We start from the raw sequence: 288,358 nt of genomic DNA, 5'->3' as shown, positions 1-288,358 counted from the left end.
GCAGAGATAAACTCCATAGCAGCTGGGCAAGAATCAGAAGCCCTTTTTGTGAGCAGCTGCCCAGCATAAACCACTAGAGGTCGCTGTTCTCCCAGGAGAGGAAGGTCACAAACCAACAAGAAGGGAAGTTCTTCCAGCCGTCACTCGTCCCAGCTCTCCAAACTATTCCTATCACCATGAAAAGGCAAAGCTACAGACAGACAAAGATCACAGAGACAACACCAGAGAAGGAGACAGACCTAACCAGTCTTCCTGAAAAATAATTCAAAATAAAAATCATAAACATGCTGACTTAGATGCAGAGAAATATGCAAGAGCTAAGGGATGAAGTCCGGAGGGAGATCACAGATGCCAGGAAGGAGATTACAGAAGTGAAACAAACTCTGGAAGGATTTAAAAGCAGAAAGGATGAGATGCAAGAGGCCATTGATGTAATAGAAACCAGAGAACAGGAACGCATAGAAGCTGACATAGAGAGTGATAAAAGGATATCCAGGAATGAAACAATATTAAGAGAACTGTGTGACCAACCCAAAAGGAACAATATCCGTATTATATGGGTACCAGAAGAAGAAGAGAGAGAAAAAGGGATAGAAAATGTCTTTGAAGAAATAATTGCTGAAAACTTCCCCAAACTGGGGGAGGAAATAATTGAACAGACCACAGAAATACACAGAACTCCCAACAGAAAGGACCCAAGGAGGACAACACCAAGACACATAAAAATTAAAATGGCAAAGATCAAGGACAAGGAAAGAGTTTTAAAGGCAGCTAGAGAGAAAAAGGTCACCTATAAAGGAAAACGCATCAGGCTAACATCAGACTTCTCGACAGAAACCTTACAGGCCAGAAGAGTATGGTATGATATATTTAATGCAAAGAAACAGAAGGGCCTTGAACCAAGGATACTGTATCCAGCATGATTATCATTTAAATATGAAGGAGGGATTAAACAATTCCGAGACAAGCACAAGTTGAGGGAATTTGTCACACACAAAGCACCTCTACAGAGTATTTTAGAGGGACTGTTCTAGACGGGAGCACTCCTAAAACTAAAGAGATGTCACTAGAGAAAATAAAATCACAGCAAAGAATGCAGACCAACCAAATACTAACTAAAGGCAAAAAAATAAAATCAACTAACCACTAAAAGCAGTTAAAGGAAACACGAAACAGGACAGAATAAAACAACCAACATATAAAGAATGGAGGAGGAGGAATAAGAAGGGAGAGAAGGAAAGAACCTCCAGACAGTGTATATAGCAGCTCAATAAGCGAGCTAAGTTAGGCAGTAAGATACTAAAGAGGCTAACCTTGAACCTTTGGTAACCACAAATCTAAAGCCTCCAATGGCAGTATGTGCATATCTTTAAATAGTCACCCTAAATGTAAATGGACTTAATGCACCAATCAAAAGACACAGAGTAATAGAATGGACAAAAAAGCAGGACCCATCTATATGCTGCTTTCAAGAAACTCACCTCAAACCCAAAGACATGCACAGACTAAAAGTCAAGGGATGGAAAAACATATTTCAGGCAAACAACAGAGAGAAGAAAGCAGGGGTTTCAGTACTAATATCAGATAAAATAGACTTCAAAACACAGGAAGTAACAAGAGATAAAGAAGGACACTACATAATGATAAAAGGCTCAGTCCAAAAAGAGGATATAATCATTCTAAATATATATGCACCCAACACAGGAGCACCAGCATATGTGAAACAAATACTAACAGAACTAAAGGGGGAAATAGACTGCAATGCATTCAATTTAGGAGAATTCAGCACACCACTCACCCCAAAGGATAGATCCACCAGGCAGAAAATAAGAAAGGACACAGAGGCACTGAACAACACAGTAGAACAGATGGACCTAACAGACATGCATAGAGCTCTACATCCAAAAGCAACAGGATATAAATTATTCTCAAGTGCACATGGAACATTCTCCAGAATAGACCACATATTAGCCCACAAAAAGAGCCTCAGTAAATTCCAAAATATTGAAGTTCTAAAAACCAACTTTTCAGACCACAAAGGTATAAAACTAGAAATAAGTTCTACAAGGAAAACAAAAAGGCTCACAAGCACATGGAGGTTTAACAACATGCTCCCAAATAATCAATGGATCAATGAACAAATTAAAATAGAGATCAAGGAATATATGGAAACAAATGACAACAAAAACACAAAGCCCCAACTTCTGTGGGACGCAGCAAAAGCAGTCTTAAGAGGAAAGTATATAGCGATCCAGGAACACTTGACGAAGGAAGAACAATCCCAAATGAGTAGCCTAACATCACAATTATCGAAACAGGAAGAAGAAGAAATGAGGCCTAAAGTCAGCAGAAGGAGAGACATAATAAAGATCAGAGAAGAAATAAAAAAAATTGAGAAGAATAAAACAAGAGCAAAAATAAATGAAACCAAGAGCTGGTTCTTTGAGAAAACAAACAAAATAGAGAAGTCTCTAGCCAAACTTATTAAGAGAAAAAGAGAATCAATACAAATCAACAGAATCACAAATGACAACGGAAAAATCATGACAGACTCCACAGAAATACAAAGAATTATTAAAGACTACTATGAAAACTTATATGCCAACAAGCAAGAAAACCTAGAAGAAATGGACAACTTCCAAGAAAAGTACAACCTTCCAAGACTGAGCAGGGAAGAAACACAAAAGTTAAACCAATTATGAGCAAATAACTTGAAACTGTAATTAAAAAACTACCCAAGAACAAAACCCCCGGGTCAGATGGATTTATCTCGGAATTTTATCAGACACACAGAGAAGACATAATACCCATTCTCCTTAGAGTTTTCCAAAAAATAGAAGAGGAGGTAATACTCCTAAACTCATTCTATGAAGCCAACATCACCCTAATACAAAAACCAGGCAAAGACCCCACCAAAAAAGAAAATTACAGACAAATATCCCTGATGAATGTAGAGGCAAAAATAATCAATAAAATTTTAGCAAACTGAATTAAAAAATATATCAAAAGGATCATACACCATGACCAAGTGGGATTCATTCCAGTGATGCAAGGATTGTAAAACTTTAAAAATCCATTAACATCATCCACCACATCAACAAAAAGAAAGACAAAAGCAACACGATCATCTCCATAGATGCTGAAAAATCATTTGACAACATTCTACATCCATACATGATAAAAACTCTCAGCAAAATGGATATAGAGGGCAAGTACCTCAACACAATAAAGGCCATTATATTATACTGAACAGGGAGAAGCTGAAAGCTTTTCCTCTGAGATCAGGAACAAGACAGGGATGCCAACTCTCCCCACTGCTATTTAACATAGTACTGGAGGTCCTAAGCATGGCAGTCAGACAAAACAAAAAATACAAGGAATCCAGATTGGTAAAGAAGAAGTTAAACTGTCACTATTTGCAGAAGACATGATATTGTACAAAAAAATCCCTAAAGACTCCACTCCAAAACTACTAGAACTGATATAGGAATATAGCAAAGTTGCAGGATACAAAATTAACACACAGAAATCTGTGGCTTTCCTATATACTAACAATGAACCAATAGAAAGAGAAATCAGGAGAACAATTTCATTCACAATTGCATCAAAAAGAATGAAATACCGGAGAGATCGGAAGATGGCGGCATGAGTAGAGCAGCGGAAATGTCCTCCCAAAACCACATATATCTATGAAAATATAACAAAGACAACTCTTCCTAGAATAAAGACCAGAGGACACAGGACAATATCCAGACCACATCCGCACCTGAGAGAATCCAGCACCTCGTGAAGGGGGTAAGATACAAGCCACAGACCGGAGGGAGCCGAGCGCCCATCCCCCCAACTTCCGGCAGGAGAAGAATAGGCAGAGCGGGAGAGAGACGGAGCCCAGGACTGCCGAACACCCAGCCCCAGCCATCCGGGCCAGAGTGCAGACACAGTGTGTGCACAGGAGATCCTGGATACTAGGGAAACAGGGCAGTGAGAACAGTGAGCAGGCACCAAAGGCCGGGTGCCGGAGGACATAAGAAAAGCGAGCGACCAATTTTTTTGTGTTTTTTTTTTGCTGTTTTGTTTTGGCGAGTGCTTTTTGGAAGTCTTAAAGGGATAGGGACCCATAAACTAGGGAAACAGGGAAGCAAGAACAGTGAGCGGGGACCGGAGGACTGGCATCGGAGGACACCAGAAAAGCGAGCGATCAATTTTTTTTTTTTTTTTTGCTGTTTTGTATTGGTGAGCGCTTTTTGGAAGTCTTAAAGGGATAGGGACCCGAATACTAGGGAAACAGGGCAGCAAGACGGGCGAGCAGATGCCTTAGGCTGGCGCTGGAGAATAAAGAAAAACGAGCGGCCAATTTTTTTTTTTTTTTTTAATTAAAAAAATCTTTTTTTTTTTTGTGGTCATTGGTTTGTTTTGGCGTGTGCTTTTTGGAAGTCTTAAAGGGGCAGGGCAGGACACTTAATCCAGAGGTAGGGAATCCGGGGATCTCTGGGCACCCTAACCCCTGGGCTGCAGGGAGCAGGGAGGACCTTTATGGAGATAAATAGCCTCCCAGCCGCTCCCACTCCAATGCGACTTCACCACTTTGGAGCAGCTGCCCGAGCCAGGCCACACCCACAGCAACAGTGGAGATAAACTCCATAGCAGCCGGGCAGGAAGCAGAAACCCTGTCTGCGGGCAGCTGCCCAGCACAAGCCACAAGAGGTCGCTGTTCTCCCAGGAGAAGAGGGCCACAAACAAACAAGAAGGGAAGTTCTTCCAGCCATCACTCGTCCCAGCTCTCCAAACTATTCCTATCACCATGAAAAGGCAAAGCTACAGGCAGACAAAGATCACAGAGACAACACCACAGAAGGAGACAGACCTAACCAGTCTTCCTGACAAAGAATTCAAAATAAGAATCATAAACATGCTGATAGAGATGCAGAGAAATATGCAAGAGCAATGGGAAGAAGTCCGGAGGGAGATCACAGATGCCAGAAAGGAGATTACAGAAATGAAACAAACTCTGGAAGGGTTTATAAGCAGAATGGATAGGATGCAAGAGGCCATAGATGGAACTGAAACCAGAGAACAGGAACGCATAGAAGCTGACATAGAGAGAGATAAAAGGATCTCCAGGAATGAGACAATACTAAGAGAATTGTGTGACCAATCCAAAAGGAACAATATCCGTATTATAGGGGTTGCAGGAGAAGAAGAGAGAGGAAAAGTGATGGAAAGTATCTTAGAAGAAATAATTGCTGAAAACATCCCCAAACTGGGGGAGGAAATAATCGAACAGACCACGGAAATACACAGAACCCCCAACAGAAAGGATCTAAGGAGGACACCACCAAGACACATAATAATTAAAAAGGCAAAGATCAAGGACAAGGAAAGAGATTTAAAGGCAGTTAGAGAGAAAAAGGTCACCTATAAAGGAAAACCCATCAGGCTAACATCAGACTTCTCTACAGAACCCCTACAGGCCAGAAGAGAATGGCATGGTGTATTTAATACAATGAAACAGAAGGGCCTTGAACCAAGGATACTGTATCCAGCACGACAATCATTCAAATATGATGGCGGGATTAAATAATTCCCAGACAAACAAAAGCTGAGGGAATTTGCTTCCCACAAACCACCTCTACAGAACATCTTACATGGACTGCTCTAGATGGGAGCACTCATAGAAAGAGCACAGCACAAAACACCCAACATATGAAGAATCGAGGAGGAGGAATAAGAAGGGAGAGAAGAAAAGAATCTCCAGACAGTGTATATAACAGCTCAATAAGCGAGCTAAGTTAGGCAGTAAGATACTAAAGAGGCTAACCTTGAACCTTTGGTAACCACGAATTTAAAGCCTGCAATGGCAATAAGTACATATCTTTCAATAGTCACCCTATATGTTAATGGGCTGAATGCACCAATCAAAAGACACAGAGTAATAGAACGGATAAAAAAGCAAGACCCATCTATATGCTGCTTACAAGAAACTCACCTCAAACCCAAAGACATGCACAGACTAAAAGTCAAGGGATGGAAAAACATATTTTAAGCAAACAACAGTGAGAAGAAAGCAGGGGTTGCAGGACTAATATCAGACAAAATAGACTTCAAAACAAAGAAAGTAACAAGAGATAAAGAAGGACACCACATAATGATAAAGGGCTCAGCCCATCAAGAGGATATAAACATTCTAAATATATATGCACCCAACACAGGAGCACCAGCATATGTGAAACAAATACTAACAGAACTAAAGGGGGAAATATACTGCAGTGCATTGATTCTAGGTGACTTCAACACACCACTCACCCCAAAGGATAGATCCACTGGGCAGAAAATAAGTAAGGACATGGAAACACTGAACTACACAGTAGAGCAGATGGACTTAATAGACATCTATAGAACTCTACATCCAAAAGCAACAGAATATACATTCTTTTCAAGTGCACATGGAACATTCTCCAGAATAGACCACATACTAGGCCACAAAAAGAGCCTCAGAAAATTCCAAAAGATTGAAATCCTATGAACCAACTTTTCAGACCACAAAGGCATAAAACTAGAAATAAACTGTACAAAGAAAGCAAAGAGGCTCACAAACACATGGAGGCTTAACAACACGCCCCTTAAATAATCAATAGATCAATGACCAAATCAAAATGGAGATCCAGCAATATATGGAAACAAATGACAACAACAACACTAAGCCCACACTTCTGTGGGATACAGCAAAAGCAGTCTTAAGAGGAAAGTATATAGCGATCCAAGCATATTTAAAAAAGGAAGAACAATCCCAAATGAATGATCTAATGTCACAATTATCGAAATTGGAAAAAGAAGAACAAATGAGGTCAAAGCTCGGCAGAAGGAGGGACATAATTAAGTTCAGAGAAGAAATAAATAAAATTGAGAAGAATAAAACAATAGCCAATATCAATGAAACCAAGAGTTGGTTCTTTGAGAAAATAAACAAAATAGATGAGCCTCTAGCCAGACTTATTAAGAGGAAAAGAGAGTCAACACAAATTAACAGTATCAGAAACGAGAAAGGAAAAACCACGACGGACACCACAGAAATACAAAGAATTATTAGAGAATACTATGAAAACCTATATGCTAACAAGCTGGGAAACCTAGGACAAATGGACAACTTCCTAGAAAAATACAACCTTCTAAGACTGACCCGGAAAGAAACAGAAAATATAAACAGACCAATTTCCAGCAATGAAGTTGAAGCGGTAATCAAAAAACTACCAAAGAACAAAACCCCCGGGCCAGATGGATTTACCTCGGAATTTTATGAGACATACAGGGAAGACATAATACCCATTCTCCTTAAAGTTTTCCAAAAAATTGAGGAGGAGGGGATATTCCCAAACTCATTCTATGAAGCTAACATCACACTACTACCAAAACCAGGCAAAGACCCCACCAAAAAAGAAAACTACAGACCAATATACCTGATGAATGTAGATGCAAAAATACTCAACAAAATATTAGCAAACCGATTTCAAAAATACATCCAAAGGATCGTACACCATGACCAAGTGGGATTCATCCAAGGGATGCAAGGATGGTACAACATTCGAAAGTCCATCAACATCATCCACCACAGCAACAAAAAGAAAGACAAAAACCACATGATCATCTCCATAGATGCTGAAAAAGCATTTGACATAGTTCAACATCCATTCATGATAAAAACTCTCAGCAAAATGGGAATAGAGGGCAAGTACCTCAACATAATAAAGGCGATCTATGATAAACCCACAGCCAACATTATATTGAACAGCGAGAAGCCAAAAGCATTTCCTTTGAGATCAGGAACTAGACAGGGATGCCCACTCTCCCCACTGTTATTTAACATAGCACTGGAGGTCCTAGCCACGGCAATCAGACAAAACAAAAAAATACAAGGAATCCAGATTGGTAAAGAAGAAGTTAAACTGTCACTATTTGCAGACGACATGATAATGTACATAAAAAACCCTAAAGACTCCACCCCAAAACTACTAGAACTGATATCAGAATACAGCAAAGTTGCAGGATACAAAATCAACACAGAGAAATCTGTGACTTTCCTATACACTTACAATGAACCAAAAGAAAGAGAAATCAGGAAAACAACTCCATTCCCAATTGCATAAAAAAAAATAAAATACCTAGGAATAAACCTAACCAAAGAAATGAAAGACTTATACTCTGAAAACTAGAAGTCACTCTTAAGAGAAATTAAAGGAGACACTAGCAGATGGAAACTCATCCCATGCTTGTGGCTAGAATAATTAATATTGTCAAAATGGCCATACTGTTCAAAGCAATATAGAGATTTGATGCAATCCCTATGAAACTACCAGCAACATTCTTCAATGAACTGGAACAAATAATTCAAAATTCATATGGAAACACCAAAGACCCCGAATAGCCAAAGCAATCCTGAGAAAGAAGAATAAAGTAGGGGGGATCTCACTCCCCAACTTCAAGCTCTACTATAAAGCCATAGTAATCAAGACAATTTGGTACTGGCACAAGAGCAGAGCCACAGACCAATGGAACAGACTAGAGAATCCAGACATTAACCAAGACATATATGGTCAATTAATATTTGATAAAGGAGCCATGGACATACAATGGCGAAATGACAGTCTCTTCAACAGATGGTGCTGGCAAAACTGGACAGCTACATGTAGGAGAATGAAACTGGACCATTGTCTAACCCCATATACAAAAGTAAACTCAAAATGGATCAAAGACCTGAATGTAAGTCACGAAAACATTAAACTCTTGGAAGAAAACATAGGCGAAAACCTCTTAGACATAAACATGAGTGACCTCTTCTTGAACATATCTCCCCGGGCAAGGAAAACAACAGCAAAAATGAACAAGTGGGACTGTAGTAAGCTGAAAAGCTTCTGTAAAGCAAAAGACACCATCAATAGAACAAAAAGGAACCTTACAGTATGGGAGAATATATTTGAAAATGACACATCCGATAAAGGCTTGACGTCCAGAACATATAAAGAGCTCACATGCCTCAACAAGCCAAAAACAAATAACCCAATTAAAAAATGGGCAGAGGAACTGAAAAGACAGTTCTCTAAAAGAAGAAATACAGATGGCAAACAGACACAAGAAAAGATGCTCCACATCGCTAATTATCAGAGAAATTTAAATTAAAACTACAATTAGGTATCACCTCACACCAGTAAGGATGGCTGCCATCCAATAGTCAAACAACAACAAATGTTGGCGAGGCTCTGGATAAAGGGGAACCCTTCTACACTGCTGCTGGGAATGTAAGTTAGTTCAACCATTGTGGAAAGCAGTATGGAGGTACATCAAAATGCTCAAAACAGACTTATCATTTGACCCAGGAATTTCACTCCTAGGAATTTACCCTAAGAATGCAGCAATCAAGTACGGAAAGATCAGTGCAACCCTATGTTTATCGCAGCACTATTTACAATAGCCAAGAATTGGAAGCAACCTAAATGTCCATCGATAGATGAATGGATAAAGAAGATGTGGTACATATACACAATGGAATACTACTCAGCCATAAGAAAAGGGCAAATCCTACCATTTGCAGCAACATGGATGGAGCTGGAGGGTATTATGCTCAGTGAAACAAGCCAAGCGGAGAAAGAGAAATACCAAATGATTTCACTCATCTGTGGAGTATAAGAACATAGGAAAAACTGAAGGAACAAAACAGCAGCAGAACAACAGAACTCAAGAATGGACTAACAAGTACCAAAGGGAAAGGGACTGAGGAGGATGGGTGGGTAGGGAGGGATAAGCGGGGGGGAATAAGAAGTGGGGTATTAAGATTAGCATGCATGGGGGTTGGGAGAAAAGGGAGGGCTGTACAACACAGAGAAGGCAAGTAGTGATTCTACAGCATTTTGCTATGCTGATGGACAGTGACTGTAAAGGGGTTTATAGGGGGGACCTGGTATAGGGGAGAGCGTAGTCAACATAATATTTGTCATGTAAGTGTAGATTAGTGATACCAAAAAAAAAAAAAAAGGCACTTCCTGTGTGGTAACCTCCAATGAGTTCTACACAATGGTATAAAGGGCATATAAAAGTGCAGGCAAAGGGTATGTTTGTGTTTATACAGAGGATCAAATCCTAATTGGGCTATCCCGAAAATGAACTACGATATGATATGAAAAATAACTTCCAACATCAGCACTCTATGGAAGACTCATGCCAGAAGATGATCATCAAAAAACCCCAACAAATATCCACGCACTGCTACAGCTGTAGATGCACTCATCCAACCAGTTCCTGGACTTGCCATGGGAATGAAGAAGGAGATATCTAAGCTGGCCTGTGTATACAGTAAAACAACAAATTGGACTGGATCTATACTGTTGGAACTCAATCAAGAATTAGGAGAAGTGCAAATTGTAGTGCTCCAAAATCTTACAACTACAGACTATTTACTGTTAAAAGAACATAGGGAATGTGAACATTCCCAGGAATGGGTTGTTTTAATTTGTCTGATTTCTCTCAGACTGTTCAAGTTCAGTTGGACAATATCCACCATATCATAGATAAGTTTTCACAAATGCCTAAAGTGCCTAACTGGTTTTCTTGGTTTCACTGGAGATGGCTGGTAATTACAGGTATGCTTTGGTTAGGTAACTATATTCCTATTATGTTAATGTGTGTGCACAATTTAAGTAGTAGCTTAAAACCTATACATGCTGAAGTTACTCTACAAGAAGATATGTCAAAAAAATAATCAATCTTCCCATGTTTTCTTCTGCCTGCTACTTCTATAGCTTTTCTTCTTCCTTCCTAATTACAACCCTTATATAGAATTCGTGCCTCATATCAAACTTACCGAGTATCATAATTCTTCCAAGTGTTAAAGATACATCAAGACAAATGCTGGGAATAGAAGCTACAGGGCATAAATATGCAAAGAAATAAAAAGCTAACCATTTCAAACAATAAGGCTTCACTCTCACTTACCAACTTTACATTTCCCTGTATGGCCCCGGAAGATGACTGTTTAGCCAGAGATGGGTAAGATTCCTCAAGGGAGGAACAACCTAAGACAGGCACAGTCGCAGGGGGGTCATCAGGTGAGAAATTGGGGATCAACAGAGGTGAGGCTTAGAACATCACCACCCCCTGTTCTGATAGAAATCTTCTGCATACATGGATGTTTTATTGCCCTTGTCTAGCTTGGATTAACACATAGTCTACAGGCATACACCTGATCATCTACATTTGCTCTCTTACAACGCTAAAGTATGTTTTCTATCTTTATCTTGTATCTACCTACCACTTCAGCATTTTATTAAAAATAATAATAATAAAGAGAGAAATGTGGTATTCACATATAAATCAAGTATAAAAATCAAATGAGTATTCATATTTGAACTGACTTTTTATAGTTCATAATGCATGAGCAAAACCGAAGGTTTCTGTGATGACTGCCCTTGTACTGTTCAGCATGTAAGTTATTCACTATGTAAGAATTTGTTCTCCATGTAAGAACTTGTTTGTTTTGCCTCAGAAGATTGGAGACTGATGAAAATTAGGCTTGGGGTGGATTAATGTTTGTGCATTGAGCATTGACTCCCCTATACAGAATTTTATTGCTGTTAACAACCATTTGATCATTAAATATGAGAGATGACCTCACACACACAAAAAAAGTACACACTTCCAATTGTAAAATAAATAAGTAACCAGGATGTAATGTATAGCATAAGGAATATTGTCAAAATATTGTAATAACTTGGTATGGTGATAGCTGGTACCTAGAATTATCATGTATTTAAATGTTGAATCACTATGTTGTACACCTGAAACTAATGTAATATAATACTGTGTGTCAACTACCCTTCAATAAAAAATAATTATCTAAAAAAAAAAGTATAAAACACCTAGGAATTAACCTAACCAAGGAAGTGAAAGATCTATACCCTTAAAATTACAAGTCAATCTTAAGAGAAATTAAAGAGGACACTAACAAATGGAAACTCATCCCATGCTCATGGCTAGGAAGAATTAATATCATCAAAATGGCTATCCTGCCCAAATCAATATACAATTTTGATACAATCCCTATCAAATTGCCAGCAACATTCTTCAACGAACTGGAAAAAATAATTCAAAAATTCATATGGAAACACCAAAGACCCCGAGAAGTGAAAGCAATCCTGAGAAAGAAGAATAAAGTAGGCGGGATCTCACAACCCAACTTCAAGCTCTAGTACAAAGCCATAGTAATCAAGACAATTTGGTACTGGCACAAGAACAGAGCCACAGACCAGTGGAACAGATTAGAGACTCCAGACATTAACTGAAACATATATGGTCTATTAGTATTTGATAAAGGAGCCATGGACATACAATGGTGAAATGACAGTCTCTTCAACAGATGGTGCTGGCAAAACTGGACAGCTATATGTAGGAGAATGAAACTGGACCATTGTCTAACCCCATACACAAAAGTAAATTCAAAATGGATCAAACAGCTGAATGTAAGTCATGAAACCATAAAACTCTTAGAAACAAAATCATAGGCAAAAACCTCTTAGACATACACATGAGTGACCTCTTCCTGAACATATCTCCCCGGGCAAGGAAAACAACAGCAAAAATGAACAAGTGGCCCTATATTAAGCTGAAAAGCTTCTGTTCAGCAAAAGACACCATCAATAGAACAAAAAGTTACCCTACAGTTTGGGAGAATATATTTGTAAATGACAGATCCGATAAAGGCTTGACGTCCAAAATATGTAAAGAGCTCACCCACCACAACAAACAGAAAACAAATAACCCAATTAAAAAATGGGCAGATGAACTGAACAGACAGGTCTCCCAAAAAAAGAAATACAGATGGCCAACAGACACATGAAAAGATGCTCCACATCGCTAATTATCAGAGAAATGCAAATTAAAACCACAATGAGGTATCACCTCACACCAGTAAGGATGGCTACCATCCAAAAGACAAACAACAACAAATGTTGGCGAGACTGTGGAGAAAGGGGAACCCTTCTATACTGCTGGTGGGAATGTAAATTAGTTCAACCTTTGTGGAAAGCAGTATGGAGGTTCCTCAAAATGCTCAAAATGGACTTACCATTTGACCCAGGAATTCCAATCCTAGGAATTTACCCTAAGAATGCAGCCCTCAAGTTTGAAAAAGACAGATGCACCCCTATGTTAATCGCAGCACTATTTATAATAGCCAAGAATTGGAAGCAACCTAAGTGTTCATCAGTAGATGAATGGATAAAGAAGATGTGGTACATATACAAATTGGAATATTACTCAGCCATAAGAAGAAAACAAATCCTACCATTTGCAACAACATGGATGGAGCTAGAGGATACTATGCTCAGTGAAATAAGCCAAGCAGAGAAAGAGAAATACCAAATGATTTCACTCATCTGTGGAGTATAAGATCAAAGGAAAAACTGAAGGAACAAAACAGCAGCAGAATCACAGAACCCAAGAATGGACTAACAGGTACCCAAGGGAAAGGGACTTGGGAGGATGGGTGGGTAGGGAGGGATAAGGGGAGGAAGATGAAATTGGGTATTATGATTAGCATGTATAATGTGTGGGCTGGGAAAAAGGTGAGGGCTGTACAACACAGAGAAGACAAGTAGTGATTCTACAACATTTTGCTATGCTGATGGACAGTGACTGTAAAGGGGTTTGTTGGGGGGACCTGTTATAGGGGTGAGCCTAGTAAACATAATATTCTTCAAGTAATTGTAGATTAATGACAACAAAAAAAAAGAAAGAAAAAGAGGATTACTCCTTGATAGGATAAAAGTAACTGCAAATCAACGATTAATGCATGCATTAAATATTCCTAATTTTGATCAGTTAAAGGGTGTGAGATCATCAGCTGTGGAAGTACATTTTTCTGATAATACTCTTTTCTCTTAAGAAAAAAAAAACAGGTCCTGTGTGGTGATCTCCAATAAGTTCTTCACAATGGTATAAAGGGCATATCAAAGTGTGGGCAAAGATTTGTTTGTGTTTATACAGAGGATCAAAGCCTAATTTGGCTACCCAGAAAATGAATTAAGATACGATATGAAGAAGAACTTCCAACATCAACATTCTGTTTAAGAGTCATTCCAGAAGATGATCATCAAAGAACTTCCACAAAGATCCTGGCGCTGTCGCAGTTGTAGCTGCATTCATCCCACCGGTTCCTGGACTTGCCATTGGAATGAAGAAGGATATATCTAAGCTGACCTGTGCATACAGTAAAACAACAAATTTGACTGGATCTATACTGTCGGAACTCAACCAAAAATTAGGAGACATGAAAGTTGCAGCGCTCCAAAATCTTGCGACTACAGACTATCTGCTGTTAAAAGAACATATGGGATGTGAACAGTTCCCAGGAATGTGTTGTTTTAATTTTCTGATTTTTCTCAAACTATTCAAATTCAGTTAGACAATATCCATCATATCATTGATAAGTTTTCACAAGTGCTTTGGGTGCCTAACTGATTTTCTTGGTTTCACTGGATATGGCTGGTAATTGTAGGTCTTCTTCGGTTATGTATCTGTATTCCTATTATGTTAATATGTGTACGTAATTTAATTAGTTATTTAAAACCTATACATGCTTATGTTACTCTACAAGAAGATATGTCAAAGAAATAATCAATCTTCCCATGTTTTCTTCCATCTGCTACTTCTATAGCTTTTCTTCTTCCAACCTAATTACAAACCTTAAGTAGAATTCGTGCCTCATATCGAAATTACCGAGTATCATAATTCTTCCAAGTGTTAAAGATACCTCAAGACAAATGCTGGGCATAGAAGCCACAGGGCATAAATCTGCAAAGAAGTAAAAAGCTAACCTTTTCAAACAGTAAGGCTTCTCTCTCACTTACTAACTTTACATTTCCCTGTATGGCCCCGGAAGATGACTGGTTAGCCAGAGACGGGTAAGATTCCTCAAGGGAGGAACAACCTAAGACAGGCACAGTCACAGGGGGGCCATCAGGTGAGAAATTGTGGATCAACAGAGGTGAGGCTTAAAACCTCACCCCCCCTGTTTTGAGAGAAATCTTCTTCATCTGAGGATGTTTTGTTGCCCTTGTCTAGCTTGGATTAATACTTAGTCTATAGGCACACACCTGATCATCTACATTTGCCCTCTTATAGCACTAAACTATGTTTTCTACCTTTATCTTGCATCTACCTACCACTTCAGCATTTTATTAAAGAAAAATAATAATAATAATAAGGGAGAAATGTGGGATTCACATATAAGTTAAGTATAAAAATCAAACGAATATTCATATTTGACCTGATTGTTTATAGTTCATAATGCGTGATCAAAACCGAAAGTTTCTGTGATAACTGCCCTTGCACTGTTCACCATGTAAGAACTTCTTCACAGTGTAAGAACTTGTTCGTTATACTTCAGAAGATTGGAGACTGTTGAGAATTAGGCTTGGGGTTGATTAATGATTGTGCATTGAGCCCCTATACAGAATGTTATTGTTGTTAACAACTATTTGATCAATAAATATGAGAGATGCCTTCTCAAAAAAAAAAAGTTTAATGGAAGAAACTGAAGACAACATCAATAAATGGAAAGCTATTCCATGCTCACGTATACAAAGAATTTTTATGGTTAAAATAGCCACATTGCCTAAAGTAATACAGTTTCAAAGCTAACGGTCTCTATAAAAATGACAGTGGCATTTTCCAAAGAACTAGAGCAAATAACCTCAAACTTTGCATGCAACCACGCACACACAAACACACACACAAAACCTGACGTGTCTAAGTAACCTTTAAGAAGACAAAGCTGTGTCATCACTCTCCTTGATTTCAAACTGTACTACAAAGCTACAGTAATCCAAACATTAATGTAATGGCGCAGCAAGATAAACAGACCAATAGAGCAAAATAGAGAGCAAACAGACCTATGACTGTAAGTTCAAATAATCTATGACAAAGGAGGCAAGAATATACAGTTGGGAAAAGACAGCCTCCTCAATAAGTGGAGTTTGGAAAATTAGACAGTTACATGAAAAAAAATGACTCTGCATCATCGTCTTATACCACACACAAGAATAAACTCAAAATAGGTTCAAGACCTACATTTGAGACCTGAAACCTTGAAGAAAACTTAGGCAATAAACTCATGAATATCAGCATTAGTAATGCTATCCTAGATAGAACTCCACAGACAAGGGTAACAAAAGCAAAAAAGAAATAAGGGGACCTACAGCAAACTATAAAACTTTTCCACATCAAAGGAAGGCATTGACAAAACAGAAAGGCAACCTACCATGTGGGAGAGTACCTCTGCAAAGGATATATCTGATAAGGGGCTAAGATACAAAACATATAAATAACTCATGCAAAGCAACACAGAAAAGATAACGAATTGATTAAAAAATGGGCAGAGGTCCTGAACAGCAATTTTTCTGAAGAAGACCAGCAGATGGACAACAGACACATGAAAAGATGCTCAATATCACCAATTATCAAGGAAATGCAAATCAAAACCTCAATGAAAAACAGAGATATGCACCATGTGCAAGTATGATTTATCCCTGAGATAGAAGGATTGTTCAACATATGCAAATTAATAAACACAACATTTCACATCAAAGGAATGGAAGATAATTTTCACATGATCATCTTAATAGATGCAGAGAAATCATTTGTTAAAACACAACATCAAATCATTTCATGATGAAAACCCTTGACAGATTGGGTATAGAAGAAACATATCTCAGCTTAATAAAGGCTAAATACGACAAACTCTCAGTTAACATCAAATCAAAGGGGAAAGGTTGACTTTTTTCTGGAACATCCAGAGGAAAACAAGAATGCCCACTCCCGCACTCCTATTTAGTATAGGGTCAGATGACTCTATAGAGCAGTTAGGGATGTCAAAGTAATAAGAGACATACAAGTCAGAAAAGAAGAATTAGAATCTTTATTTGCAAAGGATATGATTTTATATACAGTGAATCGCAGGGAGCCTAGCAAAAATCGTGGGACCTAATCAACAATCTCAGTATAGTTAGGGGATACAGAATCAATATGGAGAAATTAGTTTCAATTACTTACACTACATGATGAACCACCAAAGAAGAAATAAAGAAAACTCTTTTCTCAACAATAGCATAAAAAGCTTTAAAATAATTAGGAATAAATTTGGCTAAGAAAGTGAATGATTTGTACAGTGAAAATGATAAGATTTTGCTGAAAGTAACCAAGGTCACAAACAAATCAAAAGATAGCCCATGTTCCTGAATCAAGAAAATTTAATAAAGCTAAAATATTCACATTACCCAAAGGCACCTCCAGTTTCAACATAATTCCCATCAAAATACCACAGGCATTCTCTATAGAAATAGAAAACACAATCCTAAATTTTCTGTTTCAAAATTTTGTGATAGGTCCAAGTAAGGGTCTAGTCATGTGTAACCTACTTGCTTGCAGAGCACCACGGATATGTAGATGGATCTTCATCAAATCTGGGAAATTTTTGGCCATCGGGTTTCCAAATTCTTTTCCACCTTGTTCTCTCGTCAGTAAGTTTAATGTTTCCCTGGATCTCCGAGGTTCTGTTCATTTTCCTTCATTGGTTTGTCCTTATGCTGCCACATGGAATAATCTCTACTGACACAGACTCACATTCCCTGAGTTTTTTTCTGCCAGATCAAAATGGCTGTGGAGGTGTTTTCATGACTCATCAAATAGAACATATTTTCCATAACTACTTTGTTTGCTAAATCCAGCACTGGGTCCTCTAAATTAGTTTTTGTTAATTGAACTTTTGCCTTATTCTGTGTCATAAATTCTACTTTCTTGGCCTATGTCATATTTTTTTGGAAACTACATGTTTAGGTAATGTTATAGCAGCTCAGAAATCTTATCTCTTCCTGAAGGTGGTTATTTTTTATATTAAAAATTTTTTTTCATAGCTTGTTTTAGTAGTATGAAATCTTCTTCCTGAGGAATATGCAGACTTGTTCAAGACTCCCCTAAAAGTTTCATTTAAAAATGGTGTTTTCTATATTGACATCTGGATAAGAATACATTAGCCCTCAGTTAAATCAAAACCTGCAGTGACTAAGATTTCCATCTTTGCACTCTTACACATTTGGCAAATATTAAAAAAATTTCAATAACCATAAGTCTAGTTTATTTTGCACAAGTTATTCATTTACTAAGGAAGTCACAATTATTTTTTTCCAAGCCATTAACAACCTTTATTTTTTTAATGGAATTATTTTTTGACTCAAATTACCAAGAGAAATATGGAGTATGAATAATTATAAGGGTGAATTTGTATCACATGAAAGACTTATTTTCTTAGCAGTTAAAATTTCTCCAATAAACGGGATTGAAGCCTGCCTTTGAAATGATTGTTTATTTAATGAGATACAGTGATAGGAAAAATGTATCCATGAATTCCAAAGGTACTAAGAGTTGTTTCAAGTAGGAAATGCAAGCTGGCTTTGCCTGGGGCTGTGTTCCTGAATAGAAGGAGAGGAAGTGTGCCAAGAATGACTTGAGTTGTTTCTAAATAAGATAGTGTGTCCAGTGTAAAGTCAGCAGATGCAGAAGAGTCATGAATTATCTTACTATATTGGAAGAAGTACCTGGCATTGAAGAGGCACAAACAATTGAAGAGAAGCTACAGATAAAGTCAATAACCCTGGTGAATGAATATAGAGGGAATTTGAGTAGGCCTTAGAATATTTACCCTTCTGGCCATCCATTTTGAAGACAAACTGACTGGGTAGAGCGTGTAATCCATGAATACAAACAGTATCAGAAGAATCAGCCCAGGACCTCTCTTTGTGTATGATAAAGAGATATGAACATCTTAGTAATACCTGCCCAGTGAGTGGGATGATGGCAGATAAAAGGTGACTGTTAGTTATGTGAGTATTACACTTTTTTGAAAATCACAGAAATTGAGTAAGGGCCTAATCTTTCAAATTATATCAATTAAAAACCCCCTTGTATGGCTTTTATCTCTTAATGTTTCAGTTTGTCACATTATACCAATTCTCAACTGGTCATGGAAATAATACCAATATTTAACTGTCCCAATAGGTGTGACTTTGAAGGAGAAGAACCTTGTTCGATTGTGCTGGTAACTGACAGATGATGCAAGAGGGTTATAAATGGGACAGCAGGTAAAAACATCCTTCCTTTCTGGAGTTATTCCTAAACAGTGATTTTGAACTCTGCCCAGCAGCCCTGAGTAGTTTTGATTTGGTTGAATTATTTACCATTCACTATTTGTGGTAAATGGAAAATGTGCTGGAAAATGGAAAAGTCAGCATGTGCTTAATCCCACTCTTGAGTGAATTATTGATTCCAGGAACATTTTTAATTGGTTAGTCATTCAATCTCTGTGGCATATTTAGTCTTCGTCTTTTATCTTTTACACCTGTGGCCACAGAATTGTTCTTCTTACATGCATTTATATCAGACGGTAACTCATTATTTAAGCTACGTCCTCAGGTGAGTTGTTTCATTTTTGTATAGGGGCAGAAAACGTTTCCCTTCTTTCCTTTTATAGTCTTTGGCCACTTCTGTAATTCAGTTTATAGAAGTAAGATAAACAAGAGAAAAAGCAATCTTAAATACCTATAAAGAGGAGTATCTCAAAGGCACAAATCTTTAAAAACCTTCAGGCAATATACACAGGCTGATATAACACCTGAGCTAAGTAACGGGCTTAGGGCTCTGGAGCTTCAATAGGGAGGATGATCATTTACGTGATGAAAAGGAGAAATGTTTGGATAACATGTTTCTCCTGTCATGCACATTAGTCTTTTGGATATTAAAAGTACCTTTGGCAATAGCTCTTTGCCTGGTACAGGTCTTCTATCAAACTTCATTTATGCAATAAGCAAGAGGAAAAAGCTTCTCCTGAGTCTGGTGGGTCTTAAATTGCCTTCAGCTCCAAATAATTTACATCCTGGGGTGATGTCCTGTGTTCCTGCCCAGTCCCACCTAGGCAACTTCCCCAAGAAGTTTCTTGGTTCCAAATTTGGGTTGTTACATTCCTGCATCTCGTGGAGCTAGTCTCAGCCCTCACAATAGATCAGTTCAGTTGAACTCATTAAAGGAGGCGGTGATGCAGTTCAGCTCCCAGAATTAGGCTTATACTGTGTAGGCCATTGGGTATTTAATCAGAGCCATTTCTATGAACACTAAAGAAAAGCAATGAATAATCAGAGGAGCAGTCTTTAATCACAGTTTCTCAGGTGAAGGCAGGAGGCTGAGAAGACTTTTTACACATCTGGCTTGAAACATATTCAGAAGTGATGATGGCAGCCAGTGGCAATATGATAAATATTTCTGGTTCAAAGATTGAATGCCTTTGCAGATGTTTCTGAGAGGCTACATAGCAACAGGCATGGTCCACAGATGAGCTACTGTGGTAAATTATCTGATACTCAAACCATGATGTCCAATTTAACATGCATGTCTTCTGAAAAAGGGAGGATTTAGTTCCCAGTGATTCCACATCAGTATGTTTGAGAAAATTGGAAGCGTTAGCTTGGAGAGTTATAGTCAATATTGGAGGAAAGTAGAAGAATTTCAAGTGCAGTTCAATTTACAGGTCAAAAAGAAAACCTCAAAGACAATGGACAGGTCTTAAATCTGGTATTCACAAGGCTGTGGTATACATTTTTGCTGAATATAGGTTTTTTCTTTACAGTAACCCCATTTCTAACAGAGATAATCACAGTAAGACCAATTTGTTTGTAACATACATGCAGTCTCCACCTTGACGTGATTATTAACATAAGTGCAGTGGGAATAGATTAACTATAGACTACTTGACAGTTGGCTTTTTGAGAACTATGCCAAAAGGAGTCTGAGTTTAACTCTAAAAAACATCTTGAGGATAGGAAGAAAGCCCAACGCTTGCCATCAGACTTAGCATGCAATACTTCACAACTTGACTTTATTCCACTCTTCTTGAGGTCCCCACATATCCTGAAGTTCCTGGGCCTGCCAGGATGTGACCTTTCTTACTCACCAGAAATGGCTGCTGCGAGTCCTATAAACAAGATAGTAGGAAAATTTTTCCATGGGGTTGTAGTTGGGTCCATAAAGTCCTCCTTAGTTCCATAGAGATGACTGGTCATGAGTGAGTCCATGTGTATCTCTCTCAAATATGCCATTCAAGCCAAAGCCTTGGTTATATCACCCGTGTTTCCAATTGTGTCCTGTCAGGAAGGGAACAGAATCTTACTGAACTTCTACAAGTAAATACATTACTAAGAACGCTCAATGGTCATTGAAAGTTTATAAATTCTAGGGGGGACAGGTAGGGTTATGGAGCAAATGTTTCATCCTATTCCGTATGGAACCCATTACCAAAATGCTGCTTTCTTAACAGAAAACTGAATAGGTTTCCTTAAATATAGAAAAACAACCATTGAAGAGCAAGCAGTGTTTCAAATCAAAAGTCATAGAAATTATAATAATCTTCATTCTATGCAGTTCCATGCAATTATTTCTCATTGATCTTCATCTTTTGTTCGCAGTTTTATGAAGCCATCATTTTCTCTTTTATAGTGCTTTAAATTCTTATCCAGTTCAGTGGCATGATTGGAAAGGTATCAGAAACCCATGGTTGTTAGAATCCTTTGCATTAATCTCATTGAAGACAAGTCCTTTTTGAAAGGATCTGAGCAAAAGAGTAATTCTTTTCTTCGTGGTGTTGTCTGTTGGTCCATTCTTGGGAATCTCATTGCTGTAGGCCATTGAGCCTTCCTACTCTGTTCCATGCGATTATCCATACACTGATCTCTTCTTCAAAAAGAAAGAAAAGCAAAATACTTTAAAATGGGCCTATTTAAAGACCTGAGAATTTAGTATAATGCACATGAAGTTTGACATTTTTGTACTAATACAATTAACATAGTTTTAGTTTCATTTATTTAAAAACACTTCCCAAGTAATTTAATATATCAAATAAGCCTACATATTTTCTCATCTCTCTTTTTATAAGGAGAGAAAAAAATCTTTTGAGATGTTCCAGGGATGCTCTGCAAAATTGTGAAATTACTAGAAGGTTAACAAGACTTCATTTATAATTTAGTTTCTTGGGAATTTAGTAAAAAATATCAAAGGTTTTAAAACACTTAGTAAACTAGGATCATAGGTCACTGTGATACAATACTTTGGTCACTATTTATAACAATAATATATTTAAAAAGCCAATAAATAGGATTCATACTTGTGAGTAAAATTCATTTTTTTAATTTTAAGCCTCAGTTTTCTAAGTTAATCAAAGCATGGTAATGACAACATGAAGCTCAGGAAATTATTTTGCTAAGACCAAAAATCTTTCCTTTGTAGATAGATAGATTAAAAGATAAGGAAAAATGGCTCACAATCTATGAAGAGCAGTCTAATTGTCTAAGAAAACTTTATCCTTTTAGGTGATGAAAGAAAATTAAGTTTTAGTTTCACATAGGCACAACATGATATTAAAGCTTATCTTTCAAACCCTTATAATAACAATTCTATTTTAGCAACTTTGACAGTACAAGGTAAAAGTTTTCTCTATTCCTGATTTTATTTATTCATTTAGCTGTCCTTTGTTTTTCTCTGTCCCATTTAGAAATAATCAGCTGTACCTTAGGAAAAGATTAATTTCATTTCTCCTAAAAAAAACACAGTTGCATATGTCATATATTTTCTTAGCCAAAAACATATCTTCTTTGTATCTTCTTCCATGTGGATGTTTTCCTTACTAATTCTAGTGGTCAGAATTCCATACACTAGTTTGTAACCCCTAGAAATGTTTACTTCAGTTGAAAACCATGAAGAAAGTAATGGTGAGCCCTCCATTCCACCAGAAATGTGTAGATTGGCAAATTTGTGAATATATTTTGTAACATCTAGAGGCATATCCTTTCTCAAAGTACGATTTTGGTTTATGTGGTACAAGACATGTTTTACTGATATATCCAAACATGTTTCTTTTTGAATAAGAAGCTAAAAGTGAATAAACATAGTTCCAATAATTGGTTTATTTTTTCTACTTAGAAATTATCTAGAGATTCAATGAATTTTAGTCATTTAATTTAACAAAACTCTGAGAATGTAAGTTACCATAGAGAATTGGGAAACAAATACACATATCATAAAATGTAATAATTGTTGAACAGTGTACATAGAAATCTTCAGCACATTCACTTTTGTTTACTTAATTCTCTTGTAATTAATCAGCATGTTAAGATTACTAATGAAAATTTCATGAGCCATTGAAGCAATTAGCCATTTTCTTTTGTTATTTTTCATGCTGAAAAAGAGTGTAACAGATAACACGAAATTGGAAATTCCTGTTCTTTTCCTTCCCCTTCCCCCCACTAAAGAGACTGAACTTGGGGGAGGGGTCCTTGAGCCAGGAGAGGCCTGAACCCTGTGAGGAAGTGTAGGGGGAACCCTCTCCCAACCCCATACCCTTCTGAGAGTGGTCAATGTTTACAAGCCTCTGAGCCCCCCAGCCCAGGGACTCCACCCTGTCACTGTCCTTTGCAGCCCATCCAACTTCCTGGGCCATCTGCTCTCCTGCCCTTCCCAATGCAGTGCTGGGTGCAGTGGTCATCCTGTGTCCCCTTGTCTGCCTTGTAGCTGCAGTCTCCCCCTACCCTGTGTGACTTCCCTTTTCTACCCACCCCTGTAAAAACTCCCCTAACTCCCAATAAAACTTAGTGTGTGTTCTCCAGAAAAAAAGCTAGGTACAATGAAAGTGTGCACATAATGTGTAAATCTAAGGTACATTTGTTTTAATTAAACCAACAAATTTCAACTTCAGTTTATTATTTTTTTTATTGATAATTATTTTTTATTGAAGGGTAGCTGACACACAGTATTACATTAGTTTCAGGTGTACAACACAGTGATTCATCATTTATATACATGATAATTCTAGGTACCAGCTATCACCATACCAAGTTGCTACAATATTTTGACTATATTCCTTATGCTATACATTACATCCCAGTTACTTATTTATTTCACAATTAGAAGTGTGTACTTTTTTTGTGTGTGTGAGGGAATCTCTCATATTTATTGATCAAATGGTTGTTAACAACAATAAAATTCTGTATAGGGGAGTCTATGTTCAATGCACAATCATTAATCCAACCCAAGCCTAATTTTCATCAGTCTCCAATCTTCTGAAGCATAACGAACAAGTTCTTACATGGAGAACAAATTCTTACATAGTGAATAAGTTATATGGTGAACAGAACAAGGGCAGTCATCACAGAAACTTTCGGTTTTGCTCATGTGTTATGAACTATAAACAGTCAGTTCAAATATGAATATTCATTTGATTTTTATACCTGATTTATATGTGGATACCACATTTCTTTCTTTATTATTATTATTTTTAATAGAATGCTGAAGTGGTAGGTAGATACAAGATAAAGGTAGAAAACATAGTTTAGTGTTGTAAGAGAGTAAATGTAGATGATCAGGTGTGTGCCTGTAGACTATGTGTTAATCCAAGCTAGACAAGAGCAATAAAACATCCATGTATGCAGAAGATTTCTCTCAGAACAGGGGGGTGAGGTTCTAAGCCTCACCTCTGTTGATCCACAATTTCTCAACTGATGGCCCCCCTGTGACTGTGCCTGTCTTAGGTTGTTCCTCCTTTGAGGAATCTTACCCATCTCTGGCTAAACAGTCATCTTCCGGGGCCATACAGGGAAATGTTAAGTTGGTAAGTGAGAGAGAAGCCTTATTGTTTGAAAAGTTTAGCTTTTTACTTCTTTGAAGATTTATGCTCTGTGGCTTCTATGCACAGCATTTGTTTTGATGTATCTTTAACACTTGGAAGAATTATGATACTCGGTAAATTCAATATGAGGCACGAATTCTATTTAGGAGTTGTAATTAGGAAGGAAGAAGAAAAGCTATAGAAGTAGCAGGTAGAAGAAAACATGGGAAGATTGATTATTTCTTTGACATATCTTCTTGAAGTGTAACTTCAGCATGTATAGGTTTTAAACTACTAATTAAATTGTGCACACACAATAACATAATAGGAGTACAGTTACATAACTAAAGCATACCTGTAATTACCAGCCATCTCCAGTGAAACCAAGAAAACCAGTTAGGCACCTTAGGCATTTGTGAAAACTTATCTATGATATGGTGGATATTGTCCAACTGAACTTGAACAGTCTGGGAGAAATCAGACAAATTAAAACAACCCATTCCTGGGGACTGTTCACATCCCATATGTTGTTTTAGCAGTAAATAGTCTGCAGTTGTAAGATTTTGGAGCACTACAATTTGCACTTCTCCTTATTCTTGGTTGAGTTCCAACAGTATAGATCCAGTCCAATTTGTTGTTTTACTGTATGCACAGGCCAGCTTAGATATCTCCTTCCTCATTCCCATGGCAAGTCCGGGAACTGGTGGGATGAGTGCATCTATACCTGTAGCAGTGTGTGGATATTTGTTGGGGATTTTTGATTATCATCTTCTGGCATGAGTCTTCCAGAGAGTGCTGATGTTGGAAGTTCTTTTTCCTATCGTATCTTAGTTCATTTTCAGGGTAGCCAAATTAGGTTTTGAATCTCTGTATAAACACAAACAGACCCTTTGCAGACACTTTTATATGCCCTTTATACCATTGTGTAGAACTCATTGGAGGTCACCACACAGGAACTGCTTTTTTTGTTGTTGTTATCATTAATCTACACTTATATGACGAATATTATGTTTACTAGGCTCTCCCCTATACCAGGTCCCCCCTATAAACCCCTTTACGGTCACTGTCCATCAGCATAGCAAAATGTTGTAGAATCACTACTTGTCTTTGTGTTGTACAGCCCTCCCCTTCCTCCCACCCCCCCATGCATGCTAATTTTAATACCCCACTTCTTATTCCCCCCCCGCTTATCCCTCCCTACCCACCCATCCTCCCCAGTCCCTTTCCCTTTGGTACCTGTTAGTCCATTCTTGAGTTCTGTTGTTCTGCTGCTGTTTTGTTCCTTCAGGTTTTCCTATGTTCTTATACTCCACAGATGAGTGAAATCATTTGGTATTTCTCTTTCTCCACTTGGCTTGTTTCACTGAGCATAATACCCTCCAGCTCCATCCATGTTGCTGCAAATGATTGGATTTGCCCTTTTCTTATGGCTGAGTAGTATTCCATTGTGTATATGTACCACATCTTCTTTAGCCATTCATCTATCGATGGACATTTAGGTTGATTCCAATTCTTGGCTATTGTAAATAGTGCTGCGATAAACATAGGGGTTCATTGTCTTTCTCAAACTTGGTTGCTGCATTCTTAAGGTAAATTCCTAGGAGTGCAATTCCTGGGTCAAGTGGTAAGCCTGTTTTGGGCATTTTGATGTACCTCCATACTGCTTTCCACAATGGTTGAACTAATTTACATTTCCACCAGCAGTGTAGGAGGGTTCCCCTTTCTCCACAGCCTCGCCAACATTTGTTGTTGTTTGTCTTTTGGATGGCAGCCATCCTTAATGGTATGAGGTGATAACTAATTGTAGTTTTAATTTGCATTTCTCTGATAATTAGCGATGTGGAGCATCTTTTCATGTGTCTGTTGGCCATCTGTATTTCTTTTTTGGAGAACTGTGTGTTCAGTTCCTCTGCCCATTTTTTAATTGGGTTATTTGTATTTTGTTTGTTGACGCATGTGAGCTTTTTATATATTCTGGACGTCTAGCCTTTATCGGATGTGTCATTTTCAAATATATTCTCCCATACTGTAGGGATCCTTTTTGTTCTATTGATGGTGTCTTTTGCTGTACAGAAGCTTTTCAGCTTAATATAGTCCCTCTTGTTCATTTTTGCTGTTGTTTTCCTTGCCCGGGGAGATATGTTCAAGAAGAGGTCACTCATGTTTATGTCTAAGAGGTTTTTGCCTATGTTTTCTTCCAAGAGTTTAATGTTTTCGTGACTTACATTCAGGTCTTTGATCCATTTTGAGTTTACTTTTGTATATGGGGTTAGACAACGGTCCAGTTTCATTCTCCTACATGTAGCTGTCCAGTTTTGCCAGCACCATCTGTTGAAGAGACTGTCATTTTGCCATTGTATGTCCATGGCTCCTTTATCAAATATTAATTGTCCATTAATGTCTCGGTTAATGTCTGGATTCTCTAGTCTGTTCCATTGGTCTGTGGCTCTGCTCTTGTGCCAGTACCAAATTGTCTTGATTACTATGGCTTTATAGTAGAGCTTGAAGTTGGGGAGTGAGATCCCCCCTACTTTATTCTTTCTCAGGATTGCTTTGGCTATTCGCGGTCTTTGGTGTTTCCATGTGAATTTTTGAATTATTTGTTTCAGTTCATTGAAGAATGTTGCTGGTAGTTTCATAGGGATTGCATCAAATCTGTATATTGCTTTGGGCAGGATGGCCATTTTGATGATATTAATTCTTCCTAGCCATGAGCATGGGATGAGTTTCCATATGTTAGTGTCCCCTTTAATTTCTCTTAAGAGTGACTTGTAGTTTTCAGGGAATAGGTCTTTCACTTCTTTGCTTAGGTTTATTCCTAGGTATTTTTTTTTTTGATGCAATTGGGAATGGAGTTGTTTTCCTGATTTCTCTTTCTTTTGGTTCATTGTAAGTGTATAGGAAAGCCACAGATTTGTCTGTGTTGATTTTGTATCCTGCAACTTTGCTATATTCCGATATCAGTTCTAGTAGTTTTGGGGTGGAGTCTTTAGGGTTTTTTATGTACAGTATCATGTCATCTGCAAATAGTGACAGTTTAACTTCTTCTTTAACAATCTGGATTCCTTGTATTTTTTTGTTTTGTCTGATTGCCATGGCTAGGACCTCCAGTACTATGTTAAATAACAGTGGGGAGAGAGGGCATCCCTGTCTTGTTCCCAATGTCAGAGGAAAAGCTTTCAGCTTCTCACTGTTCAATATAATGTTTTCTGTGGGTTTATCATATATGGCCTTTATTATGTTGAGGTACTTGCCCTCTATTTCCATTTTGCTGAGAGTTTTTATCATGAATGGATGTTCAAATTTGTCAAATGCTTTTTCAGCATCTATTGAGATGATCATGTGCTTTTTGTCTTTCTTTTTGTTGATGTGGTGGATGATGTTGATGGACTTTCTAATGTTGTACCATCCTTGCATCCCTGTGATGAATCCACTTGGTCATGGTGTATGATCGTTTGATGTATTTTTGAATTTGGTTTGCTAATATTTTGTTGAGTATTTTTGCATCTGTGTTCATCAGGGATATTGGTCTGTGGTTTCTTTTTGGTGGGGTCTTTGCCTGGTTTTGGTAGTAGTGTGATGTTAGCTTCATAGAATGAGTTTGGAGTATCCCCTCCTCTTCTATTTTTTGGAAAACTTTAAGGAGAATGGGTATTATGTCTTCCCTGTATGTCTCATAAAATTCCGAGGTAAATCCATCTGGCCTGGGGGTTTTGTTCTTTGGTAGTTTTTTGATTACCGCTTCAACTTCATTGCTGGTAATTGGTCTGTTTATATTTTCTGTTTCTTTCACGGTCAGTCTTAGAAGGTTGTATTTTTCTAGGAAGTTGTCCATTTGTCCTAGGTTTCCCAGCTTGTTAGCATATAGGTTTTCATAGTATTCTCTAATAATTCTTTGTATTTCTGTGGTGTCCGTCGTGATTTTTCCTTTCTCGTTTCTGATACTGTTGATTTGTGTTGACTCTCTTTTCCTCTTAATAAGTCTGGCTAGAGGCTCATCTATTTTGTTTATTTTCTCAAAGAACCAGCTCTTGGTTTCATTGATATTGGCTATTGTTTTATTCTTCTCAATTTTATTTATTTCTTCTCTGATCTTTATTATGTCCCTCCTTCTGCCTAGCTTTGACCTCATTTGTTCTTCTTTTTCCAATTTCGATAATTGTGACATTAGACCATTCAGTTGGGATTGTTCTTCCTTTTTTAAATATGCTTGGATTGCTATATACTTTCCTCTTAAGACTGCTTTGCTGTGTCCCACAGAAGTTGGGGCTTAGTGTTGTTGTTGTCATTTGTTTCCATATATTGCTGGATCTCCATTTTGATTTGGTCATTGATCCATTGATTATTTAGGAGGGTGTTGTTAAGCCTCCATATGTTTGTGAGCCTTTTTGCTTCTCTTTGTACAGTTTATTTCTAGTTTTATGCCTTTGTGGTCTGAAAAGTTGTTTGGTAGGATTTCAATCTTTTGGAATTTACTAAGGCTCTTTTTGTGGCCTAGTATGTTATCTATTCTGGAGAATGTTCCATGTGCACTTGAGAAGAATGTGTATCCTGTTTCTTTTGGATGTAGAGTTCTGTAGATGTCTATTAGGTCCATCTGTTCTAATGTGTTGTTCAGTGCCTCCATGTCCTTGCTTATTTTCTGTCTGGTGGATCTGTCCTTTGGAGTGAGTGGTGTGTTGAAGTCTCCTAGAATGAATGTGTTGCATTCTATTTCCTACTTTAGTTCCGTTAGTATTTGTTTCAGTTATGTTGGTGCTCCTGTATTAGGTGCTTATATTTTTATTATGGTTATATCCTCTTGTTGGACTGAGCCCTTTATCATTATGTAATGTCCTTCTTTGTCTTTTGTTGCTTTCTTTATTTTGAAGTCTGTTTTGTCTGATACCAGAATTGCAATACCTGCTTTCTTCTCTCTGCTGTTTGCATGAAATATCTTTTTTCATTCCTTGACTTTAAGTCTGTGCATGTCTTTGGGTTTGAGGTGAGTCTCTTGTAAGCAGCATATGGATGGCTCTTGCTTTTTAATCCATTCCTTTACTCTGTGTCTTTTGATAGGTGCATTCAATCCATCTACATTTATGGTAACTATTGAAAGGTATGTACTTATTGGCATTGCAGGCTTTAAGTTTGTGGTTACCAAAGGTTCAGGATAGCTTCTTTACTATCTTACTGTCTAACTTAACTCGCTTGTTGAGCTATTATAAACGTGGTCTGATGATACTTTATTTCTTATCCTTCTTATTCCTCCTCCTCCCTTCTTCATATGTTCGGTGTTTTGTTCTGTGCTCTTTTAAGGAGTGCTCCCATCCAGAGCAGTCCCTGTAGGATGCCCTGTAGAGGTGGTTTGTCGGAGGCAAATTGCCTCAACTTTTGCTTGTCTGGGAATTGTTTAATCCCTCCTTCATATTTAAATGATATTCGTGCTGGATACAGTAGTCTTTTTTCGAGGCCCTTCTGTTTCATTGCATTAAGTATATCATGCCATTCTCTTCTGGCCTGTAGGGTTTCTGTTGAGAATTCTGATGATAGCCTGATGGGTTTTCCTTTGTAGGTAACCATTTTTTTCTCTCTGGCTGCCTTTAATACTTTGTCCTTGTCTTTGATCTTTGCCATTTTAATTATTATGTGTCTTGGTGTTGCCCTCCTTGGATCCCTTGTCATGGGAGTTCTGTGTACCTCTGTGGTCTGAGAGGCCATTTCTTCCCCTAGTTTGGGGAAGTTTCTGGCAATTATTTCTTCAAAGACACTTTCTATCCCTTTTTCTCTCTCTTCTTCTTCTGGTACCCCTATAATGCAGATATTGTTCTGTTTTGATTGGTCACACAGCTCTCTTAAAATTCTTTCATTCCTGGAGATCCTTTTCTCTCTCTCTGCATCAGCTTCTCTGCGTTCCTGTTCTCTGTTTTCTAGTCCATTAATGGTCTCTTGCATCTCGTCCATTCTGTTTTGAAGTCCTTCCAGAGCTTGTTTTATTTCTGAATTCTCCTTCCTTAGTTCTTGCATATTTCTCTGCAAGTCCATCAGCATGGTTATGACTTTTGTTTTGAATTCTTTTTCAGGAAGACTGGTTAAATCTATCTCCCCAGGTTCCTTCTCAGGGGAAGATGTAGCAGATGCCAAAGCTGTCTGGGTTAGTCTTGTCTGGATCATATTTTTTTGCCTTTTTGTGTTGACAGGTACTATTGACTGTCAGCTGGGAGGGCCAAACTTTTCACTTGCTTCTGGCCTTTCTTTACTGGGACAACTGCGTCCCCTAGTGGCTTTTGGTGGGAAATTGCATGTAGGCTGGGTCTTTGTGTCTTGCCGGGCCGATATGGAGGCGTGGTTTGCCTTAGGCTGTTTCTCTGCTTTCGCAGTGCCTGGAGGGGTAATGGACGTGGGGGAGGGCTGTTTGGCTGTTTATCTCTGTGAGGGGTCTCAGAGCTGTTGCCCAGAGGGTTAGTGTGCCCGGTTTTCCCTGTAATTTCCAGCCACTGGGCTGTGACCTGTGTTGTTTCCATCTAACTGTTAAGTCCCTGTCCCTTTAAGACTTTCAAAAATCACTCGCTTTTCTTTGTTACAGGGGCATCAGCTTCGGAACCCGTTCAGAGGTCTTGCTGCCCTATTTCCCTAGTTTCCAGCCCTCCACGCATGCACTGTGTCTGCGCTCTGGTGCGGGTGGCTGGGGCTGGGTGTTTAGCAGTCCTGGGCTCCCTCTCCCTCCTGCTGGGAGCTGGGGGGAGGTGTGATCGGGTCCTACCAGGCTGGGGGTTGTATCTTACCCCTTTCACCAGGCGATGGGCTCTCACACATGTGGATGTAGTCTGGCTGTTTTCCTGTGTCTTCTGGTCTCTCTTTTAGGATTAGTTGTATTTGTTGTATTTTTAAAAATATATATGTTTTTGGGAGGAGATTCCCACTGTTCTACTCATGCCACCATGTTGGCTCCACCTCTGCCTTTCAACTTCAGTTTAATTACTGAATATTATCCTAGATCCCATGAATCTGAAAAATATTTGGGTGAGTTCCTCATATTTCTTAGTGTTAGAAATTTATGAGTATTTATCAAGCACTTATTTTTCTTTAGATACTTAAATAGAGCTTTTAAGTTATGAATTTGTAATGTCACCCAGAAGTGGAGAAAATATTATACATTTAGTAAGGAAAGGCATGATTCACCATTACAGTATTATTATACTAATTTCTACTGTAAGTAGAATATAAGACAGAGGAATTCATATTTCATGTAATGTAGATCAAAGAGTGAGATGCAAGGTGTAGCTGTTTTCTCTCTATTCTTCACCACCTCTGATTGCCCTAAAATTTTCTATATCTTTGTAAAATATTTTATCTACACAGGGAAAAGACCCATTCAAGAGGTGTCTTTTCTGTCTTAGTTTCTTTGTTTAGTCCCTATTAGTACAGGAACCCAGGAAAAGCCAAATGACTCCCATCATTACACTGTGCACCCATTGCTTCACAAGCTCCCAGAAGCCCCAACAATTTCTTCATCACATCTCGCTCCTAAGTGGACTCAAGTGTTGTGCCAAGAAGCAATATCTTTCACTGCCACAAATTTGTTTGATCTGTTTCTTTGTCCCATGTTTTAAAGTGTCTTGTCATTCTGTCTGCCATTTCCCCAAGTATTTGTCATTGCTATACCTCCCTCCTTTAGATATAAATGTTCTTGCTCCATGGCTACCTGTGCTAAAGGTAAATCCATTTATTTTCTTTCAGTACATGGTATTGTCAAAAGCAATTATTACATACTGACAGATATTTTAAACATTGCTTGAGTCATTTGAAGACTCTGCTTTATCATGATTCTAATTATAGGTGGACATCTATTATAAAATAGACCTCAACATTGGATACTGTGCAGTTTTACATATGTCACCCGCCCAGTGTTCCTTCTAATCCATGTACAATCAGGTAGAAACTCAATAGGGCATATGCATTCCTCCAAAGCCTGCTGTATACATTTCCCTCCACCAAGGAGAATATAAACCATTTGATCTATGCAATTCAAGTGACATCCAGAGAATGATCATCTTTCTCCCAGGAGCATCTTATATGACACTTTAACCCAGGTACCCAAAATATAAGGCACATTAATGCATTTTTAAAAATTAAGGTACAATTGTAATATAATTTATGAAGGTTTCACACGAGCAAATTGTGGTTTCAAAATTTACTCACATAATCAAGTCCCCTCTCCTCATTGCAGGCCATGTATGTCAGCATAGTAAGATGCTGTAGAGTCAGTACTTGCCATCTTGGTGGTGTCCGGCCTTCCCTGTAACCTAACTATATTGTGATTGCCATTTATAATGCCCCTTAATCTCCATCTCCCTCTCTTCCCACACACTCAATCAAACTCCTACATTTTGGTAAAAACTAGTCCCTTTTTGGAGTCTGTGAATCTGCTGCTAATTTATTTTGTTTCTTCCGTTTTACGTTTTTGTTATACTCCACAAACAAGTGAAATCATTTAGTACTTGTCTTTCTTTGCCTGAATTATTTTACTGAACATAATACCCTCTAGCTCCATGCAAGGTATTGCAAATGGTAAGATCTGTTTTCTTCTTGTGGCTGAATAATATGGTATTGGGTATATGTACTACAAATTCTTTATCCATGTGTCTATGATGGACACTTAGATTGCTTCCATATCTTGACTATTATAAATGGTGCTGTGGTAAACATTGGGGTGCTATAATGTTTTGAATCAGGAATCTTGTTTTCTTCAGGTAAATTCCTAGAAATGGAATCCCTGGGTCAAATGTTCTCTCTATTTTTATTTTTTAAATAAACTCCATATCAGTTTCCACAATGGTAGAACTAATTTACATTCCCACCAACAGTGCAGGAGGGTCTCCCTTTCTCTGCATCCTCCACAGCATTTGTTGTTTCTTGTCTTTTGGTTGTTGAACATCCTACCCGGTTTGAGGTGATATATCATTGTGGTTTTAATTTGCATTTCTCTGATAATTAGCAATATGGACAATGTTTTCATGTATCTGTTGGCTACCCATATTTCTTCTTTGGAGAAGTGTCTGTTCAGATCCTCTGCCCATTTTTTAATTGAATTATTTGTTTCTTGGGTATTGAGTCATGTGAGGTCTTTATATATTTTGGATGTTAACCCCTTATTGGATAAGTCATTTATGAATACATTCTCCCTTACTGTAGGATTCCTTTTTGTTCTGCTCATGGTGTCCTTTGTTGTACAGAAGCTTTTTAGTTTGATGTAGTCCAATTTGTTCATTTTTGCTTTTGTTTCTCTCTGAGGAGATGTGTTCAGGAAAAAGTTGCTCATGACTATATTCAAGAAATTTTTGCTGTTTTCTTGTAAGAGTTTTGTGGTTTCATGACTTACATTAAGTTTTTGATCCACTTCAAGTTTACTTTTGTGTAAGGAGTTAGGCAATAATCCAATTACATGTTCTTACATGTAGCTGTCCAGTTGTGCCAAAACCATTTGTTGAAGAGGCTGTCAGTTTCCCCATTGTGTATCCCTGGCTCCTTTATTGTATATTAATTGGCCATGTATGTGTGGGTTTATATCTGGTTTTTCTATTCTGTTCCATTGATCTTTTGGTCCGTTCTTGTGCCATTTCCAAATTGTATTGATTACTGTGGCTTTGCAGTAAAGTATGAAGCTGGGGAACATAATGCCCCCAGCATTGTTCTCCTTCTCAGGGTTGCTTTTGCTATTCAGTGTTTTTGTGGTACAATATGAATTTTAGAAAAATTTCTTGTAGTCCGATGAAGAATGATTGTTGGAATTTTGGCAGAGATTGCATTTAATGTGTAGACTGCTTTAAGCAAGGTGGCCATTTTGACAGTATTCTTCCTATCCATGACGTCAGGATGTATTTCTATTTATTGGTGTCTTCTTTAATTTATCTCATGAGTTTCTTGAGGTTTTCATAGTATAGGTCTTCACCTCCTTGGTTAGACTTATTCCTATGTATTTTATTCATTTTGATGCAATCATAAATGGAGTAGCTTTCCTGATTTCTCTTTCTGCCAGTTCATCATTAGTAGTTAGTACTTATTTCTGGGTATTGAGTTTGTATCCTCCAAATTTGCTGAATTCAGTTATCAGTTCTTGTAGACTTGGGAAGATTCTTTAGAGTTTTTTATGTACAATATCATATGATCTTCAAACAGTAGCAGTTTTACTTCATGCTTACAAATCCAGATGCGTTTTATTTCTTGTGCTGCTGATTGCCATGCCTAGGACCTCAAGTGCTATGTTGAATAGAAGTGGTAAGAGGTAGCATTCTTGTCTTATTGTTGAACTGAGGGGAAAAGTTCTCAGATTTTCACTGTTAGGTATGATGTTGGTCGTGGGTTTGTCATATACGGCCTTTATTGTATTGAGGTACATACCCTGTATACCAATTTTGTGGAGAGTTATTATCATGAATGGATGTTGAATTTTGTCAAATGCTTGGTCAGCATCTATTTAGATGATCATGTGACTTTTATCCTTTTTGTTGATTTGGTGTATGATGTTGATTGGTTTTTAAATATCATACCAATCTTGCATTCCTGGAATAAATTCCACTTGATCATTATCTCTGATCTTTTTGATGTATTTTTGAATTTGGTTTGCTAGTATTTTATTGAGTGTTTTTGAATCTGTGTTCATCAAGGATATTGGTCTGTAGTTTTCTTTTTTTGAGGTGTCTTTGTCTGTATTTGGTAGTAGAGTGATGCTGACCTCACAGAATGAGTTTGGAAATATTCCATCTTCTACTTTTTGGAAAACTTTAAGGAAGATGGGTATTAGGTCACCTCTCCATCACTGGTAAAATTCAGTGAAGCTACCTGGTCCAGTGGTTTTTTTCCTTAGGTAGTGTTTAGATTGCTCGTTCAATTCCAATGCTGGTAAGTGGGGTGTACAGAATTTCTGTTTCTTCCCCAGTCAGTCATGGATGGTTGTATTTTTCTAGAAAGTTATCCATTTCTTCCAAGTTGTACAATTTGTTGGCATATAATTTTTCATAATATTCTCTTGTAATTCGTTGCATTTCTGTGGTGTCAACAATGATTTTCCCTTTCTCATCTCTGATTCTGTTTATGTGTGCACACTTTCTTGTTTTCTTGGGAAAGGTTTATCTATTTTATTTATTTTTTTGAAGACCCAGCTCCTGGTTTCATTGATTCTTTCTTTCTATTGTTTTATCTGTATCAATTTTATTGTTTCTTCTCTGATCTTTGTTATGACCTACCTTCTATTCACTTTGGATCTCATGTTTTCTTCTTTTTCTACTTTCATTAATTGTGAGTTTGGACTGTTTATTTGGGATTGTTCTTTTTTCCTGAGGTTAAACTGTATTGCTCCATCCTTTCCCATCAGAAATGCCTTTGTTACATCCCACAGGTTTTGTGCTGTTGAGTGCTTTTCATTTGTCTCCATATGTTTCTTGATCTCTGTTTCTATTTGGTCATCAACCGGTTCATTATTAAGGAAAATGTTATTAAGCCTGCATGTGTTTGTGGGCTTTCTTTTTCTCTGCATAAATTATTTCTAGTTTCTTACTTTTATGGTCTCCAAAGCTGGTTGGCATTTTTCATCTTTTTGAATTTACTGAGACTCTCTTTGTGGCCTAGTATGTGATCTATTTTGGAAAACATTCCATGTATACTTGTGAGGAATGTGTATCGAGCTGTATTTGGGTGGAGGGTTGTGTAGATGTCTTTTAGTTCCGTCTGTTATAATACATTGTTCATTTCCTCTGTCTCCTTAATTATTTTCTTCTGGTTTATCTACCTTTTGGAGTTACTGGTGTTTTGAAGTCTCCTCAAATGAAAAATTGCATTCTCTTTCCTCTTTAATTCTGTTAGTATTCATTTTATATATTTAGGTACTTCTTTTTTGGGTGTATAGGTATTTACAATGGTTATATCCTTTTGCTGGATTACCCTATCATTACATAATGTCATTCTTTGTCTCATGTTACTTTCTTCTTTTGAAATCTATTTTGTCTGATACAAGCAATGCTACTCCTGCTTTTTCCTCCCCATTATTTGCATGAAATATCATTTTCCATCACTTCACTTTTACTCTGTGTATGTTTTCGGGTTTTAAGTGATTCTCCCATAGAGAGCATATTTATGTGTTTTGCTTTTTTATCTATTCTGTAACTATGTCTTTTGATTTGTGCATTCAGTCCATTTACATTTAGGGTGATTATCAGTAGATATGTACTATTGCCATTGCAGGCTTTAGATTCGTGGTTACCAAAAGTTCAAGGGCAGCTTCCTTGCTGTCTAACATTCTGTCTTTAGTCACTTATTAGGCTATTTCATACACAATCTAAAGTTTTTTGTTCCCCTTCTTCTTCCTCCACTCTTTATACAATAGATGGCATACTTTGTACTCTTTGTCTATCCCTTGACTAACTTTGTGAGTAATTGATTTTAATGTGAATTTGCTGAGTAATTTAAGAGTCTACTTCCTTTACAGTGGTTTAATTATCTCTGGGACAACTATTTAGCCTCAGGAGTACTTCCATCTTTAGAAATCCTTTTAAAATACATAGTAGAAATGGTTTGTGGGAAGTAGATACCCTCATCTTGGCTTCATATTCTGGAAGATGTTTATTCATTGCTTCATCTTTACATGATAATGTTGTCATGTAGAGGATTCTTGGTTGGAGGCTCTTCTTGCTTCATTACATTAAATATATCATGCCTCTCCCTTCTGGCCTGTAAGGTTTGTGCTGAGAAGTCTAGTGATAACCTGATGGGCTTTATTTAAAAGTGATCTTTTTTCTCTCTCGGCTTTTAATTCCTAATCTTTGTCCTTGATTTTTACAATTTTACTTAATATATGTCTTTGTTTTGTCTCCCTAGGGAGCCTTGTATTGGGAGATGTCTGCACTTCCATGACCTGAGAGACTATTTCCTTTCCCAGATCGGGGAGTTTTCAGTGAATAATTCCTCAGAGAGCCTTTCTAACCATTTTTCTCTCTCTTTTACTTCTGGTACCCCTATCATGTGAATATTGTTTCATGTGGAAAGGTCACACAGTTCTCTGATTTTACTTTCATTCCCAGCTCTCATTCTTTCTCTCTGTGCTCAGCTTCCCTGTTTTCCTGTTCACTAATTTCTATTTCACTTATTGTCTCCTCTACCTCATCTAATCCACATTTAAATACCTCCATTGTATGTTTAATTTCAGATACGGTATCTTTCAAAGTTACTATCCCTTTCTTCAAGTCCTTCCTGAGAACTTGAAAATTTTTATGGTGAGTCTTTTTATGACTTTTATTTTGAAATTTATCAAGAACATTGGTGATTTCCATTTCACCTTGTCCTCTTATGTTGTCTTTCCCTGTATTTTTGTTTTGAATTTATTTTTTGGCATTTCATTTCTTTAGTCATTACTATGGAATAATGATTTTGTGTAGGAGGCACCCTCTAGTGCCCAGTAGCTCTTTGCTCTGCAGGTGACAAGCACATGGAGCAATGAATGAGGTAGCAGGCAAGTGGAACCAGCAAAAGCTGGGAGAACAGGGCTCTTTCCTGCATTCCCGGCTGTAGTGCCCGTCTCCCTGCCAAGTGCCGTGTGGAAGCACACAGGGGAAGTTCTGTGTTACACCACTGTAACATGATGTCCAAAAGGTCCCACTCTAGCTGGCCTGGCACAATGGTGGGGGAGCAAGTGTCTAGTACAGGTGACTGCCAGGAGGAGTGTGAGTCAGGCTGTGTACCACAGTGATGGGCTTCAGGGCTGCTTTGTCAGCCTGGGGGATGGAGCATCTTATGCTCCTGAGAGTACCCATCCTGCTGGGCTGAGTGGGCCAGGATGATTCTCAACCTGTCCTTTGTCCTGAGCAGCCAACTCTCTGTGCCTCTTAAATACCCCTCTCCTTATTGGGTAGTATTTAAATTTTCCAGTGTTTCTTTTTTCACAGTGGAGCCAGGTGTGCATACCTGTTCTCCACATGTGGTTGTAATTGAAGTTCTCTGAGTATTTCACCTTTCTTTACTTTCCAACTCTACTAACCTCCAGAGCACCAGGTAATGTGGGTTTGTGCCCCCAGAGCACATCTTCACGTCTAGGTGATTAGCTGTCCTGGGCTTCTATTCCATTCCCACTACATTTCTCTTCCTCCCACCTTGGGCTGGGGTTGAGGGAGGACTTGGGTCCTTCCAAATTGCTGCTTTGCTATTTTACCATTTCCTCTGATGTCTTCTGTTTTCCCCAGATGTAAACAGTCTGTTAAGCAGGCTTTGTGTATTTCTTTGAAGATCAGTTGTATTTGCTGTATTTTCATTTTATATGTGGTTTTGGGATTAGGGTTTCTGCCTCACTTCTCATGCCACCATCTTTTAACCATTTATCACTTTTGAAATGATAACAAGGTACATACATTCACTCTACACATTCCTGTACCTTTACATATGTATCACTGTAGCTCTGGGCAAGAAGGGTATCCCAATTCTGGGCATATTCACTCTGGATGAAGTGAGACTGAAAAACGATAACAGAACATTGGGTGTAAAAAGGGGATTTTACCAAGCTTTATAATCACAGTGGTAGATTGAATGTTAGAAACATGTCTGCATCTGGCTGTCTGTCTCTGCTCCAGGATCTGCCTGCTATAAGCTCTTCCCTCACCTCTATCCTTGCTTTGCTATGCTCTGGTCTTAGCACCTGTTGTACTTCCTTTCATAGCAACATGGGTAATAATGGCTTATCTCCAATGGATATACAAGCATGCATCTGTGCAGTAGGCTAAGTATTACATCAGTACATGTTCATGCTGGGAGAGCAGCATGGGATCAGGTTAGAATCCTGGGCAGAGAACTTCCATCTTTCCTACACTCTACTCCTCTGAGGATCTCATAAAACAATTTATGTGCCCTCCATCTTCTACGATGGTCCTGCCCTAGCTTCAATTGTTGCTGCATCTCCAATAAGATGTTATTTGAATTTCCAACCAATGTGTCACCCCTGCTTATATTGAATCATCACACATCTGGGTCCTCGTGACCTCCACATGGGCTTTAAACACTTCTCAGCAGACTGGTCTACCTTTTCATGCCTGCATCGCATTAACTGTCCCCAAATCTGCCACAGTATGGGTAACCTCATTTATGAGTTGTGCTATGTGAGGGGCAATAATGGTTACTATGGGCCCAAAGAGAAAAAGCAGAACCATTTGCACCACCATATCACTCACCCCATGGTAAAGAGCCCTTCACCTGGGCCATGATTTTCTGGCTTATATAGGGCATTTTTCATAACCAACTCCAATTAAGGCCCTTTGGACCTGAGCATAAGTCTGTCATTTCATGGAGGAAGATCGTATGTCACCCTGATTGGGCCATATTGTACAAAGTATGGCCATGAGTCAATCAAGGGTGTTGTTGCTTGGGATCTGGTATGCATTTTGTTATTGTTTCCTCAAGGCAGCAAGAGATGTCAAGGAAATGAGCACTCCCATTTCTAACCTGGAAAGAATAATCCCACCCATGTCTACATCTCAGAGGTGCAGGAACCAGGCTGATATGGACTCCAAGGGTTTTTTCCTAATAGTCCAAATCCACCAGCTCTCCCTGCATCTAGGGGTAGAGCATGGAGGGCTCCATGACTTGGCAAGGGACCTTCACCACTATTTGAGGAACCTGTCATTGTTGTGCCATTATTTTCTTTACTACAATGGGCATTATTTCTATAGAGGAGGGGTTGGTACCTCTGGCACCATCTCTACTTCCTCATTCACCTTCAGTGTATCACCCACCACTTCCAGAGCTGACACAAACCTCTTGCCACCCCACAGTGCACCTCCATCTCAGTCACAACTATATCCTTTACCTTCTCCACAGTGCTTTGCAGCAATGCTATCTCAGTTATAAACAAATCTTTTACCTCCTCCACCACATCATGAGTTCTCATGCTGCCTCTTTGCTTGCTTCTTGCAGGAGTGTATCCTTCTCCTGTAAGACTTTTCTTATACTGTGTGATATAGCCAAATTCAGTTCCTGCCAACACTTGGGCATCCTGTTTATTTAAGGATTGCCCAATATCATAGGGGGCCTCCAACACTCCCCTAGGCATTGCCTCTACCTCCCCTCAGACCTGGGGAGGGGCTCACTCCTTAGGAGGAGAGCCACCTTAGGCCATATGCCCACCTGGGCATAGCTGCTGTCTCCCCATTCATAGGGGCAGTGTGCTGAAGTATCACTTCTATGCGATCTGGATTTTACATTTTGTAATCTAAAACAAATCTTAAGGACTGTGCCAAAATGTAGTTGGTAGCCGGAGAGGGTGGCCCACCCTTGGCAAGTTCACTGTGGCTTCAGTGAGTCTGAAAAATGACAATAGAATTTGGGAGTATTAGGGGGATTATACCAATTTTTATTCTCATGGAGGTAGATTTAAGGGTAGAATCATATCTGCATTGGTCTGTCTGACTCCACTCCAGGCTCAGTCTTCTCTCCAGACTCTGCCCTTGCTTCCAGCCTCTGCTCTGCTCTCAGCACCAAGCAGTTTTTTTATAGTCATGTGGCAATAATTGCTTATCACCGATGGGTATGTAAGCATGTCCCTTTGCGTTAAGCTAAATATAACATCATTGCACCAACACAGAGGGTGAGTATTTATAATCACATGAGTGTTCTGGCCATGGGACTTACATTTTCTTTACTCTCACATAACTTTTAATCTGGCTACTAGAAGTTAGTGTGTAATTTCTGTATTCTTAGAAATAGTTCTCTTTACCCCTTCATCTAAACTGAGGAACTATGCATATTTATTTTTAAATGCATTTTAAACATGTCCTCCCTACTGTTACTAACAATGGAAAACTGATTACATGTTTACTGATCAGATTTATATGTGGAAGTCACATAATTTCTGTTAGGGATTTTAGAAATTTGGTGCACAACACATCAATTGCTTACATTCCTTTTAAAAGCATCATGATGATTCATGCTCCTTATGTGATATTTCTTTTTCTAATTGACTGTAATCATTCTGTGCCTGCTGATGCTCCAAATGTCCCTTGAATCGTCACAGTCCTCATTTTGAAGTTTGACACGTTACTGCTCTCCCCATAGGCCTTACATTTTAATTAATAATAGGAGAAGATGTTACAGGTTCATCTTTATAATTTTCATCCCGAGACACAGAATCAGCTACTCCTCAAGGAGCACTGCTTCTTAATAATGGAAGTCAGTATTTGAAACCAAATAAGGGCCCCAAGGTACTAATTAGGCTGTCTGTCTTGAACCCTGGAGAACAGCCCCAAGGAGACTTCTTGGAGAAGTCTATTGATGTAATAAATCTCTGTTTTTCCTCCTCCACTGTCCCATTCATGAGCTCCACTCCTGGCTTTGAATTTGTGTTATTCGTCCAGCCAATTTATACCTTTCTTAAATTTCAGTTTTGAACAGAGGCTAAAAAATATCGATTTACTAGTTACAGAGTGGCTGCAAAATATTTTACAAATTCCTTTTTCTTTTTTCTTAGAGGGATGCATTGTCCAAAATTCCTGGAATTGCTGTCAAAATATAAAGTTCTGCTTCTCTTCTTTGTCAGCTATTCTGGGATACATTTGGGAAAAATTTTTAAAAAGGGAAACTGGAAAATCTTCTGGAGGAATCCCAAAATCAACTAACCTCAGAATTCTTAGTATGTAAGAGAGTTTTTTAATAAGAATATTAACAGGTGATAACAAAGGCAAATGTAGACATGTACGATGACTCACAAAGCGTGGTGCAGATTGTATATGAGACCAGTGTTTGAACATTTTCTTTTACACTTTTATTTTGTGTCATATTTAAATTGTGATTAGGGACAATTTATATGCTCATTTGTAATTTCTCATGTTTCCTTGTGAACTCTCATGCCAGTTACCTCATAATACCCAATTGCTCTAAACAAGTTGAAGGTTAAATAATGGTACCAAATTTAAATATATGGTTACAAAATATATCATAAGCAAAAGAATCCTAACCAAAAGTTGAGAATGACATCATCCTAAAACCTGGTCAACCCTAAGGCATTTTGATTCTGCCAAAGGGATAAATGGCCCAGCTCATGGTCTGTCAGGCTAGAGAAACAAACAATTGCTTCTGATGTCTGTTTAAGTCATATTTGTGTATTCATTTTACTGTGTTAGGATACATCAGAATTCTGATTTAACATTACTTTTGCAACTATCACAGTAATAACTTTTAAGTGTTTCCCCTATAGCTTCATGGAGGGATGACACACATGTAAAATCATGACCCAGCCCATGACCACCAGGCTCCTGAACATTCATGCAAAGTCCACACATATAGAATTTAATACAGTACCTTTCAGAGCCAGCAGGTTATCAGAGTCTATGGATAAAGCAAGAAATCTATTTATATTTTTAATTATGGATGAGAAGTGAGCATATGGAAGAGAAGAAGATCTCAAATTGTACTAGATTTCTCTCAAATAATATGTCTGTCTTTTGCAGGCAATTGAATTATGGAGGACACAGAAAAATTTTTATTCACATTTAAAGGATTTAGTTTTGCATGTTATGGAATTGATGTTGGCTTTTTAGAAAATCTGGATGATTTTGAAATCCGAGATGATGATGTCTTCATAATCACATACCCAAAATCTGGTAAGTTCTCCATTCTGATAGCTAATCTAATAATTGAATGGCTTTTCATTAATATGCGAGCTTAGTTTCTCAGTAGTATTAGGTGTGATCATATGCTATAAATCTGTTGGGTATTAAAAGATAATACACTTTAATGTCTCTTGAAATCAGGTGTTTACAATATAGCTTAAATTATTTCTGACTTTTGTTGGTGAAAGGAACACAATGAGGAAGAAATTGCATTGAAGAAAATGACAAAAATGTAATGATGGAATGTCTAGGAAGAGAGGCAGGAATATTTATCCTCAGGCAGGGAGATGGGACAGAAGATGTAAGCTATATTTAATAACCTCTGAGGAAGGAAATTTAACTTATATTAATTATAAAAATGTAGAATATATCCCACAAGAACTCAACAGTTCAATATTTGCAGGACACCCAAAAGCAATCGTAAGAGGGAAGTTCAAAGCCATACAGGTCTACCTTTAGAAACAAGAACAATCCAGAATAAGAAACCTAAACTCACAATTAAGGAAACTAGAAAATAAAAGAAATGAAATCCTAAGTTAGTAGAAGAGGGGACATAATAAAAATCAGAGCAGAAATAAATTATATAGGAAAGAGTAAAACAGCAGGAAGAGTATATGAAACCGAGAGCTTTTTGTGAAAATAGACAAAATAGATAAATCCCTAGCAATAATTATTTTAAAAAAGAGATAATACACACTTAAAGTCATTAATGAACAGGGAATAGTCACAACAGATATCACAGAAATCCAAAGAATTATCAGAGAATACTATGAAACATTATATGTTAAAAAGTTGGACATCCTAGTAGAAATGAACAATTTTATAGAAAGTACAACCTTCCAAACTGATACAGAAAAAAACATAATCTGAACAAATTACCAACAATGAAATGTAATTGATTATCAACACTCCCAATAAACAAAAGTACAGCATCAGATGGCTTCACAGTTGAATTCTACCAAACATTTAAACAAGAGCTATTACCCATCTTTCTTAAGGTATTCCAAAAAGTAGAAGAGGAAGGAATACTCCCAAGCTCATTGTATGAGGCCATCATCACTGTATATGACAACCATATGAAGACACTAAAAGAAAAGAGGAAAAATTTAGACTAACATGCCTGATGAACATGATGTGGATATCGTCAACAAAATATTAACAAGCAAATTAAAAAATGCACCAAATGGGTCATCCATCAGGATAAAGCTTTGTTTATTCCAGGGATGCATGGATGGTATAATATTCATAAATCAATCAATGTCACGTAACACTTTAACAAAAGAAGGCTAAAAACCACATGATCATCTCAACAGATGCTGAAAAAGCATTTGACATAACTCAATATCCATTCAGGATAAAATCTCTCAACAAAGTGGGAATAGAGGTATCATCTCAACATAATAAAAGCCATATATGACGAATACTCAGCTAACATCATACGATATGGCATAAAGCTGAAAGCTTTTCCTCTAAGTTTGGGAAAATGACAAGGATGTCCACTCTCCTCACACTTATTCAACATAGTACTGGAGATTCTAGTCATGGCATTCAGAAAATACAGAGATAAATATATCCAAATTGGTAAGTAAGAAGTTAGATTTTCCCAATTTGCAGATGACTGGATATTATACATAGAATATCTATTCAAAAAAACTATTATAACTAATTACTGGATTCAGCAGTATTGCAGTATACAAAATTAAAATACAGAAATCTGTTGTATTTCTATATGCTAACAATGATCTAGCAGAAAGAGAAATCAGGAAAACAACTCCATTTACAACTGCATGAAAAAGAATGAAATAATTAGGAATAAACATAACCATTTCGGTGAAAGACATACACTCTGATAACTAGAAGGCACTCATGAGAGAAATTGGAAAGAAACAAATAAATGGATATCTATCCTGTGCTCATGGTTAGGAAGATTTAGTAGTGTCAAAATGGCCCTCCTGCCCAAAGCAATTTACATATTCATTGCAATCCCTATTAAAATACTAACAGTATTTTTCAAGGAACTGAAACAAATAGTTCTCAAATACATATGCTATCACAAAAGACCTTGAAAAGCCAACACAATCCAGAGAAAGAGAACAAATCTGAGGAGATTACACTCCCTGACTTCAAGCTATAATAAAAAGCTGCAGTAGAAAGAATAGTATGTTATGGCACAAGAAGAGACCCATCAATGGCACACAAAAGAGAGCGCATATACATATTCCCACTAATATATGGCCACTTAGTATATGATAAAGGAGCCATGATCTCTGGGAGCCAAGATGGCAGCATGAGTAGAGCAGCAGAAATCTCCTACCAAAATCACATATATCTATGAAAATATAACAAAGACAACTCTTCCTAGAATGGAGAACAGAGGACACAGGACAACATCCAGACCACATCCAGGCCACATCCACACCTGCGAGAACCCAGCGCCTCGTGAAAGGGGAAAGGCACAAGCTGCAGCCCGGCGGGACCCGAGCGCCCCTCCCCCAAGCTCCCAGCGGGAGGAGAGAAGTCTGAGCGGGGAGGGAGAGTGAGCCCAGAATTTCTAAACACCCAGCCCGAGCCATCCGGACCAGAGCACAAACACAGTGCATGCGTGGGGTCCTGGATACTAGGGAAACCGGACAGCAATACCTGTGAGCGGGTCCCTGAGGCCAGTGGCCGGGGACAAAGAAAAGTGAGTGGATTTTTTTTTAAATTATTTATTTATTTTTTGCGAGTGCTTTTTGGAAGTCTTAAACGGACAGGGACCCCAAAACTGGACGGAAACATCCCGGGACACTTAGTACAGCAGCAGGGAATCTGGGGAACTCTGTGCACTTTAACCCCCTGGGCAGCAGGGAGCACGGAGGCCCCTCACAGAGATAAATAGCCTCCCGGCCGTTACCCCACAACGAGGCTCCACCATATCGGAGCAGCAGCCCGAGGCAGGCCACGCCCACAGCAACAGAGGAGATAAAACTCCATAGCAGCCAGGCAGGAATCAGAAACCCTGTCTGCGCGCAGCTGCGCAGCACAAGCCACTAGAGGTCGCTGTTCTCCCAGGAGAGGAGGGCCACAAACCAACAAGAAGGGAAGTTCTTCCAGCCGTCACTCGTGCCAGCTCTGCAAACTATCTCTATCACCATGAAAAGGCAAAATTACAGGCAGACAAAGATCACAGAGACAACACCAGAGAAGGAGACAGACCTAACCAGTCCTACTGGAAAAGAATTCAAAATAAAAATCATAAACATGTTTACGGAGATATAGAGAAATACACAAGAGCTAAGGGATGAAGTCTGGAGGGAGATTACAGATGACCGTGAAGAGATTACAGAAATGAAACAATCTCTGGAAGGATTTACGAGCAGAATAGATAAGATGCAAGAGGCCATTGATGGAACAGAAACCAGAGAACAGGAATGCATAGAAGCTGACATAGAGAGAGATAAAAGGATCTCCAGGAATGAAACAATATTAGGAGAACTGGGTGACCAATCCAAAAGGAGCAATATCTGTATTATAGGGGTACCAGACGAAGAAGAGAGAGAAAAAGGGATAGAAAGTGTCTTTGAAAAAATAATTGCTGAAAACTTCCACAAAATGGGGGGGGAGGAATAATCGAACAGACCATGGAAATACACAGAATTCCCAACAGAAAGGACCCAAGGAGGACAACACCAAGACACATAATAATTAAAATGGCAAAGATCAAGGACAAGGAAAGAGTTTTAAAGGCAGCTAGAGAGAAAAAGGTCACCTATAAAGGAAAACCCATCAGGCTATCATCAGACTTCTCGATAGAAACCTTACAGGCCAGAAGAGAATGGCATGATATATTTAATGAAATGAAACAGAAGGGCCTTGAACAAAGGATACAGTATCCAGCACGATTATCATTTAAATATGATAGAGGGATTAAAAAATTACCAGACAAGCAGAAGTTGAGGGAATTTGCATCCCAAAAACCACCTCTACAGAGTATTTTAGAGGGACTGTTCTAGACAGGAGCACATCTAACACTAAGCAGATGTGACCAGAGAAAATAAAATCACAGCAAAGAAAGCAGACCAACCAAATACTAGCTAAAGGCAAAAAAATAAAATTAACTACCCACTAAAAGCAGTTAAAGGAAACACGAAAGAGCACAGAATAAGAGAGCCAACATGTAAAGAATAGAGGAGGAGGAATAAGAAGGGAGAGAAGTAAAGAATCTCCAGACAGTGCATATAACAGCTCAATAAGCGAGCTAAGATAGGCAGTAAGATACTAAAGAGGTTAACCTTGAACCTTTGGTAACCACGAATTTAAAGCCTGCAATGGCAATAAGTACATATCTTTCAATAGTCACCCTAAATTTAATTGGACGGAATGCACCAATCAAAAGACACAGAGTAATAGAATGGCTAAAAAAAGCAAGACCCATCTATATGCTGCTTATAAGAAACTCACCTCAAACCCAAAGTCAAGCACAGACTAAGTCAAGGGATGGAAAAACATATTTCAGGCAAACAACAGAGAGAAGAAAGCAGGGGTTGCAGTACTAATATCAGACAAAATAGACTTCAAAACAAAGGAAGTAACAAGAGATAAAGAAGGACATTACATAATGATAAAGGACTCAGTCCAACAAGAGGATATAACCATTCTAAATATATATGCACCCAACATAGGAGCACCAGCATATGTGAAACAAATACTAACAGAACTAAAGAGGGAAATAGACTGAAATGCATTCATTTTAGGAGACTTCAACACGCCACTCACCCCCAAAGGATAGATCCACCGGGCAGAAAATAAGGAAGGACACGGAGGCACTGAACAACACAGTAGAACAGATGGACCTAACAGACATGCATAGAGCTCTACATCCAAAAGCAACAGGATATAAATTATTCTCAAGTGCACATGGAACATTCTCCAGAATAGACCACATATTAGCCCACAAAAAGAGCCTCAGTAAATTCCAAAATATTGAAATTCTACCAACCAACTTTTCAGACCACAAAGGTATAAAACTAGAAATAAATTCTACAAAGAAAACAAAAAGACTCACAAACACATGGTGGCTTAACAACATGCTCCTAAATAATCAATGGATCAATGAACAAATTAAAATAGAGATCAAGGAGTATATGGAAACAAATGACAACAACAACACAAAGCCCCAACTTCTTTGGGACGCAGTGAAAGCAGTCTTAAGAGGAAAGTATATAGCGGTCCAGGCACACTTGAAGAAGGAAGAACAATCCCAAATGAATAGTCTAACATCACAATTATCGAAACTGGAAAAAGAAGAACAAATGAGGCCTAACGTCAGCAGAAGGAGGAACATAATAAAGATTAGAGAAGAAATAAACAAAATTGAGTAGAATAAAACAATAGAAAAAATCAATGAAACCAAGACCTGGTTCTTTGAGAAAATAAACAAAATAGATAAGCCTCTAGCCAATCTTATTAGGAGAAAAAGTGAATCAACACACATCAACAGAATCAGAAATGAGAATGGAAAAATCACGGCAGACTCCACAGTAATACAAAGAATTCTTAAAGTCTACTGTGAAAACCTATATGCCAACAAGCTGGAAAACCTAAAAGAAATGGACAATTTCCTAGAAATATACAACCTTTCAAGACTCACCAAGGAAGAAACACAAAGGTTAAAAAAACCAATTACGAGCAAAGAAATTGAAACGTTAATCAAAAAACTACCAAAGAACAAAACCCCCGCGCCGGATGGATTTACCTCCGAATTTTGTCAGACACACAGAGAAGGCATAATACCCATTCTCCTTAAAGTTTCCCAAAAAATAGAAGAGGTGGGAATACTCCCAAACTCATTCTATGAAGCCAACATCACCCTAATATCAAACCAGGCAAAGACCCCACCAAAAAAGAAAATTACAGACCAATATCCCTGATGAATGTAGATGCAAAAATACTCAATAAAATATTAGCAAAACGAATTCAAAAATATATCAAAAGGATCATACACCATGACCAAGTGGGATTCATCCCAGGGATGCAAGGATGGTACAACATTCAAAAGTCCATCAACATCATCCACCACATGAACAAAAAGAAAGACAAAAACCACATGATCATCTCCATAGATGCTGAAAAAGCATTCGACAAAATTCAACATCCATTCATGATAAAAACTCTCAGATAAATGGGTATAGAGGGAAAGTACCTCAACATAATAAAGGGCATATATGATAAACCCACAGCCAACATTATACTGAACAGCGAGAAGCTGAAAGCTTTTCCTCTGAGATCGGGAACAAGACAGGGATGCCCTCTCTCCCACTGTTATTTATAATAGTACTGGAGGTCCTAGCCACGGCAATCAGACAAAACAAGAAATACAAGGAATCCAGATTAGTAAAGAAGAATTTAAACTGTCACTATTTGCAGATGACTTGATATTGTACATAAAAAACCCTAAAGACTCCACTCAAAAACTAGTAGAACTGATATCAGAATACAGCAAAGTTGAAGGATACAAAATTAACACACGGAAATCTGTGACTTTCCTATACACTAACAATGAACCATTAGAAAGAGAAATCAGGAAAACAACTCCATTCAGAATTGCATCAAAATGAATAAAATAATACCTAGGAATAAACCTAAACAAAGAAGTGAAAGACCATGAAAACTGCAAGTCACTCTTAAGAGCAATTAAAGGGGACACTAACAAATGGAAACTCATCCCATGCTCGTGGCTAGGAAGAATTAATATCGTCAAAATGGCCATCCTGCCCAAAGCAATATACAGATTTGATGCAATCCCTATCAAAGTACCAGTAACATTCTCCAACGAACTGGAACAAATAGTTCAAAAATTCATATGGAAACACCAAAGAACCCGAATAACCAAAGCAATCCTGAGAAAGAAGAATAAAGTAGGGGGGCTCTCACTCTCCAACTTCAAGCTCTACTACAAAGCCATAGTAATCAAGACAATTTGGTCCTGGCACAGGAACAGAGCCACAGGCAAGTGGAACAGATTAGAGACTCCAGACATTAACCCAGACTTATATGGACAATTAATATTTGATAAAGGAGCCATGGACATACAATGGCGAAATGACAGTCTCTTCAACAGATGGTGCTGGCAAAACAGTACAGCTACATGTAGGAGAATGAAACTGGACCATTGTCTAACCCCATACACGAAAGTAAATTCAAAATGGATCAAAGACCTGAATGTAGGTTTGAAACCATAAAACTCTTAGAAAAAAACATAGGCAAAAACCCTTAGACATATACATGAGTGACCTCTTCTTGAACATATCTCCCCGGGCAAGGAAAAGAACAGCAAAAATGAATAAGTGGGACTATATTAAGCTGAAAAGCTTCTGTAGAGCAGAAGACACCATCAATAGAACAAAAAGGTACCCTGCAGTATGGGAAAATATATTTGTAAATGACATATCCGATAAAGGCTTGATGTCCAAAATATATAAAGAGCTCACCCACATCAACAAACAAAAAACAAATAATCCATTTAAAAAATGGGCAGAGGAACTGAACAGACAGTTCTCCAAAAAACAAATACACTTGGCCAACAGACCATGAAAAGATGTTCCACATCGCTAATTATCAGAGAAATGCAAATTAAAACCACAATGAGGTATCAGCTCACACCAGTAAGGATGGCTACCATCGAAAAGACAAGCAACAAGAAATGTTGGCAATGTTGTGGAGAAAGGGGAAACCTCCTACACTGCTGGTGGAAATGTAAATTAGTTCAACCATGTGGAAGTCAGTATGGAGGTTCCTCAAAATGCTCAAAATAGACTTACCATTTGACCCAGGTATTCCACTCCTAGGAATTTACCCTAAGAATGCAGCACTCAAGTTTGAAAAAGAGAGATGCACTCCTATGTTTATCGCCGCACTATTTACAATAGCCAAGAATTGGAAGCAACCTAAATGTCCATCAGTAGATGAATGGATAAAGAAGATGTGGTACATATACACAATGGAATACTATTCAGCCATAAGAAGAAAACAAATCCTACTATTTGCAACAACATGGATGGAGCTAGAGTATTATGCTCAGTGAAATAAGCCAAACGGAGAAAGAGAAATACCAAATGATTTCTCTCATCTGTGGAGTATAAGAACAAAGGAAAAACTGAAAGAACAAAACAGCAGCAGAATCACAGAACCCAAGAATGGACTAACAGGTACCAAAGGGAAAGGGACTGGGGATGATGGGTGGGTAGGGAGGGATATGCGGGGGAAGAAGAAAGGGCGTATTATGATTAGCATGCATAATGGGGGAATGGGAGACAGGGGAGGGCTGTACAACACAGAGAAGACAAGTAGTGATTCTACAACATTTTACTATGCTGATGGAAAGTGACTGTAAGTGGGTTTGTGGGAGGGAACTGGTACAGGGGTGTGCCTAGTAAACATAATGTTCTTCATGCAATTGTAGATAAATGATAACAAAAAAAAAGAAAGAAAAGGGGGATTACTCCCTGATAGGATAAAACTAACTGCGAATCACTGATTAATGCATGCTTTAAATAGCCCTAATTTTGATCATTTAAAGGGTGTCAGATCATCAGCTATGGAAGTACCCTTTTCTGATAATATTGCTTTCTCTTAAAAAAAAAAACATTCCTGTTTGGTGATCTCCAATAAGTTCTTCACAATGGTATAAAGGGCATATCAAAGTGTGGGCAAAGGGTTTGTTTGTGTTTATTCAGAGGATCAAAGCCTAATTTGGCTACCCAGAAAATGAATTAAGATACGATATGAAGAAGAACTTCCAACATCAACATTCTCTGGAAGAGTCATTCCAGAAGATGATCCAAAGAACTTCCACAAAGATTCTGGCACTATTGCAGTTGTAGCTGCATTCATCCCACCGGTTCCTGGACTTGCCATTGGAATGAAGAAGGATATATCTAAGCTGGCCTGTGCATACAGTAAAACAACAAATTTGACTGGATCTATACTGTCAGAACTCAACCAAAAATTAGGAGAAGTGAAAGTTGCAGCGCTCCAAAATCTTGCGACTACAGACTATCTGCTGTTAAAAGAACATATGAGATGTGAACAGTTCCCAGGAATGTGTTGTTTTAATTTTCTGATTTTTCTCAAACTATTCAAATTCAGTTAGACAATATCCATCATATCATTGATAAGTTTTCACAAGTGCCTAGGGTGCCTAACTGGTTTTCTTGGTTTCACTGGATATGGCTGGTAATTGTAGGTTTGCTTTGGTTATGTAGCTGTATTCCTATTATGTTAATGTGTGCACACAATTTAATTAGTTATTTAAAACCTATACATGCTTATGTTACACTACAAGAAGATATACCAAAGAAATAATCAATCTTCCCATGTTTTCTTCCATCTGCTACTTCTATAGCTTCTCTACTTCCTTCCTAATTACAACCCCTAAATAGAATTCGTGCCTCATATCGAATTTACCGAGTATCATAATTCTTCCAAGTGGTAAAGATACCTCAAGACAAATGCTGGGCATAGAAGTCGCAGGGCATAAATCTGCAAAGAAATAAAAAGCTAACCATTTCAAACAATAAGGCTTCTCTCTCACTTACCAACTTTACATTTCCCTGTATGGCCCCGGAAGATGACTGGTTAGCCAGAGACGGGTAAGGTTCCTCAAGGGAGGAACAACTGAAGACAGGCACAGTCACAGGGGGGCCATCAGATGAGAAACTGGGGATCAACAGAGGTGAGGCTTAGAATCTCTCCCCCCTGTTTTGAGAGAAATCTTCTGCATCCGTGGATGTTTTGTTGCCCTTGTCTAGCTTGGATTAATACTTAGTCTATAGGCACACACCTGATCATCTACATTTGCCCTCTTACAGCAATAAATTATGCTTTCCACTTTTATCTTGCATCTACCTACCACTTCAGCATTTTATTAAAAAATAATAATAATAAGGGAGATATGTGGGATTCACATATAAATCAAGTATAAAAATCAAACGAATAAACATATTTGACCTGTTGTTTATAGTTCATGATGTGTGATCAAAACCAAAAGTTTCTGTGATGACTGCCCTTACACTGTTCACCATGTAAGAACTTATTCACTATGTAAGAACTTGTTCACCATGTAAAAACTTGTTCATTATGCTTCAGAAGATTGGAGACTGTTGAGAATTAAGCTTGGGGTTGATTAATGATTGTGCATTGAGTCCCCTATACAGAATTTTATTGTTGTTAACAACTATATGATCAATAAATATAAGAGATTTTCTCTCAAAATAAATAAAAATATAAAAATATAAAGTAAAGGAGCCATGAACATACAATGGGGAGAAGACAGCCTCTTCAGTAATGTGTTGTAAGAACTGGACAGCTACCTGCAAGAGAATGAACCTGGATTACTAACTCCATGCACAGAATTAAACTTGAAATTGATCAAAGAGTAGAATGTTAAGACATGAAACCATAACACTCTTAGAAGAAAACCTAGCACAAATCTCTGAACATAAGTATGAGCAATATTTTCTTGGATGCATCTCCTTGAGCAAGGGAAACAAAATAAAAATGAACACATGGGTCTACATCAAACTAAAAAGTTTCCATAGGTCAAAGTTCACCATCCACAGAACAAAATGGCAACCTACATTATGGGAGAATACTTTTGTAAATTATTTATCCATTAAGGAATTTACATACAAAATATATAAAGAGCTCATATGCCTCTACACTAATGAAAAAATAACCTCATTTGAAATGGGTAGAGGACCTGAACAGGCACAAAAGAAGAAATACCGATGGCCAACAAGCTCATGAAAAAATGCTCCAGAACATTTATCGTCAGGGAAATGTAAACCAAAACCACACTGAGATATCACCTCAGAACAGTTAGAGTAGCCACTACCCAAAAGATAAAAATTGCCAAAGTTCGTATGGATGTGGAGGTATGGGATCCCTCCAAACTGCAGCTGTGAATGTAAATTGATGCAACTGCTTTAGAAAACACTGTGGAGGTACCTCAGAAATCTAAAAATAGAAATATCATTTGACCCAGTAATTCCACTTATAGGAAATTACAGGAAGGAAAGAAAATACCTGATTTAATTAGATATATGCACCCTTGTGTTTATTGCCACATTATTTACAATAGCCAAGATATGGAATCAAACTAAGCATCCATCAATAGATGAACGGCTAAAGAAGATGTGGTACATATACAGAATGGAATATTTTTCAGGCAGGAAAAGACAAGAAATTCTGCTATTTGCAAAAACATGGATGGGTCTAGAGGTCATTATGCTCTGGGAAATAAGCTAGGTGGAGAAAGACAAATACCATATAATTTCACTGAATTTTGGAATATAAAAATAAAGCAAAACAAAATGAACAAAACTGCAGTAGACTCATAGACCCTGAGAAGTGTCTGGTGGTTACCACGGAGGAGCAGTTGGTGTAGGTGGGTGGGGAGGCTGTGAGGAATGAAGAGGTATATATGAAAATTCTCAATCAAAATATATGTTTGTCATGGGGGTAGTAGTACAGCACAGACAATATGGTCAGTGACTCTGTAGCATCTTTCTATGTTGATAGAATGTAACTGTAGTAGAAGTGCTGAGGATTTAAAAATATGGGTAACTGTAGAACTACTGTGTTGTCTATTTGAAAACAATATAAGATTGTATATCAGTGATACATCAGTGGGAAAAATTTCAATAAAGTGAAAAGACAACCCAACAGAATGGGAGAAAATATTTGCAAATCATATATCTGATGAGGAACTGTAGAGAGATACCACTTCACACTCACTAGGAGTGTGATAACCAAAAATACAGTAGCAAGTGTTGACAAGGACATAGAGAAATTAGAATTCTCATATATTTCTGATGTGATTGTAAAATAGTACAGCTGCACTGGAAATTGGTTTAGCAGATCCTCAAATATTAGTACAAAGAAATACCATATTACACATAAATTCTACTCCTCGATACCCCAAAGAAAGAACACATTATGCCTCCACCAAAAATCACACATGTATATGCATATCAGTATTACTCATAAGAGCAAAAAGTGAACACAAGACAATGTCCATTAACTGAAGAAATGAGATGCAAAGTGGTATAGTTGTAAAATAGAATATTTTTTGGTCATGAAAAGGAGGGAAGTACAGAGAAATGTTACAATATGTATGAACCTTGAACTTAGTGTGTAATGTGAAATGAGCCAGACACAATAGGTCATGTATTTTATGATTCCATTTATAGGAAAAGTATAGATAGGTGAATTTATAGAGATCGATTGTAAATAATGGTGGCTTGGGGCTGACGGTTAGATGAAGAATGTTAATTTACTGCCAATAGCTATGGAAATATTTGCAAATCAATTGTTGGGTTGCAAAATATTCTAAAATTAGATCATGCTGATGATTGTACAACCTTGTGAATATATTTTTTAAAAACCCTGAGTTGTAGAGATTAATAATGGTAAATTGTAACCAATGTGAATGAAATTGTTTTAAAAAAGAAACAATATACGCGAAAGATTTTAAATGTTTCTTCGGGTCATTTAAATGTCTTGTACCATTAAAGTAAAGTCCTAAGTAGTGATTTGCATAGGGGAGAACTTAAGGGGCTTTTTTCCCACTTTACTCCCACGGTTGTGCCTCAGGGCATGGCTCATTAATTCACTAACTATCGTCCCTTGGCCAGATTTTTCCCTTTGGTGACCCAATATGACTGATTTCTATTTTTTCCACTTCTTATACTGAGTTTTCCTCTCAGGTAACCCAGATTTATATTTTGGACTGTTTTCAGAGGACACATTCTAACTGCTCCTTCTATTCTTAGTCATTCAGTCAGTTGCATAGGTCACAACACTAAGCCCATTTCCAATGCAAGGTTTTCTCATGGCATCAAATGGGCCCTTTTGCTGTCCAAATATGTTGTGTATAAATGATAGAAAATAATCGGCATTTGGAAGAACAGAAACATTTAAGTATTGTTTGAACACAAGTTAAAACAAATTCTTAATAAGAAAGTTGCCTGCTCTTTGAAAGTCTGTTATAGCTTCCAAAAAATGAAGGTCATAGTAATAAATGAGAGGGGTTCACAAAAGGAGAAAGATGGATCTGAGTATTTTAAGCATATTTTTACTACTTTAGCTGACTGCGATGAACCATTCAGCGTGCAGTGCATATCAGAGGGACCCCTAATGGTTCTATGTGCTCCAGTTAGATGTCCTCCTAAATTAAAGCCAAGTCAGCACTTTATGGGTCAGTAGTAGGGACTCATTTTAATGATCACCTTTAAATTCCATTTGAAGGCACATGTTCCTCCAATCAACTAAATGTTGTGAGAGTCCTTTTGTGACAGGCCATCAACATTATAAAGGGTAGATGTGTAGATTCAGGTTAGTGTCTTATGGATCTCTGACCGGTGTGGAAGAAAGAGTTGAACTGTGGTGGCCCAGAAGTTCCCCCTGAAACCTCAGGTTACCTTAATGGCTCTTAGGGCATTTAAACAGAGACTTTGGGAAGGAGTTCCAGTTACCATACCATTTGTTTCTTAGTAGAAAGTGATGATGAGCTATATGTACATATATTTATTTCTTTTGCCTATAGTCTGAATTGTTAAGGGATAGGATTACAATATAGAAATTACTTATAGTCTATCTAGTGTGTGCATTGTGGTTGCACTGTAGTGCTTTTATTGTTCTGCAATCAGACAAAAACATATCTTTCTGTGTATATATATATCTATACATATAAATACTTAAACAAATAGGTATTCACCTATAATTTCAAATGCATATGCACACTGAAGTCAGTACAGATACCCTACTGATTTTTTATCTGGATGGGTGTATTTTGTTGCTATGGAGTTCTTTGTTTATTTTGGATATGAACCCTTATTGGATAGATGATTTGCAAGTAATTTTTCCCAATCAGCAATTTTCCTTTACATTTTGTTAATGGGCTCCTTTGCTGAACAGAAGCTTTTAAGTTTTATGTATATAGATTCATATTTTTGCTTTTGTTGCATTTATTTCATTTTATTTTATAATTTAAAAACTTTTTAATTCTGTTATCATTAATCTATAGTGACATGAAGAACATTATGTTTACTTGGCTCCCCCTTCACCAAGTCCCTCCCACAAACCCCATCATGGCCACTGTCCATCAGCAATGTAAGATGCAGTAGAATCACTACTTGTCTTCACTGTGTTGCACAGCCCACCCCATGCTCCCCCCTACATGCTAATTATACATGCTAATCATAATACCCCCTTTCTTTTTCCCCACCCTTATCCCTCCCTTCCCACCCATCCTCCCTAGTCCCTTTTCCTTTGGTAACTGTTAGTCCATTCTTGAGTTCTGTGATTCTGCTGCTGTTTTGTTCCTTCAGTTTTTCTTTATTTTTATACTCCATATATGAGTGAAATCATTTGATACTTGTCATTCTCCACCTGGCTTATTTCACTGAGCATAATATCCTCTAGCTCCATCCATGTTGTTGCAAATGGTAGGATTTGTTTTCTTCTTATGGCTGAATAATATTCCATTGTGTATATGTACCACATCTTCTTTATCCATTTCGCCTACTGATGTACATTAATTTGCTTCCAATTCTTGGGTATTGTAAATAGTGCTGCGATAAACATAGGGGTGCATCTGTCTTTTTCAATCTAGGCTGCTGCATTCTTAGGGTAAATTCCTAGGAGTGGAATTCTTGGGTCAAATGGTATTTCTATTTTGAACTTTTTGAGGAACCTCCATACTGCTTTCCACAATGGTTGAACTAATTTACATTTACACCAGCAGTGTAGGAGGGTTCCTCACCAACATGTGTTGTTGTTTGTCTTTTGAATGGTGGTGATCCTTACTGGTGTGAGGTGATATCTCATTGTGGTTTTATTTGCATTTCTCTGATAACTAGTGATGTGGAGCATCTTTTTATGTGTCTGTTGGCCATCTGAATTTCTTCTTTGGAGAACTGTTCAGCTCCTCTGCCCATTTTTTAATTGGATTATTTGCATTTTGTTTGTTGAGGTGCGTGAAGTCTTAATATATTTTGGATGTCAAGCCTTTATCAGATCTGTCATTTAGAATATATTCTCCCATACTGTAGGGTACTTTTTTGTTCTATTGTTGGTGTCCTTTGCTGTACAGAAGTTATACAGCTTGATATAGTCCCACTTGTTCATTTTTGCCTTTGTTTCCCTTGCCTGGGGTGATATGTTCATGAAGAAGTCACTCATGTTTAGGTCCAAGATATTTTTGCATATGTTTTTTCTAGGAGTTTTATGGTTTCATGACTTACATTCATGTCTTTGATCCATTTCTAATATACTTTTGTGTATGGGGTTAGACTGTGATCCAGTTTCATTCTCTTACATGTAGCTGTCCAGTTTTGTCAGCACCATCTGTTGAAGAGACTATTTCCCCATTGTATGTCCATGGCTTCTTTATTGTATATTAATTGGCCATATATGTTTAAGTTAATGTCTGGAATCTCTATTCTGTTCCACTGGTCTGTGGCTCTGTTCTTGTGCCAGTACCAAATTGCCTTGATTACTATGGCTTTGTAGTAGAGTTTGAAGTTGGGGAGCGATACCCCCCCACTTTCTTCTTCCTTCTCAGGATTACTTTGGGTATTTGGGGTCTTTTGGCCAAGAGCATGGGATGAGTTTATATTTGCTAGTGTCCTCTTTAATTTCTCTTAAGAATGTCTTATAGTTTTCAGGGTATAGATCTTTTACTTCCTTCGTTTATGTTTATTCCTAGGTATTTTATTCTTTTTCATTCAATTGTGAATGGAATTGTTTTCCTTATTTCTCTTTATATTAGTTCATTGTTAGTGTATAGGAAACAACAGATTTCTGTGTGTTAATTTTATTTATTTCTTCTCTGATCTTTGTTATGTCCCTCCTTCTGCTGACTTTAGGGTTCTTTGTTCTTCTTTATTCAATTTCAATATTTGTAATGTTAGACTATAAATTTGGGATTGTTCTTCCTTCTTTAAATATGCCTGGATTGCTATATACTATCCTCTTAAGACTGCTTTTGCTGCGTCGCACAGAAGTTGGGGCTTTTTGTTGTTGTTGTCATTTGTTTCCATATATTGCAGGATCTCCATTTTAATTTGGTCATTGATCCACTGATTACTTAGGAGCATGTTTTTAAGCCTCCATGTGTTTTTGAGCCTTTTTGTTTTCTTTGTACAATTTATTCCTAAATTTATCCCATTTGTGGTCTGAAAAGTTGGTTGGTAGAATTTCAATCTTTTGGAATTTACTGAGGCTCTTTTTGTGGCCTAGTATGTGGTCTATTCTGGAGAATGTTCCATGTGCACTTGAGAAGAATGTTTTTCCTGTTGCTTTTGGATGTAGAGTTCTGTAGATGTCTATTAGGTCCATCTGTTCTACTGTGTTGTTCTGTGTCTCTGTGTCCTTACTTATTTTCTGTCTTGTGGATTTATCCTTTGGAGTGAGTGGCATGTTGAAGTCTCCTAAAATGAATGTATTGCATTCTGTTTCCTCCTTTAGTTCTGTTAGTATTTATTTCACATATGCTGGTGCTCCTCTATTGGGTGCATATATATTTATAATGGTTATATCCTCTTGATGGACTGAGCCCTTTATCATTATATAATGTCCTTCTTTATTTCTTGTTACTTTCTTTGTTTTGAAGTCTATTTTGTCCCTGCTTTTTTCTCCCTGTTGTTTGCATTGAATATCTTTTTCCATCCCTTGACTGTTAGTGTGTGCATGTCTTTGGGTTTGAGGTGCTTCTTTTGTAAGCAGCATATAGGTGAGTCTTGCTTTTTAATCCATTCTATTACTCTGTGTCTTTTGATTGGTGCATTCAGTCCATTTACGTTTAGGGTGATTATTGAAAGATATGTACTTATTGCCATTGCAAGCTTTAGATTCATGGTTACCAAAGGTTCAAGGTTAGCTTCTTTAGTATCTTACTGCCTAACTTAACTCACTTATTGAGCTATTATAGACACTGTCTGGTGATTCTTTATTTCTCTTCCTTCTTATTCCTTCTCCTCCATTCTTTGTATGTTGGGTATTTTATTCTGTGCTCTTTTGTGTTTCCCTTAAATGCTTTTGTGGGTAGTTGATTTCATTTTTTGCCTTTAGTTAGTATTTGGTTGGTCTTCTTTCTTTGCTGTGATTTTATTTTCTCTGGTCACATCTGTTTAGCTGTATGAGTGCTCCCATCTAGAGCAGTGCCTCTAAAATACCCTGTAGAGGTGGCTTGTGGGAGGCAAATTCCCTCAAGTTTTGATTGTCTGGGAATTGTTTAATCCCTCCTTCATATTTAAATGATAGTCATGCTGAATACAGGATTCTTGGTTCAAGGCCCTTCTGTTTCATTGCTTTAATATATCATGCCATTCTCTTCTGGCCTGTAAGGTTTCTGTTGAGAAGTCTGATGATAACCTGATGTGTTTCCCTTTGTACGTGACCTTTTTTCTCTCTCTGGCTGCCTTTAAAACTCTTTCCTTGTCCTTGATCTTTGCCATTTTAATTATTATGTGTCTTGGTGTTGTCCTCCTTGGGTCCCTTCTGTTGGGAGTTCTGTGTACTTCCGTGGTCTGAACGATTACTTCCTCCCCCAGTTTGGGGAAATTTTCAGTAATTATTTTTCCAAATACAGTTTCTATCCCTTTTTCTCTCTCTCTTCTTCTTATGGTACCCCTATAATGTGGATATTGTTCCTTTTGGATTGGTCACACAGTTTTTTTAGTATTGATTCATTCCTGGAGATCCTTTTATCTCTCACTGCATCAGCTTCTATGCATTCCTCTTCTCTGGTTTCTATTCCATCAATGTCCTCTTGCATCTTATCCATTCTGCTTATAAATCCATCCAGAGATTGTTTCATTTCTGTAATCTCCTTCCGGACGTCATCCCTTAGCTCTTGCATATTTCTCTGCAGCTCCGTCAGCATGGTTATGACCTTTATTTTGAATTCTTTTTCAGGGAGATTGGTTAGGTCTATCTCCCGAGATTGCTTCTCCGGGGAGGATGTCTGTGTTAGTCTGGTCTGTATCTAATTCTTCTGCCTTTTCATGGCAATAGGTTAGTTGTGGGGAGTTGGCACTCGTTGTGGCCTTCCTCTCCTGTGAGAACAGTGACCTCTATCAGCTTGTGTTGGGCAGCTGCATGCAGGGGTTTCTAATCCTTGCCCGGCCGCTGTGAAAGAAGCTCTGCCCTGCTGCCTCAGGCTTCTGCTCCACTATGGCAGAGCGGCATCAGAGGCGAAACAGCGGGAGGCTGTCTATCTCCGTGAGGTGCCTCCCAGCTGCACTGCCGCCCAGGATGTTTCCATCCAGCTGTGGGGTCCCTGCCCCTTTAAGTCTTTCAAAAAGCACTCACTTTCTTTGTCCCAGGGATCCTGGCTGTGGGGACCCACTCGCAGGTTTTACTGTACTGTTTCCCAAGTATCCAGCACCCCATGCACTTTGATACTTTGTTAGGGCCTAGAAATGCAATATATTTGTGTACATTTATTTCCAATGCTTTAACTTCACTGTTTTCATTGAAATTATAATTTTTCATGTAAGTTTTTAGGCCTTTGCTTCCTATTTATAATAGCATGTAATCTGAAAATAGACACAGTTTATCTTCTTCCATTCTACTTTCAATTACAGTTTTTTTTTTTCTAATTGTTGTGGCTAGGATTTCCAAAAAGACTGGTAAGAGTTTGCCCATTTGTGCTCATCCTGCTGTTAGAGGATAAGTTATGAGTTCACCATTGAGGATGATGTCAACCATGGGATTTTCCACTTTGGTCTTATTTTGTTGTTACATACACTTCCATTAGAATTTTATCATGAATGGATGCTGAATTTTGTCAAATGATTTTTCTTCATGTAAAGAGCTGATACTATGGATTTATTTATTTATTTATTTTTTAAAGTTTTCATGGATATACAATTGTATGATGATTTTACATGAGTAACATTGTGACTACTACATTTTCCCATATTATCAAGTCCTCCCAACACACCCCATTGCAATCACTGTCCATCAGCATAGTAAGATGCCAAAGAGTCACTATTTGCCTTCTCTGTGCTATACTGCCCCCACCATGACCCCCCTACATTATGTGCACTAATCATAATGTCCCTTAATCCCCTCCTTCCTCCCTTCCTAGCTGCCCTTCCCACCCCATTTCCCTTTGGTAACTGTTAGTCCCTTCTTGGAATCTTGTTTTGTTGATGTTTAGTTCCTTCAGTTTTTGTTGTTATATTCCACAGATGAGTTTTATCATTTGTATGTGTCTTTCTTCACCTGGCTTATTTGACTGAGCATAATACCCTCTAGCTCCATCCATGTTGTTGCAAATGGTAGGATTTGTTTTCTTATGGCTGATTAATAGTTCATTGTGTATATGTACCACATCTTCTTTATCCATTCATCTGCTGATGGACACTTAGTTAGCTTCCATGTCTTGTTTATTGTAAATAGTGGCTGCAACCAACATAGGGGTGCATATATCTTTTCGAATCTGTGATCTTGTTTTCTTTGGGTTAATTCCTAATGGTATATCTGGATCAAACGGTATATCTATTTTTACTTTTCTAAGGAATCTCCACATTGCTTTCAAGAATTATTGAACTAATTTACATTCCCACCAACAGTGTAGAAGCCTTTCCTTTCTTGACATCCTCACCAGCATTTGTTGATCCTTTTCTTTTTGGATGACGGTCATCCTAACTGGGGTGAGGTGATATCTCATTGTGATTTTAATTTGCAATAAAACTTGCCAGTTGTCAAATGGCCATTCTGCTTAAAGCAATCTACAGTTTTAATGCAATCCCTATCAATATTTTGATTTTCCAATTATCAAAATTTCCCTGTTCAGTGACATGGAGCATCATTTCACATGCTTGTTGGTCATCTGAATTTCTTCTTTGGAGAAGTGTCTGTTATGGTCCTCTGCCCTTCTTTTAATGGGATTATTTGCTTTTTGGCTGTTGAGGCATGTAGGTTCTTTATGTATTTCAGATGTTAAACCCTTATCAGATATATCTTTTATGTATATATTCTCTCAGATTGTAGGATGACATTTTGTTCAACTGATGATGTCCTTGGTTGTACAGAAGCTTTTTAGTTTGATGCAGTCCCATTTTTTCATTTTTTGCTTTTGTTCCCCTTGCCCGAGGAGATGTGTTCTGGAAAAAGTTGCTAATGTTTATATTCAAGAGTTTTTGCCCATGTTATCTCCTAAGAATTTTATATTTTTATGACATACATTCAGGTCTTTGATCCATTTTGAGTTTACTTTGGTGTATGGTGTTAGAAAGTAACACAGTTTCAGTATCTTACATATGGCTGTACAGGTTTGCCAACAGCCATTGTTGAAAAGGCTATTTCCCTGTTTTATATCCATAGCCCCTTTATTTTATATTAATTGGCCATGTATATGTTTGTGCTTGTATCGGGGCTCTCTATTCTGTTCCATTGAACTTCGGGTCTGTTCTTGTGCTATTTCCAAATTGTTTTTGATTACTATAGCTTTGTATTAGAGCTTGAACACAGGGAGCATAATCCCCCAGCATTAATCTTCCTTTGCAGGATTGCTTTGGCTGTTTGGAGTCTTTTGTGGTTCCACATGAATTTTAGAACTGTTTGTTCTAGTTCACTGAAGATGCTTTTGGTATTTTGATAGGGATTGCATTGAATCTGAAGATTGCTTTAGGCAGAACGGCCCTTTTGACAATATTAATTCTTCCTATCCATGAGCATGTGGTGTTTTTTCATTTATTGGTGCCTTATTTAATTTTCTTGATGTGTATCATGTTGTTTACAGAGTATAGGTCTTTCATGTCCTTTGTTAGGTTTATTCCTAAATATTTTATTATTTTTGATGCAATTGTAATTAGAATTGTTTTCCTGACTTTTCATTCTGATGGTTTATTGTTAATATATAGGAATGCAACAGATTACTGTGTATTATTTTTGTATCCTGAAACTTTACTCAATTCAGCTATTAGTTCTAATAATTTTTTAGTTTATTCTTTAGGGTTTTTTATGTACAGTATAATGTCATCTACAAACAGTGACAATTTAATTTCTTCCTTACCAATCTAGATGCCTTTTATTTTTTTGTGTTGTCTGATTGCTCTGGCTTGGACCTCCTGGACTATATTGAATAAAAGTGGTAAGAGAGGGCATCCATGTCTTGTTCCTTATCTTAAAGTAAAACCTTTCAGCTTTTTTGCTCTTACTTATGATATTGGCTGCATGTTTGTCATATATGGCATTTATGATCATCTTATATTTTTTCTTCTTTTTTGATGTGGTGTATGATGTTGATAATTTTTTAAATTTTCTACCTTCCTTGCATCCCTGGAATAAATTCTGTGTGATTATGATGTATGATCTTTTTCTTGTATTTTTGAATTCAGTTTGATAGTATTTTGTTGAGCATTATTGCATCTGTATTCATCAAGGATATTGGTCTGTAATTTTCTTTTTTTGAGTTGTCTTTGCCTGCTTTTGGTATTAGAGTGATGCTGGCCTCATAGACTGAGTTTGGAAGTATTCCCTCCTCTTCTCCTTTTTGGAAAACTTTAAGGAGGATATTTATTAGGTCTTCACTAAGTGTTTGATAAAATTCAGCAGTGAAGCCATCCAGTCCATGCATTTTGTTCTTAGGTAGTTTTTTGATTACCAGTTCAATTTTGTTGTTCTTCTTTCTTTAGATAGACCTGTTTTGCTATATATTTTCCACTTTAGAACTGCCTTCACTGCATCCCACAGTAGTTAGGGCCTTGAGCTGTTGTATTGCTTTGTCTCCATATATTGCTTCATCTCTGTTTTTATTAGGTCATTGATCCATTGATTACTTAGAAGCATGTTGTTAAGCCTCCATGTTTGTAGGCTTTTTGTTTTCTTTGCACAATTTACCTCTAGTTGCATAACTTTGTGGTCTGAGAAATTGGTAGAACAGTTTCAATGTTTTTGAATTTACTGAGGCACTTTTTGTGGCCTAGCATGTGATCTATTCTGGAAAATATTCCATGTGCACTTGAGAAAAATCCTGTTGCTTTTGGGTGGAGTGTTCTGTAGATGTGTGTTAGGTCTATCTCTTCTAATGTGTTGTTCAATGCCTCTGTCTTCTTATTTAGTTTCGGACTGGTTGATTTTTCCTTTATAGTGAGTGGCATGTGGAAGTCTAAAATGAATGCATTGCATTCTATTTTCCCCCTTTAATTCTGATAGTACTTGTTGCACATATGTTGATATTAATAATGATTACACCCTCCTGTTGGACTTACCCTTTTATCATTATATACTGTTTTTGGTCTCTTGTTAGCTTCTTTGTTTTGATGTCTATTTTATCTGATAGAAGTACTGCAACTCCCTCTTTTTTCTCCCTATTCTTTGCATAAAGTATCTTTTCCCATCCCTTCTCTTTCAGTCTGTGTTTGAGTTTGTCTTTGGGTTTGAAGTAAGTCTTCTGTAGGCAGAATATAGATGGGGATTGCTTTTATATCCTTTTGTAGCTCTCTGTCTTGTGATTGGTGCTCTCTGTCCATTTACATTTAGGGTAATTATCTACATATATGTACTTATTGCCATTGCATGCTTTATATTTGTGGTGACTAAAGGCTCAAGGACAGCTTCTTTACTAACAGTCTAACTTAACTAACTTATTACAATATTATAAACACAATCTATTGTTCTTTTTTTTCCTCCTGTTTCTTCTTCCTCATCCACTCTTTATATGTTAGATGTGATATACTGTACTCTTTGTGTATCCCTTGACTGACTTTGTGGATAGTTGATTTAATGTTGTATTTGCTTAGTAATTAATGAGTTTACTTGTTTTACTGTGGTTTTATTTTCTCTGGTGGCAGCTATTTAGCTTTCAGAGCACTTCTTCTGAAACAGTCCCTTTAAAATACACTGTAGAGATGATTTGTGGGAGGTATATTCCCTCAACTTTTGCAGATCTGGAAGTTGTTTAATCCCTTCTTCAAATTTAAATGACAATCTTGCTAGGTAGACTATTTATTGGTTCAAGGCCCTTCTGTTCATTGAATTAAATATGTGATGCCACCCACTTCTTTAAAATTTCTGCTTAGAAGTCAGGTGATAGCCTGATGAGTTTTCCTTGGTATGTGATCTTTTTTTTCTCTCTGTCTGCTTTTAATACTCTCTCCTTGTCCTAGGTATTTGCCATTTTATTTAATATAATTTTAATTATTATATTATATTGTCTTCCTTGGATCCCTTGTGTTGAGAGATCTGTGCACTTCCATGGCTTGAGAGACTGTTTCCTTCCCCAGATTGGGGATGTTTTCAGCAGTTCCTTCTTCAAAGATGCTTTCTATCCCTTTTTTTCTCTTCTTCTTCTTCTGGTACCCCTAAAATATGAATATTGTTCCATTTGCATTGGTCACAGAGTTGCCTTATAATTCTTTCATTCTTAGATATCCCTTTTTCTCTCTCTGCCTTAGCTTCTTTGTATTTCTGTTCCCTAATTTCTATTCCATTTGCCATCTTCTCTACATCTTCTAGTCTGCTTTTTTCAACCACTCCTTGTATGTTTCATTTCAGATACTCTGTTTTTCAAAGTTTCTCTTCCTTGAATTCATCCCTGAGACCTTGAATTTTTTTCTGTAGCTCCATTAGCATGTTTAAAATTTTTATTTTGAAATCTTTATCAGAAAGATTGATGATTTCAGTTTCACTGAGCCCTCTTTCTGGTGTTTGAAGGATCTTTGATAGAACAAGGTTCTTCTGCATTTTCATAAACCTATTGAATAGTGTGGAATAATATCTTTGTATAGGTGTCACCCTCTAGTGACCAGAAGCTCTACTCTCCATAGATGCCCAGCATCTAGAGTGATGGCGGTTGTCATAGGTGAGCAGTGCCAGTATCTGCCAGGAGGAAAGAGATTTTTCCTGCTCCCAGTTGCAATGCCTGCCTCCACTGCCAGGGCCAGTGAGCTAAGCATGCAGCAAAGAGCCTTTGTGATATGCTCCTTTAAAGCTGCCATAGGTGGTGCTGCAGTCCAGCTGGCATGGAATGATGGCAGTGGCATCAGGTTTGCAAGCCAGTTCCAGCTGGGAGGAAAGACTGCCAGGCTGCATATCACAGTGGGGAGGCTTGGGTCTGCATTGCCAGCCAGGGGATGGACCACCTGAATCTGCCAAGTTTCCAGTTGCTGAGCTGTGTGCCCCAGGATGATTTTATCCACCTGTCCTTTCTCCTGTGCACCAAGCTCTGTGTAATCCTTGCCCTTTTAACAGCTCTCTCACTGTTTAGAAGTCTTTCAAACCACACACCTTTCTTTTGTCCCAGAGTATCCAGTTGTGGGTACCAGTTATCCACAAGTGGTTGGAGTCTCAGCATCTCCAAGTATTCCACCTGTTTTTGCTTTCCAAACCCTCTCATATACAGAGCAGCATGCAATGTGGGTTCATGCTCACAATGTGGGCTCAGTGTGGTAGTTATCAGTCCTGGGATTCTGTGTCTATTCCTTTCACTGATGAGCTGGGTTGGGGAAAGGGCTTGGCTCCCATTGGATCACAGATTTCTTACTTTACAGTTTTCCATGAGATATCCTCTTGTCTCCAGATGTAGGCCATCTGTTGCAGTCTTCATTCTGCTCACTTTTTTAGGATTAGTTGTATTTGCTATATTTTCATATTGCATGTGGTTTGGGGAGGAGATTTCCGCCTCATTTCTCATGCCACCATCTTTCTCCCCAAAATATGGTTTAAAACTTCATTTTGTTAATGTGGTGTTTCACATTGATTGGTTTGTTGATGTTGATGCATTCTGGCATCACTCAAACAAATGCCAATAGATTATGATCCATAATGCTTTGAATGTATTATTGAATTCAGTTTGCTAATTTCTTATTGCATACATTGAACTAATTTTCATCAGGAATAATGGTCTGTAGATTTCTTTTCATATAGTGTCCTTGTTTGTAATTTTGTTATCATGTAATATAGCTTTCAAAAATGAGTATGACAATGATCTTTCATCTAACATTTGGATGAGTTTTAGAATACTTGTATTAATAACTAAGAATTTCTTAAAACCATTTCAAAAATTTTGTAGAAAACCACTTGTTTTCTTGCTCTTACTCAACATAACATGCACATTCCTACCTGAGGCTCTCTGCACTTAATGGTTCTTCTGTATTGCACTTCCCCAGATATTTGCAAAGATTACACATTTTCCCACCTATGGGTCCTTGTTTAAATATTGCATTCTCAGTGAAGCCATTCTTGATAGTCATACTTAAATAGCCTCACTCAAAAAACTTGGAGTTCCCGTGGTACTTTATTTTCTCTTCATAATATATTAATCACCTTGTAATATACCACATATTAGCACATTTATTTTTTTTTTCATTCTTTACAAGGCCACACTTAGGAAACCAGTATAGTGTTTACAAAAGAACAAATAGGTCACAGGGACAGGAATGACTGGAAATACAAGTCCCCGTGTATGACAGACTCCATGTAAATTTAAGCATGGGTCAACTATTAATGGAAAAAGGAGGGGTTCTTAGTGTTGGGAGAGCTGCCTCACTATATGGAGGCACTGCAACTGGATATCAATCACCCCAGCCAAGTGTGAATTCTAGTTGTATGTAGACATTAATATTAAGGAAAGTTTTAAAGCTCTTTTGCTTAGGGAAGTGTAATTATTTCAGTTATAAAAATCATTGTACCCTAGGGGTGGGGAAGAGCTTCTCAACCAAATGTCCATTACAGAAATTACCAGTAAGACATTTGATAAGGCAGTGTCTGAGATGAAGTGCGATGACAATATGGCATTAACTGCAGAAAATATAATATAATTTAATACCTTAGGACTCAAAAGGGCAAAAAAGAATAAATATATAAAGAGATGAACAGGCTGGTAAAGGTAAAGGGAGAGGAGTAGCACAAGAGGGAGCAGGAGGAGGAGGGGAGGGAGAAGTGCAGGCCATTTTGCCTGGGAGACACTTTACTGCAGTCCTCATATTCCTGAATTTCTGGAGACCTGTAGCCCATAGGTCATGAGTATCATCCTGTCTGTCATCCTGAACCCATGAGACCACATCAGGAGCGTATCTGTTAACTGGGAAATGAAGATTTCTTTGAGAAAACCTTTCAGAGCTCCCTAACATTGAGTTTTCATCAAGTTTTAGCTCCTGCTGTGTGAATATTTAGGTACAAGTGGTCATAGTCTTCCCTGGGTGATTTTGGAACACTTTGGGGAGGATGGTGAGCATGGGAACTGATGAGGTGCCAGTATGTTTACTCATTTCAGAACACACATTATATCCTAACAGGGACATAGGAGGTTTTGGTGGGGTAATTCTGTTTGAAAATACTGGCTTTGAAATACCAGAAGCAGACCTTCTTAGTGGGTGTGTTTTAAATCTCACTAGTCTCATATATGTAGGTTGTGAATAAATGTAAGGAAATTAACAGAGGCAATCACACCCACATATTTGGTCACAAATATCCACTTTCATTGTAGTTAACTGAAAGAGTCATCATAAGAATTTCAAAGATCCCACTGAAATCCAGGGTCCAATTTCAGGCCACATCTTTCCCTTTCTGTCTATGTGGTTGTCACAGGTTTTCCTTTAGGTATTTGTAGTAAACAGCATTTCCTTAAGTAGAGATCATGGGCAAAGTGAGACAACAGGGGGAAGGTGAGAAAGATTAAAAGTTACTTCTTTGGAGGGATTCTTTTTATCTGTGCTTAATTAGCTATTGATGAAGGAGTGAAAGTGAGGATGGAATATAGAGGTAGTCATAGAGGTAATGTAAAGATACCATATGAAAAAGAGAAAGCACAGAGAATGATTCAAAGAATGTATTTGTGTGACAAATGCCCTGTCATTTTGAATGAACCATCATCTTAGAAGTGAAACAAAAGCAATCTTTATTGACTTTTACTTTTTCTGATATTACATGTGAAAAAGAATTCATGCAGACAACATTATCATGATCCCTAGTTGAATAACAACGTACATGACTTAAACACTGATGCTATAGTTTTGAACATTTTGAGAATTTCCTCAAGTTAAAAATAAAATTATTTCTTTTACAGGAACCATGTGGTCTCAGCAATTACTAAGCCTGATTTATTTTGAAGAGCATCACAAAAGATCGGCAAATGTGGAGACAATTGATCGAGTGCCCTTCCTTGAAAACAATAGTCCAAGAAGAAACTTTGACAAAATACCATCTCCTCGACTCTTCTGTAGTCACATTCCATACTACTTGGCTCCCAGAGGGCTGAAGAATAGAAAAGCCAAAGTAGGAGAGAGACCATACCTGCTGAATTATTGCTCTTTATGTTATTTCATTTCTCATTACACTGACTACATGTATCTCGTTGTTAGAGCATGTGGTATTTCACATAGTGTAATTTTAATAGCATTTGCATTATTATTTTTAATATTTAATTTTTTTTCACTTTGTGATTTTTTCATCATATAATAATACATATCATTTAAAAGTAAAGCATATAAATACATTCATACATTTTATATTAATGAATATATTATAATAGCACATATAATACATATGTAATATATGTCTCAATTTAAATTAACTCTATCACACTAAGTATACACATAAACTACTAGGAATTTCCTTCCCCTTTACCTCTACAGCCTCCCTGCTTTCCTGGATACTCCCAACTTATTTTCCATTCTTCGTCAAATCAAAGCATCATTCCATGAAAATCAAAGCATCTTCAGACTCTGTCAGTGTTCTCTACAGGGTGATTCTCTGTCCCTCTCGTCCATCCTCCCTGGATCAATCATCTCTGTGTATTGAAAATTTCAGCTCTTCGTTAGTTGCATTACTCTCAATTTTAGCTCCCATCACTCATGGGATAATTTCAAAATTCACATGAATGTTCTTCCAGCAGGTGGAGGCAAGGAGAGGCCAGCCAGGCACCAGGGCCCAAAGTCCAAGGAGGACGTCACTTTCAGGGTGCAGCAAATGCACGATTGTCCTCCTTCAGATTTGCACACCTGGCCCTGCTCTGGCCTCCTTCTGTTCCCAATCCTGCCAACCTCAGTGTGAAATTCCCAACACCAGTGATCTCTCCTCCACCGACCTCAGCTCCCCTCTAACCCTCTTATAAAATACCAAATATTTATGAGCCTCATTGCTTTCTTATTTTACATGTGTATATATTAATTTGTTATCTATTTTCCTGACCTGAGTGTAAAACCATGAGAAGTTGGAGGTTTGTTCAAGGCTGAGTTCACAGTATTGAAAACATTGGCCCTCAAGTAGTGGACTTGAAGGAAGGACTCACCCATAATTGCACTAATTAAATCATAACTTCATGCACCTTGTTCAGAATGCTGCCTGTTCCTTTCTGGCATTCCCATTTCAGCCTGTGTCAGCATCATTCAGGATCCATTGCCTCTAGTTCTGGCGAAGAGTCCTACTTCTTCACTGTATTTTAGCACTATGCGCCCTTCTTTCTAAAGCCACTTACTTCTTTTGTCTCTGTTATAATCAGCTGGGAAAACCTGTTCCAACACAATTAGAATGCATTCCTACCTTGTTCAGAGCTCTATCTGAGTTACTAGGATAAAACATAAATACTTCAAATTTGTACCTGGTCTTCAATCTGATGGCCGAATTTCTCAAATTCTACTTCTTTAAATATTTTGCATTCTTGGTTTACAAAGTAAATATGTGACACTTTCTTTCCCCTTTGGAAACCTCACCAACATTCTTTGCTTCCACTGGCACCAGGTAATGACCTCCCATTCAGAAAGTTTACCCCCACTGTGTTCTCTTAGCACATTCTCTCCTTGAAAGAAAAAGTGCAGTGTGTAGATGGTGTCTCCTCCATTAGAGATCAGCCCCTCTGTTTATGGTCAGAGTCTGTTTTTGTCATTCCCAAGTGTGCCCCTAATGAGCGTGATTTTGTATCCACTGGATATTTGGATTTGTCAGGTGGCTTTTTTTGGTTGGGGTTGTAGTGGTACTGAGGATTTGGTGTGAGACGAGGACACGGATGCTATTAAACATGTTACAATACACAGGGCATACCCACATCAGACAGTTAATTGTTCCAAATATCAGTAGGGCCATTTTGGGAGCCTTGTTCCATCCTCAAAGATTTGGCATGAGCAATAATTTCCTTTTTTCAATTCATCATCAATTTCTTCTTCTTTCCTGATCATTCACTTTGGCACATAAAGTGTCTTGTTACACTTTCTGAAAGAGACAGAACACCTCTTTATCCATACCAATTTTTAGCTGCTGTTTTTCTGTTCTTTGAGCTAATCTTAGTCCATTTGACTTCTGTCTCCAACTTTCATTTATGTCTCAAAGTCAATATCACATATTTATTATATTTTATAAGCCAAAGAATCAATTTTATGTCATCTTATTTGGCATATCCATGGCATCAGACTTAGTTGATCTTTTTCTACTTCTATATTTGTTTTCTTTTCCTACCTTAATATGTCAGGGTAGAACTATGGTAAATCTTTAACCATTTGAAAACATTGAGATAATGAGTCACTGCAGTTCACACTTTCCTGGGCAGTGTGGGTCACTTAGGGATGAGAGGAGCACAGAAATACCAAGAATCTATCAGCTCATCTCCTCTCATGAATGGTTGTCACCGGGCACTGCACTGGGAGGGCACAGGTGGATGAAACTTTCTCTTTACCTGAACTGGATGTTTGCCAAGAGGAGAAAGAACAGATATACAAGTGAATCCTCAATAGAGATGCAAGGCCTGGGATTAACTGAGTGAGCCTGAATGTTCTCTACACACACAGAATAAGGATCTTAAACATGGGCTGGGCAGATATTAATGATATTTTGCATTCCTGTAAGATTAGCTTGCTTTTTGTTAAGGAATTATTTCTTCTAGTTGTTTATCAAAAAGAATATTTTACATGAATCCTCTATTCCTTCCATTTATAAAAAGTACTTGACAAGCAACCTGTGTGAGCCAAGGAGTTCTGTTTTCCTCTATCAGTAAGGAAGATGTTAAGTGTACACTGAAGAAAAAGAAAAACAGAACTTGAGATTTATTTGTGTATTGAAATGTGTTAGTGAGGTGGTCCAGATCTCACAGAATTTTATAGTTTTTGTAATATTGTCACCTGCATTAGCTGCTTATTGCAGGGGAAATGAATGATGTTGCTCTCTCCACCTGGGAAGTTAGGAAGACTTAAATCCTGAGATGAGTCTTGAACAGTGACGGACTGTCTAGGCCACGCTGGGAGGGAGAGGCATTGAGGGAATGAGAAACAGGAATACAAAGGTGATAGCTGGGCATGTAAAACATGGTTGAGAGGTTGTCGATACTAACATTAGTGGGTCCCATCCAACTGATGGGCCTTCAGGGGAAATGATGATGGAATGAAAGCAACACAAACAATGATACCCTCTTTTTCCTGCAGATTATTTATGTGTACAGGAACCCTAAAGATGTTATGTGCTCATTTTTTCATTTTTCAAACATGATGAGAATATTGAAACCATCCACCAATATGGAGGAATTTATGAAACTCTTTTTGGAAGGAAAAGGTAACTGAACTTATAAAACTAGCAGTAAGTTCGTACCTGTGGGAAGTTTTTAAGGTTAGTGAATTTTGCATAGATAAAGAAACTCATGAAATGGAGTAGAATGGAATCAGTGGACAATTTATCAAGCTGTTTGTGGGGTTATCTTGGATAAAATTTCTACTCACTGTCACACAAACTCAGTATATTGTCAAGATCAAAAAGCCATAGCACAAGTAAATATTAACATTTGATCATGATAGGAGTGTGAACAGATTAGTAACTCAGAGGTTTCTTTTCTAGCTCAGCTGAGAATAAGGTTCCATTTAGAGTACAGTATCATAGGGGTTTTGGCCGAACTTGTGCATGTGGTAACTGCCAGAGGCTTCTTTGGGACAAAGTTCTGTTCTTCATTGTGTTCTGAGGAGTCACTGTGGCTGGTTGAGCAGGAGAGAGGCCTGCTGTGATAGAGATGATGGTCTGGCACAGGAGAAGTTAGCTTAGGCTGTGCACCACTGTGCAGAACTGAAGGGAGTCCTTAGGGAGCTTACATATTATACTGAGGGGAGCAGCTCTATGTGCTTTTGGGGTCAGTGGGAGGAGTGGGACAGAAAGGATTTGTTCCTATGAATGTTGTTGTATTTTTCTTCCAAATCCAATTTTAAAATGCTTTTCTTTTTATATAAAGTGTCTTTAAAAATTCTCCTTTAATGCATCTTATAGTTTTCTGGTGACAGCTGGATGATTCTCCTGTTAATCATTTGGCTGGGGACAAACTGAACTCTATCAACAGAGTTCCTTTTCCTCCTGTTGTTACTAAACCTTCCTGCACCTCATTGGAAGGTGATAGCTTATTTGTTTCCCTATTCAATAAATTTATCTATTCATTCTCTGTCTTCCCACAGTGACTGGAAGCCTTTGGTATGACCATATCAAAGGTTGGTATGAGCACAAATGTCACTTCAATATTCAGTTTATAATGTATGAGGACATGATAAAGGTGAGAAGAGATTATAGTTCTATTTTAACCTAAGTTGTAACTGAGCTTGGCCTAATGAACTGATGGTTTCATATCTAGAATTCTCAATGCCAATATTGAACTAGAGATCCAAGATGTAGTGTTACATACACTTTTTCCAATGTCTTCTCCATATTCTATTTAACAAGTTTTCATTTCAATTTATGGACTTAAATTTGTAAAAAAAAAAAAACAATGTGTGTGTTAGTGATTTGTGGGTATATGCATGCCTTCATATGCTTGATTATTTTGAACCTGTGTGTTTCTTTCTCAGTCATGCTCTATACATTCTATTTCCTGAGTTATTAATCCTTTTGACATTCTGGTATTATTTTATCACACTGGGATGCATTTGTTGTGAAATTTAATCTCATGTGCCCTATATTGTGAAATCCTGATAGGAGAATTTTAAATATAATGTCTGTGTCATTAAGAGGAATGCAGGTCCTAACAACAGTCAACTACAAGTAGTTTGAAGAATAAGGATATCTGTTGTTTGTTGACTGAAATTGAGAGGTAGGCTATCCTGAGGCTAGGAATGGTCTCTGAAAGATGTTGTGACTATTCCAAGAATTTTCGATTATCTTTTTTTATCATATTTCCTTTGGCATCAATCCTCCTCTCATAGTTGCAAGATGGTTGTCATGGCTCAAATCTCATGTCCTGTGAGTACAGCATGGACAGCACGCACAGTGGAAATAGACAGAATAGGAACATATAGGACTTTTTCCCTTGCTCTGTTGCCGGCTTTATCCCAGGAGGAAATTCAATCTCAGAAGCCTCTGTGTGACTTAGTCTTTCTGTTTCAATGCCAAAAGTGCATCAGTCACCAGTCTAGATTAATCTTTGTAAAGAAGAGTGGTAGTGCCATGGATATCTGCTCAAACCGGACCATACCTGCAACTGTTGCCAGGACAGCACCAGGGGTCTTTTAGCAAGAAAGGAGAGGATAAGCAGAAACGAAGGCAAAGACTACTGGCTGCCACCTCCTGAATGTTCATGCCGAGCTTTGGTCAAAATCTCCCCCTAGGTCGGGATAGAAACCTAGACTCTCTGGTTGAGTCTATATCAGCTACCAAGAGAGATTCAAGTACATGGCTGCCTTTGCAACCCTCCTCACAATAGGACTTCCTCCAGTGCCTCCAGCCACCTGTGACTTTCCATCCAAGGCCTGTTCCCAGCTACCTGCAGGGAAACTGAATGTCTAACTTTCTGTGAACTGACATCTCACGCATTCCATGCAACCACACTGACCCCTTAGTCTACATATTTCCAACTGTATATACTGACCCCTTAGTCTACATATTTCCAGCTTTGCCTCCCTAGGAAAACCTGTTTCCATTTAAGACCTAGAACATATTTCTCTTGCTCCTTGAATCTTTGTCTGATATTGGTTCCACACTCACTCTCTCCCCATGTGTTGGTATACTCAATTTCATCTCTGATTCCATTGCTATCCCTGTATTTACTTGCACCATCACCTAGGGTCATGTCTGATATATAGTAGCTACTCTCATGAGGTTTACCTGTTGAACACAGATAAAATGAAATGTGAGTTTTCTAGAAATAAACCATAATTAGGGTAAAGCACTTGACAAAGGAAAGCTTAATTTACCAAGAAAGAATAATAAAGTCCCTTCTCACTGTAATTTCTCATTTATAACCAGCCTTACCAACTACATTTTTCATTCTGTGATGTTATTTAATTTCTCACTTGTGTAATGCTTTTTTGTTATGATTGGCTTAATGTATCAGTCTCTATTTTACCTCAGGATCTGAGAAGTTCTATTTTAAAAGTCTGTAAATTTCTGGGGAAAGAACTGAATAAAGAAGACATGGATGCTGTTATGAGTCAGGCCATGTTTGAAAACATGAAGTCTGACCAACGTGCAAATTATGAAAATGTGCTAAAGAGGCGACCTGAAATTAGAAGAACAGATGGACATTTCCTTTGCAAAGGTGGAGTTCAGCATCAAACTTTTATGTTTTGTCATGCAAATCATCCAAAGTGCAGCTTCTGAACTTCTTGCCAGAGTTTCACAAAATGGAGCACTCCTTGTCCCCTTCTCTCCTCCACACAGTTGATTTTTGTGTTTTTGCTCCATGCTCTCAATGATATTATATGTTTTGGTCCCTGAAGGTATCTTAGGTGTAACCTACAATCACAAGGTCTTTACATGTCCCCTAAAAGTCTACCAGTGCCTACCACAGTGCTGGCCACAAAATGGATGTTCATTCATTTTTAGACTCTTTCCCTTCATTAACATGGCCACAGTTGTGATGATAAGTGAATGATGGGTCTGTTGGCCCTCACTGGCTGCTTTTACATCTCCACAAGTTTTTCTAAACATCCTTCAGGTGTGAATTAACAGCACACACTTGCTATTCTTTGTTATGAAGAGTGACCATTGTGTGTCATATATCAAATCAGGATCTCATATTACAACAACATAGAGTATTATCTCTTTTATCTGGCCTTATGGTAAGCCATATTTTAGATAGAATTAAATCATTATACAGCTGATAAGAGTTGAACATATTGAATTATTTTCATTCCATACAATCTTTCCAAATTATACCTCATGATATATTTCCTGAGGATGAGTTTATTACAGTGTAATACAGAATTACAGGTACAGATTTTCCCTTAATTATAGAGTTATATTTCTCTATGTCAACTAGCATTAAATACTGTCTTTGTTTTTAAAAGATTTTTTTGTAACCCTTTATCTCTTCGGTATCTTCCCCATTCTCTTTTACAAATTGAAGCAGTGGTAACAGGGAGCCAACCTGAAGAGTAGGTGCTCTCTTTCCCTTTAGCCCAGCACAGACTGTTGTGTTCTAGATGCTAAGACCATTGTCATCTGTCATTACTGCTGTACTTGCATTTGGATTTTCTTTAAAAAGAAAACTTTCTGTGCACCTATATCTTTAACAGGCCTGAACAATAGAGACTGAATTGGCAAATAAGGAAAATCTGAGTGAGCAAAATATCTTTGTAGAAGTGAAGCAGATTCCCATGTATTTACTGTGAAGATAGATGCACACACACTTTGCTCATTGAAGTTAGCTACTTAAATGTCATTTTCTTTGGTATGACCACAGCTGCATTAAGATTTCTTAGTTTCTTTTAGTTTATTTCATGTTTTTATTTTCATTCCATTCAGTGCATTTTAGAAGTCAGTGTGTCTTCTCTTGCCTCCCCTTCTCTCAGCTTCTATTTGTCTTCTCACTTTGGATGTCTGTAAATTGAGTACAAGGCTGTGTCATACCTAAGTTGAGTTAATATGAAGTAATTTAAGCCCTGCCTTTATAAACCCTAAGACTTTTGGCTATATTTTCACATCTCTCAGAACATCTGTGTCCTCATCAGGAAATATTAATTCAGTGATATTTGATGTGGGATTTTTATAAGACTTCTGTAAAATACAGTAAGCAGTGCTAGTGTGGAATTAAAGAGTGATTAAGCTGCAGTGATTTCTTTTTTTCCAGGTGGCTGACAGCTTAGGAAGTGGAATAATTATATAAAGTTATAGTATTATTATAATGATAAGTTTGTTTACCAGCTTTCCATAATGTGAGAGAGTGAAGACAGAGCCATGGGGAGGAGGAACTGGGAAGTTAGCGGGGAGAGAAAAATAAAAGTGGGAAAAATCATGTTTCCCCCAGTGCTAAGGTCCCACACCAGCACCCATAGCCCAGACACTTCGCTGATGCAATTGTTTTGTATCTCTCCCCAGGTACCATCGGAGACTGGAAAAATCACATGACTATTGCCCAGAATGAAAGATTTGACAAGATTTTCCAAAGGGAGATGAAGGACTTACCCTTGAAGTTCATCTGGGATATAAATGAAGAATAGAATCCTAAGCTAACCCAAATATTTTAAGATCACACATTCAAAAAGAAACATTGAATGATGCACTTTAATCTTTGACTATTCTTGGATCACAACTAAAAACCTTAATGATAAAAATATACTAATATAGTAATTCTATATCCTTGAGCATATGTGGCCTGTTTTCCAATTCATGGGTTCATCAATTTCTGATGAAGAGAGGATTCTCCTTATTGTGTTAGTATAGAATTATACTAAATATAGTAAAATATACTGAAATATATTTATAATAAAAGAATTTATACTAAATTATACTAAAACAAAAGGAAAATTTTATTTTACTTTGGGTGATTCCTCACTTCTTGAGTAAAAGAAGAATTCATAACATGATCAATTTACTATCATAATGGAAGGTTTGACTATTGTAAAATACTCCTTACTGTCTTTTCTTTCGTGTTAAAGAGCTTAATATTCACATAACCATATCAGTGAAACCTTGATTTTAACTCTTTTAGGCTTTATGTTTAACTTAGGAAGGTTGCCACCCCAAATATTTTCATGTAGTCATGTAATATATATTCAATTGATCAAGATAATATACTTAAGTTGTAAAAAGTAATTTTTTTGAACAGATAGAAAAGTGACTCAAATTGTTTATTGAATAGTCCATCATTTTATTACTGATTAAAATGGACATTATCATGTTCTAAATAATTATATGCACATAAGTTGAGGTGTGTAAAATGACACGTTTTTCTCCTAATATGGTTTTCTCTTTCAACATTATGATGTATTTCTAAAATAACATCATAAACTTTACAAAAGAATCTTCTAGTTCTATGCTAAATATTACTTTACACTTAAAAGTAATTTCAAAATGAAACCATTATCAATTAAATATTCCCATTGAGAAAATGTTTTACCACCATTTATTTGTGGGTTTTATTCAGATCATTTGATTAAGATACATTGTACTTATAAAAACTTTGCTCATTTCTTGTTAAACTCATTCTTAAAGATATATGCTTATGTATATATGAATATATATATATGAATATATATATATATATACTATTGATACTTACTGATAGAAGGAAATTTAATCGGTTACATTTTCTTACTGATTATTGCTACTCATGGATTTTTGCCTGCTCATTCATCATTGGGGTTTCTGGATCTAAATCCAGCTGAATGGGAAGCAGTGCAGTTGGTCTGAGGCTGGCAGCAGTGTGGAGGCTGCCTTCACCACCCTCCATCTTCTGCAGACCGATGGGAAGATCTCGGCTGATTGGTGCCCATTTAGGGTGGCTGGCTGCCTCACTGCTTTTGTTTCCATATGCACAAAGATCTGCTCATGTTTCCTAAGAATTACAAATAATGTCTTTCATCACTGATGCCTTGAAAAAGGAGAAAAAGGGCCCTGATTCTTGCAATGGGAGACGATTTCCCAATCCCCATGACTCCTCCTGGTACAGCACTCCCTCCTTCCTGAACTCATAATTTCCCAGGAGTACACGGAGGAAGTGATCATTGTATGGAGAGAAACGTTTGTTTTCCCTCCTTTCTACTTATTACAAAATGATTCTTTGATACTTTTCTCCTTAGAAACCTCAAAGACATTTTGCCCTGTGCCTCCACTGGCCCCAGTGATTGACCTCCAATTCAGAAAGTTATCCCCACTGATGTTCCCTCAGTTCCTTCCCTCCTTAAAAGAAGAAGTGCAGTGTGTAGACTTTGTTTGCTCCTGTTAGAGATCAGATCCTCCATTCGTCATCAGGGTCTGTTTTTGTCAACCCCAGTGTGCCTTATATGAGGGTGATTTTGTCTCCACTCCACAGATTACTTGGAAACATCTGGAGCACTTTTGGCTGAGGATGTGGTGGTGCTGTGGATGTGGAGGGAGATATGGTCAGGGATGCTGTTAGATATGCTCCAGTGTTCGGGACAGCCCCTGCCAACGAGAACAAATGAGTCCAAAATGTCAGTAGGGTGCTTTAGGAACCTTGTTCTTTCCTCAAAGATTTGGCATGAGCAATAATTTCCTCTTTTTCAATTCATCATCAGTTTCTTGTTTCCTGATCACTCTCTGTGGCACATAATCAAGTTGTCATGTTACACGTTTTGAAGGAGACCGAACTCTTCTTTCTCTGTATCGATATTAAGCTGCTGTTTTTCTTTTCTTTGAGCTAAACTTATGCAATTTGGCTCTGCCTCCAAGTTTCACTGATGCCTCAATGTTGATATCACATATCTCTTATATTTTATAAACAAAGGAATTAATTTTGTATCATCTTATTTGGCCTATTCTTGACGTCTAATATAGTTGACATCTTTCTCCTTCTTTACATGTTTTCTTTAGCTACTACTGTCACTTTGACATAAACCAACAAATGTAAGACAGGAATTAATTCCTGAAACATAGATAGAAACAGGAAGAATCATAGTAAGGGACTGAAAGTGACTTCTTTCCTTTATGTATTACCTTTTTAGAGGAGTACTACTTTTTTATAGAAATATCAACCATCATTGATATTTGTTAGACATTATCCACCATTTTGTTGACATCAGACAAGTGCCATGGCTTCAAGACTCTTTCCTGGGCAAATGGGTCACTGAGGGATGGATGAAAGCAGCACCAAAATACAAAGAATCCATCAACCCCTGTCTCAACATGTAAGGTTGTCTCTGGGCACTGCATAGGGAGGGGGCAGGGGAATGAAACCCTCTCTTCAACTAAACTGGATATTCCTCAAAATTAGAACAGATTTACATTCTTAACAGAGATACAAGATTTTGTGTTTACCAAATTATCTTAAATGTTCTGTACACACACAGAATAAGTGAGTTAGAAATATGGACTGGGGCAGAAATTAATGATAATTTGTATACCTGTATGATTAGCTTGTTTACTTGGGAAGTTTTCAGCTTAGTGAATTTGGCAGAGGGAAAGAGCCTTGTGGAATAGAGTAGAATGGGTTCAGTGGACAATTTATCATGTCCTCAGTGGGGTTATCTTGCATGACCACTTCATCCTATTCATACAAATTCTACTCACTGCCACCCAAACTCTGGATATTGTCAGGATCACAAGTCATATTTCAAGGGGATATTTACATTTTATCATGAAAGAAGTGCGAACCAAATAGCATTTCAGGAGCACACAGATTTTTGTTCTAGCTCTGCTGAGAAGAGAGCTCAGTTTAGATCACAGTAGGTTTGGAACTTTGGCAGTTCATAGTGCATATGGCCACTTCCAGAGGCTTCTATGGAATGAAGTACTGTTCCTCATTGTTCTGAAGAGTCAGTGTGATTGGTTGAGCAGGAGCAAGGCCTGCTGAGATAGAGATGATGTTCAAGCACAGGAGAGGTAAGCTTAGGTTCTGTACCCCTGTGCAGAGCTGAAGGGACTCATCAGGAGCCTCCATGGTCCACTGAGGGGAGCAGCTCTATGTGTCTTTGGGGTCAGTAAGAGGATTTGTTCAGAGAGGATTTGTTCCTATGAATGTTCTTTGTTTTCTGTATTTCCTAATCCTACTTTAAAATGTTTTTCTGGGGGGTAAAAGATGGCAGCATGAAAATTGAGGGAGAATTCTCCTTCCAAAACCACAGCAAATACAACTAATCGTAAAAGGGTGACCAGAAAGAAGATTGCAACAGCTGGCCTAAGTCTGGGGAAAGAGGAGATCGCATGGGAAAGGATAAGAAGCAAAGCTGTGATCCTGAGGGATCCAAGCCTCCCTTCAACCCAGCTTAATGGTGGGAAGAATAGAAACAGATCAGGGAGAGTGTAGAATTCCAGGACTGCTTAATACCCAGATCTGGAGATCTACGCCAGGAGCATGAATTGACATTGCATGCTGCTCTGGAGATTAGAGGGGATGGAAAGCAAAGATGGGTAGAATACTCAGAGAGAAAGAGATTCTAGCCACTGTGGAACACAGATACCCACAAGTGGGCACTCTGAGACAAAAGAAACGTGGGTGCTTTGAATGACTTCCCAACAGACTGGAGCCAAGAGGGCAGCATGAGTAGGACAGTGAGAATCTCCTCCCAAAAACATATATATTTTTGAAAATACAACAAACACAACTATCCCTAAAAGAGAGACCAGAAGACACAGGACAACAGCCAGACTACATCCACACCTGTGAGAACACAGCGCCTGGTGAAAGGGGTAAGATACAAGCCACAGCCCAGTGGGACCTGAGACCCCTCACTCCAGCTCCCGGTGGGAGGAAAGGACTCGGAGTGGGGAGGGAGAGGGAGCCAAAGACTGCTAAACACCCAGCCCCAGCTATCCGAACCAGAGTGCACAAACAGTATGCTTGGGGTCCTGGATACTAGGGAAACAGGACAGTAAGACCTATGAGCGGGTCCCGAAGCTGGCGCACCCCTATGACAAAGAAAAGTGAGTGCTTTTTGAAAGACTTAAAGGGACAGGGAACCCACAACTGGATGGAAGCATCCCGGGTCACAGTCCAGCAGCTGGAAATTCCAGGGAACACTGGGCACACTAACCCCCTGGGCAACAGCTCTGAGAACCCTCACAGAGGTAAACAGCCAAACAGCTTCCATCCATTACCCCTCTTGGGCCATGCCATAGGAGAGCAGCAGCCTGAGGCTGGCCATGCCCACAGCAAGGGAGCATCCTCCATACTGGCCGGGCAAGATACAGAGACCCAGTCCACACACAATTGCCCAAAACAAGGCACTAGGGGTGGCGGTTGTCCCAGTAAAGAAAGGCCAGGACCAAGGGGAATGTCTTGGCTCTCCCAGCTGACAGACAAGTCAATAGCTCACCATTGCACCTATCAACATGAAAAGGCAATAAAATTTGATCCAGACAAGGCTAACAAAGACAGCTTTGACATCTTCTACATCTTCCACTGAGAAGGAACCTGGGGAGATAGATTTAACCAGTCTCCCTGAAAAAGAATTCAAAACAAAATTCATAACCATGCTGATGGACTTTCAGAGAAATATGTAAGAACTAAGGAGGGAGAATACAGAAATAAAACAAGCTCTGGAAGGACTTCAAAACAGAATGGACGAGAAGCAAGAGACCATTGCTGGACTAGAAAACAGAGAACAAGGACGCAGAGAAGCTGATGCAGAGAGAGATAAAAGGATCTCCAGGAATGGAAGAATTTTAAGAGAACTGTGTGACCAATTGAAATGGAACAATATCCGCATTATAGGGGTACCAGAAGAAGAAGAGAGAAAAAGGGATAGAAAGTGTCTTTGAAGAAATAATAGATGAAAACTTCCCCAAAATAGGGAAGGAAAAGGCCTCTCAGACCACAGAGGAACACAGAAACCCATGACAAGGGATCCAAGGAGGGCAACACCAAGACACATAGTAATTAAATGGCAAAGATAAAAGACAAGGGCAGAGTATTAAAGGCAGCCAGAGAGAAAAAAAAGGTCACGTACAAAGGAAAACCCATCAGGCTATCATCAGACTTCTCAACAGAACCATATAGGCCAGAAGAGAATGGCATGATATACTTAATGCAATGAATCAGAAGGGCCTCAAACCAAGAACGCTGTATCCAGCACGATCATCATTTAAATATGAAGGAGGGATTAAACAATTCCAAGACAAGTAAAAGCTGAGGGAATTTGCCTCTCACAAACCACCTCTACAGGGCATGTTACAGGGACTGCTCTAGATGGGAGCACTCCTAAAAAGAGCACAGAAAAAAACACCCAACATATGAAGAAGGAGGATGAGGAATAATAAGGGAGAGAAACAAAGAATCATCAGACAATGTTTATAATAGCTCAATAAACGAGTTAAGTTAGACAGTCAGATAGTAAAGAACTAAACTAGAACCTTTGGTTACCACAAACTTAAAGCCTGCAATGGCAATAATTACATACCTTTCAATAATCACCCTAAATGTAAATGGACTGAATGCACCATTCAAAAGACACAGAGTAACAGAATGGATATAAAAGAAAGAGCCATCCATATGCTGCTTACAAGAGACTCACCTCAAACCCAAAGACATGCACAGACTTAAAGTCAAGGGATGGAAAAAGATATTTGATGCAAACAACAAGAGAAAAAAGCAGGAGTTGCAATATTAGTATCAGACAAAATAGACTTTAAAATGAAGAAAGTAACAAAAGATAAAGAAGGACATTACATAATGATAAAGGCTCAGTCTTCAAGAGGATATAACCATTATAAATATACATGCCTGCAATACAGGAGCTCCAACATATGTGAAACAAATACTAACAGAATTAAAGGAGGAAATAGAATGCAATGCATTCATTTTGGGAGATTTCAACACACCACTCACTCCAAAGGACAGATACACCAGACAGACAATAAGTAAGGACACAGAGGCACTGAACAACACACTAGGACAGATGGACCTAATACATATCTACATAACTCTACATCCAAAAGCAACAGGATACACATTCTTCTCAAGTGCACATGGAATATTCCCCAGAATAGGCCACATACTAGACCACAGAAAGAGCCTCAGTAAATTTCAAAAGATTGAATTCCTACCAACCAAGTTTTCAGGCCACAAAGGCATAAAACTAGAAATAAATTGTACAAAGAAAGCAAAAAGGCTCACAAACACATGGAGGCTTAACAACATGCTCCTAAATAATCAATGGATCAATGACCAAATCAAAATGGAGATCCAGCAGTATATAGAAACAAACGACAACAACAACACAAAGCCCCAACTACTGTGGGATACAGCAAAAGCAGTCTTAAGAGGAAAGTATATAGCAATCCAGGCATATTTAAAGAAGGAAGAACAATCCCAAATGAGGGGTATAATGTAACAATTATAGAAATTGAAAAAAGTAGAACAAATGAGGCATAAGGTCTGCAGAAGGAGGGACATAGTAAAGATTAGAGAAGAAAAAAATAAAATTGAGAAGAGTAAAACAATAGAAAAAGTCAATGAAACCAAGAGCTGGTTCTTCGAGAAAATAAGCAAAATAGATAAGCCTCTAGCCAGACTTATTAAGAGGAAAGGAAAGTCAACACACATCAACAGAATCAGAAACGAGAAAGGAAAAATCACCACGGACCCCACAGAATTTAGAAGAATTATTAGAGACTACTATGAAAACCTATATGCTAACAAGCTGGGAAACCTAGGAGAAATGGACAACTTCCTAGAAAAATACAACCTTCCAAGACTGACCCAGAAAGAAACAGAAAAGCTAAACAGTCCAATGACCAGCAACAAAATTGAAGCATTAATAAAAAACTACCGAAGAACAAAACCCACGGGCCAGATGGATTTGCCTCGGAATTTTATCAGACATACAGAGAAGACATAACACCCATTCTCCTAAAAGTTTACCAAAGAATAGAAGAGAACAGAAGAGGAGTGTACACTCCCAAACTCATTCTATGAAGCCAACACCACCCTAATACCAAAACCAGGTAAAGGCCCCTCCAGAAAAGAAAACTACAGACCAATATCCCTGAAGAACGTAGATGCAAAAACACTCAACAAAACACTAGCAAACTGAGTTCAAAAATACATCAGAAGGGGCGTACACCATGACCAAGTGGGATTCATCCCAGGGATACAAGGATGGTACAACATTCGAGGATCCATCAACATCATCCACCACATCAACAAAAAGAAAGACAAAAACCACATGATCATCTCCATAGATGCTGAAAAAGCATTCGACAAAATTCAAAATCCATTCATGAAAAAAACTCTCAACAAAATGGGTATAGAGGGCAAGTAACTGAACATAATGAAGGCCACATATGATAAACCCACAGCCAACATTATACTGAACAGCATGAAGCTGAAAGCTTTTCCTCTTGGATCAGGAACAAGACAGGGATGCCCACTCTCCCCACTATTATTCAACATAGTACTGGAGGTCCTAGCCACGGCAATTAGACAAAACAAAGAAATACAAGGAATCCAGATTGGTAAAGAAGAAATTAAACTGTCACTATTTGCAGATGACATGATATTGTACATAAAAATCCCTAAAGACTCCACTGTAAAACTACTAGAGCTAATATCGGAATTCAGCAAAGTTGTAGGATACAAAATTAACACACATAAATCTGTTGCTTTCCCAAACACTAACAATAAACTAATAGAAAGAGAAATCAGGAGGACAATTATATTCACAATACCATAAAAAAGAATAAAATACCTAGTTATAAACCTAACCAAAGAAGTGAAAGACCCATGCCCTGAAAACTATAAGACACTCTTAAGAGAAATTAAAGAGGTCACTAACAAATGGAAACTCATCCCATGCTCCTGGCTAGGAAGAATTAATATCGTCAAAATGGCCATCCTGCCCAAAGCAATATACAGATTCGATGCAATCCCTATCAAACTACCAGCAGCATTCTTCAATGAACTGGAACATAGTTCAAAAATTCATATGGAAACACCAAAGATCCCAAATAGGTAAAGTAATCCTATGAAGGAAGAATAAATTGGGGGAATCTCACTCCCCAACTTCAAGCTCTACTACAAAGCCACAGTAAACAAGACAATTTGGCACTGGCACAAGAACAGAGCCACAGAAAATTGGAACAGAATAGAGAATCCAAACATTAACCCAAACATATATGGTCAACTAATATTTGATAAAGGGGCCATGGACATACAATGGGGAAATGACAGTCCCTTCAACAGATGGTGCTGGCAAAACTGGACAGCTACATGTAAGAGATTGAAACTGGATCACTGTCTAACTCCATACACAAACTTAAATTTGAAATGGATCAAAGACTTGAATGTAAGTCCTGAAACCATAAATTTCTTTGAAAAAAACATAGGCATAAATCTCTTAGACATAAACATGAGTGACCTCTTCTTGAACATATCTCCCCGGGCAAGGGAAACAAAAGCAAAAATGAACAAATGAGGCTATATCAAGCTGAAAAGCTTCTGTACAGCAAAGGACACCATCAATAGAACAAAAAGTTATCCTACAACAAATAATTCAAAAATTCATATGGAAACACCAAAGACCCCGAATAGCCAGAGCAATCCTGAGAAAGGAGAATAAAGTAGGGGGATCTCCCCAACTTCAACCTCTATTATAAAGCCATAGTAATCAAGACAATTTGGTACTGGCACAAGAACAGAGCCACAGATCAATGCAAAAGACTAGACAATCCAGACATTAACCCAGACATATATGGTCATTTAATATTTGACAAAGGAGCCATGGACATACAATGGTGAAATGACAGTCTCTTCAACAGATGGTGCTGGCAAAACTGGACAGCTACATGAAGGAGAATGAAACTGGACCATTGTCTAACCCCATATGCAAAAGTAAACTCAAAATGGATCAAAGACCTGAATGTAAGTCACGAAACCATTAAACTCTTGGAAGAAAACATAGGCAAAAACCTCTTAGACATAAACATGAGTGACCTCTTCTTGAACATATCTCCCCGGGCAAGGAAAACAACAGCAAAAATGAACAAGTGGAACTATATTAAGCTGAAAATCTTCTGTACAGCAAAAGACACCATCAATAGAACAAAAAGGAACCCTACAGTATGGGAGAATATATTCGAAAATGACACATCCTATAAAGGCTTGATGTCCAGAATATATAAAGAGCTCACACGCCTCAACAAACAAAAAACAAATAACCCAATTAAAAAATGGACAGAGGAACTGAACACACAGTTCTCCAAAAAAGAAATACAGATGGCCAACAGACACATGAAAAGATGCTCCACATCGCTAATTATCAGAGAAATGCAAATTAAAACTACAATGAGTTATCACCTCATACCATTAAGGATGGCTGCCATCCAAAAGACAAACAACAACAAATGTTGGCGAGGCTGTGGATAAAGGGGAACCCTCCTACACTGCTGGTGGGAATGTAAATTAGTTCAACCATTGTGGAAAGCAGTATGGAGGTATATTAAAATGCCCAAAACAGGCTTATCACTTGACCCAGGAATTGCACTCCTAGGAATTTACCCTAAGAATGCAGCAATCGAGTTTGAGAAAGAAAAATGCACCCCTATGTTTATCACAGCACTATTTACAATAGCCAAGAATTGGAAGCAACCTAAATGTCCATCGATAGATGAATGGATAAAGAAGATGTGGTACATATACACAATGGAATACTACTCAGCCATAAGAAAAGGGCAAATCCTACCATTGCAGCAACATGGATGGAGCTGGAGGGTATTATGCTCAGTGAAACACGCCAAGCAGAGAAAGAGAAATACCAAATGATTTCACTCACTGTGGAGTATAAGAGCAAAGAAAAAACTGAAGGAACAAAACAGTAGCAGAACCACAGAACTGAAGAATGGACTAACAGGTACCAAAGCGAAAGGGACTGGGGAGAATGGGTGCATAGGGAGGGATAAGGGGAGGGATAAGATGTGGGGTATTAAGATTAGCATGCATGGGGGGGTGGGAGGAAGGGGAGGGCTGTACAACACAGAGAAGACAAGTAGTGATTCCACAACATTTTGCTACGCTGATGGACAGTGACCGTAAAGGGGTTTATAGGGGGGACCTGGTATAGGGGAGAGCCTAGTAAACATAATATTCGTCATATAAGTGTAGATTAATGATAACAACAACAAAAAAAGCAGTTCCTGTGTGGTGACCTCCAATGAGTTCTACACAATGGTATAAAGGGCATATAAAAGTGTAGGCAAAAGGTCTGTTTGTGTTTATACAGAGGATCAAAGCCTAATTTGGCTACCCCGAAAATGAACTAAGATAAGATAGGAAAAAGAACTTCCAACATCAGCACTCTCTGGAAGACTCATGCCAGAAGATGATCATCAAAAAACCCCAACAAAGATCCACACACTGCTACAGGTATAGATGCACTCATCCCACCAGTTCCTGGACTTGCCATGGGAATGTAGAAGGAGATAGCTAAGCTCGCCTGTGCAAACAGTAAAACAACAAATCTGACTGGATCTATACTGTTGGAACTCAACCAAGAATTAGGAGAAGTGCAAATTGTAGCACTCCAAAATCTTACAACTACAAACTATTTACTGTTAAAAGAACATATGGGATGTGAACAGTCCCCAGGAATGGGTTGTCTTAATTTATTTAAATTCTCTCAGACTGTTCAAGTACAGTTGGACAATATCCACCATATCATAGATAAGTTTTCACAAATGCCTTAGGTGCCTAACTGGTTTTCTTGGTTTCACTGGAGATGGCTGGTAATTACAGGTATGCTTTGGTTACGTAACTATACTCCTATTATGTTAATGTGTGGGCACAATTTACTGAGTAGTTTAAAAACTATACATGCTGAGTTACTCTACAAGAAGATATGTCAAAGAAATAATCAATCTTCCCAGGTTTTCTTCCGCCTGCTACTTCAATAGCTTTTCCTCTTCCTTCCTAATTACAACCCTTAAATAGACTTCGTGCCATATATCGAATTTACCGAGTATCATAATTATTCCAAGTGGTAAAGACACCTGAAGACAAATACTGGGCATAGAAGCCACAGGGCATAAATCTGCAAAGAAGTAAAAAGCTAACCTTTTCAAACAATAAGGCTTCTCTCTCACTTACCAACTTTACATTTCCCTATATGGCCCTGGAAGATGACTGGTTAGCCAGAGACGGGTAAGATTCCTCAAGGGAGGAACAACCTAAGACAGGCACAGTCGCAGGGGGGCCATCAGGTGAGAAATTGGGGATCAACAGAGGTGAGGCTTAGAACCTCACCCCCCTGTTCTGAGAGAAATCTTCTGCATACGTGGATGTTTTATTGCCCGTGTCTAGCTTGGATTAACACATAGTGTACAGGCACACACCTGATCATCTACATTTGCTCTCTTACAACACTAAACTATGTTTTCTACCTTTATCTTGTATCTACCTACCACTTCAGCATTTTATTAAAAATAATAATAATAAAGAGAGAAATGTGGTCTCCACATATAAATCAAGTATAAAAATCAAATGAATATTCATATTTGAACTGACTCTTTATAGTTCATAATGCATGAGCAAAACCGAAAGCTTCTGTGATGACTGCCCTTGTAATGTTCACCATGTAACTTATTCACTATGTAAGAATTTGTACTCCATGTAAGAACTTGTTCATTAAGTTTCAAAAGATTAAAGACTGACGAAAATTAGGCTTGAGGTGGATTAATGATTGTGCATTGAGCAATGACTCCCCTATACAGAATTTTATTGTTATCTATAACCATTTGATCAATAAATATGGGAGATGCCCTCACAAAAAAAAAAGTATGTATATATATATATATATACACGCACTTCCAATTGTAAAATAAATAAGTAACCAGGATGTAATGTATAGCATAAGGAATATAGTCAAAATATTGTAACAACTTGGTATGGTGATAGCTGGTACCTAGAATTATCATGTATATAAATGTTGAATCACTGTGTTGTACACCTAAAACTAATGTAATACTGTGTGTCAACTACCCTTCAATAAATAAATAAATAAATAAATAAATAAATAAATAAATAAATAAATAAAAGTTATCCTACAGTATGGGAGAATATATTCATAAATGACAGATCCAATAAAGGGTTGACATCCAAAATATATAAAGAGCTCACACACCTCAACAAACAAAAAGCAAATAATCCAATTAAAAAATGGGCAGAAGAGCTGAATAGACAGTTCTCTAAAGAAGAAATTCAAATGGCCAACAGACACATGAAAAGCTGCTCCACATCGCTTGTCATCAGAGAAATGCAAATTAAAACCACAATGAGATATCATCTCACACCAGTAAGAATGGCTACCATCCAAAAGACAAACAACAACAAATGTTGGTGAGGTTGTGGAGAAAGGGGAACCCTTCTACACTGCTGGTGGGAATGTAAATTAGTTCAACCATTGTGGAAAGCAGTATGGAGGTTCCTCAATATGCTCAAAATAGAAATACCATTTGACCCAGGAATTCCACTTCTAGGAATTTTCTGCAAGGATGCAGCACTGCAGTTTGAAAAAGACAGATGCACCCCTATGTTTATCGCTGCACTATTTACAATAGCCAAGATATGGAAGCAACCTAAATGTCCATCAGTAGATGAATGGATAAAGAAGATGTGGTACATATACACAATGGAATATTACTCAGCTATAAGAAAAAAACAGATCCTACCATTTGTAACAACATGGATGGAGCTTTAGGGTATTATGTTCAGTGAAATAAGCCAGGTGGAGAAAGAAATTTCCAAATGATTTCACTCATATGTGGAGTATAAGAACAAAAGGAAACTGAAGGAACAAAACAGCAGCAGAAGCACAGAACCCAGGAATGGACCCACAGTTACCAAAGGGAAAGGGACTGGGGAGTACGGGTGGGAAGGGAGGGATAAGGGTGGGAAAAAGGAAAGGGAGCATTACGATTAACATGTATAATGTGTGGGGGGCACGGGGAGGGCTGTGCAACACAGAGAAGACAAATAGTGATTTTACAGCATCTTACTATGTTGATGGACAGTGATTGTGAACAGGTATGTGGTGGGGACTTGGTGAATGGGGCAGCCTAGTAAACATAATGTCCTTCATGTAATTGTAGATTAATGATACCAAAATAAAACTAATAAAAAATACTTGCTCATTTCTTATTTAATTTATTCCTTAGGAGATATATAAAATATTTGTAATTACTGATAATAGGAAATTTTGTTAGTTACATTCTCTTACTGATTATTGCTACTCATGAGTTTTGTCTGCTCATTCATCATCGGGGTTTCTGGTACTAAGTCTGGCTGAGTGGGAAGCAGTGCAGTTGGTCTGAGGCCGGCAGCAGTGTGGAGGCTGCCGTCACCACCTTCCAGCTTCTGCAGAACACTGGGTAGGTCTCTGCTGATTGGTGCCCACTTAGGGTGGCTGGCTGCCTCTCTGCTTTTATTTCCATATGCACAAAGCTCTGTTCATCTTTCCTAAGAAACACAAATAGTTCTTTTCATTACTGATGCCTTAAACAAGGAAACGAAGGGCCCTGATTCTTGCACTGAGAGAGTAATTCTCAATTCCCAGGACTCATCCTGGTACAGCACCTCCTCTTTCTGGAATCAAAACTTTTCAGGTGGGCATGAAGGAGGTGACATTTCTCTGAACAGAAACATTTGTTTTTCTCCTGTTTTGTCTTATTTCTTCTCAAACAAGTTTAGGTTAGGAATGGGAAATAAATCTTGTGCTTTAAAAAATGAGTATTGACACCTTCTGTATACAACTTGTTGACACTAGAATTTTATGTGAATTCTCTGCATGGTTATTAACAAAAATCTTATGAAGTAGGTACTATTTTATAAATGAGAAAACAGGAGATAGAGCGAGGCAAACTAAATTCCCAAGAGGTAGTAGGCAATAAGTGCCAGCACTATGTTTCAAACTCTCGTCTGTCTGACCCCAGAAATGAGAATCTTTAATACTCTCCCCTTAATATTTTCTTCCCACATACAGATTAACTTGGTTTGGGGCTGAGATACCCTGTTAGTCTGATTAAAGTCTACTTCTAGTTTATCCACATGCCAATGAGGGTCCTCTATATCTTTCTCCTTCAGCCCTTCAATTTGCGGTTGTTCTCGGCAGAGGTGTTGATTTCGGTCTTTAGTCTCCTGTCCTCAATTGTCAGATTCTAGCCTAAGCCTAGATTTGGCAAAAGTACCAGGAAAGGAAACCAAAGACATTTCACCTGCCAAAAGGGCTCTTAACTCTATGGAATTTCAGTTAATCTAGTACTTATTATTGCAGACACCTAAGTTAAATTTTAAACATACAAATTTTGTGTTTTGCTGATTTTATGTTTTTTGCCAAGGGAACATTGACACCTCATGACCTTCTCTGTGCTGGCAGCACAGGATAGGAAGCCTTAACCACATTTTTCATGAGTGCATATATTACATTTTATCACCATAACTACCTATCTACTGTGGTAGTTGACCAGTTATGATTAGACACACTCCAATTCTGAAGAGTGTAAGTTGTCTGAATGTTTCACTCTACTAATAAAAATTACTATATTTTTGTGGTAAGAATTTCACTCCTGGTATATTGAACCCTCAAATATATTTGCAGAGCCACGTGGGTCTTGCATGATAATGACATCCCTGAGATAATTTAGTAAGTCCAAGGGCATGACCCTCCTGATGACACAGGTGTTGTGCCCAGTGATTTCCAAAGCAGAGATTTACTTTGTCATATAAAATCATTCTCAGAACATGTTCTGTGAATGTGCTTCAGTTATCTTATTACCATAAAAGCACTTTTCTATTTATGTTATTAAATCATAATGTATTCTAGGAACAATAATCCACTGAAGAACCTATATTCATCCACAGAAAACCAGGATTTCTGTTATCTAAACTGGAACAATCTTTCATTATAGTTTAGTTGATTAAGTAAATACTTTTATGTACACAAAATCATATTTCTTTCTGTTTTATCTTTACCTGAATCTGAGTCCAAATATGGCATCTATAAAAGACCAAACTGTAGCAAAGATGTTTTTCCAAACAAGACATATTTATTAGGAAAGCAACTTTTTGAACTTATAGTGTACAGAAATTTGCTAGTTTGGTTGTGGAAATATGGATTCATAGCCTCTCTTCAGAGAGATTTTTGTGGGATTAATGTGCTTAATATATAAATCAAGTAATATAGAAATCAAATATATGAAGATATGTGACTTGATTATCTCTCCTATGACCTCTGATGTTTGGTCAAGGAAAGAAGGATTAAAGCCATAAAAAGTTCCTACAGCTCGTGACCGCCCTCACATGGTTTCAGTGTCCTTGAGGAGTGTCCCACCCTTGGGCTGGACTCAAAGATAGATGATGATGATGTGCTGAACCCCCTACTCAGAATTTTTCAGATGTTCATTTACTCAATAAATATGAGGAGTGTCTTCTTGGCATTACTCTTGAGCTGTTACGCCTTGAGTCCCCTGGTTGGTCCGTTCAGGTCTTCGATATCTCATCGTGTCACCTCCTTAAACTGCGGGTTGGAGACAGGGAGGAGGCAGACAGGTTTTTATTTTCGAGCGTGTGCAAAAGTTTCAGAAATCCAAGATTTCTGGGTAGACTGAGGCCACATTTTGATATTAATCTGTGGTTATCTTAAACTGTATTATTCAGTGTCATTATCAAAAGAGTAGTTTGTTGTGGGTCAAACTGCAATATTTCCAGAATCTCTCTCCTGGCCTCAATGCATCTCCATATCAGTAGGTGTTTCTAAGGGGTCAACAGAAGTAGTCCATCTCCATATCGATAGGTGATTTCAGCAGGGAGCAAGGGCATATCTGGACCTGAAAGCTTGGGTGGGGTCAGTTCTTGCCGTCCTGTATCAAGAGTCACAGGTGTGCAGATGTGTATGACTACTTGTAAGTAATAAATGGGTTTCTCCCACTTTAAGTCTCTGAGTAATTTCTGTTTCAAAGAGATTTTTCCCCAGGATTTTAAACCCAGAGTTATAGCTGTGTATTTGTGTGTGTGTATGTGTATATGTGTGTATACCTATATCTCCATCAGTGAAACCATTTCACCCAGATCATTTAAAAAATTTTAATCAGTGATCTATAAACAGGTTCTAAAACTAAGCTTGGTAAATTTCCTGATCTCTTCATCTGGGACACACTGAAATAGTGGGTTTTGAAGGCTTCCATGAAATTGATCCTTTTAGATGGCATTATTTATGGATGAGAGTGTTTATAGTGTATTTTCCCTGTATTGATACTGATTTTTCAGAACGATATGTGTTGAAATGTGAAGTGCATCTTACTCTATGAACAGTACCTCAATGCACAGAGTTTTAAAATTAAAACTGAAGTGAATGTTTAGCTTATGTAATTCAACATTGGAAATCTAGAAAGTCAATTATGATTATTTTATACTTGAACAATGAAAGCATGGATAATCCATTCCTGGAGTCTTTGTGATGTTCCACCCCTGTTTATAAAATTTTAATTTAATTATTTTTCTCTATTATTTTGACAGGATTTCTAAAAATTGAAACATATTATAGAATAGGAGAAAGGTGAGTTTATACATGAACATGAGTTTCAACATTAACATCCTGCGGATTCTCCCTGAATCTATGTGGCCAGGATCGCTGACATGTCCCGTCCAGGGCTTCCTGCCTCCTCTCAGGATGAGCATCCATTCCCTTCTCCATGAGCCCTGTCATTAGTTCTTCATGAGACAAGCTTCACCTGGATGGGGACCAAGCAACACATGGGCTTAAATAAGATAGAGAGAATATTTCAATGCCAGGATAATTCCTACATTGTGGAAGTAGAAAGTAAATAAAGTAATCAATTCTCCCCTCCTAACAAGACAGATCATCTGAGGATATTGTGTAAAAGACATCAACAAATAGTTATATGCCAACAGAAGACATAAGCAAGAAGAAATGGATACATTTCCAGAAACACACAACTTAAGGACATGAATCAGATGGAAATAGAACATCTGAACTGGCTAAAAGAAAGTAAAAGTTTGAGTTAGTAATTGACAGAGAAAACTCAGGATCAAAGTCCATCACAGTCCTGGGAGAACACCTTCTGCATAGTGAGAGAGAAAAAGATTACATAAAAAATGGCAGGAGGTGTGGAGATACAGTATTGGTGGGATCACCACCCCCAGGATTGCCATGGGGTGGAAACGATGTTGCTGAGGTATCAGAGTACAGACTCTCATGCCCTGAGACACAGAAAAAAACCCCACCAGTTGGAGGATTTCACCCAAAATGCCAAAAGGCAGCATTGACTTTTGGAATCCTTTGAGACTGGAGGTGCTGGTAAGCTCAGCTGTTAGAGTTGCCCACACACAGTGCTAGCATTGAAAGAGCAGGGTCAGTTTTGCTGTCTGCATTTCCCTTGCATACCACTAGCACAAACAAGATCAGGGAGGGTATGTTGTTTATAGGCCCCCTGTCCTGCATAGTTTACTACACATTGGTAAATAAAGAGGGAGCTCTATCATTAGAGTTACACTTGCACATTGCTAGTACACATAGAAAAAATGTGGGCACCATTATTAAGTTCCCAATACACATTGATAATGCAGATAGGGCAGGTGCAGTGTGAACACAGAGCTCCAGATATAAGAGAGGCAGCATCCTAGCTCCCTGCCAGCCACAAATATGTCTCTCATATAAACATCAATTCTACCAAGGAAGTACTAGTGTGACACATGCAGAATCACCCAGCTCATTCCTCACCTTCCTGGCTGTCCCATTTACATAGCCTCAGCACAGTGTTATGTGGAACATACTGGACTGCACCTGTCAACACACAGCCACCCCATTACTGTGACTTTAACTGGGAACCAATCTGGGACACTTGAGGACAGTGCCGTTCTGAAGCCAATTCTCCACGAGAGTGAGCCCAATGACATGCCCACCATGGAGCTCCCCAGACTCTAACCCTTTGACACTAGCTATCCCTCCAGCATTGCAATGGGTGGCAAACACAAAAGAGACTCTTACCCCATGTATTCAGAGTCCTGGTATTGAGACATGCCTGTCTCATGGTTACCTGGACTCCAAGCAACCAAAGTCACTAGGCATGTATAGTCTACCTATACTTTCTTACACCAGGCCAATCCTTCAATACAGGGAGTGGGAATCCTTTTGAATTATTCATAGAATCCAGCACTGAATAAAATGTAAATGAGGTGACAGAGGACTGTGCTCAAATGATAGAACTAAATAATCCTCAGAAAAAATCCTATATGAATCAGTTAATGTAATCTACCTGATGAAGAGCACAAAGCAATCTCGATAAAGGTGACCAACAGACATGAGACAGGAATGGGTGAGCTCAGGGAAATCTTCAACCAAGAGATTGAAATCCGTAAAAGAAACAAAGATGAAGAATACAATAAATGTAATAAAATATACACTAGAGAAGATCAATGACAGACTAGAGGATGCAGAAGAACAGATCAGCAACTAGGATGACAGAGTAATGGAAAGCACTCAAGCAGAACAGCAGACAGACAAAAGAATAAGAAGAAAGGAGAATAGGTTAAGGAAGCTCTGAATGACATCAAATGTCCTAATATTCGCATTATAGGTATCCTAAACGAGAAGAGATAGACAGTGGTGGAAAACATTTCTCAGGAAATAATAGCTGAAATACTCTATTAGCCAGGCAAAGAAAAGTCACAAGGGTACGGAAGGTACAGAGAGCCTCCTGTAAGATGCCTCGAAGGGGCCACACCACTGCACATCATAATTAACATGTCAATGATCACAGACAGAAAATTAAACTCAGCAAGAGAAAAACAATGAGTTACCTCAAGGGAAATATCATAAACTTTTTGTCTGATTTTTCAGCTGAAACCCTACTGGCTGAGTGGTATGGCATTTACTACAAAGCTACAGTAATCCAAACATTAACATAATGGCACAACAAGATAAACAGACCAACAGAGCCAAATAGAGAGCAAACAGACCCATGCCTATAAATTCAATTAATCTACGACAAAGGAGGCAAGAATATACAGTCAGGAAAAGACAGCCTCCTCAATAAGTGGAGATTAGAAAATTAGACAGCTACATGAAAAAATTGAACTGGATCACTGTCTTACACCATACACAGGAATAAACTCAAAATAGGTTAAAGACCTACATTTGAGTCCTGACACCTAGAAGAAAACTTAGGCAATAAACTCTTGAATGTCAACATTAGTAATGTTATCCTGGATAGAACTCCACAGACAAGGGTAACAAAAGCAAAAAAAAATAAGGGAACCTACAACAAACTATAAAGCTTTTGCATAGTAAAGGAAGGCATCGACAAAACTAAAAGGTAACCTACCATGTGGGAGAGTACCTCTACAAAGGATATATCTCATCAGAGGCTATTATACAAAACATATAAATAACTCATGCAAACCAACACAGAAAAGATAACAAATTGATTAAAAAATGGGTAGAGGTCCTGAACAAAAATTTTTCTGAAGAAGACCAGCAGACAGACAACAGACACATGAAAAGATGCACAGTTTCACCAATTATCAAGGAAATGCAAATCAAAACCTCAGTGAAAAACACAGAGATATGCATCATGTGCAAGTATGATTTATCCCTAGGATGGAAGGATGGTTCAACATATGCAAATTAATAAACATAATATTTCACATCAAAGGAATGGAAGATAATTTTCACATGATCATCTTAATAGATACAGAGAAATCAGTTGTTAAAACACAACATCAAATCATTTCATGATGAAAACCCTTAACAGATTGGGTATAGAAGAAACATATCTCAACTTAACAAAGGCTAAATATGACAAACTCTCAGTTAACATCAAATTGAGAGGGAAAGGTTGACTTTTTTCTGGAACATCCAGAGCAAAACAAGAATGCCCACTGCCCCACGCCTATTTAGTATAGGGTCAGATGACTCTATAGAGCAGTTAGGGATGACAAAATAATGAGACATACAAGTCAGAAAAGAAGAATCAGAATTGTTATTTGCAAATGATATGACTTTATATACAGTGAATCGCAGGGAGCCTAGTAAAAATTGTGGGACCTAATCAACAGTCTCAGTATGGTTAGGGGATAAAGAATCAATATGGAGAAATTAGTTGCATTCACTTACACTACTGGATGAAACATCAAAAGAAGAAATAAAGAAAACTATTTTCTCAACAATAGCATAAAAAGCTTTAAAATACTTAGGAATAAATTTGGCTAAAAAAGTGAATGATTTCTGCAATGAAAATGACACGATTTTGCTGAAAGTAACCAAGGTGAGAAACAAATCAAAATATAGCACATGATCCTGAGTCAAGAAAATTAATATTGTTAAAATATTCATATTACCAAAGGCATTTCTGGTCTCAACATAATTCCCATCAAATAAAAAAGACATTCTTTATAGAAATAGAAAAAACAATCCTAAAATATCTGTTTCAATATTTTGTGATAGGTCCAAGTAAGGATCTAGTCATGTGTAAACCTACTTGCTTGCAGAGCTCCATGGCTATGTAGATCTATCTTCATCAAATCTAGGAAATATTTGGCCATCGGGTTTCCATATTCTTTTCCACCTTGTTCTCTCATCGGTAAGTTTAATGTTTCCCTGGATCTCCGAGGCTCTGTTCATTTTCCTTCATTGGTTTGTCCTTATGCTGCCACATGGGATAATCTCTATGGACAGAGACTCATGTTCTCTGAGTTTTCTTCTGCCAAATCAAAATGGCTGCGGAGGTGTTTTAGTGTCTCATCAAATAGAACATATTTTTCATAACTACTTTGTTTGCTAAATCCAGCACTGGGTCCTCTAAGTTAGTTTTTGTTAATTGATCTTTTGCCTGATTTTGTGCCATAAATTCTACTTTCTTGGCCTTTCTGATATTTTTTTGAAAACTGGACATGTTTAGTTAATGTTATAGCAGCTCAGGAATCTGATCTCTTCCTGAAGGTGGTTATTTTTTATATTAAAAAAAATTTTTTTCATAGCTTGTTTTAGTAGTATGAAATCTTCTTCCTGAGGAATATGCAGACTTGTTCAAGACTCCCCTAAAAGTTTCATTTAAAAATGGTGTTTTCTATATTGACATCTGGATAAGAATACATTAGCCCTCAGTTAAATCAAAACCTGCAGTGACTAAGATTTCCATCTTTGCACTCTTACACATTTGGCAAATATTAAAAAAATTTCAATAACCATAAGTCTAGTTTATTTTGCACAAGTTATTCATTTACTAAGGAAGTCACAATTATTTTTTTCCAAGCCATTAACAACCTTTATTTTTTTAATGGAATTATTTTTTGACTCAAATTACCAAGAGAAATATGGAGTATGAATAATTATAAGGGTGAATTTGTATCACATGAAAGACTTATTTTCTTAGCAGTTAAAATTTCTCCAATAAACGGGATTGAAGCCTGCCTTTGAAATGATTGTTTATTTAATGAGATACAGTGATAGGAAAAATGTATCCATGAATTCCAAAGGTACTAAGAGTTGTTTCAAGTAGGAAATGCAAGCTGGCTTTGCCTGGGGCTGTGTTCCTGAATAGAAGGAGAGGAAGTGTGCCAAGAATGACTTGAGTTGTTTCTAAATAAGATAGTGTGTCCAGTGTAAAGTCAGCAGATGCAGAAGAGTCATGAATTATCTTACTATATTGGAAGAAGTACCTGGCATTGAAGAGGCACAAACAATTGAAGAGAAGCTACAGATAAAGTCAATAACCCTGGTGAATGAATATAGAGGGAATTTGAGTAGGCCTTAGAATATTTACCCTTCTGGCCATCCATTTAGAAGACAAACTGACTGGGTAGAGTGTGTAATCCATGAATACAAACAGTATCAGAAGAATCAGTTCAGGACCTCTCTGTATGTGTGTGATGAGAGGATATGAACATCTTAGCAATACCTTGCCAGTGAGAGGGATGATGGCAGATAAAAGTTGACTGTTAGTTATGTGAGTATTACACTTTTTTGAAAATCACAGAAATTGAGTAAGGGCCTAATCTTTCAAATTATATAAATTAAAAACATCCTTGTATGACTTTTTTCTCTTAATGTTTCAGTTTGTCACATTTATACCAGTTCTCAATTGGTCATGGAAATAATACCAATATTTAACTGTTCCAATAGGTGAGACTTTGAAGGAGAAGAACTTTGATCCATTGTACTGGTAACTGACAGATGCAAGAGGGTTATAAATGGGACAGCAGGTAAAAACATCCTTCCTTTCTGAAGTTATTCCTTAAAGTGGTTTTGAACTCTGCCCAGCAGCCCTGAGTAGTTTTGATTTGGTTGAATCATTTACCATCCACTGTTTGTGGTAAATGGAACATGTGTTGGAAAATGGATAAGTCAGCATGTGCTTAATCCCACTCTTGAGTGAATTATTGATTCCAGAAACATTTTTAATTGGTCGGTCATTCAATCTCTGTGGCATATTTAGTCTTCTTTTTTTATCTTTTCCACCTGTGGCCACAGAATTGTTCTTCTTACATGCATTTATATCAGACGGTAACTTATTTTTAAGCTACATCCTCGGGTAAGTTGTTCCATTTTTGTATAGGGGTAGAAAAAGATTCCCTTCTTTCCTTTTATGGTCTTTGGCTACTTCTGTAATTAAGTTCATAGAAGTAAGATAAACAAGAGAAAAGCAATCTTAAATACCTATAAAGAGGAGCATCTCAAAGGCACAAATCCATAAAGACCTTCAGGCAATATACTGAGGCTGATATATCACCTGAGCTAAGTAAGGGGCTTTGGCTCTGGAGCTAAAATAGGAAGGATGATCATTTACCTGAGATGAAAATATAAAATGTTTGGAGAACATGTTTCTCCTGTCATGCACATTAGTCTTTTGGATATGAAAAGTACCTTTGGCAATGGCTCTTTTACTGGTATAGGTCTTCTATCAAACTTCATTTATGCAATAAGCAAGAGGAAAAAGCTTCTTCTGAGTCTGGTGGGTCTTAATTGCCTTCATCACAAAACAATTTACATCCTGAGGTGACGTCCTGTGTTCCTGCTCAGTCCCACCTAGGCAACTTCCCCAAGAAATTTCTTGGTTCCAAATTTGGGTTGTTACATTCCTGCATCTCATGGAGCTAGTCTCAGCCCCGACAATAGATCAGTTCAGTTAAACTCATTAAAGGAGGCAGTGGTGTAGGTCAGCTCCCAAAATTTGATTTATACTGTGTAGGCCATTGGGTATTTAATCAGAGGCATTTCTATGGACATTAAAGAAAAGCAATGAATAATCAGAGAAGCAGTCTTTAATCACAGTTCCTCAGGTGAACGCAGGAGGTTGAGAGGATTTTTTACACATGTGGCTTGAAACATATTCAGATGTGATGATGGCAGCCAGTGGCAATATGATAAATATTTCTAGTTTGAAGATTGAATTTCTTTGCAGATCTTTCTGAGAGGCTACATAGCAGTAGGCATGGTCCACAGATGAGCTACTGTGGTAAATTATCTGATATTCAAACCATGATGTCCAATTTAACATGCATGTCTTCTGAAAAAGGGAGGTTTTAGTTCCCAGTGATTCCACATCAGTATGTTTGGAGAAAATTGGAAACATTAGTTTGGAGGGCTACAACCAATATTGGAGGAAAGTAGAAGAATTTCAAGTGCAGTTCAATTTACAGGTCAAAAAGAAAACCTCAAAGGCAATGGACAGGTCTTAAATATGCTATCCACAAGGCTGTGGTATACATTTTTGCTGAATATAGGTTTTTTCCTTACAGTTACCCCATTTCTAACAGAGATAATCACAGTAAGACCAATTTGTTTGTAACATACATGTAGTATCCACCTTGATGTGATTATTATCATAAGTGCAGTGGGAATAGTTGACTATAGACTCCTTGACAGTTGGCTTTTTGAGAATATGGCATAAGGAGTTTGAGTTTGACTCTAAAAAATATCTTGAGGATAGGAACAAAGTCCGGAGCTTGCCATCAGACTTAGCATGCAATACTTCACAATTTGACTTAATTCTGCTCTTCTTGAAGTCCCCACATATCCTGAAGGTCCTGGGCCTGCCAGAAAGTGACCTGTCTTACTCAGCAGAAATGGCTGTGGGAGTCTTATAAACAAGGTAGTAGGACAATTTTTCCAAGGGGTTGGATTGGGTTCATGAAGTCACCCTTAGTTCTATAGAGATGTCTGGTCATGAGTGAGTCTTTGTGTATCTCTCTCAAATATGCCATGCAAGCCAAGGCTTAGGTTTATATCCCCTATATTTCCAGTTGTGTCCTGTTAGAAAGGGAACAGAATTTTATTGAACTTCTACAAGTAAATACATTACTGAAAAAGCTCAATGGTCATTGAAATTTTATAAATTCTAGGGGGAACAGATAGGGTGATAGATTAAATGTTTCATCCTATTTCATACGGTACTCATTACCAAAATGCTGCTTACTTTTTTTAAATGTTTTTTCTTCAGTTTTCTTTTTTTTTTAATTTTAAATTTTTTATTTTGGTGTCATTAATCTACAATTACATTAAGAACATTATGTTTACTAGGCTTCCCCCTTCACCAAGTCCCCCCCACATACCCCTTCACAGTCACTGTCCATCTGCATAGTAAGATGCTGTAAAATCACTACTCTACTTGTCTTCTCTGTGTTGCACAGCCCTCCCCATGACCCCCACTCACTATACATGCTAATCGTAATGCCCTCTTTCTTTTTCCCTGCCCTTATCCCTCCCTTCCCTCCCATCCTCCCCAGTCCCTTTCCCTTTGGTAACTATTAGTCCATTCTTGGGTTCTGTGCTTCTGCTGCTGTTTTGTTCCTTCAGTTTTCTTTTGTTCTTGTACTCCACATATGAGTGAAATCATTTGGTACTTGTCATTCTCCCCCTGGCTTATTTCACTAAACATAATACCCTCGAGCACCATCCATATTGTTGCGAATGGTAGAATCTGTTTTTTTCTTATGGCTGAGTAATATTCCATTTTGTATAAGTACCAAATCTTCTTTATCCATTCATCTACTGATGGACATTTAGATTGCTTCCATATCTTGGCTATTGTAAATAGTGCTGCGATAAACATAGGAGTCCATCTGTCTTTTTCAAACCGGAGTGCTGCATTCATAGGGTAAATTCCTAAAGTGGAATTCCTGGGCAAATGGTATTTCTGTTTTGAGCATTCTGAGGAACCTCCATACTGCTTTCCACAATGGTTGAACTAATTTGCATTCCCACCAGCAGTGTAGGAGGGTTCGTCTTTCTCCACAACCTCTCCAACAATTGTTGTTTGTCTTTTCGATGATGGCGATCCTTACTGGTGTGAGGTGATATCTTATTGTGGTTTTAATTTGCATTTCTCTGATGATTAGCGATGTGGAGCATCTTTTCATGTGCCTGTTGGCCATCTGGATTTCTTCTTTAGAGAACTGTCAGTTCAGCTCCTCTGTCCATTTTTTAATTGGATTATTTGCTTTTTGTTTGTTGAGGTGTGTGAGCTCTTTATATATTTTGGATGTCAATCCTTTATCAGATCTGTCCTTTGTGAATATATTCTCCCATACAGTAGGATATCTTTTTGTTCTATTGATGGTGTCCTTTGCTGAACAGAAGCTTTTTAGCTTGATATAGTCCCACTTCTTCATTTTTGCCTTTGTTTCCCTTACCCAGGGAGATATGTTCATGAAGAAGTCACTCATGTTTATGTCCATGAGATTTTTGCCTATGTTTTTTATAAGAGTTTTATGGTTTCATGACTTACATTCAGGTCTTTGATCCATTTCAAGTTTACATTTGTGTATGGGGTGGACAGTGATCCAGTTTCATTCTCTTACATGTAGCTGTCCACTTTTGCCAGCACCATCTGTTGAAGAGACTGTCATTTCCCCATTGTATGTCCATGGCCCCTTTATCGAATATTAGTTAACCATATATGTTTGGGTTAATGTCTGGAGTCTCTATTCTGTTACATTGGTCTGTGGCTCTGTTCTTCTGCCAGTACCAAACTGTCTTGATAACTGTGGCTTTGTAGTAGAGCTTGAAGTTGGGGAGCGAGATCCCCCCCATTTTATTCTTCCTTCTCATAATTGCTTTGGCTATTTGGGGTCTTTGGCGGTTCCATATGAATTTTTGAACTATTTGTTACAGTTCATTGAAGAATGCTGTTGGTAATTTGATAGGGATTGCATCGAATCTGTATATTGCTTTGGGCAGGATGGCCATTTTGACGATATTAATTCCTTCTAGCCATGAACATGGGATGAGTTTCCTTTTGTTAGTGTCCTCTTTAATTTCTCTTAAGAGTGTCTTATAGTTTTCAGGGTATAGGTCTTTCACTTCCTTAGTTAGGTTCATTCCTAGGTATTTTATTCTCTTTAATGCTATTGTGAATGGAATTGTTTTCCTGATTTCTCTTTCTATTAGTTCATTATTAGTGTATAGGAAAGCTACAGATTTCTATGTTTTAATTTGTATCCTGCAACCTTGTTGAATTCCAATATTAGTTCTAGTAGTTTTGCAGTGGAGTCTTTAGGGTTTTTTATGTACAATATCATGTCATCTGCAAATAGTGACAGAGTGACTTCTTCCTTACCATCTGGATTCCTTGTATTTCTTTCTTTTGTCTGATTGCCATGGCTAGGACCTCAAGTACTATGTTGAATAACATTTGGGAGAGTGGGCATCCCTCTCTTGTTCCCAATCTCAGAGGAAATGGTTTCAGCCTCTCGCTGTTCAGCATGATGTTAGCTGTGGGTTGATCATATATGGTCTTTATTATGTTGAGTTACTTGAACTCTGTGACCATTTTGTTGAGAGTTTTATCATGAATGGATGTTGAATTTTGTTGAATGCTTTTTCAGCATCTATGGAGATGATCATGTGGTTTTTTCCTTCTTTTTGTTGATGTGGTGGGTAATGTTGATGGATTTTCGAATGTTGTACCATCTTTGCTTCCCTGAGATGAATCCCTCTTTGTCATGGTGTATGATCCTCTTGATGTATTTTAGAATTCGGTTTGCTAATTTGTTGAGTATTTTTTCATCTATGTTCATCAGGGATATTGGTCTGCAGTATTCTTTTTTGGTGGGGTGTTTCCCTGATTTTGGTATTAGGGTGATGTTGGCTTCATAGAATGAGTTTGGGAGTATTCCCTCCTCTTCTATTTTTTAGAAAACTTTAAGGAGAATGGGTATTATGTCTTCTTTGTATGTCAGATAAAATTCTGAGGTAAATCCATCTGACCAGAGGGTTTTGTTCTTGGGTAGTTTTTTGATTACTGATTCAATTTCATTGCTGGTAATTGGTCTGTTTAGATTTTCTGTTTCTTTCTGGGTCAGTCTTGGAAGGTTGTATTTTTCCAGCAAGTTGTCCATTTCTCAGGTTTTCCAGCTTTTTAGCATATAGGTTTTCATAGTATTCTCTAATAATTCTTTGTATTTCTGTGGGGTCCGTCGTGATTTTTCTTTCCTCATTTCTGATTCAGTTGATATGTGTTGACTCTCTTTTTCTCTTAATAAGTCTGGCTAGAGGGTTATCTATTTTGTTTATTTTCTCAAAGAAGAAGCTCTTGGCTTCATTGATTTTTTCTACTGTTTTATTCTTCTCAATTTTATTTTTTTCTTCTCTGATCTTTATTATGTCCCTCCTTCTGCGGACCTTAGGCCTCATTTGTTCTTCTTTTTCCAGTTTCAATTATTGTGACCTTAGAGTATTCAGTTGGGATTGTTCTTCCTTCTTTAAATATGCCTGGATTTCTATATACTTTCCTCTTAAGACTGCTTTTGCTGTGTCCCCCAGAAGTTGGGGCTTTGTGTTATTGTTTACTTTTGGTTGGTCCATTCAGTCCATTTACATTTAGGGTGATTATTGCAAGGTGTATACTTACGGCCATTGCAGGCTTTAGATTCGTGGTTACCAAAGGTTCAAGGTTACCTTGTTTACTACTTTACTGTCTAACTTAACTTGCTTGTTGAGCTATTATAAACACAGTCTGATGATTATTTCTCTCCCTTCTTATTCCTCCTTCTCTATTTTTCCTATGTTGGGTGTTTTGCTCTGTGCTCTTTTTAGGAGTGCTCCTATTTAGAGCAGTCCTTCTAAGATACCCTGTAGAGGTGGCATGTGGGAGGCAAATTCCCTCAACTTTTGCTTCTCTGGGAATTGTTTAATCCCTCCTTCATATTTAAATGATAATCATGTTGTATACAGTATCCTTGGTTCAAGGCCCTTCTGTTTCATTGCATTAAATATATCATGCCATTCTCTTCTGGCCTGTAAGGTTTCTGTTGAGAATTCTGATGATAGCCTGATGGGTTTTCCTTTGTAGGTGACCTTTTTTCTCTCTCTGAATGCCTTTAATACTATGTTCTTGTCCTTGATCTTTGCCATTTTAATTGTTATGTGTCTTGGTGTTGTCCTCTTTGGGTCCCTTCTGTTGGGAGTTCTGTGTGCCTCCATTGTCTGTGCAAATATTTCCTCCCCCAGTTTGGGGAAGTTCTCAGCAATTATTTCTTCAAAGACATTTTCTATCCCTTTTTCTCTCTCTTCTTCTTCTTCTGGTACCCCTATAATGCAGATGTTGTTCCTTTTGGATTGGTCACACAGTTCTCTTAATATTGTTTCATTCCTGTAGATCTTTTTATCTCTCTCTGCATTAGCTTCTATGCATTCCTGTTTTCTGGTTTCTATTCCATCAAGTGCACTCTTGAATCTTATCCATTCTGCTTATATATCCTTCCAGAGTTTGTTTCACTTCTGTAATCTCCCTCCGGATATCTGTAATCTCCCTCCAGACTTTATTCCTTAGTTCTTGCATATTTCTCTGCAGGTCTGTCAGCATGTTTATGATTTTTATTTTGAATTCTTTTTCAGGGGGACTGGTTAGGTCTTTCTGTGCTGCTCCTCTCTCAGGTGTTGTCTGAACTATCTTGGACTGGACGAAATATTTTTGCCTTTTCATGGTGATAGCCATGGCTGTAATCAGGTTGTGAGTCTCTCAGCTGGGAGAAGAAAGTCCTTTCCTGCTTGCTGGATGCCTTACCATACTCTGCTGCCTGTGTCGATTACCTGCACTCCTGGAGCAGCCACTGGGTTAGTTTCCTAAGCTTCTGTGAGTGGGGTCTCCACCAGAGCAGCATGGAGCCCTGAGGAGAGTGGCAGGCATGCCAGGTGCACACCTCCATGATAGCGGTGCCCATGCAGGGCAGCTGTGTGCCAGCAACAGCCTTTGGTTCTGATCCGGGCGGCTGTGTGTTGGGCTGGGATTCCGGTCAGCTGCTGGAAGTGCCCCTGCTCCTTCTGGCTCTGCTGCAGGTGCACACAGAGCTCTCCCATGCAGGCCTCTACCAGGCTCCTCTGGCTCCACTGCTGCCAGTGTGTGCGAGCTGTACCCGGGCTTTTCGGTTGCCACCGCTGTGGGCTCACACAAGCCTCTCCTGGTGTCCCCTGGTACCATTGGCGCACACGGTGTTCTCCCTGTCCCTTCTGGCACAGGTACCACTCTCCCACTACTGGGCCAGAGTGTCGGGATCTGTGCCAGTTGGAGGAATGACTGGCAGGTTTCTTACTGCCGTGAGGGGCTTCAGTGCTGCACTGCCTCCCCATGGCTTAGGGCACCTAAGGTTCCCTGGGATTCCCAACTGCTGGCTAAGTGTTCCGGGACGACTTCGTCCAGCTATGGTGTCCCTGTCTCTTTAAGACTTGCAGAAAGCACTTGCTTTTCTTTTGTCTTGGGGGCACTGATTGTGGGGACCTGTCCACAGGTTTTACTTTTCCGTTTCTCTAATATCCAGCACCCCATGCACCTTGTATCTGTGTTCTGGGTGTGGATTTCTAGAGCTGGTGGTTTAGCAGTCCTGGGCTTTCACTCCTTCCCTGTTCTGACTCCTTTCTTACTGCCAGATTCTGGGGTGGGGGAGCGTTTGGGTCCCGCCTGGCCATGGCTTGTATCTTACCCCCTTCATGTGATGCTGAGTTCTCAGAGATGTAGATGAATCCTGGCTCTTGTACTGCATCCACTGGTGTCTGTTTTAGGAATAGTTATATTTATTGTACTTTCATAAATATATTTGTTTTAAGGAGGAGATTTCCTCTGAACTACTCACACCATTATCTTCCCATCCAAAATGCTGCTTTCTTAACAGAAAAGTGAAAAGGTTTCCTTAAATATGGAAAAACAACCATTGAAGAGCATGCAATGTTTCAAATCAAAAGCCAAAGAAATTATAATAATCCTCATTCTATGCAGTCCCCTGCAATTATTTCTTATTGACCTTCATCTTTTGTTTGCAGTTTTATGAAGCCATAATTTTCTCTTTTAGAGTGCTTTAAATTCTTATCCAGTTAAGTGGCATGATTGGAAAGGTATCAGAAACCCATAGTTGTTAGAATCCCTTGCATTAATGACATTGAAGACAAGTCCTTTTGAAAGCATCAGAACAAAAGAACAATTCTTTTCTTCGTGGTGTTGTCTGTTGGTCCATTCTTGGGAATCTCATAGCTTAGGCTGTTGAGCCTTCCTACTCTGTCCCATGCAATTATCCATACACTGATCTCTTCTTCAAAAATAAAGGAAAGCAAATAAATAAATGGGGATTGGATTAAAGATGACAGCATGAGAGGAGAGACAGAGGCTTCCTCCTAAAACTGGATACATTAGAAAATTTAATTGGCGGAACTAATCCTGAGAGAGCAACAGGAAAGAGGACGTGTCAGACTGCACACACCTGGAGAAAAGAGCCGACCTCAGCAAATGGGGTAGAGAAATGGAACAGGGAGGGAGTAGAAGGCTTGGGACTGCTGAATACCTAGCTCTGGAGATCTGCGCTGGGAGCACAAACCTACATTTCATGGTGCTTTCATGAGACTCACATGACTACCGGGTTGGAAAGTTAATACAGACAGAGTTCCTGGGGAGACTGGGATTCTGGCTGCTTGTGGAAATCAGGGATCCATACCTGGCTGCTCTGGGACAAAAACTTATATCTGTGTGCCCAGCCCACTGGCTCAGGCAGTGGAGACAGGCACAGGAGCCAGGAGGAGGGGAACAGCTCTTTCCTACCCCCAGTACCGCTCCTCTGCTGAAAGGAAGGAGCGACACACAGCAGCAATTCACCGGAGAATTCTGCTTTATTAGGGAAAGGTGCTGGGTTATATAGGAGGGGGCATGAGCTGATTGAGGTGTCACTTCTACAGGGCTGGTGGCTATTGGTTAGGTGCTGGGATTGGGAGGGGGGCGAGGGGTGATTGGGCTTCAGGTGGCGCCGGCGGGAACTGAGGACCCAGAAGAGAAGCAGGAAGTTCGCCATCTTACGGGTGGGGGCCCTTCACCTGCGAACCTTGACATTGCTTCAGGGGCTAAGCAGCTCCAGAATAGAGCTTCTGGGCACTAGAGGGCACCATATACAAACATGAAACACCAAGGGAACCTTGTCCAGAGTAAAACTGTTAATACAACTCCCAAGAAAGTTTTAAATGATATGGACCTAGTGACTCTTCCTGAAAGGGAGTTCAAAATAAAAATAATCAACATCCTAATGGAGGTACATAAGGACATCCAAAAACTCAGGAATGAATTCAGGTCAGAGATCCAATCGTTAAGAACATGATGGAGGGTATTAAAAGCAGGTTGCATACGGTGGAGGAGACAATAAATGAAATAGAAACAAAGAAGAGGAATACAAAGAAGCTGAGGCACAGAGAGAAAATAGGATCTCTAAAAATGAAAGAATATTGAGAGAACTGTGTGACCAATCCAAGCAGAATATTATTCGCATTATAGGGATATCAGAAGAAGAAGAGAGAGAAAAAAGGGATAGAAAGTGTCTTTGAGGAGGTAGTTGCTGAAAACTTCCCCAATCTGGGAAAGGAGATAGTCTCTCAGGCCATGGAGATCCACAGATCTCCCTACACAAGGGACCCAAGGAAGAAAACACCAAGACACATAGTAATTAAAATGGGAAAGATTAAGGATAAGGACAAACTGTTAAAAGCAGCCAGAGGCAGAAATGAGATCACATACAAAGGAAAGCCCATCAGGCTAACATCAGACTTCTCAGCAGAAACCTTACAGGACAGAAGGGAGTGGCATGATGTATTTAATGCCATGAAGCAGAAGGACCTGGAACCAAGATTACTTTATCTGTGAGATTATCATTTAAATTTGAAGGAGGGATTAAACAATTTCCAGATAAGCAAAAGCTGAGAGAATTTACCTCCCACAAACCATCTCTGCAGTCTATTTTGGAGGGACGGCTATAGATGGAAGTGTTCCTAGGGTTGGATAGCTGTTACCAGAGGTAGTAAAATCATGGTAGGGAGGGTGGAGCAGCTGATTGCGAGGCAAATGCAAAATTAAATTGACTATCCCCAAAGCCAATCAGTGGATAGAGAAAAAGTACAGAATTTGATACCTAATATGTAAAGAATGAAGGAGGAAGAAAAAGGAGGAGAAATACAAAAGAACCTTCAGATTGTGTTTGTAACAGCATACTAAGTGAGTTAAGTTAGACACTTAGATAGTAAGGAAAGTAATATGGAAACTTTGGCAACCACAAATCTAAAGCCTGAAATGGCAATAAGCACATACCTATCGAAAATCACCCTAAATGTAAATGGACTGAATGCACCAATCAAAAGACATAGAGTCACTGAATGGATAAAAAAACAAAACCCATCTATATGCTGCTTAAAAGAGACTCACCTCAAACCCAAAGACATGCACAGATTAAAAGTCAAGGTATGGAAAAAGATATTTCATGCAAACAAAAGGAAGAAAAAAGCAGTAGTTGCAGTACTAGTATCAGACAAAATAGACTTCAAAACAAAGAAAGTAACAAGAGATAAAGAAGGACATTACATAATGATAAAGGGCTCAGTCTAACAAGAGGATATAACCATTATGAATATATATGCACCCAGCACAGGAGCACCAGCGTATGTGAAACAAATACTAACAGAACTAAAGGAGGAAATAGACTGTAATGCATTCATTTTAGGAAACTTCAACAGACCATTCACTGCAAAGGACAGATCCACCAGACGGAAAATAAATAAGGACACAGAGGCACTAAACAACACACTAGAACAGATGGACCTAATAGACATCTACAGAACTCTACATCCAAAAGCAACAGGATACACATTCTTCTCAAGTGCACATGGAACATTCTCCAGAATAGAGCACATACTAGGCCACAAAAAGAGCCTCAGTAAATTCCAAAAGATTGAAATTCTAAAAATTAATTTTTAAGATCAAAAAACATATAAAACTAGAAATAAATTGTACAAAGAAAACAAAAAGGCTCACAAACACAGGGAGGCTTAAGAGCATGCTCCTAAATAATCAATGGATCGATGAACAAATTAAAATAGAGATCAAGGAATATATGGAAATAAATGACAACAACAACACAAAGCCCCAACTTCTGTGGAACGCAGTGAAAGCAGTCTAAAAAGGAAAGTATATAGCAATCCAAGCATATTTAAAGAAGGAAGAACAAACCCAAATGAATAGTCCAACGTCACATGTATCAAAATTGGAAAAAGAAGAACAAATGAGACCTAAAGTCAGCAGAAGGTGGGACATAATAAAGATCAGAGAAGAAATAAACAAAATTGAGAAGAATAAAACAATAGAAAAAAATCAATGAAACCAAGAGCTGGTTGTTTGAGAAAATAAACAAAATAGACAAGCCTCTAGCCAGACTTATTAAGAGAAAAAAGAGAATCAACACACATCAACAGAATCAGAAATGAGAAAGGAAACATCATGATGGACCCAAAAGAAATACAAGGACTTATTAGAGAATACTATGAAAACCTATATGCTAAGAAGCTGGAAAACCTAGAAGTGGACAACTTCCTAGAAAATACAACCTTCCAAGACTGACCAAGGAAGAAACGCAAAACCTTAACAAACCAATTACCAACAAAGAAATTGTAGTGGTAATCAAAAAACTACCGAAGAAAAAAACCCCTGGGCCAGATGGAATGACCTCGGAATTTTATCAGACATACAGAGAGATATAATACCCATTCTCCTTAAAGTTTTTCAAAAAATAGAAGAGGAGGGAATACTCCCAAACTCATTCTATGAAGTCTACATCACCCTAATCCCAAAACCAGGCAAAGATCCTACCAAAAAAGAAAATTACAGACCAATATCTCTGATGAAGGTAGATGCAAAAATACTCAACAAAATATTAGCAAACCGAATTCAAAAACACATCAAAAGGATCATACAGCATGACCAAGTGGGATTCATCCCAGGGATGCAAGGATGGTACAACATTCGAAAATCCATCAGCATCATCCAACACATCAACAAAAAGAAGGACAGAAACCACATGATCATCTCCATAGATGCTGAAAAAGCATTCAACAAAATTCAACATCCATTCATGATAAAAACTCTCAACAAAATGGGCATAGAGGGCAAGTAACTCAACATAATAAGAGCCATATATGATCAACCCACAGCTAACATCATACTGAACAGTGAGAGGCTGAAACCATTTCCTCTGAGATCAGTAACAAGACAGGGATGACCACTCTCCCAAATGTTATTCAACGTGTTACTGGAGGTCTTAGCCACGGCAATCAGACAAAACAAAGAAATACAAGGAATGCGGATTGGTAAAGAAGAAGTCACTCTGTCACTATTCGCAGATGACATGATATTGTACATAAAAAACCCTAAAGACTCCACTCCAAAACTACTAGAACTAATATTGAAATACAGCAAAGTTGCAGGATACAAAATTAACACACAGAAATCTGTGGCTTTCCTATACACTAACAATGAACCAATAGAAAGAGAAATCAGGAAAACAATTCAATTCACAGTAGCATCAAAAAGAATAAAATACCTAGGAATAAACCTAACCAAAGAAGTGAAAGACCTATACCCTGAAAACTATAAGACACTCTTAAGAGAAGTTAAAGAGGACACTAACAAATGGAAACTCATCCCATGCTCCTGGCTAGGAAGAATTAATATCGTCAAAATGGCCATCCTGCCCAAAGCAATATACAGATTCAATGCAATCCGTATCAAACTACCAACAGCACTCTTCAATGAACTGGAACAAATAGTTCAAAAATTCATGTGGAAACACCAAAGACCCCGAAGAGCTAAAGCAATCCTGAGAAGGAAGAATAAAGTGGGGGAGATCTCACTCCCCAACTTCAAGCTCTACTACAAAGCCACAGTAATCAAGACAATTTGGTACTGGCACAAGAACAGAGCCACAAATCAGTGGAACAGATTAGAGACTCCAGATATTAACCGAAACATATATGGTCAACTAATATTTGATAAAGAAGCTATGGCCATACAATGAGGAAATGAGAGTCTCTTCAACAGATGGTGCTGGCAGAACTGAACAGCTACATGTAAGAGAATGAAACTGGACCACTGTCTAACCCCATACACAAAAGTAGATTCAAAATGGACCAAAGACCTGAATGTAAATCATGAAACCATAAAACTCTTAGTAAAAACCACAGGCAAAAATCTCTTGGATGTGAACATTAGTGACTTCTTCATGAATATATCTCCCCAGGCAAGGAAAACAAAAGCAAAAATGAACAAGTGGGACTATATCAAGCTGAAAAACTTCTGTATAGCAAAGGACACCATCAATAGAACAAAAAGGTACCCTACAGTATGGGAGAATATTTTCGTAAATGACAGATCCGATAAAGGCTTGAAATCCAAAATATATAGAGCTCATGCTCCTCAACAAACAAAAAGCAAATAATCCAATTAAAAAAGTGGCAGAGGATATGAACAGACAGTTCTCCAAAGAAGAAATTCAGATGGCCAACAGACACATGAAAGATACTCCACATTGCTAGTTATCAGAGAAATGCAAATTAAAACCACAATGAGATATCACCTTACACCAGTAAGGATGGCTACCATCCAAAAGACAAACAACAAATGTTGGTGAGGTTGCGGAGAAAGGAGAACCCTCCTACACTGCTGGTGGGAATGTAAATTAGTTCAACCATTGTGGAAAGCAATATGGAGGTTCCTCAAAATGCTCAAAATAGAAATACCATTTGACCCAGGAATTCCACTTCTAGGAATTTACCCTAAGGATGCAGCACTCCAGTTTGAAAAAGACAGATGCACCCCTATGTTTATTGCAGCACTATTTACAATAGCCAAGAAATGGAAGCAACCTAAATGTCGATCAGTAGATGAATGGATAAAGAAGAAGTGGTACATATACATAACCGAATATTATTCAGCCATAAGAAGAAAACAAATCCTACCATTTGCAACAACATGGATGGAGCTAGAGGGTATTATGGTCAGTGAAATAAGCCAAGTGCAGAAAAACAAATACCAAATAATTTCACTCATCTGTGAAGTATAAGAACAAAAGAAAACCTGAAGGAACAAAACAGTAGCAGAATCACAGAACCCAAGAATGGACTAACAGTTACCAAATGGAAAGAGACTGGGGAGAATGGGAAGGTAGGAGGGATAAGGGTGGGGAAGAAGAAAGGGGGTATTATGATTAGCATGTATAATGTGTGGGTTGGGGGAAAGGGGAGGGCTTTGCAACACAGAGAAGACAAGTAGTGATTCTACAGCATCTTACAACGCTGATGGACAGTGACTGTAACGGGGTTTGTTGGGGGGGACGTGGGGTAGGGGAGAGCCTAGTAAACATAATGTTCTTCAAAAAAATAAAATAAATAAAATAAAACATAAAAAGAAGTAAAAAGAAAGAAAAGCAAAAGACTTTAAAATGGGCCTATTTAAAGACCTAATGAAAATTTTGTATAATGCATATGAAGAAGTTTGACATTTTTTTACAATACAATTAATATAGTTTTAGTTTCACTTATTTAAAACACTTCCCAAGTAATTTAATATATAAAATAAGCCTAGATATTTTCTCATCTCTCTTTTTATAAGGAGAGAAAACAAATATTTTGAAATGTCCCAGGATGCTCTGCAAAATCGTGAAATTACTAGAAGGTTAACAAGACTTTATTTATAATTTAGTTTTTTGGGAATTTAGTAAAAAATATCAAAGGGTTTTAAAACACTTGGTAAACTAGGATCATAGGTCACTGTGATACAATACTTTGGTCACTATTTATGACAATAATATATTTTAAAAGCCAGTAAATAGGGTTCATAGCTGTGAGTAAAATTCACTCTTTTAATTTTAAGCCTCAGTTTTCTAAGTTAATCAAAGCATGTAATGACAACATGAAGCTCAGGAAATTATTTTGCTAAGACCTAAAATCTTTCCTTTGTAGATAGATAGGTTAAAAGATAAGGAAAAATGGCTCACAGTCTATGAAGAGCAGTCTAATTGTCTAGGAATGCTTTGTCAGTTCAGGTGATGAAAAAAAATTAAGTTTTAGTTTCACTTAGGCACAGCATGATATTAAAGCTTATCTTTCAAACCCTTATAATAACAATTCTATTTTAGCCACTTTGACAGTACAAGGTAAAACTTTTCTCTATTCCCTATTTTCTTTATTCATTTAGCTGTCCTTTTTTTTTTCTCTGTCCCATTTGGAAATAATCGGCTGTACCTTAGGAAAAGATTAATTTCATTTCTCTTAACAAAAACACAGTTGCATACCTTATAAATTTTCTTAGCCAAAAACATATCTTCTTTGTATTTTCTTCCATGTGGATGTTTTCCTTACTAATTCTAGTGGTCAGAATTCCATACACTAGTTTGTAACCCCTAGAAATGGTTACTTCAGTTGAAAACCAAGAAGAAAGTAATGGTGAGTCCTCCATTCCACCAGGAATGTGTAGATTGGCCAATTTGTGAATATATTTTGTAATGTCTAGAGGCATATCCTTTCTCAGAGTACAATTTTGGTTTATGTGGTACAAGACATATTTTACTGACATATCCAAACATGTTTCTTTTTGAATAAGAAGCTAAAAGTGAATAAACATATCTCCAATAATTAGTTTATTTTTTCGTAGAAATTATCTAGAGATTCAATGAATTTAATCATTTAATTTAGCAAAACTCTGAGAATGTAAGTTACCAAAGAGAATTGGAAACAACTACACATATCATAGAATCTATTAATTGTTGAAGAGTGTGCATAGAAATCTTTAGCACATTCACTTTTGTTTACTTCATTTTCTTGTAATTAATCAGCATATTTAGATTACTAATGAAAATTTCATGAGCCATTGAAGTAGTTATCCATGTTCTTTTTTTATTTTTCATGCTGACAAAGTGTGTAACAGAGATAACACGATATTGGATATTCCTGTTCTCTTCCTTCCCCTTTCCCCCACTAGAGAGACTGAACTTGGGGGTGGGGACCTTGAGACTGGAGAGGCCTGAACCCTGTGAGGAAGTGTAGGGGGAACCCTCTCCCAACCCCATCCCCTCTGAGAGTGGTCAATGTTTACAAACCCCTGAGTCCCCCAGCCCAGGGACTCCACCCTGTCACTGTCCTTTGCAGCCCATCCAGCTTCCTGGGCCATTTGCTCTCCTGCCCTTCCCAATGCAGTGCTGGGTGCAGTGGTCATCCTGTGTCCCCTTGTCTGCCTTGTACCTGCAGTCTCCCCCTACCCTGTGTGACTTCCCTTTTCTGCCCACCCCTGTAAATACTCCCCTAACTCCCAATAAAACTTAGTGTGTGTTCTCCAAAAAAAAATCTAGGTAGAACGAAAGTATACACATACTGTGGTAAATCTAAGGCATGCCTGTTTTAATTAAACTAACAAATTTCAACTTCAGTTTAATTACTGAAAATTATCCTAGATCCCATGAATCTGAAAAATATTTGGGTGAGTTCCTCTTATATTTCTTAGTGTTAGAAATTTATGAGTATTTAACGAGCACTTATTTTTGATTAGATACTTAAAAAGAGCTTTTAAATAATGAATTTGGTAACATCACCCAGAAGTGGAGAAAAATATTATACATGTAGTAAGGAAAGATGATTCACCAAACAGTATTATTATACTAAGTTGTACTATAAGTAGAATATAAGACAGGGGAATTCATATTATGTAGATCAAAGAGTGAGATATAAGGTGTAGCTCTTTGCTCTCTATTCTGCACCACCTCTGATTGCCCTAAAATTTTCTATATCTTTGTAAAATATTTTATCTCCACAGGAAAAAGACCCATTCAAGAGGTATCTTTTTTGTCTTAGTTTCTTTCTTTAGTCCCTATTAGTACAGGAACACAGTAAAAAGCAAATGACTCCCATCATTACACTGTGCACACATTGCATCACAAGGCCCCAGCAGCATCAACAATTTCTTCATCTCATCTCGCTCCTCACTGGACTCAAGTGTTGTGCCAAGGAGCAATATCTTTCGCTGCCACAAATTTGTTCAATCTGTTTCTTTGTCCCATGTTTTAAAGTGTATTGTCATTATGTCTGAAATTTCCCCAAGTATTTGTCATTGCTATACCTCCTTCATTTAGATATAAATGTTCTTGCTCCATGCCTACCTGTGCTACATGTAAATCCATTTATTTTCATTCATTACATGATACTGTCAAAAGCAATTACTAGATACTGACAGATATTTTAAACATTGCTTGAATCATTTGAAGGCTCTGATTTATCATGATTCTAATTATAGGCAGACATCTGCTGTAAAATAGACATCAACACTGGATACTGTGCAGTTTTACATATGTCACCTGCCCAGTGTTCCTTCTAATCCCATGTACAATCAGGTAGAAACTCAATAGGGCATATGCATTCCTCCAAAGTCTGCTCTATACATTTCCCTCCACCAAGGAGAATATAAGCCATTTGATCTATGCAATTCAAGTGACATCATGAGAATGATCATCTTTCTCCCAGGAGCATCTTATACAACATTTTAACACAGGTACCCAAAATACAAGGCACATTAATGCATTTAAAAAAAATTAAGGTATTATTTTAATACAATTTATGAAGGTTTCACATGAGCAAAATAGTGGTTTCAAAATTTACTCATATTGTCAAGTCCCCCCTCCTCATTGCAGGCCATGTATGTCAGCATAGTAAGATGCTGTAGAGTCATTACTTGTCATCTTGGTGGTGTACAGCCTGCCCTGTGACCTAACTATATTGTGAGTGCAAATTATAATGCTCCTTAATCTCCTTTTCCCTCTCTTCCCACACACTCAATCAAACTCCTACATTTTGGTAACAACTAGTGTCTTCTTGGAGTCTGTGAACCTGCTCCTATTTTATCTTGTTCATTCAGTGGTACTTTTTTGTTATACTCCACAAATGAGTGAAATCATTTAGTGCTTGTCTTTCTCCGCCTGGCTTATTTCACTGAACATAATACCCTCTAGCTCCATCCATGTGGTTGCAAATGGTAGGATCTGTTTTTTTCTTATAGCTGAGTTAATATTCCATTGTGTATATGTACCACATCTTCTTTATCCACTCATCTACTGATGGACATTTAGGTTGCTTCCATATCTTGGCTATTGTAAATAGTGCAGCGATAAACATAGGGGTGCATCTGTCTTTTTCAAACTGCAGTGCTGCATTCTTGCAGAAAATTCCTAGAAGTGGAATTCCTGGGTCAAATGGTATTTCTATTTTGAGCATTTTGAGGAACCTCCATAGTGCTTTCCAAAATGGTATGGTTGAACTAATTTACATTCCCACCAGCAGTGTAGGAGGGTTCCCCTTTCTCCACAACCTCACCAACATTTGTTGTTGTTTGTCTTTTGGATGGTAGCCATCCTTACTGCTGTGAGATGATATCTCATTGTGGTTTTAATTTGCATTTCTCTGATGACAAGTGATGTGGAGCAACTTTTCATGTGTCTGTTGGCCATCTGAATTTCTTCTTTAGAGAACTGTCTATTCAGCTCCTCTGCCCATTTTTTAACTGGATTATTTGCTTTTTGTTTGTTGAGGTGTGTGAGCTCTTTATATATTTTGGATGAAAACCGTTTATCAGAATTGTCATTTATGAATATATTTTCCCATACTGTAGGGTACCTTTTTGATTTATTGATGGTGTCCTTCGCTGTACAGAAGCTTTTCAGCTTGATGTAGTCCCGTCTGTTCATTTTTGCTTTTGTTTTCCTTGCCTGGGGAGATATATTCATGAAGAAGTCACTAATGTTCACATCCAAGAGATTTTTGCCTATGGTTTTTTCTAAGAGTTTTATGGTTTCATGATTTACATTCAGGTCTTTGGTCCATTTTGAATCTACTTTTGTGTATGGGGTTAGACAGTGATCCAGTTTCATTCTCTTACATGTAGCTGTCCAGTTCTGCCAGCACCATCTGTTGAAGAGACTGTCATTTCCTCATTGTATGGCCATAGCTCCTTTATCAAATATTAGTTGACCATATATATTTCGGTTAATATCTGGAGTCTCTAATCTGTTCCACTGATCTGTGGCTCTGTTCTTGTGCCAGTACCAAATTGTCTTGATTACTGCGGCTTTGTAGTAGAGCTTGAAGTTGGGGAGTGAGATCTCCCCCACTTTATTCTTCCTTCTCAGGATTGCTTTAGCTCTTCGGGGTCTTTGGTGTTTCCATATGAATTTTTGAACTATTTGTTCCAGTTCATTGAAGAGTGCTGTTGGTAGTTTGATACGGATTGCTTTGAATCTGTATATTGCTTTGGGCAGGATGGCCATTTTGACGATATTAATTCTTCCTTGCCAGGAGCATGGGATGATTTTCCATTTGTTAGTGTCCTCTTTAATTTCTCTTAGGAGTGTCTTATAGTTTTCAGGGTATAGGTCTTTCACTTCTTTGGTTAGGTTTATTCCTAGGTATTTTACTCTTTCTGATGCTATTGTGAATGGAATTGTCTTCCTGATTTCTCTTTCTATTAGTTCATTGTTAGTGTAAAGGAAAGCCACAGATTTCTGTGTGTTTATTTTGTATCATGCAACTTTGCTGACTTCCGATATTAGCTTTAGTAGTTTTGGAGTGGAGTCTTTAAGGTGTTTTATGTACAATATCATGTCATCTGCGAATAGTGACAGTTTGACTTCTTCTTTACCAATCTGGATTCCTTGTATTTCTTTTTTTTTGTCCAAATGCAATGGCTAGGACCTCCAATACTATGTTGAATAACAGTGGGGAGAGTTGGCATCCCTGTCTTGTTCCTGATCGTAGAGGAAAAGCTTTTAACTTCTCGCTGTTCAGTATGATGTTGGATGTGGGTTTACCATATATGGCCTGTATTATGTTGAGGTACTTGCCCTCTATAAACATTTTGCTGAGAGTTTTTATCATGAATGGATGTTGAATTTTGTCGAATGCTTTTTCAGCATCTATGGAGATGATCATGTGGTTTTTGTCTTTCTTTTTGTTGATGTGGTGGATGATGTTGATGAATTTTCGAATATTGTACCATCCTTGCATCCCTGGGATGAATCCCACTTGGTCATGGTCTATGATCCGTTTGATGTATTTTTGAATTCGGTTTGCTAAAATTTTGTTGAGTATTTTTGCATCTATGTTCATCAGGGATATTGGTCTGTAGTTTTCTTTTTGGTGGGGTCTGTGCCTGGTTTTGGTATTAGGGTGTTGTTGGCTTCATAGAATGAGTTTGGGAGTACTCCCTCCTATTCTATTTTTTGGAAAACTTTAAGGAGAATTGGTATTATGTCTTCTCTGTACGTCTGATAAAATTCCGAGGTAAATCCATCTGGCCAGGGGGATTTGTTCTTGGGTAGTTTTTTGATTACTGCTTCAATTTCGTTGCTGGTAATTGGTCTGTTTAGATTTTCTGTTTCTTTCTGGGTCAGTCTTGGAAGGTTTTGTTTTTCTAGGAAGTTGTCCATTTCCTCTAGGTTTCCCAGATTGTTAGCATATAAGTTTTCACAGTAGACTCTAATAATTCTTTGCATTTTTGTGGGGTCCGTCGTGATTTTTCCTTACTTGTTTCTGATTCTGTGGATGTGTGTTGACTCTCTTTTCCTCTTAATAAGTCTGGCTGGAGGCTTATCTATTCTGTTTACTTTCTCGAAGAACCAGCTCTTGGTTTCATTGATTTTTGCAATTGTTTTATTCCTCTAAATTTTATTTATTTCTTCTCTGATCTTGATTATGTCCCTCCTTCTGCTGACCTTAGGCCTCATTTGTTCTTCTTTTTCCAATTTCGATAATTGTGACATTAGAGCGTTCATTTGGGCTTGTTCTTCCTTTTTTAAATATGCTTGGATTGCTATATACTTTCCTCTTAAGACTGCTTTTGCTGTATCCCACAGTAGTTGGGTCTTTGTGTTGTTGTTGTCATTTGTTTCCATATATTTCTAGATCTCCATTTTAATTTGGTCATTGATCCACTGATTATTTAGGAGCATGTTGTTAAGCCTTCATGTGTCTGTGAGCCTTTTTACTCTCTTTGTACAATTTATTTCTAGTTTTATTCCTTTGTGGTCTGAAAACTTGGTTGGTAGGATTTCAGTCTTTGGAATTTACTGAAGCTCTTTTTGTGGCCTAGTATGTGGTCTATTCTGGAGAATGTTCCATGTGCACTTGAGAAGAATGTGTATCCTGTTGTTTTGGGTGTAGAGTTCTGTAGATGTCTATTAGGTCCATCTGTCCTAGTGCGTTGTTCAGTGCCTCTGTGTCCTTACTTATTTTCTGTCTGGTGGTTCTGTCCTTCTGAGTGAGTGGTGTGTTGAACTCTCCCAAAATGAATGCGTTGCATTCTATTTCCTAATTTAATTCTGTTAGTATTTGTTTCACATATGTTGGAGCTCCTGTATTGCGTGCATGTATATTTATAATGGTTATATCCTCTTGTTGGACTGAGCCCTTTATCATTATGTAATTTCCTTCTTTATCTTTTGTTACTTTCATTATTTTGAAGTCTATTTTGACTGATACTAGTATTGCAACACCTGCTTTTTTCTCTCTGTTGTTTGCATCAAATATCTTTTTCCATCCCTTTACTTTTAATGTGTGCATGTCTTTGGGTTTGAGGTGAGTCTCTTGTTAGTAGCATTTGAATGGCTCTTGCATTTTTATCAATTCTGTTATTCTGTGTCTTTTGATTGGTGCATTCAGCCATTTACATTTTTGGTGATTATTGAAAGGTATGTACTTATTGCCATTGTAGGCTTTAAGTTTGTGTTTATCAAAGGTTCAAGATTAGCTTCTTTGCTATCTTACTGTCTAACTTAACTTGCTTATTGAGCTATTATAAACACGGTCTGATGATTCTTTATTTCTCTTCCTTCTTATTCCTCCTCCTCCCTTCTTCGTATGTTGGGTGTTTTCTTCTGTGCTCTTTTTAGGAATCCTCCCATCTAGAGCAGTCCCTGTAAGATGCCCTATAGAGGTGGTTTGTGGGAGGCAAATTCCCTCAACTTTTGATTCTCTGGGAATTGTTTAATCCCTCCTTCATATTTAAATAGTAATCGTGCTGGATACAGTATTCTTGGTACGAGGCCCTTTTGTTTCATTGCATTAAGTATATCATGCCATTCTCTTCTGGCCTGTAGGGTTTCTGTTGGGCAGTCTGATGATAGTCTGATGGGTTTTCCTTTGTAGATGACCTTTTTTTCTCTCTGGCTGCCTTTAATACTTTGTCCTTGTCTTTGATCTTTGCCATTTTAATTATTATGTGTCTTGGTGTTGCCCTCCTTGGATCCCTTGTCATGGGAGTTTGTGTTCCTCTGTGGTCTGAGAGGCCATTTCCTCCCTGAGTTTAGGGAAGTTTCAGGAATTATTTCTTCAAAAACACTTTCTATCCCCTTTTCTCTCTTCTTCTTCTTTTGGTACCCCTATAATGTGGATATTGTTCCATTTCATTTGGTCACACAGTTCTCTTAAAATTCTTTCATTCCTGGATATCCTTTTATCTCTCTCTCCATCAGTTTCTCTGTGTTCGTGTTCTCTGTTTTCTAGTCCATTAATGGTCTCTTGCATCTCATCCATTCTGTTTTGACTTCCTTCCCGAGATTGTTGTATTTCTGTATCCTCCATCCTTAGTTCTTACATATTTCTCTGAAAGTCCATCAGCATGGTTATGACTTTTGTTTTGAATTCTTTTTCAGGAATATTGGTTAAATCTATCTCCCCAGGTTCCTTCTCAGGGGAAGATGTACATGTCTTGTCTGGATCAAACTTTTTTGCCTTTTCATGTTGATAGGTTCAGTGATGTGCACTTGACTGTCTGTCAGCTGGAAGAGCCAAGACTCTTTCCACTTGCTCCTGGCCTTTCTTTACTGGGAAAACTGCGACCCCTAGTGTCTTGTGTTGGGCAATTGCGTGTAGAGTTGGTCTATGTATCTTGCCTGGCTGGTACGAATGAAGCTCCCTTGCTGTGGGCGTGACCAGCCTCAGGCCTCTGCTCTGCTGTGGTGGGGCCCCTGAGGAGTAATGGACGGGGGGGCTGTTTGGCTGTTTACCTCCGTGAGGGGTCTCAGAGCTGTTGCCCAGGGGGTTAGTGCACCCAGAGTTCCCTGGAATTTCCAGCTGCTAGATTGTGACCCGGGATGCTTCTGTCCAGTTGTGGGGTCCCTGTCCCTTTAAGACTTTCAAAAAGCACTCACTTTTCTTTGTCACAGGGGCACCAGCTTCGGGACACTCTCACAGGTCTTACTGTTCTGCTTCCCTAGTTTCCAGCACCCCACACATGCACTGTGTGTCTGCGCTCTGTTGCGGATGGCTGGGGCTTTGTGTTTAACAGTCTTGGGCTCCCTCTCCCTCCCAGCTCTGACTCCTCTCCTCCCGCTGGTATTTGGGGTGAGGTGCCTCATGTTCCGCCAGGCTGCATCTTGTATCCTACCCCTTTCACCAGGTGCTGGGTTCTCGCAGGTGTGGATGTGGTCTGGCTGTTGTCCTGTGTCTTCTGGTGTCTCTTTTAGGGATAGTTGTATTTGTTGTATTTTCAAAAATAGATACGTTTTGGGGAGGAGTTTCCCAGTGTCCTACTCATGCTGCCATCTTGGCTCTGCCCCCCTCTGCCCATTTTTTAATTGAATTTTTTTTCTTGTGTATTGAGTCATGTGAGGTCTTTATATATTTTGTATGTTAACCCCTTATTGGATAAGTCATTTATGAATATATTCTCCCATACTATAGGATACCTTTTTGTTCAGCTCATGGTGTCCTTTGCTTTTTAGTTTGATGTATTTCAATTTGTTCATTTTTGCTTTTGTTTCCCTTGCCTGAGGAGATGTGTTCAGGAAAAAGTTGCTCATGATTATATTCAAGAAATTTTTGCCTGTTTCCTTGTAAGAGTTTTGTGGTTTCACCACTTACATTAAGTTTCTGATCCTTTTCAAGTTTACTTTTGTGTAAGGAGTTGGACAATAATCCAGTTTCATTTTCTTACATGTAGCTGTCCAGTTGTGCCAAAACCAGTTGTTTTAAGAGGCTGTCAGTTACCCCATTATGTATCCCTGGCTCTTTATTGTATATTAATCTGTCATATATGTGTGGTCTTTATCTTGTTTTTCTATTCTGTTCCATTGATCGTTTGGTCCGTTCTTGTGCCAATTTCAAATTGTATTGATTACTGTGTCTTTGTAGTAAAACATGAATTTGGGGAATGTAATGCCCCTGGCTTTGTTCTTCCTTCCCACGATTGCTTTGGCTATTCAGTGTTTTTGTGGTTCAATATGAATTTTAGAAAAATTTCTTGTAGTTAGATGAAGAACGATTGTTGGAATTTTGGCAGTGATTGCATTTAATCTGTAGACTGCTTTAAGCAAGATGGCCATTTTGACAGTATTCTTCCTATCCATGACGTCAGGATGTATTTCTATTTATTGGTGTCTTCTTTAATTTCTCTCATGAGTTTCTTGAAGTTTTCATAGTATAGGTCTTTCACCTCCTTGGTTAGCCTTATTCCTATGTATTTTATTCATTTTGATGCAATCATAAATGGAATAGCTTTCCTGATTTCTCTTTCTGCCAGTTCATCATTAGTAGTTAGTACATATTTCTGGGTATTGAGTTTCTATCCTCCAAATTTGCTGAATTCAGTTATCAGTTCTAGTAGATTTGGAAAGATTCTTTAGAGTTTTTTATGTACAATATCATATGACCTTCAAACAGTAGCAGTTTTACTTCCTGCTTAAAAATGCAGATGCATTTTATTTCTTGTGCTGCTGATTGCCATGGCTAGGACCTCAAGTGCTATGTTGAATAAAAGTGGTAAGAGGTAGCATTCTTGTCTTATTGTTGAATTTAGGGGAAAAGTTCTCAGATTTTCACTGTTAGGTATGATGTTGGTCATGGGTTTGTCATATATGGCCTTTATTATATTGAGGTACATACACTATATACCAATTTTGTGGAGAGTTACTATCATGAATGGATGCTGAATTTTGTCAAATGCTTGGTCAGCATCTATTTAGATGATCATGTGACTTTTATCCTTTTTGTTGATTTGGTGTATGATGTTGATTGGTTTTTAAATATCGTACCATTCTTGCATCCCTGGAATAAATCCCACTTGATCATGATCTCTGATCTTTTTGATGTATTTTTGAATTTGGTTTGCTAGTATTTTATTGAGTGTTTTTGCATCTGTGTTCATCAGGGATATTGGTCTGTATCTTTTTTTGTGGTGTCATTGTCTGTATTTGGTAGTAGAGTGATGCTGACCTCACAGAATGAGTTTGGAAATATTCCATCTTCTACTTTTTGGAAAACTTTAAGGAAGATGGGTATTAGGTCACCTCTCCATCACTGGTAAAATTCAGTAGTGAAGCTACCTGGTCCAGTGGTTTTTTTCCTTAGGTAGTGTTTAGATTACTGGTTCAATTTCAATGCTGGTAAGCGGGGTGTTCAGAATTTCAGTTTCTTCCCCGGTCAATCGTGGATGGTTGTATTTTTCTTGAAAGTTATCCATTTCTTCAAAGTTATCCAATTTGTTAGCATATAAATTTTCATAATATTCTCTAATAATTCATTGTATTTCTGTGGTGTCAACAATGATTTTTCCTTTCTCATCTCTGATTCTGTTTATGTGTGCACACTTTCTTGTTTTCTTGATAAGTCTGGGGAAAGGTTTATCTATTTTATTTATTTTTTTGAAGACCCAGCTCCTGGTTTCATTGATTCTTTCTTTCTATTGTTTTATCTGTATCAATTTTATTGTTTCTTCTCTGATCTTTGTTATGACCTACCTTCTATTCACTTTGGGTCTCATTTTTTCTTCTTTTTCTACTTTCATTAATTGTGAGTTTGGACTGTTTATTTGGGATTGTTCTTTTTTCCTGAGGTTAACCTGTATTGCTCCATCCTTTCCCATCAGAAATGCCTTTGTTACATCCCACAGGTTTTGTGCTGTTGAGTGGTTTTCATTTGTGTCTATATGTTTCTTGATCTCTGTTTCTATTTGGTCATCAACTGGTTCATTATTAAGGAGAATGTTATTAAGCATGCATGTGTTTGTGGGCTTTCTTTTTCTCTGCATAATTTATTTCTAGTTTCTTACCTTTATGGTCTCCGAAGCTGGTTGGCATTTTTCATGTTTTTGAATTTACTGAGACTCTCTTTGTGGCCTAGTATGTGATCTATTTTGGAAAACATTCCATGTAAACTTGTGAGCAATGTGTATCCTGCTGTATTTGGGTGGAGGGTTGTGTAGATGTCTTTTAGTTCTATCTGTTGTAATACATTGTTCATTTCCTCTGTCTCCTTAATTATTTTCTTCTGGTTTATCTACCTTTTGGAGTTACTGGTGTTTTGAAGTCTCCTCAAATGAAAAATTGCATTCCCTTTCCTCTTTAATTCTGTTAGTATTCATTTTATATATTTAGGTACTTCTTTTTTGGGTGTATAGGTATTTACAATGGTTATATCCTTTTGCTGGATTACCCTATCATTACATAATGTCATTCTTTGTCTCATGTTACTTTCTTCTTTTGAAATCTATTTTGTCTGATACAAGTAATGCTACTCCTGCTTTTTCCTCCACATTATTTGCATGAAATATCATTTTCCATCACTTCACTTTTACTCTGTGTATGGTTTTGTGTTTTAAGTGATTCTCCCATAGAGAGCATATTTATGTGTTTTGTTGTTTTTTATATGTTCTGTAACTATGTCTTTTGATTGATGCATTCAGTCCATTTACATTTAGGGTGATTATCAATAGATATGTACTATTGCCATTGCAGGCTTTAGATTCGTGGTTACCAAAAGTTCAAGGGCTGCTTCCTTGCTGTCTAACATTCTGTCTTTAGTCACTTATCAGGCTATTTCAAACACACTCTAAAGCTTTTAGTTCCCCTTTGTCTTCCTCCACTCTTTATACAATAGATGGCATACTTTGTACTCTTTGTCTATCCCTTGACTAACTTTGTGAGTAATTGATTTTAATGTGAATTTGCTGAGTAATTTAAGAGTCTACTTCCTTTACAGTGGTTTAATTATCTCTGGGACAACTATTTAGCCTCAGGAATACTTCCATCTTTAGAAATCCTTTTAAAATATGTAGTAGAGATGGTTTGTGGGAAGTAGATACCCTCATCTTGGCTTCATATTCTGGAAGATTTTATATATTTTATTCATTGCTTCATATTTAAATGATTTTCTTCATTGCTTCATATTTAAATGATAATGTTGTCATGTAAAGGATTCTTGGTTGGAAGCTCTTCTTGCTTCATTACATTAAATATATCATGCCTCTCCCTTCTGGCCTGAAAGATTTGTGTTGAGAAGTCTAGTGATAACCTGATGGGCTTTATTTAAAAGTGATCTTTTTTTCTCTCTTGGCTTTTAATTCTCACTCCTTGTCCGTGATCTTTGCAATTTTATTTAATATATGTCTTGGTGTTGTCTTCCTAGGGTGCCTTGTATTGGGAGATGTCTGCACATCCATGACCTGAGAGACTATTTCCTTTCCCAGATTGGGGAAGTTTTTAGGGAATAATTCCTCAGAGAGCCTTTCTAACCATTTTTCTCTCTCTTTTACTTCTGGTACCCCTATCGTGTGAATATTGTTCCATGTGGAAAGGTCACACAGTTCTCTGATTTTACTTTCATTCCCAGCTCTCATTCTTTCTCTCTGTGCCTCAGCTTCCCTGTTTTCCTGTTCGCTAATTTCTATTTCACTTATTGTCTCCTCTACCTCATCTAATCCACATTTAAATACCTCCATTGTATGTTTTATTTCAGATACGGTATCTTTCAAAGTTACTATCCCTTTCTTCAAGTCCTTCCTGGGAACTTGAAAATTTTTCTGGTGAGTCTTTTTATGATTTTTATTTTGAAATTTCTCAAGAACATTGGTGATTTCCATTTCATCTTGTCCTCTTATGCTGTCTTTCCCTGTATTTTTGTTTTGAATTTTTTTTTTGGCATTTCATTTCTTTAGTCATTACTATGGAATAATGACTTTGTGTAGGAGGCACCCTCTAGCGCCCAGTAGCTCTTTGCTCTTCAGGTGACAAGCACATGGAGCAATGAATGAGGTAGCAGGCAAGTGGAACCAGCAAAAGCTGGGAGGACAGGGCTCTTTCCTGCGTTCCCGGCTGTAGTGCCCATCTCCCTGCCAAGTGCAGTGGGGAAGCACACAGGGGGAGTTTCCATATTACACCGCTCTAGGTGATGCTGATAAGGCCACACTCTGGCTGGCCTGGCACAATGGTGGGGGAGCAGATGTCTAGTACAGGTGACTGTCAGGAGGAGTGTGAGTCAGGCTGTGTACCACAGTGAGGGGCTTCGGGGCTGCTTTGTCGGCCTGGGGGATGGAGCATCTTATGCTCCTGAGAGTACCCATCCTGCTGGGCTGAGTGGGCCAGGATGATCCTCAACCTGTCCTTTGTCCTGAGCAGCCAACTCTCTGTGCCTCTTAAATACCCCTCTGCTTATTGGGTAGTATTTAAATTTTCCAGTGTTTCTTTTTTCACAGTGGAGCCAGGTGTGCATACCTGTTCTCCACATGTGGTTGTAATTGAAGTTTTCTGAGTATTTCACTTTTCTTTACTTTCCAACCCTACTAACCTCCAGAGCACCATGTAATGTGGGTTTGTGCTCCCAGAGCACATCTTCAGGTCTAGGTGTTTAGCAGTCCTGTGCTTCTATTCCATTCCCACTACATTTCTCTTCCTCCCACCTTGGGCTGGGGTTGAGGGAGGACTTGGGTCCTTCCAAATTGCTGCTTTTCTATTTTACCATTTCCTCTGATGTCTTCTGTTTTCTCCAGATGTAAACAGTCTGTTAAGCAGAATTTGTGTATTTCTTTGAAGATCAGTTGTATTTGCTGTATTTTCATTTTATATGTGGTTTTGGGGATAGGGTTTCTGCCTCACTTCTCATGCCTCCATCTTTTAACCATTTATCACTTTTGAAATGGTAACAAGGTACAAACATTCACTCTACACATTCCTGTACCTTTACATACGTATCACTGTAGCCCTGGGCCAGAAGGGTGTCCCAACTCTGGGCATATTCACTCTGGATGAAGTGAGACTGAAAAACGATAACAGAACATTGGGTGTAAAAAGGGGATTTTACAAGGTTTATTATCACAGTGGTAGATTGAGTGTTAGAAACATGTCTGCATCTGGCTGTCTGTCTCTGCTCCAGGATCTGCCTGCTATAAGCTGTTCCCTCACCTCTAGATTTGCTTTGCTATGCTCTGATCTTAGCTCCTGGTGTACCTCCTTTCATAGCAACATGGGTAATAATGGCTTGTCTCCAATGGATTTGCAAGCATGGACCTGTGCAGTAGGCTAAGTATTACATCAGTACGTGTTCACACTGTGAGATGAGCATGGGATCAGGTTAGAATCCTGGGCAGAGAACTTCCATCTTTCCTACACTCTACTCCTCCGAGGATCTCATAAAACAATTTATGTGCCCTCCATCTTCCACAATGGTCCTGCTCTGGCTTCAATTGTTGCCACATCTCCAGTAAGATGTTATTTGACTTTCCAACCAATTTTTCTGTGTCACCCCTGCTTTTATTGAATCATCCCACATCTGGGTCCTCTTGACCTCCATAGGGGCTTTAAACACTTCTCAGCAGACTGGTCTTCCTTTTCATGCCTGCATCAGCTTAGTCTTCCCCAAATCTGCCACAGTATGGGTAACCTCATTCTGAGTTGCCCTATGTGAGGGGCAATAATGGCTACTAGGGGCCCAAAGAGAGAAAGGGGAACCGTTTGCAACACCATATCACTCACACCATGGTAAAGAGCCCTTCACCTGAGCCATGATTTTCTGGCTTATATAGGGCATTTTTCATAACCAACTCCAATTAAGGCCCTTTGGACCTGAGCATAAGTTTGTCATTTCATGGAGGAAGATCGTATGTCACCCTGATTGGGCCATATAGTGCAAAGTACGGCCATGAGCCAAGCAAGGGAGTTGTTGATTGGGATCTGGTATGCATTTTGTTATTGTTTCCTCAAGGCAGCAAGAGATGTCGGGAAATAAGCTCTCCCATTTCTAACCTGGACAGAATAATCCCATCCATGCCAGCATCTCAGAGGTGCAGGAACCAGGCTGATATGGACTCCAAGGGTTTCTTCCTAATAGCCCAAATCCACCAGCTCTCCTGCATCTAGGGGTAGAGCTTAGAGTGTTCCACGACCTGGCAAGGGACCTTCACCACTATTTGAGGAACCTGTCATTGCTGTGTCTTTATTTTCTTTACTACAACTGGGCATTATTTCAATAGAGGAGGGCTTGGTGCCTCTGTCACCATCTCTATTTCCCCATTCACCCTCAATGTATCACCCACCACTTCGAGAGCTGACACAAACCTCTTGCCACCCCACAGTGCACCTCCATCTCAGCCACAACTATATCCTTTACCTTCTCCACAGTGCTTCATAGCAATGATATCTCAGTTATAAACAAATCTTTTACCTCCTCCACCACATCATGAGTTCTCATGCTGCCTCTTTGCTTGCTTCTTGCAGGAGTGCATCCTTCTCCTGTAAGGCTTTTCTTATACTGTGTGAAATAGCCAAATTCAGTTCCTGCCAACACGTGGGCATCCTGTTTATTTAAGGATTGCCCAATATCATAGGGGGCCTCCAACACTCCCTTAGGCATTGCCTCTACCTCCCCTCAGACCTGGGGAGGGGCTCACTCCTTAGGAGGAGAGCCACCTCAGGCCATATGCCCACCTGGGCATAGCTGCTGTCTCCCCATTCATAGGGGCAGTGTGCTGAAGTATCACTCCCATGTGATATGGATTTTACATTTTGTAGTTTAAAGCAAATCTTAAGGACTGTGCCAAAATGTAGTTGGTAGCCGGAGAGGGTGCCCCACCCCTGGCAAGATCACTGTGGCTTCAGTGAGTCTGAAAAATGACAATAGAATTTGGGAGTATAAGGGGAATTATACCAATTTTTATTCTCATGGAGGTAGTTTAAGGGTAGAATCACATCTGCATTGGGCTGTCTGCCTCCACTCCATGCTTGGTCTTCCCTCCAGACTCTTCCCTTGCTTCCAGCCTCTTCTCTTCTCTTAGCACCAAGCAGTCTTTTTAAAGTAATGCGGGAAAATTTGCTAATCACCGAGGGGTATGTAAGCATGTCCCTGTGCAGTAAGCTAAATATAACATCATTGCACCAACACAGAGGGTGAGTATTTAAAATCACATGAGGGTTCTGGCCATGGAACTTATATTTTCTTTATTCTCACATAACTTTTAATCTGGCTGCTAGAAGTTAGTGTGTATTTTCTATATTCTTAGAAATAGTTCTTTTTACCCCTTCATCTAAACTGAGGAACTATGAATATTTAATTTTAAATGCATTCTAAAAATGTCCTCCCTACTGTTACTAAAAATGGAAAATTGATTACATGTTTACTGACCGAATTTAAATGTGGAAGTCACATAATTTCTGTTAGTGATTTCAGAAATTTGGTGCACAACACATCAATTGCTTACATTCATTTTAAAAGCATCATGATGATTCATGCTCCTTATGTGATGTTTCTTTTTCTAATTGACTGTAATCATTCTGTGCCTGCTGATGCTCCAAATGTCCCTTGAGTCGTCACAGTCCTTATTTTGTAGTTTGACACGTTACTGCTATCCCCATAGGCCTGACATTTTAATTAATAATAGGTGAAGATGTTACAGGTTCATTTTTATTATTTTCATCCCGAGGCACAGAATCAGCTACTCCTCAAGGAGCACTGCTTCTTTATAATGGAAGTCAGTATTTGAAACCAAATAAGGGCCCCAAGGTACCAATTAGGCTGTCTGTCTTGAATCCTGGAGAAGAGCCCCAAGGAGACTTCTTAGAGAAGTCTATTGATGTAATAAATCTCTGTCTTTCCTCCTCCACTGTCCCATTCATGAGCTCCACTCCAGTCCTGGCTTTGAATTTGTGTTATTCGTCCAGCCAATTTGTACCTTTCTTAAATTTCAGTTTTGAATAGAGGCTAAAAAATATCGATTTACTAGCTACAGAGTGGCTGCAAAATATTTTACAAATTCCTTTTTCATTTTTCTTAGAGGGATGCATGGTCCAAAATTCCTGGAATTGCTGTCAAAATATAAAGTTCTGGTTCTCTTCTTTGTCAGCTATTCTGGGGATATATTTGGGAAAAATTTTTAAAAAGGGAAACTGGAAAATCTTCTGAAGAATCCCAAAATCAACTAACCTGAGAATTCTTAGTATGTAAGAGAGTTTTTTAATAAGACTTGTGACAGGTGATAACAAAGGCAAATGTAGACATGTATGATGACTCACAAAGCTTGGTGCACATTCTACATGAGATGAGTGTTTGAACATTTTCTTTTACACTTTCATTTTGTGTCATATTTGAAATTGTCATTATGGACAATTTATATGCTCATTTGAAATTTCTCATGTTTTCTTGTGAACTCTCATGTCTGTTACTTCTTAATACTTACACAATTGCTCTAAACAAGTTGAAAGTTCAGTAATAGTATCAAGTTTAAATATATGGTTACAAAATTTATCATAAGCAAAAGAATCCTAACCAAAACTTGAAAATGAAATCATTCTAAAAACCTGGTCAACCCTAAGGCATTTTGGTTCTGCAAAGGGATAAAATGGCGCAGCTCATGGTCTGTCAGGCTATAGAAACAAACAATTGCTTCTGATGTCTGTTTAGGTCATATTTGTGTATTCATTTGTTCTGTGTTAGGATACATCAGAATTCTGATTTAACATTACTTTTCCAACTATCACAGTAATAACTTTTAAGTGTTTCCCCTATAGCTTCATGAAAGGATCACACACATGTAAAATCTATACCCAGCCTATGACCACCAGTCTCCTGAGCATTTGTGCAAAGCCCACACATACATAATTTAATACAGTACCTTTCAGAGCCAGCAGGTTATCAGAATCTGTGGAGAAAACAAGAAATCTGTTTATGTTCTTAATTATGGATGAAAAGTGAGCATATGGAAGAGAAGAAGATCTCAAATTGTACTAGATTTCTCTCAAATAATATGTCTGTCTTTTGCAGGCAATTGAATTATGGAGGATACAGAAAAATTTTTATTCACATTTAAAGGATTTAATTTTGCATGTTATGGAATTAATGTTGAGTTTTTAGAAAATCTGGATGATTTTGAAATCCGAGATGATGATGTCTTCATAATCACATACCCAAAATCTGGTAAGTTCTCCATTCTGATAGCTAGTCTAATAACTGAATGACTTTTCATTAATATGTGAGCTTAGTTTCTCAGTAGTATTAGGTGTGATCATATGCTATAAATCTGTTGGGTATTAAAAGATAATACACTTTAATGTCTCATGAAATCAGGTGTTTACAATATAGCTTAATTTATTTCTGACTTTGGTTGGTGAAAGGAACACAATGAGGAAGAAATTGCATTGAAGAAAATAACAAAAATGTAGTGATGAAATGTCTAGGAAGAGGCAGGAATATTTATCCTCAGGCAGGGAGATGGGACAGAAGATGTAAGCTATACTTAATAACCTCTGAGGAAGGAAATTTAACTTATATTACTTATAAAAATGTGGAATACATCTCACAAAAATTCAGCTGTTCAATATTTGTGGAACACCCAAAAACAGTCATAGGAGGGAAGTTCAAAGCTATTCAGGTATACCTTTAGAAACAAGAACAATCCAGAATAAGCAACCTAAACTCACAATTAAGGAAACTAGAAAAAAAATAAAAGATACCTTAAGTTAGTGGAAGGGGGGACATAATAAAAATCAGAGCAGAAATAAATAATATAAGAAAGAATAAAACAGTAGAAATAGTACATGAAACCGAGAGCTGGCTTTTTGTGAAAATAGACAAAATAGATAAATCCCTAGCCAGACTTATAAAACAAAACAGGTAATACACACTTCAATTCATTAATGAACAGGGAATAGTCACAACACATATCACAGAAATCCAAAGAATTATCAGAGAACACTATAAAAAATTATATGCCAAGAAGTTGGACATTCTAGTAGAAATGAACAATTTCCTAGTAAGTACAACCAGCCAAAACTGATCCAGACCAATTACCAACAAAGAATCTTAATTGATAATCAAAACTCCCAATAAACAAAAATACAGCATCAGATGGCTTCACAGTTTAATTCTACCAAACATTTAAACAAGAGCTATTACCCATCTTTCTTAAGGTGTTCCAAAAAGTAGAAGAGGAACACTCCCAAGCTCATTGTATGCTGCCATCATGACTCTATATGACAACCATATGAAAACACTAAAAGAAAAAAAGAAAAATTTAGACTAATATCCCTGATGAACATGATGTGAATGTCTTCAAAAAAATATTAGCAAAGAAATTAAAAAATACACCAAATGGGTCATCCATCACTACCAAGTTGTGTTTATTCCAGGGATTCAAGGATGATATAATAATCATAAACCAATCAATGTCACATACCACTTTAACAAAAAGAAGACTAAAAAACCACATGATCTTCTCAATAGATGCTGTGAAAGAATTTGACATAATTCAATATCCATTCAGGATAAAATATCTCAACAAAGTGGGAATAGAGGTTTCATCCTCAACATAATAGAAGCCATATATGACAACACACAGCTAACATCATACTGCATGGCATAAAGCTGACAGCTTTTCCTCTAAGTTTGGGAACATGACAAGGATGTCCACTCTCCTCACACTTATTCAGCATAGTACTGGTGCTCCTAGTCATGGCATTCAGACAACAAAGAGATAAATACATCCAAATTGGTAAGTAAGAACTTAGAATTTCACTATTTGCAGATGACCTGATATTATACATAGAATATCTATTCAAAAAACTATTATAACTAATTACTGGATTCAGCAGTATTGCAGTATACAAAATTAAAATACAGAAATCTGTTGTATTTCTGTATGCTAACAATGATCTAGCAGAAAGAGAAATCAGGAAAACAACTCCATTTGCAACTGCATGAAAAAGAATGAAATAAGTAGGAATAAACATAACCATTTCGGTGAAAGACATACACTCTGATGACTAGAAGGCACTTGTGAGGGAAATTAAAAGAGAAACAAATAAATGGATATCTATCCTGTGCTCATGGTTAGGAAGATTTAGTAGTGTCAAAATGGCCTTCCTGCCCAAAGCAATTTACATATTCATTGCAATCCCTATCAAAATACTAACAGTATTTTTTGAGGAACTGAAACAAATAGTTCTCAAATACATATGCTATCACAAAAGACCTTGATAAGCCAAACAATCCTGAGAAAGAGAACAAATCTGATAGAATTACACTCCCTGACATCAAGCTATATTAAAAAGCTACAGTAAAAAGAATAGTATGTTATGGCACAAGAAGAGACACAAAGATCAATGGCACACTTAAAAGAACCCACATATATAATCCCACTAATATATGGCTACTTAGTATATGATAAAGGAGCCATGAATATACAATGGGGAGAAGACAGCCTCTTCAGTAATGTGTTGTAAGAACGGCACAGCTACATTCAAGAGAATGAAACTTGATTACTAACTCCATACACAAAATTAAACTTGAAATGGATCAAAGAGCACAATGTTAAGACATGAAACCATAAAACTTTTAGAAGAAAACCTAGGCACAAATCTCTGAACATAAGTTTTCCTGGATGCATCTCCTTGAGCAAGGGAAACAAAATAAAAAATGAACATATGGGTCTACATCAAACTAAAAAGTTTCCATACATCAAAGGACACCATCCACAGAACCAAAAGGCAACGTACATTATGGGAGAATATATTTGTAAATGATTTATCCATTAAGGCATTCATACAAAATATATAAAGAGCTCATATGCGTCAACACCAATGAAACAAATAACCTGATTTGAAATGGGCAGTGGACTTGAACAGGCACCAAACAAGAAATACAGATGGCCAACAGGCTCATGAAAAGTTGCTCCACATCACTTATCATTAGGGAAATGTAAACCAAAACCACAATGAGATATCACCTCAGACCAGTTAGAATAGCCACTACCCAAAAGACAGAAAATGACAAAGGTTCGTATGGATGTGGAGGTATGGGAACCCTCCACACTGCTGGTTGGAATGTAAATTGATACAACTGCTTTAGAAAGCACTGTGGAGGTACCTCAGAAAAATAAAACTAGAAATATCATTTGACCCAGTAATTCCACTTATAAGAATTTACAGGAAGAAAAGAAAATCACTGATTTGATAAGATATATGCACCCTTGTGTTTATTGCCACATTATTTACAACAGCCAAGATATGGAATCAATCTAAGCATCCATCAATAGACAAATGGCTAAAGAAGATGTGGTACATATATAGAATGGAATATTTTTCAGGCAGGAAAAGACAAGAAATTCTGCTATTTGCAACAACATGGATGGGTCTAGAGGTCATTATGCTCTGGGAAATAAGCTAGGTGGAGAAAGACAAATACCATATGATTTCACTGAATTTTGTAATATAAAAATAAAGCAAAACAAAATGAACAAAACAGCAGTAGAGTCATAGACTCTGAGAAGTGACTGGTGGTTACCACAGAATTGCAGTTTGGGGTAGGTGGGTGGGGAGGCTGAGAGGAATAAAGAGGTATATATGAAAATTCTCAATCAAAATATATGTTTGTCATGGGGATAGTAGTACATCATGGAGAACATAGTCAGTGACTCTGTAGCATCTTTTTATGTTGATTGAAAATAACTGCAGTAGAAGTGCTGAGAATTTAAAAATATGGGTAACTGTTGAACCACTGTGTTGTCTATTTGAATACAGCATAAGATTGTATATAAGTGATACATCAGATGAAAAAAATTGAAAAAAGTGAAAAGACAACCCAACAGAATGGGAGAAAATATTTGCAAATCATGTATCTGATGAAGAACTGTAAAGAGATACCACTTCACACTCACTAGGAGTGTGATAACCAAAAATACAGTAGCAAGTGTTGGCAAGGACATAGAGAAATTATAATTCTCATGTATTTCTGATAGGGTTGTAAAATGGTACTGCTGCACTGGAAATTGGTTTAGCAGATCCTCAAATATTAGTACATAGAGATACCATATTACCCATAAGTTCTACTCCTTGATACCCCAAAGAAAGAACAATTATGCCTCCATCAAAAATCACACATGGATATTCATATCAGCATTACTCATAAGAGCAAAAAGTAGACACAAGACCAATGTCCATTAACTGAAGAAATGATAAGCAAAGTGGTATAGTTGTCAAATAGAATATTCTTTGGTCATGAAAAGGAGGGATGTACTGAGAAATGTTTCAACATGGATGAACCTTGAACTTAGTGTGCAGTGTGAAATGAGCCAGATACAATAGTTCATGTATTTTATGATTCTATTTATAGGAAAAGTATAGATAGGTGAATTTATAGAGAAAAATTATAAATAATGGTGGCTTGCGGCTGGTGGTTAGATGAGGAATGTTAATTTACTTCCAATGGCTTTTGAAATACTTGCAAATCAATTGGTGTGTTGAAAAATATTCTAAAATTGGATCATGCTGATGATTGCACAACCTTGTGAATATATTTTTTAAAAACCCTGGGTTGTACAGATTAATAATGGTAAATTGTAAACAATGTGAATGAAATTGTTTTAAATAAGAAAGAATATACCCGAAAGATTTTAAATGTTTCTTCGGGTCATTTAAATGTCTTGTACCATTAAAGTAAAGTCCTAAGTAGTGATTTGCATAGGGAAGAACTTAAGGGGCTTTTTTCACACTTTACTCCCATGGTTGTGCTGCAGGGCATGACTCATTAATCCACTAACCATCCTCCCTCAGCCAGATTTTTTCCATTTGATGACCCAATATGACTGATTTCTAATTTTTTTTCCACTTCTTTTACTGAATTTTCCTCTCAGGTAACCCAGGTTTCTTTTTGGACTGTTTTCAGAGGACACATTCTTACTGCCCCTTCCATTCTTGTTCATTCAGTCAACTGCATAGCTCACAACACTAAACGCATTTCCAATGCAAGGTTTTCTCATGGCATCAAATGGGCTGATCAAATGGTGACCCATTAGCTGTCCAAATATGCTGTATATAAATGATAGAAAACAATCGGCATTTGGAAGATCAAAAACATTTTAAGTAATGCTTGAACACAAGTTAAAACATCAATTCTTAATAAGAAAGTGATCTGCTCTTTGAAAGTCTGTTATAGCTTCCAAAAAATGAAGGTCATAGTAATAAATTAGAGGGGTTCACAAAAGGAGAAAGAAGGATCTGAGTATTTTAAGCGTATTTTTACTACTTCATCTGACTGCAAGGAACCATTCAATGTGCAGTGCATATCTCAGGGAGCCCTAATGGTCCTATGTGCTCCAGTTAGATGTCCTCTTAAATTAAAGCCAAGTCAGCACTTTGTGGATCAGTAGCAGGGACTCATTTTAATGATCACCTTTCAATTCCATTTGAAGGCACATATTCCTCCAATCAACTAAATGTTGTGAGAGTCCTTTTGTGGCTGGCCATCAACATTATAAAGGGTAGATGTGTAGATTCAGTTTAGTGTCTTATGGATCTCTGACCAGTGTGGAAGTTAGAGTTGAACTGTGGTGGCCCAGAAGTTCTCCTGAAACCTCAGGTTACCTTAATGGTTCTTAGGGCATTTAAAGGAGTTCCAGTTACCATATCATTTGTTTCTTAGTAGAAAGGGGTGATGAGTTATATGTACATATATTTATTTCTTTTGCCTATCGTCTGACTTATTAAGGGATAGGATTACAATATATAAATTACTTATAGGCTATCTAGTGTGTGCATTGTGATCGCACTGTGGAGCTGTTATTATTCTGTGATCAGACAAAAACATATCTTTATGTGTATATATGTATCCATACGTATAAATACTTAAACAAATAGGTATTCACCTATAATTTCAAATGCATATGCACACTGAAGTCAGTACAGATCCTCTACTGATTTTTTATCTGGATGGGTGTATTTTGTTGCTATGGAGTTCTTTGTTTATTTTGGATATGAACCCTTATCAGATAGATGATTTGCAAGTAATTTCTCCCAATCAGCAATTTTCCTTTACATTTTGTTGATGGGCTCCTTTGCTGAACAGAAGCTTTTAATTTTATGTATATAGATTCTTATTTTTGCTTTTGTTGCATTTATTTTTGATGTCTTCAAAGAGCTTACTGCATATGTTACCTTCTAAGAGTTCTGTGGTTTCAGGTCTTATATTCACATCTTGAATTCATTTTGGTTGGATTTCTCTGTATGGTGTGAGATAGTGGTGCAGTTTCATTCTTTTGCATATGGATGTACATATGTTTTTCCCACATCAGTCACTGAAGAGACTATCTTTTTCCTTTGGCTCCTTTGTCATATATTAATCGAACACATATGCGTGGGTTTATTCCTGGACTTTCCGTTCTGTTCCATTGATCTGTGTGTCTGTTTTCATGCCAATACTGTGCGGTTTGATTAGTATAACTTTGTAATATAAATTGATATCAAGATGTGTGATACCACCAGCTACATTCTTCCTTCTCAAGGTTGCTATGCTAATTCTATGACTTTTTTTGGTCCCTATAAATTAGTCAATGGTGCTATTTCTGTGAAAAATGCCATTTGAATTTTGGCAGGAAATTCAATGAATTTGTATATTGCTTTGTGGAATATGGACATTTTAACAATATTAATCTTTCAATACGTGACCTAGAATTATTTGTGTTTTCATCAATTTCTTTTTTCTATGTCTTCTCATTTTCACTATCAGTTTTTCACCAGCTTAGCTAAATTTATTCATCTCTGTTCATTCTTTTTGATGCTGTCAAGAGTGGGATTGTGTCTTTAACTTCTCTTTCTGATACTTTGTTGTTAGGGTCTAGAAATGCAATTTATTTGGGTACATTTATTTCCAATGCTTCAACTTCACTGATTTCGTTGAAATTGTAATTTTTCACTGAAGTTTTTAGGTATTTGCTTCCTATTTATAACAGCATCTAATCTGAAAATAGAAACAGTTTATCTTCTTTCATTCTACTTTCGATGACTGTTACTTCTTCTTTTTCTAATTATTGTGGCTAGGATTTCCAAAAAGACTGGTAAGCATTTGTCCATTTGTATCCTGCTGTTAGAGGATAAGTTATGAGTTCACCATCGAGGATGATGCCAACCATGGGATTTCCCACTTTGGTCTTATTTTGTTGTTACATACATTTCCATTAGAATTTTATCATGAATGGATGTTGAATTTTGTCAAATGATTTTTCTTCAAGTAATGAGCTGATAATATGGATTTATTTATTTATTTTTAAAAGTTTTCATTGATATAGAATTGTATGATGGTTTTACATGAGTAACACTGTGACTACTACATTTGCCCATATTATCAAGTCCCCCCAACACACCACATTGCAGTCACTGCCCATCAGCGTAGTAAGTTGCCAAAGAGTCACTATTTGTCTTCTCTGCGCTATACTGCCTCCACCATGACCCCCCTACATTATGTGTTCTAATCATAATTCCCCTTAATCCTCTCCTTCCTCCCTTCCAACCTGCCCTCCCCACCCCAATTCCCTTTGGTAACGGCTAGTCCCTTCTTGGAGTCTGTGGGTGCGCTGATGTTTTGTTCCTTCAGTTTTTGTTGTTATACTCCACAGATGAGTTTTTATCATGTGTACTTGTCGTTCTTTGCCTGGCTTATTTCACTGAGCATAATACCGTCTAGCTCCATCCATGTTGTTGCAAATGGTAGGATTTGTTTTCTTATGGCTGATTAATAGTTCATTGTGTATATGGACCACATCTTCTTTATCCATTCATCTACTGATGGACACTTAGATTGCTTCCATGTGTTGGCTATTGTAAATAGTGGCTGTAACAAACATAGGGGTGCCTATGTCTTTTTGAATCTGTGATCTCGTTTTCTTTGGGTAAATTCCTAGGAGTGGAATTCCTGGATGAAATGGTATATCTATTTTTAATTTTTTGTGGAAATTCCACATTGCTTTCAAGAATTATTGAACTAATTTACATTCCCTCCAACAGTGTAGAGGCCTTCCCTTTCTTGGCATCCTCACCAGTATTTGTTGATCCTTTTCTTTTTGGATGATGATCATCCTAACTGGTGTGAGGTGATATCTCATTGTGGTTTTAATTTGCATTAAAAGTTGCCTGTTGTCAAATGGTCATTCTGCTTAAAGCAATCTACAGGTTCAGTGCAATGCGTATCAATATTTTGATTTTCAAATTATCAAAATTTCCCTGATTAGTGACATGGAGCATCATTTCACGTGCTTGTTGGCCATCTGAATTTCTTCTTTGGAGAAGTGTCTGTTCTGGTCCTCTTCCCTTCTTTTAATGGGATTATTTGCTTTTTGGCTGCAGAGGCATGTGGGTTCTTTATATATTTTGTATGTTAAACCCTTATCAGATATATCTTTTATGGATATAGTCTCACAGAGTGTAGGATGACATTTTGTTCAACTGATGATGTCCTTGGTTGTACAGAAGCTTTTTAGTTTGATGAAATCCCATTTTTTCATTTTTGCTTTTGTTTCCCTTGCCCAAGGAGATGTGTTCTGGTAACAGTTGCTCATGTTTATATTCAAGAGCTTTTTGCCCATGTTATTTCCTAAGAATTTTATATTTTTATGACTTACATTCAGGTCTTTGATCCGTTTTGAGTTTACTTTGGTGTATGGTGTTAGACAGTAATACAGTTTCAGTATCTTACATATAGCTGTACAGGTTTGCCAACAGCCATTGTTGAAAACGTTATTGCCCCATTTTATATCCATAGCCCCTTTATTTTATATTAATTGGCCTTGTATATGTTTGCGCTTGTATCAGGACTCTCTACTCTGTTTCAAAGAACTGAAAGTCTGTTCTTGTGCTATTTCCAAGTTGTTTTTGATTACTGTGGCTTTGTAATAGAGCTTGAACACAGGGAGCATAATCACCCCAGCTTTAATTTTCCTTCTCAGGATTGCTTTGGCTGTTTGGAGTCTTTTGTGGTTCCACATGAATTTTAGAACTATTTGTTCTAGTTCATTGAAGAAGCTGCTGGTATTTTGATAGGGATTGTATTGAATCTGTAGATTGCTTTAGGCAGAATGGCCCTTTTGACAATATTAATTCTTCCTGTCCATGAGCATGAGGTGTTTTTCCATTTTCTGGTGACTTCTTTAATTTTTCTTGTCTTGTTGTTTTCAGAGTATAGGTCTTTCATGTCCTTGGTTACATTTATTCCTAAGTGTTTTATTCTTTTTGATGCAATTGTAATTCAAATTGTTTTCCTGATTTTTCATTCTGATGGTTTATTGTTAGTATATAGGAATGCAACAGATTACTTTGTATTATTTTTGTATCCTGAAACTTTACTCAATTCAGCTATTAGTTCTAAAAATTTTTGAGTTTATTCTTTAGGGTTTTTTATGTACAATATTATGTGATCTACAAACAATGACAATTTAACTTCTTCCTTACCAATCTGGATACCTTTTATTTCATTGTGTTGTATGATTGCTGTGGCTTGGATCTCCTGGACTATGTAGAATAAAAGTGGTGAGAGAGGGCATCCTTGTCTTGTTCCCTATCTTAAAGGAAAACCTTTCAGCTTTTTGCTCTTACCTATGATGTTGGCTGTATGTTTGTCATATATGGTGTTTATAATCATGTTAGTTTTATTCTTCTTTTTTTGATGTGGTGTATGATGTTGATTAGTTCTTCAATATTCTACCATCCTTGCATCCCTGTAATAAATCCTGCTTGATTATGATGTATGATCTTTTTCTTGTATATTTGAATTCAGTTTGATAATATATTTTTTTATTTTGGTATCAGTAATCTACAATTACATGAAGAACATTTTGTTTACTAGGCTCTCCCCTTGACCAAGTCCTCCCCCCACATACCCATTCACAGTCTCTATCAGAGTAGAAAGATGCTATAAAATCACTACTTGTCTTCTCTGTGTTGTAGAGCCCACAGTGAACCTGCCCCCACCCCCACAGTATAAATGCTAACTGTAATGCTGCCTTTCTTTTACCCTCCCTTATCCGCCCCGTCCCACCCATCCTCCCCACTCCCTTTCCCTGTGGTAACTGTTAGTCCATTCTCAGGTTCTGTGATTCTGCTGCTGTTTTGTTCCTTCAGTTTTTCTTTGCTCTTATACTCCACATATAAGTGAAATTATGTGGTACTTGTCTTTCACCGCCTGGCTTATTTCACTGAGCATAATACCCTCTAGCTCCATCCATGTTGTTGCAAATGGTAGGATTTGTTTTCTTATTATGACTGAATAATATGACATTGTGTATATGTACCACATCTTCTTTATCCATTCATCTATTGATGGACATTTGGGTTGCTTCCATGCCTTGGTTATTATAAATAGTGCTGCAAAAAATATATGGGTGCATCTGTCTTTTTCAAACTCGGCTTCTGAATTCTTAGGGGAAATTCGTAGAAGTGGAATTTCTGGGTCAAATGGTATTTCTATTTTAAGCATTTTGAGGAACCTCCATACTGCTTTCCACAATGGTTGAACTAATTTACATTCCCACCAACAGTGTAGGAGGGTACCCCTTTCGCCACAATCTTGCCAGCATTTGTTGTTGTTTGTATTTTGGACGGTGGTGATCCTTACTGGTGTGAGGTGATATCTCATTGTGGTTTTAATTTGCATTTCTCTGATGACAAGCAAAGTGGAGCATCTTTTCATTGTCTGTTGGCCCTCTGAATTTCTTCTTTAAAGAACTGTCTATTCAGCTCCTGTGCCCATTTTTTAATTGGATTATTTGCTTTTCATTTGTTGAGGTGTGTGAGCTCTTTATATATTTGGGATGTGAACCTTTTATTGGTTCTGTCATTTATGAATATATTCTCCAATACTGCAGGATACCTTTTTGTTGTATTGATGGTGTTCTTTGCTGTGCAGAAGCTTTTCAGCTTGATACAGTCCCACCTGTTCATTTTTTATTTTGTTTCCCTTGCCCGGGGAGATATGTTCATGAAGAAGTCACTCATGTTTATGTCCAGGAGATTTTTGCCTATGTTTTGTTCTAAGAGTTTTATGGTTTCATGCCTTACATTCAGGTCTTTGATCCATTTCAAAATTACTATTGTGTATGGCATTAGACAGTGTTCCAGTTTCATTCTCCTACATGTAGCTGTCCAGTTTTGCTAGCACCATCTGTTGAAGAGACTATCATTTCCCATTGTATGTCCATGGCTCCTTTATCATATCTTAACTGACCATATATGTTTGAGTTACTGTTTGGAGTCTCTATTCTGTTCCACTGGTCTGTGGCTCTGTTCTTGTGCCAGTACCAAATTTTCTTGATTACTGTGGCTTTGTAGTAGAGCTTAAAGTTGGGGTGTGAGAACCCCCCAACTTTATTCTTCCTTCTCAGGATTGCTTTGGCTATTCGGGGTCTTTGGCGGTTCCATATGAATTTTTGAACTATTTGTTCCAGTTCATCAAAGAATGCTGTTGGTAATTTGATAGGGATTGCATCAAATCTGTATATTGCTTTGGGCAGCATGGACATTTTGATGATATTAATTCTTCCTAGCCAGGAGCATGGGATGAGTTTCCATTTGTTAGTGTCCTCTTTAATTTCTCTTAAGAGTGTCTTGTAGTTTCCAGGGTATAGGTTTTTCAGTTCCTTGTTTACATTTATTCCTAGGTATTTTATTCTTTTTGATGCTAATGGAATTGTTTTCCTCATTTCTCTTTCTATTAGTTCATTGTTAGTGTATAGGAAAGCCACAGATTTCTGTGTATTAATTTTGTATCCTGCAATTTTGCTGAATTCTGATAATAGTTCTAGTAGTTTTGGAGTGGATTCTTTAGGATTTTTTATGTACAATATCATGTCATCTGCAAATAGTGATAGTTTGACTTCTTCTTTACCAATCTGGATTCCTTGTATTTCTTTGTTTTGTCTGATTGCCATGGCTAGGACACGTACTATGTTGAATAACACTGTGGAGAGTGGGCATCCCTGTCTTGTTCCCGATCTCAGAGGAAAAGCTTTCAGCCTCTCACTGTTCACTATGATGTTGGCTGTGGGTTTATCATATATGGCCTTTATTATGTTGAGGTACTTGCCCTGTATACCGATTTGTTGAGAGTTTTTATCATGAAAGGATGTTGAATTTTGTCGAATGCTTTTTCAGCATCAATGGAGATGATCATGTGGTTTTTGTCTTTCTTTTTGTTGACGTGGTGGATGATGTTGATGGATTTTTGAATGTTGTACCATCATTGCATCCCTGGGATGAATCCGACTTGGTCATGGTGTATGATCCTTTTGATGTATTTTTGAATTCGGTTTGCTAATATTTTGTTAAGTATTTTTGCATCTATGTTCATCAGGGATATTGGTCTGTAGTATTCTTCTTTGGTGGGGTCTTTGCCTGGTTTTGGTATTAAGGTGATGTTGGTTTCATAAAATGAGTTTGGGAGTATTCCCTCCTCTTCTATTTTTTGGTAATCTTTAAGGAGAATGGGTATTATGTGTTCTCTGTATGTCTGATAAAATTTTGAGGTAAATCCATCTGGCCTGGGGGTTTTGTTCTTGGGTAGTTTTTTGATTACCACTTCAATTTCATTGTTGATAATTGGTCTGTTTAGATTTTCTGTTTCTTTCTGGGTCAGTCTTGGAAGTTTGTATTTTTCTAGGAAGTTGTCCATTTCTCCTAGGTTTTCCAGCTTGTTAGCATATAGGTTTTCATAGTATTCTCTAATAATTCTTTGTATTTCTTTGGGATCCATTGTGATCTTTCCTTTCTTGTTTCTGATTCTGTTGATATGTGTTGATTCTCTTTTTGTCTTAATTAGTCGGACTAGAGGCTTATCCATTTTGTTTATTTTCTCGAAGAAGCAGCTCTTGGTTTCATTGATTTTTTCTATTGTTTTATTCTTCTAAATTTTATTTATTTCTTCTCTGATCTTTATTATGTCCCTCCTTCTGCTTACCTTAGACCTCATTTGTTCTTCTTTTTCCAATTTTGATAATTGTGACATTAGAGTATTCATTTGGGATTGTTCTTCCTTCTTTAAATATGCCTGGATTACTATATACTTTCCTCTTAAGACTGCTTTTGCTAAATCCCACAGAAGTTGGGGCTTTGTGTTGTTATTGTCATTTGTTTCCATATATTGTTACATCTCCATTTTAATTTGGTCATTGATCCATTGATTATTTAGGAGCATGCTGTTAAGTCTCCATGTGTTTGTGCGCCTTTTTGTTTTCTTTGTACAATTTATTTCTGGTTTTATACCTTTTTAGATCTTAAAAATTAATTTTTAGAATTTCAATCTTTTGGAATTTACTGAGGCTCGTTTTGTGGCCTAGTATGTGCTCTATTCTGGGGAATGTTCCATGTGCACTTGAGAAGAATGTGTATCCTGTTGCTTTTGGATGTGGAGTTCTATTGATGTCTATTAGGTAAATCTTTTCTTGTGTGTTTTTCAGTGCCTCTGTGTCCTTACTTATTTTCTGTCTGGTGGATCTGTCCTTTGGAGTGAGTGGTGTGTTGAAGTCTCCAAAAATGAATGATTTCCATTCTATTTCCTCCTTTAATTCTGTTAGTATATTTTTCAAATATGTTGGTGCTTCTGTATTGGGTGCATATATTTTTATAATGTTATATCCTCTTGTTGGACTGAGCCCTTTATCATTATGTAATGTCCTTCTTTATCTCTTGTTACTTTCTTTGTTTTGAAGCCTATTTTGTCTGATACTAGTACTGCAACACCCGCTTTTTTCTCCCTGTTTTTTGCATGAAATCTTTTTCCTTCCATTGACTTTTAATCTCTGCATGTCTTTGGGTTTGAGGTGAGTATCCAGTAAGCAGCATATAGATAGTTCTTGCTTTTTTATCTTTTCTATTACTCTGTGTCTTTTGATTTTTACATTCAGTCCATTTACATTTAGGGTGATTATTGAAAGATATGTGCTTTTTGCCATTGCAGGCTTTACGTTTGTGGTTACCAAAGGTTCAAAGTTAGCTTCTTTACTACCTTACTGTCTAACTTAACTTGCTTATTCAGCTATTATAAACACAGTATGATGATTCTTTATTACTCTCCCTTCTTATTCCTCCTCCTCCATTCTTCATATTTTGGGTGTTTTGTTCTGTGCTCTTTCTAGGAGTGCTCCCATCTAGAGCAGTTCCTCTAAAATACCCTGTAGAGGTGGTTTTTGGGGGCAAATTCCCTCAACTTTTGCTTGTCTGGGAATTGTTTAATCCCTCCTTCATATTTAAATGATAATCGTGCTGGATACAGTATCCTTGGCTCAAGGCCCTTCCATTTCATTGCATTAAATATATCTTGCCATTCTCTTCTGGCCTCTAAGGTTTCTGCTGAAAAGTCTGATGATAGCTTGATGGGTTTTCCTTTGTAAGTGACCTTTTTTCTCTCTGTGGCTGCCTTTAATACTCTGTCCTTGTCCTTGATCTTTGCCATTTTAATTATTATGTGTCTTGGTATTGTCCTCTTTGGGTCCCTTCTGTTGGGAGTTCTGTGTGCTTCTGTAGTCTGGGCAACTATTTCCTCCCTCAGTTTGGGAAAGTTCTCAGCAATTATTTCTTCAAAGACACTTTCTATCCCTTTTTCTCTCTCTTCTTCTGGTAACCTTATAATGAGGATATTGTTGATTTTGGATTGGTCACACAGTTCTCTTAATGTTGTTTCATTCCTGGAAATCCTTTAATCTCTCTCTGAGTCAGCTTCTATGCAATCCTGTTCTCTGGTTTCTATTCCATCAATGGCCTCTTGCATTTTATCCATTCTGCTTAGAAATCCTTCCAGAGATTGTTTCACTTTTGTAATCTCTCTCCGGATGTCATCCCTTAGCTCTTGCATATTTCTCTGCAGCTCTGTCAGCACATTTGTGATTTTTATTTTGAATTCTTTTTCAGGAAGACAGGTTATGTCTGTCTCTGCACATCCTCTCTCAGACATTGTCTGGACTGTTTTGGACTGGACTAAATTTTTCTGCCTTCTCATGGTGATAGCAGTGGCTGTAGGCAGGTTGCAGGTGTGTCAGTTGGGAGAAGAAAGTCCTTTCCTGCTTGCTGGATGCCTTGCCCTTCTCCGCTGTGTGTGTCGGTTACCCACACTCCTGGAGTAGCAACCAGGTTAATCCCCTTGCTGCTGTGTGTGGGGTCTCCATCAGAGCAGCACAGATACCTGTGGGAAGTGGCAGACATGCCAGGTGCACTACTCCACAATAGCAGCACCACTGCTGGGCAGCTGTGTGCCAACAGCGGCCTTTGGGTCTGGCCCGGGTGGCTGTGCATCGGGTTGGGATTCTGGTCGGCTGCTGGGAGTGCAGCTGCTCCCTCTGGCTCTGCTGCAGGTGCGTGCGGGCCTCTCCCATGCCCCGCTGGTGCTGCCGTGGCGGTCTCACACGGGCCTGACCCAGGCCCCTCTGGCGCCGCTGCTGCTGGCACATGCGGGCCGCTCCTTAGCTGCTCAGTCGCCACTGTGTCGGGCTTGCATGGGACCCTCCTGGTCCCCTCTGGTGCCACCAGTGCACGCATGCCGCTCCTTGTCCCCTCTGGTGCCGCCGCCCCCAGAGCACACCTCCACTCTCCCTCTACTGGGCCAGTGTGTCAGGGTCTGCACCAGTTGGCAGAATGACTGTCAGGCTGCTTAGTTCCATGAGGGGCTTCAGAGCTGCGCTGCCACCCAGGGGGTTATGGTGCCCCATATTCCCCGGGTTTCTCAGCTGCTGACTAACTGTACCAGGATGTCTTCTTCCAGCTGTGGGGTCCCTGTCTTTTTAAGACTTGCAAAAAGCACTCACTTTTCTTTTGTCTCAGGGGCTCCGATTGCAGGGACCTGTGCACACGTTTTGCTTTTTCCATTTCTCTAATACATAGCACCTCATGCACCTTGTGTCTGCGCTCCGGGTGCGGATTTCTAGAGCTGGTTGTTTAGCAGTCCTGGGGCTTCCACTCCCTCCCCATTCTGACTCCTTTTTTCCTGCCAGGTTCTGGGGTGGTCGGTGCATTCGGTTCCTGCCTGGCCGTGGCTTCTATCTTACCCCCTTCATGTCATGTTGAGTGCTCGCAGATGTAGATGTATCCTGGCTGATGTGCTGTATCCACTGGTGTCTCTTTTAGGAATAGTTGTATTTATTGTATTTTCATAAATATATATGTTTTTGCAAAGAGATGTCCACTGAACTACTCACGCCGCCATCTTGGCTCTTCCCTCCCTCGCTAATATTTTGTTGAGCATTATTGCATCTATGTTCATCAAGGATATTGGTCTGTAATTTTCTTTTTTTGAGGTGTCTTTGCCTGGGTTTGGTACTGGAGTGATGCTGGCCTCATAGACTGAGTTTGGAAGTATTCCCTCCTCTTCTCCTTTTTGGAAAACTTTAAGGAGGATGGGTATTAGGTCTTCACTAAGTGTTTGGTATAATTCACCAGTGAAGCCATCCAGTCCATGCATTTTGTTCTTAGGTAGTTTTCTGATTACCAGTTCAATTTTGTTGTTCTCCTTTCTTTAGGTAGGCCTGTTTTGCTATATACTTTCCCCTTTAGAACTGCCTTCACTGCATCTCACAGTAGTTAGGGCATTGAGCTGTTGTATTGCTTTGTCTCCATATATTGCTTCATCTCTGTTTTTATTAGGTCATTGATCCATTGATTATTTAGAAGCATGTTGTTAAGCCTCCATGTTTGTAGGCTTTTTTGTTTTCTTTGCACAATTTACATCTATTTTCATAATTTTGTGGTCTGAGGAATTGGTGGAACAATTTCAATGTTTTTGAATTTACTGAGGCTTTTTTTGTGGCCTAGCATGTGATCTATTCTGCAAAATGTTCCATGTGCACTTGAGAAAAATGTTTATCCTGTTAATTTTGGGTGGAGTGTTCTGTAGATGTGTGTTAGGTCTATCCTTCTAATGTGTTGTTCAATGCCTCTATCTCCTTATTCAGTTTCTGACTGGTTGATTTTTCCTTTATAGTGAGTGGCATGTGGAAGTCTAAAATGAATGCATTGCATTCTATTTCCCCCTTTAATTCTGATAGTACTTGTTGCACATACATTGATATTAATAATGATTACATCCTCCTGTTGGACTTACCCTTTTATCGTTATATATTGTTTTTACTCTCTTGTTAGTTTCTTTGTTTTGATGTCTGTTTTATCTGAAATAAGTACTGAAACTCCTGCTTTTTTCTCCCTATTGTTTACATAAAGTATCTTTTCCCATACCTTTTCTTTTAGTCTATGCTTGTGTTTGTCTCTGGGTTTGAAGTGAGTCTCCTGTTGGCAGCATAAAGATGGGGCTTGCTTTTATATCCTTCTGTAGCTCTCTGTCTTTTGATTGGTGCTTTCAGCCCATTTATATTTAGGGTAATTATTGATATATATGTACTTATTGCCTTTGTATGCCTTAGATTTGTGGTAACTAAAGGTTCAAGGGCAGCTTCTTTACTAACTGTCTAACTTAACTCACTTATAACAATATTATAAACACAACCTATTGTTCTCTTTTTTTCTCCCTTTTTTTCTTTCTTGTCTACTCTTTATATGTTAGGTGTGATACACTGTACTCTTTGTGTATCCATTGACTGACTTTGTGGATAGTTAACTTAATTCTGTATTTGCTTAGTAATTAATGAGTTTACTTCCTTTACTTGTGGTTTTATTTTCTCTTTTGACAGCTATTCAGCTTTCAGAGCACTTCTTCTAAAACAGTCCTTTTAAAATACACTGTGGAGATGATTTGTGGGAGGTATATTCCCTCAACTTTTGCTGATCTGGAAATTGTTTAATCCCTGCTTCAAATTTAAATGATAATCTTGCTGGGTAGACTATTTATTGGTTCATGGCCCTTCTGTTCATTGCATTAAATATGTAATGCCATCCACTTCTTTAAAATTTCTGCTGAGAAGTGAGATGATAGGCTGATGAGTTTTCCTTGGTATGTGATCTTTTTTCTCTCTCTCTGCTTTTAATACTCTCTCCTTGTCCTAGATATTTGCCATTTTAATTATTATATTATATTGTCTTCCTTGGGTCCCTTGTGTTGAGAGATCTGTGCCCTTCCATGGCTTGAGACACTATTTCTTTCCCCAGATTGGGGACGTTTTCAGCAGCTCCTTCTTCAAAGATGCTTTCTATCCCTTTTTCTCTCTTTTTCTTCTTCTGGTACCACTTAAATGTGAATATTGTTCCATTTGCATTGGTCACAGAGTTGCCTTATTATTCTTTCATTCCTAGATATCCTTTTACCTCTCTCTGCCTTAGCTTCTTTGTATTTCTGTTCCTTAATTTCTATTCAATTTACCATCTGCTCTACCCCTTCTAGTCTGCTTTTTCAACCACTCCTTGTATATTTCATTTCAGATACTGTATTTTTCAAAGTTTCTCTTCCTTGAATTCATCCCTGAGACCTTGAATTTTTTTCTGTAGTTCCGTTAGCATGTTTAGAATTTTTATTTTGAAATCTTTATCAGGAAGATTGATGATTTCAGTTTCACTGAGCCCTCTTTCTGGTGTTTGAAGGATTTTTGATAGAACAAGGTTCTTCTGCATTTTCATAAACCTACTGTATAGTGTGGAATAATAGCTTTGTGTAGGTGTTACCCTCTAGTGACCAAAACCTCTACTCTCTGGAGATCCTCAGCATCTGGAGTGATGGCGGTTGTCTTAGGTGAGCAGTGCCAGTATCTGCCAGGAAGAAAGAGATTTTTCCTGCTCCCAGCTGCAATGCCTGCCTCCACTTCCAGGGCCAGTGAGCAAAGCTCACAGAAAAAAGCCCTTGTGATATGCCCCGTTAGCTGCCATAGGCAGTACTGCAATGTGGCTGTCCTGAAATGTTGGTGGGGGCAGCAGTTTTACAAGCCAGTTCCAGTTGGGAGGAAATACTGCCAGGTTGCATATCACAGTGGGGAGCCTTGGGTCTGCATTGCCAGCCACTGGATGGATCACCTGAATCTGCTAAGTTTCCAACCTACTTAGCTGTGTGTCCCAGGATGATTTTGTCCACCTGTCCTTCATCCTGTGCAGCAAGCTCTGTGTAATCCTTGCCCCTTTAGCAGCCCTCTCATTGTTGAGAAGTCTTTCAAAGCACCCACCTTTCTTTTGTCCCAGAGTGCCCAGTTTTGGGTACTAATTCTCCACAATTGGTTGGAATCTCATACTCTCCAAGTATTCCACCAGTCTTTGCTTTCCAAACCCTCTCATATCCAGATCAGCATGCAATGTGGGTTCATGCTCCCAATGTGGGCATAGTGTGGTATTTAGCAGTCCTAGGCTTCTGTGTCTATTGCTTTCACTGGTGAGCTGGGTTGGGGGAAGGGCTTGGCTCCCATTGGATCACAGCTTTCCTACTTTAACTTTCACAAGAGATACCCTCTTGTCTCCAGATGTAGGCCATCTGTTGCAGTCTTCTTTCTGCTCACTTTTTTAGGATTAGTTGTATTTGCTATATTTTCATATTACATGTGGTTTGGGGAGGAGATTTCTGCCTCATTTCTCATGCCACCATCTTTCTCCTCAGTAATATGGTTTTAAACCTTCATATTGTTAATGTGGTGTTTCACATTGATTGGTTTGTTGATGTTGATGCATTCTTGCCTCACTCAAATGCCAATAGATTATGATCCATAATGCTTTCAGTGTATTATTGAATTCAGTTTGCTAATTTCCTATTGCATGCATTGCACTAATGTTCATCAAGAATAATGGTCTGTAGATTTCTTTTCATATAGTGTCCTTGTGTGTAATTTTATTATCATGAAATCCTGGCTTTCAAAAATGGCTTTCACCAAATCTAACATTTGGGTGGGTTTTAGAATACTAGTATTAATAACTTAATAATTTGTTAATATCATTTCAAATACTTTGCAGAAGAACACTGGTTTTCTTGCTCTTACTCAACATAACAGGCACATTGCTACCTGAGGCTCTTTGCACTGAATGTTTCTTCTTCCTGTATTGTACTTCTCTAGATATTTGCATAGGTTACACATTTTTGCACCTATCATACTTGTTTAAATATTGCATTCACAGTGAAGCTATTCTTGATGATCATATTTAAATAGCTAGACTCACTCAAAAAACTTCGAGTTCCCGTGGTACTTTATTTTCTCTTCATAATATATTAATCACCTTGTAATATACCACATATTAGCACATTTATTTTTTTTTTCATTCTTTACAAGGCCACACTTAGGAAATCAGTATAGTATTTACACAGGAACAAATAGGTCACAGGGACAGGAATGACTGGAGACCCAAGTCTCCATGTATAAGAGACCCCATATGAATTTAAGCATGGTTCAACTACTAATGGAAAAAGGATGGGTTCTTAGTATTGGGAGAGCTGCTTCACTATATGGAGGAAATAAAGCTGGATATCAATCATCCCAGCCAGTTGTGAATTCTAGTTTTATTTAGACATTAATATTAAGGGTAAGTTATAAAGCTGTTTTGCTTAGGGAAGTGTAGTTATTTCTGTGATAAAAATCATTGTTCCCTAGGGGTGGAGAAGAGCTTCTCAGTCAAATGTCCATTGAAAAAATTACCAGTAAGACATTTTATAAGGCAGTGTCTGAGATGAAGTGTGATGAAAATATGGCATTAACTACAAAAAGTGTAATATAATTTAATACCTAAATAAACTAAAAAGCGGGAAAAGGGAGAAAGATAGAAAGAGATGGAGAGGCTGGGAAAGGTAGAGGGAGAAGAGTAGCGCTAAAGGGAGAAGGAGAACGAGGGGAGGGAGAAGTGCAGGCCATTTTGCCTGGGGGACACTTTGCAGCAGTGCTCATATTCCTGAATTTTGGGAGACCTGTAGCCCATAGGTCATGAGTGTTATCCTGTCTGTCATTCTGAACCCATGATACCACCTCAGCAGCAGTATCTATTAACTGGAAAATGAACATTTATTTAAGAAAACCTTTTAGAGCCCTCTAACATTGAGTTTTAATCAAGTTTTAGCTCCTCCTGTGTTAATATGTAGGCACAAGTGGTCATAGTCTTCCCTCGGTGATTTTGGAAGCCTTTGGAAGGAAGGTGAGCATGAGAACTGATGAGGGGTCAGTATGTTTACTCATTTTAGAACCCACATTATATCCTAATAGGGACATAGGATGTTTTGGTGGGGTAATTCTGTTTGAAAACACTGGCTTTGAAATACCAGAAGCAGACCTTCTTAGTGGGTATGTTTTAAATCTCACTAGTCTCATATATGAAGGTTGTGAATAAATGTAAGGAAATTAACACAGGCAATCATACCCACATATTTGGTCATGAATATCCACTTTCATTGTAGTTAACTGAAAGAGTCATCATAAGAATTTCACAGATCCCACTGAAATCCAGGGTCCAATTTCAGGCCACATCTTTCCCTTTCTGTCTATGTGGGTGTCACAGGTTTTCCTTAGGTATTTGTAGTAAACACCATTTCCTTTAGTAGAGATCGTGGGCAAAGTGAAATAACAGGGGGAAGGTGAGAAAGATTAAAAATTACTTCTTGGGAGGAATTTGTGTGACAAATGCCCTGGAAGTTTTGAATGAACCACCATCTTAAAAGTGAAACAAAAGCAATCTTTATTGACTTTTACCTTTTGTGAACCTTACATATGAAAAAGAATCCATGCAGACAACATTATCATTATCCCTAGTTGAATAACAACATACATGACTTAAACACTGATGCTATAGTTTTGAACATTTTGAGAACTTCCTCAAGTTGAAAATAAAATTATTTCTTTTACAGGAACCACATGGGCTCAGCAATTACTAAGCCTGATTTATTTTGAAGAGCATCGCAAAAGATTGGCAAATGTGGACACAATGGATCTAGTGCCCTTTCTAGAATACAGTCTTGAAGGAAGAAACTTTGACAAAATACCATCTCCTCGACTTTTCTGTAGTCACGTTCCATACTACTTGGCTCCCAGAGGGCTGAAGAATAAAAAAGCCAAAGTAGGAGAGAGACCATGCCTGCTGAAAGATTGCTCTTTTTGTTATTTCATTTCTTATTACACTGATACTACATGTATCTCGTTGTTAGATCATGTGGTATTTCACATACTGTAATTTTTTTAAATTTTGTTTCATTAATCTACAATTAAATGAAGAAAATTATGTTTATTAGGGTCCCCCCTTCACCAAGTCCCCCCGACAAACCCCATTATGGTCACTGTCCTTCATCATAGTAAGATGTTGTAGAATCACTACTTGTCTTCTCTGTGTTGCACAGCTCCCCCTTCCCCCCCCCCACATTATACATGCTAATCATAATACCCCTTTCTTCTTCCCCTCCCTTATCCTTCCTTCTCTCCCATTCTCCCGAGTCCCTTTCCCTTTGGTAACTGTTAGTCCACTCGGGTTCTGTGATTCTGCTGCTGTTTTGTTCCTTCAGTTTTTCTTTGTTCTTATACTCCATATATGAGTAAAATAATTTAGTATTTGTCTTACTCCACCTGGCTTATTTCACTGACCATAATACCCTCTAGCTCCATCCATGTTGTTGCAAATGGTAGGATTTGTTATGGCTGAATAATATTCCATTGTCTATATGTACCATGTCTTCTTTATTCATTCATCTACTGATGGACGCTTAGGTTACCTCCATTTCTTGGCTATTGTAAATAGTGCGGCAATAAACATAGCAGTGCATCTATCTTCTTCAAACTGGGCTGCTGCATTCTTAGGGTAAATTCCTAGAAGTGGAATTCCTGGATTAAATGGTATGTCTATTTTCTGCATTTTGAGGAACCTCCATACTACTTTCCACAATGGTTGAATTAATTTACATTACCACAAGCAGTGTAGGAGGATTTCCCTTTCTCCACAACCTCGCCAACATTTGTTGTTTTTTGTCTTTTGGATGGATGATAGCCATCCTTACTGGTGTGAGGTGATATCTCATTGTGCTTTTAATTTGCATTTCTCTGATAACAAGTGATGTGGTGCATCTTTTCATGTGTCTGTTGGCCATCTGAATTTTTTCTTTGGAGAACTGCTCAGCTCCTGTGTCCATTTTTTAATTGGATTGTTTGCTTTTCATTTGTTGAGGTGCATGAGCTCTTTATATATTCTGAATGTCAAGCCTTTATTGAATTTGTCATTTATGAAATTATTCTTCCAAACTATAGGGTACTTTTTTGTTCTATTGTTGGTGTCTTTTTGTTGTACAGAAGCTTTTCAGCTTGATGTAGTCGCACTTGTTCATTTTTGCTTTTGTTCTTCTTGCCCAAGGAGATATGTTCATGAAGAAGTCACTCAACTTTATGTCCAAAAGATTTTTGCCCATGTTTTTTCTAAGATTTTTATGGTTTCATAACTTACATTTAGGTCTTTAATCCATACTAAATTTACTTTTGTGTATGGGGTTAGACAGTGATCCAACTTCATTCTCTTACATGTAGCTCTCCAGTTTTGCCAGCACCATCTGTTGAAGAGACCGTCATTTCCCCATTGTATGTCCATGGTTCCTTTATCATATGTTAACTGACCATATATGTTTGGGTTAATGTCTGGAGTCTCTATTCTGTTCCACTAGTCTGTGGTTCAGTCCTTGTGCCATTACAAAATTGTCTTGATTTCTTTGGCTTTGTAGTAGAGCTTGAAGTTGGGGAGCGAGAAACCCCTCTCCACTTTATTCTTACTTCTCAGGATTGCTTTTGCTATTCAGGGTCTTTGGTGTTTCCATATGAATTTTTGAACTATTTGTTCCAGTTCATTGAAGAATGTTGTTGGTAATTTGATGGGGATTCCATCAAATCTGTATATTGCTTTGGGCAGGATGGCCATTTTGATGATATTAATTCTTCTTAGCCAAGAGCATAGGATGTGGTACCATTTGCTAGTGTCCTCTTTAATTTCTCTGAAGAGTGTCTTACAGTTTTCAGGGTATAGGCTTTCACTTCCTTGGTTACGTTTATTCCTAGGTATTTTATTCTTTTTGATGTAATTGTGAATGGAATTTTTTTTCTTATTTCTCTTTCTATTAGTTCATTGTTAGCGTATAGGAAAGCCACAGATTTCTGTGTATTAATTTTGTATCCTGCAACTTTGCTGTATTCCGATATCAGTTATAGTAGTTTTGGAGTAGAGTCTTTAGGTTTTTTATGTACAATATAATGCAATCTGCAAATAGTGAGAGTTTAACTTTTCTTTACCAATCTGGATTCCTTGTATTTTTTTGTTTTGTCTAATTGCCGTGGCTAGGACCTCCAGTACTATGTTAAATAACAGTGCAGAGAGTGGGCTTCTCTTTCTTGTTCCCAATCTCAGAGGAAAAGCTTTCAGCTTCTCGCTGTTCAGTATGATGTTAGCTGTGGGTTTATCATATGTGGCCTTTATTATGTTGAGGTACTTGCCCTCTATACCCCTTTTCCGGAGAGTTTTTACCATGAATGGATGTTGAATATTGTTTAATGCTTTTTCAGCATCTATGGAGATGATCATGTGGCTTTGCCATTCTTTTTGTTTATGTGGTGGATGATGTTGATGGATTTTTTAATGTTGTACCATCCTTGCTTCCCTAGGATGAATCCCACTTGGTCATGGTGTATGATGCTTTTGATATATTTTTGAATTTGGTTTGCTAATATTTTGTTGAGTATTTTTGCTTCTATGTTCATGAGGGATATTGTTCTGTAATTATCTTTTTTGGTGGGATCTTTGCCTGGTTTTGGTATTAGGGTGATGTTGGCTTCATAGAATGAGTTTGGGATTATTCCCTTCTCTTCTATTTTTTGGAAAACTTTAAGAAGAATGGGTATTATGTGTTCTCTGTATGTCTGATAAAATTCCGAGGTAAATCCATCTGGCCCGGGGGTTTTGTTCTTGGGTAATTTTTTGATTACCACTTCAATTTCTTTGCTCATAAATGCTTTGTTTAAATTTTGTGTTTCTTCCGTGGTCATTCTTGGAAGGTTGTATTTTTCTAGGAAGTTGTCCAGTTCTTCTATGTTTTCCAGCTTGTTAGCATATAGGTTTTCGTAGTAGTTTGTAATAATTCTTTGTATTTCTTTGGAGTCTGTCGTGATGTTTCCTTTCTCATTTCTGATTCTGTTGATGTGTGTTGATTCTCTTTTTCTCTTTATAAGTTTGGGTAGAAGCTTATCTGTTTTGTTTATTTTCTCAAAGAACCAGCTCTTGGTTTCATTGATTTTTGCTATTGTTTTATTCTTCTCAATTTTGTTTATTTCTTCTCTAATCTTTATTTTGTCCGTCCTTCTGCTGACTTTAGGCCTAATATGTTCTTCTTTTTCCAATTTCGATAATTGTGATGTTAGACTATTCATTTGGGATTGTTCTTCCTTCTTTAAGTATGCCTGGATTGCTATATACTTTCCTCTTAAGACTGCTTTCACTGCGTCCCACTGAAGTCGGGGTTTTGTGTTGTTGTCATTTGTTTCCATATATTCCTTGATCTCTATTTTAATTTGTTCATCGATCCATTGATTATTTAGGAGCATGCTGTTAAGCCTCCCTGTGTTTGTGAGCCTTTTTGTTTTCTTTGTACAATTTATTTCTAGTTTTATACCTTTTTTGATCTTAAAAATTAATTTTTAGAATTTCAATCTTTTGGAATTTACTGAGGCTCTTTTTGTGGCCTAGTATGTGCTCTATTCTGGAGAATGTTCCATGTGCACTTGAGAAGAATGTGTATCCTGTTGCTTTTGAATGTAGAATTCTATAGATGTCTATTAGGTCCATCTGTTCTAGTGTGTTCTTCAGTGCCTCTATGTCCTTACTTATTTTCTGCCCAGTGGATCTATCCTTTGGGGTGAGTGGTGTGTTGAAGTCTCCTAAAATGAATGCATTGCATTCTATTTCCCCCTTTTTGTATTTGTTTACAATACAAAAAGTTCTGTTAGTATTTGTTTCACATATGAAAAAGTTCTGTTAGTATTTGTTTCACATATGCTGGTGCTCCTGTGTTGGGTGCATATATATTTAGAATGGTTATATCCTTTTGTTGGACTGAGCCTTTTATCATTAAGTAATGTCCTTCTTTATCTCTTGTTACTTTCTTTGTTTTGAAGTCTATTTTGTCTGATACTAGTACTGCAACTCCTGTTTTTTTCTCTCTATTAGTTGCATGAAATATCTTTTTCCATCCCTTGACTTTTAGCCTGTGCATGTCTTTAGGTTTGAGGTGAGTTTCTTGTAAGCAGTATGTAGATGGATCTTGCTTTTTTATCCATTCTATTACTCTGTGTCTGATTGGTGCATTCAGTCCATTTACATTTAGGGTGATTATTGAAAGATATGTACCTATTGCCGCTGCAGGCTTTAGATTTGTGGATACCAAAGGTTCAAGGTTAGATTCTTTAGTATCTTGCTCTCTATCTTAACTTGCTTATTGACCTGTTATAACACTGTCTGGTGATTCTTTATTTCTCTCCCTTCTTATTCCTCCTTTGCCATTCTTTATATCTTGGTTGTTTTATTCTGTTCTCTTTTGTGTTTCCTTTAACTGCTTTTGTGAGTAATTGATTTTATTTTTTGCCTTTAGTTAGTATTTGGTTGGTCTGCTTTCTTTGCTGTGATTTTATTTTCTTTAGTGACATCTATTTAGTCTTAGGAGTGCTCCGAACTAGTGCAGTCCCTCTAAAATACCCTGTAGAGTTGGTTTGTGGGTGGCAAATTCCCTCAACTTTTGCTTGTCTGGGAATTATTTAATCCCTCCTTCATATTTCAATGTTAATCATGCTGGATACAGTATTATTGTTTCAAGGCCCTTCTGTTTCATTGCATTAAATATATCATGCCATTCTCTTCTTGCCTGTAAGGTTTCTGTTGAGAAGTCTTATGATAGGCTGATGGGTTTTCCTTTGTAGGTGAACTTTTTCCTCTCTCTAGCTGCCTTCAAAACTCTGTCCTTGTCCTTGATCTTTGCCATTTTAATTATTATGTGTCTTTGTGTTGTCCTCCTTGGGTCCTTTGTGTTGGGAGTTCTGTGTGCTCCCGTGGTCTGTTTGATTATTTCCTCCCCCAGTTTGGGGAATTTTTTGGCCATTATTTATTCAAAGACTCTTTCTATCCCCTTTTCTCTCTTTTCTTCTTCTGGTACCCCTGTATGTGGTATTGATCATTTTGGATTGGTCACATATTTCTCTTAATATTGTTTCATTCCTGGAGATCCTTTTATCTCTCTGCGTCAGCTTCTATGTGTTCCTGTTCTCTGGTTTCTATTCCATCTATAGCCTCTTGCATCTTATCCATTCTGCTTATAAATCATTTATGTCATCTCCCTCTGGACTTCATCCCTTAGCACTGCATATTTCTCTGAAGCTCCGTCAGCATTGTTATGACATTTATTTTGAATTCTTTTTCAGGAAGATTGGTTAGGTCTATGTCCTTCTCAGGGGTTGACTGTGTGATTTTGGTCTGTATCAAATTATTCTGCCTTTTCATGGCGATAGAGGTAGTTGTGCGGAGCTGCTGTGTGTGTTTCCTGGGAGAAAACCCCTTCTTGCAGATTTGTGGCTTTTCTCTCCTGGGAGAACAGCGAACTCTAGCGGCTTGTGCTGGGCAGATGCGCGCATATGGGGCCTCTGATTCATGCCAGGCTGCTGTGGAGTTTAGCTCCATGGTTGCTGTGGGTGTGACTGGCCTCAGTCTGCTGCTCCAATATGGTGGAGCCATGTCATAGGGGAAACAGGTGGGAGGCTGTTTATCGCCATGATGGGCCTCTGAGCTGTGCTGCTGCCCAGGGGGTTAGGGCACCCGGAGTTCCCTGGGATTCCCAGGTGCTGAGCTAAGTGTCCCGGGGCACTTCCATTCAGCTGTGGGGTCCCTGTCGCTTTAACACTTTCAAAAAGCACTCGCTTTTCTTTGTCCCAGGGTTTCTGGGTGCAGGGACCTGCTCACAGATCTTACTGTCCTATTTCCCTAGTATCCAGCACACCACACACTGTGAATCTGTGCTCTGGTGCGGATGGCTAGGGCTGGGTGTTTAGCAGTCCTGGGCTCCCTCTCCCTCCCCGATCTGACTCCTGTCCTCCCACCCAGAGCTGGCATGAGGGACACTTGGGTAGCACTGGGCTGCAGCTTGTATTTTAACCCCTTTGCGAGGCGCTGGGTTCTCGCAGGTGTTGATGTAGTCTGGCTGTTGTCCTGTGTCTTCTGGTCTCTCTTTTAGGAATAGTTGTATTTGGTGTATTTTTAAAATATATATGGTTGTTGGAGGAGATATCCACTGCTCTACTTACACCACCATCTTGGCTCCACCCCCACATACTGTAATTTTTAATAGCATTTGCATTCTTATTTTTAATATTGAATTTTATTTTCATTTTGTCATATTTTCATCATCTAATAATACATATAATTTAAAAGTTAAGCATGTACATACATTCATATATTTTATATTAATGAATATATTATAATGACATATGTAATATGTATGTAATATATGTCTCTAATTTTAAGTTAACTCTGTCACTATGTATACACATAAACTACTAGGGATTTCCTTTCCCTTTCCCTTCACAGCCTCCCTGCTTTCCTGGATACTCCCAGCTTATTTCCCATTCTTCGTCAAAGCTCATCTTCCATGAAAATCAAAGCATCTTCAGAACCTGTCAGTGTTCTCTACAGGATGATTTTTCTGTCCCTCTCGTCCATCCTCCCTGCATCAATCATTTCCATGTATTGAAAATTTCAGCTCTTTATTAATTACGTTACTCTCAATTTTAGCTCCCATCACTCATGGGATAATTTCAAAATTCACGTGAATGGTCTTCCAGCAGGCCGAGACAAGAAGAGGCCAGCCAGGCACCAGGGCCCAAAGTCCAAGGAGGACGTCACTTTCAGAGTGGAGCAAATGCATGATGTTCCTCCTTCAGATTTGCACACCTGGCCCTGCCCTGGCCTCCTTCTATACCCAGTCCTGCCAACCTCAGTGTGAAATTGCCAACACCAGTGATCTTTCCTCCACCAACCTCAGCTACCCTTCTAGCCCTCTTATAAACCACCAAATACTTATGGCCCTCATTGCTTTCTTATTTCACATGTGTATATATTAATTTGTTATCTATTTTTCTGACCTTAGTGTAAAACCATGAGAAGTTAGAGGATGTAGGAGGCTGAGTTCACAAGGTTAAAAACAGTGACCCTCAAGTATTGTACTTGATTGAAGGACTCACCCATGATTTCACGAATTAAATCATGACTTCAAGCCCCTTGTTCAGAAGTGCTTCCTAGTCTGCCTGTTCCTCTCTGGCATTCCCATTCCAGCCTGTGTCAGCATCATTCAGGATCCATCCCCTCCAGTCTTCTGGCAAAGAGAGCCCTACTTCTTCACTGTATTTTAGCACTATGCTCCCTTCTTTCTAAAGCCACTTGCTCCTTTTGTCTCTGTTATAATCAGCTGGGGAAACCTGTTGCAACACAATTAGAATGCATTCCAAACTTGCTTAGAGACCTGAGTTAATAGCATAAAACATAAACACTTCAAATTTGTACCTGGTCTTCAATCTGATGGTCGAATTTCTCAAATTCTACTACTTTAAATATTTTGCATTCTTGGTTTACAAAGTGAAAGTGTGACACTTTCTTTCCTCTTTGGAAACCTCACCAGCATTCTGCTCTGTGCTTTAACCGGCCCCAGGTAATGACCTCCCATTCAGAAAGTTTACCCCCACTGTGTCCTCTTACCACCTTCCCTCCTTAAGAGAAAAAGTGCAGTGTGTAGACCGTGTCTTCTACATTAGAGATCATTAGAGTCAGCCCCTCTGTTTGCAGTCAGAGTCTGTTTTTGTCATTCCCAGTGTGCCCCTAATGAGCGTGATTTTGTATCCGCTGGATATTTGGATTTGTCTGGTAGTATTTTTTGGCTGGGGTTGTAGTGGTACTGCGGGTTTGGTGTGAAACGAGACCACGGATGCTATTAAATATGTGACATTAGACAGGGCAGACGCGCATCAGACAGTTAATTGTTCCAAAATGTCGGGCCACTTTGGGAGGCCACTTTTGGGAGCCTTCCTCCACCCTCAAAGATTTGGCACGAGCAATAATTTCCTTTTTCCAATTCATCATCAATTTCTTCTTCTTTCCTGATCATTCACTTTGGCACATAAGGTGTCTTGTTACACTTTCTGAAAGAGACAGAACTCCATGTTATCCATACTAATTTTTGGCTGCTGTTTTTATGTTCTTTGAGCTAATCTAAGTCCATTTGACTTCTGCCTCCAACTTTCAATTTATGCCTCAAAATCAATATCATATGTTTATTATATTTTATAAGCCCAAGAATCAATTTTGTGTCATCTTATTTGGCATATCCATGGCATCAGACTTAGTTGATCTTTTTCTACTTCTTTATATCTTTTCTCTTCCTACCTTTGTATGTCAGTGTAGAAATGTGGTAAATCTTTAACTGTTTGAAAATATTGAGATGATGAGTCACTGCAGGTCATGATTTCCTGGGCAGTGTGGGTCACGTAGGGGTGAGAAGAGCCCAGAAATACCAAGAATCTATCAGCTCATCTCCTCTCATGAATCGTTGTCATGGGGCACTGCACAGGGAGGGCACATGTGGATGAAACCTTCTCTTTACCTGAACTGGATGTTTGCCAAGAGGAGAAAGAACAGATATACAAGTGAATCCTCAATAGAGATGCAAGGCCTGGGGTTAACTGAGTGAGCCTGAATGTTCTATACACACAGAGAATAAGGATCTTAAACATGAGCTGGGCAGATTTTAATGATATTTTGTATTCCTGTAAGATTAGCTTGCTTATTGTTAAGGAATTATTTCTTCTAGTTGTTTATCATAAACAGTATTTTACATGAACCATCTATTCCTTCCATTTCAAAAAAGTGCTTGACAAGTAACCTGTGTGAGCCAAGGAGTTCTGTTTTCTTTTATCAGTAAGAAAGATGGTAAGTGTACACTGAAGAATAAGAAAAACAGAATTTGAGATTTATTTGTGTATTGATATATGTTAGTGAGGTGTTTCAGTTCTCATAGAATTTTATAGTTTTTCTAAAATTGTCACCTGCATTAGCTGCTTATTGCAGGGGAAATGAATGATGTTGCTCTCTCCACCTGGGAAGTTAAGAAGACTTAAATCCAGAGATGGGTCTTGAACAGTGACTGACAGTCTAGGCAAAGCAGGGAGGGAGAGGCATTGAAGGAATGAGAAACAGGAATACGAAGGTGACAGCTGGGCGTGTACAACATGGTTGGGAGGTTGTCGATACTAACATTAGTGGGTCCCATCCAACTGAAGGGCCTTCAGGGGAAATGATGATGGAATGAAAGCAACACAATTATTTCCTCTTTTTCCTGCAGATTATTTATGTGTACAGGAACCCTAAAGACGTTATGTGCTCATTTTTTCATTTTTCAAACATGATGAGAATATTGAAACCATCCACCAATATGGAGGAATTTATGAAACTCTTTTTGGAAGGAAAAGGTAACTGAGCTTATAAACTAGCAGTAAGTTCATACCTGTGGGAAGTTTTTAAGGTTAGTGAATTTTGCAAAGGTAAAGAAACTCATGAAATGGAGTAGACTGGGATCAGTGGACAATGTATCAAGCTGTTTGTGGGGTTATCTTGGATAAAATTTCTACTCACTGTCACACAAACTCAGTATATTGTCAAGATCAAAAAGCCATACCATAAGTAAATATTAACATTTGATCATGATAGGAGTGTGAACAGATTAGGAATTCAGAGGTTTCTGTTCTAGCTAGGCTGAGAATAAGGTTCCATTTAGAGTACAGTATCATAGGGGTTTTGGCCAAACTTGTGCATGTGGTAACTGCCAGAGGCTTCTTTGGGACAAAGTTCTGTTCTTCATTGTGTTCTGAGGAGTCACTGTGGCTGGTTGAGCAGGAGAGAGGCCTGCTGTGATAGAGATGATGGTCTGGCACAGGAGAAGCAAGCTTAGGCTGTGCACCACTGTGCAGAGCTGAAGGGAGTCCTTAGGGTGCCTACATATTTTACAGAGGGGAGCAGCTCTATGTGCTTTTGGGGTCAGTGGGAGGAGTGGGTCAGGAAGGATTTGTTCCTATGAATGTTGTTGTATTTTTCCTTCTGAATCCAACTTTAAAATGCTTTTCTTTTCATATAAAATGTCTTTAAAAATTCTCCTTTAATACATGTTATAGTTTTCTGGTGACATCTGGATGATTCTCCTGTTAATCATGTGGCTGGGAACAAACTGAACTCTACCAACAGAGTTCCTTTTCCTCCTATTGTTACTAAACCTTCCTGCACCTCATTGGAAGGTGATAGCTTATTTGTTTCCCTACTCAATAAATTTATCTATTCATTCTCTGTCTTCCCACAGTGACTGGAAGCCTTTGGTATGACCATATCAAAGGTTGGTATGAGCACAAATGTCACTTCAATATTCAGTTTATAATGTATGAGGACATGATAAAGGTGAGAAGAGATTATAGTTCTATTTTAACCTAAGTTGTAACTGAGCCTGGCCTAATGAACTAATGATTTCATGTCTATAATTCTCAAGGCCAATATTGAATTAGAGATCCAAGATTTAGTGTTACATACACTTTTTCCTATGTCATCTCCATATTCTATTTACCAAGTTTTCATTTCAATTTATGGACTTAAATTTGTTTTAAAAAAAAACAGTGTGTGTGAGTGATCTCTGGGTATATGCATGCCTTCATATGCTTGATTATTTTGAACCTGTCTATTTCTTTCTCAGTCATGCTTTATACATTCTATTTCCTGTATTATTCATCCTTTTAACATTCTGGTATTATTTTATCACACTGGGATGCGTTTGTTGTGAAATCTAATCTCATGTGCCCTATGTTGAGTAATCCTGATAGGAGAATTGAAAATACAATGTCTGTGTCATAAAGAGGAATGCAGCTCCTAACAACAGTCAATTACAAGTAGTTTGAAGAAATAATCATATCTGTTGTTTGTTGTCTGAAATTGAGAGGCTGGCTATCCTGAGGCTGGGAATGGCCCCTGAAGGATATTGTGACTGTTCCAAGAATTTTCTATTATCTTTTTTTATCATATTTCCTTTGGCATCGATCCTCCTCTCATAGTTGCAAGATGGTTGTCATGGCTCAAATCTCATGTCCTGTGATATTTGATAGACATGACCCATAGGATAGACAGCACCCACAGTGGAAATAGACAGAACAGGACCATAAAGACTTTTTCCCTTGCTCTGTTGCCGGCTTTAACCCAGGAGGAAATTCAATCTCAGAAGCCTCTGTGTGACTTAGTCTTTCTGTTTCAATGCCAAAAGTGCATCAGTCACCAGTCAAGACTAATCTTTGTAAAGGAGAGTGGTAGTGCCATGAATATCTGCTCAAACTGGATCATTCCTGGAACTGCTGCCAGGACAGCACTGGAGGTCTTTTAGCAGAAAGGAGAGGATGAGCAGATAAAAAAGCAAAGACTAATGGCTGCCACCTCCTGAATGTTCATGGCCAGCTTTGGTCAAAATCTCCCCCTAGGTCATGATAGAAACCTAGACTCTCTGGTTGAGTCTCTGTCAGCTACCAAGAGAAATTCAAGTACATGGCTGCCTTTGCAACCCTCCTCACAATAGGATTTCCTCCAGTTCCTCCAGCCACATGTGACTTTCCATCCAAGGCCTGCTCCCAGCTACCTGCAGGGAAACTGAATGTCTAACATTTCTGTGAACTGACATCTCATGCATTCCATGCAACCACAGTATTGTATATACTGGCCCTTTAGTATATATGTTTCCTACTTTGCCTCCCTAGGAAAACCTGTTTCCATTTAAGACCTAGAACATATTTCTCTTGCTCCTTGAATTTTTCTCTGATATTGGTTGCACACTCACTCTCTCCCCATGTGTTGGTATTCTCAGTGCCAGCTTTGATTCCATTGCTATCCCTGTATTCACTTGCACCATCACCTAGGGCCATGTCTGATATATAGTAGCTACTCTCATGAGGTTTACCTGTTGAACACAGATAAAATGAAATGTGAGTTATCTAGAAATAAACCATAATTAGGGTAAAGCCTAACTAAATACATTTTTCATTCTGTGATGTCATTTCAACATGGCATTTGTGTTATGCTTCTTTGTTATGATTGGCTTAATGTATCAGTCTCTATTTTACCTCAGGATCTGAGAAGTTCTATATTAAAAGTCTGTACATTTCTGGGGAAAGAATTGAATAAAGAAGACATAGATGCTGTTGTGAGTCAAGCCATGTTTGAAAACATGAAGTCTGATAAACGTGCAAATAATGAAAATCTGCTAAAGAGGCTACCTGAAATTAGAAGAACAGATGGCCATTTTCTTCGCAAAGGTGAAGTTCAGCATGAAATTTTTGTTTTGTCATGCAAATCATCCAAAGTGCAGCTTCTGGACTTCTTCCAGAGTTTCAGAAAATGGAGCACTCCTTGTCCCCTTCTCTCCTCCACACAGTTGATTTTTCTGTTTTTTGCTCCATGCTCTTAATGATACTATATTTTTTGGTCCCTGAAGGTATCTTAGGTGTAACCTACAATCACCAGGTCTTTACATGTACCCCTAAAATTCTACCAGTGCCTAGCACAGTGCTGGCAACAAAATGGATGTTCATTCATTTTTAGACTCTTTCCCTTCATTAACATGGCCACAGTTGTGATGATAAGTGAATGACAGTCTGTTGGCCCTCACTGGCTGCCTTCACATCTCCACAAGTTTTTCTTGTGGTGACAATTAACAGCACACACTTGCTATTCTTTGTTTTGAAGAGTGACCATTATGTATCTTATATCAAATCAGGATCTCATATTACAACAATGTAGAGTATTATCTCTTTTATCTGGCCTTATGGTAAGTGATATTTTAGATAAAATTAAATCATTATACAACTGATAAGAGTTGAACATATTGAATTGTTTTCATTCCATACAATCTTTTCAAATTATACCTCATGATATTTTACCTGAGGATGAGTGTATTGTGTAATACAGAATTATAGATATAGATTTTCCCTTAATTATAGAGTTCTATTTCTCTACGTCAATTAGCATTAAGTACTGTCTTCAGTTTTTTAAAGATTTTTTTGTAATCCTTCATCTCTTAGGTATCCTCCCCATTCTCTTAAACAAATTGAAGCAGTGGTAACAGGGAGCAACCTGAAGAGTAGGTGCTCTCTTTCCCTTTAGCCCAGCACAGACTGTTGTGTTCTAGATGCTAAGACCATTCTCATCTGTCATTACTGCTGTACTTGCATTTGGATTTTCTTTAAAAAGAAAACTTTCTGTGCACCTATATCTTTAACAAAACTGAACAAAAGAGACTGAATTGGCAACTATGGAAAATCTGTGTGAGCAAAATATCTTTGTAGAAGTGAAACATATTCCCATGTATTTACTATGAAGATAGATGCACACACATTTTGCTCATTGAAGTTAGCTTTTTGGATGTCATTTGCTTTGGTATGACCACAGCTGCATTAAGATTTGTTTGAGATTTTAGTTTGTTTCATGTTTTAATTTTCATTCCATTCAGTGTATTTTAGAAGTCAGTATGTCTTCTCTTGCCTCTCCTCTCAGCTTCTATTAGTCATCACACTTCTGAATGTCTGTAAATTGAGTATCAGGCTGTGTCATACCTAAATTGAGTTAATATGGACTGATTTCAGCCCTCTCTTTATAAACCCTAAGACTTTTGGCTGTATTTCTCATCTCTCAGAACATCTAGGTCCTCATCAGGAAACATTAATTCAGTGGTATTTGATGATGTGGGATTTTTATAAGACTTCTGTAAAATACAACAAGCGGTACTAGTGTAGAATTAAAGAGTGATTAAGCTGCAGTGATTTCCTTTTTTATCCAGTTGGGTTACAGCTTAGAAAGTGGAGTAATTGTATCAAGTTATAATATAAAATGACAAGTTTGTTTACCAGCTTTCCATAAAGTGAGAGAGTGAAGACAGGACCATGGGGAGGAGGAACTGGGAAGTTAGCGGTGAGAGAAAAATACAAGTGGGAAAAGTCATGTTTCCCCCAGTGCTAAGGTCTCATATCAGCACCCCCAGCCCAGACACTTCAGTGATGAAATTGTTTTGTATCTCCCCCCAGGTACCATTGGAGACTGGAAAAACCACATGACTGTTGCCCAAAATGAAAGATTTGACAAGATTTTCCAAAGGGAGATGAAGGACTTACCCTTGAAGTTCATCTGGGATATAAATGAAGAATAGAATTCTAAGCTCAAGCCAAATATTTTAAGAACACACATTCAGAAAGAAACATTTAATGATGCACTTTAATCTTTGACTATTCTTGGATCACAACTAAAAACCTTAATGATTAATATACAGTAATGTGGTAATTCTATATCCTTTAGCATATGTGGCCTGTTTTCCAATTCATGGGTTCATCAATTTCTGATGAAGAGAGGATTCTCCTTATTTTGTTAGTATAGGATTATACTAAATATAGTAAAATATACTAAAATATTTTAATAATAAAAGAATTTATACTAAATTATACTAAAACAAAAGGAAATTTTTATTTTGCTTTTGAGCAATTCCTGAGTTCTTGAGTAAAAGAAGAATTCATAACATGATCAATTTACTATCATAATGGAAGGTTTGATTGACTATTGTAAAATACTCCTTATTGTCTTTTTTCATGTTAAAGAGCTTAATACTCACATAACCATGTAAGTGAAACTTTCATTTTAACTCTTTAGGCTTTATGTTTAACTTACTAAGGTTGCCACCCCAAATATTTTCATGTAGTCATATAACATATATTCAAAAGATCTAGATAATATACTTATGTTGTAAAAAGTAATTTTTTCTAATAGATAAAAAAGTGACTCAAATTGTTTATTGAATAGTCCATCATTTTCTTACTGATTAAAATGGACATTATCATGTTCTAAATAATTATATGCATATGAGTTGAGGTGTGTAAAATGTCATGTTTTTCTCCTAATATGGTTTTCTCTTTCAACATGATGACATATATATTTCTAAAATAACATCATAAACTTTACTAAAGAACATTCTGGTACTATGTTAAATTTTACTTTACATTTAAAGGTAATTTCAAAATGAAACCATTATCAATTAAATATTCCCATTGAGAAATTGTTTCACCACCATTTATTTGTGGGTTTTATTCAGATCATTTGATTAAGATACATTCTACTTATAAAAACTTTACTCATTTGTTTTACACTTACTCCTAAAGATATGTGCATATGTATATATGCATTAAATTTCCTACTATCAGTAAGTACTAATACTTGTACTTACTGATAGTAGGAAATTTAATCGGTTACATTTTCTTACTGATTATTGCTACTCATGGATTTTTGCCTGCTCATTCTTCATTGGGGTTTCTGGACCTAAGTCTGGCTGAATGGGACGCAGTGCAGTTGGTCTGAGGCCAGTAGCAGGGTGGAGGCTGCCATCACCACCCTTCAGCTTCTGCAGACCAATGGGAAGATCTTGGTCCATTGGTACCCATTTAGGGTGGCTGGCTGCCTCACTGCTTTTATATTCTTTCATCACTGATGCCTTGAAAAATGAGAAAAAGGGCCCTGATTCTTGCAATCGGAGAGGATTCCCTAATCCCCGTGACTCCTCCTGGTACACCAGTCCAACCTTTCTGAACTCATAACTTCCCAGGAGTATACGGAGGAGGTGACCATTGTATGGACAGAAACATTTGTTTTCCCTCCTTTCTGTTAATTATAAAATGATTCTATGAAACTTTTCTCCTTAGAAACCTCAACTACATTTTGCCCTGTGCCTCCAGTGGCCTCAGTGAGTGACCTCCAATTCAGAAAGTTATCCCCACTGGTGTTCCCTCAGTTGCTTCCCTCCTTAAAAGGAAAAGTGCAGTGTGTAGACTTTGTTCACTCCTATTAGAGATCAGCTCCTCCATTCGTCATCAGGGTCTGTTTTTGTCAACCCCAGTGTGCCTCAAATGAGGGTGATTTTGTCTCTACTCCACAGGATACTTGGAAACATCTGGAGCATTTATGGCTGAGGATGTGGTGGTGCTGCATGTGTGGAGGGAGATGAGGCCAGGGATGCTGTTAGATATGCTCCAGTGCTCAGGGCAGCCCCTTCCACAGAGAACAAATAGGTCCAAAATGTCAGAAGGGTGCTTTAGGAAACTTGTTCTTTCCTCAAAGATTTGGAATGAGCAATAATTTCCTCCTTTTCAATTCCTCATCAGTTTCTGGTTTCCTGATCATTCTCTTTGGCACATAATCAAGTTGTCATGTTACATGTTTTGAAGGAGACCGAACTCTTCTTTCTCCATATCGACATTAAGCTGCTGTTTTTCTTTTCTTTGAGCTCAACTTACTCAATTTGGCTCTGCCTCCAACTTTCACTGGTGCCTCAAGTCAATATCGCATATCTCTTATATTTTATAAACAAAGGAGTTAATTTTGTATTATCATATTTGGCCTATTCCTGGCATCTAACATAGTTGACTGCTTTCTCCTTCTTTACATGTTTTCTTTTCCTACCACTGTCACTTTGACATAAACCAACAAATGTTAAGATAGGAATTAATTCCCAAAACATAGTTAGAAACAGGAAGAATCATAGTAAGGGACTGAATGTGACTTCTTTCCTTTATGTATCATCCTTTGGAGGAGTACTATTATTTTTTTTACAGAAATATCAAGCATCATTGATATTTGTTTGATATTATCACCATTTTGTTGACATCAGACAAGTTCCATGGCTGCAGGACTCTTTCCTGGGCAATGTGGGTCACTGAGGGATGGATGAAAGCAGCCCCAAAATACAAAGAATCCATCAACCCCTGTCTCAGCATGAAGGGTTGTCTCCAGGCACTGCACAGGGAGGGGGCAGGGGGATGAAACCTTCTCTTCACCTAAACTGGATGTTCCCCAAAATTAGAACAAAAGATTTACATTCTCAATAGAGATACAAGGACTCGTGTTTACCAAATGATCCTTAATGTTCTGTACACACACATAATATGTGAATTAAATATGAGCTGGGGCAGATATTAATGATATTTTTTATTCCTATAAGATTAGCTTGTTTACTCGGGAAGCTTTTCAGCTTAGTGAATTTGGCAGAGGGTAAGAGCTCATGATATAGAGTAGAATAGGTTCATTGGACAATTTATCAAGACCTCTGTGGGGTTATCTTGCATGACCACATCATGCTATTCATACAAATTCTACTCACTGCCACCCAAACTCTGGATTTCATCAGGATCACAAAGTCATATTTCAAGGGGATATTTACATTTTACCATGAAAGGAGTGTAAACCAAATAGCACTTCAGGAGCACACAGATTTTTGTTCTAGCTCTGCTGAGAAGAGAGCTCTGTTTAGATCACAGTAGGTTTGGGACTTGGCAGTGCATAGTGCATACGGCAACTACCAGAGGCTTCTATGGGACGAAGTACTGTTCCTTATTCTTCTCTGAGGAGTCAGTGTGGCTGGTTGAGCAGGAGCAAGGCCTGCTGAGATAAAGATGATGGTTTGGCACAGGAGAGGTAAGCTTAGGTTCTGCACCCCTGTGCAGAGCTGAAGGGACTCATTAGAGCCTGCATGGTCCACTGAGGGACCTATGTGTCTTTGGGGTCAGTAAGAGGATTTTTTCAGAGAAGATTTTTTCCTATTACTGTTCTTCATTTTCTGTCTTTCCTAGTCCCTCTTTAAAATGCTTTTCTTGGGGGGAAAAAATGGCAGCATGAATAATATGAAAATGCAGCAAATACAATTAATCCTAAAAGAGTGACCAGAAAGAAGACTGCAATAGCCGGCCTACATCTGAGGAAAGAGGAGTTCTCATTGGAAAGAATAAAGCAACAAATCTGTGATCCTGAGGGAGCCAAGCCCTCCCCTCATCCCATCTCACTGATGGGAGAAATAGAAACAGATCTGGGAGGGAGTAGAAGCCCAGAACTGCTAAATACCCATCCCTGGAGATCTGCTCCAGTAGCATGAACTGACATTGCATGCTGCTCTGGAGATTAGAGGGGGTGGAAAGCAAAGACAGGCAGAATACTCAGAGAGAATGAGTATCCAGCCACTGTGGAGCACAGACACCCACAACTGGGCACTCTGGGACAAAAGAAACGTGGGCACTTTGAAAGACATCCCAACAGTGAGAGGGCTACTAAAGGGACAGCTATTACAGAGAGCTTGCTGCTCAGGAGAATGAACAGGTGGACAAAATTGTCCCAGCACAGTCAGCCCAGCAGGTTGGGAACTTTCTGGAAATTCAGGTGCTCCATACCCCTGGCTATCAACACAGTCCCAAGCCTCCCCACTGTGATATGCAGGCTGCCTCTCCTTCCTCCCAGCTGGCACCTGCTCACTGACCTCCTGCCCCTGCCTTCATGCAACGGAAAGCTGTTGGGGAGGACAGGCATGAAGGGAGGGAGAAGAGGATTAAGGGAGTCCTATGATTAGCACACAAAATGTAGGGGGGGCACAGGGAAGGGTGTATAGCCCATAGAAGGCAAGTAGTGACTCTATAGCATCTTATTATGCTGATGGACAGTGACTGTAATGGGGAATGTGGGGGGCACATAATAATAGAGGGGAATCTAGTATCAACAATGCTGCTCATGTGAAACCTTCAAAACATTACATATCAATGATAACAATAAAAAAAGAGGACCTAAAGTGTTTAAAAAGATAAAAATAAAATAAGATAAAATGCTTTTCTGTTTATATAAAACATGTTTCTAAGAAAAAAAATTATCCTTTAATTCATGTAATAGTTTTCTAGTGCCAGCAGGATGATTCTCCTGTTAATCATGTGACATGGAATAAACTGGACTCTAACAACAGCTTCTTTTCCTTCTTTTAATACAAAACATTCTTGCACCTAATAAGACAGATAAAGCTTATTTCTCAGCCTGTTCACTATATTTACCTAAATCCTTTTCTATATTCCCACAGTAACTAGAAGGCTTTGGTTTGACCATATCAGAGGTTGGTATGAACATAAAAGTCACTTGAACATTCAGTTCATAATGTATTAGGACATGGTAAGGGTGAGAAGAAATTATATTTCTGATTTAACCCAAGTGATAACTCAGCCTGGCCTTATGAATTGATGATTCATGTCTAGAATTCTCAAATGAGAGTATGGAATTAGAGATCCAACAGGCATTGTTACAGTACACTTTTTTCTGTGTCATCTCCACATTTTATTTACCAGATTTTTATTTATAGTTATGGGCATAGATTTCCTATAAAAAAATGATATGTGTGTGAGGGATTTCTGGGTATATGTGGGCCTTCACATGCTTGATTATTTTGAACCAGAATATTGCTCTCTCAGTCATGTTTTATTCATTCTATTTTCTGCATTATTCATCCTTTTAATGTTCCAAATATAGTTTATCACACTTGGATGCATTTGTTGTGAAATTTAATCTTGTGTGCCTTATGTTGGGTAAGCCTGGTAGGAGAATTTAAAATAAAATGTCTGTTTTTCATTAGGAAGAATGTAGCTCCTAATTACAGTCTTTATACATCATTTATAAGTGTTTTGAAGCATATATCTTTTATTTGTGTACTGAAATCGTGAGGCAGGCTGTCCTGAGGCTGGGTATGGCAGCTAAAAGATGTCATAAAAGTTCCAAGAATTTTATATTTTCTTTTTTATCATATTTGCTGTAACATCAATCCTCCTCTCATAGTTGCAAGGTGGTTGTCATGGCACCAGTCTCATGTCCTATGAGGACAGTCAGGATAGACAACACCCAAAGTGGAAATAGAAGGAAAGGAACATAAAGGAATTTTTCCCTTGCTCTGTTGCCAGCTTTACCCCAGGAGGAAAATAAATCTCAGAAGCTTCTATTTGACTTTGTCTTTCTGTTTCAATGCCAAAAGTGCATCAGTCTCCAATCTAGACTAATTTTGTGAAGGAGAGTGGTAGTGCCATGAGGATTTCAGCTCAAACCGGACCATTCTTGGAACTGCTGCCAGAACATCACCAGGGGTCTTTTATCAAGAATGAAGAGGATGAACAGATACACAGGCAAAGCTTAATGACTGCCACCAGCTGAACGTTCATGGCCAGCTTTGGTCAAAACTGCCTCTAGGTCATTATAGAAGCCTAGACTCTCTGGTCGAGTCTCTTATCAGCTACCAAAAGAGATTCAAGTATCTGTCTTTGCAACCCTCCTCACAATAAGACTTCCTCCAGTGGGTGTAGCCACTTCTGACCTTCTCATCCAAGGACTGTTCTCAGCCACCTGTGGGGAAACTGAACATCTAACATGTCTGGGATCTGACGTCTCATGCGTTCCATGCAACCACAATATTACATATACTGTCCCTTTAGACCTTTAGGTTATACAGCTCCTGCTTTGTCTCCCTAGAAAAACCTGTTTCTATTTATCTTCTTCCTTGAAACTTTCTCTGAAATTTGTTTCACACTTACTCTCTCTGCATATATCGTTATATTCAATATCCAGCACTGATTCCATTGCAATCCCTTTATTCACTTTGAAGGGAAAGAGGAGATCAATTAAAGAAAAAAGAGGGGCTATGCAAACTCAACAGTCCAAGCAGGTTTATTGCTGAACCTGAGGGACACCTTTTTCCTGGCCCAGCAGAACAAAGGAAAGAGAGCCTCTAACAGGTCAAGAGGATTTTTTTATGGCCAAGGTTTTGCAGACTTTTTGGGGGGAATTGTCAGGGAAAAGGCAGGCTTGTGCCTTGCTGATGTGTCCTCTGGAGAATGATGTAGCCTAGTTAAGATGAAATGTAGGTCTCTCTGAGATGGTGAGTGGGCTTATTTGAAGGTGGTACTCCAGTCCAGATTCTATCATTCCTGATTCTAAAAGGGTATAGGAAGATGGGTTGCCATTCTTTTCTTGGCTACTTCCTGCTGAGAGGGGGTGATGAAGGGTGTTTCTGGTATTTTGAAGTAAGAAGGCCATTAGGAGGTGTTCTTGAGTAGTTGCCTGGGAGATGATCATGAATATTCAATAAGTACAGGAAGGCTGACTCCCATGTCGATCAGGAAAGAAACCTGACTTCCTGCCACCACCACTGTTACCCGGGGATCCACTGGTGTCCTAGTGCAGGCGACCTTAGAATCTGGGCCGCTTCAATCGATCACTGAAGACAAGGCCGTGAGTGCTGCCAGGTCCTCTCTAGATGTGTCTGGTTGCCTGAGGGGAGAGAACTCAAGGGAGGGGTTGACCCCTAGAGGGCAATTCACTCTCCAGTGACCCTTCTGTTCCCTGTTTGGACATGGCTTTGTCGGAGGGCTGGGATTAGAGCAAGCTTTTGCCCAGCGGCCCTGAGTGCCACAGCGAAAACAATTGCTAGGCCGGTATTGGGTGGAATCTTCAGCAGACTTGTCAGCGTGAGGTTGATCTAGGGAGGCAAGAATATGGTATTTGGCTTTAGCCTGTTTTTCTTTCTTAGTTTTTTGTTCCTTGTCCCAGTTGTTGAAAACTTTAAAGGCAAGGTCTACAATCTCTTTTTGGGCTGTTTGGGGTCCATTTTCTAATATTTGGAGCTTTTTATGAATATCTGGGTTAGACTGGGAAATGAAGTGTAGGTGTAGGAGAATAAGGCCCTAAGCGGAGTTAGGGCTGGTGTTTGTGTATTTGATCAGGGCCTCTGAAAGTCGACTCTTAAAGAGGGCTGGGTTTTCATCTGCCCCCTGGGTAATTTCCCTGAGGCGCTCATAGTTAAATTTATCAGGGTTTTCTGAGAAGGACCCATCTTTGGTCAATGTGCTCCAGATAGTTAATTGAAAAGGAGACATGAACCCCAAAGGGCCTTTCAGTGCCTGCTGCTAGAAGCATTCTGGGGAGGTATTGAATGGGAAGTGAGAGTGTGAGAGCATGTTTGACGCTGGAATGGGGGGTTTGGAGAGGGGGTTGGGTTAGAGGAGGTACACATGCTGGTGGATATCAGAGAGGAGGAGCGGGAGGGGTGCCCAGAGTTGGGGGGAGGTGATGGTGTAGAGGGATTTGGATTTGGCAGAAGCTGTTGGGGAAGAGGAGGACAATAAGGTGGAGGGTAACAGAGGAGAGAAAAGGGGGTAAAGGCACGATGTGGTCAGGGTATGGGTAGGGGATTTTTGTTCCCTGAGGAGATCTTTAGAGTTTTATTGTTTGGCTCTCACCTGAGATCTTAGAGTCAGCAAAAGGCACAGAGTATGCAAAAAGCATAAGGGAGTGTTTTGGCCTGGCAAGCCTCCCAGAGATCTGGGAGCCTCGTCCAGGGACAACAGGAAGTTAAGGTTCCTGGGAGACTAACAAACTAGTTAGGAAAGTTGCCTGGGCTGGGCAGGCAGCTGTGAGAAAAAAATGAAGAGAAATCCCCCCTACTGCACTGAGAAAGCAGTTTTGGCCTGAGGCTGTGTTCCTCCTGAGGCTGCTGGAGAGGTGGGCTCTCAGTGTGAGGTCAGAGTTTAGTGGAGAACAAAGGGAAGGTTGCTTCAGGAGAGGGAAGGCTTGGATTTAGGGAACCTCTGACCATTTGCCTGTCCTCTGGAGAAAGTTATTAAGATATCAGGGGATTTGGAAATTGAAAGTGCCCTCAGCTGGCCAGTGTGACCCATTGCTGAGTTTATATTGAGGCCACATGGAAGTAGAATAAAAGACCAATATTTTTTGGTTTAATGCCTCCTTTTAATCACAATTGGGAAAGATAATGTAGGATAGAGCTGTGGGAGTGTCTCCCAACGTTTTTGAGGGAGAATTGCCCATTGTGGAAGGGTGAGAAAGGATGGCCAGGGTTTGGGAAGCACACCTCTAGGTCATCTCCCTGCAACCAGTTTCAAACTGGACACTCCTGGGGCCGGATTGTCCTGCACACCGAGAGAAGGCGTCCCCATAGTCAGAGTGCAGGTGGTCCCCTTGTGGTGTTCTCAACTGGAGGACAGAGAGGAAGGGGAAAGATAAGGGAAAGGGGACTGGGACCAACTTCCTATTGGCTCCCAGAGAAAGCTGATGAGAGGCCCAAATCTTACCCTCCAGGGGATTGCGATGTATTAAAAGCTGGTGGTGGATGTGTAGACTTTGGTCTGGCAAGATAGTCCCTGGACTGGAGTTATCAAGCGGGGTGTTGTGTGAGGGAGGGAAGGGAAATGGGGTGAGACAGAGGAGGCTCTCAGGATCTAGGCTTTAGCACAGGATGAGCTGATTCCTAGGCTACAAAAGAGCCCCTGCTCTCCATTTCCCGTTCCTGGATTTCAGTACTACATGGAAGAGAAAAAGGTGATAGATTAAAAAAAAAAGTGGGGAATATACAAACTCAACAGTCCAAGCAGGTTTATTGGGGAACCTGAGAGGGACCTGTCTGTCCTGGCCAGCATAACAAAGGAAAGGAATCTCTAACAGGTCAAGAGGCTTTTTATAGCCTGGCTTCTGGTGGGTTCTCTGAGGAGAGGGGTCAGGTGAAAGGTGGGTTAGTGGCTTGCTGACGTGTCCTCTGGAGAATGCTTGTCGCTTGATAAGATGACACCTAGGTCTCTCTGAAATGGCAGGTGGGCTTATTCAGAAGGTGGTACTCAGGTCTGGATTCTATCACACTTCCCCTGTCACCTGGGACTGTGTCTGAAATAGTCCCTACACTCACCAAGTTGGTGTTTTGAATAGAGATGAAATGAAATCTGAGCACTTCATAAATAAACAGAAGTGAGGAGAAAAAATACATATAGAGGAAGCATAATTCACCAAGAAGGAAAAATGAAATCCCTTCCCCCTTTGTAACCAGCCTAAGGAGCTACATTTTTTGTTCCATGATGTTATTTAGTTGTAACATTTATATACATCTTATTTGTTATGATTTGCATAATGTATCAGCCTCTCTTTTACCTCAGGCTCTCAGAAGTCCTACCTTGAAAGTCTGCAAGTTTCTGGGGAAGGAGCTGAGTAAGGAGGACATGGATGCTGTTGTGAGGCAAGCTATGTTTGGGAACATGAAGTCTGTCCCACTCACAGATTTTGAATATGCACTAAATGAACAAGCCAGAATCTAAAAGAAGCATGGCTGTTTCCTTTGCAAAGGCGAAGATCAGCAATGTTTGTTTTGGTCTGAGGTGCAAATGAACCAATGTACTCTGGACTTCTTGCCAGTTTCCCAAAATGCAGCTCTCCTGCGATCTTCCCTTCTCTGGATGATTGGTTTTCCATGATTTCTGCTCCATGCTCTTCATGAAAATACATTATTTGTTTCCTGAAGGGATCAAAGGAGTAACCTACAATCCCAAGGTGCTTACATGGCCCCTAGACATCTACCAATGCCTAGCATAGTGCCTGCCAAAAACTGGATGCTCATTTAGTGTAAGAACCTTTCCCTTCATGAACATGGCCACGGTTCTGGTATTTAGTTAATGATGGATATTTCTGCCATCACTGGCTACTTTTGTATTTCCACAGATTTTTCTGAGTATTGGCATTCATCAGCATGAATATCAGCACATGTTTGTTATCAGGAGTGGTTATTACATGTCTTATATCAAGAAAAATTCTCATATTAAACAAATTTATGGAAATACCTCATTTGTCTGTCCTAATTATGATATTTTATATTGAATGAAATCATTATACCAGTGAAGCATTTGAACATATTAAATTATTTTAAATTTATACAATCATTCCAAATTATATTTTATGATATTTTAATTGAGGATAAGTAGATTGTGTAATACCGAATTATAGATATAGATTTTGTTCTTAATTATAGTGTTCAATGCCTCTATGTCAAATAGCAATAATTACTAACTCTGTTTTCTTGTTTTTTTGTATCCCTTCATCTCTTAAATGTATTTCTTAAAAAATTCTCTTAAAATATTAAGAATTTATCTTCTTGAATGGCATTTGCATTGGTATGACCACTAATGCACTGTTTTTCTTTGATGATTCAGTTTTCTAAAAAATTTTATTTTTATTCCACTCAGTGTATTTTTATTATTTTTTGGTGTCATTAATACACATGAGCAACATTATGGTCACTAGGCTCTCCCCATTATCAAGTCCCCACCACATACCCCATTACAGTCACTGTCCATCAGTGTAGTAAGATGCTATAGAATCAACACTTGTATTCTCTGTGCTATCCTGCCTTTCCTGTGCACCCCACTATACTATGTGTGCTAATTGTAATGTCCCCTCTTCACCCTTATCTCTCCCTTCCCAGCCAACCTCCCCAGGCCATTCCCCTTTGGTAACTGTTTGTCTATTCTTGGGTTCTGTGAGTCTGCTGCTGTTTTATTCCCTCAGTTTTTTCTTTGTTCTTATATTCCACAGATGAGTGAAATCATTTGATACTTGTCTTTCTCTGCCTGGCTTATTTCACTGAGCATAATACCCTCTAGCTCCATCCATGTTGATGCAAATGATAGAATTTTGTTTTCTTATGGCTGAATAATTTTTCAGTGTGTATATGTACCACATCTTTATCCATTCATCTACTGATGGACACTTAGGTTGCTTCCATTTCCTGGCTATTGTAAATAGTGCTGCAATAAACATAGGGGTGCATATGTCTTTTCAAACTGGGCTGCTGCATTCTTAGGGTAGATTCCTAGGAGTGGAATTCCTGGGTCAAATCGTATTTCCACTTTTAGTTTTTTGAGGAACCTCCCTACTGCTTTCCACAATGGTTGAACTAGTTTACATTCCCACCAGCAGTGTAGGAGTGTTCCCCTTTCTCCACATTCTCGCCAGCATTTGTTGTTGTTTGTCTTTTGGATGATGGCCATCTTAACTGGTGCGAGGTGATATCTCATTGTGGTTTTAATTTGCATTTCTCTGACGACAAGCAATGCAAAGCATCTTTTCATATGCCTGTTGGCCATCTGAATGTCTTCTTTGGATAAGGGTCTGTTCAGATCCTCCGCCTATTTTTTAATTGGATTATTTGCTTTTTGTTTGTTGAGGTGCATGAGCTATTTATATATTTTGGATGTCAACCCCTTATTGCTTATGTCATTTATGAATATATTCTCCCATACTCCATGATGTATTTTTGTTCTACTGATGGTGTCCTTTGCTATACAGAAGCTTTTTAGTTTGATATAGTCTGACTTGTTCATTTTTTGCTTTTGTTTTCCTTGCCTGCGGAGATATGTTCATGAAGAAGTTGCTAATGTTTATTTCCAAGATATTTTTGCCTGTTTTTTTCTAAGAGTTTTATAGTTTCATGACTTACATTTAGGGCTTTGATCCATTTTGAGTTTACTTTTGCCTGTGGGGTTAGACAATAATCCAGTTTCATTCTCTTAATGTAGCTGTCCAGTTTTGCTAACACCAACTGTGGAAGAGGCTGTCATTTCCCCATTGTATATCCATGGATCCTTTTTCATTTATTAATTGACCATTTATGCTTGGGTGAATATCTGAACTCTCTATTCTGTTCCACTGGTCTATTGGTCTGTTCTTGTGCCAGTACTAAATTGTCTTGATTACTGTGGCTTTGTAGTAGAGCTTTAAGTGTGGAAGTGAGATACCCCTTGCTTTATTCTTGTTCTCAGGATTGCTTTGGCTATTTGGGGTCTTTTGTGGTTCCATATGAATTTTAGAACTATTTGTTCCAGTTCATTGAAGAATGCTGTTGGTATTTTGATAGGAATTGCATTGAATCTGTAGATTGCTTTAGGCAGGATAGCCATCTTGACTATAATAATTCTTCCTACCCAAGAGCATGGGATGAATTTCCATTTATTAGTATCATCTTTCATTTATTTCATGAATGTCTTGTAGTTACTAGGGTATAGGTCTTTCACTTCCTTGGTTAGGTTTATTCCTAGGTATTTTATTCTTTTTGATGCAATCGTGAATGGAAATGTTTTTCTGAGTTCTGTTTCTCCTAGTTCATCATTAGTGTATAGGAATGCAACAGATTTTTGTGCATTAATTTTGTATCCTGCAACTTTGCTGAATTCAGATATTAGTTTTGTAGTGGATTTTTTATGTAAAATATCATGTCATCTGTTAACAGTGACAGTTTGATTTATTCCTTACCAATCTGGATGCCTTTTCTTTCTTTTTGTTGTCTTCTTGCCATGGCTAGGTCCTCTAGTATTATGTTGAATAAAAGTTGGGTGAGTGGACATCCTTGTGTTGTTCCCGATCTTAGGGAAATGCTTTCAGCTTCTTGCTGTTAAGTAGGATGTTGACTGTGGGTTTGTCATATATGGCCTTTATTATGTTGAGGTACTTGCCCTCCATAGCCATTTGTTGAGAGTTTTTATCATGAATGGTTGTTGAATTTTTTTTAATGTTTTTCAGCATCTATGGAGATGATCATATGATTTTTGTCCTTCTTTTTATTGACATAGTGGATGATGTTGATGAATTTTCAAATGTTATATCATCTTTGCATCCCTGAAATGAATCCCACTTGATTATTGTGTATGATGTATTTTTGAATTTGGTTTGCTAATATTTTTTTGAGTATGTTTGAGTCTATGTTCATCAGAGATATTGGTCTGTACTTTTCTTTTTTTGAGGTGTCTTTGCCTGGTTTTTGTATTAGAGTGATGATGGCTTCACAGAATGCCTTTGGGAGTGTTCCCTCCTGTTCTATTTTTTGAAAACTGTAAGGAGGATGGGTATTATGTCTTCTTTATATGTATGGTAAATGTTAGTGGTGAATCGATCTGGCTCGGTGGTTTTGTTCTTGCATTGTTTTTTGATTACTGATTATATTCATTGCTGGTAATTGGTCAGTTTAAATTTATCTGTTTCTTCCTTGGTCAGTCTTGGAAGGTTGTATTTTTCTAGAAAGTTATCCATTTCTTCTAGGTTATCCAGTTTGTAGCATGTAGGTTTTCATAGTATTCTCTAATAATTCTTTGTATTTCTGTGGGGTCCATAGTCACTTTTTCTTTCTCATTTCTGATTCTGTTTATGTGTGTAGATTGTCTTTTTTCTCTTAACAAGTCTTGCTAGGGGTTCATCTATTTTGTTTATTTTCCCAAATAACCAGCTTTTGGTTTCATTAATTTTTTCTATTTTTCTATTCTTCTCAATTTTATTTATTTCTTCTCTGATCTTTATTATGTCCCTCCTTCTGCTGACTTTGGGCCTCATTTGTTCCTCATTTTTCAGTTCCTGTAATTGTGAATTTAGACTATTCGTTTGGGATTGTTCTTCCTTCTTTAAATAGGCCTGGATTGCTATATGCTTTCTTCTTAGATCTGCCATCGCTGCATCACACACAAGTTGGGGCATTGCACTATTGATTTCATTTGTCTCCATATACTGCTTGATCTCTGTTTTAATTTGATCTTTAATCTATTGATTATTTAGGAGCATGTTGTTAAACTTCCATGTATTTGTGAGCCCTTTTGTTTTCTTTGCACAATTTTTTTCTAGTTTTATACCTTTGTGATCTGAGAGGTTCTTTGGTAGAATTTCAATCTTTTTATATTTATTGAGGCTCTTTTTGTGGCCTAGTATGTGTCCTATACTGGAAAATGTTCCATGTGCACTTGAGAAGAATCTGTATCTTGATGCTTTTGGGTATAGAGTTCTGTAAATGTCTGTTAGGTCCATCTCTTCTAGTATGTTTTTCAGTGCCTCTGTCTCCTTACTTATTTTCTGTCTGGTGGATCTGTCCTTTGGGTTGAGTAGTGTGTTGAAGTCTCCTAGAATGAATGCATTGCATTCTATTTCCTCCTTTAGTTCTGTTAGTATTTGTTTCATATATGTTGGTGCTCCTGTACTGGGTGCATATATATTTATAATGGTTATATCCTCTTGTTGGACTAACCCTTTTATCATTATGTAATGTCCTTCTTTATCTCTTGTTACTTTATCTGTTTTGAAGTCTATTTCTTCTGATACAAGTACTATAACACCTGCTTTTTTCTCCATATTGTTTTCATGAAATATCTTTTTCCATCCCTTCACTTTTAGTCTGTGTATGTGTTTGGGTTTGAGATGAGACTCTTGTAGGCAGCATATAGATGGCTCTTGCTTTTTTAGCCATTCAATTATTCTGTGCCTTTTGATTGGTGCATTCATTCCATTTACATTTTATGGTGATTATCAGTAGATATGTACTTATTGCCATTGCAGTGTTTTGATTTATATTTACCAAAAGTTCAACAGTAGATTCTTTACTATCTAGCCATCTAGCTTAACTCATTTATTACACTGTTGTAAACACAGTCTGATGATTCTTTATTTCTCTAACTTCTTTTTCTTCCCCCTCAACTCTTTATATGTTAGCTGTTTTAGTCTGTACTCTTTTGTTTCCCTTCACTGTTTCCTTCACTGATTTTGTGGGTAGCTGATTTTTGTTTGCATTCAGTTAGTATTTGGTTGGTCCACTTTCTTTGCTGTGGTTATATTTTCTCTAGTGACATCTATTTAGTCTTAGGAGCACTTCTATCTAAAGCAGTCCCTTTAAAATACACTGTAGAGATGGTTTGTGGGAGCTAAATTCCCTCAACTTTTGCTTCTCTGAAAGTTGTTTAATCCCTGCTTCAAATTTAAATGATTATCTGCTGAATAGAGTATTCTTGGTTTGAGGCCCTTCTGTTTCATTGCACTAAATGTATTATGTCATTCTCCTCTGGCCTGTAAGGTTTCTGCTGTGAAGTTTGATGACAGCCTGCTTGGTTTTCCTTTGTGAGTGATCTTTTTTCTCTCTTGCTGCTTTTAGTACTCTGTCCTTGTCTCTAATCTTTGCCCTTTTAATTATTATGTATCTTGGTTTTGTCCTCCTTGGTTCCCTTGTGTTGCAAGATCTGTGAATTTCCATGGCCTGAGAGATTATTTCCTTCCCCATATTGGGGAAGTTTACAACAATTGTTTCTTCAAAGACACATTCTATCCCTTTTTCCCACTTCTTCTTCTGGTACCCCTGTAATGTGAATATTGTTCCATTTGGATCGTTCACACAGTTCTCTTACTATTCTCTCATTCCTGGAGAACGTTTTATCTCTCTCTGCCTCAACTTCTCTATATTCCTGTTCTCTGATTTCTACTCCATTAATAATCTCTTGAACCTCATCTAGTTTGCTCTTAAATCCTTCCATTGTTTGTTTCATTTCTGTTATCTCCCTCTGGAATTCATCCCTTAGCTCTTGCATATTTCTCTGTAGCTCCATTAGCATGCTTATGACTTTTATTTTGATTTCTTTTTCAGGAATATTGGTGATTTTGGTCTCATCAAGCCCTCTCTCCAGTGTTTGAGGGATTATGGAATGAACAAGGTTCTCTGCTTTTTCATGGCGATGGAAGTGATCATTGGCAAGTGGTGCATGTGTCATCTGGGAGAACAAAGTCCCTTCTTGCTTGCTTGTTGCCTTGTCTGTCTCCATTGCCTGTGCTGGTCAACTGCACACAGGGAGAATCCTCTGGGTCAATCCCCTGAACTGCCATGGGCCAGGCATCCCTTGGGCTGGCCTAGGGCACTGGCCAGGGTCACAGCAAGCAGCATGTGTTTTCCCTTTTAACGACAGCCCTTTGTGCTTTTGAGACTCTGTGCAGGTCTTTGCTGTCTGTGCCAGGCAACCATACACAGGGAGCAGGCTCTGGGTTGATCCTCTGGGCTGCCATGAGCAGGGAAGCACTCAGGATGGTCTGGAGCACTGGTGGTGGTTGCAGGCATGTAGCACATGTTTGCCATGAGAATAGACCCCCTATGTGTTCTGTGGACTCTGTGCCAGTGTCGTAGGCCTGGTCTAGTCAGGTGGGTGCAGGAGGCAGCCTCTAGGTTAATCCTCTGAGCTGCTGTGTGCAAGGCAGCCCTCGGGTTGGCCCAGGGCACTGGTGGAGGTTGAAGGCCATCAACGCATGTTTCCTGTGAGAACAGAGACCCTATGTGCTTTGCAGACTCCATAACAGTTTCCTCTGCCTGTGCCAGTCAACTGGGTTCAGGGGACAGCCTCTGGGTTAATTCCCTGAACTGCTATGGGTGTGGCGGCCCTTGGGATGGCCTAGGGTACTGATGGGGTTGCAGATGAGAAACGTGTGTTCACCATGAGAATAAAGCCCCTTTATGCCTTCTGGGCTCCACACCAGTCTCTGCTGTCTCTGTAGGTCAACTGTGGGCAGGGGGCAGCCTCTTGGTCTGGCCCAGTTACCTGCATGCTGGGAGAAGCCTCTGTGTGTTTGTTGTAGGTGTGGCTGCTCTCTGGGTGCTTTGAAGCTATGGCAGGTCAGCAGGTTTGCTGGCAGTGCCAGTGAGGGGGAATGAACAGCAGGCTGCTTATCACCATGAAAGGCTTTGGAGCTGTATTGTCACCCAGTGGTTAGGGTGCCTGAAGTTCCTTAAAGTTCCCAGCCTCCTGTGCTGAGTGTGCCAGGAAGATTTTGTCCACCTGTTAAATCCTTATCCCTTCAAGACTTTAAAAGTGCCAGCTTTTCTTTGGTCCCAGGGCAGCCGACTGTTGGAACTTTTTAACAGTTGTAGACGTGGATTTTGCTTTTCCATTCCTCTAATAAACAATACCAAATGAAATACGATACATGAAAAAATCATGTCCCCCCCCCAGCACTAATGTGCATCTGTGCTCCTAGTGCAGATTACTAGGGCTGGTTAATTAGCAGTCCTGTGTTTCCACTACCTCTACACTCTGACTCTTTTTCTCCCACTGGTGAGCTTGGTCAGGGGAGTGCTCAGGACTTGCTGGGTCACTGCTTTGTATATCACTCTTTTCGTGAGATGTTGAGTTCTCACAGATGTAGATATAGCCAGGCTGGTGTACTGTGTCTTCTGGTCACTCTTTTAGGAATAGATGTATTAGCAGTATTTTCAAAATATATATATGGTTTTGAGTGGAGATTTCTGCCACACTACTCACACCAACATCTTGAGAAATCTAATTCAGTGTATTTTTTTAAATTTTATTTTGGTATCATTAATCTACAATTACATGAAGCACATTATGTTCACTAGGCTTCCCCCCTCACCAAGTCCCCCCCACATACCTGTTCACAATCACTGTCCATCAACATAGTAAGATGCTGTAAAATCACTACTTGTCTTCTCTGTGCTGCACAGCCCTCCCCGTGCCCCCCCCACTACACATGTTAATCGTAATGCCCCTTTCTTTTCTACCACCCTTGTCCCTTCACACCGTCCTCCCCAGTCAATTTCCCTTTGGTAACTGTTAGTCCATTCTTGGGTTCTGTGCTTCTGCTGCTGTTTTGTTCCTTCAGTTTTCTTTTGTTCTTATACTCCACATATGAGTGAAATCATTTGGTACTTGTCTTTCTCCACCTGGCTTATTTCACTGAGCATAATACCCTCTAGCTCCATCCATGTTGTTGCGAATGGTAGGATTTGTTTTTTATTAATGGCTGAGTAATATTCCATTGTGTATATGTACCACATCTTCTTTATCCATTGATCTACTGAAGGACATTTAGGTTGCTTCCATATCTTGGCTATTGTAAATAGTGCAGCAATAAACAGGGGTGCATCTGTCCTTTTCAAACTGGAGTGCTGCATTCTTGGGGTAAATTCCTAGAAGTGGAATTCCTGGGTCAAATGGTATTTCTATTTTGGGCATTTTGATGTACATCCATACTGCTTTCCACAATGGTTGAACTAATTTACATTCCCACCAGCAGTGTACGAGGGTTCCCCTTTCTCCACAACCTTGCCAACATTTGTCGTTGTTTGGCTTTTGGATGGTAGTCATCCTTACTGGTGTAAGGTGATATCTCATTGTGCTTTTAATTTGCATTTCTCTGATGACAAGTGATGTGGAGCACCTTTTCATGTGTCTGCTGGACATCTGAATTTATTCTTTAGAGAACTGTCTATTCAGCTCCACTGCCCATTTTTTAATTGGGTTATTTGCTTTTTGTTTGTTGAGGTGTGTGAGCTCTTTATACATTTGGGATGTGAACCCTTTATCAGATCTGTCATTTAAGAATATATTCTCCCATACTTTAGGATACCTTTTAGTTCTATTGATGGTGTCCTTTGCTGTACAGAAGCTTTTCAGCTTGATATAGTCCCATTTGTTCATTTTTGCATTTGTTTCCCTTGCCAGGGAGATATGCTCGAGAAGAGGTCACTCATGTTTATGTCTAAGAGATTTTTGCCTATGTGTTTTTCTAAGAGTTTTATGGTGTCATGACTTACATTCAGGTCTCTGATCCTTTTCGAATTTACTTTTGTGTATGGGGTTAGACAGTGATCCAGTTTCATTCTCTTACATGTAGCTGTCCAGTTTTGCCAGCACCATCTGTTGAAGAGACTGTCATTTCCCCATTGTATGTCAATGGCCCCTTTATCGAATATTAGCTGACCACATATGTTTGGGTTAATGTTTGGAGTCTCTATTCTGTTCCATTGGTCTGTGGCTCTGTTTCTTGTGCCAGTACCAAATTGTCTTGATTAGTGTGGCTTTGTAGTAGAGCTTGAAGTTGGAGAGTGAGATCCCCCCTCACTTTATTCTTCCTTCTTAGGATTGCTTTAGCTATTTGGGGTCTTTGGTGGTCTTTGGTGTTTCCATATGAATTTTTGAACTATTTGTTTCAGTTCATTGAAGAATGCTGTTGGTAATTTGATAGGGATTGCAGCGAATCTGTATATTGATTTGGGCAGGATGGCCATTTTGATGATATTAATTCTTCCTAGCCAGAAGCATGGGATGAGTTTCCATTTGTTAGTGACCTCTTTAATTTCTCTTAAGAGTGTCTTATAGTTTTTAGAGTATAGGTCTTTCACTTCCTTGGTTAGGTTTATTCCTAGGTATTTTTTTCTTTTTGATGCTATTGTGAATTTAATTGTCTTCCTGATTTCTCTTTCTATTAGTTCATTGTTAGTGTATAGGAAAGCCACAGATTTCTGTTTGTTAATTTTGTATCCTGCAACTTTGCTGAATTCCGATATTAGCTCTGATAGTTTCAGAGTGGAGTCTTTAGGGTTTTTTATGTACAATATCATGTCATCTGCAAATAGTGATAGTTTAACTTCTTCATTACCAAACTGGATTCCTTGTATTACTTTGTTTTGTCTAATTGCTGTGGCTAAGGCCTCCAGTACTATGTTGAATAATAGTGGGGAGAGTGGGCATCCCTGTCTTGTTCCCGATCACAGAGGAAAAGCTATCAGCTTCCTGTTGTTCAGTATGATGTTGGCTGTGGGTTTATCATATATGGCCTTTATTATGTTGAGGTATTGCCCTCTGTACCCATTTTGTTGAGAGTTTTTATCATGAATGGATGTTGAATATTGTTTAATGCTTTTTCAGCATCTATGGATATGATCATGTGGTTTTTGTCCTTCTTTTTGTTGATGTGGTGGATGATGTTGATGGATTTTCGGATGCTGTACCATCCTTGAGTCCCTGGGATGAATCCCACTTGGTCATGGTGTATGATCCTTCTGATGTATTTTTGAATTCGGTTTGCTAATATTTTGTTGAGTATTTTTGCATCTATGTTCATCAGGGATATTGGTCTATAGTTTTCTTTTTCCGTGGGGTCTTTACCTGGTTTTGGTATTAGGTTAATGTTGACTTCATAGAATGAGTTTGGGAATATTCCCCCCTCTTCTATTTTTTGGAAAACTTTAAGGAGAATGGGTATTATGTCTTCTCTGTATGTCTGATAAAATTCTGAGGTAAATCTATGTGGCCCAGGGGTTTATTTTTTGGTAGTATTTTGATTACCGCTTCAGTTTTGTTGCTGGTAATTGGTCTGCTGAGATTTTCTGTTTCTTTCTGGGTCAGTCTTGGAAGGTTGTTTTTTTCTAGGAAGTTATCCATTTCTGCTAGGTTTTCCAGCTTGTTAGCATATAGGTTTTCATAGTACTCTGTAATTATTCTTTGTATCTTTGTGGGGTCCATCGTGATTTTTCCTTTCTTGTTTCTGATTCTGTTGATGTGTGTTGACTCTCTTTTCCTCTTAATAAGTCTGGCTAAAGGCTTACCTATTTTGTTTATTTTCTCGAAGAACCAGCTCTTGGTTTCATTGATTTTGGCTATTGTTTTGTTCTTCTCAATTTTATTTATTTCTTCTCTGATCTTTATTATGTCCTCCTTCTGCTGACCTTAGGCCTCATTTGTTCTTCTTTTTCCAATTTCGATAATTGTGACATTAGACCATTCATTTGGGATTGTTCTTCCTTCTTTAAATATGCCTGGATTGCTATATACTTTCCTCTTAAGACTGCTTTCGCTGCATACCACAAAAGTTGGGGCTTTGTGTGGTTTTGGTCATTTGTTTCCATATATTGCTGCATCTCTGTTTTAATTTGCTCATTGATCTATTGATTATTTAGGAGCATGTTATTAAGCCTCTATGTGTTTGTGAGCCTTTTTGCTTTCTTTGAACAATTTATTTCTCTTTTTCTGCCTTTGTGGTCTGAAAAGTTGGTTGGAGGGTTTTAATCTTTTGGATTTTTACTGAGGCTCATTTTGTGGCCTAGTATGTGGCCTATTCTGGAGAATGTTCCATGTGCACTTGAGAAGAATGTGTATCTTGTTGCTTTTGGATGTAGAGTTCTGTAGATGTCTATTAGGTCCATCTGTTCTAGTGTGTTGTTCAGTGCCTCTGTGTCCTTACTTATTTTCTGTCTGGTGGATATGTCCTTTGGAGTGAGTGGTGTGTTGAAGTCTCCCAAAATGAATGCATTGCATTCTATTTCCTCCTTTAATTTTGTTAGTATTTGTTTCACATATGTTGGTGCTCCTGTAGTTGGTGCATATATATTATAATGGTTCTATCCTCTTGTTGGACTGAGCCCTTTACCATTATGTAATGTCCTTCAATATCTTTTGTTACTTTCTTTATTTTGAAGTCTATTTTGTCTGATACTAGTATTGCAACACCTCCTTTTTTCTCTCTGCTGTTTGCATGAAATATCTTTCTCCATCCCTTGACTTTAAGACTTTGCATGTCTTTGTGTTTGACGTGAGTCTCTTGTAAGCAGCATATGGGTGGGTCTTGCTTTTTTGTCCATTCTATTACTCTGTGTCTTTTGATTGGTGCATTAAGTCCATTTACGTTTAGGGTGATTATTGAAAGGTGTGTATTTATTGCCATTGCAGGCTTTAAGTTTGTGGTTACCAAATGTTCAAGGTTAGCTTCTTTATTATCTTACTGTCTAACTTAACTAACTTATTGAGCTATTATAAACACGGTCTGATGATGCTTTATTTCTCTCCCTTCTTATTCCTCCTCCTCCTTCTTCATATGTTGGGTGTTTTTTTCTGTGCTTTTTAAGTGTGCTCCCATCTAGAACAGTCCCTGTAAGATGCCCTGTAGAGGTGTTTTGTAGGAGGCATATTCCCTCAACTTTTGCTTTCCTGGGAATTATTTAATCCCTCCTTCATATTTAAATGATAATCCTGCTGGACACAGTGTTCTTGGTTTGAGGCCCTTCTGTTTCATTGCATTAAGTATATCTTGCCATTTTCTTCTGGCTTGTAAAGTTTCTGTTGAGAAGTCTGATGATAGCCTGATGGCTTTTCATTTGTAGGTGACCATTTTTTCTCTCTGGCTGCCTTTTATACTCTGTCCTTGTCTTTGATCTTTGCCATTTTAATTATTATGTGTCTTGGTGTTGCCCTCCTTGGATCCCTTGTCATGGGAGTTCTGTGTACCTCTGTAGTCTGAGAGGCCATTTCCTCCAGTAGTTTGAGGAAGTTTTCAGCAATTATGTCTTCAAGACACTTTCTATCCCTTTTTCTCTCTCTTCTTCTTCTGGTACCTCTATAATGCAGATATTGTTCTGTTTCTATTGGTCACTCAGTTCTCTTAATATTCTTTCATTCTTGGAGATCATTTTATCTCTCTCAGCATCAGCTTCTCTGCATTCCTGTTCTCTGTTTTCTAGTCCATTAATGGTCTCTTGCATCTCGTCCATTCTGCTTTGAAGTCCTTCCAGAGCCTGTTTTATTTCTGTATTCTTCCTCCTTAGTTCTTGCATATTTCTCTGCAAGTCCATCATGACTCTTGTTTTGAATTCTTTTTCAGGAAGACTGGTTAAATCTATCTCCCCAGGTTCCTTCTCAGGGGAAGATGTAGAAGATATTGAAGCTGTCTGGGTTAGTCTTGTCTGGATCAATTTTTTTTTGCATTTTCATGTTGATAGGCCCAGTGGTATGCTATTGAGGCATCTGTCAGCTGGGAGAGCGTAGACTTTTCCACTAGCTCTTGGCCTTTCTTTAATGGGACAACTGCGACTCCTAGTGGCTTTCTTTTTGGGCTATTGCATTTAGACTGGGTCTCTGTATCTTGCCTGGCCGGTATGGAGGAAGCTCCCTTTTTGTGGGTGTGGCCAGCCTCAGGCTGCTGCTTTGCTATGGCAGGGCCCCAGAGGGGTAATGGATGGGGCGCTGTTTGACTGTTGACCTCCATGAGGGGTCTCAGAGTTGTTGCCCATGCAGTTAGTGCGCCTAGAGTTCCCTGGAATTTCCAGCTGCTGGACTGTGATCCTGGATACTTCCATCCAGTTGTGGGGTCCCTGTCCTTTTAAAACTTTCAAAAAGCACTCAGTTTTCTTTGTCCCAGAGGCACTGGCTGCGGGGCCTGCTCAGAGGTCTTACTGTCCTGCTTCCCTAGTTTCCAGCTCCCCATGCATGCACTGTGTGCCTGCGCTCTGGTGCAGATGGCTAGGGCTTGGTGTTTAGCAGTCCTGGGCTCCCTCTCCCTCCCCGCTCTGACTCCTCTCCTCCCGCCAGAAGCTGGGGTGAGGGGCCTCGTGTCCCTCCAGGCTGCGGCTTGTATCTTACCCCTTTCACCAGGTGCTGAGTTTTTGCAGGTGTGGATGTAGTTTGGCTGTTGTCCTGTGTCTTCTGGTCTCTCTTTTAGGGATAGTTGTATTTGTTGTGTTTTCAAAAATATATATGTTTTTGGGAGGAGATTCCCACTGTCCTACTCCCACCACCATCTTGGTTCTGCTCAATTCAGTGTATTTTTTAAATCAGTGTTTCTTCTCTTGTCTCATTTTCTCTCAGCTGCTATTTGTCATCACAATTCTGTATGTCTGTAAGTTCAGTTTGAGCCTACATCATACCTAAATTGGGCAAAGATGGCATAATACCAGCCCTGCCTTTATAAACTCTATGACCTTCAGCTGTATTTTAATATATCTCAGGGCATTGATGTCCTTATCAGTAAATACTAATTCAGTGATATTTGACATGCTATGTTATAAGACTTTTGTGAAATACAATAGCCACAGTAGCATGGAATAAAAGAATGATTAATTTGCAGTTATTTTCTTTTTTTCCAGGTGGCTGACAGCTTAGAAGATGGACTAATAATATCAAGTTATAGTATTATCACAATGATAAGTTTTTTACAGTTTGCCATTCAGTTACATACTGAAGATAGGGCCATTGAGGGGAGGAACTGAAAACATCGAGGGGAGAGAAAAAATAAAAGTGGAAAAAAATCATGTTTCAACCAGCACTAAGGTCCCACGCCAGCACCCCCGGCCCAGACACGTCACTGAAGCAATTTGGTTTGTATCTCCTCCCAGGTGACATTTTAGACTGGAAAAATCATATGACTGTTGAATAGGATGAAACATTTGACAAGATTTTCCACAGGGAGATGAAAGATTTATTGTTGAAGTTCCATAGGGATAGACCTGAAGAATAGAATTTGAAGTTCATCCCAAATATTTTGAGAAAGCATGTTCAGAAGGAAGCATATGTAACAATACACTGTAATCTTTGACTATTTTTGGATCACCGTTGAGAACTTAAGTGACTAATAAACACTAATAGAGGAATTTTACATCATTTGCCATACGTGGCCTGTTTTCCATTTCCAGGGATTCATCACTTTCTGATGAAAAGAGGATTCCCTTTTTTTTGTTAGCATATAAACATGGAAATTTTTATTTTACTTTCTGGTAATTCCTTAGTTTTTGAGCAAAAGAGGAATTCATAAAATGTGATCAATTGACTATCTTAAGATGGAAGTCTTGACAATTAAACACTGCTTAAAGCCTTTTTTCATGCTCTAGGGCTTGATATTTTCCGAACTATATTAGGAAATCTTTTGTTTTAAGGTTCTTGGGTTTTGTGTTTAATTTGGAAGTGTTGCCATCACAAATATTTTCATGTATTCATTTATCAAATCTTCAACTGATATAGATAACATTCTTTTTTTTTTTATTGAAGGGTAGTTGACAACAGTATTACATTACATTAGTTTCAGGTGTACAACACAGTGATTCAACATTTATATACATGATAATTCTAGGTACAAGCTATCACCATACCAAGTTGTTACAATATTTTGACTATATTCCTTATGCTATACATTACATCCCGGTTACTTATTTACTTTACAATTGGAAGTGTGTTTATATATATATATTTCGTGAGGGCATCTCTCATATTTATTGATCAAATAGTTGTTAACCACAACAAATCCCTGTATAGGGGGGTCAATACTCAATGCACAATCATTAATCCACCCCAAGCCTAATTTTCGTCAGTCTCCAATCTTCTGATGCATAACGAACAAATTCTTACATGGAGTACAAATTCTTACATAGTGAATAAGTTACATGGTGAACAGTGCAAGGGCAGTCATCACAGAAGCTTTCAGTTTTGTTCATGCATTATGAACTATACACAGTCAGTTCAGATATGAATATTCATTTGATTTTTAAAATTGATTTATATGTGGATACCACATTTATCTATTATTATTATTTTTAATAAAATGCTGAAGTGGTAGGTAGATATGAGATAAAGGTAGAAAACAGAGTTTGTGTTGTAAGAGAGCAAATGTAGATGATCAGGTGTGTGCCTGTAGACTATGTGTTAATCCGAGCTAGACGAGGGCAATAAACATCCATGTATGCAGAAGATTTCTCTCAGAACATGAGGGGGGAGGTTCTAAGCCTCACCTCTGCTGCTCCCCATTTTCTCACCAGATGGCCCCCTGCGACTGTGCCTGTCTTAGGTTGTTCCTCCCTTGAGGAATCTTACCGTCTCTGGCTAACCAGTCATCTTCCGGGGCCATACAGTGAAATGTTAAGTTGGTAAGTGAGAGAGAAGCCTTATTGTTTGAAAAGGTTAGCTTTTTACTTCTTTGCATATTTATGCCCTGTGGCTTCTATGCCCAGCATTTGTCTTGAGGTATCTTTACCACTTGGAAGAATTATGATACTCGGTAAATTCGACATGTGGCACGAGTTCTATTTAAAGGTTGTGATTAGGTAGGAAGAAGAAAAGCTATAGAAGTAGCAGGCAGAAGAAAACCTGGGAAGATTGAATATTTTTTGACATATCTTCTTGTAGAGTAACTTCAGCATGGATAGGTTTTAAACTACTAATTAAATTGTGCACACACATTAACATAATAGGAATATAGTTACCTAACCAAAGCATACCTGTAATTACCAGCCATCTCCAGTGAAACCAAGAAAACCAGTTAGGCACCTTAGGCATTTGTGAAAACTTATCTATGATATGGTGGATATTGTCTGACTGAACTTGAACAGTCTGAGAGAAATCAGACAAATTAAAACAACCCATTCCTGGGGAATGTTCACATCCCTTATGTTCTTTTAACAGTAAATAGTCTGTAGTTGTAAGATTGAAGTGCTACAATTTGCACTTCTCCTAATTCTTGGTTGAGTTCCAACCGTATAGATCCAGTCAAATTTGTTGTTTTACTGTATGCACAGGCCAGCTTAGATATCTCTTTCCTCATTCCCATGGCAAGTCCAGGAACTGGTGGGATGAGTGCATCTACAGCTGTAGCAGTGCGTGGATCTTTGTTGGGGTTTTTTGATGATCATCTTCTCGCATGAGTCTTCCAGAGAGTGCTGATGTTGGAAGTTCTTTTTCATATCGTATCTTAGTTCATTTTCGGGGTAGCCCTATTAGGCTTTGATCCTCTGTATAAACACAAACAGACCCTTTGCCTACACTTTTATATGCCCTTTATACTCTTGTGTAGAACTCATCGGAGATTACCACACAGGAAATGCCCTTTTATTTTTTTGGTATCACTAATCTACACTTACATGACGAATATTATGTTTACTAGGCTCTCCCCTCTACCAGGTCCCCCCTATATACTCCTTTACAGTCACTGTGAATCAGCGTAGCAAACTGTTGTAGAATCACTACTTGTCTTCTCTGTGTTGTACAGTCCTCCCCTTTCTCCCACCCCGCTATGGATGCTAATCTTAATACCCCTCTTTTTCAGCTCCGCCCTTATCCCTCCCTACCCACCAATCCTCCCCAGTCCCTTTCCCTTTGGTACCTGTTAGTGCATTCTTGGGTTCTGTGATTCTGTTGCTGTTTTGTTCCTTCAGCTTTTCCTTTGTTCTTATATTCCACAGATGAGTGAAATCATTTGGTATTTCTCTTTCTCTGCTTGGCTTGTTTCACTGAGCATAATATCCTCCAGCTCCATCCATGTTGCTGCAAACGGTTGGATTTGCCCTTTTATTATGGCTGAGTAGTATTCCATTGTGTATATGTACCACTTCTTCTTTATCCATTCATCTATCGATGGACATTTAGGTTGCTTCCAATTCTTGGCTATTGTAAATAGTGCTGCGATAAACATAGGGGTACATTGGTCTTTCTCATACTTGATTGCTGCATTCTTAGGGTAAATTCCTAGGAGTGCAATTCCTGGGTCAAATGGTATGTCTGTTTTGAGCATTTTGATGTACCTCCATACTGCTTTCCACAATGGTTGAACAAGTTTACATTCCCACCAGCAGTGTAGGAGGGTTCCCCTTTCTCCACAGCCTCGCCAACATTTGTTGTTGTTTGTCTTTTGGATGGCAGCCATCCTTACTGGTGTGAGGTGATACATCATTGTAGTTTTAATTTGCATTTCTCTGATAATTAGCGATGTGGAGCATCTTTTCATGTTTCTGTTGGCCATCTGTATTTCTTTTATGGAGAACCGTCTGTTCAGTTCCTGTGCCCATTTTTTAATTGGGTTATTTGTTTTTTGTTTGTTGAGGCGTGTGAGCTCTTTATATATTCTGGACGTCAAGCCTTTATCGGATGTGTCATTTTCAAATATATTCTCCCATACTGTAGGGTTCCTTTTTGTTCTATTGATGGTGTTTTGCTGTACAGAGGCTTTTCAGCTTAATATAGTCCCACTTGTTCATTTTTGCTGTTGTTTTCCTTGCCTGGGGAGATATGTTCAAGAAGAGGTCACTCATGTTTATGTCTAAGAGGTTTGTACCTATGTTTTCTTCCAAGAGTTTATTGGTTTCGTGACTTACATTCAGGTCTTTGATACATTTTGAGTTTACTTTTTATATATGGGGTTAGACAATGGTCCAGATTCATTCTCCTACATGTAGCTGTCCAGTTTTGCCAGCACCATCTGTTGAAGAGACTGTCATTTCGCCATTGTGTGTCCATGACTCCTTTATCAAATATTAATTTACCATATATGTCTGGGTTAATGTCTGGATTTTCTAGTCTGTTCCATTGGTCTGTGGCTCTGTTCTTGTGCCAGTACCAAATTGTCTTGATTACTATGGCTTTATAATAGAGCTTGAAGTTGGGGAGTGAGATCCCCCCTACTTTATTCTTCTTTCTCAGGATTGCTTTGGCTATTCGGGGTCTTTGGTGGTTCCATATGAATTTTTGAATTATTTGTTCCAGTTCATTGAAGAATGTTGCTCGTAGTTTCATAGGGATTGCATCAAATCTGTATATTGCTTTGGGCAGGATGGCCATTTTGACGATATTAATTCTTCCTAGCCATGAGCATGGGATGCGTTTCCATCTGTTAGTGTCCCCTTTAATTTCTTTTAAGAGTGACTTGTAGTTTTCAGAATATAAGTCTTTCACTTCTTTGGTTAGGTTTATTCCTAGGTATTTTATTTTTTTTGATGCAATTGTGAATGGAGTTGTTTTCCTGATTTCTCTTTCTGTTGGTTCATTGTTGGTATATAGGAAAGCCACAGATTTCTGTGTGTTGATTTTGTATCCTGCAACTTTGCTGTATTCCGATATCAGTTCTTGTAGTTCTGGGGTGGAGTCTTTAGGGTTTTTTATGTACAGTATCATGTCATCTGCAAATAGTGACAGTTTAACTTCTTCTTTGCCAATCTGGATTCCTTGTATTTTTTTGTTTTGTCTGATTGCCATGGCTAGGACCTCCAGTACTATGTTAAGTAACAGTGGGGAGAGTGGGCATCCCTGTCTAGTTCCCGATCTCAGAGGAAATGCTTTCAGCTTCTCGCTGTTCAATATAATGTTGGCTGTGGGTTTTTCATAGATGGCCTTTTATGTTGAGGTACTTGCCCTCTATTCCCATTTTGCTGAGGGTTTTTATCATGAATGGATGTTAAACTTTGTCAAATGCTTTTTCAGCATCTATGGAAATGATCATGTGGTTTTTGTCTTTCTTTTTGTTGATGTGGTGGATGATATTGATGTACTTTCGAATGTTGTGCCATCCTTGCATCCCTGGGATGAATCCCACTTGGTCATGGTGTACGATGGTTTTGATGTATTTTTGAATTCGGTTTGCTAAAATTTTGTTGAGTATTTTTGCGTCTACTTTCATCAGGGATATTGGTCTGTAGTTTTCTTTTTTGGTGGTGTCTTTGCCTGGTTTTGGTGTTAGGGTGATGTTAGCTTCATAGAATGAGTTTGGGAGTATCCCCTCCTCCTCTATTTCTTGGAAAACTTTAAGGACAATGGGTATTATGTCTTCCCTGTATGTCTGATAAAATTCCGAGGTAAATCCATCTGGCCCGGGGGTTTTGTTCTTTGGTAGTTTTTTGATTACCGCTTCAATTTCGTTGCTGGTAATTGGTCTGTTTAGATTTTCTGTTTCTTTTTGGGTCAGTCTTGGAAGGTTGTATTTTTCTAGGACGTTGTCCATTTCTCCTAGGTTTCCCAGCTTGTTAGTATATAGGTTTTCATAGTAATCTCTAATAATTCTTTGTATTTCTGCGGGGTCCGTCGTGATTTTTCCTTTCTCATTTCTGATACTGTTGATTTGTGTTGACTCTCTTTTCCTCTTAATAAGTCTGGCTAGAGGCTTGTCTATTTTGTTTATGTTCTCGAAGAACCAGCTCTTGGTTTCTTTGATTTTTGCTATTGTTTTATTCTTCTCAATTTTATTTATTTCTTCTCTGATCTTTATTATGTCCCTCCTTCTGCTGACCTTAGGCCTCATTTGTTCTTCTTTTTCCAATTTCGATAGTTGTGACATTAGACCGTTCATTTGGGATTGCTCTTCCTTTTTTAAATATGCTTGGATTGCTATATACTTTCCTCTTAAGACTGCTTTTGCTGTGTCCCACAGAAGTTGGGGCTTAGTGTTGTTGTTGTCATTTGTTTCCATATATTGCTGGATCTCCATTTCGATTTGGTCATTGATCCATTGATTATTTAGGAGCGTGTTGTTTAGCCTCCATGTGTTTGTGAGCCTTTTTGGTTTCTTTTAACAGTTTATTTCAAGTTTAATGCCTTTGTGGTCTGAAAAGTTGGTTGGTAGGGTTTCAGTCTTTTGGAATTTACAGAGGATCTCTTTGTGTCCTAGTATGTGGTATATTCTGGAGAATGTTCCATGTGCACTTGAGAAGAATGTGTATCCTGTTGCTTTTGGATGTAGAGTTCTGTAGATGTCTATTAGGTCCATCTGTTCTAGTGTGTTGTTCAGTGCCTCTGTGTCCTTACTTATTTTCTGTCTGGTGGATCTGTCCTTTGGAGTGAGTGGTGTGTTGAAGTCTCCTAGAATGAATGCTTTGCATTCTATTTCCTCCTTTAGTTCTATTAATATTTGTTTCAGGTATGTTGGTGCTCCTGTATTGGGTGCATATATATTTATAATGGTTATATCCTCTTGATGGACTGAGCCCTTTATCATTATGTAATGTCCTTCTTTGTCTTTTGTTACTTTCTTTATTTTGAAGTCTGTTTTGTCTGAGACCAGAATAGCAACACCTGCTTTCTTCTCTCTGTTGTTTGCTTGAAATATCTTTTTCCATCCCTTGACTTTAAGTCTGTGCGCGTCTTTGGGTTTGAGGTGAGTCTCTTGTAAGCAGCATATGGATGGATCTTGCTTTTTTATCCATTCTATTACTCTGTGTCTTTTGATTGGTGCATTCAGTCCATTTACATTTAGGGTGATTATTGAAAGGTATGAATTTATTGCCATTGCAGGCTTTAAGTTTGTGGTTACCAAAGGTTTAGGGTTAGCTTCTTTACTCTCTTACTGTCTAACTTAACTCGCTTGTTGAGCTATTATAAACACAGTCTGATGATTCTTTATTTCTCTCCCTTCTTATTCCTCCTCCTCCCTTCTTCATATGTTGGGTGTTTTGTTGTGTGTTCTTTTTAGGAGTGCTCCCATCTAGAGCAGTCCCTGTAGGATGCCCTGTAGAGGTGGTTTGTGGGAGGCAAATTCCCTCAACTTTTGCTTGTCTGGGAATTGTTTAATCCCTCCTTCATATTTAAATGATATTCGTGCTGGATACAGTAGTCTTGGTTGGAGGCACTTCTGTTTCATTGCATTAAGTATATCATGCCATTCTCTTCTGGCCTGTAGGGTTTCTGTTGAGAAGTCTGATGATAGCCTGATGGGTTTTCCTTTGTAGGTAACCTTTTTTTTCTCTCTGGCTGCCTGTAATACTTTGTCCTTGTCTTTGATCTTTGCCATTTTAATTATTATGTGTCTTGGTGATGCCCTCCTTGGATCCCTTGTCATGGGAGTTCTGTGTACCTCTGTGGTCTGAGAGGCCATTTCTTCCCCTAGTTTGGGGAAGTTTTCAGCAATTATTTCTTCAAAGACTTTTTCTATCCCCTTTTCTGTCTCTACTTCTTCTGGAATACCTATAATTCTTATATTATTCCTTTTTGATTGGTCACTCAGCTCTCTTAAAATTCTTTCATTCCTGGAGATCCTTTTATCTCTCTCTGCATCAGCTTCTCTGCGTTCCTGTTCTCTGTTTTCTAGTCCATTAATGGTCTCTTGCATCTCGTCCATTCTGTTTTGAAGTCCTTCCAGAGCTTGTTTTATTTCTGAATTCTCCTTCCTTAGTTCTTGCATATTTCTCTGCAAGTCCATCAGCATGGTTATGACTTTTGTTTTGAATTCTTTTTCAGGAAGACTGGCTAAATCTATCTCCCCAGATTCCTTCTCAGGGGAAGATGTAGCAGATGCCGAAGCTGTCTGGGTTACTCTTGTCTGGATCATATTTTTTTGCCTTTTCATGTTGACAAGTGCTATTGACTGTCAGCTGGGAGGGCCAAAATTTTCACTTGCTACTGGCCTTTCTTTACTGGGACAACTGCGACCCCTAGTGGCTTGTGTTGGATAATTGCGTGTAGAGTGGGTCTTTGTGTCTTGCCTGGCCGGAAGGGAGAAATTTCCCTTTCTGTGGGCGGAATTTGTCTCAGGCTGCTTCTCTGCTTTCGCAGCGCCCGGTGGGGTAATGGATGGGGGGTCTGCTTGACTGTTTGCCTCCGTGAGGGGTCTCAGAGCTGTTGCCCAGGGGGTTAGTTCACCCGGTTTTCCCTGTAATTTCCAGCTGCTGTACTGTGACCTGGGCTGTTTCCGTCAAGCTGTTAAGTCCCTGTCCCTTTAAGACTTTCAAAAAGCCCCCGCGTTTCTTTGTCACAGGGGCATCAGCTTCGGCACCCGCTCAGAGGTCTTACTCCCTGTTCCTCCAGTATCCAGGGCCCCCTGGGCACGTACTGTGTCTGCACTCTGGCCCGGATGGCTGGGGCTGGGTGTTCAGCAGTCCTGGGCTCCATCTCCCTCCCGCTCTGCCTATTCTTCTCCCGCAGGGAGCTGGGGGGAGGGGCGCTTGGGACCCGCCGGGCCGGGCTTGTATCTTACCCCTTTCACCAGTCGCTGGGTTCTCACTGGTGTAGCTGCAGTCTGGCCACTGTCCTGCGTCTTCTGGTCTCTCTTTTAGGGCTAGTTGTGTTTGTTGTATTTTCAAAAGTCTATATGTTTTTGGGAGGAGATTCCCACTGTCCTACTCACGCCGCCATGTTGGCCAGGGACCTAGATAACATTCTTATCTTGGAAGAAAACCGCTTTTTAAAATTATAACAAAAGGACCCAAGTTGTTTATTGAGAAGTCCCTTATTTTCTTGCTGATTAAAACAGACAGCATGTTCTAAATAATTGTATGTACATAAGTAGAGTTGTGAAAAAGACATATATTTTCTCCTAATATGCTTTTCTCTTTCAAAATCATGACATTTAAATTTCTAAAATAAAGTTATAAACTCTCTGAAAAAATCTTTTGATATTGTTCTAAGTACTTCTTGAAGGTAATTTAAAACTGAAAACATTGTCAATTGACTAGTCCCATTCAGAAAAATTTGACACTCACCATTTATTTGTGTTTTATTCCTCAGATCCTTTGGTAAAGACATGTGGTCCTCATGTACGCCTGCTCTTTTATTGTTCTGTTTAGTCCTTATTACACATGTTTGTATGTATAATATTGTAGGTATTGCAAGTAGTAAGTTTTAACAGTTACATTTAATAACTCATTATCATTGCCCATGATTCTACCATACGTATCAATAATCTGGGTTTCTAGCATTAAGTTTGGCTGAGTGGGTCAATGCAGTTTGACATACCCTGGAAGTAGTGTGGAGGTTACCATAACCACCCACCAGCCTCAGCAGACCTCCAAGTAGATCTCTGCTGATTGGTGCCCAATTTAGGGTGGGTGGCTGCCTCACTTGCTTTCATTTCTACATGCTCAAAGCTCTCTTCATCTTTCTTTCTTTTTTTAAATTTTATTTTGGTATCATTAATCTACAATTACACGAAGGACATTATGTTTACTAGGCTCCCCCATTCACCAAGTTCCCCCCACATCCCCGTTCACAGTCACAGTCCATCAACATAGTAAGATGCTGTAAAATCACTACTTGTCTTCTCTGTGTTGCACAACCTGCCCCGTGCCCCCACCCCAAGCATTATACATGCTAATCGTAATGCCCCCTTTCTTTTTTTCCCACCCTTATCCCTCCCTTCCCACCCATCCTACCTAGCCCCTTTCTGTTTGGTAACTATCAGTCCATTCTTGGGTTCTGTGCTTCTGCTGCTGTTTTGTTCCTTCAGTTTTCTTTAGTTCTTATACTCCACATATGAGTGAAATCATTTGGTACTTGTCTTTCTCCGCCTGGCTTCTTTCACTGAGCATAATACCCTCTAGCTCCATCCATGTTGTGAATGGTAGGATTGGGGCTGCATAATATTCCATTGTGTATATGTACCACATCTTCTTTATCCAATCATCTACTGATGGACATTTAGGTTGCTTCCATATCTTGGCTATTGTAAATAGTGCAGCGATAAACATAGGGGTGCATCTGTCTTTTTCAAACTGGAGTGCTGCATTCTTAGGGTAAATTCCTAGAAGTGGAATTCCTGGGTCAAATGGTATTTCTATTTTGGGCATTTTGAGGAACCTCCATACTGCTTTCCAAAATGGTTGAACTAATTTACATTCCCACCAGCAGTGTATGAGGGTTCCCCTTTCTCCACAACCTTGCCAACATTTGTCATTGTTTGGCTTTTGGATGGTAGCCATCCTTACTGGTGTGAGGTGATATCTTATTGTGGTTTTAATTTGCATTTCTCTGATGACAAGCGATGTGGAGCACCTTTTCATGTGTCTGTTGGCCATCTGAATTTATTCTTTAGAGAACTGTCTATTCAGCTCCTCTGCCCATATTTTAATTGGATTATTTGCTTTTTGTTTGTTGAGGTGTGTGAGCTCTTTATATACTTGGGATGTCACCCCTTTATCGGATCTGTCATTTAAGAATATATTCTCCCATACTGTTAGGATACCTTTAGTTCTATTGGTGGTGTCCTTTGCTGTACAGAAGCTTTTCAGCTTGATATAGTCCCATTTGTTCATTTTTGCATTTGTTTCCCTTGCCCAGGGAGATATGCTTGAGAAGAGGTCACTCTAAGAGATTTTTGCCTATGTGTTTTTCTAAGAGTTTTATGGTGTCATGACTTACATTCAGGTCTCTGATCCTTTTCGAATTTACTTTTGTGTATGGGGTTAGACAGTGATCCAGTTTCATTCTCTTACATGTAGCTGTCCAGTTTTGCCAGCACCATCTGTTGAAGAGACTGTCATTTTCCCATTGTATGTCAATGGCCCCTTTATCAAATATTAGTTGACCATATATGTTTGGGTTAATGTTTGGAGTCTCTATTCTGTTCCATTGGTCTGTGGCTCTGTTTCTTGTGCCAGTACCAAATTGTCTTGATTAATGTGGCTTTGTAGTACAGTTTGAAGTTGGGGAGTGACATCCCCCCACCACTTGATTCTTCCTTGTCAGGATTGCTTTAGCTATTAAAGGTCTTTGGTGTTTCCATATGAATTTTTGAACTATTTGTTCCAGTCCATTGAAGAATGCTGTTGGTAGTTTGATATGGATTGCATCAAATCTGTATATTGCTTTGGGTAGGATGGCCATTTTGATGATATTAATTCTTCCTAGCCAGAAGCATGGGATGAGTTTCCATTTGTTAGTGACCTCTTTAATTTCTCTTAAGAGTGTCTTATAGTTTACAGGGTATAGGTCTTTCACTTCCTTGGTTAGGTTTATTCCTAGGCATTTTATTCTTTTTGATGCTATTGTGAATGGAATTGTCTTCCTGATTTCTCTTTCTATTAGTTTATTGTTAGTGTGTAGGAAAGCCACATATTTTTGGTTGTTAATTTTGTATCCGGCAACTTTGCTGAATTCTGATATTAGCTCTAGTAGTTTTGGAGTGGAGTCTTTAGGGTTTTTATGTACAATATCATGTCATCTGCAAATAGTGACAGTTTAACTTCTTCTTTACCAATCTGGATTCCTTGTATTTCTTTGTTTTGTCTAATTCCCGTGGCTAGGAACTCCAGTACTATGTAGAATATCAGTGGGGATAGTGGACATTCCTGTCCTGTTCCCGATCACACAGGAAAAGTTTCAACTTCTTGCTGTTCAGTATGATGTTGCCTGTGGGTTTATCATATATGGCCTTTATGATGTTGAGGTACTTTCACTCTACACGCATTTTGTTGAGAGTTTTTATCATGAATTGATGTTGCATTTTATCGAATGATTTTTCACATACATGGAGATGATCATGTGGTTTTTGTCTTTCTTTATGTTGATTTGGTGCATGATGTTGATTGATTTTTGAATGTTGTGCCATCCTTGCATCCCTGGGATAAATCCCTCTTGGTCATGGTGTATGATCTTTTTGATGTATTTTTGAATTCGGTTTGCTAATATTTTGTTGAGTATTTTTGCATCTACGTTCATCAGGGATATTGGTCTGTAGTTTTTTTTTTTTTGGTGGGCTGTTTGCCTGGTTTTGTCATTACGGTGCTGTTGGCTTTATAGAATGAGTTTGGGAGTATTCCCTCCTCTTCTATTTTTTGGAAAACTTTAAAGAGAATGGGTATTATGTCTTCTCTGTATGTCTGATAAAATTCTGAGGTAAATTCCTCTGTCCCAGGGGTTTGTTTTTTGGTCGTTTTTATTACCGCTTCAGTTTTGTTGATGGTAACTGGTATGTTTAGATTTTCTGTTTCTTTCTGGGTCAGTCTTGGAAGGTTGTATTTTTCTAGGGAGTTATCCATTTCCTCTAGGTTTCCAAGCTTGTTAGTATTCAGGTTTTCATAGTACTCTGTAATTATTCTTTGTATCTTTGTGGGGTCCGTCGTGAATTTTCCTTTCTTGTTTCTGATTCTGTTGATGTGCGTTGACTCTCTTTTCCTCTTAATAAGTCTGGCTAGAGGCTTATCTATTTTGTTTATTTTCTCGAAGAACCAGCTCTTGGTTTCATTGATTTTTGCTATTGTTTTATTCTTCTCAATTTTATTTATTTCTTCTCTGATCTTTATTATGTCCCTCCTTCTGCTGACCTTAGGCCTCATTTGTTCTTCTTTTTCCAATTTTGATAATTGTAACATTAGACCATTCATTTGGGATTGTTCTTCCTTCTTTAGATATGCCTGGATTGCTATATACTTTCCTCTTAAGACTGCTTTTGCTTTATCCCACAGTAGTTGGGGCTTTGTGTTGTTGTTGTTGTTTGTTTCCATATATTGCTGGATCTCCATTTTGATTTGGTCATTGATCTGTTGTCATGGAGGGTATTGTTAAGCTTCCATGTGTTTGTGAGCCTTTTGCTTTCTTTGTACAATTTATGTCGAGTTTTATGCCTTTGTGGTCTGCAAAGTTGGTTCGTAGGATTTCAGTCTTCTGGAATTTACTGAGGCTCTTTTTGTGGCCTAGTATGTGGTCTATTCTGGAGAATGTTCCATTTGCATTTGAGAAGAATGTGTATCCTGTTGCTTTAGGATGTAGAGTTCTGTAGATATCTATTAGGTCCATCTGTTCTAGTGTGTTGTTCAGTGCCTCCTTGTCCTTACTTATTTTCTGTGTGGTGAATCAGTCCTCTGGAGTTAGTGGTGTGTTGAAGTCTTCCAGAATGAATGCACTGCATTCTGTTTCCTCCTTTCATTCTGTTAGAATTTTTTTTAACATATGTTGGTGCTCCTGTATTGCGTGCATATATATTTATAATGGTTATATCCTCTTGTTGGACTGAGCCCTTTATCATTATGTAATGTCCTCCTTTATCTTTTGTTACTTTCTTTATTTTGAAGTCTGTTTTGTCTGATACTAGTATTGCAACACCTGTTTTTTTCTCTCTGTTGTTTGCATGAAATATCTTTTTCCATCCCTTCACTTTTAGTCTGTGCATGTCATCAGGTTTGATGTGAGTCTCTTGTAAGCAGCATATGGATGGGTCTTGGTTTTTGTCCATTCTATTACTCTGCGTCTTTTGATTAGTGCCTTCAGTCCATTTGCATTTAGGGTGGTTATTGAAAAGTATGCACTTATTGCCATTGCAAGCTTTAAGTTTGTGGTTACCTAAGGTTCAAAGTTAGTTTCTTTACTATCTTACTGTATAACTTAACTTGCTTATTAAGCTATTGTAAACAGTCTGACGATTCTTTATTTCTCTCCCTTCTTTTTCCTTCTCCTCCCTTCTTCATATGTTGGGTGTTTTGTTCTGTGCTCTGTTTAGGAGTGCTCACATCTAGAGATGTCCCTGTAAGATGCCCTGTAGAGTTGGTTTGTGGGAGGCAAATTCCCTCAATTTTTGCTTGTCTGGGAATTGTTTTATCCCTCCTTCATATTTAAATCATAATCATGCTGGATACAGTATTCTTGGTTCGAGGCCCTTCTTCTTCATTGCATTATGTATATCATGCCATTCTCTTCTGGCCTGTAAGGTTTCTGTTGAAAAGTCTGGTGATAGCCTGATGGGTTTTCCTTTGTAGGTGACCTTTTTTCTCTCTGTGGCTGACTTTAATACTTTGTCCTTGTCTTTGATCTTTGCCATTTTAATTATTATGTGTCTTGGTGTTGCCCTCCTTGGATCCTTTGTCATGGGAGTTCTGTGTACCTCTGTGGTCTGAGAGGCCATTTCTTCCCCTAGTTTGGGGAAGTTTTTGGCAATTATTTCTTCAAAGACACTTTCCATCCCTTTTTCTCTCTCTTCTTCTTCTAGTACCCTATAATGAAGATATTTTTCTGTTTAGATTGGTCACACAGTTCTCTTAAAATTCCTTCATTCCTGGAGATCCTTTTACCTCTCTCTGCATCAGCTTCTCTGCATTCCTGTTCTCTGTATTCTAGTCCATTAATGGTGTCTTTCATCTCGTCCATTCTGTTTTGAAATTCTTCCAGAGCTTGTTTTATTTCTGTATTCTCCCTCCTTAGTTCTTGCATATTTCTCTGCAAGTCCATCAGCATGGTTTTGACTTTTATTTGGATACTTTTTCAGGAAGACTGGTTAAATCTATCTCCCCAGATTCCTTCTCAGGGGAAGATGTAGAAGATGTCGAAGCTGTCTGGGTTACTCTTGTCTGGATCAAATTTTTTTACCTTTTCATATTGATAGGTGCAGTGGAGTGCTATTGACGTGTCTATCAGCTGGGAGAGTCACACCTCTTTGTACTTGGCTCATGGTCTTTCTTTAGTGTGACAACTGCGACCCCTAGTGGCTTGTGTTGGACAATTGCATGCAGACTGGTTCTCTGTATCTTGCCCGGCAGGCATGGAGGAAGCTCCCTTTCTGTGGGTGTGGCCAGCCTCAGGCTGCTTCTCTGCTATGGCGGGGCCCTGGAGGTGTAATGGACGGGGGACTCTTTGGCTGTTTACCCTCATGAGGGATCTCAGAGTTTTTGCCCAGTGGTTTAGTGCACCTGGAGTTCCCTGGAATTTCCAGCTGCTGGACTGTGACCTGGGATTCTTCTGTCTATCTGTGGCGTCCCTGTCCCTTTAAGACTATCAGAAAGCACTTGCTTTTCTTTGTACCAGAGTCGCCGGCTTCTGGACACGGTCACAGGTCCTACTGTCCTGCTTCCCTAGTTTCCAGCACCCCACGCATGGACTCTGTCTGCACTCTGGTGCAGATGGCTAGGTCTGGGTGTTTAGCAGTCCTGGTCTCCCTCTCCCTCCCAGCTCCACCTCCTCTCCTCCCGCCGAGAGCTGGGGTAAGGGACGCTCGGGTCCCAGCAGGCTGCGGCTTGTATCTTAGCCCTTTCACCAGGTGCTGGGTTCTCACAGGTGTGAATGTAATCTGTCTGTTGTCCTGTGTCTTCTGGTCTCTCTTTTAGGATCAGTTGTATTTGTTGTATTTTCAAAAATATATATGTTTTTGGGAGGAGATTCCCAGTGTCCTACTCACGCTGCCGTCTTGTCTCCACCCCTCTCTTCATCTTTCTTAAGTAACACAAATAACTTTATTCAACACTGCTGCTTTAAAAAAGGGAGATAAAGGGCTCTGACCCTAGCATTGGAAGAGGATTTTTCAATCTCATGACTCCTCCTAGTACAGCACCTGTTCCCTTCAGAACACGTAACTTCCCTGCGGGCATGGAGGAGATGATATTTGTCTAGAAATAAACTTTCTCTCTCCCTCATTTCTCCCTATGTCTTCTAAAACAAGTTTAGGTTAGCAGTGAGAAGGGAATCTTCTGCTCTGAAGAATTAATATTGGTACCTTATGTCCACAAAATATTGGCTTTAGAATTTTTTTTTACTCTTGTTTTATATTTTTTATTTAAAATTTTTTTTTATAAATGTATGATTGGTATACACTCTTATGAATGTTTCACATGAAAAAACAATGTGGTTACTACATTTACCCATATTATCAAGTCCCCACCCATACCACAATGCAGTTACTGTCCATCAGTGCAGGAAGATGCCACAGATCCACTATGTACCTTCTCTGTGCTATGCTGTTTGCCCTGTGATCCCCACAGCATGTGTACAAAACACAATAACCCTCAATCTCCTTCTCCCTCCCCCCCTACCCACCCTCCCACACATCTCCCATTTGGTAACCACTAGTTAATTCTTGGAGTCTCTGAGTCTGCTGCCATTTTGTTCCTTCAGTTTGCTTCATTGTTATACTCCACAAATGAGGGAAATCATTTGGCATTTGACTTTCTCAGCCCAGCTTATTTCACTGAGCATAATGTCCTTCAGGTCCATCCATGTTGTTGCAAATGGTAGGATTTGTTTCTTTCTTATGGCTGAATAGTATTCCGTTGTGTATATGTACCACATCTTCTTTATCCATTCATCTATGGATGGACAACTTAGGTTGCTTCCATATCTTGGCTATTGTAAAAAGTGCTGCAATAAACATAGGGGTGCATATGTCTTTTTGAATCTGAGAAGTTGTATTCTTTGGGTAAATTCCAAGGAGTGGGATACATGGGTCAAATGGTATTTCTATTTTTAGTTTGTGAGGAACATCCACGATTACTTTCCACAATGGTTGAACTAGCTTACATTCCCACCAGCAGTGTAGGAGGGTTCCCCTTTCTCCGTATCCTCATCAGCATTTGTTGTTCTTAGTCTTTTCAATGTTGGCCATCTGTAGTTGTGTGAGGTGATATCTCATTGTGGTTTTAATTTGCATTTCCCTGATGATTAGTGATTTGGAGCATCTTTTCTTGTGTCTGTTGGCCATCTGAATTTCATTTTTGGAGAACTGTCTCTTCATATCCTCTGCCCATTTGTTAATCGGTTTATTTGCTTTTGGTGTGTTGAGGCATGTAAGTTCTTTATATATTTTGGATGTAAATCCCTTGTCAGATACGTCATTTACAAATATATTCTCACATACTGTAGGATGCCTTTTTGTTCTGTTAATGATGTCCTTTGCCATACAGAAACTTTTTAGTTTGATGTAGTCCCATGAGTTCATTTTTGCTTTTGTTTCCCTTGCTTGAGGAGATGTGTTCAGGAAGAAATTTCTCATGCTTATGTTGTGGAGAATTTTGCCGATGTTGTCTTCTAAGAGTTTTATGATTTCATGAGTGACACTCAAGTCTTTAATCCATTTTGAGTTTACTTTTGTGTATGGGGTTAAACAATAATCCAGTTTCATTATCTTGCATATAGCTGTCCAGTTTTGCCAACACTAGCTGTTGAAGAGGCTGTCATTTCCCCATTGTATGTCCATGGCTCCTTTATCATTTATTATTTGACCATATATGGTTGGGTTTATATCTGGGCTCTCTAGTCTGTTCAATTGGTGTATTGGTTTGTTTTTATGCCAGTACCAAATTGTCTTGGTTACTGTGGCTTTGAAGTAGAGCTTGAAGTTGGGGAGCATAATGCCCCCTCCTTTATTCTTGCTTCTCAGGATTGCTTTGGCTATTCGAGGTCTACTGTGGTTCCATATGAATTTTAGAATGATTTTCTTTAGTTTGTTGAAGAATGCTCTTGGTATTTTGATAGGAATTGCATTGAGTTGGTAGATTGCTTTAGGCAGGATGGTCATTTTGACAATATTAATTTTTCCTATCCATGAGAATGGGAAGTGTTCCCATTTTTAGTATCTTTTTTAATTTCTAGCATGAGTGTCTTGTAGTTTTCACACTGTAGGTCTTTCACTTCCATGGTTAGGTTCATTCCTAGGTATTTTATTCTTTTTTGATGCAATTGTGAATGGAATTGTTTTCCTGATTTCTCTCTCTGCTAGTTTATTGTTAGTGTATAGTCATGACATCGATTTTTGTGTATTAATTTTGTACCCTGTAACTTTGCTGAATTCAGATATTTGATCTAGCTGTTTTGGAGTGGATTCTTTAGAGTTTTTTTTGTACAATATTATGTCATCTGCAAACAGGGACAATTTGATTCTTTTGCCAATCAGGATGCCTTCTATTACTTTATGTTGCATGATAGCCATGCTAGGTCTTCCAGTACTGTGCTGAATATAAGTGGGGAAAGTTAACATCCTTATCTTGTTCCTGATCTTAAAGGAAATACTTTCAGCTTCTTGCTGTTAAGTATAATGTTGTCTGTGGTTGTGTCACATACCGCCTTTATTATGTTAAGGTACTTCCCCTCTATATTCATTTTGTTGAGAGTTTTTATCATGAATGTATGTTGAATTTTGTCAATTGCTTTTTCAGCATCTAAGGAGATGATCATGTGGGTTTTGTCCTTCTTTTTGTTGATGTGGTGGATGATGTTCATGGATTTTTGAATGTTGTACCATCCTTGTATCCCTGTAATAAATCCTCCTAGATTATGATGGAATTGCTTTTGGATGTATTTTTGAATTCAGTTTGCTAATGTTTTGTTGAATATTTTTGCATTATTCCTCATCAGAGATATTTGTCTCTAATTTTATTTTTGTCTGGTATCTTTTCCTGGTATTGGTATTAGAGTGATGCTTGTCTCATAGACTGAGTTGGGAACTATTCCCTCCTCTTCTATTTGGAAAACTTTAAGGAGAATGGGAATTATGTCTTCACTAAGAGTTTGATAAAATTCAGCAGTGAAGTCATCTTTTCCAGGGGTTCTGTTCTATGTAGTTTTTTGATTATCAGTTCAAATTTGTTCCTGGTAATTGGTCTGCTCAGATTTTCTCTTTCTACCTTGGTCAGCCTTGGAAGATTGTATTTTTCTAGAAAGTTGTCCATTTCTTCTAGGTTATTCAGTTTGTTAACATATACTTTTTCATAGTATTCTCTAATAATTCTTTGTATTTCTGTGGTATCTGTAGTGAATTTTCCTTTCCCATTTCTGATTCTGTTTATGTGTATAGACTTTTTTTCTTGATAAGTCTGGCTAGGGGGTTATCTATTTTATTTATTTTCTCAAAGAACCACAGCTGTTGCTTTCATTGTTTCTTTCTATTGTTTTATTCTTCTCAATTTTATTTATGTATGCTCTAATCTTTTTTATGTCCCTCCTTCTACTGACTTTGGGACTGATTTGGTCTTCTTTTTCTAGTTTCATTAATTGTGAGTTTAGACTACTTAATATGGGATTGTTCTTTCCAGAGGAAGGCCTTTATTACAATATACTTTCCTCTTATCATGTCCATGGCTGCGTCCCACAGATACTGCAGTTTTGAATTATTGTTCTCATTTGTCTCCATATATTGCTTCATATCTGTTTTTATTTGGTCATTGATCCATTGGTTTTTTAGGAGCATGTTGTGAAGCCTCCATGTGTTTGTGGGATTTTTCATTTTCTTTGTGCAATTTATTTCTAGTTTCATACCTTTGTGGTCTGAAAAACTGGTTTGTACAATTTCAATCTTTTTAATTTATTGAGGCTCTTTTTGTGGCCTAATATATGATCTATTCTTGAAAATGTTCCATGTACACTTGAGAAGAATGTATATTCTGCTGCTTTTGGGTACACTGTTCTCTAGATGTCTTCTAGGTCAATCTGTTCTAATGTTTTGTTCAGTGCCTCTGTGTCATTACTTATTTTCTGTCTGGTTGATCTGTCCTTCAGAGTGAGTGGAGTGTTGAAGTTCCCTAGAATGAATACATTGCATTCTATTTCCCCTTTTAAGTCAGTTAGTATTATTTGTTTCACATATGTAGGTGCTCCTGTGTTGGGAGCATAGATATTTATAATGGTTATATCTTCTTGTTGGATTGACTGCTTTATCATTATGCAATGTCCTTCTTTGTCTCTTATTTCTTTCTGTGTTTTTAAGTCTATTTTTTGATACAATACTGCAACTCCTGCTTTTTTCTCTCTATTAGATGCATGAAATATCTTTTTCCACACCTTTACTTTTAATCTGTTTATGTCTTTGGGTTTGAAGTGAGTTTCCTGTAGGCAGCATATAGATGGTATTGTTTCTTTGTTCATTCAGTGACACTATGTCTTTTGATTGGTGCATTCAGTCCATTTACATTTAGGGTGATTATCAATAGGTATGTACTTATTGCCATTGCAGGCTTTAGATTCGTGGTTGCCCTGAATGAGATGGAAAAGAGGTCATAAGTATCCAGTGGTAAGCCTCAGGAATGATCTTAGCCTATTGATGTCTCCAAGTAGTTTTTGGAAATCGTTCAGGGTATGTGGTATATCTCCACATTTTGGGGCTAAATGATCCTTTGTAAAATAGGCATTTCCAAGTAAGAGAATGAGCTTACATTTGCACTTTCTCAAGGCAATGTAGAGCCCATGTCTATCTAATTGCACTTTGAACAGCTTATACGTTTTTGAGACAAAACCTATGGGTCTGCATATGAACAAAGAATGTCATTCACATACTGGACAATGTATGCTTCTGGATATTTATCACGCACCACTTGAATGGCCTGTGCGACAAATGTTTGACATAAAATAGAGCTATAGGCCATTTCTTGAGGAAGTACTTTCCATTTTTATCTTTTTATGGGCTCTTTAACGTTAACTGGGGAAAGCTAAAGGCAAAGCATTCCTTATCTCCTGGATGTAAAGGAATAGCAAAGAAACAGTCTTTCAAGTCAATAAAAATTAGAAAATGTTTCTAAGGGGTCATAATAGGTGAGTACAGTACTGGTTGGGTTGCCCCCATTATAACCATGACTGCATTAACCTTGTAGAGGACCTGTAGGAATCTCCAGTGACTGGACTGTTTCTTTTTATCACAAAGATAGGCGTGCTCCAGGAACTGAAGGTTTCCTCAATATGTCCAGTATCCATTTTTTTGGATACCAGCTGCTATCCAATTCCTAGCTTCTCCTGAGTCAGGGGCCATTGGTTCACCCAGATGGGCTCATCAGTTAACCATTGTATTTTAGAGGCTGTTAATATTGGGGAGGCAGGTGATACCAAGGCCCCAGGGCAAATTTGGTTGGTATCCTAGACCAGACCAATGTTGGTGGGACTGTGAGGATATTGGGAGTGGCCGACCTTGGCTCTCATTTTCCAGGCCAGTTCCAAGCACATGTCCCTGGTCTAGCATCATTTGAGCACCTTGGGGACTAGGTCTACAAAGTGAAACTAAAAATTGTGCTAGTACTTCTCAACACCATGAGTTGACAGGGAGATGGTAGAGGACATAGGGCTTGAAAGTCCCTGTATCCTCCCTGTCTGACCAGGCCAGTGTCTGAGAACTCTGTAGAGAACCCTATGCCATGCCAGTACCTTGCAGATCCACGATAGCCTCTCAGGTGGACTAAGTGGTGGGCCAGTGTCATGTTGAAATGACAGACATCAGCTAAAGTATCCACAAGTCCTTCAAAATGTTTCCCATTAATTCAAAGATTTCAAGTAGGTCATTCAAGACCCACCCATTGGACCCAAAAGGTGTCTGAGAAGCTGAATCCTTGGCACCCTCTTGTCTGGGAGGACTAGCACTGGCCAGTTTGTACAACATTTGAATAATCGAGAAAGGCGAGCAACATATTACTTTAATTCCACCCATGCAGTCTAGTCTATGTTCTGAGTTTCATCCACAGTCCTTTAAATAACAGCTACTCTGGGGTGGAGCCAAGATGGCGGCATGAGTAGGACAGTGGGAATCTCCTCCCAAAAACATATATATTTTTGAAAATACAACAAATACAACTGATCCTAAAAGAGAGACCAGAAGACACAGGACAACAGCCAGACTACATCCACACCTGTGAGAACCCAGCACCTGGTGAAAGGGGTAAGATACAAGCCTCAGCCCGGCGGGACAAGAGGCCCCTTCCCCAACTCCCAGTGGGAGGAGAGGACTCGGAGAGGGGAGGGAGAGGGAGCCTAGGACTGCTAAACACCCAGCCCTCAATATCCGCACCAGAGAGCAGACACATAGTGCATGCGTGGGGTGCTGGAAACTAGGGAAGGAGCACAGTAAGACCTGTGAGTGGGTCCCGCAGCTGGTGCCTCTGGGACAAAGAAAAGAGAGTGCTTTTTGAAAGTCTTAAAGGGACAGGGACACCACAACTGGACAGAAGCATTGCAGATCACAGTCCAGCAGCTGGAAATTCCAGGGAATTCTGGGCTCACTAAAGCCCTGGGCAACAGCTCTGAGACCCATCATGGAGGTAAACAGCCAAACAGCACCCCCGTCCATTACCCCTCCAGGGACCCGCCATAGCAGAGTAGCAGCCTGAGGCTGGCACAACCACAAAAAGGGAGATTCCTCCATACCATACCTGCCAGGCAAGATACAGAGACCCAGTCTACATGCAATATCCCAACACAAGCCACTAGGGGTCGCAGTTGTCCCAGAAAGAAAGGCCAGGAGCAAGTGGAAAGACTCTTGACTCTCCCAGCTGACAGACAAGTCAGTAGCATACCACTGCACCTATCAACATGAAAAGGCAAAAAAATTTGATCCAGACAAGACTAACCCAGACATCTTTGACATCTTCTACATCACCCCTGAGAAGGAACCTGGGGAGGTAGATTTAACCAGTCTTCCTGAAAAAGAATTCAAAACAAAAGTCATAAGCATGCTGATGGACTTTCAGAGAAATATGCAAGAACTAAGGAGGGAGAATACAGAAGTAAAACAATGTCTGAAAGCACTCCAAAGCAGAATGGATGAGATGCAAGAGACCATTAATGGACTAGAAAACAGAGAACAGGAACGCACAGAAGCTGATGCAGAGAGAGATAAAACGATCTCTAGTAATGAAAGAATTTTAAGAGAACTGTGTAACCAATAGAAATAGAACAATATCCCCATTATAGTGGTACAAGAAAAAGAAGAAGAGAGAAAAGGGATAGAAAGTGTCTTTAAATAAATAAATGCTAAAAACATCCCCAAACTAGGGAAGGAAATGGCCTCTCAGGCCACAGAGGTACACAGAACTCCCATGACAAAGGATCCAAGGAGGGCAACACCAAGACACATAATAATTAAAATGGCAAAGATCAAAGACAAGGACAGAGTATTAAAGGCAGCCAGAGAGAGAAAAAAGGTCACCTACAAAGGAAAACCCATCAGTCTATGATCAGACTTATCAACAGAAACCTTACAGGCAGAAGAGAATGGCATGATATAATTAATGCAATGAAACAGAAGGACCTTGAGCCAAGAATACTGTATCCAGCACGATTATCATTAAAATATGAAGGAGGGATTAAACAATTCCCAGACAAGCAAAAGATGAGGGAATTTGCCTCCCACAAACCAACTCTACAGGGTATTTTGGAGGGACTGCTCTTGATGGGAGCACTCCTAAAAAGAACACAGAGCAAAACAACCAACATATGAAGAAGGGAGGAGGAGGAATAAAAAGGGAGAGAAATAAAGCATCATCAGACCATGTTTATAATAGCTCAATAATCGAGTTAAGTTAGACAGTAAGATAGAAAAGAAGCGCACCTTGAACCTTTGGTAAACACAAACTTAAAGCCTGCAATGGCCATAAGTATATACCTTTCAATAATCACCCTAAATGTAAATGGACTGAATGCACCAATCAAAAGACACAGAGTAATAGAATGGATAAGAAAGCAAGACCCATCCATATACTGCTTACAAGAGACTCACTTCAAACACAAAGACATGCACAGACTTAAAGTCAAGGGACGGAGAAAGATATTTCATGCAAACAACAGAGAGAAAAAAGCATGTAGTGTTGCAATACTAGTATCAGACAAAATAGACTCCAAAATAAAGAAAGTAACAAAAGATAAAGAAGGACATTACATAATGATAAAGGGTTCAGTCCAACAAGAGTATATAACCATTATAAATATATATGCACCAACTACAGGAGCACCAACATATGTGAAACAAGTACTAACAGAATTAAAGAGGAAATAGAATGTAATGCATTCATTTTGGGAGACTTCAACACACCACTCACTCCAAAGGACAGATACACAAGACAGAAAATAAGTAAGGACACAGAGGCAATGAAGAACACACTAGAACAGATGGACCTAATAGACATCTACAGAACTATACATCCACAAGCAACAGGATACACATTCTTCTCAAGTGCACATGGAACATTCTCCATAATAGACCACATACTAGGCCACAAAAAGAGCCTCAGTAAATTCCAAAAGACTGAAATCCTACCAACCAACTTTTCATACAACAAAGGCATAAAACTAGAAATAAATTGTACAAAGAAAGTAAAAGGCTCACAAACACATGGAGGCTTAACAACACCCTCCTAAATAATCAACAGATCAATGACCAAATCAAAATGCAGATCCAGCAATATAGGGAAACAAACAACAAGAACAACACAAAGCCCCAACTACTGTGGAATAAAGCAAAGGCACTCTTAAGAGGAAAGTATATAGCAATCTAGGCATATTTAAAGAAGGAAGAACAATCCCAAATGAATGGTCTAATGTCAAAATTATCAAAATTGGAAAAATAAGAACAAATGAGGCCTAAGGTCAGCAGAAGGAGGGACATAATAAAGATCAGAAAAGAAATCAATAAAATTGAAAAGAATAAAACAATTGCCAAATCAATGAAACCAAGAGCTGGTCCTATGAGAAAATAAACAAAATAGATAAGCCTCTAGCCAGACTTATTAAGAGGAAAAGAGAGTCAACACTCATCATCAGAATCAGAAATGAGAAAAGAAAAATCACAAGAGACCCCACAAAATACAAAGAATAATTAGAGAGTACTATGAAAACCTATATGCTAACAAGCTGGGAAACCTAGGAGAAATGGACAACTTTCTAGAAAAATAAAACCATCTAAGACTGACCCAGAAAGAAACAGAAAATCTAAACAGACCAATTACCAGCAATGAAATTGAAGCAGTTATCAAAAAACTACCAAAGAACAAAACCCCCGGGCCAGATGGATTTAGTTCCCTGCTTGCAGTCCACAGCTCCACGGCCTATCAGGACAGAGAGATGATTGCAGGGGTGAGGGGACGACACTTTAAATTCTTGAAAACTGGTAAAGATATACCCAGTGTATTTAGGAGGTCTCAAGGTGTTAGAGAGTCCTTTGTCTCCCTCTGCCTCCATCTCAGACTCCAAGGAGGCAGATTCCTCCTGCTCACAATATCTACCCTCCTGGTCACCATGTTGGACGCCATGGGTGCCATGTTGACCATTCCCAAGGAGCTCTTTTTCACATTGCTGTTCCTCATTTTTTTTTTAGATAAATATTTTTTAATTGAAGGGTAGTTGACAAACAGTATTACATTAGTTTCAGGTGTACAACACAGTGATTCAACATTTATATACATGATAATTCTGAAGGTACCAGCTATCACCATACCAAGTTGTTACAATATTTTGACTATATTCCTTATGCTATACATTACATCCCAGTTACTTATTTATTTTACAATTGGAAGTGTGTGTATATATATATTTTTTTGGGGGGAGGGGAGGGCATCTCTCATATTTATTGATCAAATGGTTGTTAACAACAATAAAATTCTGTATAGGGGGGTCAATGTTCAATGCACAATCATTAATCCACCCCAAGCCTAATTTTCGTCAGTCTCCAATCTTCTGAAGCATAACGAACAAGTTTTTACATGGAGTACAAATTCTTACATAGTGAATAAGTTACATGGTGAACATTAAAAGGGCAGTCATCACAGAAGCTTTCCGTTTTGCTCATGCATTATGAACTATAAACAGTCAGTTCAAATATGAATATTCATTTGATTTTTATACTTGATTTATATGTGGATACCACATTTCTCTCTTTATTATTTTTAATAAGATGCTGAAGTGGTAGGTAGATACAACATAAAGGTAGAAAACATAGTTTAGTGTTGTAAGAGAGCAAATGTAGATGATCAGGTGTGTGCCTGTAGACTATGTGTTAATCCAAGCTAGACAAGGGCAATAAAACATCCACATATGCAGAAGATTTCTCTCAGAACAGGGGGGGTGAGGTTCTAAGCCTCTCCTCTGTTGATCCCCAATTTCTCACCTGATGACCCCCCTGCGACTGTGCCTGTCTTAGGTTGTTCCTCCCTTGAGGAATCTTACCGTCTCTGGCTAACCAGTCATCTTCCGGGGCCATACAGTGAAATGTTAAGTTGGTAAGTGAGAGAGAAGCCTTATTGTTTGAAAAGGTTAGCTTTTTACTTCTTTGCATATTTATGCCCTGTGGCTTCTATGCCCAGCATTTGTCTTGAGGTATCTTTACCACTTGGAAGAATTATGATACTCGGTAAATTCGATATGAGGCACAAATTCTATTTAAGGGTTGTAATTAGGAAGGAAGAAGAAAAGCTATAGAAGGAGCAGGTGGAAGAAAACATGAGAAGATTGATTATTTCTTTGACATATCTTCTTGTAGAGTAACTTCAGCATGTATAAGTTTTAAACTACTAATTAAATTGGCACACACATTAACATAATAGGAGTACAGTTACATAACCAAAGCATACCTGTAATTACCAGCCATCTCCAGTGAAACCAAAAAAACCAGTTAGGCACCTTAGGCATTTGTGAAAACTTATCTATGATATGGAGGATATTGTCCAACTGAACTTGAACAGTCTGAGAGAATGCAGAAAAATTAAAACAACCCATTCCTAAGGACTGTTCACATCCCATATGTTTTTTTAACAGTAAATAGTCTGTAGTTGTAAGATCCTGGAGTGCTACAATTTGCACTTCTCCTAATTCTTGGTTGAGTTCCAACAGTATAGATCCAGTCAAATTTGTTGTTTTACTGTATGCACAGGCCAGCTTAGATATCTCCTTCTTCATTCCCATGGCAAGTCCAGGAACTGGTGGGATGAGTGCATCTACACCCGCAGCAGTGCGTGGATCTTTGTCGGGGTTTTTTTGATGATCATCTTCTGGCATGAGTCTTCCCAAGAGTGCTGATTTTGGAAGTTCTTTATCATATCGTATCTTAGTTCATTTTCTGGGTAGCCAATTAAGGCTTTGATCCTCTGTATAAACACACAGAAACCCTTTGCTTACACTTTTATATGCCCTTTATATCATTGTGTAGAACTCATTGGAGATCACCACACAGGAAATGCTTTTTTTTTCTTAACATTAATCTACACTTACATGATGAGTACTTTGTTTACTAGGCTCACCCCTATACCAGGTCCCCCCTATATACCCCATTACAGTTACTTTACATCAGCGTAGCAAAATGTAGAATCACTACTTGTCTTCTCTGTGTTGTACAGCCCTCCCCTTACTTCCACCCCCCCAAGCATGCTAATCTTAATACCCCCCTTTTCTCCCCACCTTATCCCTCCCTACCCACCCATCCTCCCCAGTCCCTTTCCCTATGGAACCTGTTAGTCCATTCTTGAGTTCTGTGATTCTGCTGCTGTTTTATTACTTCCGTTTTTCCTTTGTTCTTATACTCCACAGATGGTAGGATTTGCCATTTTCTTATCAGTAGTATTCCATTGTGTATATGTACCACTTCTTCTTTATCCATTCATCTATCGATGGACATTTAGGTTGCTTCCAATTCTTGGCTATTGTAAATAGTGCTGCGATAAACATAGGGGTGCATTGGTCTTTCTCATACTTGATTGCTGCATTCTTAGGGTAAATTCCTAGGAGTGCAATTCATGGGTCAAATGGTATTTCTGTTTTGAGCATTTTGATGTACCTCCATACTGCTTTCCACAATGGTTGAACTAACTTACATTCCCACCAGCAGTGTAGGAGGGTTCCCCTTTCTCCACAGCCTCGCCAACATTTGTTGTTGTTTGTCTTTTGGATGTCAGCCATCCTTACTGGTGTGAGGTGATACCTCATTGTAGTTTAAATTTCCATTTCTCTGATAATTAGTGATGTGGAGCATCTTTTCATGTGTCTGTTGGCCATCTGTATTTCCTTTTTGGAGAACCATCTGTTCAGTTCCTCTGTCCATTTTTAATTGGGTTATTTGTTTTTTGTTTGTTGAGGCGTGTGAGCTCTTTATATATTCTGGACGTCAAGCCTTTATAGGATGTGTCATTTTCAAATATATTCTCCCATACTGTAGGGTTCCTTTTTGTTCTATTGATGGTGTCTTTTGCTGTACAGAAGCTTTTCAGCTTAATATAGTCCCACTTGTTCATTTTTGCTGTTGTTTTCCTTGCCCAGGGAGACATGTTCAAGAAGAGGTCACTCATGTTTATGTCTAAGAGGTTTTTGCCTATGTTTTTTTCCAAGAGTTTAATGTTTTCATGACTTACATTCAGGTCTATGATCCATTTTGAGTTTACTTTTGTATATGGGGCTAGAGAATGGTCCAGTTTCATTCTCGTACATGTAGCTGTCCAGTTTGGCCAGCACCATCTGTTGAAGAGGCTGTCATTTTGCCATTGTGTGTCCATGGCTCCTTTATCAAATATTAATTGACCATATATGTCTGGGTTAATGCCTGGATTGTCTAGTCTGTTCCATTGGTCTGTGGCTCTGTTCTTGTGCCAGTACCAAACTGTCTTGATTACTATGGCTTTATAATAGAGCTAGAAGTTGGGGAGTGATATTCCCCCTACTTTATTCTTCTTTCTCAAGATTGCTTTGGCTATTCGGGGTCTTTGGTGGTTCCATAAGAATTTTTGAATTGTTTGTTCCAGTTCATTGAAGAATGTTGCTGGTAGTTTCATAGGGATTGCATCAAATCTGTATATTGCTTTGGGCAGGATGGCCATTTTGATGATATTTATTCTTCCTAGCCATGAGCATGGGATGAGTTTCCATCTGTTAGTGTCCCCTTTAATTTCTCTTAAGAGTGACTTGTAGTTTTCAGAGTATAAGTCTTTCACTTCTTTGGTTAGGTTTATTCCTAGGTATTTTATTTTTTTTGATGCAATTGTGAAAGGAGTTGTTTTCCTGATTTCTCTTTCTGTTGATTCATTGTTAGTATATAGGAAAGTCACAGATTTCAGTGTGTTGATTTTGTATCCTCCAACTTTGCTGTATTCCAATATCAGTTCTAGTAGTTTTGTGGTGGAGTCTTTAGGGATTTTTATGTACAGTATCATGTCATCTTAAAATAGTGACAGTTTAACTTCTTCTTTACCAATCTAGATTCCTTGTATTTTTTTGTTTTGTCTGATTGCCATGGTGAGGACCTCCAGTACTATGTTAAATAACAGTGGAGAGAGTGGGCATCCCTGTCTAGTTCCCTATCTCAGAAGAAAAGCTTTCAGCTTCTCGCTGTTCAATATAATGTTGACTGTGGGTTTTTCATAGATGGGCTTTATTATGTTGAGGTACTTGCCCTCTATTCCCATTTTGCTGAGAGTTTTTATCATGAATGGATGTTGAACTTTGTCAAATGCTTTTTCAGCATCTATGGAGATGATCATGTGGTTTTTGTCTTTCTTTTTGTTGGTGTAGTATTATGTAGGATGATGTTGATGAACTTTCGAATGTTGTGCCATCCTTGCATCCCTGGGATGAATCCCACTTGGTCATGGTGTATGATCATTTTGATGTATTTTTGAATTCGGTTTGCTAATATTTTGTTGAGTATTTTTGCATCTACGTTCATCTGGGATATTGGTCTGTAGTTTTCTTTTTTGTTGGGGTCTTTGCCTGGTTTTCATATTAGGGTGATGTTAGCTTCATAGAATGAGTTTGGGAGTATCCCCTCCTCCTCTATTTTTTGGTAAACTTTAAGGAGAATGGGTATTATGTCTTCCCTGTATGTCTGATAAAATTCCGTGGTAAATCCATCTGGCCCGGTGGTTTTGTTCTTTGGTAGTTTTTTGATAACCGCTTCAATTTCATTGCTGGTAATTGGTCTGTTTAGATTTTCTGTTTCTTTCTGGGTCAGTCTTGGAAGGTTGTATTTTTCTAGGAAGTGGTCCATTTCTCCTAGGTTTCCCAGCTTGTTAGCATATAGGTTTTCATAGTATTCTCTAATAATTTTTTGTATTTCTGTGGGGTCCGTCGTGATTTTTCCTTTCTCGTTTCTGATACTGTTGATTTGTGTTGACTTTCTTTTCCTCTTAATAAGTCTGGCTAGAGGCTTATCTATTTTGTTTATTTTCTCGAAGAACCAGCTCTTGGTTTCATTGATTTTTGCTATTGTTTTATTCTTCTCAATTTTATTGATTTTTTCTCTGATCTTTATTATGTCCCTCTTTCTGCTGACCTTAGGCCTCATTTGTTCTTTTTCCAATTTTGATAATTTGACATTAGACCATTCATTTGGGCTTGTCCTTCCTTTTATAATATGGTTGGACTGCTATATACTTTCCTCTTAAGACTGCTTTTGCTGTGTCCCACAGAAGTTGGGGCTTAGTTTTGTTGTTTTCGTTTGTTTCCATGTATTGCTGGATCTCCATTTTGATTTGATCATTGATCCATTGACTATTTAGGAGCGTGTTGTTAAGCCTCCATGTACTTGTGAGCTTTTTTGCTTTCTTTTAAAGTTTATTTCTAGTTTTATGCCTTTGTTGTCTGAAAAGTTGGTTGGTAGGATTTCAGTCTTTTGGAATTTACTGAGGCTCTTTTTGTGGCCTCGTATGTGGTCTATTCTGGGGAATGTTCCACGTGCACTTGAGAAGAATGTGTATCCTGTTGCTTTTGGATGTAGAGTTCTGTCGATGTCTATTAGGTCCATCTGTTCTAGTGTGTTGTTGAGTGCCTCTGTGTCCTTACTTATTTTCTGTCTGGAGGATCTGTCCTTTGGAGTGAGTGGTGTGTTGAAGTCTCCTAGAAGAATGCATTGCATTCTATTTGCTCCTTTAGTTCTGTTAATATTTGATTCAGGTAAGTTGGTGCTCCTGTATTGGGTGCATATATATTTATAATGGTTATATCCTCTTGATGGACTGAGCCCTTTATCATTATGTAATGTCCTTCTTTGTCTTTTGTTACTTTATTTTGAAGTCTGTTTTGTCTGATACCAGAATTGAAACACCTGCTTTCTTCTCTTGTTTGCATGAAATATCTTTTTACATCCCTTGACTTTATGTCTGTGCATGTCCTTGGGTTTGAGGTGAATCTCTTGTAAGCAGCATATGGATGGATCTTGCTTTTTTTTTCCATTCTATTACTCTGTGTCTCTTAATTGGTGCATTCAGTCCATTTATATTTAGTGTGATTATTGAGAGGTATGAATTTATTGCCTTTGCCGACTTTAAGATTGTGGTTACCAAATATTCAGGGTTAGCTTCTTTACTATCTTACTGTCAAACTTAACTCGCTTGTTGAGCTATTATAAATGCGGTCTGATGATTCTTTATTTTTCTCCCTTCTTATTCCTCCTCCTCCCTTCTTCATATTTTGGGTGTTTTGTTCTGTGCTCTTTTTAGGAGTGCTCCCATCTAGAGCAGTCCCTGTAGGATGCCCTGAAGAGGTGGTTTGTGGGAGGCAAATTCCCTCAAATCTTGCTTGTCTGGGAATTGTTTAATCCCTCCTTCATATTTAAATGATATTGGTGCTGGATACAGTAGCCTTGGTTCAAGGCCCTTCTGTTTCATTGCATTAAGTATATCATGCCATTCTCTTCTGGCCTGAAGGGTTTCTGTTGAGAAGTCTGATGATAGCCTGATGGGTTTTCCTTTGTAGGTAACCTTTTTTTTCTCTCTGGCTGCCTTTAATACTTTGTCCTTGTCTTTGATCTTTGCCATTTTAATTATTATGTGTCTTGGTGTTGCCCTCCTTGGATCCCTTGTCATGGGAGTTCTGTGTACCTCTGTGGTTTGCAAGGCCATTTCTTCCCCTAGTTTGTGGAAGTTTTTGACAATTATTTCTTCAAAGACACTTTCTTTCCCTTTTTCTGTCTCTTCTTCTTCTGGTATCCCTATAATGCGTATATTATTCCTTTTTGATTTGTCACTCAGCTCTCTTAAAATTCTTTCATTCCTGGAGATCCTTTTATCTCTCTCTGCATCAGCTTCTCTGCATTCCTGTTCTCTGTTTTCTAGTCCATTAATGGTCTCTTGCATCTCATCCATTCTGTTTTGAAGTCCTTCCAGGGCTTGTTTTATTTCTGTATTCTCCTTCTTTAGTTCTTGCATATTTCTCTGCAAGTCCATCAGCATGGTTATGACTTTTGTTTTGAATTCTTTTTCAGGAAGACTGGCTAAATCTATCTCCCCACGTTCCTTCTCAGGGGAAGATGTAGCAGATGCAGAAGCTGTCTGGGTTAGTCTTGTCTGGATCATATTTTTTTGCCTTTTCATGTTGACAGGTGCTGTTGACTGTCAGTTGGGAGGGCAAAACTCTTCACTTGCTACTAGCCTTTCTTTACTGGGACAACTGCGACCCCTAGTGGCTTGTGTTGTGTAATTGTGTGTAGGCTGGGTCTTTGTGTCTTTCCTGGCCGAAGTGTAGGAATTTTCCTTTCTCCCTTTCTGTGGTTGTGTTTTGCCTTAGGCTGTTTCTCTGCTTTCGCAGCATCCGGAGGGGTAATGGACGGGGGGGCTGTTTGGCTTTTACCTCCATGAGGGGACTCAGAGCTGTTGCCCAGGGGGTTAGTGCACTCGGTTTTCCCTGTAATTTCCAGCCCCTGGACTGTGACCTATGCTGTTTCTGTCCAGCTGTTAGATCCCTGTTCCTTTAAGTCTTTCAAAAAGCCCCGCTTTTCTTTGTCACAGGGGCATCAGCTTCAGCACCCGCTCAGACGTCTTGCTGCCCTATTTCCCTAGTTTCCAGCCCTCCACGCATGCACTGTGCCTGCACTCTGGTGCGGGTGGCTGGGGCTGGGTGTTTAGCAGTCCTGGGTTCCCTCTCCCTCCCACCAGGAGCTGGCGGGAGTTGTGCTCGGGTCCCGCTGGGCCGGGGCTTGTATCTTACCCCTTTCACCAGGCGCTGGGTTCTTGCTGGTGTAGTTGTAGTCTGGCTGTTGTCCTGTGTCTTCTGGTCTCTCTTTTAGGATTAGTTGTATTTGTTGTATTTTCAAAAATATTTATGTTTTTGGGAGGAGAATCCCACTGTCCTACTCAAGCTATCATGTTGGCTCCACTCTTGCTGTTCCTCTTTAAACAACTGTTGTTCATATGGGGGACAAAGGCTCACAGTCCTTGGGGGCTGTAGCATTAGTCAAAGCCTCATAACCAGTGTCCATTTGTTTCAATTGCTCTACTATATATCCTCCCTCTGGAAGTCTATCAGGCAAGCGAGTAACCTCAGGGGATGGACCAAAGTTTCCTTCACTAAATTCCATAAAGCAAATATTTATATAGAAAATTCCTGAGGTCCATGAAGGGTGAAGTGCTGTTTAAGCTTCAGCCCCACCTTTTGCCAAGTCTACTGATTTATGGTCCCTTCTTCAGGGAACAAGGGGCAGATATCCTGCACAAAAGCAAGAACAAAGTCTCACTGCGGACTGCACACATTACTGCCACGGGTGTGAAGTAGAGCTTTAAACATATGTACAAAGATTTCTTGTTTATTAGACCCTTCTTGTCCCATATTTTACTCCTGACTCTATTGCTTCTGTATCTTACACTGGACTCTTTTGCAGTACCTTATTTTCTGACGTTCTGGACATCCTGACATACGGTTGATTCTCAGGGAGTTTCCTTACTTCATTTTTCCATCACCTCCTTCTCTGGTCTCTGGGTCCCACCTTGCAGACACCATATTTGTAATCCAGCTGAACTTGAGAGGGGAGGGTGGGAGATGCAAAAAAGACACAGAGATCAAATTTGGGATCAGAAGGACCACTGATGACTGGTAGAGGACACATGACACTGTTTTATTTCAAAGCACAGCTTATATGCACAGGCTTACTTCTGTGGGCTGCCCACAGTGATACCGCTTACAGGCTGATCTCACTTCCAGTGTTCTCACCTCCAGATCCAATGTTGTCACTTCCTGATTCGCTCTTCTTACTTCCGGCCCTCCACAGCATTATATTGATTTTTTTCAAATTTCTTGTGTAGTTATTTCATAGTACATATGGAATTTATATTAGGAATCACAAATTTAAGTAAAAGGGAAATCACAATAAAATACTTTACACTCCCTAGAGCGTCTAAAATTAAAGAAACAGTGAATCCCAATGGTGGTGTATATGGAGGACCGGGAACTGGTGAGAACTCAGATCCAGGGTTAAAAAATTGGCTAATTCTCTGGGAAAACTGTAAGTTTCTTATAAGTAAACTATACATCTATTCCATGATCCAATAAGTTTTTTTCTAGGTATTTATAAAAGTGTACATTAGGTAATGTCAACAATATTGAGATAGAATATTATAGCAGCTTTATTCATAATTGTCTCAATCTAGAAATGACCTAAATGTCCATCATTTATAGAGAAATTGAGTTGTACAGCAGAATGCTACTCAGCAATAAAATGGAAGGACATAAAGTTTCGCATTAAAACATGGATAAATCTCATCTATCTTATGTTTTGCAGCAGATAATTCTGCTGTTTATATCTCTCTTTTAAAAACAGAAATGCTAATTTATGTATATTAAGGTAATCAAAACAAGCGTTGCTTCTAAGATATGGGAGATTTCCTAGAAAAGGAACATGGGGACTTTCAGGGTTGATGAAAATGTATTTTACAAATCCATTAATTGTTCATTTAACTGCCAGAAATGTTATAGTATGTAAATTACACCTCAATGCAAACAAGGAGCATAGCAGAAAAAAGGGGAGCATAGAGATGGAAGACATGGGGAAAAGATAAGGTTGAGCACTTTTCTTGTAGGCACAGAGTCCTATTAAGTTCCTGTAAAATATGAAGAAATGCTAAGTTAAACTACTGACAGGAGGAAGCCTGGGTTTAGGATGCGGGGCTACTGAGGAAGAACTGAGGACCTTGAGACCTTAGGCAATGGTATGGTCCATGGTCACCAGCAGTAGTTGCCAACTCATGCCACAGACACCTGTACAGGAGGCTCAGGTGCAGCAATGGACACCTTAATGGAGGGCAGCCAAGCTCCCAAAGATAGACTGTAGGCAATACTAGAACAGCGTCCCTCTGCTAATACATAAATAGCTAGGGATGTATTGATATAGGATTCCTCTTAAGTTTCCTTTCCATGCATCCCAACAATTTTTAACCACTATTTGTGTTTTCATTATTATTCAAGTATTTCCTGATTTCTTCTTTGATTTCCTCAGTGACACATTGTTTGTTTCTTAGCATGTTGTGCTTTTTCCATTTTTTTCTTGTAAAAGATTTCCATTTTCACACTACTGTGGTTGGAAAAGATGTTTGATGTGATTTCAATCTTTGATTTATTGAGACATGCTTATTGATCTGACATGTGACTTATTCTGGCAAATGATCCATGAGTTCACCATTTGGGGTTGTAATGTTGTTTATATATCTGTTAATCCCATTCAGGCCAATGTGTCATTCAAAGCCACTGTTTTCTTATTCATTTTCTGTCTGGACGGTCTATCCATTGATGAACATGGGATGAGAATGTCCCTAATAAAACTGTATTGTTGTTAATTTCTCCCTTTATATCTGTGAATATTTGTTCTATGTGTTTAGGTATTCCTCTACTGTGTGTGTAGATATTTACCAATGTCTTATCCTCTTGTTCAATTTTTCCATCAATCATTATATCATGCCCATGTCTCTTTTTACATCTTTATTTTAAAGTCTATTTTGTGGGATATAACCATTACTACTCCAGATGTTTTTCATTCCTGTGCACATTAAACATCTTATCCATCCCCTAAGTTTTAGTCTCTGCCTTTAGGTCTGAAGTGAGTCACTTGCAGGCATCAACTGGATAGGTCTATTTTTATTACCCATTCAGTCACCCTGTGTGGGCTTTGGATTGGAGCACTTAGTCCATTCAAATTTAAAGAAATTGGTGATAGGGATATAGCTATTACCACTTTGTTAAATGTTTCCTGGTTGTTTTGCACTTCTTTGATTCTTTTTTCCTATTTTCTCTACCCCCACGAACCATGGCTACCTTAAGTGTCATGTTTGGATCCTCATCTTTTTGTTTTTGTGTATCCATTACAAAGTTTTGGCTTATGATTACTCTAGAAGTTTTGTGTAATATTCTAAACATAGCAATCTACAAGTTGATGGTTGCATAAGTTTGAATACATTCTAAAAACTCTGCATTTTTATGCTGATTCCTCAATACTTTATGCATATGATTCTCTTACACTTTTTTGTTAAATTATTCTCTTAATTAATTTTAGACATAATTGATTATACTACTTTTTTCCTTTCTATCTTCCCACCAACATTTGTTTGTTCTATTACCTCTGGTATATGTTTGCTTTCATCTGTGATATTTTCACCTTAATATTTCTCTTGCTTCCAGTTAGGGTCTTTACATTTCCTCTTAATGAGGACCCTTCAGCACTTCTTGTAAGATTAGTTTAGTGCTAGTGAACTCTTTTAAAATATGTTAATTTTTGAAGCTCTTTATTTTCTATTAAATTCTGAATGAAAACCTTTCTGAATAGAGTGTTCGTGGTTTTAGATTTTTCCCTTTCAACAATGCTGAATATATCAGGCCACTGCATTCTAGCCTATAAAGTTGCTGCTAAAAAATCAACAGATAGACTTTTGGGGATTCATTTACAGATAACTGATTGGTCTTACTGCTTTTAACATTCTCTTTTTGTCTTTGACCTTGACATTTAAATACAATATGTCTTGATGTCGACCTCCTTGCCTTTATTTTTTTTGGAACTCTTTCTGTTTCCTTGACTTGGACATCATTTTCCTTCCCTAGGTTAGGTAAGTTTTCAACTATTACTTATTCAAATAAGCTTCCTGCTCCCTTCTCTCTCACTTCTCTTTCCAGGACTCCTATATGGTGAGAGATCGCATGATTGATATTGTACCAAAGCTCCCGTAACCCATCTTCATTTCTTTTCATTCTTTTCCTTGCTCTGTTCAACATGAATGCTTTCCATTATTCTGTGTTCCATGTCATGGATCCATTCTCCTGCATCCTCTAACCTGCTGATAATTTCTCCTGGTGTATTTTTCTTATCATGTATTTTATTCTTTATCTCTGACTGGTCTATTTCATATTTTCTCCCTCTTTGTAGATGTTCTCACTGAATTCCTCCACTCTTCTCTCAAGTCTCACAAGCATCTTTATAATCATTAAATATGAACTATTTGGTGGACTGCTTAAATTTTTCAATTACTTCTTTTTGTCATGTTCTTTTGTTTCAAGCATATTCCTCTGTTTCCTCATCCTGTTTGAGTTTCTGTACTTGATTCTGTGAATTAGTACATATAACTGCTTATCCCAGTCTTGAAGGATTAGCCTTGTTAGGAAAAATACCAGGGTTTGATTGTGTGGGCCTGGTGATTTTGTCTGGCTGGCTGGAGGTATAGGGTGAATGAGCTGTGGGTGTCTAGGTGACAGGGTTCTCAGGGCATGGTTGGAGGTGGGCACTATCAGAGGGGCCCAATCAGAGAAGTTCCTGAGTACCTACAGGGACTGGAATCTGTGGCACAGTCCCTGGTCTAGGCACAGACCCTCGAAATCCCCACCTCATGGTGAATGCTCAGCACCTGCATGGCTGCAGTGGCCCAGCATGCTCTCCAGAGTAGGCAGGGTCTGGCTCCACACCTGCAGGGCACTCCCAGGGCCAGGACAAGGCCAGTAGGAAAGCCATGCCTCCAAAGTCCTCCAAATCCTGGCCCATCATATAGGAGCTGATCAGGCCCATGGCAACCAGTGACTGGTTGTCCCATATCCATGGAAGTCCCATATCCACAGTGACTGGGTTGGCTCCTGTGGTGCTGCAGTGGCCATGCTGCACTCTCCACAGTTACAAAGCAGCTGTTTTGGTGGCCTCAGTGCTCTGGCCACCTAGATGCACTTTCAGGCTAATGGGATCAGTTGTGCATGCATACTGGGAAGCCACCTAGATCAAATCTGAAATTGGTATGTGTGCTCAAACCGTGCTCCCCATGACCCTCTTCATGTTGGGCAGAGGTACAAAACATGGCACTCACCCGACCTCTAATCTAGAGCTGGTTACAGCTGTATCCCTTGTGAATGCTTAATTTTAAGAATCAGGTTTTTTCATTTACACTTTGGATACACTTTAGAGTGTCACTTTTTTTCCATGTGGCATTGCAAGGAATCTGCTTCCAGATCCATCAGTGATATCCCTCCTCTGTGGGTCATTGCACTGGTGGTGGGATCCCTTGGTTACTGTGTCTCCATCTCTTTTGCCATTTTTTTGTGATCTTTCTATTTTTTGCTGTGCAGAAGGTATTCACTCAGTCTTCAATATTTCCTCAAGATGAACTGCACTGTGTGAAGTTTTAGATCACTTTGAAAGTAGAACCAGGTGATTTCAAGCCTCCTTATGCCAATGATTTCCTAAAAATCTGAAATGGAAACTTGTTTTTATAGTTGTCAATGACAAGAAAATTGGACTCTGGACCTAGATTTAATCCTGGCCACTCTACTAGGTCCTGCATGACTCCTACAAAGTAAAATCACATTAACATTTATTTTCTTAGTAACAAAAATTTCCACAGCAAAGGATTTTGAAATTTTCCTTGCATCGGATTTTCACTTAGAGATAGAAAAGATGTGACTAAGGACTCTAAGTGGGAATAGGTCTTAGAAATACAGTCTGGCTTTGCCTAATGAAGAGCTTACCCAACAGGGGTTAGGGTAAATGTATTAGGAAGGGCTTCAGTTATGTTTCAAATTACGAAGTGTTTCCAGTACAAAGTCAGCAGATGCAATTATCTTATCAATGGAAATTATCAGTCATAAATTATCTTAGTACAATGGAAGAAATGTCTGTACTACAGGAAGCAGTGAGAGTAGAAGCAGTAGTTATAGTCAGTAATCCAACTGAATATACAAGGAGTTTGAATGGGCTTGACAATATTTATCCTTTGTGGCCATTCTATTGAAAAGACAAACTTACTGGATAGAGGGCAGAAGCCATGAGAAAGATGACACAAACTGTATCTGAAGAAACAACCTCAGCACCTCTCCTTGCAATAAAGTGGTATGAAGATCTTACTGACATATGCACAACTGAGTGGGATGATGGCAGATACATGGTTATTGGTAACTTAATGGGTATTACTTCAGTGTCAAGCAAGTTACAGAATTTTGGGAAACACCTAATCCTTCAAAGTAGATCTATTTACTACTTGCATATATATGACTCTTCTCTTACCTTCTCAGTTCTCCACATTATACCTATACCCAATTCTGTTGTATAAGAACCAACACAGTGACTTAAACATCCTATTAGTAGTGACATGAGGTGGAAGCAGCTCCATTCGTTAGGCTGGTGAACTGTGGACATAAGCGAGTCATGAGTGGTTCAGCAAACCAAAACATCCATACTTTCTGGAGTATTCCAAAGAAGAAACTTTGAATCCTTCCCAGAAACCATAAGTGGATTTAACTTCAGTGGTATACCATCCATTACATGTAATAAGCAGAAGAGGCCTTTGCACTCATCTGTTGGAAAATGTGTAAATCAGCATCAGCTTAATCCTTTTCTTGACTTAATTACTGATCTGGGGATTACTGCTAATTTTTGTTAATCATTATCTTTGTGAAATATGTAGCCACATCTATATATTTCTCCATTTGAAGCAACTCTCTTATCCTCATTGCATTTATATTTAATGCTAGCTCTTCAGTTAACTTCTGTGGTGAGTAGTTTCATTCTTCTAGAAGGTGGGAAACCTTTCCCTTCTTCCTTTCTACATTTGTTATCTGGTGCAATGATTACATGTACAGAAAAACAAGAGAAAAACAAATTTCCTTGCCAACATACAGGAGCATTTCAAGGACATGATGCCACAATGACAGTCAGGCAGTTGAGACTTATGTACTGTCCTGAGGAGAGAGGAGTAGGGGTCTTTGGCTTCAGTAGGGAGGAAGATGATCACGCTGTGATGAGAAGAGCAAATGGTTGGTAAACACATGCCCGCACTTCCTTGCAGAAAAGTCTTACTGATATAAAACATATCTTTGTTAATAGCTCTTTTCCAGGTATAGGCCCCCTAACCATTTTAATAGTAAGTGAAGAACTAAAAGAAACTTTTTCTGAGTCTGCTGGATCTTAATTGCCTTCAGCTCCAAAAAATTCACATGCCAACCTGGCACATTCTGGGATAAATTGTTCTGCTCCTGCTCATTCCCACCTTGGAAACTTCCCAGTTTCCTAGAAGATGCCCAGTCCATCTTGGGTTGGTATATTGCTCTATCACACTGAACTAGACTCTTAATCATGACATTATGTCACTTCTGTTAAACTCATTAAAGGAGGCTGTGATGCAGGTCAGCTACCATAATCTGCCAATAGTATGGAGATAATCAAGTATATTTTAGGAGACCTATCTATGTATGTTAAAGAAAAATGATGGTTAATGTGTAGAGCAGTCCCAGTTTCTGAGTTCTGAAGGCACCCAGGTGAGAATATTTCTAGGTATTGTGCTTGAAGTATCTTCAGAATACATGAGGGCAGGACGTGATAATTTGACTAGTCTTGCTGGTTTGCAACTTGAGTATCTCTGTCGATCTTTCTGAGTGGCTCTATAGGAACAGGCTTAAGGATAGTCCAATTATAAGTAGTTATGGTAATTTTTCTCAAGTTTATATCAAATTACTGAGGGACCTCATCCCTTTCACACTGTAGAGGACATTTCTGGTTTCATTGAGCTGGTCTGCGATCAAGCTGAAACCTGAGCCCAACATGTAAATGGCTCGCAGCCTTTAGTTAAAATATGTGTGAGGAAAATTCTTGTGCTCTGCATCAGTGAAATATATCACTGACACTGTGCCTTTACATTTTTGGCAGAAGCACTTAGAGAAAAAAGGCAGCCCCTAATCACATTCCCCAGATTTCGAGGTCCTTCTCCCAGAAGCCCCACCTTCCTGCAGGATCGTCTCAAGGAAGGTGATTCTAATGGCAGGAAGCCCTTCTCAGAATTATAGTTCTGGACCCTTATAAGCATTGTCCTTGGAATCCTAATGGCCAGTTTGTACTCTGGCTGTGGTTCTGTCCTGCTAACCTCTCTTCCTTAGAGGCCGTCATCCTGGGGCTATGACTTTTCCTCATCTGCAGCCCCAGGGAAGAAGAACAAGCTTGACTCTTACTGACCACTGCTCTGGCAGTGAGAGGTCACACAGTCCCTGCACTTAATGCTCTTGGATTGAACAGGCAGAGGCCTCCCAAGGAATAATGACCTTACCCTGTGGTTTCCAGAGTCCCCAGGATTTCAAAGGGCATTAGCTCTGACAAATTTCAGTGTGAGGAAAGACAAATCCCCTTCTTCTCTTGTTGAGTTATGCATGAGGAGGCTGTTTGAGTGGTGCACTGAAGGAATCCATCACATACTCCATGCCTGAGTGTACTATGTTGAGGCCCATGCAGAAGAAACGAGGGTCTGGATTAGAACTCCCAAAAGGCATAAAGTAAGAGTGCACTGGTAAAGTCCCACTAAATCCAGAGCTCTGAAGTGATCCTTGATTAGTGGGAAAGCAAGAGGGAAGGTATAGGCCAAGCTGGTAAGGAGTGTCTAATTCCAGTAGGCCTGGCAGAGTAGGGTGATTGACCACTGTCTCCCAAGCTCTAAGTGTGAAGGGATGCCCTCACAGAGAGCAAGGCTGACCAGGTGCTGGACACCTGTCTTTCTCTCTCTTCCACATGGTAGCATCCTCTTCAATTTTAAAGCCAGACACACCTCTGGCATGAATTCAGAAGAACTGGGAGCAATTTGTTCTCCAGATAAAGAAATGCCTTATCTTCTGCAGACAAGATTGGCCTCAATGCAATCTTCCAAGCAGAGAAAAATGGCCCCAAAATGAGACCCTTAGTTACAACATCATTAGATATTAATAACTAGAAAATATTTGTATTAGTTTCTCTGTCTGTGTATGTGTTCTTATATGAATAGTATTGTTAACTGTAGTCATTATGTCTCTGTCTATATGTTTGTATGTCTAAATGTGAAAATGAAAGATATTTTTCTACCTGCAGATGGTATTGATAAAAGGTAATTGATTAAAAGACAAGTGTTTGTAAAAATTAGGCATTCCAAAACTTCCAAAAATTTTGATAGAAGATATTAAGCCTTAATGCTAAAATTTAAGTTTAACTGAAACAGACATGTTCTTATGGTTATCAGCTGCCTAAGTTTACCTAACATCATTCAAGTTTATATTATCTGTAAAATCTTTCAAAAAAATGCCTAAAAAGAAGTTTGACTTTGTCTAATGTTTATTGACAGTTTTCTGAGTAATCTAGCATAGTTGTTAAGAACGAGTGAACTAAGTGCAGTAAGTAAGCTTCTTAATAATAATTGTGTGTTACAGTATGTATACCTGCAAACAGCTTGAGAATCTTTGTGGTAACCTGAAACCTTAAACTTTTGCTAAGTTAAGTAATGAGTCAAGTGAACAAATTAAGCCACTGAGAAATAAGATAAAATAATTAAACAATTACTGAATCCAGTTTGGGCTCCCTTGTTGTGAAAAGGCTAAAAAGAGATTTAGGTTTATTAGTTGACTTATTTTGTGCTTATTAAGGGAATGTGCTATAAAGCACATTTCTAGAAATTATGAAATGTGTTCATAAATTTGTCAATCTAAAGGATGCTAGTGAAAGAGTTTATAATAGCTTACTAACATTTCTAATAGATTTATGTTTTAATTAAAACTACTTAAAATAGTAAGGAAAACATGTCTGCATGCTAGAAAAGATGTGTGTTTTGATAAAAGAAGGTATAAGGAATCGAAATGCATTTTATAGAGGGTAAAAGGAAGTAATTTTGTTCTAAGAGGGACAAGTCTAAATGTGAAAAGAAAGTTGTAGAAAGTTTGTGGAATAATTTGATATAGTCATGCTATGTGAGACCAAAGTAAATGAGTCTTGATATCAAGTACACGGCAGAATTAGAATTTTGTTTTCTGCTTGTTAAAAGGACAAAGTTTTCTTAAACTGTTATTCTGCTCTTAATATTGAAAGATTATGAAGAGTTTTTCTTATTGTTTTATCAAAATGATTTCCCATGCTTAAGGCCTCAATGAGTTATTTGAGTACTTAAATTAAGATCTTAACATCGAAAGAACTAAAAGCTAATTTTGCTAACAACTATGTTATATTCTATATTTGCCTTTAAAATGTTTACTGTCACTTTCGTTATATAGATAAGTGTTATATCACAGTGATCTATGATCCTATTTAGGCAAGTGCCTTAAAAACTTTCTTTTGACAACTTCCCAAAATCAAATTCAAAATGGTACTTTTACCTCTAGTTGACTCTGAGGTTTTCCAGAAGGCCCCCAGAACATATCTGGAAAATTTTCTCCTCACTGAGGTCAAATATTTGGCTAATTCAACTTATTTATCTAATACATGATAAGCACTGTCAAATGAATGACGCTAAAGATTAAATTAGTAAATGTAATATGTTACAGAAATACCCAACATCCTTATGTCAACTGTCTTACAGTAAGCTCTCATCAGATCTTTAAACATTGCCATTTCTAAGTCTTGTCATTTATAGTTACTCTTTTACCCCTGAATTAGTAAAAATGTCTAGATTCAAGCAGAGCAAGAATTAGTCACATAACATTAAGTAAACTGAAGAAGATTATTTTAATTTTTTTTTTGTTGATAATTATTTTTTATTGAAGGGTAGTTGACACACAATATTACATTACATTAGTTTCAGGTGTACAACAAAGTGATTTAACACTTATATACATGATAATTCTAGGTACCAGCTATCACCATACCAAGTTGTTACAATATTTTGACTATATTCCTTATGATATCCATTACATCCTGTTTATTTATTTATTTTACCATTGGAAGTGTGTACTTTTCTTTTTGTTTGTTTGTTTGTTTGTGAGGGCACCTCTCATATTTATTGATCAAATGGTTGTTAACGACAATAAAATTCTGTATAGGGGAGTCAATGCTCAATGCACAATCATTAATCCACCCCAAGGCTAATTTTCGTCAGTCTCCAATCTTCTGAGGCATAACAAACAAGTTCTTACATGGAGAACAAATTCTTACACAATGAATAACTTACATAGTGAACAGTACAAGGGCAGTCATCACAGAAACTTTCGGTTTTGCTCATGCATTATGAACTATAAACAGTCAGTTCAAATATGAATACTCATTTGGTTTTTATACTTGATTTATATGTGGATACCACATTTCTCTCTTTATTATTATTATTTTTAATAAAATGCTGAAGTGGTAGGTAGATACAAGATAAAGGTAGAAAACATAGTTTAGTGTTGTAAGAGAGCAAATGTAGATGATCAGGTGTGTGCCTGTACACTATGTGTTAATCCAAGCTAGACAAGGGCAATAAAACATCCACGTATGCAGAAGATTTCTCTCAGAACAGGGGGGGTGAGGTTCTAAGCCTTACCTCTGTTGATCCCCAATTTCTCACCTGATGGCCCCCCTGCGACTGTGCCTGTCTTAGGTTGTTCCTCCCTTGAGGAATCTTACCCGTCTCTGGCTAACCAGTCATCTTCCGGGGCCATACAGGGAAATGTGAGGTTGGTAAGTGAGAGGGAAGCCTTATTGTTTGAAAAGGTTAGCTTTTTATTTCTTTGCTTATTTATGCCCTGTAGCTTCTATGCCCAGCATTTGTCTTGAGGTATCTTTACCACTTGGAAGAATTATGATACTCGGTAAATTTGAAATGAGGCACGAATTCTATTTAAGGGTTGTAATTAGGAAGGAAGAAGAAAAGCTATAGAAGTAGCAGGCGGAAGAAAACATGGGAAGATTGATTATTTCTTTGACATATCTTCTTGTAGAGTAACTTCAGCATGTATAGGTTTTAAGCTACTACTTAAATTGCGCACACACATTAACATAATAGGAGTATAGTTACATAACCAAAGCATACCTGTAATTACCAGCCATCTCCAGTGAAACCAAGAAAACCAGTTAGGCACCTTAGGCATTTGTGAAAACTTATCTATGATATGGTGGATATTGTCTGACTGAACTTGAACAGTCTGAGAGAAATCAGACAAATTAAAACAGCCTATTCCTGGGGAATGTTCACATCACTTATGTTCTTTTAACAGTAAATATTCTGTAGTTGTAAGATTTTGGAGCGCTACAATCTGCACTTCTCCTAATTCTTGGTTGAGTTCCAACAGTATAGATCCAGTCAAATTTGTTGTTTTACTGTATGCACAGGCCAGCTTAGATATCTCCTTCTTCATTCCCATGGCAAGTCCAGGAACTGGTGGGATGAGTGCATCTACACCTGTAGCAGTGCATTTATCTTTGTTGGAGTTTTTTGATGATCATCTTATGGCATGAGTCTTCCAGAGAGTGCTGATGTTGGAAGTTCTTTTTCATATCGTATCTTAGTTCATTTTCTGGGTAGCCCAATTGGGCTTTGATCCTCTGTTTAAACACAAACAGACCCTTTGCATACACTTTTATATGACCTTTATACCCTTGTGTAGAACTCATTGGAGGTCAGCACACAGGAACTGCTGTTTTTTATTTTTGGTATCACTAATCTACACTTACATGACAAATATTATGTTTACTAGGCTCTCCTATATACCAGGTCCCCCTAATAAAACCCTTTACAGTTACTGTCCATCAGCATAGCAAAATGTTGTAGAATCACTACCTGCCTTCTCTGTGTTGTACAGCCCTCCCTTTTCTCCTACCCCCCCATGCATGCAAATCTTAATACCCACCTACTTCTCCCACCCCCTATTCCTCCCTACCCACCCATCCTCCCCAGTCCCTTTCCCTTTGGTACCTGTTAGTCCATTCTTGAGTTCTGTGATTCTGCTGCTGTTTTGTTCCTTCAGTTTTTCCTTTGTTCTTATATTCCACAGATAAGTGAAATCATTTGGTATTTCTCTTTCTCCGCTTGGCTTGTTTCATAGAGCATAATACCCTCCAGCTCCATCCATGTTGCTGCAAATGGTTGGATTTAACCTTTTCTTATGGCTGAGTAGTATTCCATTATGTACATGTACCACATCTACTTTATCCATTTATCTATCGATGGACATTTAGGTTGCTTCCAGTTCTTGGCTATTGTAAATAGTGCTGCGATAAACATAGGGGTGCACTGATCTTTCTCATACTTGATTGCTGCATTCTTAGGGTAAATTCCTAGGAGTGCAATTCCTGGGTCAAATGGTAAGTCTGTTTTGAACATTTTGATGTACCTCCATACTGCTTTCCACAATGGTTGAACTAACTTACATTCCCACCAGCAGTGTAGGAGGGTTCCGCTTTCTCCAGAGCCTCGCCAACATTTGTTGCTGTTTGTCTTTTAAATGGCAGCCATCCTTACTGGTGTGAGTTGATACCTCATTGTAGTTTTAATTTGCATTTCTCTGATAATTAGCGATGTGGAGCATCTTTTCATGTGTCTGTTGGCCATCTGTATTTCTTTTTTGGAGAACTGTCTGTTCAGTTCCTCTGCCCATTTTTTAATTGGGTTATTTGTTTTTTGTTTGTTGAGGCATGTGAGCTCTTTATATATTCTGGACGTCAAGCATTTAACGGATGTGTCATTTTCAAATATATTCTCCCATACTCTAGGGTTCCTTTTTGTTCTATTGATGGTGTCTTTTGCTGTACAGAAGCTTTTCAGCTTAATATAGTCCCACTTATTCATATTTGCTGTTGTTTTCCTTGCCCGGGGAGATATGTTCAAGAAGAGGTCACTCATGTTTATGTCTAAGAGGTTTTTGCCTATGTTTTCTTCCAAGAGATTAATGGTTTCATGACTTACATTCAGGTATTTTATCCATTTTGAGTTTACATTTGTATATGGGGTTAGATAATGGTCCAGATTAATTCTCCTACAGGTAGCTGTCCAATTTTGCCAGAACCGTCTGTTGAAGAGACTGACATTTCGCCACTGTGTGTTCATGGCTCCTTTATCAAATATTAATTGACCTTATATGTCTGGGTTAATGTCTGGATTGTCTAGTCTGTTCCATTGGTCTGTGGCTCTGCTCTTGTGCCAGTACCAAACTGTCTTGATTACTATGGCTTTATAGTAGAGCTTGAAGTTGGGGAGTTAGATTCCCCCCTACTTTATTCTTCTTTCTCAGGATTGCTTTGGCTATTCGGGGTCTTTGGTGTTTCCATATGAATCTTTGAATTATTTGTTCCAGTTCATTGAAGAATGTTGCTGGTAGTTTCATAAGGATTGCATCAAATCTGTATATTGCTTTGGGCAGGAAGGCCATTTTGACAATATTAATTCTTCCTAGCCACGAGCATGGGATGAGTTTCCATCTATTAGTGTCCCCTTTAATTTCTCTTAAGAGTGACTTGTAGTTTTCAGAGTATAAGTCTTTCACTTCTTTGGTTAGGTTTATTCCTAGGTATTTTTTTTTGATGCAATTGTGAAAGGAGTTGTTTTCCTGATTTCTCTTTCTGTTGGTTCATTGTTAGTATATAGGAAAGCCACAGATTTCTGTGTGTTGATTTTGTATCCTGCAACTTTGCTGTATTCTGATATCAGTTCTAATAGTTTTGGGGTGGAGTCTTTAGGGTTTTTTATGTACAGTATCATGTCATCTGCAAATAGTGACAGTTTAACTTCTTCTTTACCAATCTGGATTCCTTGTATTTCTTTGTTTTGTCTGATTGCCGTGGCTAGGACCTCCAGTACTATGTTAAATAACAGTGGGAAAGTGGGCATCCCTGTCTAGTTCCCGATCTCAGAGGAAAAGCTTTCAGCTTCTCTCTGTTCAATGTAATGTTGGCTGTGGGTTTATCATAGATGGCCTTTATTATGTTAAGGTACTTGCCCTCTATTTCCATTTTGCTGAGAGTTTTTATCATGAATGGATGTTGAACTTTGTCAAATGCTTTTTCAGCATCTATGGAGAAGATCATGTGGTTTTTGTCTTTCTTTTTGTTGATGTGGTGGATGATGTTGATGGACTTTCGAATGTACCATCCTTGCATCCCTGGGATGAATCTCACTTGGTCATGGTGTGCGATCCTTTTTATGTATTTTTGAACTCTGTTTGCTAATATTTTGTTGAGTATTTTTGCATCTATGTTCATCAGGAATATTGTTCTGTAGTTTTCTTTTTTGGTGGAGTCTTTGCCTGGTTTTTGTATTAGGGTGATGTTAGCTTCATAGAATGAGTTTGGGAGTATCCCCTCCTCCACTATTTTTTGGAAAACTCTAAGGAGAATCGGTATTATGTCTTCTCTCTATGTCTGATAAAATTCCGAGGTAAATCCATCTGGCCCGGGGGTTTTTTTCTTTGGTAGTTTTTTAATTACCGCTTCAATTTCGTTGCTGGTAATTGGTCTGTTTAGATTTTCTGTTTCTTTCTGTGTCAGTGTTGGAAGGTTGTATTTTTCTAGGAAGTTGTCCATTTCTCCTAGGTTTCCCAGCTTGTTAGCATATAGGTTTTCATAGTATTCTCTAATAATTCTTTGTATTTCTGTGGGGTCCGTCGCGATTTTGCCTTTCTCCTTTTTGATACTGTTGATTTGTGTTGACTCTCTTTTCTTCTTCATAAGTCTGGCTAGAGGTTTATCTATTTTATTTATTTTCTCGAAGAACCAGCTCTTGTTTTCATTGATTTTCGCTATTGTTTTATTCTTCTAAATTTTATTTATTTCTTCTCTGATCTTTATTATGTCCCTCCTTCTGCTGACCTTAGGCCTCATCTTTTCTTCTTTTTCCAATTTCGATAATTGTGACATCAGACCATTCATTCGGGATTGTTCTTCCTTTTTTAAATATGCTTGGATTGCCATATACTTTCCTCTTAAGACTGCTTTTGCTATGTCCCACAGAAGTTGGGGCTTAGTTTTGTTGTTTTCATTTATTTCCATTTATTGCTGGATCTCCATTTTGATTTGATCATTGGTCCATTGATTATTTAGGAGCGTGTTGTTAAGCCTCCATGTGTTTGTGAGCCTCTTTGCTTTCTTTGTACAGTTTATTTCTAGTTTTATGCCTTTATGGTCTGAAAAGTTTGTTGGTAGGATTTCAATCTTTTGGAATTTTCTGAGACTCTTTTTGTGGCCTAATATGTGGTCTATTCTTGAGAATGTTCCATGTGCACTTGAGAAGAATGTGTACCCTGTTGCTTTTGGTTGTAGAGTTCTATAGATCTCTATTCAGTCCATCTGCTCTACTGTGTTGTTCAGTGCTTCCGTGTCCTTACTTATATTCTGCCCGGTGGATCTATCCTTTGGGGTGAGTGGCATTTTGAAGTCTCCTAAAATGAATTCATTACAGTCTATTTCCCCCTTTAGTTCTGTTAGTATTTGTTTCACATATGCTGGTGCTCCTGTGTTGGGTGCATATATATTTAGAATGGTTATATCCTCTTGTTGGTCTGAGCCCTTTATCATTATGTAGTGTCCTTTATCTCTTGTTACTTTCTTTGTTTTGAGGTCTATTTTGTCTGATATTAGTACTGCAACCCCTGCTTTCTTCTCACTGTTGTTTGCTTGAAATATATTTTTCCATCCCTTGACTTTTAGTCTGTACATGTCTTTGGGTTTGAGGTGAGTTTCTTGTAAGCAGCATATAGATGGGTCTTGCTTTTTTATCCATTCTATTACTCTGTGTCTTTTGATTGGTGCATTCAGCCCATTAACATTTAGGGTGACTATTGAAAGTTATGTACTTATTGCCATTGCAGGCTTTAAATTCGTGGTTACCAAAGGTTCAAGGTTAGTCTCTTTAGTATCTTACTGCCTATCTTAGCTAGGTTATTGAGCTGTTATATACACTGTCTGGAGATTCTTTTCTTCTCTCCCTTCTTATTCCTCCTCCTCGATTCTTCATATGTTGGGTGTTTTGTGCTGTGCTCTTTCTAGGAGTGCTCCCATCTAGAGCAGTCCATGTAAGATGTTCTGTAGAGGTGGTTTGTGGGAAGCAAATTCCCTCAGCTTTTGTTTGTCTTAGAATTGTTTAATCCCACCTTTATATTTGAATGATAGTCGTGCTGGAAACAGTATCCTTGGTTCAAGGCCCTTCTGTTTCATTGTATTAAATATATCTGCCATTCTCTTCTGGCCTGTAGGGTTTCTGTCAAGAAGTCTGACGTTAGCCTGATGGGTTTTCCTTTATAGGTGAACTTTTTCTCTCTAGCTGCCTTTAAAACTCTTTCCTTGTCCTTGATCTTTGCCATTTTAATTATTATGTGTCTTGGTGTTGTCCTCCTTGGATCCTTTCTGTAGGGGGTTCTGTGTATTTCCGTGGTCTGTTCGATTATTTCCTCCCCCATTTTGGGGAAGTTTTCAGCAATTATTTCTTCTAAGACACTTTCCATCTCTTTTCCTCTCTCTTCTTCTTCTGGGACCCCTATAATACGGATATTGTTCCTTTTGGATTGGTCACACAGTTCTCTTAATATTGTTTCATTCCTGGAGATCCTTTTATCTCTCTCTGTGTCAGCTTCTATGTGTTCCTGTTCTCTGGTTTCAATTCCATCAATGGCCTCTTGCATCCTATCCATTCTGCTTATAAACCCTTCCATAGTTTGTTTCATTTCTGTAATCTCCTTTCTGGCATCTGTGGTCTCCCTCCGGACTTCATACTATATCTCTTGTGTATTACTCTGCATCTCTGTCAGCATGTTTATGATTCTTATTTTGAATTCTTTGTCAGGAAGACTGGTTAGGTCTGTCTCCTTCTCTGGTGTTGTCTCTGTGATCTTTGTCTGCCTGTAGCTTTGCCTTTTCATGGTGATAGGAATAGTCTGCAGAGCTGGGACTAGTGACGGCTGGAAGAACTTCCCTTCTTGTTGGTTTGTGGCCCTCCTCTCCTGGGAGAACAGCGACCTCTAGTGGCTTGTGCTGCGCAGCTGGGCGCAGACAGGGTTTCTGCTTCCTGCCCGGCTGCTATGGAGTTAATCTCCGCTGTTGCTGTGGGCGTGGCCTGGCTCGGGCAGCTACTCCAAAGTGGTGGAGTCGCGTTGGAGCAGGAGCTGCTGGGAGGCTATTTATCTCCGTAAGGGGCCTCCCTGCTCCCTGCAGCCCAGGGGTTAGGGTGCCCAGAGATCCCGGATTCCCTACCTCTGGATTAAGTGACCTGCCCTGCCCCTTTAAGACTTCCAAATAGCACCCGCCAAAACAAAACAACGACCACAAAAAAAAATTTTTTTAATTAAAAAAAAAATTTTTTTTAATTAAAAAAAGAAAAAAAAAAGTTGGCCACTCGTTTTTCTTTATTCTCCGGCACCAGCCTCAGGCATCTGCTCATCAGTCTTGCTGCCCTATTTCCCTAGTATTGGGGTCCCTATCCCTTTAAGACTTCCAAAAAGCGCTCGCCAAAACAAAACAGAAAAAAAAAAAAATTGGCCTCTCTCTTTTCTTTTGTCCTCCGGCGCCCGGCCTCCGGTGCCCTCTCACGGTTCTTGCTGCCCTGTTTTCCTAGTATCCAGGGCCCCCTTCTTATGCACTGTGTCTGCACTCTGGCCCGGATGGCTGGGGCTTGGTGTTCGGCAGTCCTGGGCTCCATCTCCCTCCCGCTCTGCCTATTCCTCTCCCACCGGGAGTTGGGGGTATGGGCGCTCGGCTCCCGCCGGGCCAGGGCTTGTATCTTACCCCCTTCATGAGTCGCTGGGTTCTCTCAGGTGTGGATGTGGTCTGGATATTGTCCTGTGTCCTCTGGTCTTTATTCTAGGAAGAGTTGTCCTTGTTATATTTTCATAGATATATGTGGTTTTGGAAGGAGATTTTCGCTGCTCTACTCACACCGCCATCTTCCGATCCCACGATTATTTTAATTTTTATGAATTTTGTTTCAAATATTGCTGATAAAAGGTGTTTTAACCTTTTTCTCTTAAGCTGACTTACAACAGTGTAGTAATTGATGATACATTTTAAAGCAAAATTGAAACATTTATTTTTCTCTCTGTATGTTCCCCCAAGAATTTAAAAACTCTGAGTATTTCTATATATATTTTTATTTTCTTATCACTAGTCTAGAATTACATGAAGAACATTATGTTTACTAGGCTCTCCCCTACCCCAAGTCCCCCCAACAAACCCCATTACAGTCACTGTCCATCAGCATAGTAAGATGTTGTAGAATCACTACTTGTCTTCTCTGTGTTGCAAAGCCCTCGCCTTACCCCCACCCCCCACATTATACATGCTAATCATGATAACCCCTTTCTTCTTCACCGCCCATATCCCTCCCTACCTTCCCATTCTCCCCAGTCTCCTTCCCTTTGGTAACTGTTAGTCCATTCTTGGGTTCTGTGATTCTGCTGCTGTTTTGTTCCTTCAGTTTTTATTTTGTTCTTATACTCCACAGATATGTGAAATGATTTGGTATTTGTCTTTCTCTGCTTGACTTATTTCACTGAGCATAATACCCTCTAGCTCCATCCATGTTGTTGAAAATGGTAGGACCTGTTTTTTCTTATGGCTGAATAATATTCCATTGTGTATATGTACCACATCTTCTTTATCCATTCATCTACTGATGGACACTTAGGTTGCTTCCATTTCTTGGCTATTGTAAATAGTGCTGCGATAAACTTAGTGGTGTATCTGTCTTTTTCAAACTGGAGTGCTGCATCCTTAGGGTAAATTCCTAGAAGTAGAATTCCTGGGTCAAATGGTATTTCTATTTTGAGCATTTTGAGGAACCTCCATATTGCTTTCCACAATGGTTGAACTAATTTACATTCCTACCAGCAGTGTAGGAGGGTTCCCCTTTCTCCACATCACCAACATTTGTTGCTGTTTGTCTTTTGGACGGTAGTCATCCTTACTGGTGTGAGGTGATATCTCATTGTGGTTTTAATTTGCATTTCTCTGATAATTAGCGATGTGGAGCATCTTTTCATGTGTTTGTTGGCCAGCTGAATTTCTTCTTTGGAGAACTGTCTGTTCATCTCCTCTGCCCATTTTTTAATCGGATTATTTGCTTTTTGTTTGTTGAGCTGCATGAGCTCTTTATATGTTTTGGATGTCAAGCCTTTATCGGATTTGTCAATTACGAATATATTCTCCCATATTGTAGAGTACATTTTTGTTCTATTGATGGTGTCCTTTGCTGTACAGAAGCTTTTTAGCTTGATATAGTCCCACTTGTTCATTTTTGCTTTTGTTTTCCTTGCCAAGGGAGATATGTTCATGAAGAAATCGCTAATGTTTATGTGCATGAGATTTTTGCCTATGTTTTTTTCTAAGAGTTTTATGGTTTCATGACTTACATTCAGGTCTTTGATCCATTTTGAATTTACTTTTGTGTATGGGGTTAGACAGTGATCCAGTTTCATTCTCTTACATGTAGCTGTCCAGTTCGGCCAGCACCATCTGTTAAATAGACTGTCATTTCCCCACTGTATGTCCATGGCTCCTTTATCGAATATTAATTGACCATATAACTTTGGGTTAATGTCTTTAGTCTCTAATCTGTTCCACTGGACTGTGGCTCTGTTCTTGTGCCAGTACCAAATTGTCTTGATTACTATGGCTTTGTAGTAGAGCTTGAAGTTGGGGACTGAGATCCCAGCCACTTTATTCTTCTTTCTCAGGATTGCTTTGGCTATTTGAGGTCTTTGGTGTTTCCGTATGAATTTTTGAACTATTTGTTGCAGTTCTTTGAAGAATGTTGTTGGTACATTGATAGGGATTGCATCAAATCTGTGTATTACTTTGGGCAGGATGGCCATTTTGACAATATTAATTCTTCCTAGCGAAGAGCATGGGATGAGTTTCCATTTGTTAGTGTACTCTTTAATTTCTCTTAAGAGTATCTTATAGTTTTCAGGGTATAAGTCTTTCACTTATTTGTTTAGGTTGATTCCTAGGTATTTTATTATTTTTGATGCAATTTTGAATGTAATTGTTTTCATGATTTCTCTTTCTATTGGCTCATTGTTAGTGTATAGGAAAGCCACAGGTTTTTGTGTGTTAATTTTGTAACTGCAACTTTACTGTATTCCAATATCAGTTCTAGTAGTTTTGGAGTGGAGTCTTTAGGGTTTTGTATGTACAATATCATGTCATCTGAGAATAGTGACAGTTTAACTTCTTCTTTACCAATCTGGATTCCATGTATTTCTTTGTTTTGTCTGACCTCCAGTACTATGTTAAATAACAGTGGGGATAGTGGGCATCCCTGTCTTGTTCCCGATCTCAGAGGAAAAGCTTTCAGCTTCTCGCTGTTCAGTGTGGTGTTGGCTGTGTTTTTATCATATATGGCCTTTATTATGTTGAGTTACTTGCCGTCTATACCCATTTTGCTGAGAGTTTTTATCATGAATGGATGTTGAATTTTGTCAAATGCTTTTTCAGCATCTATGGAGATGTTCATGTGGTTTTTGTCTTTCTTTTTGTTTATGTGGTAGATGATGTTGATAGATTTTCCATTCTTGAATGTTGTACCATTCTCGCATCCCTGGGATGAATCCTACTTTGTTGTGTTGTATGATCCTTTTGATATATTTTTGAATTCAGTTTGCCAATATTTTATTGATCATTTTTGCATCTATGTTCATAAGGGATATTGCTCTGTAGTTTTCTTTTTTGGTGGGGTCTTTGCCTGATTTTGGTATTAGGGTGATGTTGGCTTCATAGAATGAGTTTGGGAGTATTCCCTCCTCTTCCATTTTTTGGTAAACTTTAGTTAGAATGGGTATTATATCTTCTCTGTATGTCTGATAAAATTCTGAAGTAAATTCATCTGGTCCGGGTGTTTTTTTCTTGGGTAGTTTTTTGATTACTGCTTCAATTTCTTTGCTGGTAATTGGTTTGTTTATATTTGTGTTTCTTCCTTGGTCAGTTTTGGAAATTTGTATTTTTCTAGGAAGTTGTCCATTTCTTCTAGGTTTTCCAGCCCCTTAGCATATAGGTTTTCATAGTATTCTCTAATAATTCCTTGTATTTCTTTTGGGTCTGTCATGATGTTTCCTTTCTCATTTCTGATTCCGTTGATGTGTGTAGATTCTCTTTCTCTTAATAAGTCTGGCTGGAGGCTCATCTATTTTGTTTATTTTCTCAAAGAACCAGCTATTGGTATCATTGATTTTTGCTATCGTTTTATTCTTCTCAATTTTATTTATACTCTGATCTTTATTATGTCCCTCCTTCTGCTGACTTTAGGCATCATTTGTTCTTCTTTTCCCAATTTTGATAACTGTGACGTTAGCCTATTGATTTGGGTTTGTTCTTCCTTCTTTAAATATGCCTGGATTGCTATATACTTTCCTCTTAAGACTGCTTTTGCTGCATCCCACAGAATTTGGGGCGTTGTGTTATTGTTGTTATTTATTTCCATATATTGCTGGATCTCCATTTTAATTTGGTCGTTGATCCATTGACTATTTAGAAGTGTGTTGTTAACCCTCCATATGTTAGTGTGACTTTTTTGCTTTCTTTGTTCAATTTATTTCTAGTTTTACACCTTGGTCTTCTTAGAAGTTGGTTGGTAGGATTTCAATCTTTTTGAATTTACTGAGGCTCATTTTGTGGCCTAGTATGTGGTCTATTCTGGAGAATGTTCCATGTGCACTTGAGAAGAATGTGTATCCTGTTACTTTTGGGTGTAGAGTTCTATAGATGTCTATTAGGTCCATCTGTTCTAGTGTGTTGTTCAGTGCCTCTGTGTCCTTTCTTATTTTCTATCTGGTGGATCTGTCCTTTGGAGTGAATGGTGTATTGAATTCTCCTAAAATATATGCATTGCAGTCTATTTCTTCCTTTAGTTCTGTTAGTATTTGTTTCACATACACTGGTGTTCCTGTGTTGGATGCATATATATTTAGAATGGTTATATCCTCTTGTTGGACTGAGCCCTTTAGCATTATGTAATATCCTTTTTATCTCTTTTTACTTTCTTTGATTTGAAGTCTATTTTTTCTGATACTAGTACTGCAACTCCTGCTTTTTTCTCCCTATTGTTTGCATGAAATATCTTTTTCCATCCCTTGACTTTTAGTCTGTGCATGTCTTTGGGTTTGAGGTGAGTCTCTTGTAAGCAGCATATAGATGGGTCTTGTTTTTTTATCCATTCAGTGACTCTATGTCTTTTGATTGGTGCATTCAGCCCATTTACATTTAGGGTGATTATGGATATGTATGTACTTATTGCCATTTCGGGCTTTAGATTTGTGGTTACCAAAGGTTCCATATTACTTTCCTTATTATCTAAGAGTCTAACTTAACTCACTTAGTATGCTGTTACAAACACAATTTAAAGGTTCTTTACTATTTCTCCTCCTTTTTCTTCCTCTTTCATTCTTTATATATTAGGTATCAAATTCTGTACCTTTTGTCTATCCCTTGATTGACTTTGGGGATAGTCAATTTAATTTTGCATTTGCCTAGCAATCAGCTGCTCCACCCTCCCTACCATGATTTTACTACCTCTGGTGACAGCTGACCAACCCTAGGAACAGTTCCATCTATAGCAGTACCTCCAAAATAGACTGAAGAGATGGTTTGTGGGAGGTAAACTCTCTTAGCTTTTGCTTACCTGGAAATTGTTTAATCCCTCCTTCAAATTTAAGTGATAATCTTTCCAGATAAAGTAATCTTGGTTCCAGGCCCTTCTGTTTCATGGCATTAAATACATCATGCCACTCCCTTCTGGCCTGTAAGGTTTCTGCTGAGAAGTCTGATACTGGTCTAATGGGTTTTCCCATGTATGTGATTGTATTTCTGACTCTGACTGCTTTAATAGTCTGTCCTTATCCTTGATCTTTCCCATTTTAATTACTGTGTCTTGCTGTTGTCTTCCTTGGGTCCCTTGTGTTGTGGGATCTGTGGATCTCCATGGCCTGAGAGACTATGTGCTTCCCCAGATTAGGGAAGTTTTCAGCAACTACCTCCTCAAAGACACTTTCTATCCCTTTCTCTCTCTTCTTCTTCTTCTGGTATCCCTATAATGTGAATATTGTTCTGCTTGGATTAGTCACACTGTTCTCTCAATATCCTTTCATTTTTAGAGATCCTTTTTTCTCTGTGCCTCAGCTTCTTTGTATTCCTCTTCTCTAGTTTCTATTTCATTTATTGTCTCCTCCACCGTATCCAACCTGCTTTTAATACCCTCCATCGTGTTCTTTAACGATTGTATCTCTGACTTGAATTCATTCCTGAGTTCTTGAATATCTTTCCGTACCTCCATTAGGATGTTGATGATTTTTATTTTGATGTTTCTTTCAGGAAGTGTCACGAGGTCCATATCATTTAAATCTTTCTCAGAAGTAAAATTAACAATTTTACTCTGGACAAGGTTCCTTTGGCATTTCATGTTTGAATATGGTGCCCTCTAGTGTCCAGTAGCTCTATTCTGGAGCTGCTGAGCCCCTGAAGCAATGTCGGGGTCACAGGGGAGCAGTACTGGTGCCTGGTTGTAGGAAAGAGGTGTTCCCCGCCTCCTGGCTGCTGTGCCTGTCTCCACTGCCTGAGCCAGTGGGCCGGTCAGACAGGTATAAGTTTTTGTCCCAGAGCAGCTAGATATGGATCCCTGCTTTCCAAAAGCAGCTGGAGTCCCAATCTCCCCAGAAACTCTGCCTGTAGTAACTTTCCAACCCAGTAGTCATGCGAGTCTCATGAAAGCACCATGAAATGTAGGTTTGTGCTCCCAGAGCAGCTCAGCTAGGTATTCAGCAGGCCCATGTCTTCCACTCCCTCCCTGCTTCGTTTGTCTTCCTCCCACTGGTGAGCTGGGGTGGGGGAGGGGCTCGGTTCCCACAGAGCCACAGCTCTGATACGTTACCCCATTCACTGAGGTCTGCTCTTTTCTCCAGGTGTGTGCAGTCTGATGCCCTCCTCTTTCCTGTTACTCTCTCAGGATTAGTTGTGCCAATTAAGATTTCTAATTGTATCCAGTTTTAGGAGGAAGCATCTGTCTCTCCTCTCATGCTGCCATCTTTAATGTATTTCTATATTTTTATGGCAGTATTTTTATTTGCATAGGTGCAGTAAGAAGCTGTTCTCCTTGTGACAGCAGCAATTAAAATCACTTTGACTGAAATGTCATATTTGCAAGAAATGTGCATGAACTCAGATACGATCAGAAACTTTAAGGAATTGAGATTGACTTTATGGAGCCAACCAAGCCCCTTGGAAGAAGTGGCCTGATACCTTGCTTACAGGGTTCCCAGCAGCCTTACCAGGTAAAGAAGGTCACTTCCTGGCAGATGCAGGAACCTCAGGATATATGGGGAATCTCGAGAAGAGAGGAATTCATCCAAATCGACAGGTACTGCAGTCAAAACCTGATGGCAAGTCTGGTTTTGCTTTCCTGGTCTTGAGAGTTTTTAAAAGCTCAATTTGTAATTCGTTATGAAAAGTTCCAGCAAAGCACATTTAAAAGATCCTGTGTGATTGTGGAAAAAATTGTAATATTTCCAGAAACTCTCCTTGGAGTTAGTGCATATGCATATCAATAGGTGTTTCCAAGGGGTGGATCAGAGAGGTTTGGTGGAGCTCTCTTCTCCTGCAGCCTGGGAGAGAGAGAGAAAGACAGACAGATAGACAGACAGACAGACAGACAGACAGGATGACTGCCTGTTAGAAATAAACAGGTTTCTTAATCTTTATTTCTTCCTTTGACTGATTTTGGTTTCTAAGTTATTTTGCTCCAAGATTTTTCCCCTGGAGCTACAGTGATTAGCTGCTCTTCTTGCTGCATTTATGTAAATAATCAAGTCCAGTTTTCTAATACTGAACTAAACTTCTTTTCCTAATACAGTTATCTCTAGTAAAAATGAGGGTGACTTTCGAGACAAAGTATTTCTTCAATAATGCAGCCTTATCTATATTAAATTCTAAAACTAGTCATTGGGACATAGTCTAGATCTAGAAATCTAGTTTCTTCAAGTATTGTCTATGATGCTTCATATGTATCCAATTTTCTCCCAACTCAATTAAGAGTATTCCTATTCCTAATCCTCATATTTAGCCACGCATTCTTAATCTCTTTGTCAAGTTTGTTCCTTCCAGGATAGAAAATCCAACTCCAGATGTTGCTATTTAACCTAATAACACAATTTGTTCTATCTCACTCAGATGCCATAAAACTGCAAATAGTGATGGAAATAAAACCCAGGATAGATGTGCCCATCTTCTAAGGGCCTCTTGACTGACCAGGGATGGAGGCCTAATTGCACTCTCTAGTTGGCCCTTTCTCAGCATGAAGCAGCCAGAGTGGTCATTACCCCTTTTCCCTAGCAGCAGCTATAGTCTCCATCTATAGAGGGGTAAATGACTATAGACTATAGACCCATCTATAGACTGGGTCCATGGGTTTAGACAGAGTAGGGTGAGGGTCTCCAGAAAATGCAAAGCAAGATAAATACAGTCAGGGCAAGGTAACAATATGCAAAGAAACCCCCTACCAAAACTACATGTTAAACATTAAGAAAAGTCACTCACATTAATTTTCTGGAGTCATTCTTCAGTGAGATTGGTTAGAGCTCAAGAAGCCAGGAGTGACTTGGCCTGGAATGTTTGAATATGATGTAGGAAAGTATCTCAGCATAGCCCATGTTTTCACTGTGCTTATCATGTCACTATAAGACTTATGTAATCATGATAAAGGGCCCAGACCTATATGTTGTTGTTCCTCCTTCAGACCTCATCAAGTGATTTGCAACCTGGGTTATTAGTTTATCAAGCAAGCCCAGCCATAAACAACATAGCAAAAGCAAGAAGGATTCCATCTTAAAGATAAGATTGACTTTTAAAACCCAGGAAGTTAAGAAATATGGTTCTTAACAAACTCTTTAGCAAGCAGATAAAAACTTAGACCCACTTGAGGGCAGGGCAGGCAGCCTTGATTGATATGCACCCAGGCCAAGAAGCTGTTCTTCTGCGAAGGAATCAGCAGTAAATTTCTTATGTTACTTTGCAGAATTACCTGAAAGACTGATGAGGAAAGAGACTTTATGTTGCGTAAAGGATGAACATTCTAGTACCACTTAACAAGTCCACATACCTAGCCCTTTATTACATTCCAAAAACCTCTTAACCACCTATAAATCCCCTGGACAATGCACATGTATGAACTTTCTTGTTCCCTGCTGGCTTCCACCAGGAGCTCTTGCCTCTCAATTTATCTCTAAATAAAAGCCTATCCTTGGCTTTCCGACAAAAAAGAATTATTTTTGCTACTTCAGCTGACTCTCAGAAACCCCACAGCATGCAGTGTAAATTTAAATGAGACCTAACATTCCTGTGTGCTTTCCTTGGAATTCCTCCTAAATTAAAGCCAGCTCAGCACTTTAAGGATCAACAGCAGGGACTCTTATTTTTATGACCATCTTTCAAATCCATATGGAGGCACACATAACTCAAAGTGCAGAGAGGCCTGTTGTGACTGGCAGCCAGCATTACAGGGGGTGCATGCATAGGTTCAGGTTAGTCTCTTATGGATCTCTGAGGGATGTGGAATGAACAGTTGGAATGGGTGGCCCAGAAGTTCCCCCTAAAACATCAGGCTACCTTAATGTCCATCAAGGGATTTAGAGAGAGACCTTGGAAAGGTATGTCAGTTACCATATTATATGATTCTTAGGAGAAAGGGAGGATGAGTTATATGTACAAATTTGTTTTTCCCTTTTCCTATGGTCTGAATGTTTGTGTACCCCCCAAATTCACGTGTTGTAATCCTATCCATTAAAGTTGATGACATTGGGAAGCAGAATCTTTGGGAAATGGTTAGATCATGAGGATAGAATGTCCATGAGTTGGCGTAGTTCTCTCAAAAGAGAAGCTCTAGGAGGCACTTACCTCTGTCTACCATGTGAGCACACATTAAGAGGCCACAACTATGAATGGGAAAGAGAGCCCTGAATCTGCTGGAGCCATGCTCTTGGACTTCTAGTCTCAGAGCTGTGACAGAGAGATTTTTGTTATTTATGAGCTCTGTAGTCTGTGCACTGTGATTGCACTGTGATGTTTCTTTTGTCATTGCACTGTGATCAGACAAAACAAATATGTGTGTGTGTATAGGCCTCTCTCTATATATAAATAATTAAGCAAATAAATATATACGTATAAATACAAATGTCTATACACACTGAATTCAGTACAGATCCTCTGCCCATTTTCTACCTGGATGGTTGTATACTGTTGTTACTGAGTTTTTTATTTTGGATATTAACTTCTTATCAGATATATGAGTTACAAATATTTTCTTCCTATTACTAGACTGCCTTTAAATTTTGTTGATGGGTTCCTTTGCTGAACAGACCTTTTTTAACTTAAGGTATGTACTTTTAAAATTTTTGCTATTTTACATTTGCTTTTGGTGTCATATCGAAAAAATTATTGCAAGCCAAGCATCAAGGAGCTTACTGCCTATGCTTTCATCTGACAACTTTGTGTGGTTTCAGATCTTACATTCACACCTTTAATCCATTTTGTTTGGATTTCTCTGATTTGTGTAAGATAATTGTGCATTTTCAACTTTTTGCTTGTGGACGTCCTTTTTTCCATCATTATTCTTTCTCCTGTGTATATGCTCAGATTTTTTTCATAAATTAATTGACCATATATGCATGGGTTTATATCTGGGTTCTCCATTCTGTTCCAATTATCTATGTGTCTATTTTTCTGCCAATACTGTACTGTTTGGTTAGTATAACTTTATAAATTAAGTTGAAATCAAGACATGTGATAACACACCCAGCTTCATTCTTTCTTACGATTGCTTTGTTTATTCCATGAATTTTGTTGTTCCTAGTTATTTTGGATGGTGTTTTCTACTTCTGTGAAATACTCATTTGGAATTCTGATAAGAAAAGCACTGAATTTGTATATTGCTTTGGGGTGTGTGATCATTTTAACAATATTAATTCTTCCAGTATATGACATGGAATATCTTCAATTTATTTGTGTTATCTTCAATTTCTTTTGTCAATATTTTAACATTTTCCATACCAGTTTTTCATGACGTTGGTTAAACTTATTCCTCTCTGTTTTATTCTTTCTGATACTTCCATGAGTGTGATTGTGTCTTTAATTTCTCTTTATTGTACTTTGTTGTTAGTGCCTAGAAATGCAATTTTATTGAGCATATTTACTTTAAATCCTACCACTATACTGATTTCATTGATTTAGTTCTAAAAGTTTTTAATCAAGTTTTAGGGCTTTGCTTCCTTATATAATAGCATATAACCTGAAAATAGAGATAGTTTAACTTCTTCCTCTCCACTTAGGATGACATTATTCCTTTTTTTAGCTAATTGCTCTATCTAGGTGTCCCAAAAGACAGATAAGAGTGAATATGCTTGTACTGTTCCTGATGTTAGAGGATAAGCATTCAGTTTACCTCTGAGTATGATGTCAGCCATAGGCTTGTCATCTATGGACTTTATTTTGTTGAGTTACACTTCCTCTATGCATGCTATACTTGGAGTTTTTCATGAATGGATGTTGAACTGTGTCAAATGCTATTTTCTTCAACTATTGAGCTAATAATATTTTAGATGATTCTTTGTTAATGTGGTGCATCACATTGATTGATTTGTGGATGTTGATCCCTTCTTGCAACATTCAAATGAATCCAGTTCGACCATGAAGTATGGTGCTATCAATGTATTATTGAATTCAGTTTGCTAATTTCTTATGTGTAGCTTTTCACAAATGTTCATCAAGAATAATGGCCTGTAATTTTCTTTTCTTGTGTGTGATTTTATTTTCATGTAATGCTGACTGTGTAAAATGAATTTGGCAGTATTCCTCATCTTCTAATATTTGAAATAGTTTCAGAAGGGCCGGCATTAGTTCCTCAGGCATTTGTTAAATATTTTAAATATTTTAACAGAGAAACACTAGTTTTCTTGCTCTTAATGAAATATAAAGGTCATATTCCTATGTCAGATTCTTTGTACTGAATGGTTCTTTTACTGTAATGCACTTCCCAACATATTTGCATAAATTACATTTTTCCCACCTATCTGCCTTTATTTAAATATTGCATTCTTGGTGAAGCAATTCTGGATGGTCGTATTTAAATACTCAGCATCACTCAAAAAAATTATAGTTCTCTTTGCTGCTTTACTTCGTCTTCACAATATATTTATCACCTGGTAACATACCTCATATTTGCACATTTATGTCTTTTTATTCTTTGCAAGGCCACACTTAGGAAACCAGTATAGTATGTACACAAGAATAAATAGGTCACAGGGACAGGAAAGTCTGGAGTCACAAGTTCTGATGTATGAGAGACTCCATATAAATTTAAGCATGGCTCAACTATTAATGGAGAAAGGATGCATTCTTGATTCTGGGGAGAGTTGCCTCACTGTATACTAGATATACCACAGGATACCTATCACCATACCCAAGAGAGAATTCTAGTTCTATTTAAGACACTAATATGAAGCATAAGCTATAAAGGAATTTCTGTTAGGAAAATCTAGAAGAAAAGTCACTGTCACCTTGGGTGGGGAAGAGCTTCTCAGCCAAATGTCCAAAGCAGCAATCACAGGTGAAACATCTGATAAATTCAGTTACATCAAATTAGTTTTTGTAGATATTGCATAACAAAAAATCCCCTGGCCAAAATTAATGGATTACAGAATGAGAGAAAATATTTGCTATATCTAAAATTTTCAGTGGATAAATATCTAGACTATTTGACAACAAATAAGAATTAGAAGACAGCAGTGTGAGTGTAAAAGGAACCAAAGTAATGAACTTCAAAGTTTTAGAAGAAAACCTCTTCCCACCATAACAAACAAAGGTAAAAGTTGGTAAAGAATGAATTGCAACTTTATGTCTATAAGATTGACACTTTTAGGAATGATGCTGAATGCTTGCAAGGAGCGGGAAATAATGCTTGTAGTTTGAAAATACAAGTCCAGAGCATACTCATTACATAGCAATACACCACAAGAAAAGACACATGCACTAGAAGCCCCAGGAACTGTCACCTATGGTGAGGGAAGGTGTATAATGGAAGTGGGAATGAGAATAAGAGAAATAAACAGATAAGGCAGTGCTTGAGATGAGATGAGATGTGGTGCTAATATGGCATGAACTGCAGAAAATGTAATATAATTTAACATCTCAATACTGAAAATGGCCAAAAGGAGAAAGGTAGAAAGAGAACGACAAGCTGGGAAAAGGAGCAGAAGCAGAGGAAGAAGGAGGAGGAGGAGGAAGGAAGACATGCTGTCTATTTTGCCTGGGGGACAGTTTTTTTTGCAGTCCTCATTTTCTTGAATCTTTGGAGTCCTGTACCTGACCAGGAAATTATAATTATCCCCTCTGTCATCGGGAGACTCTGAGACCTCTCAGGAGCAGTATCTGTTATCAGGTAAAGGAATATTTATATGAGAAACCTTTCAGAGCCCCAGAACATTGAGTTTTAGCACCAGCTATATTAGGATGTAGGCACACGTGGTCATAGTCTTCACCCGGAAGCCTTTGGGAAGGAAGGCTAGCCTGGGAACTGATGAGGGGCCCGTATGTTTACTCACTTCAGAACTCACATTACTATCCTGAAAGGGACATAGGACGTTTTGGTGGGGTAAGTCTGTTTGGAACCACTAGCTTGGAAATACCAGAAGCCGACCTTCTTAGGGGGTGTGTTTTAAATCTCACTAGTCCCTTATATGTAGCTTGTGAAGAAATGTAAGGAAAAAAAAACACAGGCAATCACACCCAACTATTTGTTCAGAAATGTCCACTTTAATTGGAATTACCTGAAAGAGTCATCCTAAGAGTTTCACGGATCCCACTGAAAACCAGGGTCCTACTTCAGGCAGCATCTTTCCCTTTCTGTATATGTGAGTGTCATGTGTTCTCCTTTAGTTATTTGTAGTAAACACCATTTCCTTAAGTAGAGATCATGGGCAAAGTGAGAAAACAGGGGGAAGTTGGGAAAGATTAAAAGTTACTTCTTTGGAGGGATTCTTTTTATCTGTGCTTAATTAGCTAATGATCAGGGAGTGGAAGTGAGGACGAAATATAGAGGTAGGCGTGTAGGTAATGTAAAGACACCATATGAAAGAGAGAAAGCACAGAGAATGATTCAAGGAATGCATTTGTGTGACAAATTCCCTGGCAGTTTTGAATGGACCACCATCTTAAAAGTGAAACAAAAGCAATCTTTATTGTCTTTTTCCTTTACTGAACCTTACATATGTTAAAGAATCCATGCAGACAACATTATCATTATCCCTAGTTGAATAACAATATACATGACTTAAACACTGATGCTATAGTTTGGAATATTTTGAGAACTTCCTCATGTTGAAAATAAAATTATTTCTTTTACAGTAACCTTCTGCACTCAGCAGTTAGTATGCGTGATTTACTCTGAAGAGCATTGCCAAACAACTACAAATGTGAACACAGGTGATCCAGTCTCCTTCCCTGAAAACAACTTTTGAGAAATTCAATTTGACCGAAGACCATCTCCTTCTCCCTTCTGTAGCCACATTCCATACTTCTTGGCTCCAAAGGGCTGAAGAAGGAAAAAGCCAAAGTAGGAAGCAGACTATGCCTGTTGAAAGACTGCTCTTTTCATTATTTCATTTCCTCATTACATTGATACTGTATGCATCCAGTTAGATAATGTGGTATTTTGCATACTGTAATATTCGATAACATTTGCATTCTTATTTATAATATTCAATTTTATATTCACCTGTCTTTTTTTTATTATATATATGCCACATATCATTTAAAAGCTAAAGCATATATATCCATTCATATATTTTACATTTAAGTGTATATTATAGGAAATGTATCATAAATATGTAATAGGTATTCGCTCTATCACTAAGTATATACATAAACTTCTATCAATTCCTTCTTCCTTTCCCTCCTCACACCTTCCCTGCTTCTTTGGATACTTACAACCTATTTCCCATTCTCCATCAAAGCTCAACTTCATGAAAATCAAACAATCTTCAGAACAAGTAAGTCTTCTCTACAGAGTGATTCTCTCTCCCTCTTGACCATCCTACCTGGATCAATCATCTCCATCCATTAAAATTTCAGCTCTTGGTTCCTTTCCCTACTCTCAACCTCAGCTTTTATCACCCATGGTGATGTTGATGTTGATTTCAAAATTCATCTGAATGGTATTCAGACAGGCCCAGACCAGGAGAGGACAGCAAACTAACAAATAATTATGGCACTCATTGCTCCCTGGTGTAATATATAAATATATGTTTATTATCGATATTTCTGACCTGATTGTAAATCCCTTGACAGAGGTAGAGGTTTGTGTTCAGGGCTGTGTTCGCAGTGGTGAAAACAGTGGCCCACAGGTATGGGACTTGAATGAAGAACTCACCAATAATTGCGCTAATTATATTGTGACTTAAAGCACCTCCTTCAGACTACTTCTTCCTAATTTACCTGCTCCTTTCTAGTTTTCACACCCACATTGGGTCAGCATCATTCAGGATCCATCCCCTCCAGTGTGCTGCAGAAATGGGTCTAAAATAGTGTATTTTAGCTCTATACTCCCTTCTTTCTAAAGCCACTAGCTCCATTTGTGTATGTTATGATCAGCTGGCAAGCCCTAACTCTTACAACACAACTGGAATGCATTCCTACCTTTCTCAGAGATCTGAGTGACTAGGATAAAACATAAATACCTCAGAGTTGTACCTGGTCTTTAAATTTATGGCTAAAGTTATCAAATTCTACTACATTAAATAATTTGCTTTCTTGGATTGCATAATAAATACATGATACTGTCTTTCTTCTTTGGAACCCTCAACAACATTCTGTCCCATGACTCTACCAGCCCCAGTTAATGACCTGCAAGTCAGAAAGTTACCCTCACTGGTGTCCCCTCAGTGACCTCCCTCCTTAAAAGAAAAATTGCAGTGTGTAGACTGTGTCCACCCCTGTTAGAGATCAACCCCTCCACTCATGGTCAGGGTCAGTTTTGATCGACCCTAGTGTGCCTCAAGTGTTGGTGATTTTGACTCCACAAGGCATTTGGAGCCATCTAGAGTTACTTTTGGCTTGGGCTGTGGTGATGCTGCTGGTTTGGAGGCAGATGAAGCCGGGATGCTGTTAGATACACTCCAGTGCCCAGAGCAGCCCCTGCAACAGAGAACTAATTGGTTTAAAATGTCACTAGTGCTCTTTGAAAACTTTGTTCTCTCCTCAGAGATTTGACATGAACAATAATTTCCTTTCTTCAGTTCATCATCAATTTCTTCTTGTTTCCTGTTCATTGTCATTGGCACTTAATCAAGTTGCCATGATGACATTGAGGTAATGAGTTAACCTAACTTGTTGATTAGGCCTTTTTGTTTTGTCAGAAAAAATCAATCCCTGCCTTATTTAGGGTTTTCTTTAATGGTACAATGGGCATGTGAGACACTCTTCCTTCCTCCTTCTGGCTTCTCCTTAAATGTCTAACCTCTAAGTGCCGATCCTGGAAGTATCTGACCTTGCCTTTTCCTCCTTTCATTCTGCACTTATTACCTTGGTCATATTATGTAATACCACAGCTTTAAATAAAATGTATATGATAACTTTCCACTTTAATTCTCGATGATAGGAACTGCTCAGCTTTCCTACACTGATAAGTTGCATGATAGTCTACCCAAAGAGGCAGGACCTTTTACTCTGTGATACCACTGTCAGTTTGACAAAAGCAAACAGATATATGACAACAAGTAATACCCAAACCACAGTTAGAGACATGAAGCATCATAGCAAGGAACTGAAAGTGACTGCTTTCCTTCACATATCATCCTTTGTAGAAGTGCCCTTCATTTCCTTACAGAACTATCAGTCATCATTGATGCTTGTTTGATATTATGAACCACTTTGTTGTTATCAGACAAGTGCCATGGCCACAGGACACTCTTTCCTGGGAAGTGTGGGTCACATAAGGATGAGAAGAGAATAGAAATATCAAGAATCCAAAATACTCATCTCCTGTTATGAAGAGTTGTCTCCAGGCACTGCATAGGGAGGGGACAGGGGGATATAAGCTTCTCTTTACCTAAACTGGATGTCCCCTGAGAGAAGGAACAACAGATATACATGTCAATTCTCAATAGAGATGCAAGTCCTGGTGTTAACTGAGTAACCCTGAATGTTCTGTACACACAGAGAGTAGGGTCCTTAAACATGGGCTGTGGCAGATATTAGTGATACTTTGTATTCCTGTAAGATTTGCTTGCCTATTATTGTTAAGGATTTATTTATTTTAGTTGATTATCATAAACAATATTTTAAGTGAACCCTATACTCCTTCCATGTAAAAAATACTTGACAGGAAACCTGTGTGAGCCAAGCAGTTGTGCTTCCTCTATCAGTGGGAACGATGTTAAGTTTACACTAAAGGATAACAGCAGCACACTTTGAGTTTCATTTGTGTATTGAAAGATGTTAGTAGGGTGTTCCAGTTTACATAGAATTTTATAATTTTGGAAGCATTTTCACCTACATTAGTGACTTATTGCAGGGTAAAAGAATGATGTTGCTCTCACCTGGGAAGTTAAGAAGAGTTATGTTCTGAGATGTGTCTGAAGAAAGATTGATAGCCTAGGCCATGCAGGGATGGTGAGGCATTGAGGGAAAGAGAAATTTGAACAAAAGTGATAGCTGAGCACATACAGCACATGGTTGGAGGATTGTGGATGCTAACATTAGTGGGTCACATTGAACTGAAATGCCTTCAGGGGAAATTGTGATGGTATGAAATAATAATACCCTCCTTTTCCTGCAGTATATTTCTGTATACAGGAACTTGAAAGATGTTATGTGCTCATTTTTTCATTTTCCAAATGAGATGAATGCACTGGAACCATGGGTCTCTTTTTAGAAGGAAAACTTAACTGAGTTTATAAACCTAACAGTAAGTTCAGACCTGTGGGAAGTTTTTCATCTTAGTGAACTTCGAAGAGGGAAAGAAACTCATGAAATGGAGTAGAATGGGTTCAGTGGGCTCTTTATCAAGCTATGGGTGGTGTTACCTTGGATGGCAATGTCCTGCTATTCATACAAATTCTACTCACTGCCACAGAAACACAGCATATTGTAAAAATCACAAACTTACACTACAGGGAAATATTTACATTCAACCATGAAAGAAGTATAAACAGATCAGGAACTCAGAGGTCTCTGTTCCAGCTCAGCTAAGAAGAGGGATCAGTGTAGATCACAAGAGGTTGGGTCTTTGGCAGAACATAGTGCATGCAGAAACTTCCAGAGACTTCTAAGGGACAAAGTGCTGTTCCACATTGTGTTCTGGGGAGTCAGTATGGCTGGCTGAGCAGGAGCAAGGCTGCTGAGATAAAGATGATGGTCTGGCACAGGAGAAGTAAGCTTAGGATCTGCCGCTCTGTGCAGAACTTAGGTAACTACTCAGGGAGCCTACATTGTCCACTAACTGGAGCAGCTCTGTGCATCTTTGGGGTCAGTGGGAGGAGTTGGTCAGAGAGGATTTGTTCCTATGACTGTTGGTTTATTTTTTCCTTCCTAATTCAACTTTAAAGTGATTTCCTCTTAATATAAAATATATTTTTCTCCTAAATAACCAATGGATCAATGACCAAATAAAAAAAGAGATCAAGCAATACATGGAGACAAATGACAATAATAATTCATCACCACAAAATCTGTGGGACGCAGTAAAGGCCGAGCTAAGAGAGAAGTATATTGCAATACAGGCCTACCTCAGGAAAGAAGAGCAATCCCGTATTAACAGTATAAACTCACAGTTAAAGAAACTAGAAAAAGAAGAACAAATGAGGCCCAAAGTCAGTAGAAGGAGGGACATAATAAAGATTAGACCATAAGTAAATAAAATTGTGAAGAATAAAACAATAGAAAGAATAAATGAAAGAAGGAGCTGGTTCTTCGAGAAAATCATCAAAATAGATAAACCCCTAGCCAGACTTATCAAGAAAAAAGGAGAGTCTACACTCATAAACAGAATCATAAATGAGAAAGGAATAATCTCTGTGGACATCATAGAAATACAAAGAATTATGAGAGAATACTATAAAAAATTATATGCTAAGAAACTGGATAACCTGGAAGAAGTGGACCACTTTCTAGAAAAATACAACCTTCCCAGACTGACCCAGAAAGAAACAGAAAATCTGTACATACCAATTACCAGCAATGAAATTGAACTGGTAATAAAAAAACTACCTAAGAAGAAAACTGTGAACAAGATTGTTTCTATGATGTATTTTATCAAACATTTACTTAATAGCTAATAACCATCCTCCTTAAAGTTTTCCAAAAAATAAAAGAGGGAATATTTCCAAACTCATTCTATGAGACCAGCATAACTCCAATACTAAAACTAGTAAAAGACAACACAAAGAATGAAAATTACAGACTAAAGTCCCTGATGAATGTAGATGCAAAAATACTCAACAAAATATTAGCAAACCGAATTCAAAAATATGTAACGAAAATTCATCCCCCATGATCAAGTAGGATTTATTCCAGGGATGCAAGGATGGTACAATATTAGTAAATCCATCAACATCATCTACCACATCAACAAAAAGAAGAACAAAATCCACATGATCATCTCCATAGGTGCCAAAAAAGCATTCGACGAAATGCAACATCCATTCATGATAAAAATTATCAACAAATGGGTTTACAGGGAAAGAACCTCAACATAGTAAAGGCCATATATGATATACCCATAGCTAACATCATACCTAACAGTGAGATGCTGAAAGCTTTTCCTTTAAGATGGGGAAGAAGACAAGGATACCCACTGTCTCCATTTCTATTCAACAAAGTTCTGGAGCACCCTGCCATGGCCATGAGATAACACAAAGTAATAAAAAGAATCCAGATTGGCAAAGAAGTTAAGCTGTCACTGTTTGTAGATGACATGATATTTTACATAAAAAAACTAAAGAATCCACTCCAAAACTATTAGGTCTAATATCTGAATTCAGCAAAGTTGTAGGATACAAAATTAATACACAGAAATCTGTTGCATTGCTATACACTAATGATGAACAAGCAGAAAGAGAAATCAGGAAAACAATTATATTTGCAATCGCATAAAAAAGAATAAAATATCTAGGAATAAACCTAAGGAAGATGTGAGAGACCTTCACTCTGAAAATGACAGGACACTCATGAGAGAAATGAAATAAGATACAAATAAATGGAAACACATCCCATAATCATGGATAGAGAAAATTAATATTGTCAAAATGGCCATCCTGCCTAAAGCAATCTACAGATTCAGTGCAATTCCTATCAAAATACCAGAAGCATTCTATAATCAACTACTGCAAATAGTTCTAAAATTCATATGGAACCACAAAATACCCCGAATAGCCAAAGCAATCCTGAGAAGGAAGAATGAAGTTGGGGGATTACGCTCCCTGACTTCCAGCTCTACAACAAAGCCACAGTTATCAAGACAGTTTTGTACTGGCACAATAACAAACCCATAGGCCAATGGAACAGACTAGAGAGCCCAGATACATACCCAAGCATATATGGTCAATTAATATGTGACAAAGGATCCATGGACACACACTGGAGAAATGAGAGCCCCTTCAACAGCTGGTGTTGGCAAAACTGGACAGTTACACTCGAGTGAATGAAACTGGATTATTGTCTAACCCTATACACAAAAGTAAACTTGAAATGGATCAAAGACCTGAATGTACATCATGAAACCATAAAACTCTTAGAAGACAACATAGGCAAAAATCTCCTGAATATAAAAATGAGTAACTTTTTACTGAACACATCTTCACAGACTAGGGAAACAAAAGCAAAACTGAACACTTTGAACTACATCAAGCTAAAAAGCTTCTGTAGAGCAAAGGACATCATCAGCAGAACAAAAAAGCATCCTACAGTATGGGAGAATATATTTGTAAATGACATATTCAACAAGGGGTCAACATCCAAAATATATAAAGAACTCACACACCTGAACAACTAAAAAGCAAATAACCCAAATGAAAATTGGTAGAGGATATGATCAGACAATTCTCCAAAGAAGAAATTCAGATGGCCAACAGGCACATAAAAAGATGCTCCACATCACTAATTATCAGGCAAATACCACAATGAGATATCACCTCACACCAGTTAGGATGGCCAGCATGCAAAAGACTAAGAATATTGGCGAGGTTGCAGAGAAAGGGATCCCTCCTACAGTGCTGGTGGGAATGTAAGCTAGTTCAACCATTGTGAAAAGCAATATGGAGGTTCCTCAAAAAACTAAAAATAGAAATACCATTTGAACCAGGAATTTCACTCTTAGGAATTTACCCAAAGAATACAAGTTCTGAGATTCAAAAACATGTACACAACCCTATGCTTATTGCAGCACTATTTACAATAGCCAAGATACAGAAGCAACCTAAGTGTCCATCAGTACATGAATGGATAAAGAAGAGGTGGTACATATACACAATGAAATACTATTCAGCCACAAGAAAGAAAGAAATCCTACTTTTTGCAGCAACATGGATGGAGCTGGAGGATTTTATGCTCAGTGAATGAGCCAGGCGGAGAAGGACAAGTACCAAATGATTTTTCCCACTTGTGAAGTATAACAACAAAGCAAAACTGAAGGAACAAGTTAGCAGCAGACTCACAGACTCCAAGAAGGAATTAGATGTTACCAAAGGGGAGGGGTAGGGAAGGGCAGGTGGGTAGGGAGGGAGAAGGGGATTGAGGGGTATTAAGATTGGCATACATGGTGTGTGGGGAATCATGGCAAAGACAGTGTACCACAGTGAAAGCAAATAGTGACACTGTATCATCTTTTTTCAATAATTTTTGAGGTGTTATTGATATACACTCTTATGACAGTTTCACATGAAAAAATAATGTGATTACTACATTTAGCCATATTATCAAGTCCCCACCCATACCCCAGTGCAGTCACTGTCCATCAGTGTAGTAAGATGCCACAGATTCACTATCTGCCTTCCCTGTGCTATCTGTTTATCCCATGATCCCCCACACCATGTGTACTAAACATAATACCCTTCAATCACCTTCTACTTCCGTACCCACCCTTCCTCCCACACCCCTCCCCTTTGATAACCACTAGTCCCTTCTTAGAGTCTCTGAATATGCTGCTATTTTGTTCCTTAAATTTTGCTTCACTGTTATACTCCATAAATGAGGGAAATCATTTGGCACTTATCTTTCTCCACGTGGCTTATTTTGCTGAGCATAAAATCCTCCAGCCCCATCCATGTTGTTGCAAATGGGAGGATTTGTTTCTCTCTTATGGCTGAATAGTATTCCATTGTGTATATATACCACCTCTTCTTTATCCATTAATCTGCTGATGGACACTTAGGTTGCTTCCATATCTTGGCTATTGTAAATAGTACTGTGATCAACATAGGGGTGCATATATGTCTTTTTGAATCTGAGAACTTGTATTCTTTGTGTAAATTCCAAGGAGTGGGATTCCCAGGTCAAATGGTATTTCTATTTATAGTTTTTTGAGCAACTTCCATATTGCTTTTCACAATGATTGCACTAGCTTACACTCCCACCAGCAGTGTAGGAGGGATCCCCTTTCTCCACATCCATGCCAACATTTATTGTTCTTAGCCTTATCAATGCTGGATATATTTACTTGTGTAAGGTGATACCTCATTGTGGTATAAATTTGCATTTGCCTGATGATTAGTGATATGGAGCATTTTTTCATATGCCTGTTGGCCATCTTAAATTCTTCATTGCAGTACTGTCGCTCCATGTACTCTGCCCATTTTTTAATCATGTTATTTGCTGTTTGGGTGTTGAAGCATGTTATTTTTTTATGTATTTTGAATGTTGACCCCTTGTCAGATATGTCATTTACAAATATATTCTCCCAAACTGTAGGATACCTTTTTGTTCTGTTGATGACGTGTCCTTTGCCATACAGAAACTTTTTAGTTTGATGTAGTTCCATGAGTTCATTTTTGCTTTTGTTTCCCTCACTCAAACAGATGCATTCATGAAAAATTTGCTCATGCTTATATTCAGGAAATTTTTTCTATGTTGTCTTTTAAGTGTTTTATGGTTTCATGATGTACATTCAGGTCTTTGATCCATTTTGAGTTTACTTTTGTGTATGTGATTGAATAATAATCCAGTTTCATTCTCTTGCATGTAGCTGTCCAGTTTTGTCAACACCAGCTGTTGAAGGGGCTGTCATTTCCCCATAGTATGTCCATGGCTCCTTTATCATTTTTTTATCGACCCTATATGGTTGGGTTTATATGAGGGCTCTCTACTCTGTTCATTGGTCTGTATTTCTGTTCTTGTGCCAGTACCAAATTGTCTTGATTACTGTGGGTTTGTAGTAGAGCTTGAATTTGGGGAGTGTAATGCCCCCTCCTTTATTCTTCCTTCTCAGAATTGCTTTGACTATGTGAGGTCTTTTGTGGTTCCATATGAATTTTAGAATGATTTTGTCTAGTTCATTGAATAATGCTGTTGGTATTTTGATAGGAATTGCATTGAATCTGTAGATTGCTTTAGGCAGGATGGTCATTTTGACAGTATTAATTCTCTCTATCCATGAGCACAGGATGTGTTTCCATTTATTGGCATCTTCTTTAATTTCTCTCATGAGTGTCTTGTAGTTTTCAGAGTATAGGTCTTTCACCTCTTTGGTTAGGTTTATTCCTAGGTATTTTATTCCTTTTGATACAACTGTGAATGGAATTGTTTTCCTGATTTCTCTTTCTGTTAGTACATTGGTAGTGTATAGGAATGCCACAGATTTCTGCATATTAATTTGTATCCTGCAACTTTGCTGAATTCAGATATTAGATCTAGTAGTTTAGGGGTGCATTCTTTATGGTTTTTCATACAATATCATGTCATCTGCAAACAGGGACAGTTTTACTTCTTCCTTGCCAATCTGGATGCCTTTTATTTTTTTGTGCTGAATGATTGCCGTGGCAAGGACCTCCAGTACTATGTTGAATAGAAGTGGGGAAAGTGGGCATCCTTGTCTTGATCCCAATCTTAAAGGAAAAGCTTTCAGCTTCTCACTGTTAAGTATGATATTGGCTGTGGGTTTGTCATATATGGCCTTTATTATGTTGAGGTACTTGCCTCTATACCATTTTTCTGATAGTTTTTATCATGAATGAATGTTGAACTTTGTCAAATGGTTTTTCAAAAGGGGTACCCTCCTACACTGCTGGTGGGAATTAAAATTGGTTCAACCATTGTGGAAAGCAGTATGGAGGTTCCTCAGAATGCTCAAAATAGAAATATCATTTGACCCAGGAATTCCACTTCTAGGAATTTACCCTAAGAATACAGCACTCCAGTTTGTAAAAGACAGATGCACCCCTATGTTTATCGCTGCACTATTTACAATAGCCAAAATATGGAAGCATCCTAAATGTCCAACAGTAGATGAGTGGATAAATAAGATGTGGTACATATACACAATGGAATATTACTCAGCTATAAGAAAAAAACAGATCCTACCATTCGCAACAACATGGATGGAGCTAGAGGGTATTATGATCAGTGAAATAAGCCAGGCAGAGAAAGACAAGTACCAAATGATTTTACTCATATGTGTAGTATAAGAACAAAAGAAAACTGAGGGAGCAAAACAGCAGCAGAAGCACAGAACCCAAGAATGGACTAACAGTTACCAAAGGGAAAGGGACTGGGGTGGATGGGTGGGAAGGGAAGGAAAAAAGAAAGGGGGCATTATGATTAACATGTATAGTGGGGGCGCACAGGGAGGGCTGTGCAACACAGAGAAAACAGGTAGTGATTTTACAGCATCTTACTATGTTGATGGACAGTGACTGTGAACGGATACGTGGGGGGGACTTGGTGAAGGGGGGAGTCTAGTAAACAATGTTCTTCATGTAATTGTATATTAATGATACCAAAATAAAATTTTTAAAAATGCTTTTCAGCATCTATGGAGATGATCATGTGGTTTTTGCCTTTCTTTTTGTTGATGTGGTGGATGATGTTGATGGATTTTCGAATGTTGTACCATCCTTGCATCGCTGGAATAAATCCCGCTTGATCATGATGGATGATATTTTTAATATATTTTTAAATTCCGTTTCTTAATATTTTGTTGAGTATTTTTGCATCTATGTCCACCAGGGATATTGGTCTGTAATTTTATTTTTTTCTAGTGTTTTTGCTTGGTTTTGGTGTTAGAGTGATGTTGGCATCATAGAATGAGTTTGGAAGTATTTCCTCTTCTTCTACTCTGTAGAAAACTTTAAGGAGATTGGGCATTAGGTCTTCACCAAATGTTTGATAAAATTCAGCAGTGAAGTTATCTGGTCCAGGGGGGTTTTCTTTGGTAGTTTCTTGATTACCAGTTCGATTTCATTGTTGGTAGTTGGTCTGTTCAGATTTTCTCTTTCTTCCTTTGTCAGCCTTTGAAGGTTGTATTTTTCTAGAAAGTTGTCCACTTCTAGGTTATCCAGTTTGTTAGCATACAATTTTTCATAGTATTCTACAATAATTCTTTGTATTTCTGTGGTGTCCGTAGTGATTTTTCCTTTCTCATTTCTGTATCTATTTATGTGTGTAGACTCTCTTTTTTTCTTGAAAAGTCTGGCTAGGGATTTATCTGTTTTGTTTATTTTCTCAAAGTACCAGCTCTTTTTTTCATTGATTCTTTCTATTGTTTTATTCTTCTCGATTTTATTTATTTCTACTGTAATGTTTATTATGTCCCTCCTTCAACTGACTTTGGGCCTCATTTGGTCTTCTTTTTCTAGTTTCATTAATTGTGAGTTTAAACTGCTTATATGGGATTGTTCTTCTTTCCTGAGGTAGGCCTGTACTGCAATATACTTTCCCCTTAGCATGGCCTTGGCTGTATGCCACAGATTTTGTGGTATAGAATTGTTGTTGTCATTTGTATCCATATATTGATTGATCTCTGTTTTTATTTTGTCATTGATCCATTGGTTTTATTAGGAGCATGTTGTGAAGCCTCATGTGTTTGTGAAATTTTTCATTTTCTTTGCATAATTTATTTCTAGTTTCATACCTTTGTGGTCTGAGAAACTGGTTGGTACAATTTCAATCCTTTTGAATTTTCAGAGGCTCTTTTAGTTGCCTAGTATGTGATTTATTCTTGAAAATGTTCCACGTGCACTTGAGAAGAATGTGTATTCTGCTGCATTTGGGTGTAGGGGTCTCTAGATGTCTTCTAGGTCCATCTGTTCTAATGAGTTGTTCAGTGCCTCTGTGTCATTACTTATTTTCTGTCTGGTTGATCTGTCCTTCAGAGTGAAGGGAGTGTTGAAGTCCCCTAGAATGCATGCATTGCATTCTATTTCCCCTTTTAGTCAGTATTATTTATTTCACATATGTAGGTGCTCCTGTGTTGGGAGCATAGATATATATAATGGTTATATCTTCTTGTTGGATTGACCCCTTTATCATTATGTAATGTCCTTCTTTGTCTCTTATTTCTTTCTGTGTTTTGAAGTCTATTTTGTCTGATACAAGTACTGCAACTCCTGCTTTTTCCTCTCTATTAGTTGCATGAAATATCTTTTTCCACCCCTTTTCTTTTAATCTGTGTATGTCTTTGGGTTTGAAGTGAGTCTCCTGTAGGCAGCATATAGATGCTCTTGTTTTTTTACCCATTCAGTGATGCTATGTCTTTTGATTGGTGCAGTCAGTCCATTTACATTTAGGGTGATTATCGATAGGTATGTACTTATTGCCATCGCAGACTTTAGATTAGTGATTACCAAAGATTCAAGTTTAACTTCCTTACTATCTAAGAGTCTAACTTAACCCACTTAATATGTTATTACAAACACAATCTAAAAGTTCTGTTCTTTTTCTCCTCCTTTCTCTTCCTCCTCCACTCTTTATATATTAGGTATCATGTTCTGTACTATTTGTCTATCCCTTGATTGAGTCTGGGCGTAGTTAATTCAATTTTGCGTTTGTTTGGTAATTAGCTGTTCTACTTTCTTTACTATGATTTTATTACCTCTGGTGACAGCTATTTAACCTTAGGAACACTTTCACCTATAGCAGTCCCTCCACAATAAACTGTAGAGATGGTTTGTGGTGGTAAATTCTCTCATCTTTCACTTATCTGAAAATTGTTTAATCCCTCCTTCAAATTTAAATGATAATCTTGCCATATAAAGTAATCTGGTTCCAGGCCCTTCTGCTTCATTGCATTAAAAACATCATGCCACTCCCTTCTGGCCTGTAAGGTTTCTGCTGAGAAGTCTGATGTTAGTCTGATGGGCTTTCCTTTGTATGTGATCTTATTTCTCTCTCTGCCTGCTTTTAATAATCTGTCTTTATCCTTGATCTTTGCCATTTTAAATACTATTTGTCTTGGTGTTGTCCTCCTTGGTTCCCTTGTGTTGGGAGATCTGTGCACCTCTATGGCCTGAGAGACTATCTCCTTCCCCATATTGGCGAAGTTTTCAGCACCTACCTCCTCAAAGACACTTTCTATCCCTTTTTCTCTCTGTTCTTCTTCTGGTATCCCTATAATGTGAATATTGTTTTGCTTGGATTGGTCACACAGTTATCTCAATATTCATTCATTCTTATAGATCCTTTTTTTCTCTCTGTGCCTCAGCTTCTTTGTATTCCTCTTCTTTCATTTCTATTTCATTTATTGTCTCCTCCACCATATCCAACCTGCTTTTAATACCCTCCTTTGTGTCCTTCAATGATTGATTCTCTGACCTGAATTAATTACTGAGTTCTTGGATATCTTTCTGTACCTCCATTAGCAGGTTGATGATTTTTATTTTGAACTCCCTTTCAGGAAAAGTCACGAGATCCATGTCATTTAAATCTTTCTCAGGAGTGTATTAATAATTTTACTCTGGACTAGGTTCCTTTGGCGTTTCATATTTCTACATGGTGCCCTCAAGTGCCTAGAAGCTCTACTCTCTGGAGCTGCTCAGCCCCTGAAGCAATGTCAGGGGTTGCAGGGGAGTGCTATTGGTCCCTGGGGGTAGGAAAGAGTCCTGCTTCCCAGCTGCTATGCCTACCTCCACTACCTGAACAAGTAGGCTGAGTACACAGGTATAAGCTTTCTTCCCAGAGAAGCCAGATATGGATCCCTGCTTTCCGCAAGCAGGCTGAATCCCAGTCTCCCCAGGAACTCCACTTGTCCTAGCTTTCCAACTCCGTAATCACGAGAGTATGATGAAAGCACCTTGAAATGTAGGTTTGTGCTTCCAGAGCAGATCTCTGGAGATAGGTATTCAGCAGTCCCAGGTGTCCACTCCCTCCCTGCTCAGTTTATCTTCCTCTCGCCCATGAGCTGGGGTGGAGGAGGGGCTTTGGTCCTGCTGGGCCACTGCTTGGGTATGTTACCCTGTTCCGTGAGGCCTGCTCTTTTCTCCAGGTGTATGCAGTCTAGTGCAGTCCTCTTTCGTGTTGCTCTCTCAGGGTTAGTTGTATTAATTATATTTTTGTATTATATGCGGTTTTAGGAGGAAGCCTCTGTCTCACCTCTCGCACCACCATCTTTAATCCTCCTATGTGGCATCTTACTACACAGATGGGCAGTGACTGCAATGGGGTATGTGGGGGGACTTGATAGTATTGGTGAATGTAGTAGTCAGATTGTTTTTCATGTTTAACCTCTGTAGGAATGTGTATCAATAATACTTTAATAAAAAAAGGAAACAGCAATAAGTAAATAAATGAAATAAAATAAAATATATTTGAGAGAATAAATTAACCTTTAATGCATATAATAGTTTTCTGGTGGCAGCAGGATGATTCTCCTATTAATCATGTGACAGGGAACAATCTGGACTCTAACAGTAGAGTCCCTTTTCCTTCTTTTGTTACTAAGCAGTCCTGAACCTCATAAAAAGGCTATAGCTTATTTCACCTGTTCAATATGTTTGCCTAAATTTTTGTCTATCTTCCCACAGTATATGGAAGTCTTTGGTTTGACCATATCAAAGGTTGGTATCACTTCAACATCCAGTTCATAGTATATAAGGAGATGATAAATGTGACAAGAAATTTTACTTCTTATGGTTTAACCCAAGTGGTAATCCAGCCTGGCCTAATGAATTCACGATTCATGTCTAGAATTTTCAAATGACAATATAGAATTAGAGATCCGAGAGGCAGTGTTATAGGAGACTTTTTGCTGTGTCATCTCCTTAGTCTTATCACGAGGTTTTTACTTACAGTTATGGACTTAAATTTCCTTTCAAAAAATAGTATGTGTTTGAGGGATTGGTGGTTATATGAGGGCCTGCATATGCTTGATTATTTTGAGCCAAAATTTTTCTTTCTCCGTCGTGCTTGATTCATTCAATTTTCTGCAGTATTCATCCTTTTATCATTCTGAATTTAGTTTATCAGACTAAGATGCATTTTTGCTGAAATTTAGTCTTGTGTGCCTTATGTTGAATAAACCTATTACAATAAAATAAAATGTCTGTGCTCTGTATAATGAATGTGGCTTCCAATAATAGTCATTTATAACTGGTTTGAAACATAAGGACTTCTGTTTTTTGGGGGATAAATTCCAGAGGCAGGCTACCCTGAGGCTGGGTATGGCAGCTAAAGTATGTCATGAATATTTCAAAAATTTTCTTTTCTCTCTTATGATCTTTGGTGTAATATTGTTGATCACTCTCATGATTGCAAGGTGGTGCCATGGCTCCAAACACATCCTTCTGGGAATAAACACCTAGAGTGGAACTAGAAGAATAGGGACCTAAAGGATTTTTTTCCTTGCTCTGTTCCCAGCTTTACCCTAGGAGGAAAGTCAATCTCAGAAACTTCTATTTGACTTTTTCTGTCTGCTTCAATGTCAAAAGTGCATCATGCTACCACTCAAGGCAAAATCTTGTAAGGGAGAATGGGAGTGCCATGAGGACCTCACCTCAAGCAGGACCATTCCGGGAATGGAGCTGTTGCTGCAGCCAGGACACCACCAGGGATCTTCTAGCAAGTAAGAAGAGGAAGAGCAGATATGCAGGAAACAGCTAATGGCTGCCACCAGCTGAATACTCATCACAAGCTTTGGTTTAAGTCTTCCCCTAGGTGATGATAGAAGCCTAGACTCTCCTGTTGAGTCTATATCAGCTACCAGGAAAATTTCAAGTATCTGGCTGGCTTTTCAACCCTCCTCACAATAGGGCTTCCTCCAGTGCCTCTAGCCAGTTTTGATCTTCTCATCACAGGCCTGTTGACAGCTACCTGCAGGGAAAACGAACATCTAGTATATCTCTGACCTGACATCTCACAGGTCCCATGCAACTGCAATATTACATATACTATTCCTCTAGTCTAGATTATACATTTTCCACTTTGTCTTCATGAAAAGGCTATTTCCATTTAAGACCTAGGACAAATTTCTCTTTTTCCTTGAAACTTTCTCTGAAATCTGTTTCACACTTACTCTGTCTTCATCACAGATTAAGTGAAATGTGAGCACTTCAGAAATAAATAAAAGTGAGGAGTAAAACTCAAGTTGGAGGAAGATTAATTTACCAAGAAAGAATAATGAAATCCCTTCTCTTTGTGTAATGCTTAATTAATAACAGGCTAAGCTGCAACATTTTTTGTTCCATGATGTTATTTAGTTCTGTCATTTGTATACATTTTCTTTCTAATACTTGCATAATGTATCAGTCTCTGATTTACTTTAGCATCTCAGAAGTACTATCTAAAACTCTGCCAATTTGGGGGGAAGGAGTTCAGGGAGGAGGACATGAACGTTGTTGTGAGGCAGGCCATATTTGAGAATATGAATTCTGACCCACTTGCTAATTTTGAAAATGCACTAAAAACATGAGCACTCTAAAAGAACTCATGGGTGTTTTCTTCACAAAGGTGAGGTTCAGCAATGTCTGGTTTGGTCTGAAGTGCAAACAGACCAACGTGCTCTGTAATTCTTGCCAGAGTTTCCCAAGATGTAGCTCTCCTGTCCCCTTTCCTTCTACTGATATTTGATATTCCATGATTTCCACTCCATACTCTTCCTGTGAATACATTATTTGGTCCCTGAAGTTATCAGAGGAATAATCTACAATCCCAAGGTGTTTACATGGCCACTAGACATCTACCAATGCCTAGCATAGTGCCTGCCACAAATTGGGTGTGCATTGAGTGTTAGACCCTTTCCCTACACAAACATAGCCACAGTTCTGATGTTTAGTTAATGATGGATCTTTAAGCCATCACTGGCTGCTTTTGTATTTCCACAGATTTTTCTGAGTATCAGCATTCATCAGAGTGAATATCAGCACCCGTTTGTTATCAGGAGTGATTATTACATGTCTTATATCAATCGAGAATATTGTATTATACAAATTTATGGGAATATCTTATTGTCTGTCCTATTGTTGAGTGAGATTTTAGATTGAATGGAATCATTATACAACTGATACATTTGAACCTATTAAATCATTTTCATTTCATGCAATCATTCCAAATTATGTTTTATGAACTTTTAACTGAGGATGACTTTGTTTTCTTGACTTTTGGTATCCCTTCATCTCTTAGGTGTATCTTTCTCCTTCCCTTAAAAAGTTGAAATGGTGGTAAAAGGGAGCTGACCTGAAGAGGGTGTATACCCTTTCCCTTTAGCCCCAGCACAGATTGTTGTGTTCTAGATGCTAAGGTTATTGTCATCTGTCATTATTGCTGTACTTGCATTTGGAATTTCTTTGAGAAAAGAAAACTATCTGTGCACCCATGTCATTAATGAAACTAAAGAAGAGTGACTGAACTGGTAAATAAGGAAAATCAGAGCAAGGAAAAATTGTTTTGTTGTAGTGATGTATATACCCACATATTTACTATGCAGATTCACATGCACTTCTCTCACTGTAGTTACCTCCTCCAATATCATTTGCATTGATATAACCAATCCTGCAGGAAGATTTTTTGAGTTTTAGGTTGTTTCATATTTTTGTTTTCTTTTTTTCAATGTGTTTTAAAATGAGTGTTTCCTCTCTTTCCTCTCCTTCTGCAATTTGTCGTCACAATTCAGTTTGTCTGTAAATTGAGCTTGAGACTGCATCATATCTATATTGAGTAAATGTAGAGAGTAATTTCAGCCTTGCCTTCATAAACTTTTTCCCTATAGCAATATTTTCACATCTCTCATAAAATCTATGTCCTCATCAGAAGATATTAATTCAGTGATATTTGATATGGGATTTTTATAAGACTTGTGTAAAATACAGTAAGCAGTGCTAGTGTGGAATTAAACAGTGATTAAATTGCAGTGATTTCCTTTTTCATCCAAGTGGCTGAAAGCTTAGAAAGTGGAGTAATTGTACCAAGGTATAGTATAATTAAAATGATAGTTTGTTTATCAGATTTGTAGAAAGTGAGAGAGTGAAGACAGGGCCATGGGGAGGAGGAAGTGGGAAGTTAGAGGGGAGAGAAAAATAAAAGTGGGAAAAATCCTGTTCCCCCAGTGCTAAGGTCCCACACCAGCACCCCCAGCCCAGACACTTCACTGATGCAATTGTTTTGTACCTCCTCCCAGGTACCATTGGAGACTGGAAAAATCACATGACTGTTGCCTAGAATGAAAGGTTTGACATTTTCCAAAGGGAGATGAAGGATTTACCCTTGAAGTTCATCTGGGATATAAATGAAGAATAGAATCATAAGCTCAGCCCAAATATTTTAGGAAAGCCGATTCAGAAAGAAACATTTAACAATGTAATCTGTGAACACTGTGAACTCTTACTATTGTTGAATCACAGCTGAAAACCTTAAGGATTAATAAATACTAATGTAATAATTTTACATCCCTTGGCATAGGTGTCCTGTTTTCCATTTCCTGCGTTCATCACTTTCTGATGAAAAGAGGATTCCCCTTATTGTGTTAGAATATAATTACAGAAAATTTTATTTTGCTTTTGAGTAATTACTCAGTTTTTGAACAAAAAGGGTATTCATAACATGTGATCGATTTACTATCTTATAAAGGAAGTTTTGACATTTAAAAAACACTGCTTATTGTCTTTTTATCGTTAAAGTGCTTAGTGTTTAGATTACCATATGAGTGAAACTTTTAGCTCTTTCAGGTTTATGTTTAACTTAGGCGTGTTGCCACCTCAAATATTTTCAGTCACATATCATACATTTAGTTGATCTGGTTAATATCCTTGTGTTGCAAGACAATTATTGTTTCTAATATTTAAAAAACAGTAACATTTTTACTGAATAATTGGTCATTTTCTTACTGATTAAAATGGACTTCGTGTTGTTCTAAAGCACATAATTTGAGTTGTATAAAATGTCATATTTTTCCTCCTAGCATGCAATTCTCTTTCAAAATCATGATATGTAATTTCCAAAATAAGGTAAAAATCTCTCACCAGGAATCTTTTGGTAGTATGCTAGGTATTTCTTTAGACTGAAAGGTAATTTAAAAATGAAAATATTATCAATTGAATATTTCTGTTCAGAAATTATTTCACACATATTTATTTGTGTTTATTTTTCAGATCATTTGATAGAGATATATAGTCCTTATAAAAAAACTTGCTCATTTCTTATTACATTTATTCCTTAGCATATATATAAAATATTTGTGATTACTGTTAATAGGAAATTTTGTCAGTTACATTTTTTACTGATTATCGCTACTCGTGATTTTTGCCTGCTCATTCATCATCAGGATTTCTGGATCTAATCTGGTTGAGTGGAAAGCAGTGAAGTTGGTCTGAGGTCAGCAGCAGTGTGGAGGCTGCCATAACCACCCTCCAGTTTCTGCAGAACCCTGGGTAGGTCTCTGCTGATTGGTGCCCACTTAGGGTGGCTGGTTGCCTCACTGCTTTTATTTCCATATACACAAAGCTCTGCTCATCTTTCCTAAGAAACACAAATAGTTCCTTTCATCACTGACACCTTAAGCAAGGAAACAAAGGGCCCTGATTCTTGCACTGGGAGAGGAATTCTCAATCCCCAGGACTCCTCCTGGTACAGAACCTCCTATTTCTTGACTCAAAACTTTGAGGGGCTATATTAAGCTGAGAAGCTTCTGTACAGCAAAAGACACCATCAATAGAACAAAAAGGATCCCTACAGTATGGGAGAACATATTTGAAAATGACACATCCTATAAAGGCTTGACGTCCAGAATATATAAAGAGCTCACATGCCTCAACAAACAAAAAACAAATAACCCAATTAAAAAATGGGCAGAGGAACTGAACAGACAGTTCTCCAAAAAAGAAATACAGATGGCCAACAGACACATGAAAAGATGCTCCACATCGCTAATTATCAGAGAAATGCAAATTAAAACTACAATGAGGTTTCACCTCACACCCGTAAGGATGGCTGCCATCTAAAAGACAAACAACAAAAAATGTTGGCGAGGCTGTGGAGAAAGGGGAACCCTCCTACACTGCTGGTGGGAATGTAAGTTAGTTCAACCATTGTGGAAAGCAGTATGGAGGTACATCAAAATGTTCAAAACAGACTTACCATTTGACCCAGGAATTGCACTCCTAGGAATTTACCCTAAGAGTGCAGCAATCAGGTATGAGAAAGATCAGTGCACCCCTACGTTTATCGCAGCACTATTTACAATAGCCAAGAATTGGAAGCAACCTAAATGTCCATCGATAGATGAATGGATAAAGAAGATGTGGTACATATACATAATGGAATACTACTCATCCATAAGAAAAGGGCAAATCCAACCATTTGCAGCAACATGGATGGAGCTGGAGGGTATTATGCTCAGTGAAACAAGCCAAGTGGAGAAAGAGAAATACCAAATGATTTCACTTATCTGTGGAATATAAGAACAATGGAAAAACTGAATTAACAAAACAGCACCAGAATCACAGAAGTCAAGAATGGACTAACAGGTACCAAAGGGAAAGGGACTGGGGAGGATGTGTGGGTAGGGAGGGATAAGGGGGGTGGAGAAGTAGGGGGGTATTAAGATTAACATGCATGGGGGGGTAGGGGAAAAGGGAGGGCTGTACAACACAGAGAAGGCAAGTAGTGATTCTACAACATTTTGCTATGCTGATGGACAGTGACTGTAAAGGGGTTTATAGGGGAGACCCTAGTAAACATAATATTCATCATGTAAGTGTAGATTAGTGATACCAAAAACAAAACAAAACAAAACAAAATGAAAAAAAAATGGCAGTTCCTGTGTGGTAACCCCCAATGAGTTCTACACAAGGGTATAAAGGGCATATAAAAGTGTAGGCAAAGGGTCTGTTTGCGTTTATAGAGAAGATCAAAGTCTAATTGGGCTACCCTGAAAATGAACTAAGATACCATATGAAAGAGAACTTCCAACATCAGCACTCTCTGGAAGACTCATGCCAGAAGATGATCATCAAAAAACCCCAAAAAATATCCATGCACTGCTACAGCTCTAGATGCACTCATCCCACAAGCTCTTGGACTTGCCATCGGAATGAAGGAGATATCTAAGCTGGCCTGTGCATACAGTAAAACAACAAATTTGACTGGATCTATACTGTTGGAACTCAACCAAGAATTAGGAGAAGTGCAGATTGTAGCGCTCCAAAATCTTACAACTACAGAATATTTACTGTTAAAAGAACATAAGTGATGTGAACATTCCCCAAGAATGGATTGTTTTAATTTGTCTGATTTCTCTCAGACAGTTCAAGTTCAGTTGGACAATATCCACCATATCATAGATAAGTTTTCACAAATGCATAAGGTGCCTAACTGGTTTTCTTGATTTCACTGGAGATGGCTGGTAATTACAGGTATGCTTTGGTTATGTAACTATACTCCTATTATGTTAATGTGTGTGCGCAATTTAATTAGTAGTTTAAAACCTATACATGCTGAAGTTACTCTACAAGAAGATATGTCAAAGAAATAATCAATCTTCCAATGTTTTCTTCCGCCTGCTACTTCTATAGCTTTTCTTCTTCTTTCCTAATTACAACCCTTAAATAGAATTCGTGCCTCATATCAAATTTACCGAGTATCATAATTCTTCCAAGTGGTAAAGATACCTCAAGACAAATGCTGGGCATAGAAGCTACAGGGCATAAATATGCAAAGAACTAAAAAGCTAACCATTTCAAACAATAAGGCTTCTCTCTCACTTACCAACTTTACATTTCCCTGTATGGCCCCGGAAGATGACTGGTTAGTCAGAGACGGGTAAGATTCCTCAAGGGAGGAACAACCTAAGACAGGCACAGTCGCAGGGGGGTCATCAGGTGAGAAATTGGGGCTCAACAGAGGTGAGGCTTAGAACCTCACCCCCCCATTCTGAGAGAAATCTTCTGCATACGTGGATGTTTTATTGCCCTTGTCTAGCTTGGATTAACACATAGTCTACAGGCACACACCTGATCATCTACATTTGCTCTCTTACAACACTAAACTATGTTTTCTACCTTTATCTTGCATCTACCTACCACTTAAGCATTTTATTAAAAATAATAATAATAAAGAGAGAAATGTGGTATCCACATATAAATCAAGTATAAAAACCAAATGAGTATTCATATTTGAACTGACTGTTTATAGTTCATAATGCATGAGCAAAACCGTAAGCTTCTGTGATGACTGCCCTTGTACTGTTCACTATGTAACTTATTCACTATGTAAGAATTTGTTCTACATGTAAAAACTTGTTTGTTATGCCTCAGAAGATTGGAGACTGACAAAAATTAGGCTTGGGGTGGATTAATGATTGTGCATTGAGCATTGACTCCCCTATACAGAACTTTATTGTCGTTAACAACCATTTGATCAATAAATATGAGAGATGCCCTCACAAAAAAAAAAAAAAAAAAAAAGGACAGACTTCCAATGGTAAAATAAATAAGTAACCGGGATGTAATGTATAGCATAAGGAATATAGTCAAGATATTGTAACAGCTTGTTAGGGTGATAGCTGGAACCTAGAATTATGTATATAAATGTCCTATCACTGTGTTGTACACTTGAAACTAATGTAATGTAATACTGTGCGTCAACTACCCTTCAATAAGAAATAATTATCTAAAAAGAAAAAATGGCCCTCCTGCCTACAGCAATCTACAGATTCAATGCAATCTCTATCAAAATACCAACAGTATTCTTCAATGAACTAGAACAAATAGTTCTAAAATTCATATATAACCATGAATGACCCTGAATAGCCAAAGCAATCCTGAGAAAGAAGAACAATGCTGAGGGAATTACACTCCCTAACTTTAAGCTCTACTACAAAGCCAGAGTAATCAAAATAATTTGGTACTGGCACAAGAACAGACCCATAGATCAAAGGAACAGAATAGAGAGCCCAGATATAAACCCAAAGATATATGGCCAATTAATATATGATAAAGGAGCTATGGACATACAATAGGGAAATAACAGCCTCTTCAACAACTGGTGTTGGCAAAACTGGACAGCTACATGCAAGAGAATGTAACTGGATTATTCTCTAACCCCATACACAAAAGTAAACTCAGATCAAAGACCTGAATGTAAGTCATGAAACCATAAAACTCTTAGAAGAAAACATAGGCAAAAATCTCTTCAATATAAACATGAGCAACTTTTTTCTGAACACACCTCCTTGGGAAAGGGAAACAAAAGCAAAAATGAACAAATGGGACTACATCAAACCAAAAAGCTTCTGTACAGCAAAGAACACCATCAGTAGATCAAAAAGGCATCATATGATAAGGGAGAATATATTCATAAACAACTTTCTGATAAGGGGTTAACATCCAAAATATATAGAGAACTCAGACACCTCAACACCCAAAAACAAATAACCCAATTAAAACATGGGGTGAGGATATGAACAGACACTTCTCGAAAGAAGAAATTCAGATGGCCGACAGACACATGAAAAATGTTCCACATGGCTAATTACCAGAGAAATGCAAATTAAAACAGTGAGTTTATCACCTCACACCAGTTAGGATGGCCAACATCCAAAGGACAAGAAACAACAATGCAGGTGAGGATGTAGAGAAAGAGTATCCCCCTACACTGTTGGTGGGAATGTAAATTAGTTCAACCATGTGGAAAGCAGTATGTAAGTTCCTCAAAAAACTAAAAATATAATCACTATTTGACCCAGGAATTCCATTCCTAGGAATTTACCTGAAGAAAACAATATCCCTGATTCAAAAAGACATATTCAGCCCTATGTTTATTGCAGCACTATTTACAATAGCCAAGATGTGGAAGCAACCTAAGTGTCTATCAGTAGATGAATGGATAAAGAAGAGGTGGTACATATACACAATGGAATATTACTCAGCCATAAGAAGAAAATAAATCCTGCCATTTGCAATGACATGGATGGAGCTAGAGGGTATTATGCTCAGTGAAATAAGCCAGGTGGAGAAAGACAAGTACCAAATGATTTCACTTATTTGTGCAGTACAACAACAAAGCAAAACTGAAGTAAGAAAACAGCAGCAGACTCACAAACTCCAAGAAAAGACTAGCAGTTACCAAAGGGAAGGGATTAGGGAGGGTGGATGGAGAAGGGTTGGGTGAGAAGGGATTACAGGGCATTATAATTAGCACTCACAATATAGGTATGTCATGGGGAAGTCAGTATAGCACAGAGAAGACAATGACTCTATAGCATCTTACTACCCTGATGGATAGTGACTGCAATGGGGTGAAGGGGGGACTTGATAATATGGGTGAATGTTGAAACCACAATGTTCTCATGTGAAACCTTCATAAGAGTGTATATCAATGATACCTTAATAAAAAAAAATATTAACCTAAAAAAAAAAAAAAAAACTTTGAAGGGGCATGAAGGAAGTGACATTTCTCTGGAGAGAAACATTTGTTTTTCTCCTGTTTTGTCTTATTTCTCCTCAAACAATTTTGGGTTAGGAATGGGAAATAAACCTTGTGCTTTAAAAAATGAATATTGGCACCTTCTGTATACAAGTTATTGACATTAGAATTTTATGTGAATTCTCTGCGTGATTATTAACAAAAATCTTACAAAGTAGGTACTATTTCATAAATGAGAAAACAGGACATAGAGCGAGGCAAACTAAATTCCCAAGAGGTAGTAGGCAATAAGTGCCAGCACTATGTTTCAAACTCTCATCTGTCTGACCCCAGAGCTGAGAATCTTTAATACTCTCCCCTTAACTTTTTGTTTCCACATACAGATTAACTTGGTTTGGGGCTGAGATATCCTGTTAGGTTGATTAAAGTCTACTTCTAGTTTATCCACATGCCAATGAGGGTCCTCTGTATCTTTCTCCTCAGCCATTCAATTTGAGGTTGTTCTCAGCAGAGGTGTTGATTTCAGTCTTTAATCTACTGTCCTAAATTGTCAGATTCTAGCCTAAGCCTAGAATTGGCAAAAGTACCATAAAAGGAAACCAAAGACATTTCACCTGCCAAAAGGGCTCTTCACTGTATGGAATTTCAGTTAATATTGTACTTATTATTACAGACACCTAAGTTAAATTTTAAACATACAAATTTTGTGTTTTGCTGATTTTATGTTTTTTGCCAAGTGAACATTGACTCCTCATGACCTTCTTTGTTCTCATAGTACAAGATAGGAAGCCTTAACCACATTTTTCATGAGTACATGTATTACAGTTTATCACCATAACTACCTATCTACTGCTGTAATTGACCAGTTATGATAGACACACTCCAATTCTGAAGAGAGTAATTTGTCTAAACATTTCACTGTACTAATAAAAATTACTACATTTTTGTGGTAAGCATTTCACTCCTGGTATATTGAACCCTCAAATATATTTGCAGGGCAGCATGTGTCTTGCATGATAATGACATCCCTGAGATATTTTAGGAAGTCCAAGGGCATGACCCGCATGATGACACAGGTATTGTGCCCAGTGATTTCCAAAGCTGAGACTTGCTTTGTCATATAAAATCATTCTCAGAACATGTTCTGTGAGCATGCTTCAGTTGTCTTATTACCATAAAAGTACTTTTCTATTTATGTTATTTAATCATCATGTATTCTAAGAACACCAATCCACTGAATAACCCATATTCACCCACAGAAAACCAGGATTTCTCTTATCTAAACTGGAACAAACTTTTATTATAGCTCAGTTGATTAAGTAAATACTTTTATGAACATGAAATCACATTTCTTTCTTTTTTATCTTTACCTGAATCTGAGTCCAAATATGGCATCTATAAATGACCAAACTGTAGCAAAGATCTGTTTCCAAACAAGACATACTTATTGGGACAGCAAATTTTGAACTTATAGTGTACATAAATTTGCTAGTTTGGTTGTGGAAATATGGATTCATAGACCCTTTTCAGAGAGATTTTTATTTTTTAGCATGTGCGAAAGTTTCAGAAATCCAAGATTTGTGGGTAGACTGAAGCCACACTTTGATATTAGTCTGTGGTTATCTTGAACTGTATTATTCAGTGTCATTATCAAAAGAGTAGTTTGTTGTGGGTCAAACTGCAATATTTCTAGAATCTCTCTACTGGCTTTAGTGCATCTCCATATCAGTAGGTGTTTCTAAGGGGTAAACAGAAGTAGTCATCTCCATATCAATAGGTGATTTCAGCAGGGAGCAAGGGCATATCTGGACGTGAGAGCTTGGGTGGGGTCAGTTCTTGCAGTCAGGTATCAAGAGTCATGGGCATGCAGAAGTGGATGACTGCTTGTAAGCAATAAATGTGTTTCTCCCACTTTAAGTCTCTGTTTGACTAATTTCTGTTTCAAAGAGATTTTCCCCCAGGATTTTAAACCCAGAGTTACAGGTGTGTATTTGTGTGTGTGTATATGTGTGTGTACTTATGTCTCCATCAGAGAAATCATTTCACCCAGAGCACTTTCAAAAATTTAATCAGTAATCTATAAACAGGTTCTAAAACCAACTTTGGTAAATTTCCTGATCTCTTCATCTGGGACACACTGAAATAGTTGGTTTTGAAGGCTGCCAGGAAATGGATCCTATTAGATGACATTATTTATTTGTGACAGTGCTTATAGTATATTTTCCCTATATTGATACTGATTTTTCAAAATGATGTGCATTGAAATGTGAAGTGCATCTTACTCTATGAATAGTACCTCAATGCACAGAGTTTTAAAATCCAAACTGAAGTGAATGTTTAGGTTATATAACTGAACATTGGAAATCCAGAAGGTCTATTATGATTATTTTATACTTGAACAATCAAAGCATGGATAATCCCTTTCTGGAGTCTTTTTGATGTCACACTGCTGTTTATAAAATTTTAAAGTACCAAATGATTTCACTCATATATGGAGTACAAGAACAAAGGAAAACTAAAGGAACAAAACAGCAGCAGAATCACAGAACCCAAGAATGGACTAACAGTTACCAAAGGGAAAGGGACTGGGGAGGACGGGTGGGAAAGGAGGGACAAGGGTGGGGAAAAAAAAAGGGGGCATTACGATTAGCATGTATAGTGTGTGGGGAGCATGGAGAGGGCTGTACAACAAAGAGAAGACAAGTAGTGATTTTACAGCATCTTACTACGCTGATGGACAGTGACTGTGAAGGGGTATGTCGGGGGGACTTGGTGAAGGGGGGAGCCTAGTAAACATAATGTTCTTCATGTAATTGTAGATTAATGATACCAAAACAATAAAAAATATTTTAATGTATTATTTTTCTCGATTATTTTAACAGGATTTCTAAAAAGGGGAACATATTATAGAACAGGAGACAGGCCAGTTTATACATGAACATGAGTTTCAACATTAACATCCTGCACATTCTCCCCGAATCTATGTGGCCAGGATCACTGACATGTCCGGGCCAGGGCTTCCTGCCGCCTCTCAGGAAGAACATCCATTCCATCCTCCATGAGCCCTGTCATCAGTTCCTCATGAGACAAGCTTCACCTAGAGAGAATTTGATGGGGACCAAGTATCACATCCTTGAATATTCCAATGCCAGGAAAATTTCTACATTGTGGAAGTAGAAAGTAAATAATATAATCAATTTTCTCCTCCGAATAAGACAGATCATCTGAAGATATTGTGGTAGTTAGAGACATCAACAAATTGTTACATGCCAGAAGGGGTGGAGCCAAGACGGCGGCATGAGTAGGACAGTGGAAATCTCCTCCCAAAAACATATATATTTTTGAAAATACAACAAATACAACTATCACTACAAGAGACAGAAGACAAAGGACAACAGCCAGACTATATCCACACCTGTGAGAACCCAGCACCTGGTGAAAGGAGTAAGATACAAGCCACAGAAAATCGGGACCTGAGGCCCCTCAACAAAGCTCCCAGCAGGAGAAGAGTCAGAGTGGGGAGGGAGAGGGAGCCCAGGACGTCTGAACACCCAGCCCTAGCGATCCACAAAAGAGCGCAGACACACAGTGCATGTGTGGGGTGTCAGAAACTAGGGAAGCAGGACAGTAACACCTGTGAGCAGGTTCTGCAGCTGGCGATCATGGGACAAAGAAAAGTGAGTGCTTTTTGAAAGTCTTAAAGGTACAGGGGTCCCACAACTGGATGGAAGCATCCGGGTCACAGTCCAGCAGCTGGAAATTCCAGGGAACTCTGAGTGCACTAACCCCCTGGGCAACATCTCTGAGACCCCTCATGGAGGTAAACAGCCAAACAGCCCCCTGCACATTATCCCTCCGGGGCCCCACCATAGCAGAGTTGGGGCCTGAGGCTGGCCACGCCCACAGCGAGGGAGCTTACTCCGTACCGGCAGGGCAAGATAAAGAGACCCAGTCTACATGCAATTGCCCAACACAAGCCACTAGGGGTCGCAGTTGTCACAGTAAAGAAAGGTCAGGAGCAATTGGAAAAACTCTAGGCTCTTCCGGGTGACAGACGTGTCAATAGCACACCACTGCACGTATCAACATGAAAAGGCAACAAAATTTGATCCAGACAAGACTAACCCAGACAGCTTCGACATCTTCTGCATCTTCCCTGGAGAAGGAACCTGGGGTGATAGACTT

The 288,358-nt window shown here is 38.4% G+C and overlaps 2 protein-coding genes and 1 long non-coding RNA gene across 4 annotated transcripts; all 3 read left to right on the top strand.

Annotated features, from left to right (window-relative positions):
• The first annotated feature begins 19,460 nt into the window (after nt 1-19,460).
• On the top strand, nt 19,461-79,034 carry LOC118916508 (amine sulfotransferase-like). Its single transcript, XM_036893566.2, has 7 exons — nt 19,461-19,480; nt 43,201-43,353; nt 70,424-70,632; nt 73,767-73,893; nt 74,775-74,869; nt 76,660-76,846; nt 78,628-79,034. Exons 2-7 carry the CDS (start codon nt 43,212-43,214, stop codon nt 78,747-78,749), a joined length of 882 nt encoding a protein of 293 aa, XP_036749461.2. The 5' UTR covers nt 19,461-19,480; nt 43,201-43,211; the 3' UTR covers nt 78,750-79,034.
• A 22,604-nt stretch (nt 79,035-101,638) lies between these two features.
• LOC118916507 (amine sulfotransferase-like) lies at nt 101,639-278,104 on the top strand. Of its 2 annotated transcripts, none has more exons than XM_057489319.1 (7): nt 101,639-101,745; nt 134,562-134,714; nt 156,288-156,496; nt 165,831-165,957; nt 166,839-166,933; nt 168,636-168,822; nt 277,932-278,104. In XM_057489319.1, the coding sequence occupies exons 2-7, from the start codon at nt 134,573-134,575 to the stop codon at nt 277,970-277,972; spliced, it is 801 nt and encodes a 266-aa protein (XP_057345302.1). In that variant the 5' UTR covers nt 101,639-101,745; nt 134,562-134,572; the 3' UTR covers nt 277,973-278,104. The 2 variants fall into 2 exon arrangements, with proteins under 2 accessions (XP_057345302.1, XP_036749459.2); XM_036893564.2 differs by lacking the exon at nt 277,932-278,104 and adding an exon at nt 170,587-170,994.
• On the top strand, nt 252,467-260,229 carry LOC130679823 (uncharacterized). The gene is made up of 3 exons (XR_008992778.1): nt 252,467-252,710; nt 255,662-255,719; nt 259,745-260,229. It is a non-coding gene; the product is annotated as an uncharacterized LOC130679823 (long non-coding RNA).
• Nucleotides 278,105-288,358: the final 10,254 nt, after the last annotated feature.

Source organism: Manis pentadactyla, chromosome 12, assembly GCF_030020395.1.
Source record: "Manis pentadactyla isolate mManPen7 chromosome 12, mManPen7.hap1, whole genome shotgun sequence".
NCBI lineage: Eukaryota > Metazoa > Chordata > Mammalia > Pholidota > Manidae > Manis > Manis pentadactyla.
Note: the sequence above shows the minus strand (reverse complement) of the source record. Positions and strands in the feature narration are given on the sequence as shown.

Coding starts and splice junctions, on each gene's coding strand:
- LOC118916508 (XM_036893566.2), top strand. CDS start 43,212: ATGGAGGACACAGAAAAATTTTTATTCACATTTAAAGGATTTAGTTTT. Junction 43,354..70,423: donor AATCACATACCCAAAATCTG/GTAAGTTCTCCA, acceptor TTTCTTTTACAG/GAACCATGTGGTCTCAGCAA. Junction 70,633..73,766: donor TGAAGAATAGAAAAGCCAAA/GTAGGAGAGAGA, acceptor TTTTTCCTGCAG/ATTATTTATGTGTACAGGAA.
- LOC118916507 (XM_036893564.2), top strand. CDS start 134,573: ATGGAGGATACAGAAAAATTTTTATTCACATTTAAAGGATTTAATTTT. Junction 134,715..156,287: donor AATCACATACCCAAAATCTG/GTAAGTTCTCCA, acceptor TTTCTTTTACAG/GAACCACATGGGCTCAGCAA. Junction 166,934..168,635: donor TGTATGAGGACATGATAAAG/GTGAGAAGAGAT, acceptor ATTTTACCTCAG/GATCTGAGAAGTTCTATATT.